The sequence below is a fragment of the Myxocyprinus asiaticus genome, chromosome 31, assembly GCF_019703515.2.
Source record: "Myxocyprinus asiaticus isolate MX2 ecotype Aquarium Trade chromosome 31, UBuf_Myxa_2, whole genome shotgun sequence".
Lineage (NCBI taxonomy): Eukaryota > Metazoa > Chordata > Actinopteri > Cypriniformes > Catostomidae > Myxocyprinus > Myxocyprinus asiaticus.
In genome coordinates, this window is record NC_059374.1 from 22,135,140 (window position 1) to 22,409,834 (window position 274,695).

Below are 274,695 nucleotides of genomic sequence, written 5' to 3' on the forward strand. Positions count from 1 at the left end.
ATAAAAGCACAGTTCATGTCTTAAACCTCACACGACTCTGCCTGGCCAAGCCCCCTGCTGAGATCCACTCAGCTTTACTCTTTTATTTTTAATCTGAAGAAAATCACTCCCCTGGAGAGCTGGCTGGATTTAGACCCCCTCCAACAATGGAACATTGCGGGAAAACTGCTCCTACACTGGCCACAACAAAGTCCTCAACAATTTGATGGAAGCTCAGAAGGCAGCAAATTTAGACAGAAATCCTTGCAATTCACTGAGGCAAGGGACAAGGGGCTCTCTCACAGGCTTCATAGCCTTTGTTAGCGGTCATGCAACCTCTTGCCATAGGACACTTCATTCTCTGCATCATGAAGTTGAGGGACTGTTTCATTGAGCTGTAGACCGAGGGCTGAAATGCAGAAATGCATGAGAGTGACTTGCCCACTTTTTGACCTTGCAGCTGAGTTGGAACAATGACTGCAGTGAAAGCCTTCAGAGATGGATTCAGATGATGGCTTCTGTAAAGAGGAGGTTAACCGAACATAGAGCCTCCTAAGAGTACTGTAAGGTCAGTCAGCAGAAAAAGTTGTGGGTTGGGGAGAGAGAATGGATGTGTGTGAGTGACTGAGAAAGAGAGACTGTAGGTCAAAAGAAAATATTGAATTTTTCACTAATTCCAACATGAAAGTGATTTAGTGGCTGGGGAAATGCCTCTGCACACAACTCCGCAAATACATTAAGTTCCCGCTTGTTTACAGTAAACCCAATCCTTGATTCTTTTAAATAAAGCACTGCTTAGCCACAATGTGAACAAAACTCCATTTTTAACACTTCCTTGCAAGAAACAACAAACAGCTTTGCAAATTAATATGCTACACTGTAAAAAGTAACAATGTGTAGTTGTTATCTTGAGGCACTATTTCTACCTTCCCTGAACCTTAAAGGAATAGTCTACTCAAAATTGAAATTTCTATCATCATTTACTCACCCTCATGTTTTTTCAAACATGTATGACTTTGTTTCTTCTTATTACAGAAAGAGGAATTTTGGATGTTCTGTTCATTGATTTCAATACAATGGCAGTTGATAGTGACTAAATTTAAAGTTTAAAAAAGACCCAAAAGTGTCATAAAAGTTTTCCATGCGGCTTGTGTATCATATTCCAAGTCTTCTGAAGGCATACGTTTCTGGAAAGAAACTGGCCAAATTTTAAGTTATTTTAATAGGATTTACTAGGATCATTTGGGGTGAAGAATTCCTTTTAATATGGGTAATGTTGGTGTAACCTAATGTAGTCAGGTTGATTCAATCATATTAAAGAATATTTCTGACTTGAATAAAACCAGTGAATGTAGATGTTACCACATGAAGTACATATTTTAAATTATATGAAAACTATTTATTTTTTACATTTAATCTTTTATTTTTTAATACATTTTATCAGTATGTGTGTTCAGTTTTTTGTGAATCAAATCCATGACCTCAGCATTGCTAGTGCCATGTTCTACTAGTTCAACTACAGGAACTATTTCTGAAAACTCATTTAAGGATTAGACCATGTTGATTACTTCTGAATTGTAATCAGGTACTGATTACAAATTACATGACAAAAATTGCAATCAGTAGCATAATCTCGCAAATTACATTTTTGGGGTAATCTAATCTGATTACTTCCAACCCAACTCTTTTATTTGAAGTCACTTGCATTTGAGTATGATAATCTTGTACCATTTTAACATAAAAATACAAAGAGAAAGGAAAATATATTCTATTCTTTATTGCAAACAAAAAGAGCCTCACAAAAAAGCTCATTATGACATTGTTTAAAAGTGCATTAAACATTACACTGAGACATCAAGTTCATTTTAAGTGCATAAAACAATTGCAACACTACGAACTTTAATGAACATAAAATCAACATGAAATGAACGAAAATTAATGATCATAAAATCAATAACTTGAATAATTAACGGTCATGAGAAGGCATGGTCTAATCAACTGAATGGTGCCTTTTTCCACAAATTCAGAAACATAAATCACAAGTGTATTTCCATGGTGAAAAAATATGAAGGGAGTTGCATGCTTTCTCACATGCTGCTGGTATAGAGCTTTAGGCCCTCCATCAATGACAGACTCAAATATGTTTGAGTTTAACAGGCATTTCTTATTGGAGTTTGTAGAAATATGGACAGGTTCCCGGGACACGTTACATAAACGTGGTCATGCAATTTCGCCATTTCACACTAGCTATCCATGTGTGGTAAGATCAGACCACTTATATTTGAGAATCAATGTCACAAAAACGGCCTCAGAGTTATCACTAAAGCAAATGTGGATTTATTTTTGAAGCGAGAACAAAAACAATTCACAAAACTAAAACTAATTTTACAGTGCTAATGCAATTGGATTACATTGTGAATATGAAATGACGTGTATTTGGGAATTTTGATGCATATGATGGACAAAACCCTTCCAAACACATAGCGACACACAGGGGCAGATTATAACTAGCAAAGGCCCCAGGGCCAATTTACTTTAGGGCCCCCCGGTTCAATTATCTTTTAAAGTTGTGATCTAAGCAATCTGTTTTCATTGATTTAAGTCTCTTTTAATACCTGTTCTGTTATTTACAGTCAGATTAATTCAAACACACAGCACGGATGTGGTAAAGAATCCGATCAACCAAAACACATTTTTTGAACGGTCACTGTTCTTAAAGAGACAGTACCATTTTAACATTTGTTATACATAATGTAAACACAGTGTAAATACTACAAATTTTTCATACAAAATGCAGATATTTACATAATAAATTATGAAATACTTTAACTTCATCAAACACTTTAAATATTGATGGATTTAACAAATACATTAGGCACCTACAGTATCTATGCAAGGGTTTGGTGAAAGAGTTCAGACAGTTCTGGCTCACGCTGATATATCTTTTCTAACTCATCTGAATGATGGGGTGCGTTCCATTCAGAAGTGATCATCCCCACACCATATTTCCTTTAAAGACTTTACCCTCCATTGTGAGAGCTTCGAAGGGCTTTGCCCCATTTCCCAACAAATTAATCCAAATTCCATGGTATTTCCATGGTCTTTCTTACTGACTGTAAAACCAGTAAAAATTTCTAACTTCAAGCATTTAAAACTATTTTAAACTTTCAGACAAGGTTTTGTCAGATCAACACTGTAGTTTGTCTCAACAAACTTTACGTATCTAGTTTAATCAGTAGTTCTGAACCACACAAAGTAAAATATCAATATTTTCTTAAGTTATTTTTTGTAATGTAGAGCAAACATGCAGTTATAGCAATGAATAGTGTAATAAACATTTTTGTTCAACTGCCCTTTTATACAAAGAATAAAGCTTAATTATATAAAGACTAACAAATGAAATCAGTCAGAAAATTTATATATTTTTAAACCTTTTTAAACCTATTTTTCTACAAAATAATGACATTTTAAGCACATGTTGCTTGAATTCAATAAATAATCATTTTGAAATATCAGTAACAAAATAAATGTTATTGTTAACTTTACTTTATCAAAGATTTCACATGAAAAAGATGAGTGCATCAAAACATGAGGGTAGCTATTTTGGAAAATTATATAACAAGGTCTTCTACTCCCAGTACAGAATGAAAACTTTCACCAGGAGACAGTATACATCTCATACACATCGTAATGATGTAGAGGCTTTAGAAAGTCATATATCAAATGATACATGCAGCGTTATAAGGTTAAAGAGTTGCTCAAAAAAATTTAATTAGAAACAGGAAGGCAAAAGGGTCCTATAAGAAGGCTGGGGAGCCCTCATAGTCACAGGGCCCTGTGACCTATATGAGAGTGGAGTGTTGAGATCCTTTGAAAATTTGGTTCAACATTTTGGGATTCCCAGATCTCAGTTCTTTAGGTATTTACAGCTGCACCACCTGCTCTGTACTATTTTTGGGAGTAACATACACCCCCCTAAAGTGGCAGATACTCTAGGAGTGGTGATTACTGCTTTTGGAAAAGGTCATGAGGCATCAGTGTATTACTCCCTGCTAATTCAGAGTCTGGGGGACGGAGCTTCAACTTCTCTCAAGAGAGTATGGGCGAAACATTTAAACTTGGAATTGGAGGAGGGAGTGTGGGCTAGGATTCTAAAAAACATCAAGTCTGCATCTAGAGATGCAAGGGTGTGGCTTATGCAATTCAAGATTTTACATCGATACTATTGGACCCCCTCTAGATTATAAAGGCTTGGTCTTAAAGACACACCCACCTGCTGGCGATGCCAATCAGAAGATGGAGACACAACCCATGTTTTTTGGTGGTGTGTTAAGATCCAAGAATTTTAGTTGAAGGTTAGAGTTTTTTGTGTGATGTATTGGGCACTCAAATTTCATTTTGCCCCAGACTCTGTATTTTAGGAGATGGGGCGGTCATCAATATAGGGAATAAACACATAAAACATTGGGTCCTAACCAGTGTTATGATCACCAGACAGATTGTTTTAAGGAGATGGAAGTCGGCTGGAGCACCCCATTTCAGCAGTGGTGCTCGGAGAAGGGGATGGTGGCGGCTTTCGAAGAAGGGTCATCTAGAAGACTGGGGAATTTGGATTAATTTGTTGGGAAATGGGGCAAATATTTGGTGTTCTTGGAGGGCTCTCGGGGTGGGACTGTGGAGAGAGAGGTATAGTTATTAATGTGTGTGATTATTATATATATATATATATATATATATATATATAGATGTTTTGTGTGTGTGTGTGTGTGTGTGTGTATATTCTCATGTGTGAACACAGGAATGTTTGTTGAGGGTCAGGGTGGGGTTGGGGATTGGGAGGGGGAAGGCTAATAGTGGGGGTTAAATGTTTATTCTGTGTATATATGTTTTGCTTTTCTTTGTTTAATGTATGAATTAAAAAAAAATTTAATCACAAAAAAAAAAAGTTCAGAAAACATGCAGAGTGAAAATGTTAAAAGATTTAAAAAAAGAGAAAAATTACAGTGCTCAATAAATTATGAACAATTTATTGCCGTTGCCTAATTAACATGTAATCCATAAAAAAAAAAAGCTTTCAACAATCTGTTAGCAGAGATGAGAAAGAAAACACAGAGGGTAAAAGTGAGTGTTTGTGTGGCATTATGAATTGAAAAGAGCGGGCATGGCGTGGGAGGAGCAGTCACTTAGCGCACACATTCATAACCACATTACATGCCAAGGTTAGGGGTTAATGTATTTCCATGGAAACTGAAACACTGGAGCTGTGAGACAGAGAAGAAATTTGCCTTTGATTTCTTGATAAAACATCATACATTTTGGATTTTGCTTTCCTATTGCAAGGCTTCAGGACCAATTAGACATAATCTCTAATGTTATTTTAATGTTTTGCAGTGTAAAACAGAGGTAGCTTGTGTCATAAGATAATGAAACAGGCCAATTAAAGGGATAGTTCATACAAAATTGAAATCTGTCATCATTTACTCACCCTCATATTCCAAACCCGTATTACTTTCTATCTTCCATGGAACGCAAAAAGAGATAATCAGAGTATGTAAGTCACCATTCACTTTAATTGCATCTTTTTTTCCTTGCAATGAAAGTGAATGGTGGCTGAGGCTAACATTTTCCACAACATCTCCTTTTGGGTTTCACAGAAGAGGAAAAAAGTCATACAGGTTTGGAAAAACATGAAGGTGAATAAATAAAGACATAATTTTCATTTTTAGGTGAACTATAACTTTAAGAGTGTACTTCATGCTGGTCTAGTTACAGTAAGCTGTTGCATGAACCCTATGCAACTAAACTTTAAGCTTTTTATTAAATTATGCACTATTTTAAGGGGCATTCAGACTGACAAAAATGTCATTCATTTTCTATAATAGTTGGCAATTTGAGGTGTTTCGTGCAACAAAGAGGCATTCACACAGACACCACGTTTACAGTGGGCATTATTGCGATCTGTCATAACCTCAGTATGTGGCCAGTCTAACCAATGTAACTTGACAAATGCATAGCTATAACAGATACTGTGTATGTTTACTTGCTGTTAGGTATGCGTATTAATATATTTACCGGCTGGATGTCAGCAGATTGTTGAAAAGTACATGTAAATCTGAATGCTGAAAATGTCTGTTGGTTATAAAATGCACACATGAAGTAATGTGTCTTGTGGCTTTTTTTGCATTACAGTGTTAAAATGAAATGAAAGTAGTAATTAGTAAAGATAAATTTAGGATTTTTAATTCTGAGAAAAATATTAAACTAATTTCAAGAACTGTGATTAACATTCTAAATCTGCTGAGAAATGTTTGGCATCTTGCCATAGTTAATAGGCTCATAATGACTACATTAAAGGAGCGGGCATAATAATCAGACTGCAGAACACTTGTGTTACTAAAACTGTAAGGCTAAAGTAAGTAATTTGTTTTGTGAAGGGATAACTTTTTAGACTTTTTAGACATCCTGGTAATGTGAACAGTGCCTATACACTCCAGGTTTTATAAGACATGTTAAACTGTAAGAGAGCGCCATCTGCTGAATATTTCAGGCAGCTGCATGGGTATGACATGAAATGAAGAATGATCAAAAGATTAAGGAAAGCTGTTAATGAAGTGACATTAGTGGCAAGTGTTGTCAACTAGTGCTCAGTTTTCTATTTTTGCGATTCACCCAAATAATAAAAAATGCACATTAAAGAAACGACAAAGGAATCTCATACTTAAAAAAGCTGCTTTGTTACACGTAAGCTTTGTTAGCCTATTAAAGTAGTTCCGAAATGTTAACACAGAATCTTTTGATCATAAATTTGATCTATGTTAAGGTGCAAATAGACATAGTGTTATCTTTGTTAGACGTCATTAAAAAACAAAAGTTTGTCAACACAAGTGAGGATAAAAATCCATGTGTTGTCAATGCTCTCTGAAGTCAACCGGACATAAGAAGGTAAGCTGAAGAACAATGGAGAACAATTGTTACTCATACATAACAGAAATAATGCAAACTTGTACAAACTAAGAGCCAAATGTGCAGCATTCAGCAGTTTAACTGTTGAAATACTTTATAAGGTAGAAAAGCCTTTTAAACAAGCCATTAGAAAATCAGAACATATTAAAAAGTACATATTAAAAATATACATGCTTTTTAAGTTAACAATAATTTTTACTGAATCAGAACGGTCAAATACAAAAACAAACTTGAAGAACAGCTGCTCTTGAGACAGGGTGATCTGTTTCTTCAAATTCTAAATGTTGACATTGCTTTTATTCCCATGTAATGAAAGTGAGTGGGGACTGAGGCTTTCAGCCTCTATACATACTGCCTAACATTTCCTTTCTTGGGACATGAGTAAATGATGATATTTTTCATATTTGGGTGAACTATCCCTTTAAATTTGTAAATGTTTCATTTGAATTTAGTAAGGTTTTAAGAAAGCATGTCAATATAAAAATGACTCATGCAAGTCTGGTGGCTGAAGAGGTATTGAATTTATATTCACATATACAACATGTGAAACTCATAGCTAATAAATGCAGGTGCACATCTGCAACATAATATCCATAGACAAATGGGAGAAAAATGCTTGCACGCTGCCAACCTTTCAGTTTAAAGACAATGTTTTGACCCTGAATTAGTCTTTGTCAGGTCAAACAAAATGAAATTATTAATATATATATATATATATATTTTTTTTTTTTTTTCTGTTTGGGTTGAAACAATGTCCTTAAACTGGAACATTAGCAGTGTACCAGCATTTTTCCCTACACATTTTAGGTACACACACAAACAATAGAACAGACAATAGAATAGAACATTACAGTTGGCACTTTACTTGAGGTTACACTTCCTCATTGCTGCTGCATGGTGTAGTGTCAGTTTTCTGGGACTGGTATCTGTAGTCAGGGCAAGAGCAATCTGGACAGATTAAAATAATTCATAAGTACATAAAAAATGAGATAATTCCTGTACAAAATATAATAAAAAGAAACAAGACTGTTGCCATAAAGCTTTACGTCTTATCAGTAGCACAAAAGCCCTGCAGCTGTGTCCATCTTTTTGTGATGCAGAAACCACAATTTCTCCGATCTTTGGTCCTCCTGTAACTCACTGCCATATACCTCCTGAGTGAATAAATGTAATACACATTGTTTACAAGGTTAAAATAACATTTGTATTTCTAATGAATAACACTGAGTCAGTCTGCCATAACAACACAAAAGTGTTAAAGAATGCTTTTGAAATTCATTTTTATAGCCTTATTGGAAAAATAGTTTTCATTAAATACATAACATGAAATTTACATAACATGTAATTTAAAAAAAAAAAAAAATTTACAACAGCAGATCTTGTACAAACCTTACTATAGAGGTATTTATGGTATGTCTGTTATCATGATTCTTGTTTTGTAATGCCACTTCTAGCTTTGCTGCTGTTCTTCTGCATTAATGCTTTTTGGGCTCAAGAACAAATTCAAAACAATGCAGTAAGGTTTGGATACTCTTATTGTGTTATATGAGCCCAGGACGTAACAGCTTCTGACTGTGAGACAGGATGCAACAGTACCAGGTGTTTGGGTATGGGGTGGGTGATATGACCAAAATTCTATATCACGGTAATGTGTCTAATATATCAATATAATCACAATATAATATTTTTTCCTTAAAAAAAAAAAAAAAAAAAAAAAAGGTTAAATAACCATGTGATAGGGGTGGGCAATATAAGCAATAAAGTATATGGTAATAGTATTTACATTTTTGGTCAATAATGATATGTATGATATGGAATATAGCCTACACATTTTGATAGAAGTGATTCAAAAACTTAAAAATAATAAGTTCCTTTTTTATTTAAAATGATGCCCAATGTAGCCAAATGGAAGCCTGTCATGTCCATTACAATGAAAAACTTTAGTAATAAATAAATATAAAAAATAACATTTGATCTGCTTTATCTACTCGGCATTGCTTTTCAATACAAGCACAAATAGGCTTTTCTATTTTAATATAAGTATTTGCTTTGCCCTCAATAACTGTTTTGTTTTGGATTTTGTCTTCCATTAGATACTGCAAACCGTTTTCGTAACTATATAGTCCACTTGATATAAATGCACTGTTGACAAAGGTGTTATTTATTAATTCCTAATGGAATTGCGATCACTTCTCTCTCCGTGCTTGCAGGAGAACAGTCGGTAGGAAAGCTTGAAGGTGTCAATGGTAATTAATAAACAGCAGCTGAGGCACACGCTGTGTACATGTGTGTCATAAACAGGGCTCTCATCCAATAACGTGAGACCGCACCTTTTAATGCAAAAGTATATTCCTCCTGCGTTTGACTTGTTTCGGAGTCGTCCTGCATTCTGTTTGGTCATCTATCTCCATGTTTGTTTGTTCGTCCCTCTCATTATCAGTCTCACCACCAGCCAAGTGGAGCATTGCATGCACAGATACTTGCATACCACGATATAGAAAAATTTCTACTGACTGACACTTTATTCCGTCACTACGATATATATAACACCATTCCGCCCAGCCCTATTGGATACTACAACATTAAGAACTGTACACATGCTTTGACTACTTAAACAGATATTTCCCATTATGTAGACAGGAATTTCAGTCTAGAAACTAAGTTAAGATTGAAGTAGCAGACTCTAATGCTGACCTGGAACAAAGGCCAGGTGTTGGAATCCTATTAGCTAGAAAGCTACTGACATGTGACACAAACATACTGTCACCAGGACTTACACTCTAAAATGGGCTTTTTTCACCTTTACAGTGTGGCAGGATATTATCCTTGGTTGTATATGAGAAAAGTTGTCTGCTAATCTCTGCTGTTTGTTTGTAAACTGTGCATGCAGAGTGACCTTGTTAATAAACCATGCCCCGCCTGATGGTACATCTGTAAAATGAGACCACCGTCTAGTGGTAGCAGCTTTTATTACACAAAGTTACGTGTGGATCGTGCAAGACAAAACCAGCGGAAGAAGTCTCAAAATTAAAATGAATGAAACAGAAAATACACAAAAAGACGTCAATGAATGCATGTGTGTCTCTTGATCCACAAATGCACATTCAATGCTTTACAAGGCCATTTTGTGTTTAATGGGGAACATCTTCATTTGGTTGCATACACAAACTGTGATTTATTTGTACAAAAGGGAACATTTATTTTCACAAATATGTCCATATTTGTACAAATATGAGCACATTCATTTAATTTGGAATTTCACAGACACAAGTTAAAAGGCATTTGTGTGTGGATAGTAAGATGCATGTATGAAATTTATCGAATTGATGGATAAGTGTGTACGCATTTGTGAATAATTTTGATACTATATTCTTCCCGAAGAAGTCATTCTCAAAATCAGCTCAAAGAGTGAAGTCTCATACATAATCTTTATGAAAGTCACAATAACATTAACAGCACATTCCAAGCAAATTCAAGGACTTGTTTATAGACTCAATGAAACATTGTTTTTTATGTGTCCTCTGTCAAAATGACTGCATTACCCTGTTGGTGTCTTGTTTTAGAGCTTGTGCAATGTCTGCTTGGTGTTCAGTGATAAGTCGGTGCAGGGCTCTGAGCTGCTGTTTTCTGTACCCCCAGGGGTCTGGACCTGCCAAACTGGAAGGCTTCTCTAGCCCCATCCACTACCTGCTTCTCCATTTGTTAAGACCTGAATCATATACAGTATTACCCAAAAAAGAATGAGAAACTTTTCTAATGTAAATTAAAACTGTATTGGTAGAAGGGAATATTCACATAACATTATATCTTATGACTAGGGCTACACAGTTAATAATAATAATAATTCATCATCATTTTCTATTTACAACATATTTTTGGTCCGTTGTGTGCATGAATGCAATGGCAAATCAGAGGCGTTTAAATATGCCTAAAACCATTTCTTAATGTCCACTTTCTGTGAATAATTTATTTATTGTTGAATATGTTCCCCAAAAACTAACCAAACGGGAACGTTCTGTACTTGGGAATTCTCCAAAGCCATATAAAGGCAAAAAATAAAAATAAATAAATAAAGCTAATAAGACAATGATAATACGAGTAGGCCTATATGGCAACAATACGAGTACAGAAGATGATTTCAATTGTTTTGGTGGTTTCAGTGGCCAATCTCAGTGAATCACTGTTGACCATTTCTGCTCCAGTGGGTTAATAAAAAAAATTTAAAAATAAAAAAAACAACTTGTATGTTTATGTAGATCTCAAAAACACTATTCCAAGACTATTATTTAACAGTCCACTTGCTGACTTTTAAACGTCGTCTATTGCCTATAAATTCAGGAAGAAACAAAAGTGGATAAACAGCTTAATACAGTTTATTTAATATGATGCACAAAATCCCACCATTGATATGAAATCTTGGGTTACACAACACTTCATAATAACTTCAGTTACATAATGCTTAACAGATTAGTGTACATTCAGATGGCTAGAAATTTCATGAAACTCTGATTTATGTATCAACACATCTGAATGCACAATGATCATTAGATTTGGTTCTATTGTCTGCTTTAATTATTGTTAAATGATAGTTAGCCTAATATTGCCCCTATTACACAATCTGTTTACATACCATTTGACAACAAAAAGTGATGATAAACAAGTCAATCTAAAGAATATCAACTGATTCAGCAAGGTGTACAATTATGATGCATGTGGTGATTCATTTCAGACAAATTTCATTTATAAAATGTATAAATATATACCATTCATTAGTTGGATGTTTGTAACATTGTTTGCATTCATATGCAGAGTAAAAACTACAGCACAGCAATCATATTACACTAAGATGACGATGTGATAGCTGTGGGTCCAGAAGGACAATCTTTAGTTAGTCCTCCTCCTCTTGCGAGTCATCGCAAAAACCTCTGCAAAACACAAAACAACAGAAGTCAGTTTGCAACAAGTGCTTTACAATAGGAAGACAGTACAGGAAAGTGTTATTTATGACACAAACAGAAGGTGGCTTATGATAATACTGTATTTTACAATAATAGCAATCATCTACTAAGCGCCAAGCTAACTAGAAACAATTTAATACATTCTAAAGAACAGGAACAAGGAACAGATATTTTTCCATTTTATCTACAGTATTTCATGTCAACAGTACCATATCTACCAGCCAAAAGGGCGAAAACTACTAAACCATACGCTCTTGCCACTTGACATAGTTTGCTATTAAAGAAAATCGTTTTACGTCTGGTGATTCTATAACAGGGACAGTGACTCTTTGTGGAGATCTACAGCTCTCCAAGTCACAAATGTTCAAGGGTTAATAAAGTACCAATAAAGTTACTGATGTTTAAGTAGCAGATGTCACACACAAACAATCTACTATTAAATAAAACAAAATATTTTGGTAACAGTTTACATTAAGGTTGTATTCAATAACATCTGGTACCTACTTTAGGTATCATGAACTTACAATGAACAATACTTTTACAGCATTTATTAATCTTGGTTAATGTAATATAATATATATACACTGGCAGCCAAAAGTTTGGAATAATGTACAGATTTTATTGTTTCAGAAGGAAATTGGTACTTTAATTCACCAAAGTGGCATTCAACTGGTCACAAAGTATAGTCAGGACATTACTAATGTAAAAAACAGCACCATCACTATTTGAAAAAAGTCATTTTTGATCAAATCTAGACAAGCCCCATTTCCAGTAGCCATCACTCCAACACCTTATCTTTGAGTAATCATGCTAAATTGCTAATCTGGTACTAGAATTTAGTGTTCACACCAAATATTGATTTAGCTCTTTTTCTGTTTACTGGACTTCGTATGACGTTAATTGATTAATGAAAACTATTTAGGTCATTATTTTTTTAAGAAATCTTCAAGTTTTTCACAAGTGCCTAAAACATTTGCACAGTACTGTGTGTGTATATACACTATATTGCCAAAAGTATTCGCTCATCTGCCTTTAGACGCATATGAACTTAAGTGGCATCCCATTCTTAATCCATAGGGTTTAATATGACGTTGGCCCACCCTTTGCAGCTATAACAGCTTCAACTCTTCTGGGAAGGCTTTCCACAAGGTTTAGGAGTGTGTTTATGGGAATTTTTGACCATTCTTCCAGAAGCGCATTTGTGAGGTCAGACACTGATGTTGGACGAGAAGGCCAGGCTCGCAGTCTTCGCTCTAATTCATCCCAAAGGTGCTCTATCGGGTTGAGGTCAGGACTCTGTGCAGGCCAGTCAAGTTCTTCCACACCAAACTCGCTCATCCATGTCTTTATGGACCTTGCTTTGTGCACTGGTGCGCAGTCATGTTGGAACAGGAAGGGGCCATCCCCAAACTGTTCCCACAAAGTTGGGAGCATGGAATTGTCCAAAATCTCTTGGTATGCTGAAGCATTCAGAGTTCCTTTCACTGGAACTAAGGGGCCAAGCCCAGCTCCTGAAAAACAACCCCACACCATAATCCCCCCTCCACCAAACTTCACAGTTGGCACAATGCAGTCAGACAAGTACCGTTCTCCTGGCAACCGCCAAACCCAGACTCGTCCATCAGATTGCCAGATGGAGAAGCATGATTCGTCACTCCAGAGAACGCGTCTCCACAGCTCTAGAGTCCAGTGGCGGCGTGCTTTACACCACTGCATCTGACTCTTTGCATTGCACTTGGTGATGTATGGCTTGGATGCAGCTGCTCGGCCATGGAAACCCATTCCATGAAGCTCTCTACGCACTGTTCTAGAGCTAATCTGAAGGCCACATGAACTTTGGAGGTCTGTAGCGATTGACTCTGCTGAAAGTTGGCGACCTCTGCGCACTATGCGCCTCAGCATCCGCTGACCCCGCTCTGTCATTTTACGTGGCCTACCACTTCGTGGCTGAGTTGCTGTCATTCCCAATCGCTTCCACTTTGTTATAATACCACTAACAGTTGACTGTGGAATATTTAGTAGCGAGGAAATTTCACGACTGGACTTGTTGCACAGGTGGCATCCTATCACAGTACCACGCTGGAATTCACTGAGCTCCTGAGAGCGGCCCATTCTTTCACAAATGTTTGTAGGAGCAGTCTGCATGCCTAGGTGCTTCATTTTATACACCTGTGGCCATGGAAGTGATTGGAACACCTGAATTCAATTATTTGGATGGGTGAGCGAATACTTTTGGCAATATAGTGTATATACAAACACACACACATTTTTTTTCTTTTACATTAAAAAGGTCATGACATGTTTTTTTTTTTTTTATTTTGTTTTATATATGTTCCTTGAGGTTCAATTATTATATCAGTAAAGTTTTTTTGCACAAAAAATAGTAATATATTTGTAAAACATGATAATTTTCCAACGCTCGGTTTTGCTGTTTCTTCTCCTTTAAGACTTGGCAGTAAACTCCCACTGTTATAACTGGCTCTCTACTGTTGACTGACCTGCTCTCTCTACTTGTCTTTTCACTGCTCACCGCCACTGGTCGGGCCACGGAAGTGATTAAAGGTAAAGTAAGTGTTTATGTGTTGTGGAGGTGGTCAGATGCAAATGTCTACCACAGTGTGACATCACAATGTAGAGGAAGTAGAGAACGAGTCATTTTGGCAGATTGGTTTCAACAAATGACTTTTTGCAGTGAGGAGGAAGTTTTGAGTTCTGAAATTTACCATTTGTTTTTATAGTACCATAAATGGCCTGTTATACACTGCCTGGCCAAAAAACAATTTGGCGCTAATATTTCATTGGACCGCCTTTAGCTTTGATTACGGCAGGCATTCATCTTGGCATTATTTCGACAACCTTACACAATGTCACAACATTTATTTCCATCCAGAGTTGCATTAATTTTTGGCAGAGATCTTGTATTGATGACGGGAGAGTCGAACCACTCCGTAAAGTCTTGACCAGCACATCCCAAAGACTTTCAATGGGGTTAAGGTCAGGACTCTGTGGTGGCCAATTCATTTGTGAAAATGATTCCTAATGCTCCCTGAACCACTCTTTCACAATTTGAGCCTGATGAATCATTGTCGTCCTGGAATATTCCCATGCCGTCAGTGAAGAAAAAATCCATTGATGGGATAACCTGGTCATACAGTACATTCAGGTACTCAGCTGATATTTTATTACCGTATAACATTGCTGAGCCTAGACCTGACCAACTGAAGCAACCCCAGATCATAACACTGCCTCCAGAAGCTTGTAAATTGGGCATTACGCATGATGGGTGCATCGCTTCCCTTCTTACCCTGACGCGCCCATCGCTTTGAAATAGGGTAAATCTGGACTCATCAGACCACGTGATCTTTTTTCATTGCTCCGCAGTCCAATCTTCATGCTCCCTAGCTAACTGAATTCGTTTTTTCCGAATTAACCTCACTAAGAAGTGGCTTTCTTGTGGCCACACAGCTGATTAGTCCCAATCCTATGAGTTCTCGTCATATTGTGCATGTGGAAATTATCCTACTTTCACTATTAAACATAGCCGTGAGTTCTACTGATTTTTTATGATGTGACTTCAAGCGTTTTAGTGATCTCCGATCACGGTCATTCAAGATTTTTTTCTGACCACATTTCTTCTGCGAAGCTGACGGTTCAACACTATCCTTCCAGGTTTTAATAAGAATTGGGTTAAGAATTGGACAGTTCTTAACCCAATTCCAGTGATTTCAGCAATCTCCTTAGTTGTTTTCTTTGCTTGATGCAGGCCAATAATTTGCCCCTTCTGAAACACAGTAACATCTTTTCCACGACCATGGGATACGTCTTCTGACATGGTTGTTTAAGAAATGAGAAGCTACACACTGCATCAGCTAGGGTTAAAGGAACTGTTGCCGGCTGAAACATATCAATCACTGCAATAATGATCCAATCATATGTCTTAAGTATCTGCTTATTTAAATCCAAATGCTGACTTTTTTTTTTTATGCCAGGCAGTGTATGTCAAAATATCAAGGAAAACTTGATTCCTCATGACCCCTTTAAAAGTTGTATACGTTAACATTAATGCAATATGAACTAACATGAACTAATAATGAACAATGAAATTTTCGTCAACATTAACATTAACGAATAGAACCGTACCAATATTTTATTGGAAACATTACAATTTTGTATTGTAATACAAACATAATATAATACTTTATTATATATCTTTTAACATTATAATATGTACATTTTGCCAAGTCATTCATTTGGATGAAACATCTCACCTGCACCACAAAAGTTGCCAGCGCAGCAAGCATAGCAACCTGTGCCATTCGACGCCACCTAGCCAGATTTACTTGCTTCAAGAGAAGAATACGAGCCCAACGTAACTTCTCTGATGTGTGGGGAGGGTAACGCATCTGATTAACTAACTCCATGTTCAGCTTCTTAATGAGACAGCTGCGAAGGTGACTCAGTTGATCGAAACTGTATTTGCCATGGTAGCAACCAGTTCCACTATTCCCTGATAGAATTAAAAAATAAATCCATTATTTGTGACTGTTAATTATCACAACGTCTTAATTCAGTAACATAAAGACTAGGTCACTCACCAACACCACCAAAAGGCAAATCACTTATGGTGAAATGCACCAGACAGTCATTGGCTATGAGCGCTCCACTAGATGTCTCCGATATCATCTGTTTGATGACCTGTGAGAGAATACAAATCTATTTGTATCCTGAGGGGTCATGGAATCACAGAGAACTCCATCATTTTATAACCTTTTTACTGGAGGTGAAAAGAATGCATCATTATTACCTTGTTACTGGAAGAGAAAACATAGAGTGCTAGTGGCTTTTCTCGTTCATTGATCAACTGAATGGCTTCTTTTAAACCATTTACAGTTATAATAGGAAGAATTGGCCCAAAGATCTCTTCCTGCATCACTTTGGATTCTAATGTCACATCCCTCAAAACAGTGGGAGCTGATGCAAATAGAAAAAATAACAAATCCATATTCATGAGAGAATAATATATTTTGCATATAAAATCGTAACATTTGCTAAACGTGAACATACCAATATAACACTCTGATTCATCATTCTCTCCTCCTATAGCCACTGTGCTATCCTCAATAAGTGCCATTATCCTCTTGAAATGGCGCTGATTTATAATGCGCCCATAATCTGCAAAGCTCTTGGGGTCATCCGTATAAAACTCCTATAACATATAAACATATATTGTATATTAATGGTGCAATTCTGGGGGAAAAATACATATTGTCAAAACAGAGCAATAATATCCAAATACAAACAGACCTTGATGCATTTCTGGATCTCATCAATCACGATGTCTTGGATGCTGGGTTCACAGAGGATGTAATCAGGTGCAATGCAGGTTTGACCACAGTTGACATACTTTCCCCAAGTGATGCGGCTGAACATTAAAAAGCAGCATTAGAGTCAAAAAACTGGATGAATGTAGTCCAATTATTTTCAGTACGCTTACCACCAGTAATTACAAAATAATTTCAAATTACTAATTGGGGTATCACATGCACAAACAAAGGATCAAACTTGATCCTTACCCATCAGTCACATCCCCAGTTGGGCATATGGATAGAGATTGGCTGATATTGTTTTTTAACAACTGATACAATACTGATTATATTTGTGTTTAAGTGTCCGATAACCAATATGCATAACCGATTTTTAATTCTTGTTTAATTTCTGCTTTTATGCACATTAACAACATAATAATTCATCACTAACCTCTGGTGAACTAATTTACAAAACTAATATTGCACACAGTGTACAAAGAATTCATTTGACTAGTTTTAGTTGAAAAAATCCAACTAAGAGACACTGTGTCCATCAGCCACATATTACTACATCCGACCTGGAAATAATTAGGAATGCACACCCATAAGGCTTGTAAGGAAAGTATGGTTTGACATTCAGCTATGCTTTGCACGCAGGGGGAGAGAAGGAAACTGGGACCTATCAAATGCGTCTTTCATTGTCTGGCAAGACGAGGCAAGACGATTTGAACTGTAATATGATAAATATCATGTAATATTGCTGCGCTTCTCAGCACACACCCCCAGAGGGCGCCGCTTGATCACGCATCGCACACTGAAGCACTGAAGGCAGAATGTTTTATAAAACGCAACCTTTTGCGGTTTAATTGCGTAAGGCCATATCACAATCTGCAGGTTCTAGAGCATTTTCAATTGTTTCCGTTGTACATTAAAATCGATTAACACACACCTATCCGTGGATTATCCCATACATATACACTTGTTCCAAGCCCCACACTTAATATTTAAAATGTTAAGTCTTTTGAGCCCAACTTTATCCGTAAACATGATATTAAAGAACCGATAACCTATGAAGTGGAAAAGTGTAAATATTGGTTAAAAATACAGAGTGACTATTTGGTTAATTTTTGTAATGGAAGTTTAGGGTTAGGTTTAGGGGTCAGTGTAGTGTGTCTTAATAAACACAAGAAATAGACTGCAGTGATGCCACTATACTGCTGGTATTTAATTAGGGGTGCAGATATTATCTGCAATTATTTGTACCAGGGTTGGGGTGCAAACAATATCTGCCACTATTTGCACCAGGGTGTAAATAGCATCTACCTTTTTTTGCACCAGAGTGGAATTAGAATCTGCCTTATAAATATCTGTCAAACCGATTATCTGTCTATTTCTGCTCACCGGCATGCGATTCTAATATCACAGGTCTTATCAATATAACAGGGGCTCTTTCCTCCCAGTTCTAAAGTCACTGGAGTGAGATGGTGAGCAGCTGCTTCCATAACTAGTTTCCCCACTGTGCTGTTTCCCGTATAAAAGATGTGGTCGAAACGCTGCTTCAGCAGTTCCTGGGTCTCTGGAACGCCTCCTGTCACCACTGGATACATTTCCTGAAAACATTCATATAGCCGGTACATTGATAGTGGTTAGCCAAGTCCTGAATCAAGCAAGTAAGATGACAATAATAATGGTAGTGTCACTGAATGAAGTATTACAGGGTCCAAGTAGAGAGGCAGGAGCTCCATCACTTTGGCTGTGTGAGAGCAAACTTCTGATGGTTTCACTACTGCAGCATTACCTACCGAATAAAAAATATCAGCATCAAATACTGAACAGAATAAGGTCTGCTGTTAACCAACTGAAGAGGACATCGTCAAAAGATGGATTCATGCTTTACCAGCAGCAATTGCACCAACAAGGGGTTGTAGTGTAACTGCTATTGGATAGTTCCAGGCCCCAATGATAAGCACAACACCAAGGGGTTCTGGCTGTATGTACACCTCATCTGAGATGGTCAGAAGGTTTTTGGTCACAGGACGAGGGGCTGCCCACTCAGCCAGTTTGCTGACAGCCAGATTGATTTCACCCTCCAAGCCTACGATCTCATATAGATGTGTCGCATTTTCACTCTGTTGAAAACCACCATTGTGACAATTATGTTCAATACAAATGCACATCCAGATAAAACTTAAGACTTATTTGTTGTTGATTCACCTTATAGAGATCTTTTCTAAGGGCATCCACAATTTCCTTTTGTCTCTCTGTAATGAATCGCTTTAGGTTTTTTAGCTGTTTAATTCTGTATTCCAGGGGTTTAGATCTTCCAGTCAGGAAAACCCTTCTAGCCTGCTGGACAGCCAGCTGCTCCCGAGACATTTTAACAAGTCTGAGAGCCTAAACTGAGAGAAAGATTTATAAAACTAAGTAAAAGTAAATTCCATCTTTAAAGGAAAATTCCAGGCTCAGTTATCAGCATTTGTGGCATAATGCCGATTACCACAAAAATAATTTTGACTTGTCCGTCCAGTTTACTGTCAGCACGATGCGCCCCAACAGATGCTTCTAGACAGCATCATTGATTATAATGGGTTCTACTGCTTTTGATGCGACGCACTGCCCGCGTCATGTGTAGACCGGGTGTTACAATGGAAGTGAATGGGGCCAATTTTTAGAGGGTTTAAACACAGAAATGTGAAGCTTTTAATTTTATAAAAAAAAGCACTTACATTAATTCTTCTGTTAAAACTAATATATTATTAGAGCTGTAATGTCGTTTTATGGTTTGTTGACATTACATCATTGCAACGAAGTTGTAAACTTGGCTACAACTTTACACAGAAAAGGTTAGTAAGTGATTTTATCTCACTAAAATCATGTTAACACAAAATCATGTTTACATCTTGTGTCTATACTTTTAAAACAGTGAGTAACGTGTACGAATTGGCCCCATTGACTTCCATTGTAAGTGCCTCACTGAAAACCAGAATTTTGCTTTTTTTAAAGAAAAGGAGGGACGAGTCGAAAATATTTTTTGTAGTTATAAACATTATGCCACAAATGCTGTCGATTGAGCTGAACTTGTATTTAACACGGAATATTCCTTTAATGCATTCTCAAAGGACTTTACTACGACATGTTAAATGTGTAAATAACAGTATAATGTGGTAAAATTTGATTTTGAAATGCAAAGTTTTTACAATTCAGTGCAGCACGAGCGTGCATTTTTCACAATGACCAACACCTTCTGAAACCTTTGTACAACATGTCTGTGACAATATTGACCTTATATCTCGCTATGAAATTTAGCTGAAGGAATTCACGTTTCTTTACTTTTAATAGTTTACTAATGAAAATATTCAACCCGCCCGAAGATCACTACTTTGGTCATATTTAGCAAGATCGAATACATTCAATGCTATTCATTAAATCTCCACAGCCATTTTCAGATCTTTAAAGCAGACCGTCTTTTACCTTTGAACGCGAAGCCACACCAACTTCGTTCGTGTTACAAATCTATTTCATATTGGGCTGTAAATGTTACTGTCTTTTATGGAACATAAATCTATATTCCTCCAGGGGGCGCATGATGGCTCAAAAAGCCGAAGAGTCGCGTTTGATTCTCATGACGTTTTTTGTCTCACTGCAGACATTTATACGCTGAATAGTATTACCTTTTAAATCCATTAAGTCCAGTTATTGGTACAAGACATAAATGTAAATCCTCCACTGCAGTCACTTCAAAACAATTCAATAAATTTTCTTATGCAATTGTTTCAAACGGCCATCCTGAAATCCATCCTCTCATCCTGTTTTCCATCGATGATAAAAGTAACACGTGCCACGTGACAACGCCAACGTCTGCTACTTCTGCAGCGGTCGCGGTCTGGACAGCAATTTAACCCCGAATAATACATCTGAATAACTTTATTTGCAGTTGAATTGAAAATACGCAGTGAATGGTGAAATTAGGACAATTGTCATTTAAACTAATTGTTCCTGATCAATTTGCTATAGCGCCCGGGTCGCTAAGCCCCGCCCATATTTTCCTTTTGTTTACACGCTAACTGCTATTCTACCTGTTTATTATTCTTATGGTCGTTATTCCTTCGCTTACCATTTCAGACGCTGGGCGCAATCACAGCGCCATTCACTGTAAACATGATGTACTACAGCTGACCTCTTTTTCACATGTGCATGGGATCATGGGATCAATGTTTACAGGTTTGGATTCTTATTTGAAATCCTTTAGTGAAGCCTGCTCTGCTGTTTATAATTGACCTCATGAGTGAGCTATTGCTTCTAAAATAATTATAGTTGTACTTATACTGTATAAGGGTATGCAGTCAATTAGCTATGGAAGAGACTGAATTAGTTAATTGAAGATTTTGTATGCACTAGTATGCTCTGAAGACTACTTGAAATGATGGATTATGTAGTGTCATAGCAAAGTATTGCTAAAAAAAAAAAAAAATGAACCATGGTATTATAAAAAGTACATGGTACCATGCTGTTGCCAAGTTTTTTCTTTCATGTTCCATGGTAATACCATGTTTTTTGAACATGTACAATGTTAGGACCATGGTATTCTTTGGAGTACCTTGGAATACCATGTATGAATGTTCATTTCTACATATACTAATACATTTTTAACATTAAAAGTTGTATACAAACATTAATGCATTATGAACTCACATGAAATAACAATAGTATCTTTAGAAATGAATATTAAAAGGTGCACTCAGCCATTTTTTCCTCATTAAAAAAGTTTTACTTCAAAAGAAATGAATTGTAATTTTGAAAAATATGTATAAAATTGTAAGCACTCGCATGAGATGAAGACTCCAGTGATATGAGTAACCTTATAAAAGCAGTTTTATTCTACATGGAGAGGGTCTCTTCATGGGAGCTGCCATTTTAGAATCACATGATCAGCTGAAAACTACTCGCTTGTGGTGCGTTCACATCATGTCAGAATTACTGTAATTACGAGATGGAAACTCGGAGCCGTTGGCGTCATCAGACCTCGTAAGTTATTTGTTTCTATGGGAGCACTTATAACGCCAAAGCGGCTTTGTTGTTGATAACAGTAAAACATTTATCACTTCATTAATTCTCCTCTGTATGTTTTTGCAAAATGTTTAAGATAAAAAAAAAATGCTCCAGACATCAATGGCATAATAATGTTTTTTTAAATTTTTTTTAAATTAAAGAAAAATATTCTTGTTGCACTTTAATCTGTTTTGAATACTATTCTGATGCTAGTGAAACTTTGTAATATGGCACTTTTCGTACCACCGTCTCCTTAAGATGATTCGCTTACATTTTCCTCTTTTGTAAGTCGCTTTGGAAAAAACCGTCTACCAAATGAATAAATGTAAATGCATAATAAAATTGCATAATATACAGAAATATGTTCACTACCTTCAACTGTTGAGATCACTGCCATATTGGTTCTTTTCACATGACTGTCAAGTCGGAGCATTCACAGAATTACGAGTTTACAACTTGTAATTACGAGCACTACGAAAACGTAAACGCTTTTTACAAGTCAGAATCTCGTAATTACGGTAATTTCGACATGACGCTTGTTGTTAGAGACTTTCACTCAGATATTAAATTTATACTTGTTGACTGTGAATTGCGGATTTCTACAATGGCATCAATAACTGAAAACTATTGTGTTTGAATAATGCTGCATCCAAGCCGCTAGGTGTCACTGTAAGTCCAAGATGACATATTCAAAAAATTACTGAGTGCACCTTTAAGATGAATAATGTTGTAAAGTGTATATATATTGTTTATTCTTAGTTATTATACTAAATGCATTTACTAATGTTAACATATATAACCTCATAGTGTAAGCCTACTTGTGTTTTATACCAAAAGCCACCATTTTAATGAAAACTTCAGTGGATAAGTGTAGTGATGTTGACTGCTCTAGCTCATAGGTATCGCTTGATGGCATCATAGACTAGTGTTTTTCTACATAAAGTCGCAAATACTGTTGTTTAATTATTACTGGTCGATTAATAGAGAGGTCTAGACCAATAGAGGTGTTTCTGGGTTATAACATGTAAGTGAATATTACAACAGCCATCAGCGTATGTTCCCTAGATCATGCGACTATAACAGCATAGCTTTTACTTATCGTGTTCTTGAACCTTTAACAGGAGTCACCTCAAAACTATGCTGTTCTTAGAGGTAGGTTTACTATTCCCATTAAATTGCATAAAGAATTATCGACCGTGACAGCCCATGTAAACTGATAACGACGATCGTGTTGTTCATCAATCCTAAATGACCATATTAAGTGACACTGGAGAAGGATCCGCCCATGTCTGTGACTCACTCCATTAATCTTTAAGTTTGATACCTCACATGGACACGTGACAAACATGTTGAGGCATGTCCACTGCTGCTGAGTGTGACTTTTGGTCATCATATAGCGGTCATGTACATAAAAACACGATTCAAGCAGTGTACCATCTTTAAATCAAAACATCTGTGCATGTTGTTTTTTAACCACCAGAGGACACCAGCGAGCTCCACACGTGCTCTGGTGAAGACACGCGCCATCAGTTTTACTGTACAGTTGTTGTTACGTGTTCATACAGGAAGCTTCCGCCAGGGGGAGCGCGTAGGCATGTCATTTTTGTTATTGGACCATAACAGACCCTGATAGCACACGTTTGTCACCCAGACATCTATTTGATGTGCGTTTTTTAACGTTGTTTGCTAATCTGCAATGCGTCTTTAAGACTTATGTCAATAAGACATTCAGCAGATGTCTTTGAGACATTTATGATTTAGAATTGGGATATGAAACATTTTCTCCGATTTTAACAAAAACCTACAAGCTGATACTGATATCGATACCGATATTTTGCCACTTACCTTATTTTGTCATCAGATCACTGTTTTACAAAAAATACACAAAGAGGTACAAAAGCTTTTTTTTTTTTTATTTATTTTTTTTTTTGTGATTGTTTTAACAATAAATAATTTCCATTGAACATGGATTAAATATGTTGAACATAGACCAACATTTTAAAGAGAGACACAATGAAAGAAAAATATGGTAAAAAGATAAAAATAAATAAAAATTAAAATGAAATAAATATGATAACACGATGATTTATATGATTTTGCTTCTAAAACTTTTTTGCACTTCAGCTTTTGCCCTTCAAAACAACAGAACTCACATTTAACATGTTTGAACTGCATATAATAGAAAATTACAATGCATATGTTGGGCAAGTCCACGGAAATGTCAACCATATCATGGAAAATAAACAAATTTAACCAAAGGAACAAATTCCCCTTTTAAATTCTGTATATAGTATAATGGATAATGCTGTCCAGGCCGTTAGAGGGTGCCGCTTGCTCACACAGCGCTGACTGTAGCACTGATTGCAGACTGTATGTTAAAACACAGCCTTTTAATGTTTAGTAAACACGCAAGGCCATATTGTGATGTCAGTCTTAATAGAGCTGTTCAGCCGTGACATCAATTTGTAGGCGAACCAGGAAGGTTAATTCGTCATGAGTTCCCTCTGGATTTTCCTATTGTTTTTAATAATGGGTGTTTTCGTGGGGCCTGGGTAGCTCAGCGAGTATTGATGCTGACTACCACCCCTGGAGTTGTGAGTTCGAATCCAGGGTGTGCTGAGTGACTCCAGCCAGGTATCTTAAGCAACCAAATTGGCCTGGTTGCTAGGGAGGGTAGAGTCACATGGGGTAACCTTCTCCTGGTTAGTGGTTCTCGCTCTCAATGGGGCACGTGGTAAGTTGTGCGTGGATTGCGGAGAGTAGAATTTGTCTTCACATGCAGAGTCTCCGCAGTGTCATGCACAACGAGCCACATGATCAGGTGTGCGGATTGGCGGTCTCAGAAATGGAGGCAACTGAGACTTGTCCTCTGCCACCCTTATTGAGGTGAGTAACCGTGCCACCACGAGGACCTAGTAAGCAGTGGGAATTGGGCATGCCAAATTGGGGAGAAAAGGGGAGAGAGAGAGAGAAAAAAAGGGAGGTTTCAACTTATGAGTAAAATAAGCTTTGTGGTAGCCTACACATTACTTGACGCTATGTGGACTTATTTTTCTACAACATAAATTACACACAGTCATACCTCAAAAGTGAATTTTGAAGCCACCGTATGTTTTTAAAAAATATTCACATTTGAGGTATGACTGTGTGTAATCTACGTTGTAAAACAAAATGTCCATGTATCGTCAAGTAATGTTCACCATAGACTTTATTTTACTCATAATTTGAAAACCCCCATTATAGGAAAATATAATAGGAAAATCCAGAGGGAAACCATGGCAAATTCTCTTCTGTGTTTTTGGACTACAACCTGAACAGCTCTATTCAATCAATCATACAGCATTAATGGATATCATATGTTTCAGAAGTCAAAGTCTGCAGGTTTAAAGTGTTTTGAATGGTTTCCCTCATCACGTAGCCTATAGGTAAGTGTCGCTTTCACAACTGTCACGTCCATTTATGGTGGTTTTTCTCGATTAACATAAGAATGAGAAAGAATAAAAACTGAATATTACATGTTCTTATGGCTTTTATTATTTCTGGATTGTGCATTTTAATTTGCAGAGTTTTTACAAAGTGTTACTAATTAATTATATATATAAACAATCGGTTTTTCATATCTGCATTTCATGCTAATGACCGATATGCAGATGGTTTTAATTTGATCAATAATTGTCTGATAAATTTTCTTAGCCATATTTCAACAATATATTATATAATATTTTCTTTCTCTCTCTCTCTCTCTCTCTCTCTCTCTCTCTCTCTCTCTCTCTCTCTCTCTCTCTCTCTCTCTCTTTCTTTCTTTCGGAAAATCAACTATTTTCATTTTTTAATTAACACTGTTCCTTGCAGAGCTCTGGCGCTGTTTTACAAGCTAATGGGATTATTTTTTGCGGCGGAGGGAAACGCCGCACTCGCTTTTCGCGGACGTACACATTATGATGGTGTGGTCATGTAGGAGCCCTGTCATTGTAATGCAGCAAGCTCTGATCACGGCAAGTTCTCCGAATGAACTGAAGATTCACGTTGAACAAATTTAACACAACAGATCGCGCTTTCAAATAACGCCTTTTCACGCTTAAGGACACGTTAATTATAAGTGAGCACCGGCGTTTTCCTGCATTGTCCTGCGAGATCCCAAGCAGGACAGATGGGTGAATAGAAGAAATGGTCTTATGGATTTAAAGGAGAATACAGTACAATATCGTTCCAGAGGAACAGATGACTTTTGCATTCGGATCGCGTTATATGGGCTGATTATGACATCATAACTGACCTGCCATCATTCAAGCGAAACTAATTTATATGCAAATTAGATTGAATATTCATGCAGTAACACTTCTAGAGCAGTGCATTATTTATTGTGATTAACCTGCGACATTTTTTGTTTTTTGCTGGCTGTCAATTTTGGCCAGTTTGCGATGGGCAACTCAATGACCCAACGCGCTGTTATTGAGTTTACAAGGCACTACTACAGTAAGAGCTAGCGGGCGTTTGCAACCTCTTCCTCTCCTCTTGAACTGAACTGACATCATGTAGCTTGTGAACTGTATAGTTCCTCGTTTGGTTGCGTTAAAGTTTTCCAGCTAAAATAAAAGTCAACTATTTACGAAATGGCTTGTTAACTGGGTCAGAGAGTGACAGGCAAACTAGTTAGGTGCATTCTGCCCTGTGTGCTTTGCAGAATGAATAAACAATATAGCTAAGAAACTTGGTTATTTTCATTTTTAAATTGTTTTCATGTTTAGATATAATCTGAAATCCGGCTTTCATGACAGATCTTGACCCAGAAAACACAGAACGTTCCTCTAACGTTAGTGTATGGTTACCATTTGTTTATTTTTATTTTTTTGGCGCACGAACTCCTAACGTTCTTGGAACGTTGCAGGGAGGTTTTGTGTGGAAGCTAAATCCAGACGGTTATTAGGCAACTCCAAAAAAGTACCCGAGATCATTATTATTATTTTACTATTTCATCTTTGGAAATATTTCGTACTGATGATCTGGGGATGACAGGGCTCTTGAACAGACTGTCGCCTGGATTAACGAGACTTTGAGGAACTTGTCCCTAACAACCTCTTCATCACACAAGCTGTTGTATATCCCTGGACACCTGCCAAAAAAATGGAGACAGTGGGAGATTTTGAATACAGCCGAAAAGATCTCGTAGGGCACGGAGCCTTTGCGGTCGTCTTCAAGGGAAAACACAAAAAGGTGGGTGGCTCGAGAGCACCAGAGCATCATTCACTCATGCGAGCCGCTTAATCTGAGACATGCTAATTTTTTATGTTGATATCCCAGTCTAAAACGAGGCTATTTAATTAACAAAAATATGGAATGTGATAGATCTGAGAATAAAACAGAAATATAATATATCTCATCAGTCTCATTTCATGCACATTCTGTGTCCAAACTCCTAAGCTATTCTGATAAATAATAATAATAATAATAATAATAATAATAATAATAATAAAATCGTCTTGTGTTTTTATGTAACATCTGCTAGAATAGGTCTGGTTGCTGGAGTCATTCATTCATAAAACAGCCTCTGTGAATAAGCCATCTGACGTCAATGGACTGACCGATCTACTTTTAAGGTTTGGGGCGGAGGGATAGTGCACGCTTTGTTATTTTTGCGTTTTACATTTATTATTTACATTGCCTAAATACACAGAATACATTGATTCGTGTCATAAAAGGTTAAACGGAAGAACGCTTCACTATAAAAACCCATTAATGATATGGAGATGATGTCATAGCAGACTGTATTCATGACCATGGCTGTTTCTCAATGTGCGTTCTTTTGTGTTCTTACGTTCTACGTCATCATCCACTGCCGAAGTTCGATTCCAATCCTCAAGAACACAAGTACTGAGAACGCAGGAAATTACCCGGATGTGTCCTTGAAATCGAGGATGCATCGGATGGTGGCTGTTTCTCAATGTGCATTCTTTTGTGTTCTTACGTTGTCATGGACTTATTCTATATCATCATCCACTGCTGAAGTTCGATTCCAATCCTCAAGAACGCAAGTACAGAGAACGCAGGGAATTACCCGGATGTGTCCTCGAAATCGAGGATGAATCGGATGGTGGCTGTTTCTCAATGTGCATTCTTTTGTGTTTTTACGTTCTTATGGACTCGTTCTACACCATAATCCACTGCCGAAGTTCGATTCCAAACCTCAAAAACGCAAGTACAGAGAACGCAGTAAATTACCTGGATGTGTTCTTGAAATCGAGGATGCATCAGATGGCGGCTGTTTCTCAATGTGCGTTCTTTTGTGTTCTTACGTTCTCATGGACTTGTTCTACATCATCATCCACTGCCGAAGTTCGACTCCAATCCTCAAGAACGCAAGTACAGAGAATGCAGGAAATTACCCAGATGTGTCCTTGAAATCAAGGATGCATCAGATGGTGGCTGTTTCTAATTGTGCATTCTTTTGTGTTCTTACGTTCTCATGGACTTATTCTACATCATCATCCAATGCCGAAGTTCGATTCCAATCCTCAAGAACGCAAGTACTGAGAACGCAGGAGATTACCCGGATGTGTCCTTGAAATCGAGGATGCATCGGATGATGGCTGTTTCTCAATGTGAGTTCTTTTATGTTCTTACTTTCTTATAGACTCGTTCTACGCCATAATCCACTGCTGAAGTTCGATTCCAATCCTCAAGAACGCAAGTACAGAGAACGCAGGAAATTACCCGGATGTGTCCTTGAAATCGAGGATGCATCGGATTGTGACTTGTGGGCAAGAACTCGGTACTATGGTGGCAGACGAAGGACATTTATCATTTTATGTTTTTTCCTCAAGAGTTTCCCACTGTAAGTTTGTGAAAGTCTGACGGCTCGTGAGAATCATTATACTCTTTCAACCTTTGTTGTTTTTTGGGCATAATTGTAATACAGTAATAAACATGGAGAAAAACGAGTGTTTACAGACTTTATTCTTTTAACGTGTCACTAGTCCTGCAAAACCTCACTGGTGTGATGATATTAATGCCATCACTGGTGTGATAATGCCAGTAGTTCTCTCACTGATTTAAAATGCGATGTGGCGATTAGTTGCGCAACAGGAAGATCGCAGCACATCTCAAAGCTCGCAATAGATGCATTCTGCATCCTCCTGTCCTTCCGAGTTTGTTCTTCCAAGGTAGCTTGGCAAGACTGATCTTCATAAGAACACAGGTCCGTTCTCTGCGTTCTTAGAATTGAGAAATACCCCATGTAACGGTGGCAGCCCTAAAAGTTAAATTATTTGATATTTGTATATTCGGGCTCTAGACAGGTTCGGGCCTGTCAAAATACACTTTGACCCAAGATAGGACTTTGCAAGCCACCAGTCACAGCAACAATAGATCTATAAAAAAAAAAAATAACACACACACACACACACACGAAAAATAGTGTAAAGAAGTATATTGTCCATAAACCAGAAAACACAAGTGTCTGTGAATCAAACTCTTTAGAACATCTTATTTTTAATTTCTGAAAAATGTAAATCAAACAATTCAATGAAAATAAAACAAACAGTCCTCTAAATTAAGAAATTACCACATCAGACATTAAACATCAAAGTTAACATACACAGCGCTGTGTGTGTGTATAAAGGAGAGTTTAGGCACCCTGGGGTCTCTAAATGAATTTGTGCTGGGTCTGGAGTATGTTGCATGTACCTTGATATGAGGCACTAGCTACAGGAACGCAAAGGGCGAGTCAAAGATGAGGGAATCCAGGCAGGTCAGAAGATCAGTGATGCTTGGCTCCATTTAAACTCAGTTGTAAAGCAGGTCGGCAGGCCCCCCCCCCCCTTGAGAAGACAACCCTTGTTTGGCAATGAACCCTGAAGGGGTCTCACCTCAGGTGTTTGGGCATCTTCCCTGGAGTTCCTACCTTTTCTTTTCCTCCTTGTAGACTTCATCCTTGAAGTGTTAAGTTCTTGAGAACAGGTGACCGTTATTGGTTGCCTTTTGTCCGCTTGACACTGCACAAACCACCAAGTTCCTCACATTGGTCCACATTCTTAGCCAGGATGCTACCTCCTTGAGTCTGTTGTAGGTCTTGTACACTCCTACATGTCTGCTCATTGGGATGGTATGATCATATTCTAGGATTCTGGGAATTAGGTGGCTGGGGATGTGGATCAGATGGTGAACCTTTGTTCGGCCTGGTTGGAGGACATGCATCTGAACCATAATCTCATGCATTTTATATAGCAGTTGGGTGTTAAAAGGCAAGTATGCTTCCCTGTCAGATTTAAATTCAGGTTAAGAAGGAATAGAACTTGACAGTAAAAAGCAATGCTTTGGACTCCCCAGATTGGTGAGTGCCACCTCTTCTGTAACAGAGGGATGTTAAGCTGATGTCTGAGGAGGAGGAAAAGCAGAAGTGAAGCAAGGAAAGTTGCTAGGTGGATGTTTGTTACACCTCCAGCACTGTACTGGCAGCTTTTCATAGCCCTTTTGGGAGTTCAACAGGGTTTCTTTGCTGTCCCGCTGATTCTCCAACTCAAGCTGGGTCATCATAAAGCACCCCTCTGACAACAAGGTAGCCTTCACTTTTTCAGTTCCTCCGCAATCATCAGTTTTACTTAAGTCATGAATTGATTCAGCTTTAGTTCAATGGCTTTAAGTATTCCACTCAGGTCATAGTGTGGCATGGAAGAGGAAAGAACCTTGGCTGCAGAATTTCCTGGTGATGGGGGATGTTGAAGTGTATAGCTGCAGGTTGTCTTGAGATCTCAGTCCAAATGTGCAATATTGAACTGCTGTATCATGTTAAAGGACTGAAGAACCAAATTTTGCACGGGTTCCCGGAGGGATGGTGCTGGAAAGGGTAGGAGTGTGGAGGTAGGTTGGAATATGAAGTTGTGGAGGAACCTGATGGCAAACAGGTGGCCAGAGTGAAGTTGCTACATCACGGGGCTCAATTTCCACAACAGTTGTCTGTGGGGCTTGAGAAATTGCCAAGGATCAATAAGGCAGCATGTAGGAAAAATGTAGATGTACATGTAAAATGTTATCAATAAATGAATGGTAATAGTTTGCATGTATTCGATAAAAATCGACTGCAACCACAATGTCCTCCCAGTTCAGTCCTTCAGTCAGTGTAATCACATGGTAATTAGTTACAATTCAACTCAAGTCCTAACATTCACTTAAATCATGTCACTATGCAACACAGTCCTTGTTAAAATAATAATAGCACACAAATATCCAAACAAAATGCAGTTTCTTTTGTCTCCCTTCACAGATTAATGTGAACTGAATTTACACATTCAAGTCACACTTCCCAGATATAATAAACATTTCACATACATACATACACATATATATATATACATATATATATATATATATATATCACACAAAGATTTCAGGTGTAAATCACAAATTCATATGTTCAGGTTACAATGAATCCCCCCAAAGATTACAATTTCAAAGGTTAAAGTTCAAGAGTTCAACAAAATTCTCAAACACTTTCAGTTAAAATTCATAATTTTAAGATGAGGGAATCCAGGCAGGTCAGAAGATCAATGATCCATGACTCTTGGCTCCATTTAAACTCAGTTGTAGAGCATTTCAATGGGTCGGCAGGCTCTGTACTCACGCCCTTCCACAATAAAACTCGAGTTGTCTGTATAGTAGCTCTGTCCGTAATCCTGGCTACACTTTGAAGAGGGAAGCGCTGATTATAAGTCCCTTCTTTGTTTTGTTCTCTCTCCTCTGATGGCATCACTAGTATTCACAGTACACGTTGGCAACTTTCTCCTCAACCGTCTTGGCACCACTCTGTTTTTACTTCATACATGTAACACCTGGCGCACTTTAATGGGCAGCCATTTTATACTCTCCCTCACACTCATTATGGCTTAGGGGTGGATCCTTAAAGTGGCAGCGCACATTTTCACTCTGCCTCAACCAATCAAGCATCAGACATATTAAAGATACAGACAATCAACACAGAATTTTATGTCTGCTTATAAGCATTGACTAAAATGTGTATCTAACAATGCCAAGGCCATTTTTAGAGCAGCCAAGTTCTGATATTTATTTATAAGCATGCACAGAAATACAACATTTGGCTGACAATATTTTCAAAAAAAAAAAAAAAATATATACATATTTTTTTTCATAGCTCATAGCAATATGATATTACATTTTATTTATTTATTAACTTTTTAAAAATCATTCATGCTATCTAAAGTATATAATTTTATGTTTACAAGTGAAAGCAGGCATCAAAATAGTATTGTAAAGTAGAAGAAATGGAAAACAGTTTAATACTTTTGAAACCTGGCATAAAAACATAATTTATCCTTTTGTAAATGGAAAAAAAAATACACCCTGAAAATATCTGTTTCCACTATCTGCCAATTGACCAATGGTGATCGTTTAAAAACTGCTAATGTTGTCCGATACCGATATAGTCATTGTGCATAGATATAACTAAATATATAGTTATATCGCTAACTCTGTATTTTATCCCTGATAAATACATGTTTGTGTGTGTGGGAATGCTCATGTGTATGCACAGTAATCATCATCCTGTGACTATTTATAGCAGGGGTAATCTGATACGTATTTATAATCATCTGCCACATCCAAAGCAGTTGACTCAATACTACCAGTGAGACAGTTGTTATTTTCATCCTACAAACATATTCCATGGTTCAGCATCACATTGAGCATCTGTGATTCTTGTCAGTTTATAAATGTCAAGCATGCAGACTCACACGGGCCATGAATTAGCTGCACATTAGGATTTTTCAGTTGCTTTTTAAGGGTACAGCTTAAAGGGATAGTTTACCCAAAAATGAAAATTCTGTCATAATCAACTCACCCTCATGTTGTTCCAAAACCAAATGGCTTTCTTCTGTGGAAAACAAAAGGAACGTTAGGAAGAATGTTCAGGACTTACACCCTCAATACCCATTCACTTTCATTGCATCTTTTTTCCATACAGTGACAGTGAATGGTGACTTATGCTATCAGTCGCTGACATTCTGCCTAACATCTCAGTTTGTGTTCCACAGAAGAAAGAAAATGTTTTGAAATGACATTAGGGTGAGTACTGTAAATTATGACAAAATTTTCCTTTTTGGGTCAACTGTCCCTTTAAGCGGAGTGAGTGCAATTCAGCCTCTCGTTCCTTGATTAGATGTGATATAAAAAGGAGATGTCCCATTCTTAAAGGGTTCAGCGTTTCTCTGTTTTCCCTTAATTACGCTTGACTGAGCCGGTTTTCAGTGAGGCGGTTTTCAGTGCTGTTCTCGCGTGCTGCCAGCACTTGGCCACAGCACAGTGTGCTGTAGGAACATCTCCTATTAACCTACATTTACATGAAAGCATCCCTTCTATTCATGGATTTCCACTTTGCAGCTCCTACGAGTTGGGGACGCAGTTTTTTTAAGATGGTGTGCAGCCCTATGGTATCCCACCTTACACAAGTGGCTCTCCCGGAGGCAACAATCCCATTTACTCTGAGCATTATGTGGTACCATACCAGGTCACGAGTTCAGAATAGATGCAGGATGATGAAAAGATTTGAACAGTGGAGAGATAGAAAAAGCTTTTTGGAAGCAGATGTTAGTGTCCTCAACCCAACACTCCAACTCACAGGGTTAAAAAAATGAGCTGTTTGAAAAACACATTTACATTTTGGGAAAGTAAATGTTTTGTGGGATTCATATGCAGTCACTGAATCTAATTTAGCACATGAATCCATCTTGCACCTTATGCCTTTTGATTAGGGCTGGGTATTGATACAGATTTCCAGATTTGGTTCAATTCCAATTCACAAGCTCTCAATTCGATTTCGATTCTGATCTTGATTCGATTTGATATCAATTCATACACCGATCAGCCACAACATTAAAACCACCTGCCTAATATTCTGTAGGTCCCCCTCGTGCCACCAAAACAGTGCCAAACCGCATCTCAGAATAGCATTCTGAGGTGCTATTTTTCTCACCACAATTATACAGAGCGGTTATTTGAGTTACTGTAGTCTTTGTCAGTTCGAACCAGTCTGGCAATTCTCTGTTGACCTCTCTCATCAACAAAGCATTTTCATCCACAGAACTGCCGCTCACTAGATGTTTTTAGTTTTTGGCACCATTCAGAGTAAATTCTAGAGACTGTTGTGCGTGAAAATCACAGGAGATCAGCAGTTACAGAAATACTCAAACCAGCCCGTCTGGCACCAACAATCATCCATGTGATTATCTAATCAGCCAATCGTGTTGCAGCAATGCAGTGCATAAAATTGTACAGGTATGGGTCAGGAGCTTTAGTTAATGTTCACATCAACCATTAGAATGGGGAAAAAAATGTGATCTCAGTGTTTTGGGCCGTGGCATGATTGTTGGTGCCAGATGGGCTGATTTGAGTATTTCTGTAACTGCTGATCTCCTGGGACTTTCATGCACAACAGTCTCTAGATTTTACTCAGAATGGTGCCAAAACAAAAACATCCAATGAGCGGCAGTTCTGGGGATGGAAATGCCTTGTTGATGAGAGAGGTCAACAGAGAATTGTCAGACTGGTTCGAACTAACAAAGTCTACAGGAACTCAGATAACCGCTCTGTACAATTGTGGTGAGAAGAATAGCATCTCAGAATGCTATTCTGAGATGTGGGTTGGCACTGTTTGGAGGCTCGAAGGGGATCCTACACAGTATTAGGCAGGTGGTTTTAATGTTGTGGCTGATCGGTGTATGGGTACATTTCTGTTACAATGTCCATTTTGCTGACATATGAAAAAAATTCTCTATCAGCTAATGCTCTTAATTATAAAGGCAACTTTCTAAGTACAATTCAAAAATAATAATTATTAATATATATTTTATCATTAGTTTTTCATCAAATTGGTCACATCTTAGGTTTTGAAAAATGTTCAAATTCAGTCTATTCCATCAATTAATTTCTTGAAATTGCATACAGTATATATTGTTGATGTACATGATATGTGGAACACATGCTAACTCGGAACTGTCTCTTTAAGACTGGTGGCATCAGCATGTTTTCTTTAGTGCATGCATGTGTGATTAGAATTAAATGTTTCTTTTTTGTTGTTGTTTTTAATCAACAACTGACTGTAAAAAAACAGAAAGGGTATTAAAAGAGACATTATTCAGTGACATATGGATCCGTGGATCACGTCTTTGGAAAAACAGAATGAGTTAAACCAAATTTTACTCTCAACACGTAGAGAAAGGACCTACTCTCAACACACAGAGAAAGGACCTCTGTGCTAATAACTTCTCCACTATAATACTCAATCACTGGTGAGTGAAATCTGAACATTTACTAGCCAGTGGCTAATCATCAACATTTTTATTCGCATAGCGTGAGATTTGGTTGCACATGCGAGTGATTTACTTGCATTATAGAGGGTTGCCACATAGAGTAAAAGATCGTTCTTGGGATTTAAGAATCGATATCGAAATAGTTCAAACGAAGATTGCGATGCATCAGAAAATTTATATTTTTACCCAGCCCTACTTTTGATAACTACTCTCCCTGTCTAATATTTGCAGAAAAGTGATTGGGAAGTTGCCATCAAGAGTATTAACAAGAAGAATCTCTCCAAATCTCAGATTCTCCTTGGAAAAGAAATCAAAATTTTGAAGGTGAGTTGTTTCATATGGTCTTTTCTATCAATGCAATATACATGCATTTTAGTAATGTACAGCTTGGCACTACATTGAATTAAAAAATGTGTATTGTTTTATAATGGCAAGATATTAATAAACAGTGTTTATTATTTCTTTATTTATAGGAACTCCAACATGAGAACATTGTGGCACTCTATGATGTCCAGGTAATGTTACATTTACTGATTTATTATTATGATCCGCTCTTAAGTGGCTGAAGCCATGAATACTCTACCCTCAGATGCTTTTTTATGGAGCTGGGAGGACCAATTAGACTGGCCCAGTTCTTATATAAGACCACCACTTACATGTCAAGTCACATGATCTATCCAAGACTAAGCCTTACTCTACATTGCATGAGACCCTTTTTTCAGAATAGAACACACATTATTCTTCAGTCAACCATGCACTTGTGTCGATGTCATTACAGCAGTTGAAAAACATTAATTAAATATAGAATTATACCAAAATACATAATGATCAGCCCATTGTATATGTCTGTTGTATGGATTGACCACATGCATCACTCGTGTAGGGCAGAACATGAAAAGCCAAATTGGAGACTGATGTTACTGCCCAAGAGGAAATACGATTATTTCTCAGCATTCTTGGACCTGAATGCTGCATGCTATGCTGAAAATGTCAGAAGTCAGCCAATTTTATTAGTGAGCTAATTCATTCATCAATACTCCCACCAGCAGTCTCTGATAGAGGAAGGGTTTGCCTCCTCTGGAATGGTGTGGGCTGCATGAGTGCCGCTTCATTGCTTCTAAGCCTCAGCTGACAGTGCAGGCATTGTTTTGAAAGGGCTACTTTAAGCTTGCATTGACGTCTAAAGCAGAAGAAAGGCCTGAATGCTGTGTAGTCTTTAACGTTCTGGGCTGTGGGTTTAATTGTGGCTGTTATGATTCAGCCACCTATAGACCTTTCAGATACTCTGAGCAGAAAATACCTATGTGATGTCTCCCATTAGAGCGAGGAAAGTCGTTAAATTATCATGCTCTTCCCACGCTGCTTGCTACTTCCTGTTATTATATAAGACTCCCACCTGAACCATACCTGAAGTGCTGAAGGGGGCCCTTAAACTGTGCAATAGCCCCCACATCCTTCAGTTAAGCATGAAACAGTCTTTGTGCCTCTGTATTGCAACATAGCCAAGTGCATGAACACACACACTTCTAGCTACACACTTCTAGCTTCGTATCATGTGTTGTGCATTCCGAAATGTGTCAGACGCAAGGCAGTTAGCCGTTGCTTTATCAGTGTTGCCTCAAGGGGCATGGTGGGCATGAGCTCTTTCAAGTCAAGTCTAGTTCAGGTCAAGTCCAGAAAACTCAGCTGTCTTCTATTGATTGTACCAGTGTTCATTTTCACAGTTTTTTGTTTTAGTTATAGTTTTAGTTGTTTGACGAAAATGTCCTTTCAATTTTGTCAATATTTCGTCAGGTCATATTCATTCAAGTCAGTTTCACTCTGACTAAATTGGCATACAATTTCCACGTTCATCACCCAGATGTCTATTTGATGTGTGTGTTTACATCTGGCAGATATATTTTTATAATAATAAGACATTTCCTCTCAGATGTCAATAAGACATTCAGCAGATGGCTTTGAGACGTTTATGATTAAGAATGTTTGTAAATCCAATCTTTTTAAGATGTATAGCAGATGTTAATTAGAATGTGATGCTTTTCAGATTAAATGCTCTTAAAGGACTATTCTTATGATGGAAGTGAATGGGGCTAATTTGTAAATGTTAAAATACTCACTACACTATTTTAAAAGTATAGCCACAAAATGTAAACAATATTTGTGTTAACATGATTTTAGTGTGATAAAATCGCTTACTAACCTTTTCTGTGTGAAGTTATAGCCAATTTTACAACTTCGTTGACATGACTATGTGAGATCAAAAAACCCTAAAATGACTGTAAAAATGACAATTTAAACAACTATACAGCTCAAATAATACATGAGTTTTAACAGAAAATACAAGTGCTTTTATAAAATTATAAGCTTCACATTTCTGCCTTTAAACCCTCCAAAAAGTGTCTCATTAACTGCCATTGTAAGTGCCTCACTTTAACCTCAATTTTTGCTTCTTTTTTTTTTAAGAAAAGGACGGTTGAGTCTAAATAATTTTTTGTGGGAATCAACATTATGCCATAAATGCTGTCGATTGAGCTTAACTTGTATTGAACCCGGAATATTCCTTTAAACAGACATCTCGGAGATGTAGGTGTGCTATCTGGCTTTAGTCAACGAAAATAACATATTTTAGTTGATGACAATCTGCAAAATGACAAAAATGTGTCAAACTTTAACAGACCAAATTTTAGAAACATTTAGAAAAATGAATAAACATTTATGAATTTAAACATGTATCAAACATTTACATGAAATCCTGAGCTCCTAGAATAATGGCATATAATGAATGTACTGAAGTATTAGCTTCTTTTTAGAAGTTACTGTATTTTAAATTCTTTGTTTTAGAGACTGTTATTAATTTTCTGTGTTTTAGCATGTAACTTAGTTCAAGTTCACCTGTTCATTTGCTTCATTGTCTGTGCAGATGTAAGTTGTAATAGTATGTTTATGTTAGGATATATAGGATATAGTGACTACTATTTAAATAGGATCCCTATAAATAGAAATGAAATCAATCTACATATGGCTTATTTATAGTTAGTTCTTCAAATTAAGCTGTGACACGAAATAATTTTAACATTGAAAAATTACACACATCAGCTTTAAAGTCAACATGATTATAGCTAGCTACCTTAATAATAACAAATCCTCAGACATTTAAATGGTAACTCTATCGCCCCCTTGAATATTAAGGTTTGTTACCACCACAGTAATGCAAGAACGCACATTAAAGATGTAAAATGGGGCTGTGCACTTGCAATGTGTTGGCTAAGCATTCATGTCCATGTAAATATACCTGTTTAGAGTGTGTAGAGTATGTTTCTGGCCTAAGAAGATACTTGAGAAGAAGAGTGATTTAAAGATAAGTGTAATCTTATCTCCGCTCCAAGAGCAGAGAGGTCTTGGCACACTACAAGCTGTGGGCATTAACAATTAATCTCACTGATCTGGTACTGAGGCAGATCATTCTTAAAGATACATTGTTCATGTCCAGTGTAAAGCTGGAAAGCGTAAAGCAGTGTGTTTTAGTTTGCATTGGTGCAAGATTTAAGAGTTTTGTCTTGGCTCTGATGGTTAGTTCCAAACACAATGATCCATCCCACTTGGCCCAAGGAGTGTTTTTCCTATCTGTGCTGAAATGGAGAAGTAGGTGTCAGTGGTGACGTAGCTGTTCATCGGCTGTTTGGGTGGACTCACATTCTGTGTCGTTCGGTTAGTCAGACTACCATAAATATCTTTGTTTTTGTAATGCTGAGATCTGTTACATGTTAACTGCTTTTTAAATCATGCGGCCCATCTGACTGGGGTGAAAGTTCATGCAGTTTATTTTACCCTGGAAGATTCGAGTCATCCCACCACTACATGTTTTAGCTGTTCTTCTGTCCCATGCACAGATATCGGGATCATGTTGAACATCCAGGGCTTGTGCAGGAAGCACATGTGAATGGTAATTAGATTGCTATGAATGATATGTGGCATAGTATGTCTCCTCATGACATTCACCCGAAACATTCTAGCTATGCAAGCTTGATTTCTCACATTGTTGTATTGTTAGATTTGCTGCAAGGGGCGCTCCATTAACGGCCTTCTTCAACGATCAGTTTTCTCACTACGTTCATGGCCGTAACAGTTTGTAGAGAATATTTTCTGTGCAAGTTAGTTGGGGTTAGTCATTGGCGCTTGCGTAGATTATGTTTCTGGCATTGCTATAAGACTACACGGGATGTAGGGATGTTCAACATGTCGACTAATCGGTTAGTTGTTTGAATGACTAGTCGACTAGTCTATGTTATGGATAAAAAATAATAATTAGGCTCCATTATGTTCACGTGACTACAATCAGATGCATTTCAGAGTAATATACGGACGGTAAGTGCAGCACTTCAACATGGTGACTAACGGGATATTCAGCAAATAAACAGGCTAATTAACTATAGCATCATATTACACAAAACTATCAAAGAATGAAAAGTAAGAAATAAGAAAGGCTTCTATACAGAGCGGACATTCGTCTTGAAATGTATTGCTGATTCGGCGCTTTGATTGCTGTAACAACAACATATAAAAAGACTAAATCTAAAGTATTAAAGAGACAAAACTTGCAGAGGGTTTTACCGTGCTGACTGTTATTCACCGTTAAGCACAGCAAGCCATAATCACACAAAAACGCTCTCTAAGAAGTTGCATCTCTTAATTAATTTGTAGACATGTGTCTCCCATTAAAACCACCACTAAAAATATGAATGTTAATAGTGGACCCCAATAATCAATTAGTCAGTTGTTGGACGACTAGTCGATTAGTCGACCACTCAGGCACATTTTGTGAGGATTCTGTATACAATTTCTTAAGAAATGCGGCAGTGTCACATGGGGCAACCTCCTCGTGGTCGCTGTAGTGTGGTTCGCTCTCGGTGGGGCGCGTGGTGAGTTGTGTGTGGATGCTGCAGAGAATAGCATGAAGCCTCCACACGTGCCATGTCTCCACGGCAACACTCTCAACAAGCCACGTGATAAGATGAGCGGATTGACGGATTGACGCGGAGGCAACTGAGATTCGTCTTCCGCCACCCAGTTTAAGTCGAGTCACTACGCCACCACGAGGACTTAGAGCACATTGGGAATTCCAAACTGGGGAGAAAAAATAAATAAATAAAATAAAATAAAAATAAATACAAATAGAAATGCGGCAATGACGAGTTTTACAAATAGTCGATATAAATGATGTGCTTCAGTGGGAGTCTATGGCATCTCTATATGATGATTGGTCGAGCTCTCAAATGGGTGGGACTTGACAACAATCGGAATAATTGAAACGGTGATGTACGTGATTGACATATGAAATTTAAAAGCATCGCTGTTGAGCACATAATATCTGGCAGCTCAGAGATACACGCGCAGTTATTTGCAATCTAACATAACACTCTTATTTCGGCTTTCATAATTGGATATTTTGTCTGTTTTGTAGACCAAAAACAATAGTCTGTGCTTCCCCACTTTTGTAAGGCAGTGGCCACCACTGGGCACTTTTTTAGCTGTTTAAAAAGAAGCAGAATCATTTTCAACTGCTTTCTGTCTGTTAAAACCAATGGTACAGCTACAAATATACTAAATAAATACTTTTCTAATTATACTAATGTACTTCAGTAATTATACTGAAATCTCATCTGCAGTCATGTTCTTCTTTGTGTTTGTCTTGTTGAGTGCTTGGAAAATTTGTTAGGGTGTCTCTTAGGATCTTTTCCCTCTTGATTTAATGAACAATCTCACGGTTTATTTGCAAATATGTCACTTTGATTAACTTAGGACACTATAAATATAAATACATTTGATTGCTTTTCAAATTAAACCAACAGCCATTTTTAACTTGCTTGTATTGCAAAAAGAGCGTTGTATTCAGTACTGCAGAAGAACGTGACCTTTATCTAGCTTATTTCTCCTGATGGCAGCTCGAAGCCCTGGGGAATATTGATGGCGCTCCCTTCTAAGCCCAATTACGCCACCGTGGACTGTTTACAATCCACTGTCATTAAAGATGTTAGGAGGATTTACTTTTTTGTACCCTGCCAGAGGTGTCTAGTTAAAGCAGAGCAACAGGGAGCTCTTGCCCTTTCACATTTCAGGGCCGCTGTGAGAGACTGCCCTCAGATCCCACTAAGCCACACCAAGCATATGCAGTATGGTACCACTGTGGGCCAGGCCTGTAGCTCCAATAATAATCTCATCCCACATAATGAGGAAGTGTGAATGGAAGCTGGTTGTGTGTAATGCCAATATCAGTGCGAGTTCACACGTGTGTGCACACTTAGACACATACAGATAGAGATGTTTGAATGTTGTTGAGTTTTTCTGAATGGAGGTCTGTGCTGATGGAGCTGGAGATATCTCCACAGCTGTTTTAATAACAGGCTTGCAGTGAATGTTGTGCAGCTTCAGTCAAATACTTTTCAGTGGTGTTCCTGTGCAGGCAGAGGGAGGTTGGAGACCTGCTGTAATAACTGGGTTTCCCTATCTGTCACTCACTCGACGTGTGTCGATGTAGTGACACTAGGGGTCACTCTTGGGAGCCCGAGACACCTCTGGTCTTTGATAAAAGGCCAATGAAAATTGGCGAGTGGTCAAAGCAGCCACGCCCCGCTCCAGTGCCATTCTTCTGGAAGTGCACGAGGAAGTGCTCTCACTACCCTCGATGGCAGGGCGGCCAGGGGCTATACGGCGATTCCCCCGGTGGATAAGGCGCTCGTGGTGCACCTATGCCCGCAGGGCGCCGCCACCTGGCATGAACGCCCTAAGCTCTCGTCCAAGCCCTGTAGGCTCACGTCATCCCTGACGTCTAAAGCCTACAGCCCTGCTGGACAAGCCGCCTCTGTCTCACCGCAGGTAGCAGATGGTGAACCTGCAAGCGCTGCCCCAGGAGGAGGCAGACCCAGCCCTGTCATTGCTGTGTCCGGTGCGCGCTTTACGCATCTATTTGGATCGCACGTGGAGCTTTAGAATCTCTGAGCAGCTCTTTGTCTGCTTTGGTGCACAGCGGAAAGGAAGCACTGTCTCCAAGCAGAGGATCGCCCACTGGCTCATTGATGCCATAACTAGGGCATATCTCACCCAGGACATGCCACCCCCAGTAGGTCTACGAGCCCATTCTACCAGGGGTGTAGCGGCTTCCTGGGCCCTGGCCAGATGTGCCTCTCTAACAGACATTTGCAGAGCAGTGGGCTGGGCAACACCCAACACATTTGCAAGGTTCTACAACCTCCGGGTGGAACTGGTTTCGTCCCAGGTAGTGGCACGCAACACAAGCAGATAAGCCCGGGATAGCCGGCCGGGTGTATCGCTTGCACATAGCGCCTTCCACCTCCTTTTGAGCTGAAGAGGTGCGCCATTAATTCCCAGTAGTGTTCACAAGTTTGTTCCCTGGTTGACTTCCTCTGAGCCCTGTGGCAGTCGAGTTTTCGGAGAGATTCGCTGCCGGCCCTGTACACGTGCTAACTAAGAGTCCTGTTCTGGGGTAGGTGCTCTGCATGTGGTGGTTCCCTGTAAGGCTAACCCCATGCGATATATATCTTCCGCTAATTTGTTTCCCTGTTGGCAAACTGCATCTTCCGTGGGCAGAGCCCCTCTGCCCCAGTCTCCATGTTTGTAGTAATTCCTCCCCCATTGGGCAGGATCTACCTTGAAGACTCTCCACATGGTTGGAAAGACCATGTGACGTATCCGTCCACTTAAATATCCCCCCCCTCTCTTTGGGCGAGGTGTGGTCTCCGCTGTGTCTTCCCCTTGGGAGAGACACCCCCCAACTAGACCTGGCGGCCCAGTCAGATAATCCCCCTTCTTTTTTAGGGAGTGGAAAAAAGAGAAGGGGAAAAGAGGCCACGACTGGTTTAAGCCTGTCTCTATCTCTTGGGTAGTCGACTTGTCCCCAAAAAGGGCCGTTCGACACTCATCACTATGCTGGGGGAGGTTACGTGTCGACCTGGTGTGCTGGCTATGAGGCACACAGTAGTCTGCCCACCACACACCGCCAGTTCATGTAACACAGTTCAGCCAATTGTGGCGTTTCTTATAGGGACCCCTAGTGTCACTACATCGACACAACCTCGAGTGAGTGACAGATAGGGAACGTCATGGTTACTTGTGTAACCTCCGTTCCCTGATGGAGGGAACGAGACGTTGTGTCCCTCTTTCCACCCGCTGAAATGGCCGGACCTCATATCGGCTCCTCAGCATAAAACCTGAATGAGTGGTTGCATACCAGCTCCTTTTATACCCGTATGTCCAGGGGAGTGGCACGCAAATACCACTCGCCAATTTTCATTGACACAAGTAACCATGACGTTTTATTCTTTCTTCTGCACTGCTGGTCTACTAGTGTTCATTCTTTAAAGGGATAGTGAAGGGAAAATGTAAATTCTATCAGGAAGACTCGCAGACTTGAGTGAAATTTAAGATTACATTTATTTGATGAATATAAAACAGAAATGTAATGTCTCTCTTTGGCGTAAGCCCCGTCTGGCGGTCCGAAGAAGTTGTACTTGGAACCATCATATCCTGCTGGAGATAGGAGGCAGGGGCAAGGAGCCTAACCCCGTGCAGGACGGGACTTAACTGGTGGTGGTGGGGTGGTGGAGGTTACTGTGTTAGCACACTGAAACAGCAATGTGATAGATTGTGAGCAGACTTATAAAGCAATGGCTTACATGTGATTGGCTAGGAGTTAGATAGCTAATGGTGCAATGATGTACAGCTTCTAGTCTTCCCACTAGAACTACGCTGCGCTTACATTTCTGTCATCATTTACTTACACTCATGACATTCTAACTCAATATTACTTTCTGTCTTCACAAAAAGGAGAAATTTTTAAGAATGTACTGTATGCTCTTTTCCATGCAATTACAAAAATGGGGACTGGAGCTTTCAGGCTTCAAAAAGGATGCAAAAGCACAGAAGTATCCTGAAAGTGGTACACTGCATTCCAATACGATTTGTAGGCTGTATTCCAAGTCTTCTGAAATCATACAGTAGCTTTCGTTGTCATTCACTGAAAATTTGGACCAGATAATTGAGCCAGTGAGTTGAACTTGAGTGCCGGATCAGTCTAATTTGTGAAAGAATCATTTAGACAGGTGTTGTGAACCAGATCAACTGATTCATTGAAAAGGTCTGACTCGTTCTGATTCATTGAAGATATTGATTTGTTCACAAATTGGACATTGCTGCTTCTCTCATAAACTCATCTAGGTCAAATGTCATGATTTTCATAATTACGACTTAATTTTTCTCTGTTCCTCACATAAAACTATCATATGACTTCAAAAGACTTGGAATATAGTGCACAAGTCATTAGGACTACTTTTATAGTGCTTTTGCATACTCTTTAAACTTGTGTGACTCCACATGGATGTTGTATTTTGGCTTTAATATAGGCAACGCATAATTTACATGAATTTAGACCAACTCAGTTCTGTTCACAAGACTCAAGACTGTAATTTAAAGGTTAAACTTCTGGTGCACCGAGTCTCGTGACAACAAACATTATGTTGATTTCCTTGAAGCGCTTCTATGGGTGCAGAGCCAACAAAAGTGCCTCTGGTAAGAAACCTCTAAGTTTTTTCATTGAAACCTGTTTGGATGTAAAGAGTAGCACCTCTAGTTTTGTTTGATATGCCGCTTTATAAAATTAATTAATTTTTCACGCATCAGCACGCAGATAAACATGATGTCCACGTGGATTTTTAACATTATTCCCTCATAAGTTGAAAAAACATCTTAGTTATTTTGAATAACTTTCAACATGAACACATCTCTGGGTCATTTCGCTTCATGTTAATATTAGTTTTGTTATATTTTATTTTGTTATCACTGTACAAAAGGTTCTATTCATTAACATTCGTAAATGCAGAATGACAGAATTTTCATTTTTGTGTGAACTATCCCTTTAAGAAATGGGAAAGTGTTGTTCTGTTGTTTTTATGTAGGAACAAAATGTGTGAAAGGCATGTAAATGTGAGGGCTTTAGAGGTTCATTTGTAACAGGGAAATTTGTAGGAAAAGAAAAGGACAGGAGGGATTCTGGCATTGAAATGTAAAATGGGAGGAGATTCATAAGGGGGTGGGGTTTTGAGGCAGGATGGGAGGAGTTGGGTTTGTTTATGAGCCACATTTGCATGCTGCAGTCATTTGTTGAAGCCCTGTCTCACTGTACCAAAACAAAACTTGAACTTCCTGTTATAGAACACAATGTCTCAGTGGAGGATGGATTGACTTGTTGTCCTCAGATTTCTGAGAAAGCTGGGAGATAGCTCTGTGATCAAAGGTTGTGCTCTCTAAATGCCCAATGTCCAGATTAAGGGAGCAATCAGAAGCTCATATTTATTTCTCATTCATTTCTTTCTTTGAAACCACCTAAATTGCATAAAATGTAGGCTGTCTGTTTATTTTCCAGCTATTTCCATGCTTATATGTGTCTTATCTCTTTCTGTATCTATAAGGTTCATGGCTTTGGCACTGACAATGTGATTTGTTGTCCTTTACTACCCTGTCCTGTTGATAACCATGCTCCTTTATGCCATACTCACAGTTTGAACTCCAGGGACGTTGCTTTTGAAATTATCTGAGAACATCTTCATCTGTAGGACAATCTGTGTACACAGAGTCAGTGACACTCCTGTGAAACAACATTACTTTTTCGTTTCAGCCTTAGGAAGTTGTGTTCTCTCATAATGCACATTGCTAGAAGTCATTTGGATTTCTAAGAAAAACGCATCAATCCCTCTCAATTGCTCACACATGTGATGTTTCCCAAAATTCTTAGAATTTAAAACCCTCATTTTGGCTGAATTCTACCTTGCATAACCCAACACTTGAGTTGTAATGATGCAATAGTTTGACTGCTTGGCTAGAACGTGCTGATTTATGACTGTAATGCTTTTGTATTTTCCGATGTTTTGGAGTTTTTGTTTGCTCTAGAAGTTCGATTGGAATGCAGTTCTGGAATTTCAGCATTCAAGTTTCTATGCTGTTTATGTTTTATTGTTTAATGGAGCTTTGTTATAGTTTGGCTTAATATGAACATCTTGGTACAATACCAGTTTTGGTACATTTGTTTTGATATTAAATCTGTATCAATACTTAATTAAAACTGTTTAACTTATAATATTTTGTGCCAATAAGGCAATACTCTTCACCAATTGTTTAGTTGTTTAATGAACTTGAATGTAAGAAGGCTTGACTAGTTAAAAGCTTGTAATCTGATAATCATAAATCCATATTTACTGTAGCGCTCTGCGTAATTTAAAGCATCCCAGCAAAATTAATTTAATTTTACTTGAGTTGTAAGAATTGCAGTCTGAATTGAATGTGATTAGGTAAAAAAAAAATAAAAAAAATGGGTACTGCAAAATAATACAAATACAGTGAATAGACCATGCAGCTCTTTCTATTACGTCTACGCTGAGTGCATGCAAAAAACAAACCTACAACACAACAAGTGTTTTCCAGTTCACAAATGAATGACTTTTATGAGTGTTTCTTAAGTCAATTAAAAAGTCTTTCAAACTCACAAGTTATCAAGGTCCCACTAACTTTTGTTTCTTTCGGCATTCAATAGTCCAACGCACATTGTGTACAAATGACAGATTTATAGCCTATTATTGATTCGTCTGGTGTTTTTGAGTTAGATTAGAAGATAGCAGGCTGTAGATAGGCTAAAATAGGTGCAAATGAGAAAAATATGCAATGTGCTAGATTTGCAAAAGTTTGCAAGGTTAATGGCATCATATCTTTTGCCATCGACTGTTAAAAGTACTACTCAAATATTGTGAATTGATTTTCCTTTGCACATTTGCCTGCCATAGGCAACGCTGAATTATACTGTACTTTCCCTTTGAATCTCTAAACAAATCTCATAGTTACAATTGAGTCCTTAATGCAATTAGAATTGTAATAAAATGTAGTGAGAACTGAATTAATGCATATTATTCATTTAATGTTTTTCCAAAAACAATAAATAAAATTTGCCAAAGTTAACTGATTTTTAAACTGTTATGGTAAAATTTGTGGACAAAAAAAATATATACATTTTACGTACGTGTCTTACCTGATATTTTTAACGTACATTTTAATTTACGAATAATCAATTACATGTTTTTTTTGTTTTTTTGGTTTTTTTTGTGGGTTACAGTACTCGACTACAAAATAGCATACTTGGTAATGTCAGATAAAGCCCATTCCTAGTCCTGGCTTGTTAAAATTAAAAAATTTCTTGAGCACATCCGTATATTACTCTTTGTTTCAGGGTTATACTGTATATCTATAAATATTTAGTACTTTCTGCATCTGGATGGACCAACTCAACACAGTTTCCTATATCTCACCAAGACAGGCATTTTGACCATTTACACACAGCCTCAGTCGCGAGTCGCAAACGCTCTTCTTGCATGCGCGCACATACGTGAGTGCTTGAAAGCAGCTGCCAACAAGACAGCGCATGGGTATTGAACTGTGTCAGTATTTATTATAATCGATACTTTAAAAAGACTGCGGTATCATTAATTTATATATACATATAACTTAATATGAAAATATTTTAGTATTAACTTGATACAGAAGCACTGGTACATTTAACATCACTTCAAGATGATAAAAACATTACGGGCTTTACTGAAAACATTCAGGGCTTAAGCCCCAGTAGCGAACCCTAGCGTTGCCTATGATGTGTAGTTACAGATACAAATACATAAAAGAGGTTGTTTAATAAATGGTATTTTATGACATTTATTTTTTTATTTTTTATTTTTTTAACAAAACATAGTATTGTTTGTTTAATATTAGTAAAGACCAATAATGGGGGTTCAGCAAACAAAATCTTTCTTGTTGTCCTCCATACTCCACTCTGTGGCCAAATAGCTAGCTCTAAACACACATTAACTAACATTACCTTTGATTTTATGCTTCATGTCACACTGCCTGAACCGCTGAATTGTTTAGGACAGCTGCACATTGTTGTCAGATTAGCAAAATGATGATATTATACTGTTTGGGTTTTTTTTTACACGGCGCAACACTACTTTGTTGAGCGTATCCTTGGGCTGTCAATATGTGTGTCCAAAGTTCAGTGTTTGGTAACTGACTATTTCTGTCTAATTTTTTGTCCTTTTTCATAATTTTATTCAGTTTTTTTAAGTGACAAATATGAAAGATATCATCATCACTACTGCTCTTAAGTCATGAAACATGTTCCAAATGGAATCTAGTCTTCTGACAACACCTAAGGAAAAAACTGGCAGGAGAAGATAAGGGCAGCACTTGTTATGTTTGGACATGTGGTTCTGGACCTATAGCTGTTTGTTGTTCCTTTCCAGCCCACACTTGGTCAACGCATCCTCTCTCATGAAATGGCTTTTGGTTTGTGCATATCACACTCAGTTAGGCCAACTGGCGTAAGCAGAGAAACAGGGGGTCAAGTTCAAGAAATTACTGATAAAATGTGAGGCTGATATGCAATTGCGAAGTCATTAATGTCCTCCTGCCTATCGACCCTCACACCCCCTCCTCCTCCCCTTCCCTTGGCCCGAGCTGCTCCATTTCCCTTCACCCTCCGATCCCCCACCACAGCCAGCATAAATCAGCCCATTATGTAATCGTACTGACAGCACAGCGGGCGGTGCCACTTGTTGCCCCAAGGTGCCCCAATTGATCGCAGATCCCATAAACAGGTCTACAGCAAAATTAGGGAGGTGGAATTAGCTGTGTTTAGATTGAGGAGAAGGAGGAATGGGATTGAGTAGGCTCAATAGGCTTACATTGATAACATCAGACCTTATTGGTTCTCAGTGCGTCTCATGAAAAAATTTGCGATTTGATGCTTGATCATGAGACGCAATAAGAACCAATGAGGTTTGAAGTTATACAGGTTTAGAGCGACATTAGAGTGAGAAAGTAATGACAGCATTTTCATTTTTGGGTGAACTATTCCATAACAGTTTCGCTAAAGTGGGTCTACTAAGTCGTTAGCCTTAGCGGAGAGAGTAATGTTTCACTGAATTTACGTGCCAGCCTTCAAAGTCAATCTACCATTTTTAAAAAGGCCAAATGTGTAGTCTTGGGATGACGGTGGAAGGTACATCTGAATATCCTCTTAAATGAGTGAAATAATGAGATCGATGAGTGCTGGAGTGTTGACCACTATGACAAACCCTTCCCTTCCCACACAGTCTCAACAAACGCAAACACTTATGTCCAGTGTGTAAAATGGACACACTTCCCTTGCTAATGGACAAGTCCATCACAACTCCATTAATGGGCTGCCAACATTAATTCCCCTTAGCATGCAATGAATCATAAAACTTTTAAACCAGATGGAGGAGCTAGCAAGTAAGTTCTATGCTGTATATTGGTTTCTTGTTTACTGTAACCATACAAGCAATAACTCAAACAAGGGTCTTGGTTTTTTTATTTGGCTAGCATCCAGTGTCTAATTCCCTCAGTATTGACTCAGCAGCCCTTAAAGCTGTTACAGGGCCTGATGTGTCAAAACTGTAAACAACACAAAGGTTAAATGACAGTATTTGAAATGCAAGTAACACATATGCCTACATCAAACTGGTTTGTGGAAAATATGGACCTGCATGCAACCATATCAGTGATTTTAATGAATGTTTGTGGTTAAATGCTGTTTCAAACAGAAATTATGTGATCAAAATGTCTTCATTTTTCTTTCAGGAAACACCAAGTTCTGTGTTCCTGGTTATGGAGGTAAGCAGACAGCAATTTCAATCTCTTTTTGAGTTTTAAAGCACCTACACAATGTCAGAGAATGCTGGAATTCCTTAGATTTCAATGGGGATGGTGCGTCGGAAAGACGCAAACTTTTGCAAATGGGATTTTCCATATGTTACCGTTCCTCTAACGCATTCCTATCCATCAAACGCTCTGTCAGAGTTTTCAGTAGAGTGTAAGCTTCCTTATCATCTTGCTTTCATATTCTCTTGCTTCTCACTTTCTTCACATGTTTTGGTTTTCTAGAATAGTCATGAGACTACAGCGTGCCTAGTGTTTAATGGCTTTGATTTCTAGTATTGCTCAACACTGCAGTCTCTGAAGGATAAGCAAACTGAAACCTTCAAGTGGCCATACTAAAATTATCCATTCAGGGAAAGCTGCTCTCAATAACAGTTATCTTTAGCATGAAATATCAGTGCAACACTTCACATGTACCCTCTGATAAAATAACCTGCAGGCTTTCTGAGTATTGTTTATTGGGACCTGTCTGTGCAACCTGAGAGGGTGTTTTGCTGCAGTAGTGCCCGTCCACTTTTTCAGTAGTGTGAGTTCCAGAAGTATTTATCCCATTCATTTTTTGTATTGGCTTTTCATAAAATCCTTCATAAAAGAGTTGTAAGTCATGAACCAAACCAACCAGCTCTGATGTGAATCACAACATTACAGGCTTTGTTTTGAAGCAAAAAATTATTTGAAAATCGGACAAAAAGACAAAGGTACAAGACTGTGTACTTACCGTCTTTCACAAGGGCACAAACTACAATTCTATGAAGCATTGCGAATGATGTAGGCCTAATTAAATAAAAAATTATGGAAATATATAAAACTATTAATTTTCAGTTGTTGATTATAAGTATAGAAAAAAATATATATTTTACAATAATTGCAAAATATTCCAACATGTACAGATCACAGGAGTGAAGGGAGACTGAATTATTTGCGTCATTCAAAGTGCATCATTGGAGTGGGTGGTTGCTCCTGGGCTCGTTTCGCGGGCTTTGCTGTAAGTTGAAATAATGCAGACTGATGGCTTCAACAAAAGCATATACCATCGATGAACAACCTCAGAGCTCTTGGTAGGTCTGTCTTTAAAGATTTATAAGTCTTTGGAACTAACTGATTAATGGGATTTTTACTTCCGGAACCAGACTGTGGCACTCTATTGAGTTTGGCTCAAACAGGTGTGCTTCTGAAACACTCAAGAAGTAAATAGTCAATTAGTGCCAAAACTAGACAGTGTGTATATTTTCATGATGCATTTTGGTTTTTGTTCATGTAATTACCCAAGTTCTTGGAAGTTTAGAAGTTTGGGTGAATTAATAGTGGCCAGTAAATGGATTGATTTCCCTTGTGTTATCCAAGAATCAGGGTTCCCACGGCCATGGAAAATTTGAAAATATCACATAATTTTAAAATTGTGATTTTCAGGCCAGCAAAAGTCTTGGAAATGAATAAAATCTTGATATTCATGGAAATTTCTATAGTAAATTTGTATTTTCCTAGTTAAGCACTCTTCTAACTTCATATTGGTTTGATTACTTTTTGTGATGGCCTCTGTAGAGAAAAAAAAGCCAGTGTGAGAACATCAGTTTGTCGAAATTAACATGTTAGCGCATGCGATTAATTAAAAAAGTTTACAATTAATACAGCATAAACCAGCATAAACACTGGTTAGAAGGGTGGAACCTTTGTAATGTGTCCGCCCAGACTCATTACACTGATGCACACTTCACAAACACACGTACACAACAGCTCTTCCGTGTCAATGATCAAATGATCATGCTATTTGATGTACAAAACAAGCCCAGATGGGACTTGTGAGAGAAATCAAGTATTTTTTTAGCCTATTTAAGATGCAGTTTAATTACCACAGAAGCACATCAAGTCTTAAATATCACCAAAATGCAGAATGAGACGTTTTTGTCTGCAAGCGCTTTTCATGTGGAGTTCAAAGCGGTGCTTGATGCTGTAGCAAAGCGGATAGCCACAGTCTACCAGCAAATTAATATTGTGGAGAATGAGAGTTTAAGAGATTTAATGCCCATTGCAATGAAAATTAAACCTATGTGGGGACTAGATCTTCCAATTCGTCAATCTCCCACTTAGACTTTGGGAAACTTTATATTGTTTGAATTGTGCTATTTTAGTGAATTTCTGTCTTTACAATGTGGAAGCATTTGTTTGGAAAATGTTAATAAAGCATTATATTGTTACATATTGATTTTTTGATCTTTCCTTAGATGGAAATAAATTAATTTTGACAAGAAAAGAAATATATATAGTCAAATTTCAGTACTTTCAAAATCTGCGATAAATTGCGATTAACTAAAAAAAAATGTATGCGATTAATCACGATTACAATTTTTAATTGACTGACAGCACTATTTTTAACATAAGATAACAGTCTGATTTGTCCGTGGAAAGTAAAATGATTTTGAAGATCCTTATGTACTTACAAATGACTGAAAAGGTAATAGAAATGTCATGGAGATTCATTCGTCAAAAGGTAGGGGAGCCCTGAAGAATGAACTTATATTTTTTTTTTTCAGCTGATGAACTGGGCAGATTTGATTTGTTAACAAATAGAGGAAGTTCACCCTAATTTCTTACATGGCTGCAGTATAACAATAATGCTAGATATATCATGTGTAATTAATTGTTCTAAAAGTTTAAAGAATGAAATAGAATTTCACGCCTAGTCTAAAAAAAGGGTGTATCAACATGTGTTTTTAATCTAAAAAGCCCTTAATCAACAGTGCTGATGTTAACTGCAGTATATTAATCTTACTGTACTCAGCACCCAGTGTGCTCAGGGCTTTTTCTTTCCCTCCATCAATGATGTGCACAAATAGATGCTGTCACTTCCCATAATACTACTTCACTTTACTAGATTAATGTGTGTGTTGCTATACTTCAGTGATATACACCCTTTCTCATTCTCCAGTTCATGAAATATCTAACCGTTGAGTCTCTACATAGCTTTTTATGATTTCGTATTGATTTTAAAGTTGACTTTTTTTCTCTCTTTTTTTCTGTTTCCTGTTCAAGTACTGCAATGGAGGAGATCTGGCAGACTATTTGCAAGGTAAGTAGCTTCACTTATTGTGCTATAAACACCTCATTATTTAAAGGTGAAGTGTGTCATTGCTTTGCGGACGGAATACAAAAATGCGTATACGCGACCCCTGAGTCTACTCTATGCGCTGTTGTCCAGTGATAGGCTTATGGTCAATAATATGGAAATAAAAAAAATATGGATTCTAAGCCCACTTTTTTGCAATGTCTATTCAATACTCCCATCTGCCATAATGTCTTCGAATTTTGTTTTCATTTGGGGTCTTTTCTCAGCTAATATTTATCAATATGATTAATTGCAATTAATTTGATTAATCAGCTTGTCATGTTATTAATTTGATTTAAATTTTATATCGATTGACAGCCCTAATCAAAATTTTATACACTTCACCTTTAAACACCTCTGAATATTTGTTAGAATAATATGTTAGGAGGGACTGTTCAGACCAAGCCCGTTCTTTTGCTAAAAAAAGCTATACGCAGCGCAATGAATATAACAAAGTGCAGGTGTCTCTCGAGTTCTTTTTGACTTGACTTGCACCTAAAAATGCGGCACTCCTGTGCGAGATGCTGAAAAAACAATAAGACTCGTCACAACGGTCAAAGATGTCCATCTAGTGCATTTTTACATGGAAAACAACTGAAAAACAGCACAGATGGGCGCAGAAACACATTTGGTGTGAACGACCCACAGTGCACGCTGATAGAGACTGACTTGTCTGTCTCTTGGGCTCGATCTGTAAGAACCTGCATTATCTTTCATATTTACAGCTCAGTGCAGTTTGTCCCCATATCCATAGTGTATAAACAGTGAAGTATAAGAACCTTCATTTAGTGTTCATTAACAGATGCGTTGTAGGAACACTCTCATAATCTTCCCAGTGAGAGAATGTGATTGGTCTATAAAATATGTTCCCATTGTGTGTGTGACTCAGAGGGCCTAATAGAGATGACTCTTACTTGGTGTGTGTGTTTGATAGAAAACAGTGAGTTAGCTGGACTGTTACCCCCTGTTATGTTCTGGCTGACAGCGTTATATTTGTGTAACAGTTCTGTGCAGGTGAACGATCCCACGTTATAGTACAACATGTCCCCGTCTCCAACACCCCCCCCCCCCCCCAGTTACATAATGCAACTGTTCCTTAGTTATACAACCTCAAAACTACTCTAAACACTTGTAAAAAAAGTATTATAGGATTCCTGCGGTATTCATTGTGATCATAATTTACGTGAAGGGAATCCTCTTAACAGCTCAGTGAATTAATCAGTTTTGTTTTAATGGGGGACCTGTAGCGACATCACTCCATGTAATACCCCTGAGCAGATCCTGATTTTGACATTCACACAAATCAGGGGCTACGAGAAGTTGAAGATGACATTGATGGTCAGTGCTGAGCCCAGTGCAGTGTAGCTTTTCATTTTAATGGAGAATTTCATGTAAAAATGAAACTTCTGCCATCATTTACTCATGTCATTCTAAACCTGTATGACCTTTTTATTCTTTGGAACACAAAATAACATATTTTGAAGAATTTTCATGCTGCTCTTTTCCACACAATGAAAGTAGGTGGTGACCAGACATTTTTCAGACTTTCCTGAGCCAATTTGAATGGGCTTGAGAAATTGTCAGGGAATGCCCCGTTTAGAAACAATGTGTGATTGTTTGCTTGTTTTTGGATGTGTACGCTAAAGGTGTAAATGAGGGTTTTATAGAATGAGTTAATGGGTTTTGTAGGTGTGTTGCTCAGAAGTACCATGTTTCTGTACTTCCAGTAAAGGGCACTCTACGAGAGGAAACATTAAGGGTCTTTCTGCAGCAGATTGCAGCAGCCATGCGCATCCTCAACAGCAAGGGGATCATTCACAGAGACCTCAAACCACAGAACATACTGCTGTCCTACACAGGCCGCAAAAAGTCCAGCATCAACGGCATACGGATCAAGATTGGTAACTATTGACACAACAGTCTCCTCAACATATAGGTGTAACATTACGTGTTATACAGTTACATTACATACAGTGGGGCTCAAAAGTTCTAGTCTGTGTTGAAGATCTGGGATTCAAAATCTAAATTACACTAGGGATGCACCGATGTATTGGCCGCCGATATTTATCAGGCAATTTTTGACCAAATTGGCAAATCGGTTTTAAGCATGAAAACGGCGATATTAAAAAAACCGATGGTTCATTTAGAATTAATTATCAACGCACTTGGAAAATCTCTGTGTATTCAAATGCACAATCCAGAAATGATGATAGCCACAGAATGTAGAAGGGTTGGCACTCCTAAGAACATGTAATATTTAATTTTTTATACTTTCCCGTTCTCACATTGAGGGAAAAAATGTGTTACGGACATTCAAAATGCATTGAAACCAGCTAATTTGACTTCTGAGACATTGGTATGGCATCCATTTAGGCTGCACGATTGATTAAGATTTAAATAGCAATATTGTCTTTTTGCGATTACAAAAGCTTGAAAGTCTGCGTTTAAAAATATACTGCAATCAGCGTTTCAGTTAATGCTTTATTCAGCATTGTGTAAGCAAACGGCGCCCTCTAACGGTCTGGATGGCATTTTTCATTATCCACTGCACCGGGATAGAACTTCAAAAGGTGTTTTGTTCCTTTGGTAGCTTTTTATTTTTCCATGATGTGGTTGACCTTTCCATGGAATTGCCCAACATGTGCATAATATTAATTTGTGATATTCTATTATATACAGTACAAACTGTGAGTTCTGTTGTTTTGAACTTCAAAAACAGAAGTGCAAAACTCTTTTAGAACTACAAAATAACCTTTTTTCATAACATGTTATAATATTTAGTTATTTTTTTCTTTTTATCTTCTACAGTATATATCTTTCATTGTGACTCTCTATAAGCTTTTGACGTGTCATGTGTTCAACAGATCCAATCCATGTTCAATGGAAATTGTTTATTGTTAGAACAAAAGCTTTTGTACCCTTTTTGTACATTTTTAAAACATAATTCCTGAGCAAAACAGTGATTTGATTTGATGACAAAATAAGGTAAGTAGAAAGATTTCGGTATCAGACAATAGTTTTTTGTTAAAATCGGTATCTTTATCAGCCAAACATTTTCATATCAGTGCATCCCTAGAAATAACCAAAGTTTTAACATTTAAAAAAATTTAAAACTTCAAACGTTATGATGTCAAATGAATAAGAAATATTATAGAGTTTGCACTATTTCATACTAGCTCCAAGTTTGGCATGGACTCCACAAGTCAAAAGTTGAATTAAAAATTTTAGAATTTCTTAGTATTCTAAAGACAGCATGTCTTTAGAACACTAAGCAATTCTAAAAATGTTAATTCAACTTTTCACTCAAATAATTGTTATGCTGATAATACAATTATATTAAATGCAGTGTACTCAGACTTTTGAACCTCATACATGTCCCCAATGTTCCATAATTAACAGTCTATTCAATACCACCATACAGTTTCCACCCTCTGATCATTTATACAGTCAGTCCTTTGTTTCCATTGTCTCTGCATGTGCAGAAGACATAAGTCGTGACTCACAGACAACAATATGTTGCTATTAATAAAACTGGTGTTCTCTGTGTTTAACAGCTGACTTTGGTTTTGCAAGATATCTTCAGAGCAACATGATGGCCGCCACATTGTGTGGATCCCCAATGTACATGGTCAGTAGCCACATACTGAATGACTTCTCAGATTTGTGAAATAATGCAGAGACGAGAAACAATTGCAGCATCCTGTTCTCCTAATATCTCAATCTTCCCCCCTCAGGCCCCAGAGGTGATCATGTCCCAAAACTATGATGCCAAAGCTGACCTGTGGAGCATTGGAACTGTCATTTACCAGTGCCTCGTGGGAAAGCCACCTTTCCAGGTGAGGTTCAGTTTAGGTTTTTCACAGCATGCACAGTGTCTTATATAGTGTTGGCTGTGACACTAATTAAAGTGATAAATTAGCTGATGTTCTGATTACTTAAAGGGAAAGTTTATCCAAAAATTTAAATTCTGTCATTATTTACTCTCATGTTATTCCAAACCCATATTACTTTATGATTTCTTATGTGGAACACAAAAAAAAAAGATGTTGGCAGAGTGTTAGCCTCAACCACAGAAGAAAGAAAGTCATACGGGTTTAAAACAACATGAGTAAAGGATTTAGAATGTTTATTTTTGGGTGAACTATCCCTTTAACAAGTCTGTTGTTTTTAAATGTTGTTTTAACACCAGGCTAACAGCCCCCAGGACTTAAGGATGTTCTATGAGAAGAACAAGACTCTGGTGCCAAAGTAAGAACGCTTTTTGTGTAACTGTTGTTTCTTTAGACATGCATAATAATGCTGATTGTGGGGCTGAATTGCAATACCACCTCTGTCCCTTATAGTGGTTGACCTATTGGGGAATTCAGTGACCAACATCGATATCTAAAGAGCAGTATGGCAAATGGCCAGTAAAAATACAGATATACTGTATACAGTTGTAGGACAAAGTGTGTGAACCCTTTGGATTTATCAGGATTTCTGCATACTACATTGATTCTACAATTTGATCTTCAACTAAGGCTACGTCCACATTTTAATTTTCAAAATGCTCTCAGTCCACACTGGCATTTTCAAGCTTTTTCCAAAAGTTGCTCATCCACACTGAAACGTATGAAAACATTTACTGCACATACGAAAAATTCCAGCTCCATGTATTGTCTGAAACGCAATTGTCCTCATGTTCTGTCGCCGGACAGCAATTAAACGTCCCGTCACCTTTAAAGAAATGCAATGTAAAGGTTTTACAAAGTAACAATTATCATAAACAACGCTATCAAAGTGAATATAAGGCACAACAACGGCGCTACAACATGGGCCACCATCTTGATTGTTTTGGGTTGAATGGATCACATGACTGCGTCACATGACAACAAATACATCATCGTTTTCGCATATCTCCATTTTCCCTGTTCATACTACAACGCGAAGACGGCTTTTTAAAATTTACCCACTTGGGAGAGTATTTTCGAAAAGCTAATTTTTCGCTCTAAATTTTTTTTTACTTTACATTCTCTTGCAACGGTATAGTATATATTATAATTTATTAAGAGCAAATGAGATGTACACATAATCTCTGAAATGAACACTTATTTTACACCTTAATTACTCAAAATTAAATAAAAAAAATAAAAAACTGAAAGTGTTTATTATAAATATCGGCCGATTAATCAGCCTGGCCAATATATCAGCCCATCACTAGTCCTGTATAACTAAAGTAAGCTTCCTGTTCACAGCATTCCGAGAGAGACATCTCCTCAGCTGGAAGATCTGCTGCTGGGGCTGCTCCAGAGGAACCAGAAGGACCGTATGGATTTCGGTCAGTGCATTTTTGTTATTTTAGTGCACTGTGAAGGGATTTTAGGGTTACTGGCCATTTTGAAGCACCGGTTTTGTTCCCTTTTCTCATTTTATATTTTGCTTTCTGCAGACACTTTCTTCAGCCATCCTTTCTTGGAACCGAAATCAACTATCAAAAAATGTAAGCAAGAAGTTTTGATAGCAAAACAGATGCTTTGCTGGATAAGATCTGACTGGACACTTTATTAAATGCTGTCTTTCTTTATCCAGCATGCCCTGTTCCAGTGCCCAAGTGCCCTGGTTTGGTCACAGACAGCACGTGTGGCAGCTCCCCTTCTTGTCGTTACGTGTCTCCTCCGGTACGTCTATCTCATTCTCATACTTGAGAATCCACCATCACACCAGCACAGGTGTGAGAAGATGCGAAACTAAGGCGTTGTACAAGATCACAGTTTGATTACAGTATTCAGGAGTTTAAATAGCACTGACTCAGCTTCAGGTAATTAGGTTCAACCCCACCTTTGTTTTTGCAGTCACTGCCAGACATGCAGACTCTACCCGAGGATGTGCTTTCCTCTCCACCTCTTGGCCCTCCCAATTACCTGCAGATTTCCAAAGAGTCGGGCGGCAGCACCAGCAGCAAGAACTCTTCCAGTGATGCGGATGACTTTGTGCTGGTGCCGCATCTCTCCGGGGAGCAATCCTGTGAGTCACATAACGTCACTGAGCACACGCTGCTAAACATGCGCCTAGACGGGCCTCAACTGAACTCTACACTGCAAAAAAAAATTTGTAATCAGTATTTTTCAGTGTTGTTTTCCAGTAAAAATATCTAGACATTCTTAAAGGGATAGTTCACTCAAAAAGGAAAATTTTGTCATTATTGACTCACCATCATGTTGTTCCAAACCCATCTGACTTTTTCTTCCGTGGATCACAAAAGGATACGTAAGACAGAATGTTAACCTCAGTCATTTCACTTTCATTGTATGAATAGTGACTTTGAGCTGTCATTCCTTAACATTCTGCCTAACATCTCCTTTTTTGTTCCACGGAAGAAAAAGTCAGATGGGTTTTGAACAACATGAGGGTGAGTAAATAATAACAGAATGTTTATTATGTTGGGAACTATCTCTTTAAAAAAGATACATTTACTAGAGCTGTCAAAATTAACATGTTAACACATGCGATTAATTAAAAAAGTTCATTATAATAATGCGTTAATTTTTCTTAATCGCGATTAATGCATTAACCTTTGCGATTTGTCCGCCTGGAGTCATTACACTGACAGACACACCACAAACACGCACAGCAGTGATTCAGTGTTAGTGATAAAGTGATGGGGAAAGGAGTTCTTAACACTATTTGATGTACAAAACCAGCCTAGACAGAACTTGTGACAGAAATCAAGTATTTTTCAACCTATGTAAGGTCCATTTTAATTACCACAGAACCATCACCAAAACGCAGAATGGGACGTTTTTTTCTGCAAGCGCTTTTCATGTGGAGTTCAAAGTGGCACTTGATGGTGGTGCTCTGATGCGAATTATGAACACGGCTTCACGTTTGCTGTAACAAAGCAGACAGCCACAGTCTACCGGAAGATTAATATTGTGGAGGATGAGAGTTAAGAGATTTAATGCCCATTGCAATGAATATGCAACCTATGTGATGTCTAGTTCTTTCAATTAGTCAAACTCCCAGTTAGACTTTGGGAAACATTTAATGTTACTTGAATTGGTGCTGTATTAGTGCATTTCTGTCTTTATACCGTGGAAGACTTTGTTTGGAACATGTTAATAAAGCATTATAATGTCACATATTGTTTTTGTTTTTTTTCTTTCCTAAAAGGAAATAAATGCATTTTGACAGGAAAATAAGTATGTTCATGAGTCAAATTTCAGAACTTTCATAATCTGAAATACTATGAAAAATGATGCTATTAATCGCAATTAAAAAAATTAAAACAATTACTTGAAAAGCAAAATTGCACATGATATTAAAACTTGTTTTCAAAGAATATGTCTTGAATTAAGTTTATTTCTCTTACCCCATCAGCAAATTGTTTTATTTATTTATTTATTTATTTTCATTTTAAGCCTATATCTAACAAAATATAAATTACCAATGAGATTAGAAACATAATTCAACAAGTGTTCTCTGAAAACAAGTCCACTATCTATTATTCATTTTGCTCCTCAAGTAAATTTATGTTTAGATATTTTTACTGGAAAACAAGGCAAAAATTGTGATTAAGAAAAAGTGTTTTTGTTTTTTGCACTTACACACACAAACTAACCGCTGCATGTAAGCAGCTTCTCAAGCTGTTTTTGTGTGTGTATTTTAGCCTATCGAGAGGCGTCAGCTTAGTCAGCACTAAGAAAGTCTTCCTGTTCTGATTGTGCTCTCACGTGCTGTGATTTGTTGGTGTATGTGTTACTGTGTTTGTATTTGTGTAGTGCTTACTGCTCCTTTCTTTCTGTTCTCCTTAGATGACCTTCCGATGGGGGCAGTGGGCCGCAGGCCGTCCAGTGAGTTCCTCCTGTGTGGAGGGTGGGTATAACATCACTTACATAGTTCACCAAAAGACTAATCACTTTAACACTCTCCAGATGCAAATCACAATGCCTTCAAATCTCAAAAACATGTAATATTTTAATAGGTTGACCTTTAGGTTTACCCTGTTGAAAAGACCAGCATAGCTGGCTGTCTTTTGGATGCTGTTGTGCTGGTAAAGCCCCGCCAGGCTTCTTAACTAGCTTAACCTCGTTCGACCCTGTGTACACATCCGTGGACATTGTATTTTGCCTTCGCTATATGCAACACATAATTTAAATTAATTTAAACTGACTTATGTTTACTTTAGCACATTTTTTTCTCAGGATGTTAGGATGAAAGTAAGGTGCATTTCAAGCTTTTCTGAGACCAGAGCACACAGACAGCACACTGGAGGTTAAGTCATTCACTAAATAGGGAGCAAGGGAGCATCCTAAATGCATTCACTCCTGAAATCTGAACAAAAGTTCAGTTTCAGGGGCCGTATGCATAAAACCTCTAAGAAATGCTCTTAAGAATAGTCTTAAGCTTTGACTTAAGTGTAAAAAATGTCTTAGTAAAAAGTAGGACTTGTTTAAGAGTATAAGCTTTTTATAAAGAAGCTAAAAGCAACTTTCAGTAAAGTCTAAGCCTGATATGGGACAATGGTAATCAGTACATAGATTCAAAATTTATAATTTTATTTTTACATGGTTGGCAGTGATTGGATGACACTGGCCATTACTTTGAATCAGAAATATTTAAGCTAATATCTGTAACATCTCAAAAACATGAATAATAAACACTCCTGGAAACATCATAAACAATTTGATAAAAAGAAAAAGAAAATCGGACTTTCTGTTGCTTGGTTTTATTTAAAACGTAGTCACGCTGTCAACATGTGGACATAAAATTAATATATAATTTTAGGAAAAATATTTGCTCTAGAATTATTATTATTATTTATATATTTTTGCATATTTATTAGGTGCTACTAGTTACAAATCAAAAAGGGAAATAGAAAATGCACACAGCAGTCACACTCGGGTCTCAGGAGGTTAACCACCTTCTAACAAATACCATGTTGGATGACTAGCTGGTAAACTTAATGGCTATGCTGGTCCACCAGCAAGACCAGCACCAAACCAACTTCCAACGTAAACCAGCCTGGATGAGCATGGTCTTTTCAGCAGGGTAGTAGGCCAAAGACACAGAGAGGAATATGAACTCCTCTTGTAAATAATTTTTATCCTTATTGTTTGTTTGCATCATGAAAATATTGTATTGTGGATTAGCACACTGATCCATTTGCTTTGTTGATATCATGGGAGATATTTTTGGTGCTGTCCACTCCCAAACTATTTTATCATGAATGCCAGTGCACGGTTGTGACTTTGGGTGGCTGCTGTTTGTGCAGTAGGATGCTGGTGTGGCTCAACAAGGGACTGAATCACATGACCGGTGAATGAGAGTCCAGTGGGAGTGTGAGCGCCTGTGTGTGTTTGTGCTTCAGCCTGAAGGATAGACACCCTGCTATCATTTCCATCTGCATGTATGATCTAAAACTGTTTCCACACCTTATACTTGTGATCCGCACCCTATTTTCATATAAAAAGGTAATGTAACATCAAGCTGACTAAACAGTTTGTCATGGTGGAATTATGCAGTTAATTTGACATATGATTTTTGCCAGAGCTGACAGAGTGCCAGATGGTTAAAAATGTGTGGTGTGCATATTATGATCTGGAACCGTAGTTTGACTGTCTGTGTGAAACAGCAACTGTCAAAAGAATCATTGCATGTACTCTGAGCCACTTCCTTTTCCTTTGTGGGTTTTTGTTTCTCCTCTTAAATAAGCATGACAGAAAGATGTACTCCACCTTCTCCTGTCTGTCTCTTCCTTTTACGCATACAGTTCACACTGAACGTGTTTTTGCATCTGTCTTGTTTTTCCATGTAAATATGCGTTAGACGAACATCTGTGACCATTGTGCCGTCTCGCTGTATTTTTAGCATCTCGCGCAGGAGCACCGTGTTTTTTTCAACACCGTTTCAAGTAAAAAAGACCTTTAAAAAACTTGTCTCGAAACTCCTAGGTTTTGTTAGATTTGTTGCACCGCATCTAGCTTTTTTAGCGAAAGAACGCGTTCGGTCGGAATAGTGTAGAAAAGCACACACACACACACACTCATTCTGTTGTCATTATTACACCACTTATCCTACTGTCAGCATTCTTGTAATGTCATTGTAACACATTTGTTAGCTGACATGTAAAGATAGTCAAATAAAATTATTATAATCAGGCATGCACCCTTAAGCATTTAAATATGACTTCTCACAGAGAAACACTTGCTTATGACACACTTTCTGCTTTTGATTAATAATTATAACAAGGGCATAACAAGAAACCAGTCTCTATAAGATATTCTGGTTCCTAAATATGACTCCACTTAGTTTATGTAAGTTTATACGATTTTTTTTGGTCCATTTCATCCTCCGTCTGAAGAAAATCTCATGTTAAGTAGCATAGTAAAAGCGCATCTCTCCACAATTTAAGGTATCATTCTTGTTAATAGCACAAATGGTGCTGGACAAGTTACATGCAGAAGTTTAATAGTTGTGGTTAGTTCAAATCCCTAACCCTAAGTATAAACAATAGTAATAGTGGTGCTTGTCTTAGCAAGCAGCAATAATTAATATATTTTTCGATTAATAGGTGATTTTTTTTCTTTGCTTTTCAGTACTTTGGCACTTATGTTTCTCGAGGTGTACAGTGTTTTTTTGCCTGATCAGATGTGTGGTATTTGTGGTGTTGTGCCATGCTGAACTGACTCTGGGTGAAACAAAGAAACTCTCTTTGTGTGCTGTTGCCGTGCTGCCTGGTTAACAGCTCACGTGTAGCCCTCACTACGCCATTCAGTTTGAGGCCCTCCCCCACTTCACAGCATTACACAATCTAGTAATCTTGACATCAAATCTTAACTTGCAGCTACTTTTTTTCATTTTTAGCCCACCTTCTCCCCTTATCTGAGCTTTGTTTACGCACCCCTCCCATGCATGACCCAGTCATGACATCTGTGAAAAAAAACAACATTTAGTTCCTGGTAGAATGAGAATGAGATGTTTTTTTCTCTGTGGGCCCAGCACGTGCCATCGCCTGAAAGCACAACCCACATTCTGAATGAGCCAGCCCATTTCTCCTCCCTCCTTCTTGCAGATTGGTGAGGGCTTTGTGTTTACACAGTGACTCCGCCTCCTGTGGCCAGGCCCTTTGAGCAGAAACTGCTTCTGCATACTGTTACAGTTGACAAACTTTGAAACGTAGAGCTTTTTGCTGGTATTTCTCGCACTTTAAATTTAGCTTTAGTTTTTTAACAATACTAACTAATGTTGAGGATTTCATCAAGGTTTTGTCACAAAGATGGTTTTGGAAAAGCATTACGATTGGATAACGAACTTATTTTCTGGGTTTCCCAGGCAGCCACAGCCATCCACCGGACAGACCCCGATGGTGTCGCCACGAAGCGAGACCACCCCGATACCTGTACCCACACAGGTCCGAAACTACCAGCGCATCAAACAGAACCTCTCCAGCAGCCCGACCACCACCCTCTATGGCTCTCCCAGGTAAGAGATCTGACATCTGCATATAACCGAGCAACACTAATTACTTTTAGCAGCATGCCTTTATTATGTAAAGTATTTGCCATACTCCGCTGCTTTCCACATTTAAGTTTGCCTCAGTGTAATATAATTTCCTGAACCGTCTTACCAGCATATACTTCGTGAAACATCTTAGCATGATGAGATTTTGCTAACTGATTCATGATTGAAGCTGACAGCCTGATGGTGCTGCATTATAAGGGGCATTGTCTTAGTGAGGGGGTTGGGTTTGGGGTTTTCAGGCAGGTGGCTAGCAGAGGGTCTGGAGATTATGACTGCTGCACTTTCCCCTATTAGTCAGGCCAACCATCAGCAGCTGCTTGGCCAACTTCACTCGGACTTGCCCAGTTTCTCAAAACGGGATTAAGCTTGTCTTGCTGTGTCTGCTGCCCAGGGCCAGGCCGGTTCACATTATCTCACCCTGTGGTGAAGAGGCATAGCTTCAGACCAGTGCCAGCTTCTTTGTTAAATGAGTCATGTTTGTCTTCCAGCACAAGCGGTGCACCATCGAACTATTAAAACATTTCCAAGAAGCTTTGACAGGAGCGAAGTTTTGCCATTAAACTTAAGCATGGGCTGTTTGGGAAAGCAGGAATATTTAGGACCTCACATTAATCCAAAGAAGTATAAGATTTTCTTTATGCCAGGAACTCTTCCACTAAGAAATCAATTTACAGAAGACACTCTGTGTTTCACGTTTAGTGCCCCCAAAAATGTAATTGCATTAGATCATATATCAAACCAAGTGGCATTTAGTTTTAAAGAAAGGCAGCACATACTTTTCAAGCAGAACATTGTACAGAAGGAAGTTTGTTAGGTTTTAAATTATATATAAAGCAATAGAGTGTTTGGGCATGATCTGTTTGTCAGACTAGTGGAACATGTCCATAGTGAATGTAATGAAATTCACCTATGGTTACTCTGCAAGGACACCTGTGTGAACTTGAGGGGAATTAACTTCATGCATCCACACAAAAATCACCTTGGGACCAATTGGTTAAAAGTGGTTTAAAACAACTTAGATAAAGTTCTGCGAAAAGTTCTAACATTATTTGTTTGCAGATGCCACTTGCTTTGATATTTTGTTATTTATGCATTGGCATACTTTTTTAAGCGTGGCTTAAAAAAATTGTATTCTCTCATTATTTAATCACCCTCATGCCATCCAAGATGTGTATGACTTACTTTCTTCTGCTGAACACAAACAAAGATTTTTAGAAGAATATTTCAGCTCTGTAGGTCCAGACAATGAAAGTGAATGGTGACCAGAACTTTGAAGGTCCAAAAAGCACATAAAGGCAGCATAAAAGTAATTCATAAGACTTCAGTGGTTAAATCCATGTCTTCAGAAGCGATATGATAAGTGTAGTGAGAAATATTTAAGTCCTATTTACTATAAATCTCCACTTTCACATCCTTCTTTTGTTTTTGGAGATTCTGATTCTTCATGCATATTGCCACTTCTGTGCTGGGAGAAGAATTTCTAGTTAAAAAAGACTTAAAAATTGATCTATTTCTCATCCACACCTATTATATTGCTTCTGAAGACATTGATAAAACCACTGGAGTCATATGGATGACTTTATGCTGTTTTATGTGCTTTTTTTCAAAACCTTCAAAGTTTTGGTCACCATTCACTTGCATTGTATGGACCTACAGAGCTGAGATATTCTTCTAAAAATCTTTGTTTATGTTCAGTAGAAGAAAGTCATACACATCTGGGATGGCATGAGGGTGAGTAAATAATAAGAGAATTTTCATTTTTGGGTGAACTATCCCTTTAAGTGTCCAAATACTTTTTTGGGGGCCACTGTAGTATGAGGTGATTTTTGTTTTCTTTTATCATAATATTGGAAGTTCTTAATGGCTACAGGTCAGGCACAGTGCGGCGCTCCAACACAAGTCCCATGGGGTTCCCTAAAATGGTTTCTGGGTCTCCTAGTTCTGCAGACACGGTCCAAACCGTGGGACGGCGTCTCTCCACAGGCAGTTCCCGGCCTTACTCCCCCTCTCCATTAGGTAAGATTCCTTTTTTAATGCCTCTGTACGAGGTTAGTCGGGAAACTGTATTTCTAAAGACTGACGTGATCTGACATGTTCCCCAGTGGGCACTATTCCTGAACAGCTTGGCCATTGCTGCTGCGGACATCCCCAAAGCCACGAGCAACGCAGTCGCAGCTCCTCAGGCAGTGAGTTGATGTGTGAATGTGTCTGTTTGTGCGAGAGATTGACATGTAACCCTAAAGCGCTACTGTGTCCTCTTCAAAATTGGTCACATTAACAATCTCACAAGTGATTGCCACAGCTGTTTCCTCCCAGTGGGTCTCAGTGTGTCTATGTTATTCTGGTCAACATGGAGACTGTGCTCATGGCTCGACAACTGGTCAGGAACAATGCATTCGGTTTAAACAACATACAATGTGGCACATGAGCTTTCTTCTAAAAGCATCTTCAAACCTTACCTCCAGTTCTCTGAAGCACGTGTTTTTGCACAAGTGTGTCACTGTAAACTTGTGAACTCAATGATCATGTCAAAACAAGAGATATAAACCTGATGACATGCTGTAGTTTACTTTCAGTTCACTGAAGTTCATGGAAGGCTTACTGTATATGTCCATGTACTGTAGTGACATCTAGTGGTTGAGTCATAAAGCATCTGGTGTGCTATGGCAAAAATAAGTTGGTTAGTAATAACCATGTGTTAAATGTTAAAGGGAGAGTTAACCCCAAAATAAAAATTCACATTAAATCAACCTCATATCATTCCAAACCCATATGTGGAACAATACAGATTCACTTTCATTGCATTTTTTTTTTCACACAATGAATGTGAAAGGTGACTGAAGCTGTCAGTTTGCCTAACATCTCCTTTTGTGTTCCCCGGAAGAAAGGGTTTGGAACAACATGAGGGTGAGTAAATGATGACTGGATTTTTGTTTTTGGGTGAACTATCCCTTTAACCTTTTAAACTCTGTAGGTGTTTTTAAAGATTTCCTGTATCAGTGGCATACCCAAAATTAAAGGCTTATAACTCGACAAAAAAAAAAGAATTTTGTGAATGTGTTACATTTATATAGCGCTTTTCTGACACTACACTCAAAGTGCTTTACATACAGAACAGGGGACTCTCCTCACCCACCACTAGTGTGCAGAATCCACCTGGATGATGCAACAGCAGCCATAGTGCACCTATACACTCACCACACAGAGTAGAGAGTACAGTAATATAGACAATTCAGGGATGGGGATTATTAGGAGGCCATGACTGGTAAGGGCCAATATTGCCAGGACATGAGGGTTACACACCTATTCTTTTGCAAGAAGTGCCCCTAATATTTTTAGTGACCACAGAGAGTCAAAACCTCAGTTTAATGTCTCATACAAAGGATGGTGTCTTTTTACAGTATAGTGTCCCTGTCACTATACTGGGGTGTTAGGACCCACACAGACCACAGGGTAAGCACCCCCTGCTGGCCTCCCTAACACCTCTTCCAATAGCTACCTTAGTTTTCCCCAAGAGGTTTCCCATCCAGGTACTGATCAGGCTCAACCCTGCTTAGCTTCAGTGGGTAACCAGTCTAGAGCTCCAGGGTGATATGGCTGCTGGCAAGTGTTTGGTATCATTGTAAAGAAAACTGAAATTTTGTATTATTATTATATAGATTATGATAAATTCTGAGACTCTCAGCCTAAGAAACTGCTGAAAAATCACAAAAACACTTGAGCCCAAAATGTACTTTTTTTCTTATCTTTCTGATTTGACATTATATATCTCTGGGTGTAAATAAGGCGGCTCCGAAAATCTGCTTTTGTTGTTATGAATGCTGCAAAAATGTTATGTTGATACGACAAAGTTATAGCATTACAAATATAATTTATCCTAGTGTACAAAATATCTCCAAGTGTCCAAAAGCCTCTCCAAACAATTAAAACATAATAGTTGTACATATGAACTAATTACACATGCAAATACAACAATGACTAAAAGTTATCATAGCATGCAGACATGATTTTAGTAATGAGATTTCACAGAATGAATGCCAATTATCTCAATGAGTCTGCACCGAGTCTGTGTCATGTACTTGGCGCCATCTCCTGGTGGCTATTTGTAACATTGTGCTTCGTGTGGATTATCTAATGATCTATGCATCTGATTAACTTTTATGTGGGCTCCTTTGAAAGATAATTGCCTCCTCCTAGTTATGTTCTGTTTATTTTTAGTGAAGTTATAAGGAAGCATGCGACAAAAAGGCAACACCTGTTCACATGAAACATAAATGCCAAAGATATGCAGTCATGTGAAAAAATAAGTACACCCCATGTAAATTGTTGCCACTTTTGACATATTTGGACAAGCAAACATTTGATCCTCTATGAAACAGTGCCTATAAATAAAGTTGAAATACTCAAACAAATGACACATAAAATTGACATTTTGTAGTCATTTTCATAATTTAAATAAACAAAAAAACTGATCAGTCACATGGAAAAAGTAAGTACACCCCTACATTTATCACACCTTCAAATCCATAAAATCAGAATCAGGTGTTCAAAATTGGGTGCCAATGATTAGAACCTCCTTAGGGAGTGCAGGTGGAACCTGTCTTAATTAAACCTCTTACATCTAGTGTCTATTGAGGTGTGTGGTGTCATCATGCCAAGATCTAAAGAGTTTTGTAAGGCCTTCAGAAAAAAGGTTGTGGATGCCTATGAGTCTGGCAAGGGATTTAAAAAGATCTCCAAATTATTTAAAATAAATAATTCTACTGTAAGGAAAATCTTTTACAAGTGGCATATATTCCAAACGACTGCCAGTTTGTCCAAGACTGGCCATCCCAGCAAATTCAGCCCAAGAGCAGACTGTTCCAGAACTCCAGAATTTCATTACAGAAGTGCATGCGTCTACAATCAGAAAGAGACTGCACAAATTTGACCTGCATGGGAGGCGTGCCAGGAAAAAGCCTTTACTGTCTAAAAAGAACATTAGAGCAAGACTACAGTTTGACAATGAACATATAGGCAAAGACCAGGCCTTTTGGAATAATGTGCTCTGGACAGATGAATCAAAGATAGAGTTGTTTGGTCACAGTAGCAGTACACATGTTTGGCGCAGACCAAAGACAGCTTTTCAGGAGAAGAACCTCATACCAGCTGTGAAGAACGGTGGTGGAAATGTTATGGTTTGGGGTTGCTTTGCTGCCTCAGGGACTGGGCAGCTTGCAGTCATTGATTCAACTATGAATTCTGCATCATATTAAAGAGTGCTTGAAGATAATGTGAAGCCATCTGTCTGAAAGTTGAAGTTAAACCTGGAAGTGGACCTTTCAACATGATAATAATCCTAAACACACTAGCAAATCCACCAAGGAATGGCTCAAAAAGAATAAATGGAGGATTATGGAATGGCCTATTGAAAGCCAGATTTGAATCCCATTGAAATGTTGTGGGGGGATTTGAAACAGGCAGTACATGCAAGAAAACCCTCAAACATCTTGCAACTGAAAGAATTTTGCAAGGAAGAGTGGTCAAAGATTTCAGCAAACCAATGTCAGAGACTGTTGGACAATTACGCAAACACCTACAAGAAGTTATTTCTGCTAAATGGGGCAATACTAGCTTCTGAGGCCAAGGGTGTACTTACTTTTTCCACAGAAGATTATTACATCTATTAATATTTTTGTTGAATAAATGATTGAAAAAGCACATTTTCGTTGTGGTTTTCAAAGAGGATCAAACGTTTGCTTGTCCAAATATGTAAAAAAAAAAAACAATTTCCATGGGGTGTACTTATTTTTTCACATGACTGCATAATAAGCTATTACTCGCTATATGTGTGTCTGTAAGTAAAACAAATTCTGTATTCTACTCTTTAAGAGCTTTCCAACAACATATGACACATGGCTATTTGATCAGTTTAATGTTTTTACTGATTACAAAATTATTAATAAATTATCAAAACGGAACTCTTCTGATTTGTCTGCAAATTTCAAAGCACTTGTTCAGTTTTGGTCATAATGCCTACATGTGTTTTTTAACTGTGATTTTTACTTCTATTTCTATTCATATATATATTTATGATTTTATTGTAAACTGTGGGGAGAATAGTCGTACCAAGAATTTCACTACATATCGTACTGTGTATGGTTATGTATGTGACCAATAAAACTTGAAACTTGAAACATTGGAAAGTACAGCTAAGTTTTCAAACGATACCTATTTTGTGTTGGTCAAGACAGGAGCTATTAATTTTTTGAAAAAAATAAAATAAAATTCTCGTGGGCCAAGCTTAAAGGGTTAATAGATTTGTGGTGCAATCAGTCAAGATAGTTTTAGAGGTTTTCATAATAAGATGGACAATTTTATATTATAGGTTCCCCTGTGCCCTCCTCTCAATTACTGGGTGCTCGTCTTCCCACACTAACTGACTTCTACCAGAACAAACAGAAGCTACACAAGCAGCTGTCTGACCCAGTGCACCCCACCTCTTCAGCCTACCCCACCAGCCACTCCCCACAGCTCAGCCGCCCTGGCAACCTAGGAACCTCCCCAACCAAGCACTTTGGCTCCTCCCCTCGCACCTCTGACTGGCTAACAAAGTCACCCCTGCCCACCATCATTGGCTCTCCCACTAAGGTAAGCTATAGAAAACACTGAAAATACAAAGTACTTCTCATGTGTATGCAAAAGGTAAATGAAGAGATCCTTTGACACAGAATAATCTTATTTCGGATAGGCAACTGCTCCCTTCAAAATCCCTAAAACTCAGGCCTCGTGCAACCTCATGGCCCTGGCTTCTCAGCAGGGTATAGCTGACAACCCTACCACAATCAAGACATTGATGGATGGACGAGACCTCTGTGCACATCACTGCTTGGCCTATCCCAGCAGCCGCCAGTCTGCACCAGAGGCCAGCAAGACTTCCTTTGGCAGGTCAGCAAAAGTTTGATTAAAGTACCAAGTTTTTGACTCTCCTAATGCATTTGATATGCTAATACGCACCCCAAGTGTTTTGTCTCACCATGTAATCTAATTTGTCCCTGCTTCTTGCATTAGATGAAATTCATCTGTATTGAATTCAAATTGCATTTAGTAACAAGCTAAATCTGGTTATTTTCCTCAGGTCTGTAAGTGCTGGACGACTGTCAGAGCAGCCGGTTAGAATCACTTTGGGCGGACATCCATATCAGGGCAGCACAGACAGCCTTAACACAGAAAGACCCATGGACACAGGTAACCACATTTACTCTTTGTAGCTGCATTATTCCACTATAATATTTCAGCTATGTCTTATGACTTACAATGCAGTGCATGAAAAAAACCATAAAATGTCTAAAACTGATTTTGTTATAGTTTTTTTGCTAAATCCAATTTTTGGAACTGGTATTATTTTACTTTTGTATGCTTAACGTGACCCCATTTACATCATTTGAGCTTCTCCTAAAAGCTTGTGGCCTGCATAACGTGCTTTGATTGGCTGCCATTGTTTGTGTGTTTTAATGGCTGAGTATGTGAGTGACCCCTGTGTGTGCATCCCTTCACCAGCCCCGGCAGGGACTTGCGGTTTGCCAGCCAGTGGGGCGAGTACGCGCACAGTTGTATTCACGGTGGGCTCGCCCCCCAACAGCAGTACCCCTCCCACCTGCAGCCTTCTCACCTCCCGCCCACGCACCACCTCAGGTGAGGGGCTTTTCCTCATAAACCCGCCCCAGACACTGCTGCTTCAACTGCTGCACCACACAGATTATAGAAACTGCTTTTGCGTAAAGGTGCCATAAGTGATTTTGATATGAAATGACACGCAGAAAACGTCCTTATTACCTGTCATATATCACTGAAAAAGGTGCCATGAAATTTCACACCTGGCTCTGTAACAGCCATTGGCTCGGTATACAGTGGGGTAAAAGATATCCTCGAGCCAGATCCTTTGTTTAGCCAATCAGAAGACTTTCTGCCTGTCAATCATTGTGCACGTTCACAAGGCAGCCCATATTTATTCGTATACAGGTGCATCTCAATAAATTAGAATGTTGTGGAAAAGTTCATTTATTTCAGTAATTCAACTCAAATTGTGAAACTCGTGTATTAAATAAATTCAATGCACACAGACTGAAGTAGTTTAAGTCTTTGGTTCTTTTAATTGTGATGATTTTGGCTCACATTTAACAAAAACCCACCAATTCACTATCTCAAAAAATTAGAATATGGTGACATGCCAATCAGCTAATCAACTCAAAACACCTGCAAAGGTTTCCTGAGCCTTCAAAATGGTCTCTCAGTTTGGTTCACTAGGCTACACAATCATGGGGAAGACTGCTGATCTGACAGTTGTCCAGAAGACAATCATTGACAAGGAGGGTAAGCCACAAACATTCATTGCCAAAGACGCTGGCTGTTCACAGAGTGCTGTATCCAAGCATGTTAACAGAAAGTTGAGTGGAAGGAAAAAGTGTGGAAGAAAAAGATGCACAACCAACCAAGAGAACCGCAGCCTTATGAGGATTGTCAAGCAAAATCGATTCAAGAATTTGGGTGAACTTCACAAGGAATGGACTGAGGCTGGGGTCAAGGCATCAAGAGCCACCACACACAGACGTGTCAAGGAATTTGGCTACAGTTGTCGTATTCCTCTTGTTAAGCCACTCCTGAACCACAGTCAACGTCAGAGGTGTCTTACCTGGGCTAAGGAGAAGAAGAACTGGACTGTTGCCCAGTGTTCCAAAGTCCTCTTTTCAGGTGAGAGCAAGTTTTGTATTTCATTTGGAAACCAAGGTCCTAGAGTCTGGAGGAAGGGTGGAGAAGCTCATAGCCCAAGTTGCTTGAAGTCCAGTGTTAAGTTTCCACAGTCTGTGATGATTTGGGGTGCAATGTCATCTGCTGGTGTTGGTCCATTGTGTTTTTTGAAAACCGAAGTCACTGCACCCGTTTACCAAGAAATTTTGGAGCACTTCATGCTTCCTTCTGCTGACCAGCTTTTTAAAGATGCTGATTTCATTTTCCAGCAGGATTTGGCACCTGCCCACACTGACAAAAGCACCAAAAGTTGGTTAAATGACCATGGTGTTGGTGTGCTTGACTGGCCAGCAAACTCACCAGACCTGAACCCCATAGAGAATCTATGGGGTATTGTCAAGAGGAAAATGAGAAACAAGAGACCAAAAAATGCAGATGAGCTGAAGGCCACTGTCAAAGAAACCTGGGCTTCCATACCACCTCAGCAGTGCCACAAACTGATCACCTCCATGCCACGCCGAATTGAGGCAGTAATTAAAGCAAAAGGAGCCTCTACCAAGTATTGAGTACATATACAGTAAATGAACATACTTTCCAGAAGGCCAACAATTCACTAAAAATGTTTTTTTTATTGGTCTTCTGATGTATTCTAATTTTTTGAGATGGTGAATTGGTGGGTTTTTGTTAAATGTGAGCCAAAATCATCACAATTAAAAGAACCAAAGACTTAAACTACTTCAGTCTGTGTGCATTGAATTTATTTAATACACGAGTTTCACAATTTGAGTTGAATTACTGAAATAAATGAACTTTTCCACGACATTCTAATTTATTGAGATGCACCTGTAAGTGATGGTACAGTGTCCTGCTCTCGCCAAACACTCAGGGTTGGACAGCGAAATGCTCAGGGGGACCCATCACCCTCCATCTGCTCCAACACAACACTCTCTAGTGTGTCAGTATGTGCGCACGTGTTTTTGGAGTGCAGGGTTTTGGAAAGAGGGGGCATGGCTAATTCAGCTGGTCTGGTTGAAGCTCCACAACGGCTAAAATCGCTTAAAGCACCTTTAATGACTTTCCTCATGTTTGTTCCTGCCACTGTTGTTTACGATGTCCTTGAAGACATTTTTACACCATCTGATGCATGGAAGTCATGATCAACCTCAAGCTAATAGAGTCCTAATACTGTAAGCAAGGCTGTATGGCTGACTTGTATGTCTCAATATGTCCACAGTAGGCTCCAACAGTTCAGCAGGCTCGCTATGCTCCACCAGCGGTAAGGTGTATATGGGCTCTCCCCCAGGCATGACCATTGGCAGCTCCCCACCAGGAGCAGAGGGGGGTCCCAGCAGTCTTCGCTACGTCCCTTACGGCACCTCCCCACCCAGCTTGGATGGATTCATCACTTTTGAAGCACCGGAACTGCCAGAGGAGACGCTGATGGAGGTGAGAGAGGGCAGATTAGACATGAGTAGGAATGTGAAAGTACTATTACTTCAGTGCAAAGTTGATTATAAAAATTATATAAAAACGCATTTTAAAAAATGTACGCAATTTTTTTTTATGTCATCGGACCTTAATAAGGAATATTACAACCATTGGAGCAATTTTAACTTGAAGTACAACCTGCTTTCAGCAGGGGGCAGTAAGCGAAATTCCAGCTATATAGGCAATGCACAGCTGTACAGACAACAAACAAATCACACCTAGGCTTGCTTTAAACTAGAAACAGCACAAGATGAGGACGCATTTAAACACAGCGGGACGGAGCTCAATTCCGAATGCAGAGATCTCAAGACGTGTTTTTCAAACTACGTTTAACTTGACTAGTGACCTAAAAACAGTTTTTTTGTTGCAACACAACCAAAGTGAGGCACACCAAAAGAGTCTGTCTGATGCAGGTGTACACTGATGCCCTTTTAATAAATCTATCTCGGATAGATTGACGAAGTCTTTTGCAAAATGGATTTCTGTGGACTGTATACCAATGAAAGGCTTGTGTTCAATAATATGGAAATAAACAATACAGTTGTGCTCAAAGGTTTGCATACCCTTAGAGAATTGGTAATGTATATACCATTTTTAAAGAAAACATGAGTGAGCAGGCAAAACACATTTCTTTTATTTCTTATGGGATTCATATTCAACTGTAGGTTATAACAGAATGGCACAATCATAAAACAAAACATGGCAACAAAGAAAAAAATTAAATGACCCCTGTTCAAAAGTCTACATACCCTTAGTTCCCGAATTTTCCACTTCTTAGTAAGTGATTGAACAGTACTGACTGTTATTTTCAAGGCTTTGGATATCTTTTTATATCCTTTTCTTTATAAAGTTCCATTACCTTGTTACGCAGGTCTTTTGACAGTTCTTTCCTGCTCCCCATGGCTCAGTATCTAGCCTGCTCAGTGCATCCAAGTGAGAGCTAACAAACTCATTGACTATTTATACACAGACACTAATTGCAAAATAAAAGGAGCTGAGTGGGTATAAAACCACTCATTCAGATTTTTTCTTCGGAGCCGAGCGGTTGTGTTTCAGTGAGCTGAATTGCTCTGCCGATCCATTCACCTCGAAAGCTGTTGGATTTACAGCGTATTTCAGTGGTTTCTTCCCCTCTTGCACCGGTGGTGTGCAGAGAACGCCCCTGGGCACTTCAGCAGCTAAAAGAGTATATTCTTCCTAATAAAAGAGTATATTTTCCTACTAAAAGAGTGGCACAGCGTCTTTTTAAAGATGCCTACCCGTCTGTGTATAATTCTTGGTTGCGGTCGCTATCTCTCTGCTTCTGACGGCCACGATGGCTGTCTCTTGTGCTTGGGCGCTGCCCACGCGGAGACACCGTTCGTGGATGAGAGCATGCGAGAGCATGACCGTGGCAACGTTGCGGTCGCGGCTTTCCTTCGTCAGAGGGAAAGCCACCCCAGCGGCTCCCTGTCTCGGTCCTTCTACCTACAGGTATGAGGCCATGGCGGTTAACACTGGGGCCGATTTGGGGACCTCAATGGGAGACCCCCCACAGACCTCCCATTCCCCAGTACGCTCAGTACACGAGGAGGCTGAATCCTCCCAGACCGCGTCTCGTCCCCTCATGGGACCTCTCCATGGTCCTTCGGGGCCTACGGGGAGCTCCATTTGAGCCCCTGGAATCAGTTGAACTAAAGGCACTCTCCTTGAAGACTGCCCTCCTGACTGCGCTCACTTCCATCAAGAGGGTAGGGGACCTGCAGGTGTTCTCTGTCGGCGACACGTGCCTGGAGTCCCACGAGCACACTCTACTAGGAGTGTGGCGGCCTCCTGGGCTCTGACCAATGGCGCCTCTTTAGCAGACATCTGCAGAGCAGTGAACTTGTCCCTGAGGTGCAGGGGAACGTACGACGCTCGTACGAGCGTTGGGGGAGGTTATGTGATGGCTGGGTGCGCTGGCTACGAGGCACACAATGGTCTGCCCGTCTCGCACCACCAGTTCACGTAACACAGTTCAGCTAGTTATGGCGTTTTGTATAGGGACCCCTAGTGTCACTACATCGACACAACGTCGAGTGAGTGACAGATAGGGAACGTCCTGGTTACTTGCGTAACCTCCGTTCCCTGATGGAGGGAACGAAACGTTGTGTCCCTCCTGCCACAACGCTAAACTACCTGCTGAAATGGCCGGGACCTTGTCGATGATGCCACTTTTTGTATTGTCTTATCAATGCTTTACTCGTAATGCATTTTAATTATCTAAATTATTATTGTTTTCATTATATATACAGTATATGTTATTTGTAATTATTTAAATCTAAATATTTATAGTTGTGTATTAATTATATATTGAATTATTGTTTTTGGCTTTCTCAGCAAATATTGATATATTCGATTAATTGTGATTAATTCAATTCAATAAACATTTTAATCAATTGACAGCCCTAAAAAAATAAAAATAAAAATACTTTAGTCTTCAGTCTTTCTGCATCATGACTACCCTATACATCAATCTAAAGGACCATGCCAGAGCTTACTGTTTAATGACTGGTCGGATAGCTCAGGATTCCAGCTAATCCACATGATCAATGCATCCAATTATACAAAGAGAAAAATCTGTATAGGATGATATTAAAGCTCCTCATCAGACATAATAGGCTTTTGTGTGTGTTCTTGGTAGCGTGAGCACACAGACACTCTGATGCACTTGCGGATGATGCTGTCCTTTACGGACTGTATGCTGGAGATTGCTTCTCTTCAGGCCAGAGGACCAGATCTAGGTGCATCCGCCGCCTCGCTTTATCCACCTCAGGACAGTGTGGTGGTGGACCAGATCAGTCAACTCAGCAAGGAGTGGGGGTAAGAGAAGCCCAGACACACTCAAATGGATGGATGCTCACAAGGAATCTTCAACATTGTGAGACTTTAAAGCATGTGTAATCATTTTCATCATCATTTCATACAGGAAGGTGGAGAAACTAGTGTTGTACATGAAAGCCACGCAGCTGCTGGCCTCTTCGCTGCACCTGGCAAAGGCTCAGATCAAGTCTGCCAAACTCAATCCATCCATGGCTGTTAAACAAGGTGAAAAAACAATCTGACAGCTTTACTTAAGAGTATATGTGGTGATTTTTTTACAGAGCAAACCAGTTCCCTAAGTTACACAACTTAATGTTCTGAGAGCAACAAAAGAGTCAGGGGAGTGGTCCTTACTGTTTTAGCCAGTCAGCAGTATTTGTAGCATAATGTTGATAACCACAAAAAATTATTTCATCTCGTCCATTGCTTTTGTTTTTTTTTTTTTAAAAGAACAAATTGTGACTACAGTAAAGCACTTAAAATGAAAATGAACGGGGCTAGTCCATAAACGTTATACATACTGTTTCAAAAGTATTGCAACAGGACATAAACATTTTACATGCTAACAAGTTAATTTGATAAAATCGCTTGGAAACCTTATTTGTGTAAAGTTATGTTACATTTTACAACTTTGTTGTCATGACAAATAAATAAAGAAGGGATAAATCAGTATGATTTTCTGTAGTAATCAATATTATGCCACAAATGCTGTCAATTGAGCTTAACTTATATTGAACCTGGGGCCTCTTATAAAACGTAGGTGCTATCAGATTTGATCGTTAATTTCATGGATTTGATCCTATGTCAAAAGTGAGGAACAAATCTGGATACATAAAGGCAGAACCTGATGTGACAATGTTCTTATGCGTACGTTAACTGACAAGCATGCGTAAAAACATTTTTTTTTTTTTTTGTGCTTATATTTCACATTTACGTGAACAAGAATATTCCGATATGAGTCAGAATGTGGACATATTTAGATTTTGTTTGCATAATTTATATGCTTTATTTTGGATATTTGCTGTAACAGAATATTTATTTATAGCTCTATCTGCCCATTTCCATAAATTAATTTTGAGACCTACGAGATAACAGGCAGGTGTTATATATAGTATGGTATGTAATACAGCATGTCAAGCACATTTTTGCAGCAAGAAGGAGAGATTATATTTTACATCCCTTAAAACATAGCTAAATCAATATACAGATGGGAGAAAGCACAGCAACAGTCAGATTTAAAACTCACCTCCTTTTTTTTCAATTCTTCTTTTAGACTTTTTTCTGCTGTTGTTGAGGACATAAATAAAAACTAATGATTTGACTTAAATGCACCATAATCAATGGCAGGAGCAAGCAGAGAAGAATTTAGAAGGAAAAGAATGTGCAGGTAGTTTATACAGAACAGGCTGTTATGCAGACAATGCATATTTCATTATGTAAAAAAGCATGTAAACCTATTTTTAGAATTAAGGTTTAGCAAGAATATGGACATTGGTTGAAGAATGGTGTGGTTTTACAGGAAACATGGTCAATGAATGGATTTATCATTGATGCATGCACTTCTTAAAAAAAAATCTTGCCCAACCGCACAAGAACATTCTTTATGAATAAATGGATGAATAAATTGCGCATACACTTTAATTATATTCTGTCTCACTATAATAGGATATTTGTGGGCATTCTGTATGCAGATTGTACAGATCGTGCATACAGGCGTTTTATAAATCACTCGTAGGTACATATAGGAAATTGTTGTACGTTTACATTCAAGATAATTCTATGAACGTCTTTATAAATGAGACCCCGGGAACATTCCTTTAAGTAGAGTTGCTGGAAGAACATGATGTTGACAGTAATGCTATCAGAACAGACCTGCTATAAATGGAATAGCAGTCTATGAAACGCAATCAAAGTTTGATCTGGCATTAAAAGCTGTATATCTCTTCTTCTCTCTGGACATCAGTGGTGAAGAGTCTGAACGAGCGCTACAAGAGCTGCATTTCTCTGTGCCGCCATCTCACTGACAAACTGAACCACTTCTTCTCTGACAAGCAGCAATTTTTGGACGAGATCAACAGCGTAACAGCTGAGAAGCTCATATATAACCACGCTGTAGAGATGGTGAGTGGGGATATGTCAGGTCAGCTTTTTAATGACCTTTGTTGGACATCTTTATGAGTGACTGATGGTGAGCTATATTAATGCACCTTGTGTGTGTAACAGGTGCAATCAGCAGCACTAGATGAGATGTTCCAACAGACAGAGGACATCGCCTATCGCTACAACAAAGCCTCCATGCTGTTGGAAGGCCTGTCCAAGATCCTCCAGGACCCAGCTGACATAGAGAACGTCACCAAATGTGAGTGATTCTGTTTAATAAGTTTATACTCATTGCTGCCTTCTCTCCTGTTTATGTGATGCCTCTTTGTTTTCGTTGTACAGACAAGGCAAGTGTGGATCGGAGGATCTCTGCTCTGTGTTACTGCACTGTTACCCTGTATGAATAAAGAGCTCCACCTGTGAAAACCTGGCAGATGCTCTCACTTCAGGGACTATCATCTTCTCCAACCACAGAGAAGACGAAGAGAACCCTTTGTCCCTTGTTTTTGTTTTGTAGCTGTCAAAACACTTTCAGTTCCCTTTTATTCCTTCAGTCACAAGAAGCAACAGACCAAGTATTATTTTTTTTGCAGATGAAATTTGAGTAGGATATGCACAAGTTTACTACCAAAGATGAAAAGAAAAGTTGTATGAAAAAGTGGTCAGACTTGCAGTTCTTAAATCAGAAGCTGTCATTTTTCCTTCCCACTTGACAACAGGGGCGGCACATCAGATCAAAGGACATTTTACACCAACGGAACGGATTGCAGAATGGACATGAATGCGAATCATTTCATATTACAACTTATTATTTTATACTGCACTCTGTTATGTTGTTTTGATTATTTATTGGTTTTAGGGTATGCTAGTGTTGTTGATAATAGTGTTGAAGATAACATGGGGTGGATGGGAGGACCCATGTCTGACTATGATAATTGTCAATCCAAGTGGTACCACACACTTACTCGCACTTGCACACAAACACAGTCACGGTTCCTCTTACAGGTTGACATAACGCTGAAATAAGGAGAAGTTCAGCTTTGAAGCAAATGCACTTTATTAAGGCAGATGTGGAAGGAACTGGTCCTGGAAGGTCTGGGAAGAAAGAGGGCTGTGACGGTGAAGGTGATGGGAAGGCAACCGGCACGCTTCCTTAATCTCTCCATCAGTGCTCCATTTTTTCCCATCTCCACATCTGAAATCCTCTGAAAATTATAAGAGTGGTTGAAAGGCTCATGAGTGTCAGGTTGGACAGAGGCATCTGCAGAGTACAGTAAGAGCGAGTAAAAGTATGCTGTCCAAGTTCTTCTGAGCTCACGCAACAGCCTCAAGGTGAATCTTCAATTACGGTCAAAATACTTGAGTAGTTACTCACCTTTTGTTCGATTCAGCCATACTGAAACGTTTTATGTTCATATTAATACTGTAGCTTTTTTAACCGATGTTTGCGATCTGTAAATACTTGTACATTATGCATGTGTGTTTGAATTTTTGGGTGAATGCAAGAGAGCATAGCGTGTGATTGCAAAAGGTGGATGCTGCCACCATCCTTGCCTCTCAAATGAAGAGCACAACATTTTCTCTTTTTAAGGTTTATTCTTTTCTTTGTAGATGTCAAAGATGCAGACAGCTTCCATGGGTTTTTGACTCAGATTGTTTGAGGCCTCACAGAAAGCCAGAGACCTCACATTGCATGGCAGCTCCAAACGAACACCCATGAATATCTTGTGTAAATAAATCCATTGACTGTGCAGGATGTGGATGATGCTGGTAAACAGGAGGGAGTTTGCAATGCTAGCTCTGCTTTTCCCCACTCATGTGTAACTGCACTTCCCAAATGCATAAAAGGCCAGTTTCAGTATACTGAAGTACTGAAAGCATGAATTTGGGTAGTCTACTTTCACTTTTACCTGTATCATCCTGCTCCATCTCTCCTGCACTCTGCCATGAAATTGTTTCCAGTATACTCTTCTTTGATAGAAGTTTATGTGGGTTTATTTTTATTATAGCCCTTTACAAAGCCTTCACTGTATAGAAAGAGAAGACAGAGGTTCCTTCTCCCACTTTGTAACATTCTTCCAAATCCATGTTCTGTAGTTGTAGGACTTCCTTTTCCAGGTCTGAAGAGAACTGTACAGACGATGTTCCATTAGAAAAGACTAGTATTGAGCACATGTACCTGTGGAACTGTACAATGTATTTATCCTTTATTAGCACCTTTCCTTTTCCAAATAAATGCTTAGAACCAGCCTATCACAGCCTAATACAACATGGCCACAGCCAGTGCAGCCTAAATTTCCATGCTCCCTTGATTTTCAGAGACAAAACATTGATGTTTTAATATGTATGTTTTACCAAGGACATCCGTGTTCTGTCTGAAACCGCAGAAATGCAGCGTTTGTTTATTAAACAGATACGTTTTACACTGTTGTCCAAGTGTCATATATAATGTATTTTGTGTCTGACAATCTACACACATTATACTCATAACAAAAACATAGAAGCTGAAAGACAAGTGAAAAATAAGAACAACAGCTGTGGTGTTGCACACTCAAATAAATTGGGCTATACCACTTATTTTCTTTACGTTCGATACCAAGTACTTCTAGGCCAGTATCGATACCAATACCGATACCTCTATTAAATTGAAATTTTACGAATTATTTGGATAAAATGAGTAACTCAAATTATTATTTAAATGTTTTATATATTTATAGGCCTAAGCAGAACATTTTTAGGCTGATTTGTTTACCCTTTAAAAATTTAGTTATTATCAGCCACATATAAAACCACAAAATTAACCATAGATAGTATTTTACGGTTACTGTTACTAAAACCAAGTTACAATATGGATACTACAATAATGCTGTGGTATGGTTAATTGCATTAATTGCAACCATGGCATTAATATTCATGTTATCTAAATAAAAAGATCACTAGCTAAAAAAACTTAAGAATCGACATTTTTATGTGAGGGTCGATATTCTTGTTACAACATCAGTATTGTAAGGATCGATCCGTCCATCTATCTACGCTACATTATATTTATGCAAAAAGATGTAAACAGCAGCTAATGTTTAAATATATATCGATGGTAACAACATTGTGCTTATAACTGATATGCGCGTCTGTATAAGTGTGTGCATGTGTGTCCACAAAAACACACAAAGGAGTTTATGAAAGCACACTGTGATGACATTTTAAATGCAAACACACATTCTGTTGGTACTTGTGTTACCTAGTTGCCGATTAAAGTCTACATTCCCAAAAGTAATAAAGTTGTCGCTCTCTTGAATATCAGCACATTAATAAAGTGTTTTTCCATGCATATTTAAAGGCTGTGAGGTCGTTTAGCTTGAGCCACCATCACATATAATGATAAAACTACCCCGCCTACTGTTAGAAATCAGCGGTGTCAAGCCTTTTACACAGACTGTGATGACGCGTTTCCGCCTTATTTAGCAGCGCAAATCTCGCGATTTTTTTATGTTATATATTTTTTTAAACATTGAATGTAAATTTATACAATTATGCTTATTGTTATATTACCCTTGAATTGGTTTAAAAAAAATTAATTACCACAGCTGCGAGGGGGTTTCTAGTACAGCTGCTGAGTGAGTGACAGTAAATTTGGCATCTCCTATCTGACTGTCTTAATCCAGCACTCTCTATTTTATTTTGTATTTTTATTTTATTTTTTTTCTGGAAAGTCATTAAAACGTAATTGTATGTTTTTTTTTTTTTTTTTTTCTCTCATTTGGTCTTGGAGCAAATGTGTAAGTGAAAATAACATTTTCTGTGATCTCCCATTCACCGCTGTCGAAGTTTACCCTGCAATCATTTACTTCCGGGTTCAAAACCGAGAGTGTGTAAAAGGTCTGGTAGTCACCTCCGTGCTTCGCAGGTTTTTCTTTGCTGTCAACTACTATCTGATTAAAATTACCAGAATGGGAATTATGTGCTCGTAGAACTCGAGAACTTTTAAAACAATTAAAAGACTTGGACAAAATGGCCCCAGTGAGTTTTTGTCAATTCTGAGAGGACAAAGTTAATCAGAAATCATTGTAGTTGCCCAAAATGCTCAACACAGTGAGTAGAATACAAATGAAATAGCTAAATATGTACTACACTTCATGGAAAACCGATTAAAAAGAAAGATAAACTATTTTAATTTTTTACAATTATTAATAGTATCCGTCACTGTGGTTACAGGCGGTTTTATTATTATTATTATTATTATTATTATTATTATTATTATTAAATAAACCTCAACATTATAATTTTTTTGTGTAAATAAAAATATTAAAACATAATAATAATAATAATAATAATATCTTTATTTATCACATTATACATTTGCACATATACAGTGAAATTCTTCTTTTTTTCACATATCCCAGCTAGGCTGGGGTCAGAGTGCACAGCAGGAAATGCGTAATATAACTAATAAAAGGGAAAAATTGAAAAGGGAAAAATAAATAAAAAAGTGGCAGGGGAAGGTCAAAATATAAGCAAAATAAAGGTATGAAAAATATAAAAAAATATATATAATTCAATTAAACACTGTAAAATTCACACATTTTTAATGTCTTTATAGCTTCTTTTTTTAAAAGAGTTTCTAATATCGTCAGTGTACAGCTTTACTTCAGTCATTAAAACCATAAAGTATGTTTTTTTTTATAAGTGAATTTGCATATATCGTGATAGTATTAGTCCCAAACGCTGACTGTGTGAACGTAGTCTAGTTGATCACATCAGACAGGCTTTGTATGTATAAATTAAGATTCTTCAGGGCAGTGTATCATTTGTATTTAAAGGAAAGCTGAAAGAATATACAGCCCAATAATTATTATCACTGGGATAATAATACACATTATATACATGCATACATCGTTTCATTTGGTTCAGTGCTAGCACACATTTTCTTCAAAATGTTAAGCAACTCAATGACTTGGGTGTCGTCCTCTGGACATTTATTGTTTACAACATGGTACCTATAGCCACACTTTCTCAGAATCCTCTGCAAAGGCTCACCCTTCTTTTCAATATGCTTTTCAATACTCCTGCCTCGTAACTCATCTCCCCATGTAAAAAGCACCAAGGTATGTGACCAGACTTCATCCCCGAGAACACCCAGATATTTCTCCATAGCACGTCTGTCCCTCTTACTGAAAGAGTCCACTGGTATGATGAGGAGAAACATCTGACATCCAGGAGGCGACAACATCACACTGCGCAGGATCTCCTGTTTGACCTGTTTGGCATCAGTCAAACCAAAGAGACTCCATCCAGGGGTGTCCACTATAGCCAGCCTTACTCCGTCCACCCAGCCGTATCTCCTCATGCACCGAGATGTCTTCTTTCCATGCTCAAACTCACAGCGCCCGAGGATGAGATTTCCCACAGAACTTTTGCCAGCCAGTCTTCGGCCGAGTAGAACAAGCCCCATCACTGAACAACTCTCTGGACCAACTAACCAAGGGACAACGAGGTAAAATCAAAAACACTACTGGGCAAATTGAAATACTCATGACAGAAACATTTGTAGGCAAAACGTGTTTAAGATAGTTGAATTAGAAACGGCTGCAGTTAGTATATTAAATCTTCCATAAAAATCTTTCCCTTTGGTCACACCACATGCAAATTGTATGGACTGTCCACCATCTTACCGTATGCTGACATTCTTCATTTGTCCACTCCAATGAGTGAGCCTTACTTTATCTTTGTATATATCCGCTTAACTGTTTGCTTAAAGAACTTAATTCCATTTAAGTAACTCTGTTTTCACACAAGGAACTCTGTTTTCCAAGTTTCAAAGTTCACCTCCAAGTTCTGTGGAAGTCATTTAGTGTGTGACGCACATGCTTTGACATGGGAGAGTCAGCAAAATTAGTAAAGATAAAACATTTTTAGATTAATGAGAACTCAGAAGGCTAAGTATATGGCACTTTTGACATATGCAGATTGGTGTCCTGTTATTTTATTTTTGTAAAGCAATGAAGGCACAAATCCTATGTTCTTTAGAGAAATAACTATTATAAATGTTAGATAAACTATTATCAAATGTAAAATTAACTTAGCATGAAAAGTACAATAGCTAGTCCCAACAATGGTGATTTTGGCCTGTCACAGAGGTCTTGACCTTCACTGTATCAAACTTAAAATCAGACAAAAGTGTAAAATTTGACAAAACCTGTTGACTTCATATTTAATTAATTGTAGAAAAAAAAATCATTTATTTCAGTTACTGATATATTTTTTTTAGGTGTCAATAAAATGCCATATTAGGAAGGCACTAGACACCTAAAAAAAATTCACATACTGACAGCTTTTTTTCATGGTGCGTTTCAGGGCTTCCGTACCACATGATTTCCCTCCTGTTGAAAGGAAAATAGAGCAATCCATAAAATTGTGACACAAAGGAAGTAATATCACTTAGTACCTTTCTACTCATATATTGAGCCCAGTCCCATGCAGCCCCTCCAATATGGACAACACGCCAAATCCGTTTACCTTCCCAGATGTCTGTTTGATGTGTTTACATCTGGAAGACCTATTTTTTACATTGTTTGCTCATCCGCAATACGTCTATAAAATGTATGTCAGTAAGTATGTCTCAGATGTCAGTAAGACATTCAGCAGATGTCTTTGAGACATTTATGATTTAGAATGTTTGTAAATCTGATCTTTTTAAGATGTTTAGCAGATGCTAATTAGATTGTGATGCTTTCCAGATGAAAAGATCTAAAACAGACATCTCGGAGATGTAAATGTGCATACGGAAGCCCGTTTTGTCCATGGTTTATGACTTTTTTTCCATCTTGTTTTCTCGAGATCACGACTTAAATGTAAATCACTGCAGAATCATTCCAGAGACGTCATTCAGTGTGGCAAAGTCAGAGGAGCAGGAGCGCATCACATATCTCTTTAATTAAGGCCTGACGGGAGCTGAAATAGCTTTGTGCCATTGAAGCACTGTATACACTGAAGCAATGTATCAGAGCTTCTATCATTTTAGGGAAATTTTTTTATCTGTGACAGCTAAAGCTTAATTTGTCTGAAAAACATGTGACTGCTTTGGTATCTGGTTCAAAAGAAGCAAATTCCAGTACAGGTTTGAACCCAATACAGTCACATAAGAACATTTCATTCCCATTTTAATAAAATATTACAGCCATCCCACAAGCATACAGTTCATTCAGAAAGTATTCAGACCCCTTCATTTTTTCAAATTTTATGTGCAGCCTTTTGCTAAAATGCTTTTAAAAAAATCACATCAATCTACACTCCATACCCCATAATGACAAAGCAAAAACCAGATTTTTGATAACTTTGTAAATTTATTAAAAAGAAAAACTGAAATATCACATTGACATAAGTATTCAGACCCTTTGCCATGACATTTGAAATTTAGCTCAGGTGCATCCCATTTCTTTGAATCATCTTTGAGATGTTTCTTTCATTGAAGTCCACCTGTGGCAAATTCAAATGATTGGACATGATTTGGAAAAGCACACACCTGTCTATATAAGGTCTCACAGCTGAAAATGCATATCAGAGCAAAAACCAAGCCATGAGGTCAAAGAAACTGCCTGTAGAGCTCAGAGACAGGACTGTGTCGAGGCACAGATCTAGGGAAGGCAACAAAATGTTTTTGGCTGCATTGAAGGTTCCCAAGAGCACAATGGCCTCCATAATTCTTAAATGGAAGAAGTTTGGAACAACCAGGACTCTTCCTAGAGCTGGCCAACCAGCCAAACTAAGCAATCGGGGGGAAAAGGGCCTTGGTAAGAGAGATGACCAAGAACCCGATAGTCACTCTGGTTGAGCTCCAGAGATCATGTGTGGAGATGGGAGAAACTTGCAGTAGGACAACTATCACTGCAACACTCCAATGATCTGGGCTTTATGGCAGAGTGGCCAGACGGAAGCCTCTCCTCAGTGCAAGACACATGAAAGCTGCACAATACCATCCCAACGGTAAAGCAGGTGGTGGTAGCTTCATACTGTGGGGGTGTTTTTCAGCGGCAGGGACTGGGGGACTGGTCAAGGTTGAAGGAAAGCTGAACGCAGCAAAATACAGAGATATCCTTAATGAAAACCTGGTCCAGAGTGCTCAGGACCTCAGACTGGGCCAAAGGTTCACCTTCCAACAGGACAGTGTTAATAATTTACTCTCAGACGTTGTTTTATTTTTGAACAGAACAGTAAATTGGTAACTCATATATGAAGCCTTTGAGCCTTCACTTGGTTATTACATATTTATTTATAAACACTTACTTTAGTTAACAAAATACGGAAGTGACATAATATTTTTAATAAATGTTATTGCTTCAAAAGGTTGTCAGCACAGAGGCTTACTAATTGTGCTTAATTTTTTTGACCACCAGATGGTAGTAAATTGGACCATGTACAGAAGCTTTGAGTAACGAACCAAATTTTCAATACGTTTGTAATGAAAGCCCCATTGCTTAATTTTTCAATCATTACTCCATGGATACCGGATTATGACTGAAAGGTCAGCAGACTCGCGAATCACTAGATAAAATCCACCTTTTTGACCGAGAGAGAAGCCCATTTGCGATAAACTGAAGATAAAGATGCTTTGCCTGTGACGTTATGAGCTGCTCCAGGTGCCAAATGGTATTTTCACGAGAACAAAAGAGAAAATCAAGTCGTGATCACGAAAAAACAACTTTTTATATGTTGAGACCGTAATCACGAGAAAAAAAAGAAAAAAGATAAACCATGGACAAAATGGGTTTCTGTATTTGAACCAGTGAACTCGTGAAAGACAAAAAAGGGCTCATTTCTTACCCTTTTTTATGGAAAGTGCTATGTAACATTCACTTGACAGCCACAAGATTTGATTCAGATAACCATAGCAAATAAATAAAAAAACACGACTCACGACAGGACCATTGTAACAGTTCATTCTTCTAAAATTTATTTATTCATACATACATTATATATATATATATATATATATATACATTGACTCAAATCACAATGTCTCCTGACCTGTAAGCATAAATAGACGCCATTCTCTTACCTTTGTTAAATTACCTGAAAACAGTAACGGGTCATATTCAGCACAACTGTATATAATACATTCTCTATATTGCATCATATATAAAAATATACAGATTTTCTTTTTCAAAACATTCTTTCCATGTTGTTCAATGGCATGAAATCAAGGATAAACCAATCCATACTGTCAAGATTATTTCTTCTCCATCCTTTTCCGTTCACAGCATTTCAAGATCAGTAGCAGCCACACTGAATAATAGTAATGCCACAGCCATACGCTGTTCTCTCAACACCGCAGACTTCGACTGCCCTCAGGAGGTTGAGAAGAATAAGAGAGCTGAGAACTAAGCATAAACAGAAAAGATGATGGGTGGGGCAGGGGAGTGAATGGAACCAAAGAAGAAAGTAGTAATAAAAAACGAAGTGTGGCAAAAGAGCACAAACAGGTCTGTGTTATGCAGCTTGAACAGTGCACTTCTGTAATTCTTCAGCAACCCGATAGGGAGCCCCTCAAACCAGCTTATCTCCCAGGACATCAGGGAGAGCAAATACTTAAAAATTATGAAGAAAATCCCAAACAAAAATCAAGTGAAACAAGGTTTTAATATTGAGATGTTCATGAACAAGAGGAAGGCGCAGTTGGGGTGAGTTCTGTTGCAGTGCATAGAGATTTCTGAGTTGGAGCCACTTGGGGTTATTGCCTAATGATGACGACTGCCCATGTGCTGCCCTTAAACTCACTCACACACACACACACACACACACAGAGGCATGAGGTTATTGCAGACATCCTTCACCTCACTTTAACACAGTGGTGGAGTGTGACAGGGCAAAGTGTGCACTTCTCCTTGGTGTCCAGCAGAGAGCAATATTCTTTGTCTCATTCTGCATTGCTCTATGGGCTAGGGGAAGCAGCTTTTGTTAATAATGTGTCTTTAGCCCAAGGGGCTCATATCCTGCACTTTATCTCTTTCCACAGTTCATCCTCAGAGTCCAGCTCGCTCGTAGAACAACACGTAGGCGTCGCTACTGCGGACTTGGCTGGCAGACATTGGCGTGACTCTGTAGGAACAAATTGAGACACATCATTGGATTATGACTGCCTTATTTTGGAATAACTACACATGATGCAAGACAACATTAAATTTTTTGTTTAAATTAATAAATTTCTTTGGTAAATGTAGGTCCAGAAACTTGGGGTCAGGGAAAATAGAAAGAGCTAACTCATACAAGCAACCAAAGAAGGTTTTCAGAATGTCAGAACTGTCAAACAAATCAAGTGCAGTCATGGAAGAAAATAGTGGTTAACCAATCTTGGCAATGACGATTTCTCGAGAGCAGGGAAGTATAGATTTTGGTACTGAAAGAAGGGTCTAATGTTGGAACTAACAAACAGCACGTTTACATACACAGTTATAATCAATCTACAGTGGGTTTTTGCATAGTCAAGCTACAGTCTTCATCTGTCTGTCCAAGTATAAATCAGGGATGCAAACTACTCACCTTTCAGCTTAAGTAATCTTTTCTGAAGCTAATTTGCCCAAATTGTTCAGTACAATTTTCTACATATTCCTTATTAATATCAACTGAAAGGGCTTCTTAAAGCTTAAAGTGTAAGCTTAAAATACAACAAAAAGCTTCAAATACAACAAACAAGTCAACTGAAAATATACATCTGGAACACCTGCTATGACTTTCGTACCTTTTTAATCTCTCTCGTGAGTTTGCATCCCCGATAAATGACACTATACGTAATCAAATATTTGAAGGGATCTTGCCAGCTGAAGTACAGTTAAATACACATTGTGCATCACCTTTGTCTCTCAGACCAGGCTCAAAAAACTGATGCCAGTTGTGGTCCAATTAAAGGAATATTCTGGGTTCAATACAAGTTTAGCTCAGTCGACAGCATTATGTAGCATAATGTTGATTACCACAAAATTTCATTTTGATTTGCCCCTCTTTACCTTTAAAAAAGCAAAAATCAAGGTTATAGTGAGGCACTAACAATGGACGTGAATGGGGCCAATCCGTAAACATTAATAATACTCACTGTTCCAAAAGTATATCCACAAGACAAACAATGTGTGTTAACATGATTTTAGTGTGATAAAATTGCTTACTATCATTTTCTGTGTAAAGCTATAGCCAATTTTACAACTTCATTGCCATGATGACGCAACACCCTAAACTCTAAAATAACCATAAAAATGCTGATTTTAACAACTTAAAATAATAGTTTTAACAGATTAATTAATCCAAGTGCTTTTAAGAAATTATAAACTTCACATTACTGACTTTAAACACTTCAAAAATTGGCCCCATCTTCCATGGTAAGTGCCTCACTGTAACCTCGATTTTTGCTTTTTTTAAAGAAAAGGATGGACAAGTCGAAATAGTTATTTTGTGGTAATCAACATTATGCCACAAATGCTGTCGATTCAGCTTAATTTGTATCGAACCCAGAATATTCCTTTAACATGAATACATACTGGATGAAGCCAAGCTACAATCGCAATATCTAGGTCTGTTAGTATGACGGAAAAATTGGACTGGTACAATTTTAGTCGGACTAGCATTTACATGAAGTGTTTTAATATGCCTCAAATTTAACTTTTTAAGTGCATGTAAACATACTGATTGTTAACCGACCAAACAATACCAATAATCTCAAAATGGTAAGTTGTTCTGGAATTCGCTAGTTTGAAACCCAGGGTGTGCTGAGTGACTCTAGCCAGGTCTCCTAAGCAACCAAATTGGCCCGGTTGCTAGGGAGGTTAGAGTCACATTGGGTAACCTCGTCGTGGTCGCTATAATGTGGTTCGTTCTTGGTGGGGCGCATGGTGAGTTGAGCGTGGTTGCCTCCGTGGCAACACGCTCAACAAGCAACGTGATAAGATGCGCGGGTTGGTGGTCTTAGCGGAGGCAACTGGGATTCATCCTCCGCCACCTGGATTGAGGCGAATCACTACGCGACCACGAGGACTTAAAAGTGCATTGGGAATTGGGCATACCAAATTGGGTGAAAAAGGGGAAAAATAAAAATAAATAAATGGTCAGTTGTTGGCCAATTAATTTGCCTGGCTGAAATATCACTCTTTCACAAAAAACATGCCTGTTCGAATGGCAGCATTTAAATGTGAGATTGGTAGCATTTTTCAAGGAAGAGTGAGTGAGTGGGAGGAGGTGAAAGAGCAGGAGTGAGGGAAGAGGTGGAGGAGAATGGTATACAGGAAAATAACAGCTGCTGGAAGGTGGAATGAAACTATGCTGCTGACATGCTTACCAAGAAAATCATTAAGTCTTTCCCTGAAAACTGATGTATGCTGTACCTATAGGAAATCTACCTGGCACTCTACAGAGTGATGCAAGACTCTGTAGTAACCAAAGGACAAAAAGCAGGAGGTGGAATTACAGCAAGTACCTTGAGTCGTTATATGTGTACCATTCTCCGTTTTCAGGATTGCAACAGTATGCTGTGTAGTGGCCTCCCATGGTAGTGCCTGAGTGATTGGACACTGCATACAAGTTATAGACTGCACTTCCTGGAAACAGGATGAAGATACAGAGATTGCAGCATAAATACCTATAGCAAAATGGAAACATACAGTGATTGTCCATTCCATGCTGTTTTTCTTAGCATTTTTTACTCACTGCTTTTGTCAGAGGCAAACTCCCTGAGATCCAGGTCTTTCATGGGAAAGTTGACAAAAGTAGACAGCTTGCTGGTTATTACACGAGCTTCTGAGAAGCGCTTCAGATCTGAACAAGTGAAGCAGTTAAGGAGAAAAGACTCCACACACACACACTACTGTCCTTAAAGACACCCGTGTCTGCATGCCTAAAACTTAAGCCATCAGCACATTATTGCACACACAGTGTACCGATCTTAGCTGGGTTTCCTGATAACACTGCAACTTAACTGCAACTTTTACGATCATCTTAACTAACATCGCTCTTTATTTTAAGATGGAGTAACGCCTGTTTCCCAAACCAGCATGTAGATTGCTCGTTATAAAGTTGAACTTAAGTGCTTAGTTACGGGCGCTGTCCTGTCCAAATTGGTGCTGCTCACTTTGGCCAGTATGTCCAGGAGTTGGAAATACTAACAAACAAAGAAGTTGTTTGTAACATTGTCGAGGTGCCGAAATTTATTCAATATTACAGAATTTAATTAAAGAAATAATGATGGCTTTAGTAAGACGGAGTTTCAGATGTATTGATGCTCAATCATACAAATTAATGAAAGTGACGCAATAAATGCATGTAACATGAATGTACGCAATGTGAATCATAAGGGGCTCTCACGTAGCCTAGATTTTTGTTCCTTTGGCTGGAAACTGAACAAATGCACACATAACAGGATTAAAATGACGGGCATCAGTACTGAACTACTCACAGACCTGTCTAAATATTAATAAAACATCTGGTTAGAATGCGAGGCACTGTGTAGGCTACTTGTAGTCTTACTGCCATTATGCAATTTGTTACTGCCTTGTAAAAGATTCTAGGCAAGCCGATTTGAAACATCCATTGGACGAAGTAGGCAGAGGAGGAGGAAGAGAGAGAGGAAATCTCACATTGCACACTCTCACTCTAATCTCCTTTGTTAACCAAATTGTAATTATTTATTAGGCATATTTATTTTTTTAAGTTTTAAACTGCATGATAACATTTCTCACATATGTCTTCTTAAATAATCTGTTTAATAAGAACATACCATCTTTCTATTGCCATTACAATTATGCTTATCAAAGAAGGCTAATATAACGTTATACTGTATTATGTGTCTTGTAATTTAGATCACGTCGTATGCACAGACTGCGGAGACTGCCTACTGATATCATAGTGATTTTTTCAACACTTTTTTATCCTCTGAAATAGTTTACAATGGCTTTCCAGTGGTTCAAAGCTCTCGTTAATTTACGAACGTTTTTACGGACTACTTAGATAATGATGCTTTTGGGAAACGTGCCTTAGAGATTAAGCACTACTTAAGTGCTACTAACGTCCTACTTAGTGCTTCGGGAAACCCAGCCCTTACCTGTGCTTACTGTCGACAAATGCACTGATGCTCCCAGTGTGACATTACAATGAGATCAGACACCATTCAAAAAGGATACGAAGAACTAATATTTTAGGGAACTTCTGAACTGTAAATTTCTTCATACACCGCCTTCTGGCTTTGCACCTGTAACATGTCTGGAAAAAAAGAGGAGGAGAGGACATGAATTAAGATATTTTGCTACAAATGCATTCCCACATTAAAATGCATGGAATTAATTCAGTCAATTGAGTCCAATGAATTACCGGCTTCTCGTCTCCATCCAGCACGTCTTCTTTAGTAAAGAGCCGCATGCAGTCCATTAGGCTCACCTCTCCATAGCCCTTCTAGGCAGAGGAACACAATTAAAATCCACTCTTTTCTCCAAATGTCCAAAGTAATGCATTATAAAGTGCCTGAATGTGTGTGCACATGCCAGTCAATGAACTGACCTTGGCGATAGGTAAGGAAAGATCCCAGAAGGGATCAAACACAGTGGAACAATAGCCACATTCACTACAAGTCAAAGAGCTCTTCAGTTGGCCAACAAACAAGTCTGAAAATGGACAAAAACACACAAGAATTATGCTTACTACTAGAACCCAATGATAACCCAAAAGTGATTTTGTATCAGTGTGTGTACTTACCAACAATTTTGCTGTCTTCTCTCTCTAAATACTTAGCCCACATCTTTTTCCCTTTCTCCTCATCACTAAAGAAAAGAACAAATGAAAAGGTTTGCTATATCCCAATATCGTTCCCTAAACATGCTATTCAAGGTCATTTTAAACAGTTAAAACTTCAAATACAAGCACTACAAAGCAAAAGTGCCCCAACTGCACTAAGGAAAACAACAACAGACAAGCCACAAACTTACCGCAAGTGGTCAAAGTCCTCCATATTTCCCCGTGGCCGAATTGTGACCCTGTTCACTTCATTGTGTAGGCCATCTAGTAGGAAACGTAGAAACTCCTGAGCATCTTGTTGACTGGAAAGTGAACATAAACATCTTAATACATAACCAAAGCCAGCTATTGATAAAGAGAAATACACTGTACTTATGTATAGGGCTGGGTGATATATATTCAAAATACAATCATGATGATTTTGCTGCCTATGTAAAATGAAGCAATATTGTAAATATTGTATTGGATGATACTTACTTGTAACCCACAAATCTGGGGGCGTATCTTTGAATCTGTGTTTTGAACTCAGAGGGACTGACTGCTTCACTGCTTGAAGAAGTCCACATATTCTGGATAAGCTTGGCAAATTCTGAAATCATGACAAAGAGGGGCTTTCAGTAAGCTCATGATTGAAGGCTTGCAGTTTACCAGAGAAAAAGCACTGACCACTGTGAAACTGTCAAGAACCGTATTGTGCCAATCAAACTTACCCTCCATGAGAGCAGTGTTTGTGCGGCTGTTGTTATTGAGGTCTCGGCGGTGGGAGTTGTGAAGACAATAGTCTCGCAGGCTTTGTGTGTTGCTAAGACACTGGAGGATGGAGTTCATAAAACACTGGCAAGAGAGAAAGAAATATTTATATATTTAAATCTGAAGTGTTTAATTTCTCCGTTGGTTGGTCCTGCCCCAAACTCACACCATTGGTCAAGCCAATATTGCTGTGTTGGACTAGACGGATGTTTAAATAGAGGAATGTTTCAATTAGGGATGTTAGGGAGTAATCGATTAATTGAGTAGCCTACTCGTTCTGCATCAGCTAGTCAACAATTAAGAACACTACAAAAATATCGCAAATAGATTTTTCTTGTGCATTTGCCTTCCGTGATATTTCCCTCTGAATCTCTTAATAAATCTTGCAGTTACAACTGAGTCTACTGGGGCGGGGGGCACTGTGGATGTGTGTCGTAGAAGTGTTGGATGAGAGAAGATATGATGACATCCGTGCTTTTGAAACCAAAGCCTAGTGTAGCACTAGCAATACTTGTAATATTTTGATTCTGTACTGAATAAAAAACAATGTGGTATTTCGCTATTATTATGAAGCTTGACACTGGAGTAGTAGGAATCAGTGCAAGTGTAACACCATGTGAACTGTCTATTGAGGCGTTTTCCCCCTTCATTTTACTTGACTTAACATTTGAGAATATGGACCGACTATCACTTATTTATTTATTTATTTTATGCACATTAGTTGAAAATGAAATGCTCTTTTAACAGCCAGGATAGGAATGTTCAATGCAAAACTATAACGGTGCAGAATGGTTTATGTATTTATTGCACCCTCTTGTGGACTAAGGAAACAATGTCAATTTAAAAAATCAGCTGACTTTAAAATTCAAATATTAGTTCATATATATTAATATTTAAATATTTATTTCATTTAAAAAAGTACAATACATTTTCATAGTTCAGTCAGTAGTTTATTTTTGTAATAAAGTTCAGCACTATTTTACTTTGAGTGTTATTTATTCAGTATCAATTTTAAAAACTATCGGTTGATTAATCGGTTATCGGCAGGTACTGACCAACTTAGATATCGATATCGGTAAAATCCACTATCGGTCGACCTCTACTTATAGTTGACTGCATATCAAGCTGGAATATAAACATTTTACCACAGAAAATAATTAAAACATAAGCTTTAATTACAAAAATTACACTGTCTGAATGACCACTGAATAAGCAGAAAAACACAAGGGCGTTACAAAACAAGTAATTAGTTTAGTGTTTCATAGCAGCCACAGACTTGACTGCAATGAGTAATTATTTATATTTGGACTGTACACATACTGTTGCTTGGCAAAAGCAAGTTAAGTGAGTGCGAGAGAGAAGAGACATCATGAAAAATTATCTCGGTAAACAGATTTAGACAGAGGCATGTGAAAGTGATATGAAAACATTTCTGCGACATGCAGCTTAGATGTGTGAACCAGATATCATGAGATTTGACAGTTCTGCTTTATTTTTAACATGTTGAAAATGTGGCCTGTAAATTCATGACAAAAATGACTATGTATGTTGAACAGTCACCTCAGAGGAGCTTAGGCGCTTCAATATGCCTTTTTATAGGACTCATGCATTCTTTCTGAAGAAGGGAGCTACTGCTTCCCTCAAGTTTGAAAGGTGAAGTGTGAAAGTTTTGCTTGAATAGTGGCTCCGCCCCTTGTCTGACAATAGAGCGCAACAGTGCCCACCCACTTTTTCAGAAGTATTTTTCGCATTCATTTCTTCCATAGACTAAAAAAAATAAAATCCCGCATTAAAGAGTTGTAAAGCATGAACCAAACCAACCAGCTCCGAGGTGAATCGCAACATTAGACTTTGTTTTAAAGTAAAAAAAGTATTTGAAAATCTGACAAACAGACAAAGGTACAAGACTGTGTACTTACTGACTTTCATGAGGGCATGAACTACAATCTCATGAAGCATTGCAAATGATGTAATCGAATATAAAATCAGTAAGTATTGTTTTTAGGTTGTTGTTAAGTTAAAAAACAATATAGTTTACATTTATTGCGAAACATTCAGATAAACACAAATATATTAGTAGTTTGAGGGTGCAGGGTGATCGACATGCTTGTGTCATTCAGTGAGGGTCATGGGAGTGGGCGGATGCTTCCAGTCTGCCGCGATTGATTGGTGAAGTGTTCTCTGATGGATAATGGGTAACGTTACTGTTCAACAGAAATTCCGCTATTAAAGAAAAAATTGTAAACAATGAAGTTGAAATAGCACAGACGGATGGCTTCAACGGAAACATATACCAGTGATAAACAACCTCGTGGTAGGTCTGTCTTTAAAGTTAGCATTGAAAATCAATTCATCTATGGAAGAAATGAATGGGATTTTTACTTCCGGAACCAGACTGTTGCGCTCTATATAGTGTAACAGTCTGGTTCTGGAATAATAAATCCCTTAATTTTTTTCTATCGGGAAATCTTTAAAGACAGACCTACCATGAGCTTCAAGGTTGTTAACTGATGGTATATGCTTTTGTTGCAGCCATCAGTCTGCATCTTATTAAAAAAAAAAAAGGGTTTAATAGCAATCCACCAATCAGAGAATCACGATAAACAAAGCATGCCAAACAAGCTCTGCAGAGACCGCCCACTTCCATGACGCACTGTGAATGATGCAATCCATTCAGTCTCCCTACACCATCAAACTACTTATACATTTGCATACATCTGAATATTTAGCAAGAAAATGTTAATATATTGTTTATATACATATCAACAACTAAATCAATAGTTTTATATATTTCCATAATTTTTAATTTGATTACATCATTTGCAATGCTTTATATGATGGTTAAGTACAGAGTTTTGTACCTTTGCCTTTTTGTATAATTTTTTTTTTGTTTTTTTTTTTGGCTTTAAATAAAAGTTTGTAATGTTGTGTTTCACCTCAGAGGTGTTTGATTTGCTTCATGGCTTCAAATTAAATTCAAATAATTCAAATAAATAGCTCTGACCTAATTTCAATTGGTTGAGTAGATTGACATGTCAGACCACTTAAACAAACAGAGAAATGTTTTGAAAGCCCCACTGTGTTCCATTGTTTGGGAAGGTCAACCTATGGCTTACTTAAAGTTGTCTCTGCACAGTAAACTCGGACAAGAGAATTTTATATCTAAAAATTACAAGCATCACCTTTAAGAGGAGCTTGTAGAACCCATCAAAACACTTACTGTATTTCCCAGATTACGAAGCCCCACCAAGCCCTGGACACTCTTTGAGTTCTGAAAAACAGAGAAGAGACAATAATTAGCCTAGGTCACGGGCTTAATGTCAACAGCAGCAGAAGAATAAGTCACACATTTTATGTTTGCTCTAACATCTCAAAGTCAAGATCCTCAAATGTTCCAGGAAATGAAAAGCCATTGATTATGTTTCCATTACTTTAATCTGTGTTTTGGTAGAGGCTGTAGAGTGCAGCATGGGTGCGTTTTAAAATGGTAATGTGTGTGTGTGTGTGTGTGTGTGTGTGTTGGGGGTATTAGGTTATGTGCAGATATTGTCAAATAATCTTTTACAGTTTTGATAAATAGTTATTCTTGATGACCACCAACTAAATGCTCCAAAAAATAATTCACATAATTAATTTGATAACATGATCTGTACATCAAACACTGTCAGTACTGGGTTTTTGTTAATCATTTTGATAAATATCCACTGCTCCATGACAAGACTAATCCGTGATCAGTAAATTTATAGCTAGGATGATTGATTGGTCTCATGGTCAAGTTTCCGCCTCTGGTACAAGAAGTTCTAATCCACCCTAATATAACTATTTAATTTAATAAACAAAGATTGCATCTGTACTTCAGTGGATGTACAGTACATCTTCAGCAGGGACACATCTGTTCTGTTTGCATTTTAATTTCCAATTTAACTGGAAAATATCGTGAGCTGTGTCACAGCAGAGCGAGTAGAGTGTGCGTCTGGATAAATGAGAGAACATCACTGTCCACTGTCACTCAACACCATTGATAACAGCTGCAACAAACACTCATTATAACATTAAAAGTTACAAACTTCAGTGCAGAAATGCCACTTATTATTACACACACAAACTAAATGGAAACCTATGCTCAAGAACTGGAGATGTTCTTCTGTATTAGACAGTTACCGAAAGCTATTTCAAAAAAGTGGTGGGGACAAAATTGGCAAAGGCAAAAAGTGGAAGGGACATGTCCCACCCGTAAATGACGCCTACAGAGTGCAGGAGAAGACCAGGCAGAAATCTGACACTATGTTGTTTTCTGTCATGCTAAAGAACGTGAGGGGAAACGTGATCTGCTCCGTGTTGGAACACAGTCTAACCACAATGAACCTAAAAAACAACTCATCTGGTGCTGCAGGCTTGAGTGTTCACCCTGACCACACTTTTTAGCTATGGACTTAATCAGTATATGGGGAAAAAGCAGTTTATAGACACTGAAAAAGGCAACAGGTTCATTAACTGGGTATTATCTAAATCCATGCTTCCATGGAAAATGTACGTTCCTGTGCACAGTAAGGAGCACACATGTCAGTGTTTAAAATTCCACTCTACCGCTGTCTTGGAGCATGCTGATACTGTTTAATGTCATTTGGGTAGGTTGCTATTGATGCCTGCTTGCTGAATACCCATTTTAAGTGAACAGGCTCGCCAGCCCAGTTTGTCCTACTCTGCTGAGTAATATCAGCACTGCCAAAAATAGCTTCCTTTCACATGGGATGTCCGCTCATTGGCTGATTTGTCATCGTCACAGCAACACTGATCCATGAGCAGCAGTCGGAGGAAGCCATCTCTGACATCCACATATTCTTACAGGCAACACAATTTATATAGCACTAAATCAAGGGACCATATGAAAACATCACCTTAAGAGGCTTTAACTTTGGCCACACAAACATCTGCATATAATAAAGGAACATTATAGGATGAGACAGGTCACTCGTATGAATATGAAGGGAAGAAATCATAATGCAAAAAATGGCGGATGTAGGATTAGAAGTCTTGCCTTCATATTAAAAGAGCACATCCCCTTTTTTGATACTCGAGAACACGCATGAACATTTGCTGGACCATCCTGAAAACAGAATGTTTTATTTTGTTTATTTTTGTGTGTGCATGATTTGAGGTAAAGAAGCACAATTTAAGATACCATTGTTGTCAGACTTTTTGGTGATTTGTAATATGTTATTTAAATGTAATCTTGACCAACAGTTTTGGAGATTTCTGTTGTTCTCCATTCAAGTAAATGGGAGCTGTACTTCTATGACTATATAATACCTACCTGGAGGCGTTAAGAATAAGCGACCTGACTTACCGTAAAAGGACCTGACTGCTACTGTACTAAATACATAAAAAAAACAAAAAAACAATATAAACCTCAAATAGGGATAACAGATATATCCTGCTGCATGTATAGAAGAAAAAACAACTTTTGTACCAAGCAGGTCTATTTTTAAGTTGAGATTCTAGATGTGCTTGCTCCAAAGCAGATGTAATTGTCTACTGATGTTTGAAATGATATGATGCGGTTGTTGTTGTTGCCAAAGCAGCCTGTGGTTGTTTCTCAATATAGTGGTACATGTACCCTGCAGTTTATAACCTTGTTAGTTTTCAACACTTGCAATCCTTGGGTCTCACTGTGAAAGGCCATGATACATCAGGTCACATTAATTTTAGGTAAAGCACCTGGAGAAACCTCTTTAAGGTTTAGATGAAAAAAAATATTCATATCTGTCAAAAGACAGAAGAAAATTCCTACGGAAATTACATCCAGCAGAGCAAAGCTGCTACCTCTGGGCACAATTACTTACGACTCCAGGACTGGACCCAAACGTAGACATCAGCAATGCATTAGTTTATACAGTTTTGGTATTTCCGTTTCTAAAGAAGAAGTCTGCTTCATAAGCGAAGCTACTTCTATTAAATATACATTTATAATACATAATATACTGTGATTTAATGCATCATGTCCTCCTCTTTAGTGCTTCTTTTTTTCCACTGGTGGCTGGAGAATGCAGAAGTGGGTCATGGTGTACTGTTCAGCTTACTTCCTATTACGGAGGTGAGAGAAGACTAATCCTGCTTTTCTAACAACTTCATGTGAGAGTAAAATGTGGAGCAAAACCCCAGATAAAAAGTGTCCAGACTGACAGCACTCATATTTCTCAGCACAATTTGACCTACATTAAGATCTTGTTAAAGTGCTGATAGCTGGTTTAAATTCTAAGATGAACCTGTCAGGTACTTTTTAGTATTGAAACTGTCAGTGTTTTGTAAACTTTGTTTCCTTTCTAACTAAGGCACTTCCAGCTTAACAATTCCACAAATCTTCCAGCTCTATGTTAGATGAGAGAGGTCTTTCTTGAAAACCTTTAATCTATTTTCTTTTCTGTTTAGGATTAAGTTTCAATCTCCAATAAAGTTTTAAATAGGAATGCATTAATATGGAAATTTTGGCCGATAACGATGACCAATAATTCATTATATTTGGAGGCCGATAGCCGATAAATCTAAATCTGGACATAAATCAACATACTGTGTGCCTGATTACAAAAACAAAAGGCTCAGCTTATAAAGCCACATCCAGAGCACTTCAAATGAAATTAAAAATGTAAAGTGTATAACTTCTTTTGATTTAAAACCACTTAAAATACAGAAAACAAGGAAACATCTAAATCTTTATTTTCCCATAATCATTTATCAAATGTAGCCTACATTAAACCAGTTGAATTTAACATTCCTATGGCCAAATTTCTTTTATTTAAAAAAGTCTATTGACTGCAATTTATAATTAATTTGATGAGTGAGCTACTTTTATAAATACAGTGAACTGCACACCTGTCAAAAGACCACAATAAGGAATGCAAACAAGTCTCAAACTCACTGTAAACATGGCAATACGCTTTAACATACAAAATGAATAAAGAAACAAAATGCATGGATAAGTAAAATGGAGTGTTTACTCAGATCCAAGATGATCTTCTGTAAATCTTCTGATTGCTGCATGCTGACGTGTCACGTCATGCAGACGACACCAATCAAAACCCTCAAGGTGACTAGTGTGTGCCTGAAAAAGCCATAATTTATAGGCTTTAATATATAGGCTTAATTTTCTTATTGGACTTTTAACTTTAAAAATGCACATTTATCGGCCAATACTAATATGGCCACCGATATACTGTGTAATCCCTGGTTTTGACACCTGTATTTCCTAGGATTATTTTCAGGTTATTCCCTAGAATGAAGCACACAGAAAAACCGTGGACAAAAACACTCCATCTTCCTATCTCAGCACACCATTATAAAGGTGCTGTTGGTACTCCAATTCCTTCACAGTCACATAATACTTATCATATTGGCAACTCACAGAGGGGTTAAGTGAATCACAAAAGGTGCAAGCAGAGAAGATCCAAAATCAGCTCACTGAGCTAATCGTAAACTCCCAACAATGCTCAATGCCCTTGTGCCTTTGATTTTATTTTACGCCTGTTCGTTAAGTCACGTTATTGGACTAAAGAAATGGTCAGTCCAGTACAAATGTGTATGTCACTGTCGTTTTGACAATTATTAAAATAGAATGAGACTGAAGAGGAAAGAGTCATTCAGACAGAGCTTCATTTAAAAGGTGTTCATTCAAATAGTATTATAATTATTATAATAATAATATTATATGATATGGTATATAATACGCTGGTGGCTATACATTCATCTGAAACAGATTTTACTACCCTATATATGTAACTAGTATCTAGCATGATGGGTGCTACTAAATATATGAGCCATTCAGTATATAAGCGTTCAAATGAATGCACGAGATCAGTGTAAAAGCACATTCCGTGACGCTGAAACTAATCACAGAGCAGATAACGGAGGCTGAACAGCAAATCTTACTGTTCTGACCTCGGCAACATGAGAGCGATGCCGGATGCAGGGATCTACAGAGCGAGTTCTAAATGGGATTTCTGCTTATTACGTAACAATGCACGACCATTCTAAACTGCCTCGTGCGTCATAATTCAGCTTCATATACGCTGCGTTTGTTATGCTTGTTCTGTGGCTTAATTTAAATGAAATAAGGTGATGGTGTGCATCACAAAGAAACTTTTTACAGATTTAAGGCTCAAAAAGACTGATTTATCGATTTAGCCAAAACACTGCATAACATTGCATGACAGCATAAACATAATTAAGCAGCAAAATAAGCAAATGAAATGTGACAGCAAACGTCAGTACGAGAGATATAAATTTGGCATTATATAACCAGTGACCTGTCGGAATACTGATCCTTCACAAAGCCTTTTAGATCGGGCTTGCAGATGTTGGGTGAGTACAAAATGAATGACACCACAGCATGAACTATATGGTGCTCTACAGATCAATTAAGCGTGTATTCATACCTTGGTATGATTAATCAAAAGCCCAACGAATGTAGAGACCAGCATAGGGCCGGACATCGAGTTTTTCCTCCGCATATCTTGTTTTAGAAGTGGAAACGCAGTAGCTGGTGGGTCCTCTGGAACTGTAACGGTGTATGACTGTCGCATGCTGGGCATAATCAATGAATGAATCCTACTGTGTTGTCAAAACGAGAACTATGGATGTTCTCGCATCAAATATTCCAAAGTCCTATTCCAGTCGATAATGGTCCTTCAGGTAGGCAACATGATCAGGAAACGACCTCTACAGCGGTGGAAGGCAGAACCGAGGACGAATAAAACATTTCTAATATGACCGACGCAACTATAAAATACTTTTTCCTCATAAACAAAAAGAGTGTTCTTAAAAAACCCAAATACAAAAAACAATTCCTTCACATATCAATGCAGACTAGTACTGAAAGAAATGACACACGAACTGATGTCTGATGATCGAGTTCAAGCGCGCGGGTTCATGTCTTTTCACTACTGCGAGTCCCGCCCACACGAGCTCAAAACGCAAACACTGCTGCGCGCTCGCGACGTCACTGAGGGCAGTCGGTTAAACATATTCAATAATGTTGTGGCTCTGCAGGAATTATTACTAATTTTAAAAGAGCAGTGCCTTCACAGCGTTAAAAACGGGGCAATCTTGACTTCATTACTCCATACGTCGAAGATACGCCTCAGGTTGGCATGAATCACCAGGTAAAGGGATATGTGAACTTGTCCACGTATTAGTCACTGTCACTCTTAACACTTACCACAAAGACAAAGGAAAGATAAATGACTGTGAATATAACTTTACATGATTGCTTAAAGTTCTCTGAGTGGAAAAAATACTTTTTATTTATTTATTTATCTTTATTTTTTATTTTATTTTTTTTGCTCTATTCTAAATATATGAGAGCATATAATCAGATTGAGAATAGAACAACTGCCAACAAAGGTTAGAGCAACAGAAATTGGGACAATACCTCTGGTCTTTGGGGTGGGCCAACATACTCAGCTCAGCTTTCGCCCCCTCTAAAGTATTAGAGAGAGAAGCATTATACTTTCCCTGTAAAAGTGGGAGAAAAATTAGAGCACACTAACCCTCATAAGAAAACACCAGACTGTGGTCATTATGCACTTATGAAACATTAGAAGGTAAGCTGGCGGTGGGTTTAATGTCATCAGCCGCAAACCAGTTCTAGACACACTGAAAATATTAAAAGCCGACATAATTCAGCATGGAACTTGCTGAAATGGGAACAAAGTCATTTTTGAGGGCTACACAGTACATTTGTCCCACAGTCAGGAGAAATCATTATTGTCATCTTATTGCAGCTGCATGTCACAAAGTCTTTTATGGTCTACCTTAAATCTTAATTTTCTACTTTGCTTAATTTAATTTCATGAATTAAATTTTTTAAGAAGTTAAAAATCTTTTATTATGGCTTTTTTATTTAATTTATTCCACGTTTCGATGAAGTGGATTAAACTGTAAATAAAACCACAGAACTCAGAGAATGGTAATCTGTGTTTGTGTGGCAACAGGAAGTTGGTGGTGTAGGCGTCCTGTTATTGAAGTGGCAGTTCAATGAGGGAAAAGGATCACTCTGAACCTTGTAGTCTCATGACTAAGTCTATGTACACAACAAACAGCAGAAGAAAACTTTCCCTCAACACCCTACTGTACTGTACTGTATGTGTGATATTTGGAGTACCAACAGAACACAATGCGGGTGAAAGATAAATGAAGCATGAATGGATCAATTTGTTTCTTGAAATGCGTAATTAGACACCTTGAACAATATCCAGAAATCCACTGGATAATCTTGGCTTTTAGCTAGATGACAATCTGCATCAGGGCACCAGAATATAGTTGCGTTTTATACTGGGAAACTAGCAGTGCTGACATAATGCAACTGCCGTGAGGATCCTTTAAAAACAATACAGGTGTCCTGTTATAATGCTGTGAAAACAGCACAACATATCCATGTTGCTTCATAGTAAATAAGAATGTGATGATTAGAGTGAAATTCAATGCTGTGGTGAGTAAACCTCAAATCTCAGATGGCAACCTATTCCACACAAATATTAAAACACAGGAAAATAATGTAGGGACACTTTGTACTCAGAAGGAGAATTCACTCATCACTCTGTTTCCTCTTAAGGACCTCATGTGAAGAGAATACAAAGTTCAGAACTGTTAGTAATCTCTGAGGTACACTGCTTGTTACCAATAACCAAGTGCCAAAAGGGGGTCTGAGCGACTTTGACAAGGGCCAAATTGTTATGGCCAGACAACTGGGTCAGAGCATCTCTGAAATGGCAAGGCTTGTGGGGTGCTCCTGGTCAGAAGTGGTGAGTGCCTACCGACAGTGGTCTGTGGAGGGACAAACCACATTCCAGCGACTGGATGTTGGGCGCTCAAGACTCATCGATGTGCGAGGGCAACAAAGACTATCCTGTCTGGTCTGGACCGACAGAAGGTCTACTGTGGCACAAGTCACAGAACATTTAATGATAGTTACGGGAGGATTGTGCGTATGGGGCTGCGTATCCACAGACCGGTCAGAGTGCCCATGATGATCCCTGTCCACCATCGAAAGCACCTACAATGGGCATGTGATCATCGGAACTGGACCTTAGAGCAGAAGAAGGTCGCCTGGTCCGATGAGTCCCTTTTTCTTTTACATCACGTGGACGGCCGTATTTACCTGGGGAAGTGATGGCATTAGGATGCACTGTGGGAAGATGACAAACCAGTGGAAGGAGTGTGATGCACTGGGCAATGTTCTGCTGGGAAACCCTGGGTCCGGCCATTCATGTGGACGTCAATTTGACAAGTGCCACCTACATAATCATCGTTGCAAACCAGGTACACCCCTTCATGGCAATGAAGGCAGTGGCCTATTTCAGCAGGAAAATGCGCTCTGCCACACTGCACACATTGTTCAGGAATGGTTTGAGGAGCATGATGAAGAGTTCAAGGTGTTGCCCTGGCCACCAAATTCCCCAGATCTTAATTCAATTAAGCATCTGTGGGATGTGCTGGACCAACAAGTCTAATCCACGGCAGCTCCACCTCGCAACTTATAGGACTTGAAAGATCTACTGCTAATGTCTTGGTGGCAGATACCACAGGACACCTTCAGGGTTCTTGTAGAGTCCATGCCTCTAACATCCAACAGCATATCAGGCAGGTGGTCATAATGTTTTGGCTCATCAGTGTATAAATATACATTGCCTACTGTCCTTGTTGTGAGAAAAAAATTAGCTCCTAAAATAACAATGAATAGACTGAAGTATTAGCTACTTTTTAGAAGTTAGCCTACTGTACTCTGAATTCTTCATGCTTTAGAGACTTATTAATTTTCTGTGAAAGGATATTACATTGCGTGTTTTTTACGGAAACAGTGTATTCTGAGCTAACACTTAGTAACAATGAAGAACTAAGAAAAGCTTGATAAAAAGCTCTCCCATTTTCTAATATACAAGAGTAATACCCTAATATCCTCTTTAATTACAGTAGTAGTAAACTAAGGTCTGCTTGGCAATTGTTTGCCTGCCTTGAACTCATCAGTGTAGCACTGAAAAAAGAAATCACAGAACATATCCTCTAATACCTTTATTTCTCTGCAACAGATTGGTTAAACAGCATAAAAGGCCTGGATATCTGGAGCATTAGTAGGATAATTAATTTGAGTTGACAAAAGCACTCAGACTTGAACTCGCTGAGCTGATTAGATTTTTTGAAATTCTCAGGTGTAAACTTATCCAGTCTAGACTAATCATTTAAAAGTCAGACAGACCTGACTGCTCACTGCTCCTCATTTAGACTGGGTTGCTTAGAGAAGTTGCTTAATTAATGACATAAATGACAATTAATTTCAAAGTATTAGCCATGGACTGTATTCCACAGGGCTTTTTGTTGCATGGCATAATATAAACAGACATTTGAATTCAGCCTTAGAAACTCTATGGATCCAGTAAGCAAACAAACATTTTTCACAGCCAACATACAGTACAAAACACACTGGTTCCACTTGCCACTTCTCAGTAGAGAAGCATATTTCAAAGATTAATGTGAAATACTTCTCCTGTCTGGGACACTCAACAGCAAAACTTATAGGTTATGTTCAGAATGGAGTACTTGTGTTCTTCTAACTGCATACTGAGGAGTATATACTGTATCCTGCTTTTTATTTTTTAAAATAGTGTGTGAAACACAATGTAGTATGCAGCTATAAACATTTCAAACAGTAGTATGCTACAATGTTGTCACATGACCTCAACAGGGTTTAATTTGGCGAATATCGTGTCCAGTTATTATCTCGGAAATTGGCATTTTTAAACCAATTTTGTGTAAAAAGGTCTTAACTCTTGACAATACAGTCAAATAATGAAGAGGTTAATGACATCAAGAAGGAGACATTTAAAAATTGTAGTGGATACAATATTCTGTGCAGTGTGCTCTGTTGTATGTTGCCCCTTTTAGCAAATGTAGTAGGTCATCCAGTTATTCTTTACACACATAGTATACATGTTACATTCTGTAGAAATAGTAAGAATAGTAAAGAGTAAGAATAGCATGGTAGTATGCTATTCCGAACATAGCTACAGATGACCCAGTACATTTCAACTTTCTAAGATGTGTTCACTTGTATTACTAGAGACTTTTGAACGTAACACTTTGATTTGAATCTACTCAGTACCACCTCTCTAAGCTAAAGGGCTCTCATGAAATACTTGAATTAAGAAAGAAGAGTGATGCAAACTTAAAGATTGGGAAAAGAAAAAAAAAATGGGACTTGAAAATAACCTAGCAAGGGTGTAATAGGGAAAAAGAGCCAGCCTACTTTTTATTTTTAGCTATCTTCTGGGTTCCGGAAGTGTTTTTCCCATTACTTTTTTTCCATAAGGATTTAAAAAAAGCCTTTATTAAATGGTTCTATGCCATGAACCAAACCAACCAGCTCTGAGGTGAATCACAACATTACAATCTTTGATCTGAAGCAAAAAAGTATTGGAAAATCAAAGAAAAAGATGAAGGTACTTTACATTTTTAATGAGGGAATGAACTACAATCCCATGAACCATTGCGAATGGCTCTTTTGCCACGGTTTATTTGCCACGATTCTCTAATTGGTGGATCTTTCTCTTCAGGGTTCATGAGTAATGTAATTCTTAACCATTCATTAAAAAATGAAGTTGAAATAACATGGACTAATGGCTTCAACATATACCGTTGATTAACAGCCTCGGAGCTTACGGTAGGTCAGTCTTTAAAGGTTTAAGATATCGTTAATAAGCAATTCCTGAATGGAAAAAATAAATGGGATTTGTACTTTTTTTAGACTGTTAAGTTCTATAGATAGAACTGTTCAACTAGCTAGGATGACATGACTGCATGCCCATGAGAATATAAATGCATTGAATGCTCTTACCAAAGACTCTCTGACTGGTGATGTGGAGCGATAACTTGTGGAGAACCGGCTGCTGCTGGTGCTCTTCAGGCCACTGCTGCTGCTCCCGAGACCTTCCTGCATGGAGCTCCTTGAGAGGCCATTGCTGAAGCGTGTGCTGCTGTAGGATTCAGATGCGTCACTGCCTCGGCTCCGGTAGGACTGCTTCAGGCTGCTGCTGCTGGAGGTCTCGCTCAGGCCCAAAGCTGACAAGTCATGCGTCAGGTCACTTTGACTCACCGATTTCCGCCGACTGAGAGAGATGTTGGAGGACACAGTTGAGGAGGAGAGGTAGCTGGTGGGGGCTGTAGAGTAGCTGTAGCTGCTGTATCCTGAGCCACCATTGAGGCCCGAGGCATAGCCCTTTACCGGTGTGCGGCTCAGGCTCTCGCTGCGCCGGCTGGCAAGCAAATCAGTGCGAGGGATGGGCCGACCCCGGTCCGGCTCAAAAGATGAGCTGTAGTTGCGGGCTCGGCTGGCGCTGGAGCTCAGGTAGCTGGAGGAGGAGAAGCCGGAAGAGGAACTCTTGTAGGGCAGCTTATCCCGCTCATAGGAGCCCAGAGATGGGGTCAGGGAGGAGCCATATGAGCTGTAGTGACTGGTATAAGAGGAGCCAGTATAGCGCTTAGCCGTGGAGGAGACACGAGACATGCTGGAAGCTCAGCCGGAGGTGAGAAAATTTCAGGCTGCATGGACTCTGGGGATAAATGGATAAGAGAAATGTGAAAAAATTATTACAGTGAGTCGATTTGAGCGATTCATTAAAGGAACCGTCTCAGTAAGTCATTTGTTTGTCAATCAGACTAAGTTAGTCATGCTTTGTTTTGTAGTCCAGTCAGTGAACACAACGCAGTAGAAAGACGTTATCTCTTCACATTCAATTCACTGAAACCTAATAACTCGCAAAATATAACTTCTTTTCCCTTGGCAAGATTCAGTAGCAGTGAAGCGCAGAAAACACTGCTCCAAGTGAACAATGTCATATTAATATTTTAGTTCATATCAACAATCTCTTGGATCCAAAATTCCTTGCAAGATTTCTTTTAGGTCGCAAGTTTTATTGTGAGTGTATTTCAGCCCTTGGGGCAGTCAAGCAATTTCAGTCAAAATGGTAGCGTATAAACACTACCTGTTATGAATTTAAGATGACTGTGTCATGCCCTGAGGTCTCTTTTATTTTTCTATGTGCTTGATCCTGAAAACATATTCAATGTGTAGTAGCATGTGACTTCTCCAAAACAGCACACATTATACAGGGGTGCGTATTACGCAACTTAAAGGGGCTTCGCTGCTAGAATGGGACCCTGAATAAAGCTGCGTAACAAAATTACTGCTATTGTTTTCAGAGAGGCCTGGTTATCGCTATAGCCCGAGCAGAGCACTGAGAACCCTGCTGTTTATGTGAAATAAGAGAGAGCCCCCAGAGCTGGGCCATGTGTTAAAGTGGCACAGTCTGTTCTTGTGGAGAGACAGGTTCTTGTTCACAAGGCACTGCAGCATCTGAATAAATAAAAGTATATAGTGTTGTTGATGCGTGTTGAGTTCATTGAGGAGGCTCCTATTTCTTTAATCTGACTCTTTCTCTGCACTCTCTCTCTCTCCCTCTCCCAGTGCTGCATTCACAGATGTATCAATAATTCAACACAAAGATCTGGGGTAGGCAGCAAGCTGGAGGCAGTCCAAAGCACATGGCAGACCAAGGCTTGTAACATGCTTTCACTAAACTAGAACTCTTAAGAAAGTTGTCCACCAGCTTTACACTGTGTTCCCTCTCTTTGCCGACAAAAACAACAACTAAAAAACCTGCCGCACAGTACTGAGCAAGCTTCTTAATACTCAAATTGCTGTAATACCAAAAACTAACCTAAAGAGGGAGGAGATAACCTGTAGCTGTTCAGGTTGCATTTAATTAACAGATGAGTTGGAAACTGATTAACAATCAAAGAAATGCAAACTTGGTAACTTTTTAAAAGCAACCTTTTAATAAACTTGACAACTTTTCCCCAACAAATTTGTGCTACAATATATGTTTTTTCGTTTTACTGATGGTTTAAACCAGGTAACAATGATTTTGATCTAAATTTCCAATTCATATAATTTAAATGTTTATATAAATGTATAGTGAAAGTTATATTTTAGGCTGTAACTGTATTTTTGTCCACCATTCGTAATCACGTTTTAACTTTTTTTTCAGTTCACTTACATAGTCCTGTGGTGACAAAAAAATTTTTCATCTAGACTCTCAATTAATAAAACTCATAAAACTTTGTATATAACATTTATACAAGAATTAGAAAATGCTGTTTAAAATATGTATAGATGAAGTATAATATCTCACACTGCAGGACATTGTTGCAACTGCTTGAAATTTAATGTCAACTACCCTTTTACTTTTTATACATGACTCAAGAAAGTAGATTCACTCAGATAAGCTCCAATTATTTTATAGAATAATTAGGTGTCATCTTCAAGAAGAAGTATTTTGTTTATTTTTTTGTAATAAACATTTTTTATTGATAAAAAAAACAAAAAACACACACAGAGAAAAACACAACACATACAAACCGAATCAACATTTCACATTTAACCCCCACTAATATCTCTCCCCATTCACCAACCCCACCCTAACCCCCAACGAACACCCCTGTGGTCACATAAAATAATACACATACAAAAAAAAAAAAAAAAAAAAAAAAAAAAGGTAAATGTATAATAAACAAACATAATTAAACTAGACCTCTCTCTCCCCATCCCTTCCCTGAGAGTCCCCCAAAAATGCTAAATAATTACCCCATTTTCTGAAAAACATGTCCCCAAACCCCAGTCTTCTATTATGTCACCTCCTCAAAAGCTCGAAACCCAATTTTTGTCCCCCAGATTTATGACCGCCCCATCGCCCAAAATACAAAGTCTGGGGCAAAGTAAAATTTGAGTGCCCAAAATGTCACACAAACAACTCTGAACATTCAACCAAAAATCTTGGATCTTAACACACCCCCAAAAAACATGGGTTGTGTCTCCAACTTCTGATTGGCATCGCCAGCAGGTGGGTGTGTCTTTACGACCAAGCCTATACAATCTAGAGGGGGTCCAATAAAATCTATGTAAAATCTTGAATTGCATAAGGTGAACCCTTGCATCTCTAGATGTAGACTTGACATTTTTTAGAATCCTATCCCACACTCCCTCCTCCAATACCAAATTTAAATCTTTCTCCCATAATCACTTGAGAGAAGTTGAAGCTCCGTCCCCCAGACTCTGAATTAGCAGGGAGTTATACACTGATGCCTCATGACCTTTTCCAAAAGCAGAAATCACCTCTCCCAGAGTATCTGCCGCTTTGGGGGGGGGGGGGGGTGTGCTACTCCCAAAAACAATACAGGGCAGGTGGCGCAGCTGTAAATACCTATAAAGCTGAGATCTGGGAATCCCAATATGTTGAACCAAATTCTCAAAAGATCTCAACACTCCACTCTCATTTAGGTCACCGAGTGTAGTAACCCCCCTCACAATCCACTCTGACCAGCAGAAAGGGGACTTATTAATACATAATTTAGGGTTCAGCCATATGCTTGAGGCAACATTTAAATAAATGTCCGAATTAAACACTCTGGACACTTTTGTCCATACCGAGTGCAAATGCGAGATAACAGGGTGTAACTTAACTTCACCAATTAGTTTGATAGAAAGGCTTTGCAATGGCAAAATAGAGGCAAGAACTTCCTGTTCAATATAAAACCAGGGAGGGGCTCTCTCAGGTGGAAGCGACCAATGGGCCAATTGTCTGAGACCGAATGCATAATAATAAAACAAAATCTTGGGTAGGCCTAGCCCACCTTTGTCAATCGGCCTATGTAACTTATTGAAATGTAATCTGGTACGCTTACCATTCCAAATGAAGGACTTCGCTATGCTATCAAATTGCTTGAAATAAGAGAGAGGGACATCTACAGGGAGAGATTGTAGCAGGTAGTTGAATTTTGGAATGCAATTCATTTTAAAAACATTAACCTTCCCAAACATAGATAAATGTAATGACCTGTCCATATCGCTTGAAAATCTTTTTATTAAGGGGTCAAAATTAACTCTAACTAAATCAAACAAATTTGCTGGGTATAAAATGCCTAAATACTTAATGCCCTGTTTAGGCCACTGGAAGGCGGAAAGCCGTTAATGGGAAGTACACTGTCAGAGCCAAAGCTTCGGATTTAGACCAATTGACTCTGTATCCCGAGAATTTAGAGAAGGAATGAATAATTCTATGGAGGCAAGGCATAGATCTAATGGGGTCAGAGACGAATAATAAAATATCATCTGCGTAAAGCAAAAGCTTATGTGCCATACCTCCCGCTACCACCCCTGGAAAATCATCTTCCCTTCTTATTGCGGCTGCTAATGGTTCCAGGGCAAGCCAGAACAATAATGGGGAAAGAGGGCAACCCTGCCGGGTGCCCCTATCCAGAGTAAAATAATCTGAAATTAATCCATTTGTTTGTACCGCCGCTACTGGGTGTCTATAAAGTAACTTAATCCATCGAATAAAAGTATTCCCGAACCTGTATATTTCCAAAATCTTAAAAAGATAATCCCGTTCTACCATATCAACGGGGGTCTGATCATTCGCCACTGACCACATGATATTGATGAATCACCTAATGTTATCAGAAGAGCTACGGCCCCGAATAAACCCCACCTGATCAATATGTATAAGAGATGTCATAACTTTACTTAATCGGTTAGCCAAAATTTTTGACAATATTTTAACATCTAGCTGGATCAGGGAAATTGGACGGTAACTCTTACACTCGCTTGGATCTTTGTCCTTTTTAAGGATCAGACTGATCCGGGCTTGTGTCATGGTTGGTGGAATCTTTCCATTCTTTAATGATTCCATATAAACTTCTAACAAAAGTGGAGCCAATTCTGTAACATAAAATCTAAAAACATTCAGCGGCGAAACCATCTGGCCCCAGGGCCTTACCTGTAAGCAAGGTCTTAATTACCTCGTCAAGCTCTTCCAAAGGGTATCTCAGAATCAAGAGAATTATTTTGCTCAGTCGTCAGTTTAGGGAGTTCTAATGGTTCCACGAAGTTCCAAATATCTTCATCAGTAGACGAAGATGTGGAACTATAAAGATCAAGATAAAATTCTTTAAAAGCATTATTAACATCAATGGCCGAGGTAAATATTTCCCCACCAGCAGATTTCACTGAGGGAATGGTTGAAAAAAACTCTCTCTGCTTTATGTATCTAGCCAAAAGCTTCCCTGCTTTGTCTCCCAACTCAAAGTATGACTGTCTTGCCCTGAATAGCCAAAACTCCACCTTCCATGACAAAATAGTATTATATCTGTATTTCAATCGGGTCAATTCTCTGAGGCCATCAGATGACATTTGGTGCTTCAGCTCTGCTTCGGCACTTTTAGTATTCCCTTCCAACTCCACTAGTTCTCATGCTTTGGATTTTTTGGTGAATGATGCATACTGTATGATCCAGCCCCTAAGAACCGCCTTAGTGCCTCCTAAGCCACACTCACAGAGGATACTAAGGACCAGTTGGTCTCCATATAAACATTAATTTCAGCCTTTAACATTTGTTGAAATTCAGGATTTTGCAAAAGGGATACATTAAAGCACCAACTATATGATTTATTTTTCTCTGTATGTGGCAACACCTCTAAACTCACCAGGGTGTGACCTGAGACTAAGATGTTTCCAACTGAGCAATCAACAACAGACGAAATGAGGGACTTAAAAATATATATATATTCTAGAATAAATCTTATGGACTGATGAAAAAAATTTATAGTCCACACCAGATGGGTTCAAAAGTCTCCAAATATCTATAAGACCAAGATTTTTACACATCCAGAGAAGCGTCAATGTTGCTCTAGGGGGCTTGCATACTTTTGCTTCACTATGATCAAGGAAGGACAGAGTTCATCAAAAGATTAAAATCTCCTCCCAATATTATACCACGAAGGGTGTCAGCATCTTGCAACATCCCTTCAAGATCTATAAAAAAGCCCTGGTCATCAGTGTTAGGTGCATTTATATTAGCCAAAATCAACCTTTGCCCCAGAATTTCTGCTTAAACAATAATGACTCTTCCTAATTTATCTTTCATCTGTTTGAGACATTTGAATTGTAGATGTTTACTTATCAATGTAATGACGCCCCTGCTCTTACTTGAGCCAGCACTAAAGAAAACATGTCCACCCCATATCTTCCCAAATTTTCCAGCTTCCTGCAGGGAAAAATGAGTTTCTTGAAGAAACACTATATCATATTTCTTACATTTAAGAAAAGAAATAACCTTCCTTCTTTTTATGGGGTGCCCCAACCCATTTACATTCCACGTGGAGAGAGATAATCCACTCATATTAACATTTGACATATTAGAAAAAATAGATTGTGTGTCAAAAACAATATTATAAAGACCACATTCCAACATTAGTGTAACAATGAAATCCCAAACTTCCCCCCGAACCAAACAAACAGAAAAAAGAAAAACGTGCGCATTAACCCCGCGCACGATAGCGCCAACCAGCGTCCATCCGTCTAAACTCAAACAGTCCATGTACGCCTACGAGAGTCCCCGCGACAACTTTACCATCAGATTGCTCAAATCCGGTGTTTCTATACAGATTTTGTAAAACAGAATTACACAGCCAAAAATAGTCTATAAAACAAACTCCAGCCAATAAGCGGAATAAACACAAAAAACATGTAGATTCATCCACATAACTGTCCCAAAGGTGTGTTCCTCCACAGAACAAGCTACAGCCGCTAGCGGAACCGGCACATAAAAATGACAATAAAATGATAAAGTTCATTCTTCGGGCAGTCAAACGAATGTTCAGTAAGCTGGCCCATTCGGCTGATAAATGAGTGCAACAAAAGACCCAATCACTCCAATGTCCTGTAAGAGGTGTTCCACAAAACAAACTCCACGCCACAGTAGGCATAAGCACCAAAAACGTGCATATTTATACACAAGCTGTCCTGAAGAAATGACATTACACAAAACAAACTCCAGCCGCAAGGTGGAACCAGCACAAAAAGCAACAAAGAAGGTGCCCAACTTCCTCAGGCAGTCGAGTGTATGTTCAGTGAGACAGGCCCACTAAACAGCAACATGAAAAACACCAAATGGCTTACTCATTACAATGTTTTTATGAAGGACAGTGCTTGCTGTGGGCATGTACATTCTTTACAGCCATCCTTAGCATCTATTCTCAGTTTGGCCGGAAACATCAGAGCAAACGCGATTTTCCGTTGATGTAAGAGACTCTTGCATTCCCTGAATCGATCACGTTTATCTCTTGTAGAACTAGCAAAATCTGGGAACAAGAAAATGCTGTGGTTCTTCCAAGAAAGCTTTCCTTTACTCCTCGCCTCGCGTAACACGAGATCTTTATCGGATGATCTCAGAAATTTGGCCAGAATTAATCGGGGCCTGTCTCCCTCAGCTGATCACTGAACCCGGATCCTGTGAGCTCGCTCGATTTCCAGCTTATGGCCTGTTATGTCGAGCAGACTCGGGAAGAGCTCGTCTAGGAATTTCACCATATCTCTGCCTTCCTCATGTTCAGGAATTCCAACAATTCGGACATTGTTTCATTGATTACAAGTCTCCAAATCCTCCAGTTTTTCCCAAATGCACTGCAAGTCTGTCTTGGTTGCAAGCGGGTTAGCAGCTAATTCCCTCTCCGATGACTCCAGACAATCGATCCATTTCTCGACATCCGACAATCTTGTAACCAACTCAGAGAATTCCATGGAAGTGATTACAGCCAGATACTCCAAGTATGTGACGACCTTCGCCAGCATTGCAGACATGCTTGCCAGTTGCCGCTGAATTTATCCCGCCGCACCGTCCAAATTGAGTCCCTAGTCTGCAGCCTTGTCAGCGGTATCAGCTTGAGCACGTTAGTGTCTTTTAATATCTCCAGAGCCCGAGGATTTTTAATTATTTTACATATTGTCTTCATAAAAGAGTTAAGAATCAGGGTGTATTGAATTTCACTGGTTTAGGACATAAAAAGTATTAAAAACTAACAAAGTGCACAGAGCTCTCCGTTCACATGTCCAACCATTGCATGGCGTCACGCGACTCCCCAAGAAGAAGTATTTTTAACAAATTAATAAAAACATTTTAATCAGACAATGACATGACACACTGGCATTAAAGTTCATCAGAGGACTTTTTTAACAATTAAAGAAATACAAACTTGGTAACTTTGACCAATGCCACCTTTTAACAAACCTGACAACTTTTTCCCAACAAATTTGTGCTACAGTATATGCTTTTATAAAACTGATGGTTAAAACCAGGTAACATACATTTTTGGTAATTGATAAAATCCAGAATATCCATGGTATTTTTGTTCAACAACAATCAAGATTTTAAGATAAAAAAAAAGTAAAAATAAAAAAAGTCAAATACCCTTTTACTTATACATGACTCAAGAAAACGGATTTGCTCAGATAAGCTCCAATTAATTTAAAGAAGCAGACACTCTTCAGTTTCATCTTCAAGAAGAAATAAAAAATGTACTAATGAAGAAACTCAATTTTGAATCAGAATATTAAATACAGACTAAAATTGAGGTTTGTCAGAGGGCTGGGTGTGTATATTGTTTTCTGTAGTACATTACATTTCAAACAGACTGGTAATTCAGCATTAAGGAAGGCAATCCCAGTTTGAATATTTTTCCATTTGAAGGATTTTTTCTGTTATCTATGTCTAAGCTGGGGGAGTGTCTCTGATTGTGAGCACATAACAGGTGGGGACTTGTCATAGCAGACGTAGATGCCTGTGATATCTGACAGTCAGACAGGCTTTCACCCACACAACAAGACACGCGGTCATTATGTGCACACCACTGTTGCTTTAACATTCACACACATTTCTTTAACTCTGCATCTCATATTACGTTCTCTTATCTCTCAATTGTTTGGAAACCAGACTACACTTGCAAAGAAATGGCAAAGACAACATCAAAATGACAATAAACATCATGTCGTTTGTTGTGATATGCATAGCATAACATGAGATATAAGACCTGGAACTGGTCAATGGGCAACACCTTGTGCTGAGTATTTTATATGGACAGTAATTAGTAAATATAAAAATAATTCTTAATTTTATCCATAGCACAAATAATATTTGCAATCAGGATGCTGAAGACTTGAGGCTAAGTATTGGATACAGCTATATTTATCCTGAAATGTGAGCAGATAAGAGCTCAGTGGCCAATGTGATGCCTCAGCCCACCCTTCTGATCAAAGGCAATCTGGCAAGGCTTGCCTCTTAAACAAAACTTAGTGTGCCAAACCAAACTCAAAATCTACCTTTTATATCTGCAGCTACTCAATCTTGTAACAGGAACTTTAAGATGAACGCCAAGTTGTGGGTCCTTGGCAATCCATTACAAAGCCTATTTGTTGGCAAAGACATGTGGCACATTAAGCTACAATGTGGGACCAACATTTTAGAGATACTTGGTCATCTACAAGTAGGTCTTGTAGGTCTTTAAATAATTTACAGTGAATGCAGACAACCTAAACCTAAAGAATGTGGAACGCAGATTTTGTAACAGACTGATATTAGGGCCACTGTCTCATAGAACGAGGCAATGGAATTTGAAAACATGGGGATTACTATGTAAAACTATAATGCAAATCATGTACTGTATATACAGAAATACACAAAACTGTTTGCTTCCCATGTTTTCAATATATGAACCCAATAATCTGAATTAGTGAAGAGAAACATACCCTAAAAATCTCAACACAAATTTCAACCCTGTATGTTTTTTTGTAAGTGCCACAAGCTCTCTCTCTCAGTATCATGTGTGCAAAGTGCTCTCTGCTAGCAGGTGGGTGTTAGGTTCTGGGGTACCTACTGTAAGTAGAGCCGTTCTGTCAGTTCAAGTGGACGGAAAAACCAAGGTGGCAGTTCATTATACCTCGCATCCAACATTCACTGCTCAAACCTAGAAGACAGAATAAAGAAAACACACAGAAAGGGTTAGAATGTTAGGAATGTAATTTTTTGGCTTTAGAAGAGCCATTTAGCAAGAACAGTTGGCAAAAAGGCAATTAGTAAACAGTATCTTTATTAAAAATAAGTTAATGTTTGACCTAGGCAAAAGAACGTTATGATGACCCTGAACAGAACACACACCATAAGGAGCCCACTGATAATTAACAGTAATTATTCAAACTGAAATATATAAAGCTGATGAGAAACATGGAATATAAAACCATATTTTTTACAGCTCATCCCTGAAGCAAAAAATAGATATATGAGAGCATTTTTTTAAACTCATCTTCCATGCTAATATTCTGCATTCTGAGGCACCAGTTCAAATGCCAAGCTTCCATTACATTCCATATCCTTGTTACATTGCACAACTGATGACTTGAGAATGTCATGCCCTCTCCCCCACAGACCTCACAACACTGGATATCAGTCAAAACGGCTAAATGTTACAGAAAGTAAGTAAATTGGAGAGGAGGCTCACCAGTAACATTTTCCGTGGACAGCGTGTTGCTTTGGAGGCTGTAGTCCCAGAGTGAGAGGACCAGGGATAGTATGAGCACAGTGATCCGGAATGCCAGAGATCATATTACTGAGCTGGTAAATATAGCAGTTGCCTATGACCTCCGTGGGCCATTCAACACTTCAACACTTCTAGACTGTTCTCAAAGTAATAGCATTAATGCTTTTTATGTATAAATCTGCTTATAAAGAAATATATAATTATATAGTTATAATAAATTATAATAACCTTTTCATATTACATAATAGATATTTACATAAATATTTATGTATCGGTTATTGACAAATAAGTCTGTCTGAGGTTATAAAAATTATGTTTTTTTTAAATCTAGTTTGAAACACACGTCATAATCTTTGTGTCCATGTTAGTTTCAGAAATTTTCGAAAAACAAACCTTTTTACACTTTGTTTTTTAAACAAATGTATTTAACCCTTGTGTTGTGTTCATTTGTGCTAACACCTGGTCAAAAATGACCGGCCCACTTAGAATGTTAATAAATCTCTCATATCTCTTGATGAAATAAACTACAGTTTTCGGTCAGTTTTGACCGGAACACAATATAAGGGTTAATGACTTTAAAAATGTCATGTGGTGTAACCATAAAGTAAAAGATTTTAAAATACTTTCTTGCACCTTGAATACAGGAGAATGTATACAACTTAATCATTACTTTCAGAAAAGTATTTAAACATATTTTTCAAGGTAAAAAAAATAAAAATATCAAGAAGTTTTTCAGGGTTACACCATTTGACCTGAACAAAATGTACCTTTTCATAAAAATGTCAAAATATCTGATATAAACTTTGAACACAGTCTTGAGGGTCTAAATGTGTCCTCTGTTTTTTATTATTATTATTTTTAAATATTGTGTAATTTTATTTGTATTGATTTTTTAAATGGCAACCTACATGTTGGTTCCACCACATGACTTTGATTTGGTGGACAAAAGTTTTTCAAATATTTATATTTTAAGACAAAATTTGTTTCACTGCTTATTTTTCCTACTCATGCCAACATTTCTTTTTTTAAGAATTGCAGCTTTGAACGAGACTTAGATTCGTTTTACTCTCTCCGGATGGTTACACCACATGACCATTTTTTTTTACTTTAAGCCTCAGTAAAAATATCAAAATGACATTTAACTCAGAAACATGTTCACCATAAAATAGGCGTATTTATGTAACTGTTTCGTGTGAATTGCATTTTAAATGTATTTTTGACCATTGCGTCATTGGCTCTTACATTCATATTTAGTTTAATTAAAAAGCTACATCTGGTAAGCTATAATCATGGTCTGAGAGCCTTGGTTAGGTGCAGCTCTGGGAAACAAGTTGCCAAGTGCAAATAAGAATAAAAATGAACTGTTTCAACCTGAGATGTCTATGGCTTGTTTAGCTGAGTCTACTACCTCAATAACAGAGGAAAAGAGAAGTATTAAAATAACTATTCTGGCAAGAAAATCAGTCAGCATAATGATGGGATGGTAACAGTTAAGCAATGATGGGAGAGTTTAATAATTCAGTTATTATGGAAGATAGTAACAGTTAAGTAACCATCCACGCCTGAATTTATGTAATACTATTAAGAAAACACACTTAGGGTGTGATATCTTACGTGAAATAAAGGGATTATCATTCACACAGAGCAGTTTAGTCTCGAGATTGTGGTTTTGACAAGCAGTAGAGCTGTGCGTGTCACGTGATTCAACATGACTAAACTTCAGCAAGAACGAGCCTTATTTACAGGGGCACTTTAGATGAAATGTAATTGTATATTCATATTTGCTTAGGAAAGAAAAGACTAAATGTACCTGGTTTTCACAACTCTTTGATTAACAATAAATTAACATAAAAATACTTTGTTTTTATATTAATACGTTAAATTTATGGGAGTGTCTGGAGAAATTAAGACGCAACTCGCAACCTACCACTACAGAACTGTGTAATTCTATACATTTGTGAACAAGAATACTCACGGGCCGATGTTATGTAATTAGTGAAATGTCTAGAAGCTTCCAGGATCCAATATTCGGGTGAGTAAATGATGGGAACAGCAAGGCAAGAATGTGCAGATCATGCATAGCGTTACTCACCACAGTGAGAGAGACCATCCTCCTCTCCCCTGCCTGCTCCTTCAAAGAGCCCACCGTAAGTGAACCCTCCACACAAGCCACTTTAAACACTTGTAGCCGATACACGATAGTTCACCGGTACTCTTCAAGACAGTACAAATAACGGCCGAGACATTTTGGCCCTTCACATATTACAAGCTGGACTTCTACACAAATGAACGGTCGTTCACTTTAACTGTGACGTCTGCTAGCTCTTCTCACCGTTGATTGGTTGTTCCTGCTCTCGCGCGTCACAGCAGTGCTACCGCCCACAATGTCACCTTGGTGACGGAAATAAACACTCCTTTTGAGAGAACTAGTAGCGATTATTTTAAAGGTTTATTGTATTAACTCTGCAAAGCGTGCACTTAACATATTTTGTTGTTATTGACAATTTTGCATACATAATCTATTAACCCCCAGAGACTAAGCATAGCAGAATCGCAACGTTTGTTTAAAGCAATTAAATAATACCGATTGTTATTAAAAACGACAACAACAAAAAAAACTGTATCTGAAACTGAGATGTATCACAGTTTTGGTGGAACAAAAACTGCATACTGAATGCCACATCTTTCTAAAGTCACACAAAATTAACCCTAAAATCTAAATCTTTAGAAACGTCTTAAAAACACAAAACGAAAATACATCATCAGTGTCGATGATTGGGTTTCTGAGGGTTAAAGGAATAGTTCACCGCAAAAAAGTAAAATTCTCTCATCATTTACTCACCCTCATGCCATCCCAGATGTGTATGACTTTCTTCTGCTGAACACAAACTAAGATTTTTAGAAGAATATCTCAGATCTGTAGGTCCATAAAATGCAAGTGAATGGTGACCAGAAATTTCAAGATCCAAAAAGCAGATAAAGTCAGCATAAACGTAATCCATACACAGGGTTTGGGAGTAACGGAATACATGTAACGGGATTATGTAATATAAGTAACTGTATTCCACTACAGTTACAATTTAAATAATTGGTAATTAGAATACAGTTACATTCAAAAAGTATTTTGATTACTGAAGAGATTACTTTGCATTTTATTGTCATTTGTTTAATTTAATATTTAGTCCTTTCAGATGGAAAACATTTATACATATAAATGATGCGATCCAAAGTGCATTTGAACAGCGGTGAAACACTTTCTTATGATGTGTTACATTCATACGAGCAGACAGAGAAGTAAGTTTGAAGTAAGTTTGGAGCAGAAGAAATAGAAATAAACCTTGTGTAAATTGTCAGCTTTACGCTAAGATAAAATGCTATTTCTAGCCATTTTACATGCACATGTTACCAGACACGATCATATTGTTTATCAAGAAAATTCACGGTGGATCATTATTTATTTCTAGTAAGACCTTTGATATTAGGGCAAAAATTATATTCTTGATAATATTTTTTTGTATTGTTTTCCTGTAAAAATATCTAAAAATCCTTAAAACAAGATCAGTTTGATTTATCTTGTTTTAGAAACAACACTGCATAAGATATTTAGGTTTTTCAGAGAATGTATTTTTAACATGTGTATTTTGTCTTACTGTACTGGCAGAGTTTTTATAGTCAAAACAAGTGAAAAAATCTTCCAGTGCTGAAGAAGTAATCCAAAGTATTTAAAATATGTTACTGATCTTGAGTATTCTAACAGAATACATTACAAATTACATTTTACAGCATGTATTCTGTAATCTGTAGTGGAATACATTTCAAAAGTAACCCTCCCAACCCAACCCTGTCCATATGACTCTAGTGGTTTAATCAATGTCTTCTAAAGCGATCCAGTTTGTTTTGGGTGAGAACAGACCAAAATGTAACTCCTTTTTCACTGGACACCTTGACATCAGTCTCCTTGGCAATCATGATTTCAAGCTTGATTATACTTCCAATAGCACCATCTAGTGCGCTGCACATGCATCAAACACTAGGAAGAGTAATTGAGCTTGAAATCATGATCGTGCCTACAGACTGCAATGGCAAGATGTCCAGTGAAAAAGGAGTTACATTTTGGTCTTTACTCACCCAAAACCAAATGGATCGCTTCAGAAGTCATTGATTAAACCACTGGGGTCTGATTGATTATGTTTATGCTGACTTTATCTCCTTTTTGGAGCTTCAAATGTCTGATCACCATTCACTTAAAATGTATGGACCTACAGATCTGAGATATTCTTCTAAAAATAAGAAAGTCATACACATCTGGGTTAGCATGAGGGTGATTAATGATGAGAAAATGTTCATTTTTGGGTGAACTATCCCTTTAAACCAATCCCAAACCATCTACACAGATGGCTTATTGCACTGATGTAGAGCACTGACCTATCCTAAATAAGAATATGCTAAAGTCAAGGTCTAAAAATACAGTGAAAATATAACAGGATAAAAGTAAAGAACAATAGCTACGACAGTCAGTAAAAGTTTATTTTCACTTAGATTTTCAGGAACTAATTTAACTCTTCTACTTGTATACAATATTGTGCACATATGCTGGCAAATCAATGGCATAAAACAGTCACATTTGATTTTAAAACTGCAATATGTTAATGATGTGACAATGTGCAACTAAACTCGCAAGTATTTCAGTGTTCATTACAATAACAGGCCTAATGCATCCATTTGATTATTATCTTACAGTTGTCATCCCTTTGACGCATAATGGCCTTTTACACAGACCTTTTACAATATCCAGAAGTGTCTCTCCAATTAATTTAAGATAAAGAACTGTAAATGTACAACTGATTATGTAAACCAAGAAGAAAGCATGGGGAACATTGAATTTTTAAACTATACAGACAACATCTTAAGAAAGATTAAAACAATATATAAAAAGTATAACTTGGAAAGATGAAAAGTAGTTTACTCTGAATCACACTGGTCAAAATGTGCCTTGTAAATGGCAATCAATTTCAGTTCAAACTAAACAATATCTTCAGTGTATATCTTACAGTTTCTGTCTTCACACTTCGTACACATCAGTCACAGTTAGTGACATTTCATTTAAGGTGATACAAATCATATGGAACATTAATAATGCATATAGTTCACAAAAATCATAAAATAATTATGCAAAAGAGAAACATTAATATCAGTAGCATGTCCTGTGTGGGCACTAAACATAAAATATTGATACTTTAAAAGGAAATTCTCCAGAAGAAAAAAACAGTGCTTCATACTGCTTGAAAGTTTGCCTAGGGGTAGCAGGTAACAGCATAAGGAATGTTAAAGACAAAGAGGATGGTATAATAAAAAAATTCACATAATATATACTATGTGCATATATATATATATATATATATATTTGTAGATCACTTAAAACTCCCACACTAAAATTCTTCTCTTCATACACTATTATATATCAGTACATTGTAGAAAATCGAATCTCCTGTTAACCCAAACATTTGCGAAGTGTGTCAGCGAAACATAATAATGTAAATACATTGACAATTACACAAAGTGTTTTTTCCAATTAGTACATCCTTCAAGTCATGTTATCATGTTATAAGTCAAGAAATCATGTTGATATTCCAGTTCAAGAATCTCATTATTTACTCATGCCATCTCACATGTGTATGACTTTCTTTCTTCTGCAGAACACAAACAAAGGTTTTTAGAAGAATATCTCTGTAGGACCATACATTGCAAGTGAACAGTGACCAAAATTATGAAGCTCCAAAAAGCACATAAAGGAAGTGATCCAATCGGTTTTGGCTGAGAACAAACCAAAATATAACCTTTTTCCATTTTCACAATAAATCTTGATATCAGCAGTAAGCAGACTACCTATCACCATCTAGCGCTCTGCACATGCATCAAGCACTAGGAAGTGTAATCAAAGCTTGAAATCATGATCGGGCCTAGAGACTGCAATAGCAAGATGTACAGTGAATAATGAGTTACATTTTGGTCTGTTCTCACCCAAAATTGATTAGATTGCTGAAAAAGACATGGATTAAACCACTGGAGTCATATGGATTACTTTTATGCTGCCTTCATGTGCTTTTAGGAGATTCCAAATTATGGTCACCATTCACTTGCATTGTATGGACCTACAGAGCTGAGATATTCTTCCAAAACTCTGTGTTCTGCCAAAGAAAAAGTCATGCACATCTGGGATGGTATGAGGGAGAGTAAATAGTGAGGAAATGTTCATTTTTGGGTGAACTTTTCCTTTAATTACTAGCAACATTAAAGAGTGATTAAAACCAATTAGCATTTTAGCCAGTTTTAGTTGCTAAACCTAGTTGATTTTGTAGAACCAGGCATGGTAAGCAAATGATGAAATAATTAATCTGATGAAAAAACAAAAAAACAAACAAAAAAAAAAAACATTAAAAATAAACATTGCTTTCTGTCCCTGACACTGGCATATTCTACATCATAAGGAAACAGTCTGGCACTGCACATTTCAACACACGTCAGACATGTGAACTAACAGCCGCATAATCATTGAGTCAATAAGGTCTTAAATAATTCAAAGGTTTTAAAACCCCTTCTTATTGTATACTAGCTGGATAAAGTAATACACCATGATTGATGTGCAACTAATTTATGTATTGTCATTTAATAAAACAATTGACACCAATCAGTTAATGAATAATTATACATCAAATACTGCACATCATAATAAAACAATCTTTGGTTGACTGTGTTGTCTTTTTGTAACTCAACAGGGCTTATTAGGGTGAGGATAAAAAGTAGAAACCAACACAACACTTGACATGAACGAATTTGAAATTAGAATTAAAATTTTCCCCAATGTATGCCTTGTTTTGAAGGAGTTGAGCCATCCACAGCACTACATTCAATAGGGAAAGTACTAATAGAGGTTTTCCTTTAAAAAAAAAAAATGAATACATTTAAACAGTACCTGCTTTCTGTTCTGCAATTTTTCTGACATCAATCACAACATAAAAAATAATAAAATGAACTAGACCTAAAAAAAAAGGAAAGATAGAAGTGAATTAAATTATTCCCAAATATTTACTCATGTGAAGCTAGCATTGCCCATATATAAGATATATAAGGCCTGAGAGTCTTTTGTTTGTAGTTAATGGCTCACACAGAATACAACACACAAATGGGGTTTGCCAGGCAATGAACACGTCCATGATTTCTCCTTTAAGACATCAGTGCAGTGCAACATGTTCTCAGTCAGTATTTGAGCTATTAGTGATTGTCTAAAGATCTGTAAAATGCACATTCTGGGGTGCCAGAGCCCTCCTCTGTGCTTTATTCTTGAAGAAATGGGCCTTTGAAAATTTGGGTTTGCTTGTAAAGTCTTAAGTTAAAAGGGAAACCATTAACGAACTGCAACAAAACCAAAGGTGCACAAAAGTGGGGTTTCTGGCGACTGTGTAGTGATGTTACACATGTAGTGCTGCTTGAGAACAACTAAAACATCTTTGAAGCCCCAGCAAGTGTGATGAGCCTAGGTGGTTTTTATTTTCCCTGAAAGTTCCATTCACTCTGTGGAGTCTAGATAGTTCTAATTCAAAGTGGGTTTGGTTAATTAAATATATATATTTCAGTGACCCTTAGGCATGCCAGTTATTTTTTTTTGGGAACCACTAGGATCTCATCCCCATCTTGAATTCTGTATGAGTGCAAAGCCCGTGTGCTGTATTTCAGCTCATCAGGCCCGAAGGCGATACCCTTGTCAATGTAGTAAAGGCGCATGTTGTGGGTGGGGAGCTGTACTACTGTCTTCAGCTGCTTTTTCAGCTCTGCAACGGTCTGGTTCAGCCGGATGCTCACCTGCTCCACTTTGTCTTCATAGCGCACCTCCACCTTGACGTGGCAGCGTGGCCGAAGGTCGATCTCAGCCAGAGGAGCCAGCTTCCCATACTTGGTCACCAAGCAGTGATATCTCCAAAGCAAAATGCAAAGATTTAAACACCTACATTCACTTTTCTACACAACAAGTCTACAAGGTGGTGCCACAATATGCAAGTATGAGAACACTTCTAGCTTCACAAGCTTGATATTACGTGTTATGTTCTGAAATGCGTCACAGTTCATAGCTTTGTATTAGTTAGCATTGGCATAAACAGTCTTCTTCTATATGGTCAGTTGTCTCTTTTATAGGTCAACCTCTGTCATGCAAGAGCATATGTTTAAAGAGAATCTTGCTGAAGTGTGTAACTTTTTTGCTGCTAAAATACTTTCTCCCATCCCAACTTAATATTCAGAGACAATTTTATGTTCCCCAATTGTAGGCTGATTTTCTCAAAAATGGTAAATGCTGTGGCGCTATAAAATTTTTTGTTTGAGAGGCCCGTCCAGCTGAAAACAACATTGACTTCACCAATGGCATGAGTTGGGGGAGGAATATCTGTTTGTTCCATCAGCAGCAGATGGTGGTGAATTCAGGAAGCTTTTAGAAAACAATGTTTATTTTTTGCAATTCTGTTCGGTGGCGCAGAAATGACACACTTCAGCTTTAAAGTTAGTTAAACTGTAGACATGTATATAGCAAATTCCAGAATAATAACGTATCCGGTTTATTCACACAGACATTTTAAGCTAACTTATCGGGGCGAGTGCTGAGGTTTGTTATTGTCATAGAGGAATGCATGGTAAATATGTACCATGGGACCACACACTTGCAATACGTTAGCTAAGCATTCATGTTTGCCCACTTGTATAAAATGTTTCTGGCCAAAAAAAACTTCCTACAAAGTCCTCATATCTGTAGTTGGGCTGTCGATTTAACACATAATAACATGTTAAAGAAATTCACGCAATCAATCACGCTCCCGAACTAAATGTAAATTTCATAATAAGGAATGTTCCTAACACTGCAGCAATTAAAGCTTGATGTACCACACTGATGCAGTAGGGGGCAGTCAGCTCCAGCTGTACAGGTCAACAAGCCTAGTCAAACCAACGAGCAGGCAGCACAGCCTTCCACAGACTTAATTTGCACTCAAAGACAGCTGTACCAAGTGCAACAAAATGCAGGGATCTCGAGACTAATTTTTCAAAGTTTCAAACTGCATTTAACTTTACACATCGTTCTAAAAACAGAGCGCTCTTTACTAGAGGTGTTGAAAACTAGTGAGACGCGATGATGCAACCAAAGTGAGGTGATCCAAAAGCATCCGTCTTACATACAGGTACATAGACCAACAATTAAAAATACAACAGAGGGAAAAATTTGATTGTTCAATGATATGGAAATAAAACAAACAGTATTTTGACTTTTAAAGCCACATTTTAGTGTCTAAATGCTTTACTTGTCTGTTGCCACAATATAATGGTATTTGAATTATCTGAATTATAATATTATATATTAAATTTATAAGTATTTTAAATTACCTTTATTTGGGGGCCTTCCTCTGTAAATATTGGTATGAAATTCATTGTGATTAATCGGCACATAATGTAATGAATTTGATTAAAAATTTTAATCAGTTGTCAGCCCTAATCTATAGTTATCTATATTATCACTCAAATGTACGTGCAATTAAGACAACCTACAACACAAAAAAGGATTAAGTTGTAATTAAAGACCGTCTCCTAATATAAGTCTACACTACAGTGTTCATGTCTGGATGGTGCCGTACCTGTGAGGCAGCTCTTCCTCAGAATGGTCTAAGTGATAACGGATGAAGAACCTCTCTGCGTCCTCTCTCTCTAAGTCAGTCACGACACTCCCATTTAGGCAGGTTACATAGGGCAGCCTGCGGGTGGTGGACTAGATGATCAGCTCTTCAACATTTTTACATCATTACTTTAAGTTTCTGATTAGGTTAAGTTGAGAGTGATCTCTATTGCACTTACTGGGCTATCATCAGACTGCGGCGCTCTGTGCTTGTGTAGGCCTGCAGCAGAGGAATACCTTGCAGTCTCACCTCTTCTAGCTTGGGCAGACAGTTTAGCTTCTCAATGTCCTCCCATCGATTAAGTCCTGATTTAAGTCCAAAATCATCAGATAAACACGTGTCATGGGTTTTATGTAACTACTGAACAAAAATAGTACTGATGGTGACGCAAAAGAGGCAAAATGATGCATAAGCAGTGTGTAAGCAAAGCAGCAGTGTAACTCCAACAGCAGGCTCACGTTGTGCTTTCACACTGACTATAAAATAGAGCTGCGGCTCTTTACAGAAAAATATGTGATTTATACTGATTTACTACATTGACTACTTCCTTTAATTACCAGCAAAATTGTTGAAATGTTTAAAAGGCTTTAAAATTGTTGATCATAGATTACAAGGCCTTTTCTCTGTATTTTCTGCTGAGTTCAGCGCGCTGTGCGCAGCACAAATAGGCTCAGTACCGAAAACTCTATTTGCAGCTACGCTGCTTCTTTGTAGCAATGCGCTGATTGCGAAGGCAGTTTGAATCCTGCACCAAAATAAATATGCACTGCTTTTGCATGTAAACCTCAAATATTTGTCAACACAGTCACAGTGATACCTGAGTTGTGCAGATTGATGCTTCGTAGATTAGGGAACAACCGGCTAAGGATTTCTCCTGAGTCCCGAATGGAGCTCAGGTTGTTGTTGGCCATGATCAGAGTGTCCAGCGCAGGGAACATGGAGCCGAATTTTCGCACCTCGTTCCACTCATGCAGACTGTTGTCTGTGATGTGGAGCAGACGCAGAGTGGAGCAGGGCATGGACGAAAGCGTCACAGTGGTGTAATTATTAAGGCACAGGAACAGCTCCTCTAGTCTGGACAAAATAGATACATGTTACTGAGGTCCTTCCGCTCCTATGGGATTTGGGATAAGAAGTCTTGCATTTCTAAAGCACTATTTACATGTTAAAGGATGACAGAATAATGACATTTCATTAGGTCAGGTGTGAAAACTATGAAGCACAGAATTGCTTATACCAAACTGGTTTAAGAACATGAAGAGCCTCAACTACTGAGACATCAAGAATGTAAACATTTTCAGCCATATTCCCAAATTCCACCAGGCAAAAAATTTATGATTGGCTTTTTTCGGTTTTGGTGTTTACAGAGCCCATTGCTGTCACAGAGACAATATGATTTCTCAGGACACCTATTTCAGTGATATCTGTCTAGTAGGAACATTTTAATGCAAGCCACGTTTACAGCTTAAAGCAGTGAAATACAAAATACAGAAAACACTGCAGAGCAACAAAAAAATAATAGATAAACTAATTAAATGAGAAAAACTGGGCATACGTAATACATAATATCAGTCCATATTCCAAAAGGGTAGAAATGTCAGGAGTTCAAATTGTAACTTACTCAGGCATCTCTCGTGTAAAAGTGTGCACTGTGTCCCAGGATACTTGAGTATTATTAAGAACAAGACGGCAGATGCTGGAGAAGGCCTTAGCGCAGTCTGGATCCAAGACTGCATCACTCAGTTGATTAGAGCTGAGGTTCAAGAACTTCAGGTTTGGGATGTTGAAAACAATCTTGCTGATCTAGAATAGATTAGATCAGAGTATGCCATCTGAAACTGACCAAGAAACAGTTGGGCTTTTGACACATGAAATTGTTAACCTAGGGTCATTTCCATAAATTCTAGGTTATCTTGTTTCATGTTTCACACTGTTCATACTTTACCCTAGGTTAGTAATTAATCCTGGGTATTCATGATCCTAAGTTGCACACTGTACATTTGTAACCCTTGATTAAACCTTTCGTATTTGCATATATTTATGAGATCAGTAACATTGATTGGATGAATACAGCTTAATTACAGTTAATAACATCTTATCATTGGAACTGCTTATCTGTGGAAAAGTCTTACGTCTTCCGAAACATACTCAATTTTTTTTAGAAGTAATACAGTCTCTTTATCACTCCAGTTAATACCATTTGCCATCACTGTTTGACAATTTTAATAATTTCCCTCAGATGGTAAACTAAACAGTGTGTGAAAGTTTCTGCAACTGTACAAAGCACATGAATATTTAATGAAGTAAACATGGAGGCATTTTATGATTGGTTGTCTGTTGCCAGTCAACTTGTTGTAACACTCCAGCACCACATAGTTTCACACTGTTTACCTTTGGAATCGTAATGCTGGGTTAACCCCGAAAAACGGTGTGGACACGGTTCCAGAACACTAACCTGTTTTCAAAATTACAAGTGTGAAACATTGCTTTTGCCAGTGCAAAAACACTTTCGTGCTGGAGATGCCCAATGCGTAGAATGGTTAATGTTGTTACTGTTGGTTCATACCCTTTCTCAGCGCAATTCTCTGTTGTCACTTGCTATGTTTTCTCTTCTCCACTCAGTTCTACATCTTTGCGGGGAGAGATGATGGTATTATGTTGTGGGAGAATCGAGTTCAGGGCTGCAGAAAAAGTGCTGTGGTAGCTCGAAAACACTCCGTTTGGACGGAATAACTACGTGAAACCCACGACACTGGCTCAGTATAATTTCCCAATAATTACTACGGTAAAGTAACAAAAAAGAACAGAATAATCTGATTAATTGATTAAAACGTAATTTTGATTTTGAGTTTTATCTTAAGATGTTAGGCTAATTAATAGACTAAAATATCACTATGGATGAGATGCATAGTGTATTGTAGAGCTATTAATACGTCTTACTGTAACTCCACCTGGAGAGACACAAAAGCAAGAGAGGACATGAATTTACATTCTTTTCTTACTATGGCCTATATATATAATTATATTGAGAGAGGGTCTGGTCTTGACGGGCCCCATTGCGGCTGATAGATTAATAACCCTAGTAGATTATCATCACAAAATGGCTGGATAGTGTCCAGAGGATAGCATAGGATTTATTGACAATTGGATGAGTTTTTGGGATAGACCTGACCAAACAAAGAGAGACTGTCTCTATCCCTCCTCGATAGGTTCCGTTCTCCATTTGGCTCAGTGTCTTGACTAACCAGGGCCCAGGTCAGGAAGCAGCCAGACTGGCTTAACCAATTGTCTGCTAGCTGCCTTGAGACATTACATAGGTCATATAAATTACAACACATAGAGACTGTGTCATAATATCATAATATAGAGACGGTGTCTGTTCCAGGTGGAAGAGAATGGATTTAGAGGTTTTTTGACCTCTACAGCACCTAAGAAGACAGTGTCTCATAGTATTTCCTACAAACAACTTCAGTCATTCGCTATTATAGGACAGGAGGAGCTAACAAAACCTAAAATCACAAGCAACATGTATGCTAGATCCTACATCCACTAAGCTACTGAAAGAGGTGTTTCCTGTAATCTCAGAAACTCTTCTTAATATTATTAACTCCTCGCTAACTTTAGGACATGTACTTTCAAGCTGGCAGTTATCAAATCCCTTATCAAGAAACCAAAATTCCGATCTCAAACCTCCCATTTATGTTACTCCCAGTTATTTCAGTCAGACGTTAAACACCATCATAGTATGGAGACTGCACTTATCAGAGTTAAAAATGACTTGTTTTTATTATCTGACCAGGGTTGCTGCCTTCGACACCATAGACCAAGCCTATTCAACTGGTGGCCCGCAGCCAAATCAAGCTTGCTTGAAATTTTCAGTGACCTTCATGAAGTTGTGTTATATTTCTTGCTTTGCTTATGGTAATCTTTATATATATGCTCTATAATTTGTTGTAAGACTATTAACACCTGCCCCACACTGTGGAGAATGTGCGTCTCAACTGTCAATAATTTTGTTTTAAAATTAGTGTGGTGCATTTCAGAGGTTGCACTAAAAATAATTATCTGTCATTGTGACTGAATGGGAAGATGAAATAACTAAAAAACACAGATGACTGACAAGCGTGAGTTCGGAGAAAAAGATAAGTTCTAATTATTAATTTGGTCAGAAAACGTTCGATTTGTAAAGTCAAAAATGTAAATCATCCCATATCAAACTTCAAGTCAACATCTGTGCCAAGAGATTTGTGGCATTTTATTTTTCTCTCACAATGTGATATGCATCTGACAGTTGTCAGCCAATTAAATGAATAGTGTTCCATGAATTATTACATTGGACTACATAAATCCTCACTCACATCTCTCTCCTGTCTGGTTTCGCAGGCGTGATTTAAAACAGTTTTCTCAACTTTTATCACTTCTAATCCCTACATCATGTATTATGGGCAAGTTTCAAAAGCAGAGAAACGCAATCGACCAGATATATTCGTTTTCTAGCTGTCAAAATGATGGAAGGCATTTTGAATTATCTGCCAATGTTTTTGAAATTCTATAAATTACAAAACGTTTTTGGTTCTAATGAAACAAACATGAAATATTTCCAACAAGAATGGACTGTCAAGTAGCCTGCTCTTCACACTACCATTTGGTAACACTTTCCAATAAGATTGTATTCATTAACATTAAATAACTGCATTAGTTGAAATGAACTAACAATGAGCAATACTTTTACAGCACTAATTAATCTAAATTAATGTTAATTTCAACATATAGTAATGCATTTTTAAAATAAAAAATTTGATATGTCAACATTATGAACTATCATGAACTTACAATGAACAATTGTATATTCATACATTTTTTCCTCAGTAACATTAACTAAGATTAATAAATGCTGATAAAATAATTGTTTATTGTTAGTTCATGATACCTGCATTTACTAATGTTTTGTTATTAACAATTTTTATTGATTCCCTGCAGCAAATCAAATATGCAGAATCAATCCACATGAAATCATAACTTTTCCCCCAAAACATTATTCACAGTGGATTAACTGCTGCTGACTTCCAGCAGGACAGCAAGGGATACTTCATTGGCCACTTCACTGAAAAAATAACCACTGCTAACTACCAGCTAGACTGCAAGGCACACCTCACTTACAACTGCCTGCATCATCTCGGTGGACACAGAATAAACTGCTAACAAACTGCAAGCATTTGCCAGTCCGAACAGTGAGTAACACATCATTTGACCACTACTTGCATCACTTCATTCTCTTAAAATGGAATACATAGTCCATATATTACTGCCAACTTAAGCCTTTACCAGCCAAACAGCAAAGGACACAGCATCTACCTGCACCTCAGCCAATTCTGGATGGACTTCAAGATGCTTAATCATTAACCTTACAGTTCAATCAAAATAATTTAAGTTTTAAACACTGCCTACCAAAAGAAAAATTTATGTAATTTACTCCATTATCAGATGACTTGTATTGCACATATCTAACTAATACTGGCATTATATTCATGCTGTATAGCCAGAGGGGAACTGGCTCCCCCAGCTAAGCCTGGTTTCTCCCAATGTTTGTTTTTTCTTCTTCTTCTTCTCTCTACTAACTAACATCTTATGGAGTTTTTCGTTCCTTGCCTCAGTCGCCTTTGTCTTGCTCACTAGGGGCACAAAGACAAAAACATTAAGGCATGATTTTAAATGAAGTTTTCAATAAAACTGCTCAAAGGGGAGCACTACAGTATGATTTTCTGTAAAGCTGCTTTGAAACGATGTGTATTGTGAAATGCTTGACTTGACTGTGAAAAGTCCTAGTGAGGTTCTCAAATGAACTAACTCACCTCATGCCAGTCTCGGAGCTTATTGTGGGACAGATCAAGTTCAACTACATGGGCACAGAAGGCAGCGATTTCTCCCTCATCTCCTGCATGACTAATTCCACAACCATTTAAAACAAGCATACTGGGCAAGTTCAGACGGTCTAAAGGGAGAATAACCACACAACCATTGAACTTTGAAACACTGTAATAGGATACAATTGCCAAAGTAAATATTGAAATATCCTATTTTCCCATTTGTTTTAATTAGCCTAAGTCTCTGAATTCTTGCCTTACCTTTCATTGGTGACCCCTGTGGTCCAGATGGTACAATCACAATCCCCATGCCTGGTCCTCGACGACAAGGAAAGTTCTCTGGGCTGTATTTTTCACTAATCGCCTGAATAAAGGTCCGGCCTTCTGTCTCAGAGGATTCCATTGCACTGTCCCACGCCACACACCTGTACAGCTGTGGATACACAGTTATCAAATAACTAACATTCATGGAGTGATAGCACACATCAGCACACAGGGTAAAAAACTTACTTTTTAGCCCACCAGCCAAGGTGGCTGGAAGATGAAAAAAAATTACCAGCCAGTCAGATTTCTTACCAGACATTGTTTTTATTTCCTTATTACAACAAAACTAAATTTGTATTTTAAACTACATGTTGTCATATGAACAACCAGCAAGTAACTCTCATGAGTCTCCTGAGCCTTAAGTACACATAACACAGAAACATATCTTGATTTATTTGGAGTGATTTAATTGTCAGCTCCAACTGATTCTTTGATTCACTAAAAAGATCCAACTTATAGAGTCATTCATTTGGAAATTGGACAACACTGGTAGCACTGTAGTTGTTTATTCCCTAAAAAGAATTCAAAATAACCAGCTCAAAAGAGTAATTTGACTGGGAATCAGTCTACTCTGGTAGAGCTTTATGTCTCGCTCTGTATATGCAGAAGCAGTGAGGGTTGCTGCACCGCTTAAAGGGTCATGAAACACTACAACACATTTTTTGAGATGTTAACAGGTATATACAGTTGAAGTCAGACTTTTACATACACTTAGGTTGAAGTCATTAAAACTCATTTTTTAACCACTCCACAGATTTCACATTAGCGAACTATAGTTTTGGCAAGTCATTTAGGACATCTACTTTGTGCATGACTCAAGTAATTTTTCCAACAATTGTTTACAGACAGATTGTTTCACTTTCAATTGACTATATCACAATTCTATTGGGTCAGAAGTTTACATACACCAAGTTAACTGTGCCTTTAAGCAGCTTGGAAAATACCAGAAAATTATGTCAAGCCTTTAGACAATTAACCAATTAGCTTCTGATAGGAGGTTTACTGAATTGGAGGTGTACCTGTGGATAAACTTTATGTCCTACCTTCAAACTCCATGCCTCTTTGCTTGACATCATGGGAAAATAAAATAAAAAATCAGCCAAGATCTCAAAAAAGAATTGTGGACCTCCACAAGTCTGGTTCATCCTTGAGAGCAATGTCCAAATACCTGAAGGTACCACATTCATCTGTACAAACAATAGTACACAAGTATAAACACCATGGGATCACGTAGCCATCATACCACTCAGGAAGGAGACTCATTCTGTCTCCTAGAGATGAACGTAGTTTGGTGCAAAAAGTGCAAATCAATCCCAGAACAACAGCAAAGGACCTTGTGAAGATGCTGGTGGAAACAGGTAGACAAGTATCTATATCCACAGTAAAACGAGTCCTATATCAACATAACCTGAAAGGCTGCTAAGCACGGAAGAAGCCACTGCTCCAAAACAACCATAAAAAGCCAGAATACAGTTTGCAAGTGCACATGGGGACAGATATTGTACTTTTTGGAGAAATGGCCTCTGGTCTGATGAAACAAAAATGTAACTGTTTGGCTATAATGGCCATCGCTATGTTTGGAAGAAAAAGGGTGAGGCTTGCAAGCCGAAGAACACCATCCCAACCGTGAAGCATGGGGGTGGCAGCATCATGTTGTGGAGGTGCTTTGCTGCAGGAGGGACTGGTGCACTTCACAAAATAGATGGCATCATGAGGAAGGAAAATGATGTGGATATATTGAAGCAACATCTCAAGACATCAGCCAGGAAGTTAAAGCTCGGTCGCAAATGGGTCTTCCAAACGGACAATGACCCCAAGCATACCTCCACAGTTGTGGCAAAATGGCTTAAGGACAGCAAAGTCAAGGTATTGGAGTGGCCATCACAAAGCCTTGACCTCAATCTCAATTTGTGGGCAGAACTGAAAAAGCATGTGCGAGCAAGGAGGCCTACAAACCTGACTCAGTTACACTAGTTCTATCTGAAGGAATGGGCCAAAATTTCAGAAAGTTATTGTGAGAAGCTTGTGGAAGGATACCCAAAACATTTGACCCAAGTTAAACAATTTAAAGGCAATGCTACCATATACTAACAAAGTGTATGTAAACGTCTGACCCACTGGGAATGTGATGAAAGAAATAAAAGCTGAAATAAATAATTCTCTCTACTATTATTCTGACATTTCACATTCTTGAAATAGTGATCCTAATTGACTTAAGACAGGGAATGTTTTCTACGATTAAATGTCAGCAATTGTGAAAAACTGAGTTTAAATGTATTTGGCTAATGTGTATGTCTTGCACACAAGGGAATGTCAACATTCGTTATTTTTAATTTCATGAGGAAAATGGTTAAATTAAGGATATTTTCATCTTCCGGGTTTGAAATGAACAGAGTCAACGTCACAAGAAGTGACGTACAGGGTTTAGATTTCCATTGAATTTCAGTGCCTCTACGTCATAGGTGTTCTCGATATTATTCATGAGAAGGTGTGGCCTTTACCGAGTGTGTTGTTGCATTGCAAGTGACCAGCGCTTCAAACTCTCAAGAAAATCCCCATTGAGTTATCCAACTTCCATAGACAAGCACTATTATCCTGGTTGATGATGTATAAACATAATTTTTCTCCCCATAGATGTTTGATCTGGAATAATAAGGATATTAAGTATAAGAATAAAACAACAACAATATTTTATTGGTGACACAATTATTTCTCTATAATGGTCATGTTACACAAAAAACATTTTTGTTGCTGAAATCAGACTTAAATCTGAATGTTGATTAAATTTAAAGTTAGATGGTATAAGTATTATTGATAATATATGCAATAGCTTCCTTAGATGTGTATGCCAGCCATGTAAGATACCCCAAGCTAAAAGCTTTTGGAACACAATTTTTTTTCTTCATGGTTTCTAGGAGATACTGTGTCACCAATAAGATAATAGATGTTTCATTCATAAGATTATTCACTGAATTTATCCTGTAAACCTGGTTATAAAAAGATAAAAAAAAATTTTTTTTTAAAAGACATTCATTTGACGTGTACTTTGCAATCTGAATGATGAGAGCTTTTTTTCTTTTTCCTGTATTTGTATATATTTAAGGAGATTACTGGAATTGAGGTTAATTTGGAAGAAAAAAATATTTTATTTTTTATGACAAAACTTTAGAAAAAAAATTATGTTCTTAACTTATTATTTTAAGTAAATATTATATTCATAAATGTAGATGGTCAGAGAAGATACCAAATTTTAGTCCATTTAAATTTGAGTTTTATAAGTATCTTGAAGCATTGGAAGGTGTAAGAAACACCATGCAGCACTTATTTTGACAAAAATAACTCCAGCGTTGTATTTTGTATTGTGCTGTGAGGTTCTGTATAAAGCACTTAATAAAAAAAATTAAAACAAATACAATATTATGTTGAAAATGGTTCGTTATTTTTCATTTGATTATAGTTTTAATGAATTCATTTATGTAAACACCATTTTGATGATAAAATTGAAATAAATTGTTGATATAGAATTCAGAAAAGTTATCAGACTCGGTATTAGAGAGTACCAAAAAGGAAGTATCGGTACTCGTACTCAAATGGTATCGGGACATCCCTAATATTCATTAAAACATCTTTTGTGTTCCACATAAGAAAGGATTTGGAACAACATGAGGGTGAGTAAAAGATGACAGAATTTTCCTTTAACATCTTATCAGCCCTCTTAATGCCAACACTTGCAATGCATATGACACTACTGTATGTGTCTGACATCATCAAGGGGTCAGTTAAACAGTCACAGCTGTGCAGTAAAACAAGGTGTGTTTTTACCACAAGAAGTTCTTTGATGATGTGCTTCAGGCTTATAAAAGGCTTGTGAAAGCAGTGGCTGTAATTTAGCCTCAAAAGATGAAGGGTTCAACTCTACGCACAGTTGCTGGAAGGAAACACCAGGTCAGCAAGGAGGACACCAGCTAATTTACCTCATAGTTGTAATGCTTGAATCAACTATGCTGATTGACTTTAACAAAGCCAAACCGTTTCTGTTTTAGTCCAAATGCATATACTGTGTGTGTATATATATATATATATATATATATATATATATATATATATATATATATATATATATATATATACACACACACACACTGGCGGCCAAAAGTTTGGTATAATGTACAGATTTTGCTCTTATGGAAATAAATTGGTACTTTTATTCACCAAAGTAGCATTCAACTGATCAAAATTTATAGTCAGGACATAAATAACATGAAAAATTACTATTACAATAAAAAAAAAAAAAAAAATGTACATTAAGTAGTAAAAATTAAACTACTTCAAAGATTTCTCATCAAAAAAATTCTCCATGTGCAACAATGACAGCTTTGCAGATCCTTGTCATTCTAGCTGTCAGTCTGTCCAGATTCTCAGGTGACATTTCACCTCACACTTCCTGTAGCACTTGCCATAGATGTGGCTGTCTTGTCGGGCACTTCTCATGCACCTTACAGTCTAGCTGATCCCACAAAAGCTCAATGTAGTTATGATCCTTGACACTCTTTTCTAATTATCTGTTGTCCAATGTCTGTGTTTCTTTGCCCACTCTAACCTTTTCTTTTTGTTTTTCTGTTTCGAAAGTGGCTTTTTCTTTGCAATTCTTTCCATAAGACCTGCACTCCTGAGTCTTCTCTTTACTGTTGTACATGAAACTGGTGTTGAGCGGGTAGAATTCAATGAAGCTGTCAGCTGAGGACATGTGAGGCGTCTATTTCTCAAACTAGAGTCTCTAATGTACTTATCCTCTTGTTTAGTTGTACATCTGGCCTTCCACATCTCTTTCTGTCCATTGTTAGAGCCAGTTGTCCTTTGTCTTTGAAGACTGTAGTGTACACCTTTGTATGAAATCTTCAGTTTTTTGAAACTTTCAAGCATCGTATAGCCTTCATTCCTCAAAACAATGATTGACTGATGAGTTTCTAGAGAAAGCTGTTTCTTTTTAGTCATTTTTGACCTAATATTAAGACATGTCAGTCTATTGCATACTGTGGCAACTCAAAAACAAACACAAAGATAATGGTAAGCTTCATTTAACAGACAAAATAGCTTTCAGCAGTGTTTGATATAATGGCAAGTGATTTTCTAGTACCAAATTAGCAATTTAGCATGATTACTCAAGGATAAGGTGTTGGAGTGATGGCTGCTGGAAATGGGGCCTGTCTAGATTTGATCAAAAATGACTTTTTGATGGTGCTGTTTTTTACATCAGTAATGTCCTGACTATACTTTGTGATCAGTTGAATGCCACTTTGGTGAATTAAAGTACCAATTTCCTTCCGAAACACAAAATCTGTGTATTATTCTAAACATTTGGCCGTCAGTGTATATATATATATATATATATATATATATATATATATATATATTTTTTTTTTTTTTTTTTTGTATTTAAAACCCAAAACCATGTAACGACACTTTAATTTAGGCAGCTGCGCATGTAAAAGTATTAAGAGAACTGACTTGTTAAACAAAAAAAAAAAATCACCAAAATAATTAACATCCAGAAGAGGGTTTTATTAAATCTAGTGTTTTGAGTGTCATCATCTTGCTTTTTTCATTGAAATGCATCCAACTTTCTTAAATTATACAGATTGTAACTAAGTGTTCCTATTTATAAGCTAAATTCGTGTGTGTTTTCTGCAGTGGTATTTGGTAGCCCCTTCATTTGTAGTTGATTCCATTGTTTTGTAATCATTTTGAATGTTTAAAGCAGACTAGGAAATGCCTAACATGATGCCCAGATGAAATGAAATTAATGAGAATTTGTGTAGGAATTCAAATCTGTGAGTAGTTTATTAACAAACCATCACATGACAATACAGATGAAAATTAGACAATTTGGCTAAATCTGGCACATTTCACATTTCTTTTGTATTATTAATGTGTATTGTCCTTGATTAAATAAACAAATAAATACATAAATAAATAAACGTCACTACAAAGGTGCGGTACTCCGAGAAAATCACATAGGGATGTCGCAGGTCGTTTGCAATACTGTCGCTAAACCAACGTATTATGCATGCAGTAATCTCAAGAAAAAACGTCCTTGAGTTTACTGCAAAAGCATGCACAACTGACACTGACAGGAGCAGTTACATGATCCAGTATTAGAAAGAGAATGTAACTTTTGCATGTCAACACCTGTGATCGATCGAAATACCAGTGCATTAAAATACTTCAGCTAATACTTAGCTAGCTTGAGCCGAAAACATCCCTCAGCACAAAGTATCTTACATTGAATGAGCAGATCATCAATCAGACTCGAGAGAAGACGCATTAATTCACAGAACCCTCCTGATGATCAGTTGATCCACGTCATTTCACACTGAGCTGCGCACTTTGATCGCCGGACTGTGTTGCGTCGCTCTTGTTATTGTTGATAAATGTCAGGGAAGTGACGTCACGTCGGCTGGATGATCATGATTGGACAGTTCCGCTGTACAGATATTCGTCTCCTGAGCGCCCTCACTGGCGGCGTGGAGAACAACATGCAATGAAAATAATAGTTCAAGACTTGCACGTTGTCTGCACACAAACTTTTCAAATTTTAAACATATCTGTTCATTTACAGATTTATTAGTGTTAAAATATGTTAATATATGTATAGTTGGTCAAATTAAATGAGGTGGCTTTGTGCTGAGGTCACTATGTGATCTGATGTGTCCGTTTACCGTCATTGATTGACTGTACTCCAAAAATAATATGTATGCATTTCAATTTCATAACAAAATTCCATAGAATTTAATTGAGTAATCTTTAACAAAATAAAATAATTAAAAACATATTAATAGATAATTAAACTTAGTTTAAACAACATATAACAAATAACATCTTTCGTTATAATAATTATCATTGATAATTACCGGCACTATTATTATTATTATTATTATTATTATTATTATTATTATTATTATTATTATTATTATTATTATCTTATCACTGCTTTTGTCGTGTGCATTACTGTCCTGTTTTGGCAATATTGTAAGAAAAATCTGTCTCATACAGAGGTTATTCAGAGGTCGTTTACATCAGGCTGTTCAATGCTGCCCTCTAGCAGCTGAACAACTTCTAAGTGTACATCATTCATGAAAAGTCCAGCATCGACACACACACACACACACACACACACACATTGTGATTTCCTGTTCCCTCATGTGATCTTGTCATGTGTTTCCCCTGTTCATGTGTCTTGTTTTCATTGGTTCTTTGTTTGATTATTTTGTTATTAGTCTTTTCATTGGTTTAAATTCATTTAGTCTTGTTATCTTGTTTATTAGTTTTTGTGATTGGTTGTCTTGTTTACTAGTTACCCATGTCTTTGTATTTAAGCCCTCATATTTGCCATTGTCTGGTGTGAGGTATTGTGTATGTAACTTTGTTGTTTAGCCCAAGCCCAAGCCCAAGCCCAAGCCCAGCCTCACGTTTTTAGTTAGTGTTTATGAATTACACGTTTGAAAAATAAACTGCACTTGGGTTCATCTTCACACCATCGTCTCCGTCTGCCTGTTGCCAACATCATTACAGATGGCATGAGGGTGAGTAAATGATGAGAGAATTTTCATTTTTGGGTGAACTATCCCTTTAACAAATAAGATTTATCAAAGAATTTTCATTAATTCTCATTCAGTCTCATTTGTCTGTGAGAATAATTTCACTGTGTAACAAGTTCGTAAAGTGAGCAATGGAGGAGTTTTATAACTCTTCAGCGTCACTCACACAAATTAAAAAAGGGCTCTTAGTGGCCACGTAAACACACAAACGAGTCGTAACTGTAACAGATGCAGGAACTTTCTCCCTCTGGTCTCTTTCTGTATGCTGCTGCATCCGTCGACCTTTGCAGGTATCGCTCCACCATCACTATAACAAGACACAGGTGTTAGACATAATGACAGCCCAGATGACGAGCCTTACCGCTGTCCCTCTCCAGTAGACAGATACACCACCATGCCCCCATCCTCACATACCCCCACCGCCGGACACAGGCCGGGGCAACATCCGGCCTGCCAACTCAACCCCCCCCCCCATTTCTGGAGAGAAAATCCACCACAGCCATTTGCGCCCCCGGGCCATGGATCACCTCAAATTTAAATAGCTGAAATACCAGGTACCAACGCGTTATCTGTGCGTTGGTATGTTTCATGTGGTGGACCCATTGGAGTGGGGCATGATCTGAGCAGAGGGTGAAGGCCCACCCCAGAAGGTAATAGCGGAGGGTGAGGAAAGCCCACTTGATCGCAAGACACACCTTTTCGGTAGTGCTGTACTTTGTCTCCCTCAAGGAGAGCTTGTGACTTATGAACAGTACCGGCCGTTCCTCCCCAACACCTCCTGCGAGATCACTGCCCCCAGCCCCCTGTCAGATGCATCCGTCTGCAAAATAAAGGGGAGAGAGAAATTAGGAGCATGTAAAAGCATGTCTGAGAATTTTATTCATGAGACGCTGGAACGTGGCTGGGGCCCCGAACAAACCGAATGGGAGGGTCACAAATTGGTGTAAACCTAACGGTGTGGTAAAAGCAGTTTTTTTCTCAGGAGATTGGAGTTAAAGGGATCTGCCAATACCCCTTTGTTAAATCCAGTGTCGAATGAAATTGAGCCATGCCCAACACCACGTACACTTTGCAATAGTCTACACAGAACCGGACCGTCCCGTCGCTCTTAGATACCAGAACCACTGGGCTGGCCCAATCGCTGTGCGACTCTTCTATTATGCCCATCTAGAACATTGCCTCCAATTCTTCCTGAACAACTCTTTTCTTGTGTTCAGGAAGGCGATAGGGGCGACTACGAACCACTACCCCGAGGGTGGTCTCGATACGGTGTGCGACCGGGAAGAGGCGAGAATACGTCCGCGAATTCTGCTTGCAATTTGGCTACATCTGTGAGCTGTGACGGTGAGAGGTGGTCTCCACACGGGACCGGGGTGAATGAACTAGGTTTGAGAGTCACCTCCGGCCCGAGCTCCGCCATCTCCAGGACAACTGTCACCAAGGCCACAGGGACCGCCTCCCTCCACAATTTTAGGAAGTTGTTGTGGTAAATTTGATGTGCCCAGCCCCCTGTCCGTTCGAGATCTCCGACTCGCCGTGTGACCTCAAAGTGCCCTTGCCACTTGGCAAGTAATTTAGAGCTTGAGGTGGGCAGTAATACAAGCACCTTATCTCCCGGTGCGAATTCCCGTAGTCGAGTGCCCCTGTCATACAGTCGGCTTTGACGTTCCTGAGCTTGAAGCCAATTCTCTTGTGTAAGTTGACCCAAAGTGTGGAGTTTTGCTCTAAGATCAAGAACGTACTGAATTTCATTTTTACTGTTTGAAGTTCCCTCCACACTTTTGACACTGCTGACAGCTGCACGAGAGAGGGAGAGACAGAGCGGATTTATTCGCGCAGCTTCTGGAATTACAGTTTGATACAGAAACAAGTTTACTGATTTGATTTGTTCATCTTTATCTGTTGGTTTACTAATATAGAGACTAATTTAAAGCTGCACTGTAAAGGGAATAAAAGTGTGTGGGAATTTCCCACATTATAAACATGGAAATTGCGGGAATTATTCAAATTGTGCACAATAGCCATAATCCCGTGCCGAATTTTAGGCTCGGCAAACTGTTTTATATTAAAATATAAAAGTTGCCCTGGTTCCCCTCCTTTATATTTTCATTGTAAAAAAAAAAAAAAAACATTACTCTGCATTCTGCTAAATTAATGCAATCAAAAGCTGCATTCACATATACTTCAAGGCGGGCTAAATCAAAGGTCATCATGGGCCAACTTTCTCTGTACTAGAGTGATGCCAGGATTGAAACACTCTACCTCTGCATTACGGACAGTGTCTCTTATATGTGGCTTGTTCACATGTCTCACTAATGTGCATTTAGCAGCCAGTCTTCCACCATGTGGCTCCATGCCATGTGACTGTAGCAAAAGGAGGAGGACCACTTGGAGAGCTAGTAGGTGTATGGGCAGAGTACAGTAGTGTTAGAGGTGCTGCAGCACTCTGTACAGTTTCATAGTCCACATCTCCCTCTTCTTCCCTCAGGAATGATTTAATGTGTTCCATCAGTGAAGCTTGCGTTTCTCACACTGATTTAATTTGCTATGGAGTTCGTCCATTTCAGTGGTGTCCTCTCTCTCCCTCTCAGATATAGACTCCATGAGTTTCCTCAACAAACCCATACTCAGTAAGTCTGCTGGGCTTGGACTGGGCATGGTGGGGTGTCCACCCTTACTGGAGGCTGTATCGGATTGGCAGGGTTGGGAAGTAACAGAATACATGTAAAGGGATTACATATTTAAAATACAAAATATAAGTAACTGTATTCCACTACAGTTACAATTTAAATAATTGGTAATTAGAATACAGTTACATTCAAAATGTATTTTGATTACTGAAGAGATTACTTTGCATTTTATTGTCATTTGTTTCATTTAATTTTTAGTCCTTTCAGATGGATAACATTTATACATATAAATGATGCGATCCAAAGTGCATTTGAACAGCGGTGAAACACTTTCTTATGATGTGTTACATTCATACGAGCAGACAGAGAAGTAAGTCTGAAGTAAGTTTGGAGCAGAAGAAATAGAAATAAACCTTGTGTAAATTGTCAGCTTTACGCTAAGCTAAAATGCTATTTCTAGCCATTTTACATACACGTTACCAGGCACGATCATATTTTTTATCAAGAAAATTCACGGTGGGTCATTATTTATTTCTAGTAAGACCTTTGATATTAGGGCAATACTCATATACTTGATGATAATTTTTGTATTGTTTTCCTGTAAAAATATCAAAAAATCCTTAAAACAGGATCAGTTAGATTGATCTTGTTTTAGAAACAACACTGCATAAGATATTTAGGTTTTTCAGAGAATGTATTTTTAACATGTGTATTTTGTCTTACTGTACTGGCAGAGTTTTTATAGTCAAAACAAGTGAAAAAATCTACCAGTGCTGAAGAAGTAATCCAGAGTATTTAGAATACGTTACTGATCTTGAGTAATCTAACAGAATACGTTACAAATTACATTTTACAGCATGTATTCTGTAATCTGTAGTGGAATACATTTCAAAAGTAACCCTCCCAACCCTGCGGATTGGCTAATGTATATTGGGGCTGCAGCTTCTCTCTGCTCTTCTGGCTCTCTCTGATTAGGGTGGGAGGAAAGGGCAGGTCAGTGAATACAGTATAATCAAGGATATAATCCTCCAGTCCTTTGGGAGTGTGACAATGCCATGTTGGTCTAGCTTGGGTATCAGCATGAGGGAGAGATGCTTTTTTATCGTCTGATAAAGGCTCGAATGACCCTTTGTTGGGGTTGCCCCACTGTACTGATTTTTAATTAACCGCTTCAGGGTTCCGATCAGAGAGCACAGTGTCATCAATGAAGTTCAAATGTTTACTGAAAACACAGTGCATACAGAAAGTATGCCATGTCACAGCAATGCCTCAGCCTGCTCCATGCCACGTCACAGCCACGCCTGAGCTTTGTCCATGCCACGTCACAGCCACGCCTGAGCTTGGTCCATGCCACGTCACAGCCACACCCGAGTGTGTTCCACACCATGTCATGCCACCTGGAGATGGTTCCTGCCCTTGTACCCACCCTTAGCTCTCCTGAGCAGACAAGGAGAACTTTCAACCCTCCGACCCCGCCTGGACCCTCCGAGCCCTGGACCTATCAGACCCTCAACATTGCCTAAGCTTCGGCTACTCTCCGGGCACCAAGTTCCATGGTGTCACCCTTCAAGTCTCTCATGGCTCCGCTTTCCATGGCTCCGCCCCTCAAGTCTCTCACAACCCCACCTTCCACAGCTCCACCCCTTGAGCCTCTCAGGGCCCCACCTTTCATTGACTCTGTCCTGGTCCCATGCCCCACGCCCTGTCTCGCCAGGCCACGCCCCACGCCTCAAGAACCCCCCCCCCCCCCAGCTCCCTACAGAACTTTGGAACTATGTCATGTTATGTGTTTGTTCAAGTTTTGGGGCGTCAGGAGCCACCCCTAGTTGGGGGGATATGTAATGTTTAATGTGTGTGTTCATATATATCATGTCTTTTATTTTGTATTCTAGTTCCTGTTTCATGTCATGTGTTCCCTAGTCATGTGATGTCCTGTTTTCCCTCCATGTTCATGTGTCTTATTTTCATTGGTTCATTGTCTTGTTATCTTGTTATCAGTTCTGTCTGTTCATTGGTCATCTTTGTCATGTGTTCTCCCATGTCTAGTATTTTAGCCCTTATGTTTTCCATTGTCCCTTGTCAGGTATTGTTGATGTAATGTTGGTTCATAGTCTAGTCATGCCATGTCAAGCTCATGTTTATGTTTTATTTACATTTGGATTTACTGATTTGGATTTCACGTTTGGATTAAATTGCACATGGGTTCTTCATTTCATCGTCATCATCTTTATCATTGCCAGCGCCAGCAGCCATCGTTACACACTACAAATCATAAATGTTTTTAAATATTGCAGATGAAACAATTTTTGAAGAAGTTTCATTTCAAGATTTCAACTAGTCAAAAGGGCCTCTAATTGAAGAAACATCCTGTTATATGTCCAATGATAGCTTACCTGTTCCTTCTTCTGTAACTTTCACTTCCACATGAAGAGAATTGTGCAGCTGATCCTTTAATGTAGAGTTCAAAAAGGCAGATACATTGAAGGTGTGAGATGCACAGCCTATCCCTTTCATCTAACGATAATGGATGAACACAAACAATAGTTAAAGAGTGAGTTAATTAGCTATATGGAGGAAATACATTTCACATGCCATTTCTTGTACTTCATTTGCACACAAATCTCAAAGGTTTCATTGAAACACAGTGGAATGATGTGATGGCCAGAATGGTAAGATAAAGGATTGCGACACATTTTCATCCATGATTTATCAGGTACAGGCTGACCATATGTGCATCTGTGAAAAGGTACAAGCAACTAAAAAATGGAAGAAAACACTTATTTTCTGTTCCTCTTATGGACCACTTAAAGGATGTACACCCAAAAAGGATAATTCTCTCATCATCCAAGTGGATGCTTCACACTGGTGGTGGTTGAAGAGATTCCTCCTATACTATGTACAGCGCTTTGAGCGCCAAGAAAAGCACTATATAAATGTAAGGAATTATTAATTATAAATTATTATTATTATTATTATTATTATTATTATTATTATTTACACATTTCACCCCTGTTTGTCCATACAATGAAAGCAAATGGGTGCTGTGAGGCTGCTGGCTGTTTGATGGTCCAAAAGGTATATTTAGGCAACATAAAATTAATCCACATGACTCCAGTGGATCAATGAATGTCTTCTGAAGCAAATCATTGCTTCAGCCCACCGCTGTATTGATGTTTGAAATGGTCTAACTCTCTTGTGATGTTCCTCTATTGTATACAAAGTGCAAGTTCCGACTTCTCGCGTGAATGCGCCATCATGCTTATATCACGCAACAGCTCCGTGATGGGTCAACTGGTAGCAGGAAGCGATTTTTAAAAGTTAATAAAGTTTTAATGATCTATTTATTTTACACAAACCTATTGATTTGCTTCAGAACACATTCATTGATCGACAGGAGTTGTTTGGATTATTTTTATGCTGCCTAAATATACCTTTTGGACCATCAAACAGCCAGCAGTGTCATAGCACCTATTCGCTTTCATTGTATGGATAAACAGAGCTGAAATGTGCTTTTAAAAATCTTGGCTTAAAGGTGAGTAAATCATGAGAGCATTATCATTTTTGGGTGAACTAATCCTTTAAAGCTGGAAATAAAATACACCACTCACTTTCCGCAAACCTCAGTTGTCATTTCCTCATCATCCACACTCACTGACTTTGGTGTTGATACAGTAATCCTGTTAATTTCAATCACATTTGGCATTTTATAATATCTCAAGTATTCTATAAACAAATTAATCTCTGTTGTGATTGGACCAGTCAATTTGAGCCCATGTTGAATAATTTTCAGAAAAAATCTATTCCCCCCACATTAAAAAAAAAAACAACAAAAAAAAAAACAATGTGTTTTATAGGGGCCTTTAGCCAAAATACTATCCTTTCACAACAATTACTGAAAAACATTTGATCTAATCACCTTAAACAAAACTGAAAATGATAAATAAGTATTTTGTCTCAAAATAAATGTGTTAATTTCAGGTTTTTTAATTAGTTACATAAATTTGCAACATATATAAAAAAAAAAAATAATAGATAAAAAACTATATATAATTGTTCACTCAGAATTCGGACACCACTACAAAACAGCCAACACCTGAAATAGTGCACTATATAGTAAGAAAAAACTTCTGTATTCATTTAAACAAAAATTCTAAATTTTACTTAGTAAAATATATGACATTATTTTATGAACGCCCAAAATAGGTCTTCTGTGTTGACTCCTGTTATCAAGAGGCATTCACATGGTCAATAAAAAGAAGATCTTTAAGGAAAAAATGTTCAGATCATCTCACCTGTACAAACTATGCTCATTTACACAGAAATAAACTTAAGGCTACTGACCTCTCTATCATGTGTAAACAAACAATACCACTGCAATGCAAGGTCAAGAACCACCTACACCCACTCAGTTTGAGTGGGAGAATTACTGTAAACTGATGAGTTTTCTTCCCCCATAAATGTTGTTTTCACCATTTCAATGTATTAAAGACGTGTGTTCATTATTGTAATTTTGGACAATTGCTACTATATTACTTATATTGAAATGTAATTTCTCATCATTTGACATCATATCTCACATTTAAGATAATGCTGACATCAATTTGATTTATATCAGCCGTTGGACAGCTGTGTCCACAAAATATAAAGTTGGAATTATGAGAAGGTAAATTTGTTATTTTTAGTTTTTCATTCATCATTTTGAGATATAAAGTAAAAAAATAACTAAATAAAATACTGTTTAGCCTAAATTTGAAAATATTTTCACACTCCTAATACTGTATGACTTCTGAGTGCCCACCAAAAAAAAAAAAAAAAAAAAAGCCACAGTATTGGACAGAGAATCATGCCTTAATCATCTCTTTTACTCCTTTCCCATTCTTTTTTTTTTTTTAATTTTTTATTTATTTATTTTTTAACCCATACCATGGGACAGGCATTTTGAGGTGAACTAGCTCCTCTAGCCTGTATGATTATCAACCAAGAGTCCACATCAACAAAGTCATAGTTTGTCTGGTTAGCATGGTCCATATTTTACAATAATACAACATATTAAATTAATTATTTTCATTACATTTATTGATTGACAAACTAGGGGTGAGGTTGAGTAAATTATGACAGAATTGTCACTTTTGGTGAACTATTCCTTAAATTAGATTGAGACATTGCTAAAAATTTATTCAGTGAGTTAATACAATTTTGTGAGTTTATTCAACTTTGGCTTATGTATTGTGTTAGACATAGAAGGCCAAAAATAACATTTTAAAAGTGTGTTTTGCCCAGGATAAAGAACAAACAATATAAAATGAAACATTTGAGTGTTCAAACATCTTTATTCAAGGTGTACTATGGAGCTGCAGAACTGAAGCACAGCATATCATTTACAGTGGATGGAGTACTCGATCTCAGACTGATCACCTGAAGGAAATGGAAAATGTGAACACTCATAAGTTAACAAGTGAGCTTAATGGAATTTGATACAGGTGTTTGCTGTATAGGAAAGCCTAGTTTAACAAGAAAATCTGACGTGTACCATAAATTTGCATAATCAGCATAAAACTCACTTTCCTTTTTACAAGAAACCTCTAAATAAAACTGCTGATGTTTTTAACACAACACAGCAAAATAGGCAAAAAAGTGCTATGCTCTAGTGACATGAAAATGTATGCAAGACAGCAGACAGACATCATTAGCATTTCAGTGGGAACATCGCATAATAGGTTTGATCATCATCCATCAAATTCATGATTTGTGTAACATTTAATGTTAATTTAAGGTTATAACACTTAATGGGGGCAGTGGTAGCTCAGCAGTTAAGGCTCTGAGTTACTGATCAGAAGGTTGGGGGTTCAAGCCCCAGCACCACCAAGATGCCACTGTTGGGCCCTTGAGCAAGGCCCTTGACCCTATCTGCTCCAGGGGCACTATATCATGGCTGACCCTGCACTCTGACCCCAGCCTAGCTGGGATATGTGAAAAGAAGTATTTCACTGTATATGTGCAAATGTATAATGTGTGATAGATAAAGAAAATTGTATAATTATTAATTACATTTAAAGGAGCACTAAGCATTTTTTTGCTAATTAAAAAGTTTTCCACAAAGACATGCATAGCCTTTTATATATATATATATATATATATATATATATATATATATATATATATTTTAAAAATGATGTACACTCACATGAGATGAAGACTCCAGTGATAACAGTAACCCTATAAAAGCTGTTTAATTTTACATGGAGTGGGTCACCCCCTCATGGGCGCTGCCATTTTGACAGCACATGACACTGTGTCATGGAAATGATGGAGTTACTACTACTAATATATACAGGTGCATCTCAATAAATTAGAATGTTGTGAAAAAGTTCATTTATTTCAGTAATTCAACTCAAATTGTGAAACTCGTGTATTAAATATATTCAGTGCACACAGACTGAAGTAGTTTAAGTCTTTGGTTCTTTTAATTGTGATGATTTTGGCTCACATTTAACAAAAACCCACCAATTCACTATCTCAAAAAATTAGAATATGGTGACATGCCAATCAGCTAATCAACTCAAAACACCTGCAAAGGTTTCCTGAGCCTTCAAAATGGTCTCTCAGTTTGGTTCACTAGGCTACACAATCATGGGGAAGACTGCTGATCTGACAGTTGTCCAGAAGACAATCATTGACACCCTTCACAAGGAGGGTATGCCACAAACATTCATTGCCAAAGAAGCTGGCTGTTCACAGAGTGCTGTATCCAAGCATGTTAACAGAAAGTTGAGTGGAAGGAAAAAGAGTGGAAGAAAAAGATGCACAACCAACCGAGAGAACCGCAGCCTTATGAGGATTGTCAAGCAAAATCGATTCAAGAATTTGGGTGAACTTCACAAGGAATGGACTGAGGCTGGGGTCAAGGCATCAAGAGCCACCACACACAGACATGTCAAGGAATTTGGCTACAGTTGTCGTATTCCTCTTATTAAGCCACTCCTGAACCACAGACAACGTCAGAGGCGTCTTACCTGGGCTAAGGAGAAGAAGAACTGGACTGTTGCCCAGTGTTCCAAAGTCCTCTTTTCAGATGAGAGCAAGTTTTGTATTTCATTTGGAAACCAAGGTCCTAGAGTCTGGAGGAAGGGTGGAGAAGCTCATAGCCAAAGTTGCTTGAAGTCCAGTGTTAAGTTTCCACAGTCTGTGATGATTTGGGGTGCAATGTCATCTGCTGGTGTTGGTCCATTGTGTTTTTTGAAAACCAAAGTCACTGCACCCGTTTACCAAGAAATTATGGAGCACTTCATGCTTCCTTCTGCTGACCAGCTTTTTAAAGATGCTGATTTCATTTTAAAGCAGGATTTGGCACCTGCCCACACTGCCAAAAGCACCAAAAGTTGGTTAAATGACCATGGTGTTGGTGTGCTTGACTGGCCAGCAAACTCACCAGACCTGAACCCCATAGAGAATATATGGGGTATTGTCAAGAGGAAAATGAGAAACAAGAGACCAAAAAATGCAGATGAGCTGAAGGACACTGTCAAAGAAACCTTGGCTTCCATACCACCTCAGCAGTGCCACAAACTGATCACCTCCATGCCACGCCGAATTGAGGCAGTAATTAAAGCAAAAGGAGCCCCTACCAAGTATTGAGTACATATACAGTAAATGAACATACTTTCCAGAAGGCCAACAATTCACTAAAAATGTTTTTTTTTATTGGTCTTATGATGTATTCTAATTTTTTGAGATAGTGAATTGGTGGGTTTTTGTTAAATGTGAGCCAAAATCATCACAATTAAAAGAACCAAAGACTTAAACTACTTCAGTCTGTGTGCATTGAATTTATTTAATACACGAGTTTCACAATTTGAGTTGAATTACTGAAATAAATGAACTTTTCCACGACATTCTAATTTATTGAGATGCACCTGTAGAAGCCGTGGAGTGCCACTTAAAAAAGAATGAAGAAATAAATTATCAATCTATTAATTTGAAAATAAAAATGTGGATAAATAAACTAATTTATAAATGGACAAATAAATAGACACAGTTAAATGTGTTTATTAATTCACATTTAAAAATGGTCACTAGATCCTACCTGAAGCAAATGCTTCTCTGTGAGGCCAGACCTTTCCTCTGCTCTTATCAAGCTGTGACAACACGCCCAATTTCAGTGACATCACATTTCAAGTAAGACACATTATGTCCACCTTTTTAATATTTTAAGTAATTACGAGCATGATTGGGAAAAGGTGGACCAGCTGATACACAGAAGGCGAGCACACTTTGTTGAAAATGGTTGAGCTTAAACTACTGTTGTGTTTTACTTGTTATCAATCATTTAAAAACAGTCTGTTTGGAATTCTAATTTAAAAATACTATAATTTCCACATCTACCTGCTGTATACATGGCTAATTATAATGTTGCAAATAAAGTCTGTGCTTCTTAATCTTGTGTTGTGCACATATTTATAAAGATGTTTATTGAATATAACAAAATACTCACATTAAACACACACTATATATTGGCATTAAAGTGCTTTGTGAAGTATTGCTACTTTTATCACATACCTCTCTTGCAATTGTAGTCTGGGTGTTATGGATTTAACATTAATTAATTTACAGTTTAATTGTATCAGAATCGATGGTGTTTTACATTTAATTGACACAGATAATGGCAACTAAAATGTCATAGATGTTTGAGGTAAAATGTCAAAGCTTTAGGCTAAATAAAATGATAAAAAATTTTAAAAAGTGTTTTACCCCACTCTCCCCATTTACTGCTTGAATTTTGTGCAATGTAGCCATGACACTTAAAAGGTATAACTTTAACTGAAAGAAAAGAATTCTGGTTGTGTAAGCAAACAGCAGTATCACTTTATCAAGCTATATATATATAGAAAAAGTTTAGTAAAGTTTTATCGAATCCCAGTGGTTGTGGATGATCCAGGTACAGTATATGGGGGGTTTGATCACAAATATGACAGTGAGAGTGGTCACAGAGAAAAGTCATATGAAATAGATGAATAACTGGAAGGTCAGGCAGCACAGAGAAGCGTTTTCTTCAGGTAGGATCTAGTGGCCGCTGCAGCCAAGAGGTCCCAGCTGCTGGGTACCTCACGCCGGTGGACTGCGAGCATGGCGGCTGTGTGCTTTCAGTCAGTGGCATAGACCGGTTCTGTTGATGGCATCGTGGTGACAAGTGACCATTAACTTCTGATACGCCTCGTGTCCGTTTCTTTTGCGCTGGCTTTAACCTCTATCAATATCAAATGAGAGACCATCTTACATCTTTTTCAAGTGGGATGTGGGAGAGGGGGTGTGTCTTAAACTGAGTCGAAAGTTAATTGGTTGCTCCCACGTGTCAACTGTACAATGACATTTTAAACTCGATTGTCAGATGGATAAAGAAAAGCCAAAGTAAAAGAAAAAAGAAAAAAGAAAAGCTATTGGCAAATATGCAAAGAAAAGCATCCGGCAAATGAAAGAATATCAATTGCCAAATGTTTTTTTAAAACGTAAATTAAAGGTGCATTTAAAAATGACGTATTAATGTGATATTTCATTGTTACATTTAATTGCATTTTAAACAGGAATTAAATACACGATTTATTAATGCACAATTTAACTGTTAAATATAATGTGGCAGCGGGGGCGTGGTCGAGCATCCGTCCGGGGAGAGAGAAAGCGGTAAGGGTGCTTGCACCTGAGCTAGATTATGTGTAACACCTGTCTCTAATTCCAGTGAGCATGGGGAGAGCGGCATATAAGCAGCCACACCACCAGCAGAGAGGGTGAGAGAGTCTGGCACAAAGAAGGTCACGGTGCTTCTGAAGCTGAAGCTATTACATTTAACCTGTTATGTTTATGAAGCTGATGTGTTTAAGTGACTATGTGTTTATGATGCTGATGTGTTAAATGCCTACGTGCCTGTGAAGCTGATGAGTTTGTGAAGTTGTAAAGCACTGAAGTGGCCTATTAAAAGTCCTACCTGAGCCAGGAAAAACCTGCTTCCCTGTGTTCTTCTTCCCGCCTGTTGTGAAGCTGTTCTACACCGGTGCCGAAACCCGAGATCACTGAGGTACACCCCATGGAGCCCTCCCAGTTGGCTGAGATCCTCTAGTCCCTCGCCAGCCTACATCAGAACCACCAACAATCCCTGCTTGAGCTCCACCAAGACCAGGATCGCCGCTTCTTTGAGATCCTGCGAGCTCAAGCAGAGGACCGGCATGCGATCCGGAGCCTTCTTGGCCAGGAGAAAGCCCCAGCTGCGACCCAGAAAACAGTAGCCCCTGCCCCCACCCACGCTCCTGAAAATGGGGGCAGAAGATGATGCGAAGGCTTTTCTTGACCTTTTTGAGTGGACGGCTGTGGTCTGGAGGCCAGGCTCCTTCCGCTCTTGTCCGGGGAAGCCCAGCTTGCTGCCCAACAGCTGCCGGCGGCTAACCTCCTAGCCTATGATGACCTGAAGAAGGCCATCCTGCAGCGGGTGGGTCGAAGTCAGTAGCAGTACCGACAGCTCTTCCGGACCTTGAAGCTGGGGAAGTTCGACCGCCTGTTTGCCTTTTCCCAACGACTCCAAGATGCGTGCCGGAAATGGCTGCTGGCGGGGAACTGCGACGTCATGGAAGTCATCGATCAAGTGGTACTGGAGCAGCTTATCCTTTGTCTGCCAAAGGGAATGGTGGAGTGGGTCCAGTGCCACCACCCGGCGTTGTTGGAGGAAGCTGTCCAACTCACGGAGGACCATATGGCGGCGTACCCGAGGGCAGAAGAGCCCTTTTCTTCTCTCTCTCCCCCTCTTCCCCCTCCCCCTTTGTGTTCCCTCCTCCCCTCTCACTCTGCTCTCTCTCCAGAGCCCGTTCTTGCCCCGCGGAGGCGAGGAGCTCTGCCACCACGGCCAGTTCCCCGAGCGAGGTGGGGGGACACCCCACTGCCCCTACAGTGTCCCGCCGCTCTCCCCCTCAGGTGGAAGTGTCCGCCAATGCAGGTGCGGGTGTGGCGCCTGGGCCGGTCTGCTGGAGTTGCGGGGATCCGGGACACTTCCGGGATCAATGCCCTGTGATAGAGCTGGGAACGGTGGTCCAGATCCCTGACACTCTGCAGGGTGCCCCTGATCGGGCCGGAGCATACCGGATACCGGTAAGTGCAAAGGGGGGTACTCACCAAGCATTGGTGGACACGGGTTGTAACCAAACCACTATCCACCAACACTTGGTTCAACGCGAGGTTTTGGGCACAGCTAAAATGGTGAGGGTGAAGTGTGTGCATGGGGACATTCACAACTATCCTGTGGTGACACTTGCTATTAAATTTCGGGGAACAAAACATAGAGTGGAGGCCGCAGTTAGTTCCCACCTCACCCATCCACTGATTTTGGGGACTAATTGGCCTGAATTTAGGGAATATGCGCGGATGGGTCCTGCACTAAAGCAATGAGATGTGAGATGTGCGATGCTCTGGCAGGGGAGGCGGAGCCAGGGCCATCTTCGTCTGCTCCACGTCTGGATGACGTGAGGGGGGAGAGGCTGCAGCCCCTCCCATCCTCGGGGGATTTCCCGAAGGGGATTTCCCTTTGGAGCAGTCACGAGACGAAACCCTCAAGCATGCCTTTGACCAAGTGAGAGTGATCGATGGTCAACAACTCCAGCTGGGTGTCACCCTTTCATATCCTTATTTTGCAATTATAAATGAGCGGTTGTATAGAGTGATGCAGGATGCTCAAACAAAGGAAGATACAACCCAGCTCTTAATACCACGGAGCCGTCGGGAAATGGTGTTCCAGGTGGCTCATTATAATCCCATGGCGGGTCATCTAGGGGTAAGAAAAACACTGGACCGCCTAAAAGCCCGTTTTTATTGGCCGGGCATTGGCGGAAATGTCCACAGGTGGTGTGCGGCATGCTGCGAATGCCAGCTGGTGAATCCACCGGCCACTCCAAAAGCGCCATTGCGCCTTCTTCCACTGATCGAGGTCCCCATTCGAGAGAATTGGAATGGACCTCGACGGGCCATTAGAGCGGTCAGCACGCAGACAACGCTTTGTATTGGTCCTAGTGGACTATGCAATGCGATATCCGGAAGCAGTGCCTCTGCGCAACATCTCAGCACGCAGTGTTACGGAGGCACTTTTCAAAATAATCTCCTGGGTGGGGATTCCGAAAGAAATCCTCACCGATCAGGGCACAAACTTTATGTCACAAACACTATGCAAGCTTTACGAATTATTGGGCATTAAATCAATCCGCACCAGCGTTTATCATCCAAAAACAGATGACCTGGTGGAGTGATTTATTAAAACCCTTAAAAATATGATTCGTAAGTTCATGCAGGAGGATGCTAGAAATTGGGACAAATGGCTCGATCCCCTGTTATTCGCAGTACGAGAGGTCCCGCAAGCCTCCACGGGATTTTTCCCATTCGAGCTGCTATATGGGTGACGCCCGCGCAGCATGCTTGATGTTATGTGCGAAGCTTGGGAGGAGGGACCTTCAAACAGTAAGAATGAAATTCAATACGTTCTTGATCTTAGAGCAAAACTCCACACTTTGGGGCAACTAACACAGGAGAATTTTCTCCAAGCTCAAGAACGACAAAGCTGACTGTACGACAGGGGAATGCGGCTGCGGGAATTTGCACTGGGAGATAAGGTACTTGTATTCCCACATCGAGCTCCAAATTACTTGCCAAGTGGCAAGGACCCTTTGAGGTCACACGACGAGTGGGGGATCTTGATTATGAGGTAAAGCGAACCGACAGAGGCGCACGTCAAATATATCACCTCAACCTCCTGAAATTGTGGAGGGAGGTGGTCCCTGTGACATTGGCTATGGTAGTCCCGGAGAGGGTGAAGCTCAGGCTAGAGGTGAATACAAAACGCAATCATTTCACCCCGGTCACTTGCAGAGACCACCTCTCACCGTATCAACTCACAGAGGTTGCCAAGTTGCAAAAGGAGTTTGCAGACATGTTTTCCCCTCTACCGGGTCGTATGAACCTCATACAGCACCACATTGAGACCGAGCCGGGGGTGGTGGTATGTAGCCGTCCCTACCGATTGCCGGAGCACAAAAAGAAAATTGTCCGGGAAGAATTGGATGCAAGCTCAATATGGGGGTAAATGAGGAATCCCACAGCGATTGGTTCAGCCCGGTTGTTCTAGTTCCTACAGCGACAGGTCTATCTGGTTCTGTGTGGATTATAGAAAAGTCAACGCAGTGTCTAAATTTGATGCATACCCAATGCCTCACGTTGATGAGTTGCTTGATCACTTGGGCACTGCTCGATTTTATTCGACATTGGATTTGACAAAGGGTTATTGGCAGATCCCCTTGACAACAATTTCCCGTGAAAAAACAGCCTTCTCAACGCCGTTTGGATTACACCAATTTGTGACGCTTCCGTTCGGTTTGTTTGGAGCCCCAGCTACGTTCCAGCATCTCATGGACCGAATCCTCAGACCGCATTTGGCTTATGCCACTGCCTACTTGGATGACATCATCATTTACAGCAATGATTGGCAGCGGCACATGCAGCATCTGAGGGCAGTTCTGAGATCACTGAGACTAGCAAGACTCACAGCAAACCCCAAGAAGTGTGTAATTGGGCGGGTGGAGCTACGGTATCTGGGGATCCACTTGGGTCACAGGCAAGTGCGTCCCCAAATTGACAAGACTGCGGCGATTGCGACCTGCCCGAGGCCCAAGACCATAAAGGGGGTGAGACAGTTCCTGGGGTGGCTGGCTATTATAGGAGATTCGTGCCTAATTATTCGGATGTCACCAGCCCGCTGACTGATCTCACAAAAAAAGGAGCTCCAGACCCAGTCCAGTGGACGGAGCAGTGTCAACAGGCATTTATGCAAGTTAAAGCCGCACTTTGTGGCGGGCCACTTTTACATTCACCCGATTTCTCTCTCCCTTTTGTCTTGCAGACGGATGCTTCAGACAGAGGGCTGGGGGCCGTACTCTTGCAGGTGGTGGAGGGAGAGAAGCGCCCGGAGCTGTACATTAGCTGCAAGCTCTCACTGTGGGAGACTAAGTACAGCACCGTAGAGAAGGAGTGTCTCGCAATCAAGTGGCCGGTCCTCACTCTCTGGTACTACCTGTTGGGGCGGGCCTTCACCCTCTACTCGGATCACGCCCCACTCCAATGGCTCCACCGCATGAAGGACACCAATGCACGGATCACCCGTTGGTAACTGGCTCTTCAGCCATTTAAGTTCAAGGTGGTCCACAGACCGGGAGCACAGATGGCTGTCGCCGACTTCCTTTCCAGAAATTGGGGGGGAGTGGTAGACAGGCTAGATGTTTCCCCGGCCTGAGTTGGGTGGTGGGGATATGTGGCAGCGGTAAGCAGTAAGCGGTAAGGGCGCTTGCACCTGAGCTAGATTATGTGTAACACCTGTCTCTAATTCCAGTGAGCATGGGGAGAGTGGCATATAAGCAGCCACACCACCAGCAGAGAGGGTGAGAGAGTCTGGTACAAAGAAGGCCACGCTGCTCCTGAAGCTGTTACATTTAACCTGTTATGTTTATGAAGCTGATGTGTTTAAGTGACTACGTGTTGAGTTAGTGAAGTTGTAAAGTACAGAAGTGGCCTATTAAAAGTCCTACATGGGCCAGGAAAAACCTGCTTCCCTGTGTTCTCCTTTCCGCCTGTTGTGAAGCTGTTCTACATATAATTACATTTTAAAAGGTGAATTAAATAAACACATTTAAATGTGTCTATTTATTTGTCCATTTATAAATTGGTTTATTTATCCATGTTTTTATTTTCAAATTAATAGATTGATAATTTATTTCTTTATTCTTTTTTAACTGGCACTCCACGGCTTCCATACTAATCATGTGACAATAATAAAAACATGTTTATTTAATATAGCGCTTTCAGCCAATACTCAAACTTAAAAGTACATGTAAACAAAACAAGCAAACCAAACAATATAATTAAGCAATAAGGCATGAGAGGCCATGCTATGTTTTGAATATAGTCGAGGCTGAGCACTTGTTAGGCACAACGTGAAGCAGAGTAACGGAGTAAGAGCAAGCTAAAATCTTACTTAGTTCACCTTTAAAAGAGCTAAATAATTTTTCAGATTTCAGCTTGAAATGATCCTCATAAAACATGGGAGACTTTATATAAAACTGGGATATTAAATCTTACTTGTTTGGTAGTAATCATAGACTTTGATTACAGCTGGCTTGAGATTCTGCACTGGAACAACCTGTTTCAATTGTATCTGGTAGTTCATCGGAATATTTTTTTCGAGCTGCAGGAAGATAAATGGACATTGTGGATGAAATATTTACGAATCTACCAAAATTACTTACATGCTCAACATATGAATGTGCAGTTCTATCACCTCTTTCAAATACACAATGACATGATCATCTTTAGTATCAACTCGCTCCACAAGTGGTACAAATATACGTGTGGCAGGACCTCCAAGCTGTGGGGAAAATGTGTTTAGTTTTCTGCTATGTAAAGACATCTCTTATGATATTACAAAGACAGCAAAGATATGAAAAACGTTTCTTTATTATTGTAAATAATGCAGATACTGTGTCTAAAGACATCAAACCACTAGAAATTTCACAAATTTGTTCACAGCGGATACGCACCAAAGATGTATCTGCTGTGAATCCTGATAACAGTTTAATGTCCACAATGATCATGTTAGTTTTTTCCTGTGAACCATCATATCTGTAAAAGATCAAGTTGAAAGAGTTGCTTTCTTATATATATAAAAAACAAAAAATACAAATAAGTGGAGAAAAAAGAATAAGTACAATTTACATAGCAGAAGCAGAGTTTATATAATGTGTCTCGTCATTCAAATATTATCTTGTGATTAATTTAGTTGATTCACTGTAGGTGTAACACCTAATGTGTAATTTTAGTTTATATTATCAATTTGTCTAATGATGTTAAATTACCTACAAAAAGCTGTTTGTAGGTCAATATTAAGCCATAATCGGAAGAAAAGTACTTTGTCATAAATTCAAATCTGTTCATACTTGACAGTGAATTTCAACATGAAATTTTGGCTAGATGATTGTTCACAAACTCCCTCAGTCGTAGCTTCAATGCTCAATGTTTTATCCTCGCCAGGAGTGGGAATGTTGTAGAACAGAGCCACCTGTGAGAGTGGAATAAACAGTCAACACAAAAATAAACAAATTCACAAACCATCTCATAGCAGGTGTACAATGCACAACAAAATGTCGTGTCTACAGTGCCAAGTAGAATTGATGCTTTACTATAAAAGTAACAAGATCAAATTCTATCTTGAATTAATTAAATGCCCATATAGAGTCCTTTTTGGAATTCCTAAGTGTTTTTCCAACAAACAATAAGACGTGATAATATCAGGAAAAACATATGTGGAAGAAAGAACCTAGACATACAGACCTGCACAGACACACAGGTGGAGCCCTTCACTTCAATATTGTATTTGCCTGGAACGTTCTGCAGTGACCTCTCCTGGTACAGTAACTTGTTGTCCTGATTCACATCAAAGTGGTGATTGTCTCCTGCTGACTGTACAGTAACTGTGCTGGAGCCATCTGAGCTGAACACTTTAGTGGCATACAAAGACAGAGCCTGAAGAGCCACAACTGTGTCCTAATAACATCACAGCATCATCATTACAACATGAAAGTGGATAAATAAACAGTTATGTTCACTAATGTTAGTTTGACCCATTCTCACCAGTACATTTAGCAATATTATGTTAAATTAAAGTAGTTTTGAGTAACCTGGGTGGAGGAGAATCCTCCATAGGCATTCTGCTGCTTCACAAGCCAGCTGACAATCCTGTTTGCATAACCTAGATCAGCTGTAGTGACCAAATCTGCAGTGAGAACAGCTAGCAGCACATATGAGCTGATTTCCACAGCCAGAGAATCAGACGCATCATCAGATGCAACCTGAGACCAGTGAAGATGACCTCCTTTAGGAAACATGGATAAATGGGACATGAGAAAGAAACTACAATAAGAATTATCCAATAGATAAAAAAAAATAAAATAAAAAAACAAAAACACAAATGTGGTCTGTAATATAGAAAGATACACTCACTGAGCACATTATTAGGAACACTATGGTCATAATAAAGTGCCAGTTAGAACTTCTGCTGTTGTAGCCCATCGAAGTTTGATGTGTTGTGAATTCTGAGATGCTATTCTGCTCACTACAATTGTACAGAGTGGTTATCTGAGTTACCGTAGCATTTCTGTCAGCTGGAAGCAGTCTGGCCATTCTCCGTTGATCTCTCTCATCAACAAGGCATTTCTGTACACAGAACTGCAGCTCACTGTATGTTTTTGGCACCACTCAGAGTGAATTCTAGAGACTGTTGTGCATGAAAATCCCAGGAGATCAGCAGTTACAGAAATACTCAAACCAGCCCGTCTGGCACCAACAATCATGCCATGGTCGAAATCACTGAGATCACATTTTTTTCCCCCATTCTGATGGTTGATGTGAACATTAACTGAAGCTCCTGACCTGCATATGCATGAATGAATGCACTACACTGCTGCCACACGATTGGCTAATTAGATAATCGCATGAATAAATAGGTGTACAGGTGTTCCAAATAAAGTTTTAAGTGAGTGTATATCTAAAATATTGTTCTGGAAACAACACTAACATTTTCCTTACCATCTGAAATTGAAGTATTATCCAGCTCTTTTAAAAGTGTTTGTCGAGTGTCCGTCTCTCCAGCCAGACTAAAAGTGTAGGCAAGCAGAGCACTGGTGTAAGTGTTTTTGAGATTCCCAATGACAGACCTCAAGCATGATAAACCTTTGGAGACTACAGTATCCTGCAACAAAATCATATGGTATGTTAGTCTAATGTAAATATAATGTTTTATTTTCCAATCTTTCTCTGTGGATAAACGTACTGTTACTGGAGTTTCCAGTTCAAGCAATGATGCAGTAATGTAGGCGGTCATGGTCACATTATCATTTACTCCACCCTGTAATGCATGAGAAATAAAAGGAACATAAAGTAAAATACTCAATTTATCAACAAAATCATTTGTGTTACAGTAGATAGAGAGGTAATCTCAGACTTTGTGTTACTGTGATAATGTTTAGAGAACAATGAGGCCCTGAAAGAACCTGTAGAATTGTGTATAAGTCATGGTTAAATGTTCCAAACTGAGCTGAAAGTACATTCATACTGGTAGATGAAAGTCAAAATTAGACAAAAAATATTTTATTAGCAAACTTTGTGAATGCTGTTGCAAATTACTTGTGGACCTACCAATGACATACCTTCATTCTATTGTTGAACAGTCTTCCTTGTTGCATAAAACAGCCATCTTGACTCTGCCTGCTTATTAACCAATCCTTTGCACTCTGAATATTACGTGGATCAATAAATATGTATTTCTGTGCTTTGCCAAATGACCTCAGGACAAAGGCAGTCAACCTGGTGGTGTGAAAGCTTTGATCCAGAAAATGTCAATTAATTCCACAAACCACTTCTCTTGAATCCAATTCTTTGCACCATCCACCTTGGTTTGTTTTTCTAAATTACCTTGTTATAAATTCTGATCTAAGTCAAAACTGAGAGTGAAAAGTATATATTTACCATGTATTCCCCTCACCACGGCCGAATGTGCTGTATGCACCATTGTTATGTTTGTAGTTCAGTTGTCGCTGGTATCCTGTTTAGTTTGATATTAATTAGCATTTATTTGTTTGATAAGACCATCATTCCCAGATGGACATTCAAAACTGAATAAAGTAGGATCAAACAGTATGATTTTTAGAGGTTGTCTTTAAGTACAGTACATCATTTATGTTTCTTACCACTCTTAAGGAAGCCGGTGGCTCTCTCTCGGATGGCTGAGGTCAGCTGCTCAGTATTCTCCAGGTACTGTAGAATGTAAATATTGGGAGAAAGAACAGCAATGTTCTGCTCTCCACAGCCATTTGGCATCCGTAATAATCCGTGAAGGTTCTGCAGTGCACGGCCCAATATGTCTCCTACAAGTGGAATGTCAAACCATATACACTGTGTCTGGAAGTGAACTTGCTACATTTCAGAAATCAAACTTTAAGTGACACACATTCAATTCCGCATTTCTGCTTGTACATTCCAAATCTTACCAAGAACAGAAACAGATGATCTGGCTGATCCCTCTGTTACATATTTGGGAAGAGTTAGACTCACCTCCTCTGAGAGACTGTTGTCTATCGACCAGAGAGATAAAAACATCATTGATCAACACAGTAAAACTGCCTGTGCAAATCCCAGAATGAGGAATACATTAAATACATGTAACCAAACAAACCCTTTGGACAAAGTAACCAGCTGTGCGTCTCTGTCTTTTCAGTTCCTTCAGCCTACATTATGAAAGAGAAACACCATCATAACATACTAATATAAATACTAGAATAGGAAGTAAATTATATCCAGTGGCTGTTGAAGTGCACTGGCCTGTACAAGCAGACTTCGTGTAACTATGTCAATGCGTCCTCTCTCCGGAACGCTCACAATCTCATTGTCACACACAGTCTGGGACTGCTCTGCCTCTGCACTGACCGTAATATTCAAGACTCCTACAATACAAGTCAAGCAAATGTATCAACATATGTATAGAGCTTACAGTAACTGCGACATGGGCTTTTTTTAGAGTACAGGAACAAGACATTACCCACCTAGAGAAGAAGGAGTGAGAATCCATTTAAAGGTTTTTCTTTCATTAGCACATAAACAGGATGAATACTGATCATCAGAGGAGGCTTTAAGAGTGTAGTCTGAAGGAGTTGGAGTTACTTTAACCTGTCATGGAAAGACAGATGATTAGTTTAATATTTAATATGATTGAAATTTGATAAGACTAATTTGGAAATCTCACCATGATACAATTGGACAGATAGTTGAAGACAGTGGCCTTCAGCTCAAAGATCTCCCCACGGATGATGGAGTAAGGCAGAGAGAGCTCCAGGAAGAAGGGCTGGAAAACTGTTAGCTGAGCAGGAGGAGCCAGACCCAGACCTTTGGAGGACAGACAAAAGGCCTCCGTCTCCCAAGTGGTGATGGTGTCAGGAACCTTGACAGGAACCTGTGTCGATCCAGAGTCCCTGTAAAGAAAAATCCAATTTTTACGTATTTATTGGATAAAAAAAGGCAAATGTACTAGTAGTTCTGAACTACCTAGCATTAGAGATTCTTGCACGGACACACTTTAGATCCAAACCTAGAGCACAATCTAGATTAGGGATGTGTTCAACAATTTATTTCACTGATGTTTAAACAGAAATTTTGTAGTTGACTAAAGTATGAAACCCTCAGAAAACTAAATTAGGCCTTATTCATGAAACATGAGCAGTTCATAAATTGTTATTAAAATGATTATTACATAAATTAGCCCACTGAATTAAATTGGACACCTACATAAAATTGATTCATAAACAATTTATATCAAAATTTGTTCTGCCCATTTTCATGAATAAGGACCATTGTTTGCATAAGCAATCCATTTGAAATACTTAATTATTTCAATAGTCCAATCCAATACTAAATGCTGCTGGAAAATAGGTCATATATTTGCGACATGAATTATAATGAAATAGTGAAATATATTTGAATTACATACATTTTACATTAGGCTACCCTATAAAACATTACAGGTATTCAACATTAGCTAAAATACTACCAGAATCTCCTCTAGAACCGATCCTAGAATCTAAAACCTTCTCTAGAACTGAATCTAGAATGTACTCTGAAACAAATCAAGAGCAGATTCTATAACAACGTCTATAAACTCCTCTCAAACAAATCTAGAACCACATCTAGAACATTTTCTAGAACCCCCTTTAGAACTGATCTTAGAAGCTAGAACCTACTCTAGAACTGATTATAGAATCTACAGCCACAATCTAGAACCAAATTTATAAAGTTCTATAGATCAACTCTATAAATCTAGAAACTACTCTAGTACAAATATAAACCAAATTTAGAAAGTATTGTAGATCAAATCTAGATCTGAATCTAGAAACAAATCTAGAAACTACTTTAGAACCAATCTAGAACCAAATTTATAAAGTACTGTATAGGAAATCTAGAGCTGAATCTAGAAACATACAGTTGTGCTCAAAAGTTTGCATACCCTTGGAGAATTGGTAATATATGTACCATTTTTAAAGAAAACGTGAGTGAGCAGGCAAAACACATTTCTTTTATTTCTTATGGGATTCATATTCAACAATAGGTTATAACAGAATGGCACAATCATAAAACAAAACATGGCAACAATGAAAAAAATGAAATGACACCTGTTCAAAAGTCTGCATACCCTTAGTTCTTAATACTGTGTATTGCCCCCTTTAGCATCAATGACAGCATGCAGTCTTTTGTAATAGTTGTCTATGAGGCCCCAAATTCTTGCAGGTGGTATAGCTGCCCATTCGTCTTGGCAAAATGCCTCCAGGTCATGCAAAGTCTTTGGTCGTCTTGCATGAACCGCACATTTGAGATCTCCCCAGAGTGGCTCGTTGATATTAAGGTCAGGAGACTGTGATGGCCATTCCAGAACCTTCACCTTTTTCTGCTGTAACCACTGGAGGGTCAACTTGGCCTTGTGCTTAGGGTCATTGTTGTTCTGCTGTAAAAAGGGATCATTTTCTATCCGTTCCAGAGTGGAACTTCAATAAATTGCCCTTGAAGGTCTCTGCATTATTCTGTCTTTTCTGAGCGCTGAAGTAAAGCAATTATTGTTAATTTACACTTTCAAATTGATTCTGTTATTAATTTTATCTGACTCCAATTTTATATTAATCTGACTCCAATTTTAAGTTGACCTCTAATTTATATTTAAGCTCTAATTAGTTTCTGATCATTCTTTTAATTTGATCTTTTTAAGTTATTGATTACTCTGAATCATCTTAATTTTCATTTGTCCTTTCGATCAATACTTGAATGCCGCTTAGAGTCTCTCGCCGGCCGTTATTTCAATTATGAGGATCACACGTCACAAGCGAGCCAGTTCAGTTCATAGTCAGAGGTTGTAGGGTAATCTAAATATAATTTGATTTGTCTTCTCTCATAATCAGATGATACCATCGCGTAGACACGTACATACAACTTGCTATGACAGACGATAAGCAGTGACTGAAGTCTTACATGGATTCTCCTATAATTAAGCTTCAGTAATGGTCTTATCCTGGTCTCATACATGCGGTAACAAACAGTATCTTAACGCAATCTATCGGTCACAAATGATTTCAGAGAAATTCAAAATAAATCAAATAATAACAATTTATTTGCCAGGTAGGATATAAAACATAAGTTACAAAATCAATCAAAGCCAATTTCACACATGATCAGAATAAACAAACATTTCTAAAAATAAAAGACAAGTCAAAGTAGCATACCTGGCAACAGAAAGTGACACGCAGCGGTAAGCGTGGGAGATCTGGCTTACAGATTCCCTGAGCTTCTTGCCAACCCTCCTTAAGTACCAAACAATTCTATTGTTATTTCAGATGTGTTTGTTTGATGTTATTCAGGATTTGCTTTACAATTTAGGAGGTTGTAAGTAGACCTTCGAAACTTGATTGAGTAGGTCTTTTGATGTTTACAACGAATGCACCTAATCTGATGGTTCCTGTGAGGGATCTGGGAGGGGTCGTGTCTCTGATAGAATACAGTATTTACAAAGTTCTTAAATCTTACTTGTGATTTGACTTTGCTGAAAGGGAATGTCCTTAAAGTGACCTGAGTTGAGAGAGAGAGAGCAGATGTGAGTAAGATTTGCGAGAACAGGATAAGTCATCCTAAAGTGACCTGAGGTGAGATAGATTTGTGTTTTATGGTCCTAAAGAAGTAAGGAGTGTTGTCTTTAGGTGGAGATGCTCATCTGTGTGAGAGTTTTATGATGTTGGTTCTCACAGAACCTTTTATGTGTAGACATTCTGGTGCCAGCCTTACACTGCAAAGTCCAAGAGCGTCCCATGTGCAGCTTTCGTGCAGAAGAATGCAAATTGTCTGCCAGTAATTTCTGATAACATGCTGCATTCATCTTGCCATCAATTTTCACAAAAGTCCCCGTGCCTTTAGAGCTCACACACCCCCAAAACATCAGTGAGCCACCACCATGCTTCACAGTGGGGATGGTATTCTTTTCACTATAGGCCTTGTTGACCCCTCTCCAAACATAACACTTATGGTTGTGACCATAAAGCTCTATTTTGGTCTCGTCATTCCAAATTACAGTGTGCCAGAAGCTGTGAGGCATGTCAAGGTGTTGTCAGGCATATTGTAACTGGGCTTTTTTATGGCATTGGCGCAGTAAAGGCTTCTTTCTGGCAACTCGACCATGCAGCTCATTTTTGTTCAAATATCGTTGTATTGTGCTCCTTGAAACAACCACACCATCTCTTTCCAGAGCAGCCTGAGGTTACCTGTGGGTTTTTCTTTGTATCCCGAACAATTCTTCTGGCCGTTGTGGCTGAAATCTTTCTTGGTCTACCTGACCTTAGCTTGGTATTAAGAGATCCCCGAATTTTCCACTTCTTAATAAGTGATTGTACAGTACTGACTGTCATTTTAAAGGCTTTGGATATCTTTTTATATCCTTTTCCATCTTTATAAAGTTCAATTACCTTGTTATGCAGGTCTTTTGACAGATCATTTCTGCTCCCCATGGCTCAGTATCTAGCCTGCTCAGTGCATCCATGTGAGAGCTAACAAACTCATTGACTATTTATACACTCAACGTTGTGCCGATGTAGTGACACTAGGGGTCACTCTTGGGAGCCCCAAACACCTATGCTTTTTGAAAAAAGGCCAATGGGAATTAGCGAGTGGAATTTTCATTCCACTCCCCCGGTCATAGGAGTATGAAAGGAGCTGGTACGCAACCTCTCATTCAGATTTTCTCTTCGGAGCCGAGCGGTTGCATTCAGTGCACTGAATTCAATTCTCCCTACCGATCACCTCAAACTGCTGGATTTTACGGTGCATTTCAGCGGCTTCTCCCCCTCTGCAACTGTGGAGTGCAGAGAACGCCCCTGGGCGCTTCGGCAGAACAACAAAAAAAGTATATTCTAAAAAGAGTATATTTTCGATTCTAAAAGAGGGGCACACACGAAACGTCTTTTTAAAGATGCCTTTCCGTTTGTGTGTTATTCCTGGTTGTGGTCGTTATCTCTCCGCTTCTGACAGCTACGATCGCTGTCTTATGTGTCTGGGCGCTGCCCACGTGGAGACTTCGTTCATGGATGGGTCTTGTCCTCATTGCGAGAACATGACCATGGCAACGTTGCGGTTGCGGCTTGCCTTCGTAAGAAAGCAAGCCACCCCAGCGGCTCCCTGCCTCAGTCTTTCTACCTACGGGTATGAGGCCATGTCGGTTAGCACTGGGGCGATTTGGGGACTCCGATGGGACCACCTCTGCCAGGTAACCCCCCACGGACCTCCCATTCCTCAGCATGTTCGATTGCCCCGGCCGGGCTATCGGATGAGACCGCTGGCTCGTCTCAGGGCGAGTTTGACCTCTTATTCGGGGCCCGGGAAGACGATGAGCTATTGAACGCAGCATTGGAGAGCAGGCTCGTCCACTCTGACACAGAGGCTTCGGCTGGGCTTCCCCCTTCGGGTGTGGTCGCCCAGTCTCAGGCTGACGCGGAGATGACAGACATGCTTTCCCGGGCAGCCACGAGCATAGGGCTAGAGTGGAACTCTCCACTCTCCCCTGAACCCTCGCGGCTCGATGATTGGTTCCTGGGCCCAGAGCGCCACTCACGGCCGTGCCCTGCCCCGGTTCCTTTCTTCCTGGAAGTGCATGAGGAGCTGACAAGATCGTGGGGGGCACCTTTTGCCACCTGGTCCTGATATTTCAGCTCCCCCGCTCTCACTACTCTCGATGGTGGGGCGGCCAAGGGGTATTCGGTGATTCCCCCAGGTGGATAAGCACGGGCACGGGCGCTGGCGCGGGTGCCCGAAGCTCCCGTTCAGGGCCAGTAGGTTTACGTCGTCTCTGATGGCTAAGACCTACGGTGCCGCTGGACAAGCTACCTCCGCCCTGCATGCCATGGCTCTCCTGCAGGTACACCAAGCCAAGGCACTAAAAGAGCTGCACGAGGGTAGTTCTGACCCGGGATTGATGCAGGAAATGCGCTCGGCGATTGACCTCGCTCTCCGGGCGACGAAGGTCACGGCGCGGTCTTTTGGGCAGGTGATGTCCACCCTGGTGGTCCAGGAATGCCACCTTTGGCTCAACCTGGTCGACATGAGAGAGGCTGACAAGGTACGGTTCCTTGATGCCCCCATCTCCCAGGTTGGCCTGTTCAGCGACACCGTCGAGGACTTTGCCCAGCAGTTCTCGGCGTTGAAGCAGCACATGGAGGCCATTCAACACATCCTGCCCCGGCGCGGTTCAAGACCCCACACCCCATCTGCTCGTCACCAAGGGCGTCCTCCTGCAACAACAGCACCGGCTCCGCCGCAGCCCCCGGCATGGAGCCCACCGCAGGAAGCAGATGCCACATGTCACACGGCCAGCCGCCAAGAACCCTAGGAAGGCTTCGAAGTGCCCCTGAGACGGGCGACCCAGGGACGAGGGGACCTGATTCTACGGAGCTGGTAGACAGACCACTCCATCCCCTGGTGGAGGGCTGGGAGGAGAATCTTTTGTTTCATTTTTTGCTACATGCCCAAGAGGCTGCGGTACCCAAAACTTCAACAAAAGAGTGGTTTCCTTGTTCTCTGGGTCACATGTCAGGTGCGCACGGCCGTCGTCACAACCGCCATCCACCATCCCATTTTGGCAGGTTTGGCGCTCCAGCGGCGGACCCCCCACCCCTGCACACCCAGCTGTGGCACAAATATGCCCACATCAGGTTGGTTCCGACGGACTGCGGTGACGATGTTCCTCCTCCCCGGTATAGATGTGCTGGCACACAGCTGGCCCCCGGGATTACGCAAATACGCGTTTCCCCCAGTGAGCCTACTTGCACAGACCCTGTGCAAGGTCAGGGAGTACGAGGAGCAGGTCATCCTAGCAGCACCCTACTGGCCCACCCAGACGTGGTTCTCGGACCTCACGCTCCTCATGACAGCCCCCCCTGGCAAATTCCCCTGAGGAAGGACCTTCTTTCTCAGGGACGGGGCACCATCTGGCACCCGCGACCAGACCTCTGGAATCTGGAACCCGCGACCAGACCGCAGTGGTAGACATGATCACTCAGGCTAGGGCTCCCTCTACGAGGCGCCTGTATGCCTTGAAGTGGAGTCTCTTCGCTAAGTGGTGTTCTTCCTGACGCGAAGACCCCCAGAGATGGTGCTTTCCTTCCTGCAGGAGAGGCTGGAGAGGCAGCTGTCCCCCTCCACCTTGAAGGTGTATGTAGCAGCCATTTTGGCACATCACGATGCAGTGGATGGTAAGTATTTGGGGAAGCATGACATGATCATCAGGTTCCTGGGAGGCGCTAGGAGGTTGAATCCCTCCAGACCACACCTCATCCCTTCGTGGGACCTCTCTGTAGTCCTTCGGGGTCTACGGGGAGCTCCCTTTGAGCCCCTGGAGTCAGTTGAGCTTAAGGCACTCTCTTTGAAGACTGCCCTCCTGACTGCACTCACTTCCATCAAGAGGGTTGGGGACCTGCAGGTGTTCTCTGTCAGCGAATTGTGCCTGGGCTATGTGCCCAAGGTTCCCACGTTCCCTTTTAGGGATCAGGTGGTGAACCTGCAAGCGCTGTCCCAGGAGGAGGCAGACCCAGCCTTGGCGTTGCTGTGTCCAGTGCGTGCTTTACGCATCTATTTGGATTGCACGCAGAGCTTTAGAAGCTCTGAGCAGCTTTTTGTCTGCTTTAGTGGACAGCGGAAAGGAAACGCTGTCTCCAAACAGAGGATCGCCAACTGGGTCGTTGACGCCATCATGATGGCATATCACATTCAGGACATGCCGCCCCCCGTGGGGCTACGAGTCCACTCTACTAGGAGTGTAGCGGCCTCCTGGGCCCTGACCAGTGGCGCCTCTTTGGCAGACATCTGCAGAGCAGTGGGCTGGGCAACACCCAACACCTTTGTGAGGTTCTATAATCTCCGGATTGAGCCGGTTACGTACCATGTGTTGTCAGGTACGAGCAGGTAAGTTCTGGGACAGCTGGCCGGGTGTACCGCCTGCGCATAGCGCCTTTCCCCTCCCATGAGGTGAAGACATGCGCTTTTGACTCCCAGTCATGTTCACAAGCTGTGATCCCTGGATGACGTTCCTCCTTAGCCCTGTGGCAGACAAGTTTGCGGAGAAATTCGCTGCCGGCCCAGTACGTGTGCTAATTAGGCCCTGTACTGAGGTAGGTGCTCCACATGTGCTGGTTTCCCCGTAGGTGACCCCATGTGATATCTTCCACTAAATCTTTTCCCTGTCGGTAAACTGTGTCTTCCTTGGGCAGAGGCCCCTCTGCCCCTCTGCCCCCGGTCACCATGTTTGTAGAAACTCCTCCCCCCTCGAGTAGGACCTACCATGGGACTTCTCCACATGACATACTTCTGACAAGACTCGGTAAGACCATGTGACTTACAGTGCATCCGGAAAGTATTAATAGCACTTCACTTTTTCCACATTTTGTTATGTTACAGCCTTATTCCAAAATGGATTAAATTCATTATTTTCCTCTGGATCTTTATTTTATCTTGGCTGTGTGCTTAGGGTCGTTGTCCTGTTGGAAGATGAACCTTCACCCCAGTCTGAGGTCCAGAGCGCTCTGGAGCAGGTTTTCATCAAGGATGTCTCTGTACATTGCTGCATTCATCTTTCCCTCGATCCTGACTAGTCTCCCAGTTCCTGCTGCTGAAAAACATCCCCACAGCATGATGCTGCCACCACCATGCTTCACTGTAGGGATGGTATTGGCCAGGTGATGAGTGGTGCCTGGTTTCCTCCAGACATGATGCTTGCCATTCAGGCCAAATAGTTCAATCTTTGTTTCTCATGGTCTGAGAATCCTTCAGGTGCCTTTTGGCAAACTCCAGGTGGGCTGTCATGTGCCTTTTACTGAGGAGTGGCTTCCGTCTGGCCACTCTACCATACAGGCCTGATTGGTGGAATGCTGCAGAGATGGTTGTTCTTCTGGAAGGTTCTCCTCTCTCCACAAAGAAATGCTGGAGCTCTGTCAGAGTCTTGGTCACCTCCCTGACTAAGGCCCTTCTCCCCCGATCACTTAGTTTGGCCGGGTGGCCAGCTCTAGGAAGAGTCCTGGTGGTTCCAAACTTCTTCCATTTACAGATGATGGAGGCCACTGTGCTAATTCGGAACTTCAATGCTGCAGAAATTTTTCTGTACCCTTTCCCAGATCTGTGCCTTGATACAATCCTGTCTCGGAGGTCTATAGACAAGTCCTTGGACTTCATGGCTTGGTTTGTGCTCTGACATGCACTGTTAACTGTGGGACCTTATATAGACAGGTGTGTGCCTTTCCAAATCATGCCCAATCAACTGAATTTACCACAGGTGGACTCCAAACAAGTTGTAGAAACATCTCAAGGATGATCAGTGGAAACAGGATGCACCTGAGCTCAATTTTGAGTGTCATGGCAAAGGCTGTGAATACTTATGTACGTGATTGTTTTTTAGTTTTTTTATTTTTAATAAATTTGCAAAGATTTCAAACAAACTTCTTTCACATTGTCATTATGGGATATTGTTTGTAGAATTTTGAACCCGACTGAGCCCAGACTTGAACTCGATTGAACATCTCTGGAGAGATCTGAAAATGGCCTTGCACCGATGCTCCCATCCAACCTGATGGAGCTTGAGAGGTCCTGCAAAGAAGAATGGGAGAAACTGCCCAAAAATAGGTGTGCCAAGCTTGCAGCATCATACTCAAAAAGACTTGAGGCTGTAATTGGTGCCAAAGGTGCTTCAACAAAGTATTGAGCAAAGGCTGTGAATACTTATGTACATGTGATTTTTTTTCGTTTTTTATTTTTAATAAATTTGCAAAGATTTCAAAAAACTTCTTTCACATTGTCATTATGGGGTATTGTTTGTAGAATTTTGAGGAAAATAATGAATTTAATCCATTTTGGAATAAGGCTGTAACATAACAAAATGTGGAAAAAGTGAAGCGCCGTGAATACTTTCCGGATGCACTGTATTTCCAACTTATTTTAAATAGATCTACTTAATAGATCACAAGAAACACAAACAATCCTCATGATAAAAATATTAATAATTTCTTTAAAATAAATTCTCAGGAACATAAAATATGCAACAATGATAATAGATGTACCTATATAATCGTAACTGTGATAAGTCAAGTCCCTGTATGTCAGACACTGAGGTTCTCGTACAGCCAAATTTGTTGCCATCTTCAATCCCACTTTCTGTCACAACCAAATCAAATGAAAGCCTTGGGAATTATGTTAGAATAATGAACAGAGTACATATTGATAGGTATTAATTTACGTGTTATAATTATTGAATATTAAGTATGACAGCCGATCAAATTCATTGTCAATCAAATGAGCCGCTTGTTACCTTTAAGGTTTCATAGGCGTGGTCTGTTGGCACAGCTCGTTGGGGTCTAACATGTAAACACTGCTGCTCTTCTTCAACACCATAAGGATAATCTGATAATGATTGCACTGGAAGCATGCTGAAGATCTGTGATGGGACCATGTTCACACATTATTAGTCTGATTTCTAATGTTTCAACAAAGAATACTTCATGTCTGGTAATCTTTTAAAATAACACCTTCTTTAAGTTACGGTGAGAAAGACCAACGTCATCATGTTGCCTTAAACAATGATAGATCACAGAAATAATTGCTAAAGATAGTCTGTTCTCACTAGCTTTACAGATTACCAAAATGAAGACACAGTAAAGCCTGCTAAAAAATCAATCTTTAGCTGGTACAGTACTGTAGATGTGTTTCGGAACATGGTAGGTAGTTTCTAGCTGATCTAAGCTGCTACCTCCAGATTTACTCCGGTCCCCGGACTTGAGTGAGTCAGCCAGTCCGACAGGAAGTGCCCGTCGCCGGCGCTGCGAGTGTAAACAAAGACGGGGTAAGCGTGGCGGCCTGTGGGCTAAGTTAAAGCTCAACCCACATCGCCCAGCGCTACCGAGCATCTAATGTATGGTCTCTGGCAAAAAAGATTGATGAACTACAGCTCCAGATTACTCAGCGAATGTTTTTGAACTGCAATGTTATGGTTTTCACGGAAACTTGGCTCAATAGCACCATTCCAACCAGCGCGATTGAGCTAGAGGGGCACAATATTTATAGATCTGACAGAACGGCTGTGGACTCCGGTAAAAGCAAAGGTAGGGGTGTTTGCATCTATGTAAACAGAACTTGGTGCACCGATGCTGTTATTACCAAATCCCACTGTTCTGCTGATATTGAGTACCTCTTTATCAAGTGCAGACCCTTTTACCTGCCCTGTGAATTTACATCTAACATAATCACTGCAGTATATGTACCCCTGGATGCTAATACTAAGCTAGCCATGAAGGAGCTCTCTTCTGTTGTTAGTAAACTGCAAACAACGCATCCGGATGGAGCTTTTATCATTGCTGGGGATTTAAATCACGCCAAATTTGAGGACAGCACTCCCCAAATTTTATCAAAACGTTTCTTGCCCTACAAGAGGAGACAACACTCTTGATCATGTTTATACAAACATCTCTGATGCCTACAAAGCCACCCCCCTCCCCCATGTTGGACAATCTGATCACTTATCCCTGTTCCTACTCCCCAAATACACCCCCATCATCAAATGTGTGAAACCCACAGTGAGGACTGTAAAAGTGTGGCTGGAAGGAGCAGACTCTTCACTACCGCATGAGCTACAGAACACAGACTGGAATGCATTTGCTTCTCAGGCCAACCTGGACTCACACATGGACATTAATACCTACACAAATTCTGTTCTGCAACACATCAACACATGTGTTAACAAGGTAACCACCCATAAAACAATTAAAACATACCCCAATCAGAAACACTGGATGAACAAGGAAGTCCGACTCCTGCTGAAGTCAGGAACTAGGAACTCCTCTCCCATCTGGGAGACACTATAGGAGTCTTCGCTGTCGCACCAGCAGACTCAGGAACAGTTTCTTTACCTCAGCTGTCAGCCTACTGAACTCTAAACTCAGGCACTGAACACTACATCCCACTCTGACTAAATTTTATTTATTTTTTGTGCACATTCCCTTGCACATTTCTTTGCACATAATTTCTACCTCTTGATGCTGCTTGCACTGTTATGGACACCAGCCATATATATATATATATATATATATATATATATATATATATATATATATATATATATATATATATATATATATATATACATATATTATACCTCATTCTGTACAATACACCTTCAGTGTTTATACTTCTTCATTTGCACCTTGTACTGTATTCATAGACATTTGCATTGAGCTGGTCTCTGCTTCTCTACCTCATAACTTTGCACTCCATAAAAATCTTTATTGTATATACTCATATATATTTATATATATATTTTTTATATACATATTGCTATTTGCACTTCTGGTTAGATGCTAACTGCATTTAATTGGCTCTGTGCCTGTACTCTGCACAATGACAATAAAGTTGAATCTAATCTAATCTAATCATTAGTTTGTTCAAGCTGGTCATTTGCTGGCCAAAACAGTCAACCATCTTGGACCAGCAGCAAGCTTAAGCTTAAGGTAGTCAAGCTGATTTTTGTAACATCATGGCTGCTCATGACCAGCTTGGACCAGCTACCATGTTCCAAAACACAGCTACCAGCTTAAGATGGATTTTCCAGCAAGTCAAATCAATACTGGAACTTGAACATATCTCCACCTTTTCTGTGTTCAGCCGTTTTCCTGACTCCAGGATCAGTACACTCTGATCTATAGCACTGAGGCCACACAGTGACCCAGGTTCAGCTGAGAGCTGCAGAGTATTTTCTTCACCTGGAACTGCTTTAGCTGGAGAAAACTGCAGGGACACCTGAAACAACGGTATGGTCACACTCGCATTGTATGATGTGTCATTCTATTTTTTTTATTGAAAACTAAATACATTCAAAGCAGCAAGAATAGCTATGGGAAAGTCTAAAGAGATACTGTTCCTAAAAGTGTTTGAAGTCAAACTCTTTTTTTGTTCAGCAGTACATTCCAATTCTGAAATTTGTCCTACATTGTTTCGAAAACACTGTTCAGTTTTGAAATTTACACTCTCAGCAACAACACTCTCACTGGGTAGAACACAGTATGCCAGAATCTGCACTACTGGAGCCAGATCACCATCAACAGACAGTCTGAATGTCACCGAGCCATGTGATACTTCATTTGAAGCCTTAACTTCAACCTTCTCATTTCCATGATGAACTATCATGCCTCTGGACAAGACCTAAAAAAGACATACGACACTGCTAACAAACTGATCGATGCAACCAATTAATACAGTTTAACAAATCACAAAGAAAGACCTCACTATGGTAATGAACATAATGTACATACATTGTTTGTACTCACCATGTAGACAATGTCAGTGTTGAAGTCATCAACTGTCTCTCCAACAAAATAATACTTAATAGTCACTGGAAATTCAGCATCACATTTTAATGGTTGATTAAGATTGTCTATAGTCATTTCACTTAATATTGGTGTATGTGGAGTGGCAGGCCGGAAAAGCCGAACTGTTTTTCGATCCGTAGAGAAGTAAGGCATGTTGTAGGAAAGATAACGAGAAACTGGATATACACTTGCCTAGATAACAATGAATTAGAAATTAATTTCATGCAAAATGAAGACTTCAAAAGAACATAAATGAAAACTGGTTGAACAATGATTATCATACCATCAGAGTAATATCATGGTTATGAAGACTAGATGTATTAAGTGAAAAGCTGGCCAGTCCATTGTTATCTGTAGTTAGATTTAGCAGCAGGTTTGAGGACCAACTTCCATCCTCAAGAAGATATACTGCTTTGTTATGAATTGGTTTTCCTTTGAAATTTATAAGTTTGACCTAATGAAAAAAATTATATATATATATATATATATATATATAGAAGGAGTGAACAACTGTGTATGTATTAATACTGTAAATTTGAGGTTAATTGAAATTAGACTTACTTTTCCTTCAATAACTGATCCATGTACAAATGTTTTGGGTAGGTCAGTTAATACGACATTGCCAGTTTCATAAGTGAGAGATACAGTTTCAGATTTTGTCATGGTGGTCTCTGGAAAATACAAATAGATGTTTTATTGTGTGTAACATTTTTTTATTTAAAAATATATGACACACAATATCAAACATTTACACCATAAAATCCACCTGAAGGTTGATCTTTAGTTCGCTACATATCATAAATGTTTTTACATTTTGCAGATGAAACAATTTTTGAAGAGGTTTCATTTCAAGATTTCAACTGGTCAAAAGGGCCTCTAATTGAAGAAACATCCTGTTATATATCAAATGATAGCTTACCTGTTCCTTCTTCTGTAACTTTCACTTCTATATGAAGAGAATTTTGCAGTTGATCCTTTAATGTAGAGTTCAAAAAGGCAGACACATTGAAGGTGTGAGACGCACAGCCTGTCTCTTTCATCTAATGATAATGGATGAACACAATAGTTAAAAAGTGATTGAATTAGCTATATGGAGGAAATACATTTCTTGTACTTCATTAGCACACAAACCTCAAAGGTTTCACTGAAACACAGTGGAATGATGTGATGGCCAGAATGGTAAGATAAAGGATTGCGACATACTTTCATCCATGATTTACCAGGTACAGGCTGACCGTATGTGTATCTGTGAAAAGGTACAAGCAACTAAAGGATGGAAGAAAACACTTTTTTTATTTCTCTTATGGATCAATTAATGCTAGAAATAAAAGACACCACTCACTTTCCACAAACTTCAATTCTCATTTCCTCATCATCCACACTCACTGTCTTTGGTTTTGATATAGTAATATCAAACTTAGGCAAAACTTGGAGTCAGAGGGCAGCAATTAGTTATTGACACTCAATTTACGAAGACAATTCATTAAATTTGTCCAATGCGAAGATTGCACATTTGTTTGTTGTTGTTACTTACCATACTTTTTCACTTCAAAATCTTGTGTGATAACTCTTTCACCAATAAAAGCCTTCAGTGTGTAAATGCCTTGACGGGCTTCTGGGTTTAATTCATACGAACGCTGCAATATCCACCTTGTTGAGGAAATATTTGTCCATTGACCAATCCTGTTATGTTGACTGTCCTATTTAATACCAAAGAAGCCAGACATAGTCAGCTACATAAATCTTGACCATTATTAAAGTAATCCAAGTAGAAAAAATACCTATTTTAATATACATTCAAAGTGTTAATATGGCTTCAAATTTGTGCTTGTCATGAATGACCTTACAGATGGAAGTTTTGTGTTCTCACCTCAAGCACCACTGTACTATACTGTAAATGAAAGAGAAAATAGTAATTAAACATGTTTGCACTATCTGCCAACAACCAAGAAAAACTGTGTCCCCGTGTACCTAGGACAAGGAGAATTGGTGCAGTTTTGAAGGCAAAGGTGGTCACACCAAATATAGATTGAGCTTTTCTTTATGTTTACTGGAAATTACTGTATGATGTTAATTGATAAATGAAAACTATTTATGGCATTATATTTGAAGACATCCTCACTATGCAACATTTTTCACAAGTGTCTAAAATCTTTTGCACATATTACGTATATTTTAAATGTTAAAAAGAAAACAACTGACCTGCTGATCAAGTGGTACAAAATTTGTATCCATGGTGACAACTCTGAAATGCACTGTAAAAACAGGAATGAGTGATAAAATCGAATTATAACCAACGCTTTAATTTGATAACCAGTATCTTAGCTCTTATGGATTGTGTAGCTGCAGAACCGTTACAAACTACGCAATATGTAATTCTTGCCCTTCTCAGTTACAAATACTGTATACGTTACTTGCCCTTCATTGTTCACACTTGTCTTTTCTTTACCATTTATTCCACAGTATAAAATGTTCTCTGTTCTGATCGTAATTTGTGACATCTTGTTAATCCTGGGAGGTGAAACTGACTGTACAATTTGAACATTTGTTCATGGAATTATTTTATGATTTATACAATGTCTTATATACAATGTAATTTTAACCCAAGGATCAAGCCCAAGATGGAGGTAGATGCAACCAGTATAATCTGACATCACTTAGTTTTTCAATTGTTTTTTTTTATTTTTTATTATTATTTGAGCTGTATATGTTTGAATGTGAGTCTACTCTTAGTGACTAAACTTGTTTTCAGAGATGTCGGAAATAGACCTTATTCACAGCAGCGCTGTTTTCTTATTTTATTTTTTTTTACCGGGAGTGACAACGAGGCTGTGTGGGACAGACGTACATTCTCTTCAATGTTTTTTTTTTTTTTTTTTTTTTTGCAGTCAAAATAGGTCTTCTGTGTTTAGGCATATAGGCATCCTCAACTATCTACATAGCTCCCTTCAGGTCAACTGGGAAAAGAGCAAGCTCGCCCCGACGCAGAGCATCTCTTTTCTCAGGTTGGACTCGGTCACTATGACGCTTGTCTTACGAACGAGCACGCTCAGTCAGTGCTGAATTGCCTGAAGGCATTCAGGGGGAGAACAGCGGTCCCACTGAAACAATTTCAGAGGCTCCTGGGGCATATGGCATCCTTGGCAGTGGTCAAGCCCCTCGGGTTGATGCATATGAGCTTCAGCACTGGCTTCAGACTCGAGTCCCGAGATTGTCATGGAGCTGCGGCATATATTGCGTGGCTATCACGCCGATCTGCCACCGCTTGTTCAACCCATGGATGGACCTGGCATTTCTACAGGCAGGGGTTCCCCTAGAGCAGGTCTCCAGGCGAGTCGTCGTCACGACAGACGCCTCCAAGTCAGGCTGGGGCACTGTTTGCAATGGGCACACAGCCGCAGGTTCCTGGACAGGCCCTCATCTGCGTTGGCACATCAACTGCCTCAAGTTGCTCGCGATACTGCTCGCCCTGTGGAGGCTTTGGCCATTGATCCAGGGCAAGCATGTGTTGATTCAGATGGACAACACGGTGACGGTAGCATACATAAACCGCCAAGGCAGTTTGCGCTCGCCCCACATGTCGCAACTTACCCGCCATCTCCCCCTCTGGAGCCAGCGGTGGCTCAAGTCACTGCGGGCCACTCATATCCCCAGCGAACTCAATCACACAGTGGACGTGCTGTCATGGCAGGTCACGCTCAGGGGAGAGTGGAGGCTCCACCCCCAGGTGGTCCGGCTGATTTGGAGTTGATTTAGTGAGGCACAGGTAGACCTGTTTGCCTCCCGGGAATCCTCCCACTGCACGCTGTGGTATTCCCTGTCCAAGGCCCCCCTCGGCACGGACGCACTGGCGCACAGCTGGCCCCGGCATTTCCCCCAGTGAGCCTACTTGCACAGACGTTGTGCAAGGTCAGGGAGGACGAGGAACATGTCTTGTTGGTAGCGCCCTACTGGCCCACCCAGACTTGATTCTCGGAACTCACACTCCTCGCGACAGCCCCTCCCTGGCAAATTTCCCTGAGGAAGGACCTTCTTTCTCAGGGACGAGGCACGATCTGGCACCCGCAACCAGACCTCTGGAACCTCCACGTCTGGCCCTTGGATGGGATGTGGAAGATCTGAGTGGTCTACCACTCATGGTGGTAGACACTATCACTCAAGCCAGGGCCCCTTCTACCAGGTAACTATGCCTTGAAGTGGCGCCTATTTGCGAATTGGTGTTCCTCCCGAGGTGAGGACCCACAGAGTTGTGCAGTCGGGTCGGTGCTTTCCTTCCTGCAGAAGAAGTTGGAGGGGCGGCTGTCCCCCTCCACCTTGAAGGTTTATGTAGCCGCCATAGCGGCACACCACGATGCAGTGGATGGTAAGTATTTTGGGAAGCACGACCTGATCATCAGGTTCCTTAGAGGCGCCAGGAGGTTGAATCCTCCTAGGCCGCACCTCGTTCCCTCATGGGACCTCTCTGTGGTCCTGCTGGACCTACAGAGAGCCCCTTTCGAGCCCTTAGAGTCAGTTGAGCTGAAAGCCTTCTCCTTGAAGACGGCCCTCCTGACTGCGCTCACCTCCATCAAGAGGGTTGGGGACCTGCAAGCATTCTCTGTCAGCGATACATGCCTAGAGTTTGGTCCGGCATACTCTCACGGGATCCTGAGAGCCCGGGCGGGCTATGTGCCCAAGGTTCCCACTACTCCCTTTAAAGATCAGGTGGTGAACCTGCAAGCGGTGCCCCGGGAGGAGGCAGACCCAGCCTTGTCGTTGCTGTGTCTGGTACGTGCTTTGCATATCTATTTGGACCGCACGGAGAGCTTTAGATGCTCCGAGCAGCTCCTTGTCTGTTTCGGGGGACAGCAGAAGGGGAACGCTGTCTCCAAACAGAGGATTGCCCACTGGATTGTGGATGCCATCACGTTGGCATACCAGGCCCAGGGTGCGCCGTCCCCTTTGGGACTACGAGCGCACTCTACCAGGAGCATAGCCTCCTCCTGGGCCTTGGCCATTGGCGCCACTCTAACAGACATCTGTAGAGCAGTGGGCTGGGCAACACCCAATACCTTCATGAGATTTTATAATCTCTGGGTTGAGCCAGTTCCGTCCCGTGTGTTGGTAGGTACAAACAGGTAAGGTTGCAGGCAGCTGGGATCGGTAAACCCTGGATTCCTCCCCCAGCACCTGCGGCAAGCAAATTCGGCAGAGGAATTCGATGCCAGGCCCAGTACTTGTGTCATTATGCCCTGTTCAGGTCAGCCCCTGTACTGGGATAGGAGCTCCATATGCGTTGGTTCCCTGTCGGTAACTCCATATGATGTAATCTTCCACCATGCAGTCTCCCTGACGGTAGACCCATGTCTCCCCTTGGGCAGAGTCCCCTCTGCCACCGGTCACCGTGTTTGTAGTGCTCTGTCCCCTCCGTGTAAGACCTACCATGGGGAATTCCTCCACATGCGATACTGCCGGTAAAGAATCGGTAAGCCCATGTGACGTATTTCCACACAATTATCTCCCCTTCGGGCAGGGTGTGGTCTCCGCGGTGTCCTTTTCCAAAAACACCTACCCCGACGCGAATACGTTTGGCCCCAGCTGGAATAAAGCGAGTTCTTTTTCCAGGAGAAGAAAGAAGAGAAAAGGCTGAACCAGCTGGTGCAGACCGTTCCCATTGTGGGCACATCTGACCCCCCTTTTAAACTTTCGGGGGGTGAGGGTCCATACGACATGCGTGGGGCATTGGGAAGGTTATGATGGGGCCGGGGCACTTGTTACTTGGCACGCAGTGGCCTGCCTACACCCGCACCGCTGATCCCCGTAACACAGTTCAGCTGGTTGTGGCGTTTCGTATAGGGACCCCTAGTGTCGAGTGAGTGACAGATAGGGAACATTACCGTCGTAACCCCTGTTCCCTGATGGAGGGAACAAGACGGTGTGTCCCTCCTGCCACAACACTCAACTACCCGCTGTAATGGCCGGGACTCTGTCACGGCTCCTCAGCACAAACCTGAATGAGCGGCATGCAAATTCCACTCGCCAATTTTCATTGGCCTTTTCTTAAAACATCAGAGGTGTTTGGGGCTCCCAAGTGTGACCCCTAGTGTCTCTATATCGACACAACATCTCGTTCCATCCATCAGGGAATGGGGGTTACGACAGTAACCTAGACGTTAGAGATAGGCCAAAAGTTTGAGAGATCTGCTGGATCTAAGTTTTTTTTTAGAACTGCAGCAGTTTTAAGTGGCACAGTGGCAGAGGCAAGACATTTGTATTAAATGTGAGATAGGTGCAGAGATGACAGAATGGCAGTGTTTGAGGAAACATTTTGCAGCAGCATCAAGCCGGCAAGATGAAGAGTTGATAATCTCTTTCACTCCTTTTTGATTCGTTTTTTCTACCCACACCATGGGAGACCCATTTGAGGTCAACTAGCACAAGCCTACAGCTATTATCAACCAATATGTCAAATTTTATCTGGTTAGCCCCTCTTTTTATTTAACAAAACTAAAGCATTATTTCTCCATTCACAGCCATTCGAAATCAGTGGTGTATTCTGATGTAATAATTGTTTCTGCAGAAAACATATTAACTGCAAAGCATGCCATGGGACAGACATTTCGACATGAACTAGCTCCTCTAGCCTGTATGATTATTAACCAAGAATCCACATCAACAAAGTCATAGTTTGTCTGGTTAGCATGGTCCATATTTTACAATAATACAACATATTAAATTAATTATTTTCATTACATTTATTGATTGACAAACTAAGGGTGAGGTTGAGTAAATTATGACAGAATTGTCATTTTTGGTGAACTATTCCTTAAATTAGATTGAGACATTGCTAAAAATGTATTCAGTGAGTTAATACAATTTTGTGAGTTTATTCAACTTTGGCTTATGGATTATGTTAGACATAGAAGGCCAAAAATAACATTTTAAAAGTGTGTTTCATGAATTAATGAAGTTTTGCCCAGGAAAAAGAACAAACAATATAAAATGAAACATTTGAGTGTTCAAACATCTTTATTCAAGGTGTACTATGGAGCTGCAGAACTGAAGCACAGCATATCATTTACAGTGGATGGAGTACTCTGTCTCTGACTGATCACCTGAAGAAAAAGGAAAATGTTTTAGCTTAATGGCATTTGATACAGGTGTTCACTGTACAGGAAAGCCTCGTTTAAAGGAATATCCTAGGTTCAATCGACAGCATGGCATTATGGCATAATGCTGATTAACACAAAAGTAATTCTGACACATCCGTCCTTTTCTTAAAAAAATATGCAAAAATCGAGGCACTTACAAGGGAAGTGAATGGGGCCAATTTCCGGAGGGTATAAAGGCAGAAATGTGAAGCTAATCATTTTATAAAAGCACTTACATTGATATGTCTATTAAAACTGGTTTATTATTTGAGCTTTAAAGTTGTTTAAATTGTCGTTTTTACGGTCATTTTGGGGTTTTATGGTTTACAGCGTCACATATTCATGGCAATGATGTTGTAAAACTGGCCATAATTTTACACAGAAAAGGTTAGTAAGCAATTTTATCACACTAAAATCATGTTAACATGCATTTTGTTGACGCATTGTTGCTATACTTTTGAAACAGTGAGTATTTTAATGTTTAAGGATTGGCCCCATTCACTTCCATTGTAAGTGTCTCATTGGAACCCAGATTTATTTATTTATTTTTAAGAAAAAGGGGAACACGTCGAAATAAATTTTTGTGGCACTCAACATTATGCATCAAATGCTGTCAATTGAGCCTAATCCGTACTGAACCCGGAATATTCCTTTAACAAGAAAATCTGGCGTGTACCCTAAATTTGCATAATCAGCATAGAACTCACTTTTTTACAAGAAACATCTTAATAAAACTGTTGATGTTTTTTAAACACAAGACACAAGTGGGCTCTAGTGACATGAAAAGGAGTGCAAGACAGCTTTTTTCACATTTCAACATCACATTATTGTTTTGATCATCATCCATCATACTCATGAGTTGTGTAACATTTAAAAGAGCTAAATCACAGATAAGTACATTTGAATTACATGTTTCAAGAATGGCAATATTTTATATGAACTTCACACATGCAAATGTTTTCTTCACTGTAGGTAATACTGGACTCTTTCTTTTATGAGAATTTTCTTGAAGAGCAGATTTCAGCTTGAAATGATCCTCATAAAACATGGGAGACTTTATATAAAATTGGAATATTAAATCTTACTTGTTTGGTAGTAATCATAGACTTTGATTACAGCTGGCTTGAGATTCTGCACTGGAACAACCTGTTTCAATTGTATCTGGTAGTTCATCGGAATATTTTTTTCAAGCTGCAAGAGGATAAAAGATATTACTTATATTACTTAGGATAAAAAATTACTTATATTCTCATCATATGAATGTGCAGTTCTCTCACCTCTTTCAAATACACAATGACATGATCATCTTTAGTATCAACTCTCTCCACAAGTGGTACAAATATACGTGTGGCAGGACCTCCAAGCTGTGGGGAAAATGTGTTTAGTTTTCTGCTATGTAAAGACATCTCTTATGATATTACAAAGACAGCAAAGATATGAAAAATGTTTCTTTATTATTGTAAATAATGCAGATACTGTGTCTAAAGACATCAAACCACTAGAAATTTCACAAATTTGTTCACAGCGGATACGCACCAAAGATGTATCTGCTGTGAATCCTGATAACAGTTTAATGTCCACAATGACCATGTTAGTTTTTTCCTGTGAACCATCATATCTGTAAAAGATCAAGTTGAAAGAGTTGCTTTCTTACACACATATATATATATATATATATATATATATATATATATATATATATATATATATATATATATATATATAAAAAAATACAAATAAGTGGAGAAAAAAAAGAATAAGTACAATTTACATAGCAGAAGCAGAGTTTATATAATGTGTCTCGTCATCCAAATATTATCTTGTGATTAATTGAGTTGATTTACTGTAGGTGTAACACCTAATGTGTAATTTTAGTTTATATTATCAATTTGTCTTAATGATGTTAAGTTACCTACAAAAAGCTATTTGTAGGTCAATATTAAGCCATAATCGGAAGAAAAGTACTTTGTCATAAATTCAAATCTGTTCATACTTGACAGTGAATTTCAACATGAAATTTTGGCTAGATGATTGTTCACAAACTCCCTCAGTCGTAGCTTCAATGCTCAATGTTTTATCCTCGCCAGGAGTGGGAATGTTGTAGAACAGAGCCATCTGTGAGAGTGGAATAAACAGTCAACACAAAAAGAGAAAAATTCACAAACCATCCCATAGCAGGTGTACAATGCACAACAAAATGCCAAGTGTCTACAGCGCCAAGTAGAATTGGTGCTTAACTATAAAAGTGACAAGATCAAATTCTATCTTGAATGAATTAAATGCCCATATAGAGTCCTTTTTGGAATTCCTAAGAGTTTTCCCAACAAACAATAAGACGTGATAATATCAGGAAAAACATATGTGGGAGAAAGAACCTAGACATACAGACCTGCACAGACACACAGGTGGAGCCCTTCACTTCAATACTGTATTTGCCTGGAACATTCTGCAGTGGCCTCTCCTGGTACAGTAACTTGTTGTCCTGATTCACATCAAAGTGGTGATTGTCTCCTGCTGACTGTACAGTAACTGTGCTGGAGCCATCTGAGCGGAACACTTTAGTGGCGTACAAAGATAGAGCCTGAAGAGCCACAACTGTGTCCTAATAACATCACAGCATCATCATTACAACATGAAAGTGGATAAATAAACAGTTATGTTCACTAATGTTAGTTTGACCCATTCTCACCAGTACATTTAGCAATATTATGTTAAATTAAAGTAGTTTTGAGTAACCTGGGTGGAGGAGAATCCTCCATAGGCATTCTGCTGCTTCACAAGCCAGCTGACAATCCTGTTTGCATAACCCAGATCAGCTGTAGTGACTGAATCTGCAGTGAGAACAGCCAGCAGCACATATGAGCTGATTTCCACAGCCAGAGAATCAGACGCATCATCAGATGCAACCTGAGACCAGTGAAGATGACCTCCTTTAGGAAACATGGATAAATGGGACATGAGAAAGAAACAACAATAAGAAAAAACAAACCAAAAAAAAAAAAAAAAAAACACTAATGTGGTCTGTAATATAGAAAGATACACTCACTGAGCACATTATTAGGAACACTATGGTCATAATAAAGTGTCCAACTTGATCTTCTGCTGTTGTAGCCCATCAAAGTTTGATGTGTTGTGAATTATGAGATGCTATTCTGCTCACTACAATTGTACAGAGTGGTTATCTGAATCATTTAGCATTTCTGTCAGCTCGAACCAGTCTGGCCATTCTCTGTTGATCTCTCTCATCAACAAGGCATTTCTGTACACAGAACTGCAGCTCACTGTATGTTTTTGGCACCACTCAGAGTGAATTCTAGAGACTGTTGTGCATGAAAATTCCAGGAGATCAGCAGTTAAAGAAAAACTCAAACCAGCCCGTCTGGCACCAACAATCATGCCATGGTCAAAATCACTGAGATCACATTTTTTCCCCCATTCTGATGGTTGATGTGAACATTAACTGAAGCTCCTGACCTGCATATGCATGAATGAATGCATTGCACTGCTGCCACACAATTGGCTGATTAGATAATCGCATGAATAAATAGGTGTACAGGTGTTCCAAATAAAGTTTTAAGTGAGTGTATATCTAAAATATTGTTCTGGAAACAACACTAACATTTTCCTTACCATCTGAAATAGAAGTATCATCCAGCTCTTTTAAAAGTGTTTGTCGAGTGTCCGTCTCTCCAGCCAGACTGAAAGTGTAGGCAAGCAGAGCACTGGTGTAAGTGTTTTTGAGATTCCCAATGACAGACCTCAAGCATGATAAACCTTTGGAGACTACAGGATCCTGCAACAAAATCATATGGTATGTTAGTCTAATGTAAATATAATGTTTTATTTTCCAATCTTTCCCTGTGGATAAACTTACTGTTACTGGAGTTTCCAGTTCAAGCAATGATGCAGTAATGTAGGCGGTCATGGTCACATTATCATTTACTCCACCCTGTAATGCACGAGAAATAAAAGGAACATAAAGTAAAATACTCAATTTATCAACAAAATCTTTTGTGTTACAGTAGACAGAGAGGTAATCTCAGACTTTGTGTTACTGTGATAATGTTTAGAGAACAATGAGGCCCTGAAAGAACCTGTAGAATTGTGTATAAGTCATGGTTAAATGTTCCAAACTGAGCTGAAAGTACATTCATACTGGTAGATGAAAGTCAAAATTAGTCAAAATATTTAATGAGCAAACTTTGTGAATGCTGTTGCAGATTACTTGTGGACCTACCAATGACATACCTTCATTCTATTGTTGAACAGTCTTCCTTGTTGCATAAAACAGCCATCTTGACTCTGCCTGCTTATTAACCAATCCTTTGCACTCTGAATATTACGTGGATCAATAAATATGTATTTCTGTGCTTTGCCAAATGACCTCAGGACAAAGGCAGTCAACCTGGTGGTGTGAAAGTTTTGATCCAGAAAATGTCAATTAATTCCACAAACCACTTCTCTTGAATCCAATTCTTTGCATCATCCACCTTGGTTTATTTTTCTAAATTACCTTGTTATAAATTCTGAGAGTCAAAACTGAGAGTGAAAAGTATATATTTACCATGTATTCCCCTCACCACGGCCGAATGTGCTGTATGCACCATTGTTATGTTTGTAGTTCAGTTGTCGCTGGTATCCTGTTTAGTTTGATATTAATTAGCATTTATTTGTTTGATAAGACCATCATTCCCAGATGGACATTCAAAACTGAATAAAGTAGGATCAAACAGTATGATTTTTAGAGGTTGTCTTTAAGTACAGTACATCATTTATGTTTCTTACCACTCTTAAGGAAGCCGGTGGCTCTCTCTCGGATGGCTGAGGTCAGCTGCTCAGTATTCTCCAGGTACTGTAGAATGTAAATATTGGGAGAAAGAACAGCAATGTTCTGCTCTCCACAGCCATATGGCATCCGTAATAATCCGTGAAGGTTCTGCAGTGCACGGCCCAATATGTCTCCTACAAGTGGAATGTCAAACCATATACACTGTGTCTGGAAGTGAACTTGCTACATTTCAGAAATCAAACTTTAAGTGACACACATTCAATTCCGCATTTCTGCTTGTACATTCCAAATCTTACCAAGAACAGAAACAGATGATCTGGCTGATCCCTCTATTACATATTTGGGAAGAGTTAGACTCACCTCCTCTGAGAGACTGTTGTCTATCGACCAGAGAGATAAAAACATCATTGATCAACACAGTAAAACTGCCTGTGCAAATCCCAGAATGAGGAATACATTAAATACATGTAACCAAACAAACCCTTTGGACAAAGTAACCAGCTGTGCGTCTCTGTCTTTTCAGTTCCTTCAGCCTACATTATGAAAGAGAAACACCATCATAACATACTAATATAAATACTAGAATAGGAAGTAAATTATATCCAGTGGCTGTTGAAGTGCACTGGCCTGTACAAGCAGACTTCGTGTAACTATGTCAATGCGTCCTCTCTCCGGAACGCTCACAATCTCATTGTCACACACAGTCTGGGACTGCTCTGCCTCTGCACTGACCGTAATATTCAAGACTCCTACAATACAAGTCAAGCATATGTATCAACATATGTATAGAGCTTACAGTAACTGCGACATGGGCTTTTTTTTAGAGTACAGAAACTATATTGAGAAACAACAGAGACATTACCCACCCAGAGAAGAAGGAGTGAGAATCCATTTAAAGGTTTTTCTTTCATTAGCACATAAACAGGATGAATACTGATCATCAGAGGAGGCTTTAAGAGTGTAGTCTGAAGAAGGAGTTGGAGTTACTTTAACCTGTCATGGAAAGACAGATGATTAGTTTATTATTTGATATGTTAGAAATTTGATAAGACTAATTTAGAAATCTCACCATGATACACTTGGACAGATAGTTGAAGACAGTGGCCTTCAGCTCAAAGATCTCCCCACGGATGATGGAGTAAGGCAGAGAGAGCTCCAGGAAGAAGGGCTGGAAAACTGTCAGCTGAGCAGGAGGAGCCAGACCCAGACCTTTGGAGGACAGACAAAAGGCCTCCGTCTCCCAAGTGGTGATGGTGTCAGGAACCTTGACAGGAACCTGTGTCAATCCAGAGTCCCTGTAAAGAAAAATCCAATTATTATGTATTTATTGGATAAAAAAAGGCAAATGTACTAGTAGTTCTGAACTACCTAGAGTTAGAGATTCTAGCAAGGACACACTTTAGATCCAAACCTAGAGCACAATCTAGATTAGGGATGTGTTCATCAATTTATTTTACTGATGTTTAAACAGAAATGTTGTAGTCGACTAAAGTATGAAACCCTCAGAAAACAAAATTAGGCCTTATTCATGAAACATGAGCAGTTCATAAATTTGTTATTAAAATGATTATTACATAAATTAGCCCATTGAATTAAATTGGACACATACATAAAATTGATTCATAAACACTTTATATAAAAATTTGTTCTGCCCATTTTCATGAATAAGGACCATTGTTAGCATAAGCAATCCATTTGAAATACTTTATTATTTCAGTAGTCCAGTCCAATGCTAAATGCTGCTGAAAAATAGGTAATATATTTGCGACATGAATTATAATGAAATAGTGAAATATATTTGAATTACATACATTTTACATTAGGCTACCCTATAAAACATTACAGGTATTCAACATTAGCTAAAATACTACCAGAATCTCCTCTAGAACCGATCCTAGAATCTAAAACCTTCTCTAGAACTGAATCTAGAATGTACTCTGAAACAAATCAAGAGCAGATTCTGTAACAACGTCTAGAAACTCCTATAGAAAAAATCTAAAAACTATTCTCAAACAAATCTAGAACATTTTCTAGAAAATCCTCTAGAACTGATCTTAGAAGCTAGAACCTACTCTAGAACTGAATATAGACTCTACAGCCACAATCTAAAACCACAATTAGAAACGAGTCTAGAACCAAATTTATAAAGTCCTGTATAGGAAATCTAGAGCTGAATCTAGAAACATAGAGATCCAGAACCCATTCTAGAGTTGATCCAAGATCACCCTACTATTTTTCTTTCTAAAATTACAGAATCAAGAACCAAAATCAAGAACCAAACCAAACAAACCCTAGAACCTACTCTCCACAAAAACAACTTTGTTTTTGACTGATGGAAAGGGAACATTCATGACAGTCAACCTTTCATTGTTTTTCAATAATGTAATCACCAGTAGCATAAAGCAGTGTTAGTTTTCATGACAGGGTACATACATCTTAACTGCCAACCAGTCTTCATTTTTACATTTGATGAAGCTATTCTTTGCTGCACAGACAGTCTTATTTCATTAAAAAATGTCCAGGACAATAGAAAACTTAGACACTATAGTAATTGTCACCATCCATGCTTTTTTTCTTTTTTCTTTTTTTAACAATTTATCCTGTTATACATTACAACATTCAATAAATGGATATAAGACACTTTGGATTCAGAACCTGAAACAGAATTATGGACATTTTCTGTATGTGTTCATAAGATTATCACTGCTGGGCATGAGGAGGAGAGATGGTGCAGTGAAGTTATTGTAGATTTAAAATAATAATACATTCAAAGGCTATGTTGACAGATAATTTACATTGTAAGGCTGCTTAACTAACCCAACTTCAGCAAGTTGCCAAATCCATGTTTCTGGAAAGACGGTCCGAACTGTTACTTCAAATGACAAATCATCTCCATCTACATGTCCTCTGCCAGCCGATCCAACCGAATGGAGAAGATAATCATACATCACTGAAAAAAGTACAGACGCTGCAATATTTGTAGTACTCCATGTAGCAATTAATACCCATTGATATCTAGAGCTAATTAATACCCATGCTTTAATTTGTACCCCTTACTTTTCAAATCATTTGACAAAACATTTAGTAAATTATAGAACTAAATGTTAATCTACTAACATACATTCTCAGATATTAGCCAAATTTTGCTATCAATTAAATGTTACATTTATTTTTTCTTTATTTTCCATATTCAACTTATTTTAAATAGATCTACTTAATAGATCACAAGAAACACAAACAATCCTCATGATAAAAATATTAATAATTTCTATAAATTAAAATAAGTTCTCAGGTACATAAAGTATTTTACAATGATAATAGATGTACCTATATTGTTGTGTCTGTGATAAGTCAAGCCCCTGTATGTCAGACACTGAGGTTCTCGCACAGCCAAATTTGTTGCCATCTTCAGTCCCACTTTCTGTCACAACCAAATCAAATGAAAGTCTTGGGAATTATGTTAGAATAATGAACAGAGTACATTTATATACAATTTAATTTTAGGTATTAATTTACGTGTTATAATTATTGAATATTAAGTACGACAGCCGATCAAATTCATCGTCAATCAAATGAGCCGCTTGTTACCTTTAAGGTTTCATAGGCGTGGTCTGTTGGCACAGCTCGACGGGGTCTAACATGTAAACACTGCTGCTCTTCTTCAACACCATAAGGATAATCTGATAATGATTGCACTGGAAGCATGCTGAAGATCTGTGATGGGACCATGTTCACACATTATCAGTCTGATTTCTAACATTTCAACAAAGAATACTTCATGTCTGGTAATCTTTTAAAATAACACCTTCTTTAAGTTACGGTGAGCAAGACCAACGTCATCATGTTGCCTTAAACAATGATAGATCACAGAAATAATTGCTGAAGATAGTCTGTTCTCGCTAGCTTTACAGATTACCAAAAAGAAGATACAGTAAAGCCTGCTAAAAAATCAATCTTTTAGAACATGGTAGGTGGTTTCTAGCTGGTTTAAGCTGGTAATTAGTTTGTTCAAGCTGGTCATTCACTGGCCAAAGCAGTAAACAATCTTGGACCAGCAACAAGCTTAAGCTTAAGGTAGTCAAGCTGATTTTTGTAACATCATGGCTGCTCATGACTAGCTTGGACCAGCTACCATGTTCCAAAACACAGCTACCAGCTTAAGATGGATTTTCCAGCAAGGCAAATCAATACTGGAACTTGAACATATCTCCACCTTTTCTGTGTTCAGCCGTTTTCCTGACTCCAGGATCAGTACACTCTGATCTATAGCACTGAGGCCACACAGTGACCCAGGTTCAGCTGAGAGCTGCAGAGTATTTTTTTCACCTGGAACTGCTTTAGCTGGAGAAAACTGCAGGGACACCTGAAACAACGGTATGGTCACACTCGCATTGTATGATGTGTCATTCTATTTTTTAATTGAAAACTAAATACATTCAAAACAGCAAGAATAGCTATGGGAAAGTCTAAAGAGATACTGTTCCTAAAAGAGTTTGAAATAAAACTCTTTTTTGTTCAGCAGTACATTCCAATTCTGAAATTTGTCCTACCTTGTTTCGAAAACACTGTTCAGTTTTGAAATTTATACTCTCAGCAACAACACTCTCACTGGGTAGAACACAGTATGCCAGAATCTGCACTACTGGAGCCAGATCACCATCAACAGACAGTCTGAATGTCACCGAGCCATGTGATACTTCATTTGAAGCCTTAACTTCAACCTTCTCATATCCATGATGAACTATCATGCCTCTGGACAAGACCTAAAAAAGACATACGACACTGCTAACAAACTGATCGATGCAACCAATTAATACGGTTTAACAAATCACAAAGAAAGACCTCACTATGGTAATGAACATAAGGTACATGCAGTGTTTGTACTCACCATGTAGACAATGTCAGTGTTGAAGTCATCAACTGTCTCTCCAACAAAATAATACTTAATAGTCACTGGAAATTCAGCATCACATTTTATTGGTTGATTAAGATTCTCTATAGTCAATTCACTTAATATTGGCGTATGTGGAGTGGCAGGCCGGAAAAGCCGAACTGTTTTTCGATCCGTAGAGAAGTAAGGCATGTTGTAGGCAGGATAATGAGACACTGGATATACACTTGCCTAGATAACAATGAATTAGAAATTACTTTCATGCAAAATGAAGACTTCAAAAGAACATAAATGAAAACTGGTTGAACAATGATTATCATACCATCAGAGTAATATCATGGTTATGAAGACTAGATGTATTAAGTGAAAAGCTGGCCAGTCCATTGTTATCTGTAGTTAGATTTAGCAGCAGGTTTGAGGACCAACTTCCATCCTCAAGAAGATATACTGCTTTGTTATGAATTGGTTTTCCTTTGAAATTTGTAAGTTTGACCTAATGAAAAAAATAATATATATATATATATATATATATATATATATATATATATATATATATATATATATATATATATATATAGAAGGAGTGAATAACTATGTATGTATTAATACTGTAAATTTGAGGTTAATTGAAATTAGACTTACTTTTCCTTCAATAACTGATCCATGTACAAATGTTTTGGGTAGGTCAGTTAATACGACATTGCCAGTTTCATAAGTGAGAGATACAGTTTCAGATTTTGTCATGGTGGTCTCTGGAAAATACAAATAGATGTTTTATTGTGTGTGACATTTTTTTATTTAAAAATATATGACACACAATATCAAACATTTACACCATAAAATCCACCTGAAGGTAGATCTTTAGTTCGCTACATATCATAAATGTTTTTACATTTTGCAGATGAAACAATTTTTGAAGAGGTTTCATTTCAAGATTTCAACAAATCAAAAGGGCCTCTAATTGAAGAAACATCCTGTTATATATCAAATGATAGCTTACCTGTTCCTTCTTCTGTAACTTTCACTTCTACATGAAGAGAATTTTGCAGTTGATCCTTTAATGTAGAGTTCAAAAAGGCAGACACATTGAAGGTGTGAGACGCACAGCCTGTCTCTTTCATCTAATGATAATGGATGAACACAATAGTTAAAGAGTGATTGAATTAGCTATATGGAGGAAATACATTTCTTGTACTTCATTAGCACACAAACCTCAAAGGTTTCATTGAAACACAGTGGAATGATGTGATGGCCAGAATGGTAAGATAAAGGATTGCGACACACTTTCATCCATGATTTACCAGGTACAGGCTGACCGTATGTGTATCTGTGAAAAGGTACAAGCAACTAAAGGATGGAAGAAAACACTTTTTTTATTTCTCTTATGGATCAATTAATGCTAGAAATAAAAGACACCACTCACTTTCCACAAACTTCAATTCTCATTTCCTCATCATCCACACTCACTGTCTTTGGTGTTGATATAGTAATATCAAACTTAGGCAAAACTTGGAGTCAGAGGGCAGCAATTTATTATTGACACTCAATTTACGAAGACAATTCATTAAATTTGTCCAATGCGAAGATTGCACATTTGTTTGTTGTTGTTACTTACCATACTTTTTCACTTCAAAATCTTGTGTGATAACTCTTTCACCAATAAAAGCCTTCAGTGTGTAAATGCCTTGACGGGCTTCTGGGTTTAATTCATACGAACGCTGCAATATCCACCTTGTTGAGGAAATATTTGTCCATTGACCAATCCTGTTATGTTGACTGTCCTATTTAATACCAAAGAAGCCAGACATAGTCAGCTACATAAATCTTGACCATTATTAAAGTAATCCAAGTAGAAAAAATACCTATTTTAATATACATTCAAAGTGTTAATATGGCTTCAAATTTGTGCTTGTCATGAATGACCTTACAGATGGAAGTTTTGTGTTCTCACCTCAAGCACCACTGTACTATACTGTAAATGAAAGAGAAAATAGTAATTAAACATGTTTGCACTATCTGCCAACAACCAAGAAAAATTGTGTCCCCGTGTACCTAGGACAAGGAGAATTGGTGCAGTTTTGAAGGCAAAGGTGGTCACACCAAATATAGATTGAGCTTTTTTTTTTGTTTACTGGAAATTACTGTATGATGTTAATTGATAAATGAAAACTATTTATGGCATTATATTTGAAGACATCCTCACTATGCAACATTTTTCACAAGTGTCTAAAATCTTTTACGCATATTACGTATATATTTTAAATGTTAAAAAGACAACACAACTGACCTGCTGATCAAGTGGTACAAAATTTTTATCCATGGTGACAACTCTGAAATGCACTGTAAAAACAGGAATGAGTGATAAAATCGAATTATAACCAACGCTTTAATTTGATAACCAGTATCTTAGCTCTTATGGATTGTGTAGCTGCAGAACCGTTACAAACTACGCAATATGTAATTCTGGCCCTTCTCAGTTAAAAATACTGTATAAGTTACTTGCCCTTCATTGTTCACACTTTTCTTTACCATTTATTCCACAGTATAAAATGTTCTCTGTTTTGATCGTAATTTGTGACGTTTTATTAATCCTGGGATGTGAAACTGATTGTACAATTTGAACATTTGTTCATGGAATTATTTTATGATTTATACAATGTCTTATATACAATGTAATTTTAACCCAAGGATCAAGCCCAAGATGGAGATAGATGCAACCAGTATAATCTGACACCACTTAGTTTTTCAACTGTTTTTTTAATTATTTGAGCTGTATAAATGTAATGATGTTGGCAACAGGCAGAAGAAGAGACGATGGTGTGAAGATGAACCCAAGTGCAGTTTATTTTTCAAACGTGTAATTCAAAAACCCTAACTAAAAACGTGAACATAAACATGAACTAGATTTGACAAAAACTAGACTTGACTATAGACTTAGTTTAAAATGACATGACATGACATAGGCTTGACTAGAACAAAACAACAAAGTTGCATACACAATACCTCACACCAGACAATGGCAAACATGAGGGCTTAAATACAAGGACATGGGTAACTAGTAACAAGACAACCAATCACAAGACTAAACCAATAAACAAGATAACAAGACTAAATGAACTTAAACCAACGAAAAGACTAATAACAAAGTAATCAAACAAAGAACCAATGAAAATAAGACACATGAACAGGGGAAACACATAACAAGATCTTGAGGGAACAGGAAATCACATGACATGTACTGGAACTAAACTTGAAAATAAAAGACATGAAAAACATGAACCAAAACACATAAATGTGACAATATGTTTGAATGCGAGTCTACTCTTAGTGACTAAACTTGTTGGAAATAGACCTTATTCACAGCAACGCTGTTTTCTTTCTTTTTTCCTTTTTCTTTTTTTATGGGAATGACAACGAGGCTGTGAGGGATAGACGAACATTCTCTTCAATGGTTTGTACAGTTGTTTGAAGTGTTTTTTGATTGTTCTGCTGACAAAACATTGAAAACTTTCCAAGAAATGTCAGTAGACAAAATAAAACTCCAGACAACAAGAGTTGTGGAAAATTTGATGTGATCTAGGAGCTTTATACAGTGAATGTCATTGAAGAGATGGTAAGTCTACCCCTCACAGCCACACTTACATTCCCCATTCCCAAAAATCAAAGATGGCGCTACAGTGAATAAGGTCTATTGCCCAAAGTCCATGCATACTTATCTTGTTTTCCTATACAATCTCTTATCCTGCCCCCACACCTCTATCCTCTACTTACAGATTTCTGCAACAGCTGTCATTTTTGACCTATGAACGTGTTGAAGCATGTTCTGCATCAGCTAATTCTACTATATGCTGTGTGACTCCGTGTTCTAACCATATGCAATGTAATACCAGATTCCAGCAACAAGCAATATGTTTTGCTGTGTCTGCAATCTCTCACTTGTTCTTTCATTCACTATTCCCCATATAGTGGATGGCAGTGAGTGCAATATACAGTATCAGCAAGGAGCTTATGCAGAAAGCTTATGTCCATGCTGAATGCAAAACCTGCTTAGTAACATGGCACAATTACAGCCAATCTTGATGTCTACTGCACAGATATGCGGAGCTGAATTTTGGACCAATGAAAGTTAACAGTGGGCAGGCTATTCTGTCAACAAATGTCCCTTTACTCATTGATTGAAATTATTTACAGAACTTTTAACCTCTAAAACATTCAAAGCTCACCTGTTTGTCCTGGTATATAGATAGGTTTATCAGTCTGGATAAAGGTCAAAGGATGGTAATGTCGAAACATGACTTTTTGTTCTTCAGTCATCTCAAAAGACTCCCCCTGAATTTCTACCTTCATTTTCTGCACAGAATCTGTTTCCATCTGTGGAGCCTGATGAGAAATTATATTCTGTTCACAACCTCCAATTACAAAATTTAAATGGCATTATGATGATAAAAAAAAAACATGTTAGTTAATGTTATTATGCCAGACCTGGAAATGAAAACAGCGGTGAAAATCTTCATTCGTTTTTTCCTGTAGCAGTAATGTGCTCTGGTTGCCTTTCACCAGATAAATGTTCATTACAAGACTCTCATTGGGCTTAAGAAGACTTGCACACAGTTTAGCTTCAGATCCTGACTGAATCAAAGCAGGAAATGTCACCATGAAAAAGCTGTTGAGAAATAATACAGTACTCTATCATTTCCCTGATACAGTTAGGTAGACAAAACAATTTTGACAATTTTCAAGAAATGCTGAAATGTATTTCAGTGCAAACCATCAGTTAATTTAGTTTGTCTCATATATTTCTTTTTCTTGTGTACTGGAAAAGAGTGACCGACAAGAATAACTTTGGAATTAAAACAGACACTACTACAGTGATCAATCATGTTCCTTAGTAGAAACCACTGAAAATTACTTACGGTCCTGACGTTTGTCCTTTGACAGTGATAAGGAGGAAAGAGACTAGAAGGAGTCCTTTCCAAAAAGAACTAAAATTAAGAGCCATGATGATGACCAATCATCCAGACAATGAATATGGACTTTTAAATCTGGTCGCTTTAAAAGGGACTCTCATGCTAAAGGAGGTCCTTCAAAAACATTTGTATTGATCATCTGATTAATGATTCAACTATGCAGGTAGTTCAGTTTGCAAACTGTTAATGCCCAAACTGATAAAATTACTGTTTTCATTTAACCAAAAATTCGAAATATTACTTTGTCAAATAAATGACATTATTTAATAAAATAAAACAATAATACAAATTATAATAAATAATCAGTTCCCTATCTGTCACTCACTCGACGTTGTGTCGATGTAGTGACACAAGGGGTCACCCTTGGGAGCCCCAAATACCTCTGATCTTTGAGAAAATGCCGATGGGAATTGGCGAGTGGAATTTGCATGCCACTCCCCCGGACATACGGGTATAAAAGGAGCTGGCTCGCAACCCCTCATTCAGATTTTCTCTTCGGAGTCGAGCAGTTGTGTTCAGCGAGCTGAATTTCTCTGAAGTTCCATTCACCTCTAAAAAGCTGTTGGATTTACGGTGCATTACAGCGGTTTCACCCCCTCGATCACTGGTGGAGTGCAGAGAATGCCCCTGGGCACTTCAACAGTCTAAAAGAGTATATATTCTTGCAATAAAAGAGTGGCACTGACGGAGAGCATCTTTTTAAAGATGAATTTCCGTCTGTGTTTAATTCCTGGTTGCGGTTGTTACCTCTCCGCTTCCGACGGCCACGATCGCTGTCTCACATGCTTGGGCGCTGCCCATGCGGAGACAGCGTTTGTGGATGGGTCATGTTCTCACTGCAAGAACATGACCATGGCAACGTTGCGGTCGTGGCTTTCCGTTGTCAGAGGGAAAGCCACCCCAGCGGCTCCCTGCCTCGGTCCTTCTACCTATGGGTATGTGGCCGCGTCAGTTAGCACTGGGGGCGATTTTGAGACCCCAATGGGAGCCGCTCCACCAGGTAACCCCCCACGGACCTCCCATTCCCCAGCACGCTCGTTCACCCCGATCGAGTTCTGGGATGGGGCTCGTCTCAGGGTGAGTTTGCGGTCTCATTCGGGGCTCGCGATGTGGATGAGCTCTCGATGGCAGCATCGGAGAGCAGGGTGGTTCAGTCTGATGCCGAGGACTCGAATGGGCTCCCACCTTCGGGTGCGGTTGCCCAGTCGCAGGCCAATGAGGAGCTGGCGGCCATGCTTGCCCGGGCGGTTGCGAGCATTGGGCTGGAGTGGAATCCTCTGCCCCACCCTGATCCCTCGCGGCTTGATGATTGGTTCCTGGGCCCGGAGCGCCGCTCACGGCCATGCCCCGCCCCAGTCCCTTTCTTCCTGGAGGTGCATGAGGAGCTCACGAAGTCGTGGCGTGCACCTTTCACTGCCTGGACCCGATCTCTGAGCTTCTCCGTTCTCACTACCCTCGATGGTGGGGCTGCCAGGGGGTACTCGGCGATTCCCCAGGTGTACAAGTTGGTTGCGGTGCACCTGTGCCCACAAAGCGCCACCACCTGGCGGAACTGCCCAAGACTCCCGTCCAGGGCCTGTAGGTTTACATTTTCACTGGTGACTAAGGTTTACAGTGCCGCTGGACAGGCTGCCTCTGCCCTGCATGCCAAGGCACTGAGAGAACTGCACATGGGCAGTTCTGACCCAGGATTGATGCAGGAGCTGCGCTCGGCGACCGATCTCACCCTCCGGGCAACAAAGGTCACGGCGCAGACTCTCGGGCAGGCGATGTCCACCTTGGTGGTCCAGGAGCGCCACCTATGGCTCAACTTGGTTGAGATGAGGGAGGCTGACAAGGTACAGTTCCTTGATGCCCCCGTCTCCCAGGTTGCCCTATTCGGCGACACCGTTGAGGACTTTGCGCAGCAGTTCTCAGTGGTTAAGAAGCAGATGGAGGCCATCCAGCATATCCTGCCCTGTCACGGATCAAGATCCTGCACCCCGTCTGCTCGTCACCAGGGGCGTCCCCCTGCGGCAACGGCAACACCACAGCCCGGGCCAGCGGCCCGGTCCCGGTGTAGAGCCCACCGCAGGAAGCAGACGCCCCCGTCTCACGGCCTGCCACCAAGAACCCGAGGAAGGCTTCTAAGCACCCCTGAGACGGGTGACACAGGGACGTGGAGACCCGCTACAGGCCTGGAGGTGGTAAGCAGACTGCTCCATCCCCTAGTGGAGAGCCAGGAGTAGAATATTTTGTTGCCTTTTCCTTTGATTTCGCCGCATGCCCGAGGGGCTGCGGTACCCACATTTTCCGAAAAAGAGCGGATTCCTCATTCCCTGGGTCACACACCCGGGGTTTACAGCCATCGTTATCATGCCCGGGTGGTTGTGATGGATTATGAGGATGTTTCCCCACCTCCCCCGTCACTGACCGGTCCTATGGTGGATACCCAGAGCCAGGTAAGTGCTTCGATATCTAAGCACGGACATGAGCTCGGGGTTCGAGCCCCACCCACCGGTATGTCCGACGCGATTGTCCCTTTGGTACCCCTCGGTTCCCCTCCCCTGGAGCTTGGAGGCAAGGCTTACGCTCCCCAACCCGTCATGACAGCTGACACCGAGGACTCGACTGGGCTCCCACCTTCGGGTGTAGTCGCCCAGTCGCAGGCCGATGAGGAGCTGGCGGCCATGTTTGTCGCTATGTGATTCAGTTCACCAGGTGCATGCCCGGGTTCAGCAGCGTCCGTTTTACCTCAGTGAAGGGCGAGAATGAGCCTGTCCCTCCAGCCGAGATGAAGGTGTTCTACAGTCCCTACTTCATCGTACCAAAGAAAGGCGGTGGGTTGCAGCCAATCTTGGACCTGTGAGTACTGAACTGGGCCTTGCACAGACTCCCGTTCAAAATGCTGATGCAGAAACGCATTTTAGCGAGCATTCAGCATCAAGATTTGTTCGCGGCGGTAGACCTGGAGGACGCGTACTTCCACATCTCAGTTTTACCTCGGCACAGGCCCTTTCTGCTGTTTGCCTTTGAGAGCCGGGTGTACCAGTACAAGGTCATCCCCTTCGGTCTGTCCCTGTCACCTCGCATCTTCACAAAAGTCGCAGAGGCAGCCCTTGCCCCACTAAGGGAAGTGGTCTCCTCCTCTGGAGTGAGCGAGCCACTCACATCCCGGGCGACCTCAACAGCGCTGCAGACATGCTGTCATGACAGGTCACGCTCAGGGGAAAGTGGAGACTACCCCTAGGTGGTCCAGCTGATTTGGAGTCCCCTCTGGGTAGGACCTACCACGGGGACTTCTCCACGGCCGACAAGACTCGGTAAGACCATGTGACATATTTCCACACAATTGCCTCCCCTTTGGGAGCTGAACGATTTCCACTCTTTTTTGGGGAGAAAAAAGAAGAGGCCATGGCTGGGGCGGCCTGTCCCCATTTTGGGCTCTTAGGAGCATTGGGGGAGGTTACGTGACGGCCAGGTGCGCTGGTTACAAGGCACGAAATGGTTTGCCGCAACGAGTGAGTGACAGATAGGGAACGTCCTGGTTACTTTCGTAACCTCCGTTCCCTGATGGAGGGAACGAGACGTTGTGTTCATCCTGCCACAACACTGAACTACCCGCTGAAATGGCCGGGACCCTGTCTCTGCTCCTCAGCACAAAACCTGAATGAGTGGTTGTGAGCCAGCTCCTTTTATACCCATATTTCTGGGGGAGTGGCATGCAAATTCCACTCGCCAACTCCCACTGGCCTTTTCTCAAAGATCAGAGGTACTTGGGGCTCCCAAGGGCGACCCCTAGTGTCACTACATTGACACAAAGTCTCGTTCCCTCCGTCAGGGAATGGAGGTTACGAAAGTAACCAGGATGTTTTTTTTTTTTTTTAAGAGTGAATAAGTTTCCTACCTTCACCATTCACAGTTCAACAACTCAAGAGTTAAAGATGCAATTATGCTGCCATTATACAATAATGAAAGGTCTGAATATTCTGTTCATTCATCATATATTTTGCAGTCAAAATTGGTCTTCTGTGTTGACTTCTGTTATCAAATCTAAGTAGAAAAAATACCTATTTTAATATACTGTATATTCAAAGTGTTAATACGGCTTCAAATTTGTGCTTGTCATGAGTGACTTTACAGATGGAGGTTTTGTGTTCTCACCTCAAGCACCACTGTACTATACTGTAAATGAAAGAAAATAGTAATTAAACATGTTTCCACCAAACATAGATTTAGCTTTTTTTATGTTTACTGGAAATTACTGTATGATGTTAATTGATAAATGAAAACTATTTATGGCATTATTTTTGAAGACATCCTCACTATGCAACATTTTTCACAAGTGTCTAAAATCTTTTGCACATATTACGTATATTTTAAATGTTAAAAAGACAACACAACTGACCTGCTGATCAAGTGGTACAAAATTTTTATCCATGGTGACAACTCTGAAATGCACTGTAAAAACAGGAATGAGTGATAAAATCGAATTATAACCAACGCTTTAATTTGATAACCAGTATCTTAGCTCTTATGGATTGTGTAGCTGCAGAACCGTTACAAACTACGCAATATGTAATTCTGGCCCTTCCCAGTTGCAAATACTGTATAGGTTACTTGCCCTTCATTGTTCACACTTTTCTTTACCATTTATTCCACAGTATAAAATGTTCTCTGTTCTGATCGTAATTTGTGACGTCTTGTTAATCCTGGGATGTGAAACTGATTGTACAATTTGAACATTTGTTCATGGAATTATTTTATGATGTATACAATGTCTTATATACAATGTAATTTTAACCCTAGATGGAGATAGATGCAACCAGTATAATCTGACATGACTTAGATTTTCAATTGTTTTTTTTTGTTTTTTTTTATTATTATTTGAGCTGTATATGTTTGAATGTGAGTCTACTCTTAGTGACTAAACTTGTTTTCAGACATGTTGGAAATAGACCTTATTCACTGCAGCGCTGTTTTCTTAAAAACAGAAAACTGCTTTCTGTGAGGGACAGACGTACATTCTCTTCAAATTTATTTAAAAAAAAAATAATTTAGTTTATTTTTTTGCTGTCAAAACAGGTCTCCTCTGTTGACTCTTGTTATCAAGACGCATTCAAATGGTCAATAAAAAGAAGATCTTTAAGGAAAATACTAAAATGTTCAGATCATCTCATCTGTACAAACTATGCTCTTTTACACAGAAATAAACTTAAGGCTACTGACCTCTCTATCATGTGTAAACAAACAATACCACTGCAATGAAAGGTCAGGAACCACCTACACCCACTCAGTTTGAGTGGGAGAATTGCTGTAAACTGATGAGTTTTCTTCCCCCGTAAATGTTGTTTTCACCATTGCAATGTATTAAAGACGTGTGTTCATTATTGTAATTTTGGACAATTGTTACTTTGTTGCAATGTAATTTCTTGTCATTTCACATATCTCACAATTACGATACTGCTGACCTACATCAATTTGATGTATATCAAATTATATTTACAAAACATAAAGTTGGAATTGTGAGAAGCTATGTTTTTTATTCTTAATTTTTAGCGATCATTTTGAGATATAAAGTTGGAATTTTTTTTTTATTATTATTTGAAAATTCTTTGACACTCCTAATGACTTCTGAGTGAACTTTTTTTGTGGCTTTATAATGATGATAATAATAATAATAATAATAATAATAATAGGTTTCATTTGTATAGCACCTTTCCAGAGCTCAAGGATGCTTCACATTAGGTCATTAGGTCACTAACGAGGGCAGTTTCAGTACTATGATATGAGCAAAAGCCAGATTAAAATAGATCAAAGTGATTATTATGAGCGAGGAAAGATTGTAGCTGGGAGGCAACAACTCTTTCCAGGAGTTTAGAAATGAAAGGTAGATTAGAGATAGGCCAAAAGTTTGAGAGATCTGCTGGATCTAAGTTTTTTTTTTTTTTTTTAGAACTGCAGCAGTTGGCACAGTGGCAGAGGCAAGACATCTGTATTAAATGTGAGATAGGTGCAGAGATGACAGAATGGCAGTGTTTGAGGGAAACTTTTGCAGCAGCATCAAGCTGGCAAGATGAAGAGTTGATAATCTCTTTTACTCCTTTTTGATTCGTTTTTTTCTACCCACACCATGGGACACCCATTTTGAGGTCAACTAGCACCAGCCTACAGCTATTATCAACCAATATGTCAAATTTTGTCTGGTAAAAAAACCCTCTTTTTATATAATAAAACTAAAGCATTATTTCTCCATTCACAGCCATTCGAAATCAGTGGTGTATTCTGATGAAATAATTGTTTCTGCAGAACACATATTAACTGCAAACCATTCCATGGGACAGACATTTCGACATGAACTAGCTCCTCTAGCCTGTATGATTGTCAACCAAGAGTCCACATCAACAAAGTCATAGTTTGTCTGGTTAGCATGGTCCATATTTTACAATAATACAACATATTAAATTAATTATTTTCATTACATTTATTGATTGACAAACTAGGGGTGAGGGTGAGTAAATTATGACAGAATTGTCACTTTTGGTGAACTATTCCTTAAATTAGATTGAGACATTGCTAAAAATGTATTCAGTGAGTTAATACAATTTTGTGAGTTTATTCAACTTTGGCTTATGGATTGTGTTAGACATAGAAGGCCAAAAATAACATTTTAAAAGTGTGTTTCATGAAGAAATGAAGTTTTGCCCAGGAAAAAGAACAAACAATATAAAATGAAACATTTGAGTGTTCAAACATCTTTATTCAAGGTGTACTATGGAGCTGCAGAACTGAAGCAACAACATACTGTATCATTTACAGTGGATGGAGTACTCCGTCTCTGACTGATCACCTGAAGAAAAAGGAAAATGTTTTAGCTTAATGGCATTTGATACAGGTGTTCACTATACAGGAAAGCCTCTTTTAAAGGAATATCCTAGGTTCAATCGACAGCATGGCATTATGGCATAATGCTGATTAACACAAAAGTAATTCTGACACGTCTGTCCTTTTCTTAAAAAAGGAAAATACGTTCTAAATACATTTTTGTGGTAATCAACATTATGCGACAAATGCTGTCAACTGAGCCTAACCTGTACTGAACCCGGAATATTCCTTTAACAAGAAAATCTGGCGTGTACCCTAAATTTGCATAATCAGCACAGAACTCACTTTTTTACAAGAAACATCTTAATAAAACTGTTGATGTTTTTTAAACACAAGACACAAGTGCTATGCTCTAGTGACATGAAACGGAGTGCAAGACAGCTTTTTTCACATTTCAACATCACATTATTGTTTTGATAATCATCCATCATACTCATGAGTTGTGTAACATTTAAAAGAGCTAAATCACAGATAAGTACATTTGAATTACATGTTTCAAGAATGGCAATATTTTATATGAACTTCACACATGCAAATGTTTTCTTCACTGTAGGTAATACTGGACTCTTTCTTTTATGAGAATTTTCTTGAAGAGCAGATTTCAGCTTGAAATGATCCTCATAAAACATGGGAGACTTTATATAAAATTGGGATATTAAATCTTACTTGTTTGGTAGTAATCATAGACTTTGATTACAGCTGGCTTGAGATTCTGCACTGGAACAACCTGTTTCAATTGTATCTGGTAGTTCATCGGAATATTTTTTTCAAGCTGCAAGAGGATAAAAGATATTACTTATATTACTTAGGATAAAAAATTACTTACATTCTCATCATATGAATGTGCAGTTCTCTCACCTCTTTCAAATACACAATGACATGATCATCTTTAGTATCAACTCGCTCCACAAGTGGTACAAATATACGTGTGGCAGGACCTCCAAGCTGTGGGGAAAATGTGTTTAGTTTTCTGCTATGTAAAGACATCTCTTATGATATTACAAAGACAGCAAAGATATGAAAAATGTTTCTTTACTATTGTAAATAATGCAGATACTGTGTCTAAAGACATCAAACCACTAGAAATTTCACAAATTTGTTCACAGCGGATACGCACCAAAGATGTATCTGCTGTGAATCCTGATAACAGTTTAATGTCCACAATGATCATGTTAGTTTTTTCCTGTGAACCATCATATCTGTAAAAGATCAAGTTGAAAGAGTTGCTTTCTTACACACATATATATATATATAAAATACAAATAAGTGGAAAAAAAAAGAATAAGTACAATTTACATAGCAGAAGAAGAGTTTATATAATGTGTCTCGTCATTCAAATATTATCTTGTGATTAATTTAGTTGATTCACTGTAGGTGTAACACCTAATGTGTAATTTTAGTTTATATTATCAATTTGTCTTAATGATGTTAAGTTACCTACAAAAAGCTATTTGTAGGTCAATATTAAGCCATAATCGGAAGAAAAGTACTTTGTCATAAATTCAAATCTGTTCATACTTGACAGTGAATTTCAACATGAAATTTTGGCTAGATGATTGTTCACAAACTCCCTCAGTCGTAGCTTCAATGCTCAATGTTTTATCCTCGCCAGGAGTGGGAATGTTGTAGAACAGAGCCATCTGTGAGAGTGGAATAAACAGTCAACACAAAAAGAGAAAAATTCACAAACCATCCCATAGCAGGTGTACAATGCACAACAAAATGCCAAGTGTCTACAGTGCCAAGTAGAATTGGTGCTTAACTATAAAAGTGACAAGATCAAATTCTATCTTGAATGAATTAAATGCCCATATAGAGTACTTTTTGGAATTCCTAAGAGTTTTCCCAACAAACAATAAGACGTGATAATATCAGGAAAAACATATGTGGAAGAAAGAACCTAGACATACAGACCTGCACAGACACACAGGTGGAGCCCTTCACTTCAATACTGTATTTGCCTGGAACATTCTGCAGTGGCCTCTCCTGGTACAGTAACTTGTTGTCCTGATTCACATCAAAGTGGTGATTGTCTCCTGCTGACTGTACAGTAACTGTGCTGGAGCCATCTGAGCGGAACACTTTAGTGGCGTACAAAGACAGAGCCTGAAGAGCCACAACTGTGTCCTAATAACATCACAGCATCATCATTACAACATGAAAGTGGATAAATAAACAGTTATGTTCACTAATGTTAGTTTGACCCATTCTCACCAGTACATTTAGCAATATTATGTTAAATTAAAGTAGTTTTGAGTAACCTGGGTGGAGGAGAATCCTCCATAGGCATTCTGCTGCTTCACAAGCCAGCTGACAATCCTGTTTGCATAACCCAGATCAGCTGTAGTGACTGAATCTGCAGTGAGAACAGCTAGCAGCACATATGAGCTGATTTCCACAGCCAGAGAATCAGACGCATCATCAGACGCAACCTGAGACCAGTGAAGATGACCTCCTTTAGGAAACATGGATAAATGGGACATGAGAAAGAAACTACAATAAGAATTATCCAACAGATAAAAAAAAAAAATAAATAAATAAATAAAAAAAACTGTAATGTGGTCTGTAATATAGAAAGATTTATTAGGAACACTATGGTCATAATAAAGTGCCCGACTTGATCTTCTGCTGTTGTAGCCCATCAAAGTTTGTTGTGTTGTGCATTCTGAGATGCTATTCTGCTCACTGCAATTGTACAGAGTGGTTATTTGAGTTACCATAGCATTTCTGTCAGCTCAAACCAGTCTGGCCATTCTCTGTTGACCTCTCTCATCAACAAGGCATTTCTGTACACAGAACTGCAGCTCACTGTATGTTTTTTGTTTTTGGAACCATTCTGAGTAAATTCTAGATACTGTTATGCATGAAAATCCCAGGAGATCAGCAGTTACAGAAATACTCAACTCATGCCATGGTCGAAATAACTGGAATAAAAATTTTTTCCCCATTCTGATGGCTGATGTGAACATTAACTGAAGCTCCTAGTAACACGCTACATTTACTCCGTTACATTTACTTGAGTAACTTTTTGGAAAAAAATTTACTTTTAGAGTAGGTTTAAAAGTGGGTACTTCTTACTCTCACTCAAGTACATTTCTAATGAAATTTTTTTAACTTTTACTTCTTTACAGTGGGCAGCGTTCCTGTCGTTACATTACTGGGTTTAATTTTAATTAATGCATAATTTATTGAGAGATTATTGAATGGGACTTTTACGAAAGCGGAAGTTCACACAGAGCCGCATGCTGCTGTCACAGACTGTCACTCAGTCACTGCCTGCAGCATCAAACTCTTCAAAGTGAAACACTTTCTTCACTCCGCACAGTGAAAAAAATAATAGTTTTGTCATGCAATGCCTTCATTTAACACCAAGACAAGCGGAAATTTCAAGATTAAAATCACAGTTCCAACTTAAGGCAGCACGCTGAGGTAAGCTTTGGCTCTAATGATAACACGGGCTTTTCTGTGTTAGGTGATGGTAATTTTCAGTGTGATTCTGTAACTGGGCTCTTATGACATCAGTTTTTATGTGTATATTTTTAAATCAGTGCAGCAATATATCAGTGCGCTTTGTCCCGCGTCCCGCATGTCATGAGCAGTATTTACGCATTTACCACGCGCCCTTGCAGGGGTAATGGAAACTATCGCAGCTACTTCAGGCGGATTAACTATAAATCCATGTAAACATCCAAGTTAAGTGTAAATAAATGCCTTGGCTCTGCTGTTCATGTGATTGACAACTGGAGCGAAAACAGACAGCATTTCTGCACGTGCACAGCGAGGTGTGGCATGTGCAGGCGCAGAGGCGATCGTATGGCGAAGAGAGTGGCTGTGTCCGAAAACGTTCACTCGTTCGCTGTTTCCTATATAGTGAATGGCAGTGAGTGCTATATCTCAGCAGTGAGTGAACGAAATGAGTGAGTGAATTCGGATGCTGACGTATACACAAAGCGTCGGATCTCTGGGGCTGTTGAAGAAAAAACATCACATGTGAACTTTTAAAATACTTGGGCCTTACTTGTTATTCTTATTAAATAATATATTAATACAATAAATCTTCATTCTGTTTGTCATTTTTAATATATACTGTGTGTTAATATAAAGAGTAAACACATTTGATCAAATAAAGAGTACACTTTAAAATGTATCTGTATGTTTTGCCTCTCTATATGTTATTATGTTATTTTAATCAAGTAATGATTTGTCGAGATAACCTTGGAGGAGCTTGGCGAGGTAATTAAGGCCTTGCCTACAGGCAAGGCTTCGGGGCCTGACGGCTTTTCCTCTGAGTTTTTCAAATCTTATGCTACAGAACTGGCTCCACTTTTGTTAGAAGTTTATACGGAATCATTAAAGAACAGAATCAGCGTGTCAACCATGACACAAGCCCGGATCAGTCTGATTCTAAAAAAGGACAAATATCCAAGCGAGTGTAAGTGTTACCGCCCAATTTCCCTGATCCAGTTAGATGTAAACATGTTGTCCAAAATTCTGGCTAATTGATTAAGTAAAGTTATGACATCACTTATACATATAGATCAGGTGGGGTTTATTCAAGGCCGTAGCTCTTCTGATAATATTAGGCATCTCATCAATATCATGTGGTCAGTAGCGAATGATCAATCTCCGGTCGCTGCCATCTCTCTTGACACCAAAAAGGCATTTGATATGGTAGAATGGGATAATCTTTTTAAGATTTTGGAAAGGTATGGGTTCGGGAGTACATTTATTGGTTGGATTAAGTTATTTTATAGACACCCTGTAGCAGCGGTGCAAACAAATGGGTTAATTTCAGATTATTTTACTCTGGATAGAGTAGGGTTGCCCTCTTTCCCCATTATTGTTCTGTCTTGCCCTGGAACCATTAGCAGCCGCGATAAGAAAGGAGAAGGATTTTCCAGGGGTGACGGAGGTGTGGCGCATAAGCTTCTGCTTTACGCAGATGATATTTTATTATTCGTCTCTGACCCTACTAGATCTATGCCTTGCCTCCACAGAATTATTAACTCCTTTTCCAAATTCTCAGGATACAAAGTCAATTGGTCTAAATCCGAAGCTTTGGCTTTGACAGCGTACTGTCCAGTAATGGCCTTCCAGCCGGGTGCCTTCCAGTGGCCCAAACAGGGAATTAAGTATTTGGGAATTTTATTCCCAGCAAATTTGTCTGATTTAGTCAGAGATAATTTTGATCCCTTGAGCGATGGAATGATGTGGACAGATGGGCTTCATTACACTTATCGATGATTGTGAAGGTTAATGTTTTTAAAATGAATTGCATTCCAAAATTTAACTACCTGCTACAATTTCTCCCTGTAGATGTCCCCCTCTCTTATTTCAAGCAATTTGATAGCATAGCGAAGTCCTTCATTTGGAATGGTAAACGTCCCAGGTTAAATTTCAATAAGTTACATAGGCCGATTGACAAAGGTGGGTTAGGCCTACCCAAGATTTTGTTTTATTATTACGCATTCAGTCTTAGACATTTGGCTCATTGGTCGCTTCCACCTGAGAGAGCTCCTCCCTGGTTTTGTATTGAAAAGGAAGTTCTTGCCCCTATCTCGCCACTGCAAAGCCTTTTGATTAAACTAGCTGGAGAGGTTAAGTCGCACCCCGTTATTTTGCATTTGCACTCGATATGTACAAAAGTGTCCAGAGTGTTTAATTCTGATATTTATTTAAACGTAGCCTCGAGCATATGGCTGAACCCTAAACTATGTATTAATAAGTCCCCTTTCTGTTGGTCAGATTGGATTGTGAGGGGGGTTAATACACTTGGTGACCTATATGAGAGTGGAGTATTGAGATCTTTTGAAAATTTGATTCAACATTTTGGGATTCCCAGATCTCAATTTTACGAGTATTTACAGCTGCGCCACCTGCTCTGCTCTGTTTTTGGGAGTAGCATACACCCCCCTAGATTGGCAGATACTCTGGAAGTGGTGATTGCTGCTTTTGGGAAGGGTCTTGAGGCATCAGTGTATTACTCCCTGTTAATTCAGAGTCTGGGGGAAAGAGTAATTTAGAGTTTAGGTTTTTTTTTTTATTATACTTGATTATTGTATGTTATTTTATGTTGTTGTTTTAGTTTTTCTGTGTGTGTATCTATATTCTATTTACCACAGGGTTGTTCGTGGGGGGGTCAGGGTGGGTTGAGAGTTTGGTAGGGGGAGGGGATACAGTGGGGGTTTAATGTTTAAAGTGTTTGATTCATTATATATATGTTGTTGTATTTTTTGTGTTAATTTATGAATCAATAAAAATGTTAATAACAAAAAAAGTAATGATTTGTCAGAAAGTAATTTAATACATTCAGCGTGAAAGAAAACATTGCAGGAGTGAAGGAAGCAGTAAACTCCCAGCTCGTACGTCTTCCCCATGGTGGATTGTGGGCAATTAACCGTTGTGGAGTGCAGTGTGGATCAAATGTACACTAGAAATTAGAGTGCTGCTGTACAGAACTAATGATCTAAATACTTACTACACGGAAAACTGTAACTACACTGAAATAAGAATCCACACAGGACTTTAAAAGCTATGAAATAGTGAAAGAAGGCATTAATAAAGCATGATCTTGCTTTGGTTTAAATTTCAGCATTATATATAATGTCCTTGTGGGACATTTTCACGTTTTCACTGTAATAATTACTAGAAATGCTTCCAAACCTCTCTTGTTGACAAATTCGTCCAGATCTGCCAAGATCATCTGGGATGGCATGAGGGTGAGTAAATGATGAGAGAATTTTTATTTTTGGGCAAACTACCCCTTTAAAGTGATAGCTCAACCATAATTTAATATTCTGTCATCATTTCCCTACCCTCATGTTGTTCCAAACCAGTGTGATGCTTTGCATTATGTGGAACACAAAAAATGTTAAACAGAATATTAGGGACTGACAGTCTCAGTCACCATTCACTTTCAAAATATGGAGAAAAAAAAATTCACTGAAAGTAAATAGTGACTCAGGCAAACATTCTGTCTAATATCTACTTCGTGTTGCATAGAAGAAAGAAAGTCATATGGGTTTGGAACAACATGATGGTGAATGATGACAGAATTTCCATTAATAATAATATTAACTCTGTAATACGTGCTAAATGTGTATTATGTAATGGAATATAGGGGAGGTAATGTCTATTATGTCATTTGTGAAAGTAACGAGTTACTCACTACTTGAGTACTCTTTTAATTGGATACTGTCTTACTCTTACTCAAGTAATTATTTATGTTAGTACTTTTACTTCTACTTGAGTATTTTTTTATTTATTTTTTTGGCTACTCTACCCACCTCTGGATAATTGCATGAATAAATAGGTGTACAGGTGTTCCTAATAAAGTGTTAAGTGAGTGTATATCTAAAATATTGTTCTGGAAACAACACTAACATTTTCCTTACCATCTGAAATAGAAGTATCATCCAGCTCTTTTAAAAGTGTTTGTCGAGTGTCCGTCTCTCCAGCCAGACTGAAAGTGTAGGCAAGCAGAGCACTGGTGTAAGTGTTTTTGAGATTCCCAATGACAGACCTCAAGCATGATAAACCTTTGGAGACTACAGGATCCTGCAACAAAATCATATGGTATGTTAGTCTAATGTAAATATAATGTTTTATTTTCCAATCTTTCCCTGTGGATAAACTTACTGTTACTGGAGTTTCCAGTTCAAGCAATGATGCAGTAATGTAGGCGGTCATGGTCACATTATCATTTACTCCACCCTGTAATGCACGAGAAATAAAAGGAACATAAAGTAAAATACTCAATTTATCAACAAAATCTTTTGTGTTACAGTAGACAGAGAGGTAATCTCAGACTTTGTGTTACTGTGATAATGTTTAGAGAACAATGAGGCCCTGAAAGAACCTGTAGAATTGTGTATAAGTCATGGTTAAATGTTCCAAACTGAGCTGAAAGTACATTCATACTGGTAGATGAAAGTCAAAATTAGTCAAAATATTTAATGAGCAAACTTTGTGAATGCTGTTGCAGATTACTTGTGGGCCTACCAATGACATACCTTCATTCTGTTGTTGAACAGTCTTCCTTGTTGCATAAAACAGCCATCTTGACTCTGCCTGCTTATTAACCAATCCTTTGCACTCTGAATATTACGTGGATCAATAAATATGTATTTCTGTGCTTTGCCAAATGACCTCAGGACAAAGGCAGTCAACCTGGTGGTGTGAAAGTTTTGAACCAGAAAATGTCAATTAATTCCACAAACCACTTCTCTTGAATCCAATTCTTTGCACCATCCACCTTGGTTTGTTTTTCTAATTTACCTTGTTATAAATTCTGAGAGTCAAAACTGAGAGTGAAAAGTATATATTTACCATGTATTCCCCTCACCATGGCCGAATGTGCTGTATGCACCATTGTTATGTTTGTAGTTCAGTTGTCGCTGGTATCCTGTTTAGTTTGATATTAATTAGCATTTATTTGTTTGATAAGACCATCATTCCCAGATGGACATTCAAAACTGAATAAAGTAGGATCAAACAGTATTATTTTTAGAGGTTGTCTTTAAGTACAGTACATCATTTATGTTTCTTACCACTCTTAAGGAAGCCGGTGGCTCTCTCTCGGATGGCTGAGGTCAGCTGCTCAGTATTCTCCAGGTACTGTAGAATGTAAATATTGGGAGAAAGAACAGCAATGTTCTGCTCTCCACAGCCATATGGCATCCGTAATAATCCGTGAAGGTTCTGCAGTGCACGGCCCAATATGTCTCCTACAAGTGGAATGTCAAACCATATACACTGTGTCTGGAAGTGAACTTGCTACATTTCAGAAATCAAACTTTAAGTGACACACATTCAATTCCGCATTTCTGCTTGTACATTCCAAATCTTACCAAGAACAGAAACAGATGATCTGGCTGATCCCTCTATTACATATTTGGGAAGAGTTAGACTCACCTCCTCTGAGAGACTGTTGTCTATCGACCAGAGAGATAAAAACATCATTGATCAACACAGTAAAACTGCCTGTGCAAATCCCAGAATGAGGAATACATTAAATACATGTAACCAAACAAACCCTTTGGACAAAGTAACCAGCTGTGCGTCTCTGTCTTTTCAGTTCCTTCAGCCTATATTATGAAAGAGAAACACCATCATAACATACTAATATAAATACTAGAATAGGAAGTAAATTATATCCAGTGGCTGTTGAAGTGCACTGGCCTGTACAAGCAGACTTCGTGTAACTATGTCAATGCGTCCTCTCTCCGGAACGCTCACAATCTCATTGTCACACACAGTCTGGGACTGCTCTGCCTCTGCACTGACCGTAATATTCAAGACTCCTGCAATACAAGTCAAGCATATGTATCAACATATGTATAGAGCTTACAGTAACTGCGACATGGGCTTTTTTTTAGAGTACAGAAACTATATTGAGAAACAACAGAGACATTACCCACCCAGAGAAGACGGAGTGAGAATCCATTTAAAGGTTTTTCTTTCATTAGCACATAAACAGGATGAATACTGATCATCAGAGGAGGCTTTAAGAGTGTAGTCTGAAGAAGGAGCTGGAGTTACTTTAACCTGTCATGGAAAGACAGATGATTAGTTTATTATTTGATATGTTAGAAATTTGATAAGACTGTTTTGGAAATCTCACCATGATACACTTGGACAGATAGTTGAAGACAGTGGCCTTCAGCTCAAAGACCTCCCCACGGATGATGGAGTAAGGCAGAGAGAGCTCCAGGAAGAAGGGCTGGAAAACTGTCAGCTGAGCAGGAGGAGCCAGACCGAGACCTTTGGAGGACAGACAAAAGGCCTCCGTCTCCCAAGTGGTGATGGTGTCAGGAACCTTAACAGGAAGCTGTGTTGATCCTGAGTCCCTGTGGTGGAATCACAACAAAATTTATTCTGACTTTGTCCTATTATCAATGATAACATTCAGCATAGGGATAATAAAACACTGAATTAGGAAAAGGAATCTGAAAAGAAAGCAAGGTATTTTCAGTCCTATGCAGTTTCATTATCATATCAATACTTAGCATGATGGAAATTATACATTAAAGATGTGTTCTAATATGATGTCCTAAGTATTGTTTAAGCTGACATTACTGAGCCTGCTTCACTTACCCTACTTCAGAAAGTTGCCAGATCCACGTTTCTGGAAAGACTGTCCGAACTGTCACAAACAGAGCATCTCTTTCATTCATTCTTAATCCGCCTTCTGCTTGTACAGACATTACAGGAGGACGATGACGATACATCACTAAGAAGAAGAAGAATAGATAGTTTGTATGTGAAAAGGATTATCATAGAATCATTCTCTTTTGTGTCTAAAAGGCCCATGAAAAATTATAAAAACTAAATACTAAAAATAATAACATAAGTTCTTTGATATTAGCCATCTTTGGCACTTCCTTATTATTAGACTAAATGACGTTTTTATCAGTCAAACTTTTGATTGTTTGAATATTAACACTTTTACTGTATCCAAAATTAAAAGTTATTTCATTTGTACAAATTAAACAAACAAACAAACAACATAAAAACTACATCACATAACAGCAAATTGAGTAATAATATAGTATGTACCTATATTATTGTATCTGTGATAAGTTAAGCCCCTGTATGTCAGACACTTAGGTTCACGCTCAGCCAAATTTGTTGCCATCTTCAATCCTACTTTCTGTCAAAAAGCAATGATAAACCAAACTAAATGTAATGGCAATATACAGTGCATTAAGAAAGTATTCAGACCCCTTCCTTTTTTCAATTTTTTTTATGCTGCAGCCTTGTGCTAAAATGCTTTTTAAAAGGGTTAAAATCCACATCAATCTACACTCCATACCCCATAATGACAAAGCTAAAACCAAATGTTTGATAACTTTGCAAATGTATTATAAAGAAAAAACTGAAATATCACATTGACATAAGTATTCAGACCCTTTGCTATGACACTTGAAATTTAGCTCAGGTGCATCCCATTTCTCTGAAACATCTTTGAGATGTTTCTGCACTTTGATTGAAGTCCACCTGTGGCAAATTCAATTGATTGGACATGATTTGGAAAGGCACACACCTGTCTATATAAGTCTCACAGCTGAAAATGCATATCAGAGCAAAAACCAAGCAATGAGGTAAAAGGAACTGCCTGCAGAGCTCAGAGACAGAATTGTGTCGAGGCACAGATCTGGGGATGGCTACAACAAAATTTCGGCTGCTTTGAAGGTTCCCAAGAGCACAGTGGCCTCCATAATTCTTAAATGGAAGAAGTTTGGAACAACCTGCACTCTTCCTAGAGCTGGCCACCAGGCCAAACTGAGCAATCGGGGGAGAAGGGCCTTGGTAAGAGAGGTGACCAACAACCCGATAGTCACACTGGTTGAGATCCAGAGATCATGTGTGGAGATGGGAGAAACTTGCAGTAGGACAGCTATCACTGCAACACTCCAGTGATCTGGGCTTTATGGCAGAGCGGCCAGACAGAAGCCTCTCCTCAGTGCAAGACACATGAAAGCTGCGCAATACCATCCCAGTGGTGAAGCATGGTGGTGGTAGCATCATGCTGTGGGGATGTTTTTCAGCGGCAGGGACTGGGGTACTGGTCAGGGTTGAAGGAAAGCTGAATGCAGCAAAATACAGAGATATCCTTAATGAAAACCTGGTCCAGAGTGCTCAGGACCTCAGACTGGGCCGAAGGTTCACCTTCCAACAGGACAATGACCCTAAGCACATAACCAAGACAATGCAAGAGTGGCTTAAGGACAACTCTGTGAATTTCCTTGAGTGGCCCATCCAGAGCCCGGACTTGAACCCAATCGTACATCTCTGGAGAGACCTGAAAATGGCTGTCCACCAACAGTCCTCATCCAACCTGACAGAGCTTGAGAGGATGTGCAGAGAAGAATGGCAGAAAATCCCCAAATCCAGGTGTGCAAAGCTTGTCGCATCACACCTAAAAAGACTTGAGGTTGTAATCGCTGCCAAAGGTGCTTCAACCAAGTACTAAGTTAAGGGTCAGAATACTTATGTGAATGTGATATTTCAGTTTTTACTTTTTAATAAATTTGCAAAGTCATCAAAAATCTGTTTTTTGCTTTGTCATTATGGGGTATGGAGTGTAGATTGATGTGAAAAAAATTATAATTTAAATTTGTTTTCAATCGATTTTATACATTTCTCCAAACTATAATCAGTGTTCTCAAAACAATCACATAGTTGACGAAACAGATACTTAGATTTGCAGAACAATTCAATTTCACTGCATAATGAAACAAAGCATTCTTTTCTGATAATGCATTTATTAAAACGAAATGCTAACATCAAAACTATAGATATGCTCTCTATTGAATTTATAACATTTCCAGCTATATACACACAATTCTACTATTGAATTAACACATATATCATAAAAATCCACAGTAAAGACCTTTTTCCATGTGTTTTCATAAAAGTTCTCTAAATTTCTAGTTCTCCCTGCTCTTCTTCTTCCTTTTTTATAGTATAAACGTAGGCATCTTGCTATACTGTATGGACCTAAGACAGCACTATAAGCACATAAGGTACAGTATTTATGGACATTGATTGTGGCATGCAGACTGTTGAGCCGAGGAGGGCGGGGCCGGGCTGGAATGACGCACACCCGGTCCCCAATCAGCCTGATGGGGCACACGAGGGATAAAGGCGGCCGTAGACGACAGTTCGAGAGAGAGAGAATTACAGGCAGCTGCCCTGTGTGTGGTTATGTTTGTGTGTTTTGGGTTAAGTTGATCATTAAACTATTATTTAGATTCTCAAGCCGGTTCTCGCCTCCTCCTTTCCACTGAACCCCCTTACACAGACCAATGCCACTCTTCCCTCTTATTTTTGTTGAGATTGAAGTCACTGTACATCAGCTAACATTAGGCTGAACAGTTTGTGTGTCTCAGAGAGACCATGATTCATAACATGATCAATTATGGACTCTCAGATCATTAAGCCTCTTCTGTGTCTTCTTTACTCTTCCAACCTACTGTCCTCTTTCTCTCTACTCACCATCATTACACCATCTCCATTTGGTCTTTCCTCAAGTCTGTCCTTGCTCACCCATAAAAGAGTTGAAAAAACTTTCCCCTTTTCACATCACTTCTTCCTCCGATTTCCTCTACCTTTACCCACTCTACCTCTTCTCAGTTTGCACCTCTTTTCGTCTTGCTCTTCCTCTTCTTTTTCTTCCTCATTGTTTGTTTGATCTGAATTTCATATTTGACTTTTATAAGTCATTGATAGTTGTGTGAAAAATGTAGTAAATTGCATTTTCTTTGCTGTGTGCATTACTAACACAGTAATTATATTAAAAACTATTAATATGAATGGATTTGACAACCTGAGATTTGCATTTGATAATATGACTTTACTTTAGTTGTCTGTGTGAACTGTTTTGAAAGCATGTATTTTGGAACAGAGAAATTTGTGTATAGTGTTTCGAGAAAATCAAGAAAAATGCACAGTCTGTTTAGGACAATTAAAAAGTGTTCAGATGGCTTTGTTAATTGTTTTTAGAGCAGTGACCTTGAGTTTGGTGTAAAATCGATCAAGAAGATTTAGCATAAATCTGCAACATAACAAATTGTGAAAAAAAAATTAGGGGTCTGAATACTTTCTGAATGCACTGTATTTTAAACAAAAATCTGGAATAACTGTCAGAATAATCAAGATTGTACTTTATTTTAGACAACATTTATGCTTTTATTTATTACCATTATCTTCACTGTCACTAATATGAGCCGCTTGTTACCTTAAAGGTTTCATAGGCGTGGCCTGTTGAGACAGTTCGACGGGGTCTAACATGCAAACACTGCTGCTCATCTTCAACACCATAAGGATAATCTGATACTGATTGCACTGGAAGCATGCTGAAGATCTGTGATGGGACCATGTTCACACATTATCAGTCTGATTTTAACATGTATTATCAAACATAAGCTTTCATGACAATTTTGAGAGAAAAATAATAACATTAGCACTAGTTACTGTTAAGCCAGAATCATCATGTCAACTCCAACAATGATGTAAAGTAGAAATATCAAAGGTAACAATCTTTTCTTACAAGATTTATGTTCCACACTGACTTTAAAGCATCTTCACCTTTTCTGTGTTCAGCCGTTTTCCTGACTCCAGGATCAGTACACTCTGATCTATAGCACTGAGGCCACACAGTGAACCAGGTTCAGCTGAGAGCTGCAGAGTATTTTCTTCACCTGGAACTGCTTTAGCTGGTGAGAACTGCAGGGACACCTGGAACAACAACAAGTCGGATGTTTAACTTTTATGAAATGCCCCCAAAATAGTTTCAAATAAGATAACCACAATGTGATCCCAATGTGATTTTTATACCTACCTTGTTTCGGAAACACTTTTCAATGTCAAAATTTGTGCTACCAGCAACTATATTCTCACTGGGTAGAACACAGTATGCCAGAATCTGCACTACTGGAGCAAGATCACCATCAACAGACAGTCTGAATGTCACCGAGCCACTTGATATTCCATTTGACGCCTTAACTTCAACCTTCTCATATCCATGATGAACTATCATGCCTCTGGACAAGACCTAAGAAAGACAACACAATGCTAACAAGTCTTAGTGTTAAATAAACCAAAAGGAAGCAATATACAGTACTACTAATGTAATACTGCATATACATAGCTAATGAACAAGTAGTGTTTGTACTCACCATGTAGACAATGTCAGTATTAAAATCATCAACAGTCTCTCCAACAAAATAATACTTAATGTTCACTGGAACCTCTGCATCACATTTTAAAGGTTGCTCAGTTTTTTTTATAGTCAGTTCACTTAATGTTGGGGTATATGGAGTTGCAGGCTGGAAAAGCCGAACCGTTTTTTTATCCGTAGAGAAGTAAGGTATTCTGGAGCTACGATAATGAAAGTCTGGATGCATACTTGCCTGGATAACAATGAATAACAAGTTAGCTTCATGCATTATGAAGATAAAAAAATATATATATATCATCAAAGAACATTGAGTGAACACCATCATACCATCAGATTAATATTATTATTAGGCAGACTAGATGTATTAAGTGAAAAACTGGCCAGTCCATTGCTGTCCGTAGTAAGATTTTGGAGCAGTTTGGGGGACCAACTTTGACCCTCCAAAAGATATACTGCTTTGTTATGAATCGGTGCTCCTTTGAAATTTGTAAGTTTGACCTGTTGGAAAAAAAGAAAGAAAAAATGATGAACAATGTATAATTGTTTACATTGTCATGGTGTTGAACTGAGATACTGATTTTAGACTTACCTTTCCTTCTATAACTGATCCATGTTCATATGTTTTGGGTAAGTCGATCAGTGTGACTTTGCCAATTTCATAAGAGATTTTAATAGTTTCTGATTTTGTCATGGTGATATCTGTGAAAAAGACAGTATGGTTACTGCATGTCCCTTGTTAATATATTTAGAACTCCAAAAATAAATGGATATAGAAATAAATATAAAAAATAAAACAATATAAACAAAATCAATCAAGAAATGTGGGCAACATAAATTTTTATATAGATTTTTCAATGAAATTTTAAACCCACTCTTTAAGAAATTTTAAGAAAATACAAACATGTTGCTCTGGTTTTAATTCTAAACCATGCATTCTGCTAAGATTTGCTCAATAACAGTTCACCTGTTCCTTCTTCTGTTACTTTCACCTCAACATTTAGAACATTTTCCAGATGATCGTTTAATGTAGAGTTAAAAAAGACCAATGTATTGAAGGTGTGGGTGGCACAGCCAGTCTCTTTCATCTGATGGCAATATTTGAATACAAACCATTAATTAAATAGAGAATTATTTGGATAAATGGAGGAAAAATATGACATACCATTGCTTGTAATACATTACAACACACAAACCTCAGTGGTTTCATTCAAACACAGTGTAATGATGTCTTGGGCAGAAAAGTGATGGTAAATATCACGGCACACTTTCACCCATGATTTACCTGGCACGGACTGACCGTAAGTGTATCTGTTAAAAAATGTTCAACCAATTGATCTACAGTCCAGGTTTGAGTTAAGCAACTAATCTATAAAGATACAATTAAGAAAAAGAAAGCAATAAAATCAAAGTATCCATATGTGCTATGAATGAAAGAAAACATTGTCTTCTTTTTCTGTATTATGGCTTTCTAAATTCAGAAAACAAAATAAATCACTTACTTTCCACAAACCTCGATTGTCAGTTCCTCTTCAGCAACACTCACTTTACTTGGTTTTTTTACAGTAACATCAAACTTAGGCAAAACTAGAAGTCAGTGGGGAGCAATTATTTATAGTCAAATGATGAAAGATATTCATGAAATTTGCATTTTGTTTGTTGTTCTGACTTACCATACTTTTTTACTTCAAAAGTATGTGTGATCATCCTGTCACCAATAGAAGCCTTCAGTGTGTAAATGCCTTGACGGGCTTCTGGGTTTAATTCATAAGAACGCTGCAATATCCACCTTGTTGAAGAAATATTTGTCCATTGACCAATCCTGTTATGTTGACTGTCCTATTTAATACCAAAGAAGACACAGTGCAGACATTGTCAGCTTCATACACCAGAGGTCTTCTTGAAAGAATCTGTTCTTACTGAGTAGAAAAAATGATAATATTTCAGACATTCAAAAATGTTACAATTTGAAAGTTGAAAGAAGGTTTTGTGCTCTTACCTCAAGCACCACTGTACTATACTGTAAATAAAGCAACAAATAGCAATTGATCAATTTGTAATATTAATATGATAACATTTATAAAAACCATTGCACAAAAAATGTTTGTGTATTAAAATTGTATTAAAATTCAAGAGAAGTCTTGTCAGACCTGCTGATTAAAGGGAAAAAAGTTGGTGTCCATGGTAACAACTCTGAAATTAACTGTGAAGACAGAAATATGTATTAACAAAATTATAAATTCTTCTTTTTAATGTAAACAAGCTGATTGTTGTCGCAGCTAAAGCACTATCGCTTGATTTCATATAAAGACATTCTGTATACTCATTTATTTCTTCCATTACAGTTTTTCTCGATCGATTTTACGCATATCTCCAAACTCAGGTCACTGCTCTCATACAATTAACACAGCCATCTGAAAACTTTGTAATTGTCCAAAACAGATTGTGCATTTTTCTTGATTTTCCTCATTTTCTCGAAACACTACATACAAATTTCTTTGATCCAAAACTCATGCTTTCTAAACAGTTAACACCGACAACTATATTAAAGTCATATTATCAAATGCACATGTCAGGTTAATATTAATATTATTATATTATCATATTAATATCGGCAGAGTTAGTAATGCACACAGCAAAGAAAATGCAATTTACTAAACCTTTCACACAACTATCATGACTCTGTTATCTATAAAAGGGGTCAAATATGAAAATTCACGGCAAACAAACAATGAGGAAGAAGAAGAGGTAGAGTGGGTAAAGAAAGAGAAAATCTGAGGAAGAAGTGATGAGAAAAGGGGAATGTTTTCTCAACTCTGTCAGGTGTGTGCATGGAAAGACTTCAGGAAAGACCAAATGGAGATGGTGTAATAATGGTGAACAGAAAGAGGACATCAGGGTGGAAGATTAGAATAAAGAAGGCTCAAATGATCTGCGAGTCCCTCTAATTGATCGTGTTATGAATTATGGTCTCTCTATGACACACAGAGTGTTCGGCCTAATGTGAGCAGATCTACAGTGACTTCAATCTCAACAAAAAAGAAGAAGAGTGAGGAATGGCATTGGAAGAGGAAGGACAGCGACAACTAGAAATTTAGAGACATTTTATGAGAACATATGGAAAAAGGTCTTTACTGTGGATTTTATGATAAATGTGTTATTTCAATCATAGACTTGTGTGTCTATAGCTGAACATGTTATGAATTCAATAGAGAACACATCTATAGTTTTGATGTTAGTATTTAGTTTTACAGTTTTTTTCAACGGCTTACAAAATCCTTACTTGTCACACAATTTCTGAAACCTGACACTCAAACACCAGAACCACACACCAAATCTGCAAAACCATACACTAATTCTCGGCCTTCGACTCAGTTTTCAATTTCATAAAACACTTTTTGCAAAACACAACACACAATTCTCTATGTAACACACAAAAATCTAACAGGAAGTATCTTGATTTCCTTTTTCAAACACAACCAATCAAAATGCCACACTAATTCATCAGTGTCTCACACTAACTCCTCACATGTGCAAACACTCATTGCTTTACATAACACCAACCAATCATGGCTTTAGAATAGGCCTATAAATAGGCCAAAGGTCAAGTTATAGGTTTTGAACAATGGATGCAAACAATGCAGACAGAGTAAGGGGAGTTGGAGGGAGAGCCAGAGGACGAGGCAAAGTTCGAATTAGAGGAGGAGGAGTTCAAAGAAGAGCAAGAGGAGGAGTTGGAAGGGGAGCAAGGGGAAGAAGAGGACGAGTCGGACGGGGAAGAGGAGGAGGATAAAGAACAGGAACAAGAAGAGTGGTCTCTGATGAGATTAGGGCTACTGTCATTGATCATGTGATCAACCACGGTTTAACAATGAGAGTGGCTGGACAGAGAGTCTAGCCTAATTTGAGTCGATTTACAGTGGCGGGTATAATTCGAACCTTTAGAAATGAGAACAGGTATGTAACAATCTACTGTAATGTACACATGTTCTAATGTACTCATAATAGCTATTTCAGCATAACATATGGTATACTATAATACATATATTTTAGCACCCATGCATCCATTTATTGCAGTGCACTGTATGATTGGTCACAGTCTGGTGGGTTATCATACTGTACAACAGTACAGCTGACTCTAAGAAGATATTCTGACTATATTGTATAAAACAGTATATATTATGTTACAGTTTATGGCACACACTCACACTGTTCTTGAATCTTCTACAGAATGGAAAGGCGAAGGTTTCATGGTGGCCGAGGTCACATGTTCACTCAAGAGCAAGAGACAGCTATCACGAATTTGGTTTTACCCAATAATGCTATAACAATTTGCCAAATACGCAATCATATCCTTAATGATGCCACAATTTTGGCTAACATAAATGCTGTGAGCCCCTCAACAATACATCGTGTCCTCCAGAAAAATCAACTGAGAATGAAACAGCTGTACAGGGTCCCATTTGAAAGGAACTGTGACAGAGTCAAGAACCTTCGACATGACTTTGTGGATGTATGCATACAACACTTTCTCCAATACATCAGACTTGCACCTACCAAGTCAGGCTATTGGGTTGTGCATATACTGACCTACATATTCTTTTGTCTTCAGAGAATTTTGGAGATGGATGCCCATGCCATCGTCCATGAATACATTTATGTGGATGAGGTGGGCTTCAATCTCAGCAAAACCAGAAGAAGGGGGAGAAATGTCATTGGACAAAGGGCCATTGTTAATGTCCTTGGACAACGTGGCAGAAACATTATAATGTGTGCTGCAATGACACAGAATGGTGTCCTGCACCATCATGCCACACTTGGCCCCTATAACACTGATCACATCATACGTTTTCTGGATGCTGTTCATGAAATGCTTTTTCAAGGTCTGCAGAATGAAGACAAGGCAAGATTTGTCATCATCTGGGATAATGTCAGCTTTCATTGCGCCCATCAGGTCCAAAACTGGTTTGTTACTCATCCCCATTTTTCTGTCGTCTACCTGCCTCCATATTCACCATTTCTAAACCCTATTGAGGAATTTTTCTTCACATGGTGCTGGAAAGTTTATGATCGTCGTCCCTATGTCAACATGACACTTCTCCAGGCAATGGAGGAGGCAAGTGGAGACATTGACACTGCCTCCATCCAAGGTTGGATACGCCATACAAGGAGGTTCTTTCCATGGTGTCTGGCAAGAGAGTACATAGCATGTGACGTGGATGAAGTATTGTGGCCGGACCCAGCCCGGAGGAGAGATGGAGCCTAGAGACACCCAACCATCTCGCCCACCAACAAACAAACACACACACACACCATTCCTTTGGAATAATCACCTTTTTCAAAATTATGTTTGGTTTCCATCCAACTACACATGGTTGATGTATTTCTTTTCTTTCGTACTGTGTAATACTGTATTCACAACCACAAATGCTTACAGTAAAAAAATAAATAGTTTGGTTTCAATCTTGTTTTCGTGTTTACCGTGAATTTTTTAACATCTCTCTGCCAATTACTTTCAGTCTTGTACAGAAATGTACATAGGAGCTCATGAAAGAAGAGCTTTAGGTTCTGAATAACTGTGTGTATATGATATATCCAAAAATATAATATGATGGCAAAGGTGTTTGCAACGTAAGACAAATGTTTGCTTTTGAGATGTGTTTGTGATATTTTGAATGCAGTGCTTCATTTTGTGAGAGATGTGAGGCATTTTGCATTTTGTGTGTGCAATTCTTGGATTTGTGTGTAAAGTTTTGGAAAAAAAAGAGGCAAAGTTTTGAAAATGTGTGTAAGCAGTTGAAAAAAAACTGTAATAAATGCATTATCAGAAAAGAATATGTTGCTTCATTGTGCAGTGAAATTTAATTGTTTTGCAAAACTGAGTGTCTGTTTCGTCCGCTGTGTGAATTGTTTTGAGAGCACTGATTATAGTTTGGAGAAATATATAAAATCGACTGAGAAAAAGTGTAATATTTGTTTGAATATGACAGTACTGCTGGCAAATGGACACTAGGTGGCTATTCTTGTGTTTTAAAAGCTGTTGGCAATTGTCAAAACAACAGACTACTTTTACTTATCTCTTACAGCTCCTTTCTTCTATTTACAGGTCTGTAGACCATTGAACTGTTTACATCATACTACTTAGCATATTGTTTTTGTTTTTTAATAAATTTATGACCAGAGCACATGACATCAGCTGTGATAAGGGTACAAAATTGACCACAGCCAATTGGCAGGTGGAAAAAATTAAAGAAAAATTTAGCCATAAATATATTTAACAGCCAACTAAATTTGCAATATGAAATAATAATAATAATAATAATAATAATAAAAGGAATTATTTTGCTGCTCTGTTGCTGAACTAAGCTGGTTGTCTGATCCTAGCTGGTCGCCCAACCTGGTCATAACCAGTCAGGCTGGTTTTAGAGGGGTTCTGAACACTTTTGTTTAGCTGGTCAGGTTGGCTAAGCTGGTGCACAGCTTGTTTAGCTGAGAGGCAAGCAGTTCTTCTAGCCTGACCAGTTAAAAAGTGTTTAAACCTCCTCTTAAACCAGCCATCTGACCAGCCTGACTAGGCTGGGTGACCAGCTAAAATCAGCCAACCAGCTTAAACATAGTTTTTAGTACAGGCACCAAACTTTGTGACTTTGTTAAGACTATCAAAATACACAATACCTTTTTTATTTATTTATTTATTTATTTATTTTTTATAATATTGTTAAAGAGATATAACCATTTAAATAAAATTGACATATTTTGTGTTCCTGGGCATCAATTGTGGTTTTACACATGATATTATGTAGATTTTTTTGTACATTTATGAATTATTTTTTTCTTATAAACACTTCACTAACATTTTGCCTCTTTCCCATACTCTCTCACACACTTTCTTGTCTCTCACTGTGACTGCAACATGTGTACACACATACACATACACATACCTTCACACACAGACACAAACATTCCTGTACAAAACAGACACAACAGATTTAACAAACATAACAAAAAAACTAAATCAGTGGTACTACTGTCTAAAAGGGATTTGGCAAGAGCAAAATTTCATGCACACATTAGTCTAAATAGGGCTTGAAAGAGGAAATTGTCCACATTTTATTCTGCACCCATCTGATGCCGAACCAGCTTGCAGCATACTCACACATCAACATTCGAAAGTTCATGCAAGTAAATAGAATAGATTATGCTTAAAAACATAGTGAAGATGTATTAATGTTTTATACTTGAGTTGTACAGTTGTTTTGATGAAGATTAGTTGAAAAAACAATATGTTGCTTTCATAACTTTTGACCACCAAGTTGCACTGAGCAGTTAAGAGTAATAGGAAATTCATTCAAATTACTAGTAATTCTCACATTAGATGTTAATATACATTATATATCATGTTATATTTAGATAAAAAAGATGTCTACACATGTATCACAGTGGTTTTGCTGTAGTAAATGTATATTTTTAAATGTCAAAGAATTTCTACATTTCATTATTTAATAGCATATTAATTAATAACTTTTAAATTTGTCAGTTAACATGCCAAAAATATCAAAGTTTTTACATGTTTGAACAGTTAAGAACTTATTTATGATTTACAATATAGTTTTAGATGAATACCATCGGGTTATGAATGCTTGAATTCCACCGGGTCAGAATTGACCCGTGAATGCAAACGGTGTATGTAGATTCAGAACGCAGGAGGGTTAAAAGTTCAAACTAGTAAAATTGACCCGTAAGTCCATTCAAGGCTAGTGACACGATTAAAAGAGCAACATAAAGCTGAGAAACTTATAGCTTTTATAAAACGACAGCAATATGAATAAAGTTTCAAATCTTGAATAAATGGTTATAAAAACAAACGTCCAATTAAAGAGGATTATGAAGATAATGCGACTAATATTTGACTGGTCATGTGATCTCAACATGGCGGTGCTCATAAATGTGTGCCCAGCACCATGTTTAATAAAGCACCTTTTTCTCTAGACTAAAATGACTAGTATGAGTGTACATAATTTTAAACATATGTAATATATATATATATATATATATATATATATATATATATATATATATATATATATATATATATATATATACACACAGTACTGTGCAAAAGTCTTAGGCACATAAGATGTTTCACAACCTAAACAGATAGAGACAGCCTAAATATATAGAAGAACTGTGGCTAATTCTCCAAGAAGCTTGGAACATCCTATCTGCCAACAACCAAGAAAAACTGTGTCCAGGAGTACCTAGGAGAATTGGTGCTGTTTTAAAGGCAAAGGTGGTCACACCTTTATTGATTTAGCTTTTTTTTTTTTTTTAAGTTTACTGGAATTTGTATGACATTAAGTGATAAATGAAAACTATTTATGAAGACATTATTTTTGAAGACATCCTCACTATGCAACATTTTCCACAAGTGCCTAAAACTTTTGCACAGTACTGTGTGTGTGTGTGTGTGTGTATATATATATATATATATATATATATATATATATATATATATATATATATATCATTCTCTTTAAACATTTAGCAATTGGCAAAACAAAATATAAATAAAAACAAAAAATAAACATATTTTAGAACACTGTGTTCACTAGCCTTCCTACAAAAGCAAAATGCAGGTTTAACCATGACCCAGTACTTCACTACTCTCTCAATACAAGCACCCCATATAGCTGTTAAGTCAGTGACACAAACATTATTTGCTGAAGTTTGGCCTTTAAGCATTTAAAGCTCACCTGTTTGTCCTGGTATATAGATGGGTTTATCAGTCTGGATAAAGGTCAAAGGATGGTAATGTCGAAACATGACTTTTCGTTCTTCAATCATCTCAAAAGACTCCCCCTGAATTTCTACCTTCATTTTCTGCACAGAATCTGTTTCCATCTGTGGAGCCTGATGAGAAATAATATTCTGTATTGACAACAAAATGGCATATTGAAAGAAACATGATTGATGACATTATTTTGGTGCCAGACCTGAAAGTTAAAACAGCGGTGAAACTCTTCATTCGTTTTCTCCTGTAGCAGTAATGTGCTCTGGTTGCCTTTCACCAGATAAATGTTCATTACAAGACTCTTATTGGGCTTAAGAAGACTTGCACACAGTTTAGCTTCAGATCCTGACTGGATCACTGCAGGAAATGTCACCATGAAATAGCTGTGGAGAGTAAATAATACAGTATTATACAGTTTTAGAGTATAGGTTATTTATTCTGATTCTGATTATAGGTTAGATACAATTAAAGAGTAAAAAAAAAAAAAATCTTTTTTTTTTTTTTACACAGTTCCTTTTGCTATTGCTTATCAGCAAACAATATATTGAAGTCTTAATTCACCCCTTTTCATTTAGTAATTGTAAAGATGTGGTTATACCCAGTGTAACATTGCTCAACATTAACTTCTGTTTCAATACAGGTGATATCATCAAAACTTTAATTCTACACAATATATATTTTTTTCTTATCTACTGGAAAAGAGTGACAAAAAAGAACATTTTTAAAAACATGCACAACAGATAATAAATGTGTTCTTCAGTACAAACCATTCAAAATTACTTACGGTCCTGACGTTTGTCCATTGACAGAGATGAGGAGGAAGAAGACTACAAGGAGCCCTTTCCAAATACAACTAACATTAAGAGCCATGATGATGACCAATCATCCAGGTGATGCAATGAATTTGGACCGTCTCTTTTAAAGAGATTCTTAAGCAAAGGAGGTCCTTCAAATCAGTTGTATTGATCTTCTGATTAATGATTCATCTACACATAAGCAAAACTGTTTAAAACTTGTACTAATACCATTAAGAAATCTGTTAGTTTGACTGAAAACAAGTATCATTTCTTTCTTTCTGTGTGTGTGAAAAAAGTGGATGTCTTTTATTAAGGTTCCTAACCACAATGTGCAGAATTAAACAATTAAAAGGTTACTGTAGCATGTATGTTTGCAATATGAAAGGTCTAAGGGTAGTTGACATTAAATATTTTGGGGAAAATTGACATTTCCAGTGCTGTGACATGCTATACTATAATAAAAACTATTTTTAAGCAGCATTTTGCTAATTATTATTAAATATTATAGTTATGTATGCAGCTTTTATAACCTCATGTACTTTGAAAAATATTTTTAAATATTAATTTGACCCACAGACCATTTAAAATTAACTAGTGAAGATGAGACAGTGAATACAAATGGTAAAAAACTTGAAAGAAATGGGGACTTATGGTATAGAACACTTTTCTTTATACATTCATATAGATTATAAGTTAAAGTCTTGATGTTGATTTAAAAAATCAATTCATATCAGTAGTCGCGTGCAAAAGCAAGGACTCAACTGAGATCTTTAAAGAAAAAAAATGAAAATGCTAAAGTGTGAACATCTAAACAAAATCCTAATCCCCATCTACCTAGAAAGGAACACTGACCTTTAACCCTCTTTAAACAAATACTACTACTACTGATAATTAACGTCATCAAGCACATTCACCCACTTAATCTGAGTGGGAGAGTTACTGTAAGCTGGTGTTTGTTTTTGTAAACCCCTTTGTCCCATGCAATACCACTGAACATGACTTCTGAAAGTCCATCTCAAAATTTGTAGTGTAACATTAATTGTGCAATTAAAAGACACTTAACTAATCTAGTTTATATTATGGTGTATTGATATTTAAAAGAGAATAAGAAATAATGACAAAAAATATAATTAGTATAGCACTTTTTGTTACATCACTAATACAGCACCACTGTATCTCCCTGAAAACTAGTCTGACCTCCACAATGATTTAACTTATTACAAGGTCTTGCAGTGTACTTGCTGTCATTCCCATATTGATTTTATCTTGAACCTTGCTCTGTCTATTTCTACTGTCATTCTGTGTGTTTTGGATTTGTTTACCATTTTGGATTGATCTTCTGATCCTGATTTGGATGTTTGACATGTATTTTACCAAAAAAGAATACAATGATTTCAACCCACTTTGAGTCTCTGATCCTTTCCCTGTTTTTTTAGTTGTTTTATTGTCCAGACAGATCAATTAATGAATCAGTTTTAATGTAAAATGTTATGTTCATGATCCACATGCAATGGGACTGGATGAGAGACAAACTAATGAGTGCAGTAAAACTCGAAAACTTCTGGAACATTCCTGGCATAAGCAATCTGTAATTGGCTGGCTCATGAACCTCAGCTAATTCAGAATGAAAAGCTCTGAAACTTAGTGATGTGAAATGCGCATGATGTGTGAATGAAGTGCTGTCCAAGAGGACACTAAAAGCAATGTTCAATAGGTGTTACCAGTTACCCTGAGGGTGAATTTTTTGCTGTTGTCAGATTTGTACCTAATATACCAAAGCATGAGTCAAAATCAGTCAAAAAATAATAATTTGTCCTGGTCCTATTTTACTTCAAAATCAAAAGAAACAAATAAGAAATTATATTTACCATTTAGAAAATAAAGCTTATTTTAGGGCCATTAAGATTTTTACATTTGTGACATTATTTTCATGACATTTATCCACAATTTACCCCAAAATTCTCATTACCACAACATGAAAAATGACATATTATTTAAATTTTAAAGTATTTATACATCATAAAAGTACTCCCCAGGTTCTTAAATGCAAAAACAACCTTAATTGTCCTAAATGTGGGTTTGACTTTCTTTATGCAAAATATAATATTTCTTTTTTTTTTTTCCTTCTTTTTTTTTTTTTTTTTTTTTTTTTATTGATTTGGGGTTAATATGGTCTGCCATATTTGTGTCAGTCTCAAAATAAAATATTTTGGCTGACTTTGGCTGAAATGTTGCCAAAGCATGTATGCAACCACTTCAAACAATAAGAAAAACACAGTGAGTTCACCATAACTTGTTTTCATCACTTTTAATAGTCATTGGTATACCTCATCCCTCAAGGTTAATTTTTTTTTTAAAGGGTTTAAAAGGCAGAAATATGAAGCTTGTAATTTTATAAAAGCACTTACATTAATTTTTCTGTTAAAATCATTTTTAAATTTTTACAGTCATTTTGGGGTCTGTTAACATTACATCATCATGACAACAAATTTGTAAAATTAGCTATAACTTTACACAGAAAAGGTTAGTAGGCGACTTTATCACACTAAAATGTTGTTAACACACATATTGTTTACATGTTGTGGCTATACTTCTGAAACAATGAGTATTTTAACGTTTATGGTTTGGCCCCATTGACTTCCATTTTAAGTGCCTCACTGTAACCCAGACTTTTTAATCTTTTTTAAGAAAAGGAGGGGCAAGTCAAAATTAGATTTTGTGGTAATCAGTATTATGCCAAAAATTCTGTCGGATGAGCCTAACTTGTATTGAACCCAGAATATTCTTTTAAGGCTGATGGGCTTTATCATTACACATTATATGAGAAGCTTCTGTTTCATGAACTTGTAAATGATTTTCAGAGCAAGAAAAAACAAGACTAAACAAAACGTAACTTTAAAAATGTAGTGAGTGTTCAACGTCATCCAAGGTGTACTATGGAGCTGCAGAACTGAAGCACAACACCTTATTCACAGTGGGAGTACTCAGTCTCTGACTCATCACCTGAAGAAAAATGTTTACATCCAGAAATGAGCTTAATAATAATTGATACTCACTTCATGATGCCATCATAGAAATAAAAGCATATCAAATCTTACATGTTTGGTAGTAATCATAGACTTTGATCACAGCTGGCTTGAGATTCTTCACTGGAACAACCTGCTCCAGTTGCATCAGGTAATTCAAAGGAATGTTTTTTGGAACCTGCAGTAAACAAAAGTATACTCTAATTAGATAATGACATTTTGGAAGATGGAATATAATAAAATGTGAATTTATCTTCCTACATTTCATACAGTATATATACACTCATGTCATGCTCATGAATGTTGTTCTCTCACCTCTTTCAAATAAATTATGACATGATCATCTTTAGAATAAACTCGCTCCACAAAATACGCATTCGAATGTTGTCGAGATTGAAGCTGTGATTGGTCACGTGCCCAACAGGATAGTATACAGATTTATAGATAATATCCGGTCATAGCTGCACCATCTTGGATTCAATGTGACTCTGGACAATTCCATGGAGAAAACCAGGGTTAAGGGCATTGCTTAATGGGGGCAGTTAATGGATCATCCCTTGTAGGGTTTGAACATGCAACCATTCGAATAACATCCCAGGTCCATAACCACTAGGCTACACCTTAAATTTGCTGTGTTAAGACCAATATCTATAACTTTATTTAAACTTGAAAGGCAATGATATAAAAGAACTGAAATTACTGTTCCTCCTTAAAAATGCATGTGATGTGTAAATGTAGAACCTACTGAAGTTTGTGGTTAATTATTCACATACTCAAACGCACCAATGATGTATCTGCTGTGAATGTCCACAATGACCATGTTAGTTCTTGCTTGTGGACCATCATATCTGGAAAAGACAAAAAAAATTAAACCAGTTGGATAATTGGTTATTTGTCTATTAATACCAACAATACAAGTAAGTGAGTGCAAAATAAATACAATTAAAATGGCAAATCCAGAGTTTATCTCACTTATAATTGTTATAATGTGAAAACAATTTATTAACAGTAACTACTGAAAACTATCACTCGAGCTCATTTTGTATTCTTGCATTTTGAGACACTTTAGTTATTCAGAGTTACTTGTTAGACAAACTAAAGACATAAATTCATATTTGTTCTTACTTGACTGAGAAAGTCAAAAATAGGCTTTGTCCAAAAGATTTTTTGCAATCTCCCTCACTCTTAGCTTTAACGCTCAAAGATTTAACTTCAGTTGGGGTGGGTATATTTCTTCCAAGGAACACAAAAGGAAATGTTAGGCAGAATGTTAAGGACTGAGGCCACACCCACACTAAGTTTGAAGTTTGAAACCTCAATTTCCAGTCCCTAGCATCATCATTTTCCAAAGTATGCGAGGATGGAGAGAGTTCTAGTGTGGATGAGAGGCATAAGCGTAGGGAAATGAAGGAATTTTCAAACAAAAACGTATTAGTGTGGACATGACCGGTCTTAAAAAAAGAGAAGCATTCTTTAGAATGTCTCCTCATGTTCCATGGAAGACAAAAAGTCATATAGGTTTGGAATGGCATGATGGTATGTAAATGATGAAAGAATTTTCATTTTTGGATGAACTATCCCTTAAACTTCCATTGTATGAACAGTTTGTTACCTTCAAGCTTTTATAAGCATGGTCTGTTGGCAGAGCTCGGCGGGGTCTAATTTCAAGGCATTCCTGTGCATCTTCAATGCCATCAGGACAACCCGATACTGACTGCAATGGCAATGTAATGTAAGATAAAAAAAAAAAACTGTATCACTGATTAAACATTAAATTCTACAGACTTCTCATTATATTAGTCTGGTGTCAAACTGCAGCGCTAGTATCGCTGCAGTCTGGATGTTTGTTTGTTTTTCTTCGTAGGAGGACCTGGGTGTAACCGCCTTTGCCTTTAAAACAGCACCAATTCTCCTAGGTACTCCTGGACACAGTTTTTCTTGGTTGTTGGCAGATAGGATGTTCCAAGCTTCTTGGAGAATTCACCACAGTTCTTCTATATATTTAGGCTGTCTCTATCTGTTTAGGCTGTGAAACATCTTATGTCCCTAAGACTTTTGCACAGTACTGTGTGTATATATATATATATATATTACATATGTTTAAAATTATGTACACTCATACTAGTCATTTTAGTCTAGAGAAAAAGGTGCTTTATTAAACATGGTGCTGGGCACACATTTATGAGCACCGCCATGTTGAGATCACATGACCAGTCAAATATTAGTCGCATTATCTTCATAATCCTCTTTAATTGGACGTTTGTTTTTATAACCATTTATTCAAGATTTGAAACTTTATTCATATTGCTGTCGTTTTATAAAAGCTATAAGTTTCTCAGCTTTATGTTGCTCTTTTAATCGTGTCGCTAGCCTTGAATGGACTTACGGGTCAATTTTACTAGTTTGAACTTTTAACCCTCCTGCGTTCTGAATCTACATACATCGTTTGCATTCACGGGTCAATTTTGACCCGGTGGAATTCAAGCATTCATAACCCGATGGTTTTCATCTAAAACTATATTGTAAACCATAAATAAGTTCTTAACTGTTCAAACATGTAAAAACTTTGATATTTTTGGCATGTTAACTGACAAATTTAAAAGTTATTAATTAATATGCTATTAAATAATGAAATGTAGAAATTCTTTGACATTTAAAAATATACATTTACTACAGCAAAACCACTGTGATACATGTGTAGACATCTTTTTTATCTAAATATAACATGATATAAAATGTATATTAACATCTAATGTGAGAATTACTAGTAATTTGAATGAATTTCCTATTACTCTTAACTGCTCAGTGCAACTTGGTGGTCAAAAGTTATGAAAGCAACATATTGTTTTTTCAACTAATCTTCATCAAAACAACTGTACAACTCAAGTATAAAACATTAATACATCTTCACTATGTTTTTAAGCATAATCTATTCTATTTACTTGCATGAACTTTCGAATGTTGATGTGTGAGTATGCTGCAAGCTGGTTCGGCATCAGATGGGTGCAGAATAAAATGTGGACAATTTCCTCTTTCAAGCCCTATTTAGACTAATGTGTGCAAGAAATTTTGCTCTTGCCAAATCCCTTTTAGACAGTAGTACCACTGATTTAGTTTTTTTGTTATGTTTGTTAAATCTGTCATGTCTGTTTTATACAGGAATGTTTGTGTCTGCGTGTGAAGGTATGTGTATGTGTATACTTTAATATTACTTATAATAATAGATACAAATGTATATAAAGGTTGATTTCCTCGCAGTGATTTGGTCACGGTAAAGATCGGGGGTTGAGAGAAAGATTTGATCTGGGTAAAATTAGCCATAGCTTTATTATAGTAATAATGTAGTAACCATGTTTTTTGACAGAAGCCATACTTTTAATGCAATTAACCATGGTGTTGCTACAGTAACCATGTTTAATTCTGAGGTTGCTATAATATTACTACAAAGTACTATGGTGATAGTATGGTTACTGTAGTAAATGTTTTGTAAGGTAAGGTTAGGGATAGGTTTAAGGGGTTGGTGTAGGGTGTCTGTGGGACTCTAAATAAACACAATAAACATGCTGCAGTGATGCCCTTATACTGTATGTCAGTATTTAATTAGGGGTGCAGATAGTATCTAACACTATTTGCACATACTACTTGCAGTTTATATTATTTAACATTGTGATTTATTTTATATAAATTTTACATTTTCACCTTGTCAGTATTTAGACGACTTCCTGACTCCAGGATCAGTACACTCTGATCCATAGCACTGAGGCCACACAGTGAACCAGATTCAGCTGAGAGCTGCAAAGTATTTTCTTCACCTGGAACTGCTTTAGCTGGAGAAAATTGCAGGAACACCTGTAACAACAACATCATGTAAGATAGTTCACTGTATGATGTTACATTCTATTCCTGTTATAAAATTGGAGACATTCGATTAAAATAAAAAGCAATAAGCCATAAGATGGCATGCATTAAAATAATTTTACCATGTTCTTAGGCACGACACAAAGAGTCTAAAGCCTGAGGTAAAATTACTGTAATGCACAGTAATTATACAAACCAGTGACTTATTGCTTTTGTGACTTAAACTGCAATATATAATACATCAATATTTAGTAAAGAGTTGAATTTGTTTTAGACAATAATCGGAATAAACATTTCTTCCACGAAGTAATTTAGTGCATTAGTCTAACGGTAGGCTGTTTGCAGTTGCAGGTGTGCATTTACTGTCATGTTCCAATGGCTTTGTATATGGCTCATCCAATCAGAATTCATAGTTTTATAACAATGTATATAAAGGCAGCAGTACCTAACCAAATCCAAAACTTTATACTTTGCTTTTCAAACACTTTGCAGTCTTGAAAACTGTGCTACCAGCAACTACTTTCTTAGAGGGCAGAACACAATATGCCAGAATCTGCACTGCTGGAGCAAGATCAACATTAACATAGAGTTTGAATGAGATTGTGCCACTTGCTAATCCATTAGAAGTCTTCACTTCAGCTTTCTCATATCCATGATGAACTATCACGCCTCTGGACAAGACCTAAGAAAAACAGATGACACACTGCAAACAAACTGACCAATGCTGACTATTAATACTTTTAAAACAATTACACTACAGTATTGACTGCTGTCGTATTTTGTACTCACCATAAAGACGATGTCAGTGATGATGTCATCTAGTGTCCTCTCAACATAACAATACTTAATGATGACTAGAAACTCAGTCTCACACTTTAATGGTTCCTCAAGATGTTCGATAGTCAGTTCACTTAATGCTGAGGTATGTGACTGGTTGTCAACCAGTGTCATGATCGCCAGGCAGATCATTTTGAGGGGCTGGAGGTTGGCTGGAGCATCCTCCTTTCAGAAGTGGTGCTCGGAGATGGGAAGGATGGCGGCCTTTGAGGAAGTGACATTCAGAGGATTGGGGAGGTATAAAGTGTTCGTGGAGAAATGGGGCGGGTATTTGTCATTTGTGGATGTGTCATTGTTGTTGTGTGTTTTTTTATTTATTTATTTTTTGTGTGTGTGTGTGTGTGTGTGTGCATGTGTGTCTATGTCATTTAAGACCACTGTTATGTTGCTGGGGTTAGGGTGGGATTGGGAGAGGGAGAGGGAGGAGTAATAGTTGGGGTTAAGTTTTATTCTATGTATATATGTTTTGTTCTATGAGGTACATTTATGTGAATCATTAAAAAATTGTTAATCAAAAAAAAAAAAAAAACTATGCTACCTCATCTGTCAGCATGATGTCGGTGAACACGTTCAGTCTCTTTGTACGTTACGTCATTGTTTTGGATGCTCTCTTGCTCGTCCCTATGGAGTGTGTGCACAAGCACGAGCACAAACAACAGGTAGCTGAGTGCAGTTCACTTAACGGCCACAGGTGTCATTAATAACAAGGGTTTCTGAATCTTACATACTGCACCTTTTAAGTTGTCCGCATTTATATCCACATCAGCGATTAAAGTTATTAACTGGTTAAGACTTTATTCTGAAAAAAGTTAAAATGCTCCATAAAGGTTTAAATGCTCCATAGAGTATTTATCTATTAGGAATATCCCTCCTTATGTAAAACAAAGAAACTGAAACATGCTTCTCTTCTTCTTCTTTAAACTGTGCTAAATTTGAAAATGTTAAGTGTTCTTGAACTCTGGTAAGGCGCTATATAAATTTATTATTATTATTTAACTAAATAATGGTGTCCTATCGTAAAAATTCCTGATAGATTTACGGGACTTTCACCAGATTGTAGTCTATATTGATTTTATTTTAATTTCCTTTAATGTTTGAATTTGTATGTATGTATTATTCACTGCAAAATGTGTGCTTGACATTTCACATCTTGCTTGCCACCTCTTGCCACCAGAATAATGTTGTTATACATGCAAAAACAAAGGAAAATTCTGTTTCATGCAGATATTAATATCTGAAATACCAGGAAAAAACACAAAATATTCCAGTTAATGTAGCCTACAAGTTCAGCTTCATCTGGTAAGAAAAAAAAAAAGAATAAAATAATATTTGTTAAATAATAATTGTATAATAATAATAATTATTATTATTATTATTATTATTATTATTATTATTATTAGGTTATTATTATGAAAAAGCATATACAAGGCATATTTTATTAATAGAATCTATAAATGTAAGACTTTAAAAAGTGTGTTTCATTTAGTTTTGAAACACTTCCGTTTTAAGCCCCGCCCACACCCGTTTCTGTCCGAATACAGAGACAGATACAGATAATTTTGTCATATGAACAGATACAGATACAAATACAGATCATGGCTTTGCTGCACACCCCTAATACAGACTGTAGGTGCAGGGAAACTCCGGTTTAGATGTAGTTGAGTGTTCTGGTTCATTTAATTTGGGAGTAAATAAAGTGGAATTTAAAAAGCTGCTTCAAACACAGATTTGAGAATTCAAATAAAAAAATGTAAAAAAAATTTATTGAGTTTTATGTTTGTTTTTTATTACTGTTATTACAAATGATATTTAATACGCTTGTACATGTTCAAATAAAATAAAAACAACAACCATGAGCCCTAAATTGTCAGGTGTGGATGAAGGGATGAGTACTCAATGCAGAGTAAAACAAAAAGGCTTTATTGGGGAGGTAAAATGCACAGTTTCAGGGGGGTGGAGAACTGGCTGGCGGAAGACAGGGGAAGCGTGGAAAGATGGCTGAATCAGGAAACATCAATGATGAGGCAGGCAGGCCAGTCTGTTGATGGGTGGTGAGCCAGCAGGCATAGGTGAGTTCACTGGCAGCAGGGCAGCCAGGAATCAACAGGCAGAGAAGCAACGGGAAGCTTTAGATTTACTCACGTAACCCCGGTTCTCTGATAACAAGAGAGAGGTATCCAACTATGGGGAATCGCCTCCGGCTTGACCAATCTTGGAAGCACCAATAACTCCATGTCTGTCAGTTGACAGACCAATCACAGATGTAATAAGGGAGTCCCACCTCCCTCAAATAAGTCACTGCCATAGGTCCCTTCTTCATTCTCTGCATATCTCTTCTCTGTTCAACTGCAAGGAGGGAAGTGTGGTGAGATACCTCACACCTGTTATCAGAGAACCAGGGTTACATGAGTGACCTAAAGTTCTAACATTTGTTGGGTATCTCACTATGGGATATATTCAAAACCCCCTAATTGCAGATATGCTGTCCGAAGTTGACTGATCAACAAATTTGCAGTGTCCAATATACCAGAAAACCCAATCAATTGTTAAAGAATGGATGGGGGAAACAAAGAACATACTTGTGATTTCATTATGTTGTTGTTTTGTTTGTTTATTTATTGTATTTTTGTTTGGTTTATACATCGGCAGATTGACCATCTACACCAAGGACTAAATGAGACAATGACAGCTCCGTAACATCCAGTCTATAAAATCGGACAAAAGTGTCAGGTGATGCCCAATGTCCGCTGCACAAATGTCCTGGACTGAAACGCCCCTAAACAGCGGCCACGAGGTTGCCATGCCTCTGACGGATAGAGCCCTCAAGCCCTCCAGAGGTCACAACCCCAGGCTACTTTAACTTAATATAATAGCCTCCACTACCCAATTAAGCAAGTGCTGTCATGATATTGGTCTGCCTTTATGAGAATCAGCCCACAAAACAAAAAGCTGATTACTTCTCCTTAATGCTTTTGTTCTTTCCACATACAAACGCAGAGTATGAACTGAACACAAACAGTGAAGCCACTCATCCTTCAACGAGAAAAAAAGGTGGTGGGTGAAAAGCCAGCAACTTCACCAGCTTACAGTTTAGTTGCTCACCTTAGGCACAAAGGCTGGACATATCTTAAGAGCCACTCTCGACAAATTCACAGCAAAACACATACAAGAGTGATGAACCAACAAAGCATGGAGTTCATTATTATGCTTTGCAGCCTTTAATGCCAATAACAAAGCTGCCTTTAACAAAACAAACTTTAATTCTATACATTCAACTGGCTCAAAGGGAGACTGAGAAAGCGTGTTTACGACCATGGACAGACCCATGAAAAAACTAGAGGATTTGACACCATGTTCAAATCACGAGCACCCACCATAAACCTCCAAACAAGCAGGTGCTGACCTATTGTATTTGAGTCAACTCCAACATGACAAGCCGATATGGCTGCGAAGTAAATCTTGATGGTAGAAAAGGCTCTGCCTTTATCCAAAAGTTCCTAAGGAAACACAAGACTTCTGCCACGAACCTAAAAATGGAACAATGTGTCTGTGTGCAAAGTACCACTGCTCAAACACACCTCATTTTTGATTGTAAACAAAGCGCATTGAGGCCACCCTCGCATGAATTGTTTCAGTCACCCTCGGGGGTAAACCCTTGACACTCAAATTTAGCCAGGCCAGTCCCATAAAGCAACTTGACATTTCCCCCTGCAGATTTGTTCCCTTGCAAGCCCTGCTGAGGATTGCTTCCAATGGTCTTCACGGGGATGAAAACAAGAATAGCAGTACCTATGTCAGGGAATTATATTAGGGAGGTGGGACTCCCTTATCACTGCAATCCCAAGGGGATTCCCATAGTGAGATACCAAATTAATGTTAGAAAAGTACTAAAAGACAGATCCACCTAGGCTGGTTAGAGCAGAAGCCTCACAGAGAAAACATGGTCTAGGATAATGAGGACTTATTTTATTTTATTTTTATTGTAAACCACCGGGTAACTTATGTACGTTTTTTTTAGCCTACATCTCTGGCATTTTTGAAAGACAATTCTGTTAAATTTATGACTCAAAATTATTATTGATGTTTTTGCGGATAAAGAAGAGCTCAGTGTAATTTTCTTTGGTTGGTATTTAAAGATTTCAGACTGATTGCAAACCAACCTGGCTGCCACTCAAGCAAATATCTTTTTTTTTTCTTCTGTGGCAGCTGCTGCGAGACGTACATGGATGCATCGGACATTGTGTGGTTTCCCGCAAATTAACTCGAAAATCTTGTCCATGATGACATGGCCCTAATATTATCAGTGGGCTTTTCCAGTGTTTTTGGATGTAGCATTTGCAGTCAAATCGTGAGACATAACTTCTCAGCGAGTGCTAATTACTACTGTGTTGACTCATTTGTATGTATTTTCCCAAATCAATTGGCAGATAAAGAAAAAAGATTCAGAAATAAATCTCAGTAAAGACTATTATTTCTTTAGATAGGGATATTTTTAAATATAACTAAATTAAATTGAATTGACAAATTGAAAATGAAGTAGAAATAAAAACTAAATTAAAATATTGAAACATAACCCTTGTTGTAATGACTAACGCAGCTTTCACTTTCTTTAGTCTATGTTTGAGTGGAGGGGGGAAGCAACAAATAATTGAAATGTCAACAGAATGCAATAATAATTGTGTTGAAGGACAGTTTTGTCTTCATACACCTAAAGCGTAGGCTTTCATTCTGAAACCACTTTGAAGTCTGTTCAGCAGGATACTAATCATAAAATGTATGCCTATATATGAAATGCAACAGAGGAGTTTTTATTACATTTATATTGACAAACGGTTTTTCTTAGTTGTGAAGTTTAAAATAAGCTTAAAATATTGATGTTGAGTTTAAAGTTACAATTTTAATTCAGATTCATGAACAGATTCATTCGGACTCGGCCTGTTATGGCCTCTGTCTTGAATCGGACTCGGCCCCTTTTGGACTCGGACTCATCTCGGACTTGATTGTTTAAAGACTCGGACTCAAAACTAATACTACTTGATTCAAAAGCAATAAAGATTTCTATGTTTCAAGATATTCTGGAGTGTTTCTCATGTTGCTTTGTATAGTCATATAAAATAGTATGCAGATGACTAAACACTACGAGATAAGACAGAAAATTACTTACGGCCCTGAGGTTCGTCCATGTACAGAAAGGAATAGGAAGGAGACTAGAAAGAACCATTTCCAATTACAAAGCTCATTGAAATCCATGATAAAGGCTGATCATGCAGAACACACTATGAACACGACATTGACTGTGTATTTTAAAAGGAATCTCATCCCAAAATTGAGATAAGATTTGTACACCATCAAATTAATGATTAATATTTTTGTCCCTCCATTTTGCTTGATCCTAGTACTGCAAATTCAAATAACTGCTCACTGTGTCCTTCCTTTGGGAAATTGCCTGAAGGTTCTATATAAGACATTTTTTAGCTCGTCCTCTCTAAACCATGCACAGTATGAATTATCTGAATCCTGAAATAAAATTGAATTACTAACACTTGTCATCCATATAACTATATACTAATTCAGATTGAAAGCTGATACCTATTTGTTTAGCATGTCAAATCTTAAGAGCATCAAGACATCATATAAAAGTTAAACATACAGTAGAAATATACATCAAATATTACATTATATCCATATGTATATTCTCATTATATTTTCCCTCAACAATGCACATGTTGCAGCAAAGAAAAACATGTGGTCACTCACCTGTTTGCCCTGTTTACACTGCTGCTAACTTACACCCACTTATCTGTGTGAGAGGGAGCTAAATCAGCATTTGAAATCAATCAGACAAGTGTTTCTCAACAGTTTAGTTCAGAATGTCATGAAAAAGTTAATAAATGTTTAGTAATTTTTTTCAGCATTTTACATCTCAATACTAAGTAATGAAAATCTTACGATTTTTTATAAATTATATATATATATATATATATATATATATATATATACTGTATATATATAATTTATATATATATATATATATATATATATATATATATATATATATATATATATATATATATATATATATATTTGTAATATGTCCTTTTTGGGATGAGGTATTATGAACTTGAAAAATAAGAACCTGGATGAGAACTTAAAATTGAATACAAATTTGAAGAGCAATGAATCAATGAAGGCGAATTATATACGCTTAATTACACGCATCTAGAAACAAATGCAGTCAAATGTGGCCTATCAGTGTGAAGGATGAGCTTGCATTTTTCTGGAAGTAGCTCAATCTGCTTCGACTTGTGCAATATGGTGGTATTTATTCTTCAGTTCCATCAACTTTGAAAACCCTGCTTTGCACAAATATGTGGAGGCACAAGGCAGAAGCAAAGTTATAGCTGCGCCATAAAGCTGAGGATACTCGCCCATTACTGCTGTCACTCATTAATTTGACAAGTTGTTCTTCCATGTTCAAAGTAAGATCTTTTGCTGTGCAAATGAATGGATCACGAACCCACAAAAAGGAACTGTAGTCTTCTAAGAAATAGGAGCTGAACTATTGTTTCAGTACATTTACTGTAACTGTTCTAATAGTGCAGGTGTGACAGGAGAGTTACCTACAGTCCCGATTATTTCCTTGGTGAAATCTGAAAAGCATGGGAACATGTAAAAAAAAAAAAAAAAAAATTATCAGACGATCACACCAGAGGTCTAATTTTTGAAAGCACTAATTTTGTCAGCAAGAAGCAAAAGGTTTGCATCTCGACACTGCAAGGACATGTTAAGGGTATTAAGCCTGTCAAATATATTAACTAGTTATGGCACAAAGACTGGCCACTGGGTGTCGTCAAAGTGCTTTGCAATTGCCTTTAATTAAAAACGATTTCACCTCTTCGCGAAGTTCATAAAGACTGTATGATTCTCTCTCTTGAGAACCAGCGGATGTCTGTGTGCAGGAGAAGCTGCTCATGTTCAGACTCCATTTCCTGGCACATTAACCCTTGAATGAATGGTAATTTTCCCAAACACTCTTACATATTCGGGTCTTTAGAGACCTGGCACTTATATCTTTCAAAAATGGATGTACAAAGTGCCCAGATAGTGTAAAATTTTAATAATATTTTCAAGACAATTAAAAAACAATAAAATAAAATATATTTTGATGTTTTCTTTTTCATAAATTAAAGAGATAATGCAACAAATCAGGACAAATCAAGAAGAGGATTCATTATTTTCACACTGAAATTTCATTAGATGTAACTGTCTGTCAAAAACATATTGAGCTACACATAATCTACACATGTGAAATGTATGTGTAGCGTATGTGTATCTTATGTGTATTTTCTCAGGCACTTGTTGAGTCTAATTAGATGCACAGCTTAAATTATTTCAGTAGTACACCCAAATGACAAAAGTCATATACTTCTCATGTGTTGTATTTGCTATAAGTTTAATTCGATGTTGTTTCTTTGTTAAATAGCAATGTCAAATGTAAATCAAGTCAATCACTGAAACATCAGTGCCACCTTCAGTAAGAAATAACATGTATATTATGTATGTGTATACGCATATATAATACTAATAATTCACCACTGTTGATAGTTCACTGTTGCACAGAAAGTCAACGTGATATAGTATTTACGTATTTGTATGAATACAGTACTCATTTCTCTTGTAATACACAAAGAAATAGATATCCTGTGATAGTTAACTTAAATAGATATGAAATAATTTATGGAAGTGCAAAAAAAAAAAAAACAAAAAAAAAAAACACACATTTTTGGAACTTTAACCATTATGTTTTGTTTTTTTTTTTTTTTGTTTTTTTTTTATTTTGACATTTTTCATGTGTCACTATATATAAGACATAGTTTGAGGAATACTAAAGAGGTGTGGGCACAACTCCAAAAAATGGATGAGGTACAGGTAGTGGACACATGGTTTTCAGGATATAATCCTGGTTTCCCGAACAAATTAAAACATCTAAGTAACTAAAATGTAACTCTGGTTCCCTGAAAGGAGGGAACGATACGTTACTTACGTCAAATGATGAATAGGGGTCACTCCTGAGTCCCCGATCTCTTGGAATAGTTTTCAATCCTGCAAATTCTGACTGGCAGATATCTTTCAAGGTCCCGTTTCCATGCTCAGCAAGCATATAAAAGGCCAGGAGAAAGACGGGCTTGACAGGACCTTCTTCGACTGAAGCAGCAAGAGGATCTTAAGCAACTTTTCAACAGTAATCAGTATCATGGCAGGAATAGGAAACATTCCCTCCTTTCAGGGGACCCGGGTTACATTTCAGTAACCTAGACATTCCCTTTCAAGTCAGTCATTCTACGTTACTTACATCGAATGACGACTAGGGGTCCCTATAAAATAACGCCATAATACTGATATGGCTGCTCTTGCTCCACATCAGTGAGTGACACCTAATGACACTGCCATAGACAAGGTTTAGCCAATCTTTTCCATAGAACTCACATCAGTTGAGGTAATGAACTGTTGGAGGGAGGACTGAATCACAGTCTTTCAATTCTAGTTATGAAAGGGGCTGCCTTCTGGGGCACCTTAAACCAAGCTAAGGAAATGTTGAATCTTCCAATATGAAATCTAGGAAAAATTCACTACATAAATAAATGCCCTAACTGCCTAACTTTCCGTGAAGCAGATAAAACATATTTGGGAACCCACTGTCCCATATATAAAATTACTGCTATCATTTACATTCAGTCTAAAGCAATCCTTCCCATTTGTATCTAACCGCTCCGGGGAATATATCAAATGGGTTTTATGCCATATGTGCAGTGCTTTTCAGCGCCAAGGACATCTCCCGCACTGGGACTGTAACTGGCAGAGAAAATCTGAAATGCCTCGCTTCCGTAGGAATTTCGTAACAAGATTGTGCTTGCTTATTGAAATACGATCGCCACAATAGCCGCAACATACACCTTCACCGTTGATGGTGATAAACCCGCATAAATCGCTTTTGAAGAAAGTGAAGCATCATGTTCACCTAGCAGTCTGCTGGATTTTCGTTCCGTGATGCACACCAGTCTTAGAAGACTCGCCACTTTAGCATATACAGGCGCATGGTAGAGGGGGCTCTGGCTTCTGCGATGGTGTCAAGCACTGTGTGCGACAATACATCTTTCACCTGTGTTCCGTTCAACGGAAAAATGTATAGCCTTCCACAGCTGTAGCTGTGAATGCCAGATTGTGCCCTGCGCCTAAGAGAGTAAATCTCCCTTTCGTGGGATTTGCCATGATGGAGCATTCAGAAGCTCTACCCGCTACGGAAACCACGGCTGGTTAGGCCATTTCAGCACAACTAGTAGCACTACTTCCCGATCCATCCTGATCTTGCACAGCACTTGGTGCATCAGGCTGACTGGGGAAACGCATATTTGCCTTTCTTTGCTGGCCATTTGTGGGCTAAGGCATCCGTTCCCAGCAGAGCCTGGCTCAGCGAGTACCACAGTTGGCAGTGTATGGTCTCCTGGGAAGTGAACAGATCCACTTCCGCTGGCCCAAATGTTTCCCAAATTCTCAGGACTACCTGAGGATGGTGTCTCCACTCGCCGGGGCGAATGCTCCAACGTGAGAGCAGATCAGCCCCGTGATTCAAACAGCCGGGAATGTGAACTGCCTGGATATATTTGAGAGAAGACGGTGCAGCAAATTCAACACTGGACGCAAACGAATTCCGCCTTTGGCTGTTTATATAAGCCATCACTGATGTGTTGTCCATCCGGAACAGCACATGCAGACACAGGAGTTCTGGATGAAAGGCTTTCAGAGCCAGAAATACTGCCATAGACTTAAGGCAATTTATGTCAATTTAGTTATTTCAGCATCGCACCCCTGCAGGTGCCGAAAGCTGGATGTCTATTGCACAGAGCTCCACAGTCTGTGTTGGATGCGTCTGTGGTGGCCACATGACACCCACTTGATAAACTGCAGTTTCTGCTCACTGTGACCACGTGGCCAACAGCAGCTTGTCACCAGCAGGCGTAATCTACCACGGCTCCATGCATCCCATGGTACTCTCGCACTGGCCCAGCACTGAAGGGGTCTCATGTGCAGTAAACCCAATTGTGTGACTGTTATTAAGGCAGCCGTCAACTTGTGAGCTTTCTGAAAATTATTTCAGGAGCCATTTTCCCCCCAACTTGAAACTTGCAAGTGCAGATAACGGAGTGGATGCACACATCCACCAGCCGTGCTCGCATTGTGCTCAAATCCATTTCCATTCTGTGAAATTTGTTTATTTGAGCCAGTATGAGTACACTTTTCCAACTGACTCTCATACCCAGCTGCTACAGATGTGCAAGCAAGGTATCTCTGTGCTTGCAATACAGAGCCTATGACTGTGTTAAAATTAGCCAGTCATCCCGGTAATTCAGAAAGCATATTCTGCATTCTGATCATCACTGGGAAAGGTGTTATGACACCGCCAGGGAGGATGGTGTGTCAAATTAACACTGGATGCCACCACCATCCCCTCTGGTGTACTTATATATGTCACCACTGACTCTGTTGTTCATTTGAATCAACTTTTTTATACTGGAGTTCTGGTCGAAATGATTTCAGAGTCAGAATTTCCTTTTTAGAGGAGTCATTTTTTCTTCAAGTGATGGAGAATTTGCGTGCGCCTGCCTGATAGTGGCATTAGAAAATGCAGATGTTATCCTGTGACATCATGTATTCCATAGTCCTCCTGCATGAACCCAACAAAGGGGTCTTGCGAACAGTGAACACCGTAGTGTGGCATCAGCTGATGTGGCCATAACATAGGTGCTCTCTGAATTACTTTCAGAGGAATCATTCTCCCTAATTTTGAAGTTTATCAAGTGATGGAAAATAAAATAACTGCACACGCCTGTGGACATGCGCATTGGCAGTTGCTGCAGATGTGCTTGCCACTCTAAGCTCCTGACTGCACTTAAATCAGCGCTGGCCACCGCTTGGGCCCCACCGTGGCGCAAGCCTGGCCGTGACGCTTTGTGTCATGGTCATTGGCGCTGTGGTCTCACTACCAGTTCAGCGCTGCTTGATGGGGCTGAAGCTGGAGGCGCATTGGTTTCGGCAGGGTGTGCCTCTACTGAAAATCATGATCAAAGTGGCTTTTTAGCAGCTGCAACACGAATTGGGAGAAAATGTTTCATAAACTGCGAGTGCTTCCTTGCAGTTTGCCGTTCTTGGAGAATGTGTATTTGCGTCTCCAAACAAGCCCAGCTGAGACACCCATGCCGTTTTGGTTTTAGCGTGTAGAGGCGTTCACTCCTAAAACGTGTGTGCGAACCAAGTAGCGAGCATGATACATTTTGGAGAGTTTGGCGTGCATTTCCAGGAAGGACTGCCCCCTTTCAGGGCGCTCACCTAGAGAAAATGTTTGGCTGAATTGTACCATGCCTTGCCAAACAGTTATCCGGGGATAAGTCAAATGAAACTGAATCCTCCATCTAGCTGAGAATTTTGTTAGCATATTCCATAGGTGAAGATACTACAAATGGAGAGCAAGGGGCTTGCAAAGCTTGCGCCAACGGTAGCCTCCCTGAATTCTCTGCGTTCCGTATCTGAGTTTCGCACAACACCTGTCTGTGCTCCACAGAGGATGTGTTGACGGAAACTGCAGACGTGGCAGCATTCTTCGGCGAGAACGTGTAGTGTGTTAATGCTCATGCATTCACAGAGAATACATTGTGCATCATTGAATGTTGCTTCAGCGTGGGCGCTGGCCAAGCCTGAAAAACAATAAATGTTCAGGAGAATACACTTGTTATATTCCGTACCGAAAAGGACGTATATATCACAAGTGTTAAATTTTGTTTGTATGAAAAATTTTAAACACATAAAACAGCCTTTATCAAGAGGTATACAACTCCCTCTTTTGATAATCATACCTGTATTCATAGAGAATACATTGCATCGCTAAACATTGCTTCAGCATGCGCGCTGCCCAAGCCTTGTTCAGGAAATACACTTGTGATTATTTCGTACCGAAAAGGACGCATATATCATGAGTGTTGTCTTTTGTTTGTATGAAAAAATGAAAACATTTTAAAACACACAAAACAGTATTTTATCAAGAGGGATACTTCACCCATATATGTCAGTAGCGCCTCACACGAGTTGCGTTGCGCAACCCTTTGAAGAGCGCAATGTTTCCCCAGGATTTGGACAGGAGTGAAGGGCACTACTAGGTGCAGAAGCGGGGCATAAGTGTGCCTAAAAACGCTTCTCCCACCTTTGGAAGGATGGTAAAGCCCTTCTCCTTTTTGGTTTTAACGTAGTAAAGGCGTTCACTCCTGAAACGTGTATGCCAACCCAGTAGGGCGCATGCAACATTTTTGGAGATTTCAGCATGCATCTCAGGGAAGGACGGCAGTCATGGAGCACTGCTTGCTAGAGAGAATAGAGAGTTTGGCTGAACTTTAACATGCCTTCCAACGCCACTCATCTGGGAATATGTTCAACGAAAAAGAGCCCTCCGTCCAATGGAGAATTTTCCACGGCATATTCCACGGGTGAAAACACTTACAAATGGAGAGCAGGAAGCCCGCAAAGCTTGTGCCGGCAGTAACCTCTCTAATTTTTCTGTGATCCATATCTGAGCATCGCACCACACCTGTCTGTGTTCCCCAGAGTTGGTGTTATGGGAAACTGTAGACGTGGCAGCGTTCTTCCAAAAGAACGCCTATCACGAGCGTAGCATGTCAATGCTCATGCATTCGCTGAGAATACATTGTGCATCGTCGAACGTTGCTTCATCGCGGGCACTGCCCAAGCGTGAAAAACAGTAAACATTCATTACATATACTTAAGATTATCCCGTCTTAAAAAGGACGTTGTGGCAGCGGGGGCGTGGTCAAGCATCTCTCCGGAGAGAGAGAAAGCAGTAAGGGCGCTTACACCTGAGTTAAATTATGTCTAACACCTGTCTCTAATTTCAGTGAGCACGGGGAGAGCGGCATAAATAGAGCCACACCGCAGGTAGACGAGAGAGAGCCTGGGCACCAGAGACCCGAGTGCGAAGCAAAGAGTTCGCTATTACAATGTTAAGAGTTTATTTTGTGAAGGCGTTTGTGTAATTTCAGATTAGCTTAGTGAACAACATAAAAACTCTGAGAGTGTACTTCTGCTGCAGAGAGAAAAATAAAAATCCTTACCTGAACCAGGAAAGCTGCTTCTCGCCTCCTCCTTACACTGAGAAGTGTTACACTGGTGCCGAAACCCGGGAATTGAGGTTTGGTTGAAGATGGATGGAAGTCGCCCCGTAGAGTCCTCCCAGTTGGCGGAGATCCTCCAAGCCCTCGCTGGCCTACATCAGAGCCACCAGCAAACACTGCTTGAGCTCCGACAAGATCAAGATCGCCGGTTTGTCAAGCTCCTACACGCTCAAGCCGAGGACCGGCAGGTGATCCGGAGCCTCCTCAGCCAGGAGGCGTCCCCAGCTGTGACCCCGGACACTCACACGCCGTTACCCCCTCCCGCATTACAGAAAATGGGGGCGGCGGACGACCCCGAGGCCTTCCTGGATTTGTTTGAGTGGACCGCCGAGATCTGGGGCTGGCCGCTCGGCCAATGGGCGGCCCGACTTATCCCACTGTTGTCCAGGGAAGCACAGCTCGCGGCTCAACAACTGCCAGCGACGAGCCTCCTGGCCTACGGAGATTTAAAGAGAGCCATCCTGCAACGGGTTGGTCGCACTCCGGAGGAAAGTCATCAACTCTTCTGGAGCTTGAAGTTGGAGAGCTCCGACCGCCTGTTTGCCTTCGCCCAGCGGCTCCTTGATGCCTGCCGAAGATGGCTGCTAACGGGGGACCGCGACGTCGACGGAATTATCGACCAGGTGGTACTGGAGCAATTAACACATCGACTGCCAAAAGGGACGGCAGAGTGGGTCCAGTGCCACCGCCCAGCGTCATTGGAGTAAGCCGTCCGGCTTGCGGAGGACCACATGGCGGCGATCCCAAGGGCGGAAGAGCCCTCCTACACTCTCTCTCCTCCCTCTGTCTCATCCCCCTCCCCTCTCTCCTCTCGTTCTGCTCTCTCTCCAGGTCCCATTCCTGCACCACGCAGATGAGGAGGACTTCAGCCCCTGAGGCGACACCTTCCCCTATCCCAATGCCCCGCCGCTCTCCCCTTCGGGGGGGGGGTGCCCGCCAACGCAAGTGCGGGCTTAGCGCCTGGGCCGGCCTGATGGAGGTGCAGAGACCCGGGCCACTTCCAGGATCAGTGCCCTCTGATGGAGCTGGGGACGGTGGTGTGGGTCTCTGACCTCCCACAGGCTGCCCCCGACCGGGCCGAAGTGTACCGGATACCAGTAAGTGTCAAGGGGAGTACTCACCAAGCGTTGGTGGACACCGGGTGTAATCAAACCACTATCCACCAATGCTTGGTTCAACCCGAGGCATTGGTCACAACTAAAACGGTGAAGGTGAAATGTGTACACGGGGATATTCACAAGTATCCGGTGGTGACCCTGATGATTAAATTCCGGGGGAAAAAGCATAGAGTGGAGGCAGCGGTTAGTTCCTGCCTCACCCATCCGCTGATTTTGGGGACCGATTGGCCAGATTTTAGAGTTTTATTAAAGGGAATTTGCACGGATGGGTCCTGTACGAAGTTAGGGAGATGTGTAATGTGCGATGCTCTGGCAGGGGAGGCGGAGCCGGGGCCATCCTCGACAGCTCCACGTCATAATGACGAGAGAGGGGAGAGGCTGCAACCCCTCCCCTTCTCAGGAAATTCCCTGAGGGGGATTTCCCTTTGGAGCAGTCGCGAGACAAAACCCACAAACACGCCTTCGACCAAGTGAGAGTCATCGATGGTCAACGACTCCAGCCGGACATCGCCCTTTCATACCCCTATTTTGCGATTATAAATGAGTGGCTGTATAGAGTGACACAGAACACTCAAACTAAAGAGGATACAACCCAACTTTTGATTCCAAGGAGCCGTCGGGAAATAGTATTTCAGGCGGCTCATTATAATCCCATGGCGGGTCACTTAGGAGAAAGGAAAACACTGAACCGTCTAATAGCCCGTTTCTATTGGCCGGGCACTGGCGGTGATGTCCGCAGGTGGTGTGCGGCATGCCGCGAATGCCAACTGGTTAACCCACCGGCCACCCTAAAAGCGCCATTGTGCCCTCTCCCTTTGATCGAGGTCCCCTTTGAGAGAATTGGAATGGACCTCGTCGGGCCATTAGTATGGTCAGCACGCGGACATCGCTTTGTATTGGTCCTGGTGGACTATGCAACGCGATATCCGGAAGCAGTGCCTCTTCGTAACATCTCAGCACGCAGTGTTGTGGAGGCACTCTTCAAAATAATCTCCCGGGTGGGGATACTGAAAGAAATCCTCACCGATCAGGGCACAACGTTTATGTCATGGACACTACGCGAACTGTACGAGTTGTTGAATATTAAATCGATTCGCACCAGCGTATACCACCCTCAAACGGATGGCCTGGTGGAACGATTTAATAAAACCCTCAAAAACATGATTCGTAAGTTCGTGCACGACGATGCTAGAAATTGGGATAAATGGCTCGACCCCCTGTTATTTGCAGTACGAGAGGTCCCGCAAGCCTCCACTGGCTTCTCCCCATTCAAGCTACTGTATGGATGACGCCCATGCGGCATGCTTGATGTATTGTGAGAGGCCTTGGAGGAGGGACCTTCAAACAGCAAAAATGAAATTCAATACGTTCTTGATCTTAGAGCAAAACTCCACACTTTGGGACAGCTAACACAGGAGAATTTGCTCCAAGCTCAAGAACAACAGTGCCGACTGTATGACAGGGGAACTCAGCTAAGGGAATTTGCACTGGGAGATAAAGTGCTTGTATTGCTTCCCACATCGAGCTCTAAATTACTCGCCAAGTGGCAAGGACCCTTTGAGGTCACACGATGAGTGGGAGATCTCGATTATGAGGTTAAACGAACCGATAGAGGGGGCACACGTCAAATATACCACCTCAATCTCCTGAAACTGTGGAGGGAGGCTGTTCCCGTGACGTTGGCTACGGTAGTTCCCGAGAAGGCGGAGCTCGGACTGGAGGTGAGTTCAAAACATGAACAGTTCACCCCGGTCACTTGCAGAGACCACCTCTCACCGAGTCAACTCGCGGAGGTTGCTAGGTTGCAACAGGAGTTTGCGGACGTGTTCTCCCCTCTACCGGGACGTACAAACCTCATCCACCATCACATCAAGACCGAGCCAGGGGTCGTGGTACATAGCCGCCCCTATCGATTACCCGAACACAAGAAGAAAATCATTCGGGAAGAATTGGATGCAATGCTCGATATGGGGGTAATAGAAGAATCCCACAGCGATTGGTCCAGCCCAGTTGTTCTAGTGCCTAAGAGCGACGGGTCTGTGTGATTCTGTGTGGATTATAGCAAAGTCAACGCGGTGTCTAAATTTGATGCGTATCCAATGCCTCGCGTTGATGAGTTGCTCGATCGTTTGGGCACTGCTTGATTTTATTCGACATTGGATTTGACGAAGGGTTATTGGCAGATCCCCTTGACACCAATTTCCCGTGAGAAAACCGCCTTCTCCACACCGTTTGGATTACACCAATTTGTGACACTTCCATTCGGTTTGTTTGGAGCCCCGGCTACATTTCAGCGTCTCATGGACCGAATCCTCAGACCGCATTCAGCTTACGCCGCTGCCTATTTAGATGACATCATCATTTATAGCAATGATTGGCAGCGGCACATGCAACATCTGAGGGCGGTTCTGAGATCGCTGCGCCGAGCGGGACTCACAGCGAACCCAAAGAAGTGCGCGATTGGACGGGTGGAGGTACGGTATCTGGGGTTCCACTTGGGCCACAGGCAGGTGCATCCCCAAATCGACAAGACAGCAGCGATTGCGACCTGCCCGAGACCCAAGACCAAAAAGGGGGTGAGACAATTCCTGGGGCTGGCTGGCTATTATAGAAGGTTCATGCCTAATTATTTGGACGTCACCAGCCCGCTGACTGATCTCACTAAAAAGGGAGCTCCAGACCCGGTCCAGTGGACGGAGCAGTGTCAGCGGGCGTTCACGCAAGTTAAAGCTGCACTTTGCGGGGGGCCGCTTTTACATTCACCTGACTTCTCTCTCCCTTTTGTTTTACAGACGGATGCTTCAGACAGGGGGCTGGGGGCCGTACTCTCGCAGGTGGTGGAGGGGGAGGAGCGCCCGGTGTTGTACATTAGCCATAAGCTCTCCTTGAGGTAAACTAAGTACAGCACCGTAGAAAAGGAGTGTCTCGCCATCAAGTGGGCGGTCCTCACTCTCCGATACTACCTGTTGGGGCGGGCCTTCACCCTCTGTTCCGATCACGCCCCAGTCCAGTGGCTCCACCGCATGAAAGATACCAATGCCCGGATCACCCGTTGGTACCTGGCTCTTCAGCCCTTTAAGTTCAAGGTGGTCCACAGACCGGGGGCGCAGATGGCTGTCGCCAACATCCTTTCCAGGAATGGGGGGGTGTGGTAGGCAGGCCGGATGCCGCCCCGGCCTGAGTCGGGCGGTGGGGATATGTGGCAGCGGGGGCGTGGTCAAGCATCTCTCCGGAGAGAGAGAAAGCCGTAAGGCGGCTTACACCTGAGTTAAATTATGTCTAACACCTGTCTCTAATTTCAGTGAGCACGGGGAGAGCGGCATAAATAGAGCCACACCGCAAGTAGACGAGAGAGAGCCTGGGCACCAGAGACCCGAGTGCGAAGCAAAGAGTTCATTATTACAATGTTGAGAGTTTATTTTGTGAAGGGGTTTGTGTAATTTCAGATTAGCTTAGTGAACAACATAAAAACTCTGAGAGTGTACTTCTGCTGCAGAGAGAAAAATAAAAATCCTTACCTGAACCAGGAAAGCTGCTTCTCGCCTCCTCCTTACACTGAGAAGTGTTACAGACGTATACATCACAGTGATGCAAACATCACAGTGATGCAAAAAAAAAAAAAAAAAAAAAAATAACCTAAACCTTTACAATACAGATATTTTCTCAATAACATTTTGTAAAGTGTCTTATTTACAATACTTTTAAAGACTTTTTCAAAAGATTAATTTCTAACAACTAAGGTTGGCAGTTAGCCTGTGTGTGTGTGTGTGTGTGTGTGTGTGTGTGTGTGTGTGTGTGTGTGTGTGTGTGTGTGTGTAATATTTGCCATGCAGAATATAAAGGTTTACCACCTACTCCATCATCATGTTCTTATCTGTATAGGTGTGTATAAATACAGTATATGAAATCTTTGAGTGATAAATTGTACTTAATTTTCCATGGATCAAGTAAGTAGGAGCTAAAGTTGAATAAAAATGTTGAGGACACATCACAATTATAAAATATATTAACTAAGTCATCCTCATTTACGCCACAAAACATACATTTGTTATCATTGCCCACATTTAGATAAATCTGCATTACAGGGATAGATTTTGTGTAGTACTTTAAAGTGCACTTCTTTCACTTTGTTAGAAAAACTAAATTTAAAAATAGGGAGTAAGGTAACATGATAGTTGTTCGCTTTATTTCTATGTTCTACAATCAGTTGAACAATAATGTCATGTAACGCGGTTGATTCTGTGCGCATGCGCACAACTCTGGCACGGGGTTTCCTCCTGTTGTAAACAAGACGACCCAAGAACAGTAAACGGTGATACATGAATGGCATCTCGTTTCATTTGCTTCTTTTGGGGCTAATTTTATGAATATAGGTAGATGCAGATCGCGTACGAGGTTTAGTTCAAATGTGCCTAGTTATTTTATCTATGATTTGCAGATAGCACGGGTAGCTAGCTAGGTAGCCCTACGATTGAGTCAAATATAATCTCCATTTAAATTGACAAATAATCCGTTTATATGCAGCTTTTAGTTGGCTGATTGCCTCTAAAAATAACGTTTAATTTATACATATTTACAATGCAATGCATACAACCAGAGTACTAACTTAATAATTGACTCCTGTAGGTTAGTTCTGTTAATAACAGTGAATTATTACTCATTGGTAAATTTGAATATTTTGGAATGGCATTTTGTTTGCTTTTGGTTCTAACGTTCATATTTTCGTTTTATTCCCTGTATCTGATCCAGGGAAGGTTTAATCAAGCAACAGGGAGTGAGGATTTTGCCTGTTACACATTCACTGTGGACATGAAAGGGTTGGTAGAAAACTGATCATATACTATCTGAATAATCACATTATACAATTTATAATGCTAGTGTTTTAACTTCACTTGTGAAGTTGATGCATAACATGTCAAGTATTTTCACAATTGGTATTTTTTGGCTTTCAATAATTAATTTTAAATTGTTGATGATTTTAGGGTTAAAATATATATGGATGTGTAATAGAAAGTGTGTATTTTATGTGCTGTAACTGGTCACTACCTCATTGGTCGTCATTTTTATTCACTATTTAGCTTTCACTAGTCCTTTTTAAATGGTCATGTGGTGTGACAAATGAATAACCCATGTAGCCTCCCAATCGTAATGAGATCATAACGCTGAATGCATAGTAATTATTACAATTATTATAGCCAGCCCTGACATATAAAATATGTATGTATTTTTTTTAACAGAACTGTATTTTTGAACTTATAAACAATATATATATATATATATATATATATATATATATATATATATATATGGTGCACTCAGTCATTTTTTCTTCATTAAAAAATGTTTACTCCTAAAGAAATGAATAGTAATTTTGAAACAAATGTATATAATCATGATGACTCACTTTAGATTAAGTCTCTAGTCATACCAGTTACCTTATAAAAGCAGTTTCTGCCTGGAGAGGGTTCCATCAAGGGGGCTGCCATGTTATGATCACATGTCCAGCCGAATACTACTCACTTAATCTCAGTAACTGCCCTGTTATTGGACACTTTTACTCGTGAATTAAATTAGTCAAGGCTTACTGTGAATATTGATTTTCTACAATGTTATCTATAGCTGAAAACTATTGCATTTGAATGGTGCAGTATCCATGCCCCTAGGTGTCAGTGTAAGTCCAAGACGACATTAACAAAAACTTACTGAATGCACCTTTAAGAGTTTGGCCATGAAAACTTCCTCTCCTTGGTCTATAGAAATGTATGAAATTTACAAACACAAAAATAACTTGTAATGTAAAACATTGAGATCTATTTAATGACCGAGCTGGCAGCATATATACAAATACCTATGCATATCAGTTCACACTTTAAATATCAGTCAGTATTTTCAAAGCTCTGTATTTTTCGTGTGTGGTGGGCATGAAGTGAATGTAATGATGATTGATGGATATACCTCAAAAGCCTGTCTTCGATGTGATTTTTCTATAAAGTAATGTTTAACATTTTAAGCAAGCCCAGGTTACTTCAATTCAGCAAATTCTCATTTTAAAATATCAGTAACAATACCAAAAATATTGTTATTTTTACTTTATCCAAATCAGCAAAGATTTCACAGCTAAAAGATGTGTCGCAATACGAAGGTGACCATTTTGGAAGTTATATTACAAGATCTTCTACTTCAAGAAGAGCATGGGAACTTCCACCAGGAGGCAGTAGACATCTAGTTTTTCAGCAAAGATTTGATTATGTTGATGTATATAGCCTTTAGACAATCATGTATCAAATATGATATGAACCATGTAGCGTAAAAATAGTTTTAGATGGAGTATAACACGTCACACCACAGGACATGTCATCTTTCCGAAAGTATTTCATGTCAACTACCCACTTACAAACAACAACTGTCTTAATTTGCACATTTTGTACTTATATGTACTGTTGTGATTTTCAGGCAACAGAAAAGTTCTGAACCTGATTTCAATGATTCAATCATTGAAGAAGGTATTGTCAGATTAACATGATACAGTAATGTCAGAGTTTTGATTCCTTCATTTTTTAATTCTGAGAATTGATGTCTATTTTTCTCAGGGTCAGTTGCCACTGCGGAGGATCAATCGGCAATCGCAACTATTCAGTCTGCCTCTACATTCTCATCAGAGCAGCCGATTAAATACTTCTTCAAGACAGAGGGAGCTGGGGGGCAGGTAGGGGAGCTGTACCCTCCCACAGGGCAGGTAGGAGAGAGGGAGGAAGGGGTAGATTAAGATACTTAAACTGGGAATTCAGTAGCCCATCCATGATTCCACCTCAGTTGAAGCCCCTGTAGAGTGTTCCTTCTGATGAAAAAAAGACAGTGATCTCTGTTTTCACTTTAGATAGCCTATAAAGACAATTTGAATTTTTAAAGATTATATTGCATATTGTTATTCATCCTCGTTTATGTTGTAAAGGTCACATATCGAGTAATCCAGGTTGCAGATGGACAGCTGGAAGCTCAAACGGATGGTGCAACAGCCATTAGTGTAGTGACTGGATTTCCTGCTGCAACACAACCTGTTACACAGGTGAAAACCTCACTTAGTAGTTGCCCTGACCTAGATTAACAAAAATGCATTCATTTCCTACAAATTTCACTGTTGTTGTATTTTTAAATGTTCTGTTGCGTACTGTTTTTCAGACTGTGTTCTCTCATTCAGAGGGCTTAGAGGGAGATGGCACAGAAACCCATTACACTTATTACCCTGCTACTATGTCAGATGCCGCAACAGGCACTATGGTGACTGGTGTTCAGGCCTCAGATACTCTGCTTAGTCAGAGTGCTTCTGCAGGTACATCATCAAACCTCAGCATGAATGATGTCTTGCTTTCAGTTGTTATTATGTGAAACAGTGATGAAGTGGTGATGAATGAAACAGGCTGGATTTGATATATTGATTTGTTTTTCTGGCTCCTACATTAGGTCAGTTGTATGTTATGATGTCCCCGCAGGAAGTCCTTACTGGAGCCAACCAGAGGTCTATTGCACCTCGCACACAACCTTACAATGTGTAATGTTGCCTTTTCCAGCCTCTCAAAAGCACTCAGACATTTATTAAATGTCTTTTTTCAGTTATTTCTATTTTACGTAGTTTATTTGCATTTTATTTCTTTTTAACTAGTTCTTAGTTGACACTAAATAACATCCAGTTTCAGCACAAGTATGCCATGAATCTATTTTCTACATAAAAATATAATGTATTCAAGTTAGCTGTTGATTGAACAGATTAATTTATGGATTGTTTTATGATTGCAAGGGATAAAAATAGTTGTTGTAACATAATTGTAAATTTTTGCAGTAAAACAGATGGTCCAAGAACTTCAAGAGATGAGAAAAGACGAGCTCAGCACAATGAGGGTAGTAATTTCATACTGATACAATGTGAGGTAATTAATAATTACATACAATTAATTAGTTGTGTAAGTTATGAGAAAGTGATTATTCCCACACCTTATAGTTGAACGAAGACGCAGAGACAAAATTAACAACTGGATTGTTCAGCTTTCAAAAACAATTCCAGACTGCACCATGGATTCCACTAAAACGGGACAGGTACGTGTTGGTTTTGTAAATGTATAACTGTCCATTTGAAGCAGGAAGAATTTGAATGTGAATGATTTTTGGTGTTGTATGTGCTACAGAGTAAGGGTGGGATCCTATCAAAAGCCTGCGATTATATTCAGGAGCTGCGACAAAGTAACAGCCGGTTAGGAGATGATCTGAACAACCTTGAGAGGTTAAGGATGGATAACCAGCTGTTACGGCAAGAGGTAATTTATATATAGATTCAAGACGGTAGCTAAAATTAATTTCCTAATTTTTTACTTGTATATCTAGATCTGTCTTTCTCTCTCAAGTGTACAAATTAGAGCTGTCAAATTTAACGCGTTAACGCATACGAATGATTGAAAAAGTTTAACGTCTTAATTTTTCTTAATTGCAATTAACACATTTACCATTAATGAGGCATAAACCAGCACACTGCTTGGAAAAGGGTGGAACCTTTGTGTCAGCCCGGAGTCATTACACTGATACACACACACAACAGTGGTGTCAGTGATGAAATGATGGTGAAAGAACCTCTTAATGCTATTTGTTGTACAAAACAAGCCCAGATGGGTACTTTGCAGCCTCTGTAAGTCGCAATTTAGTCGCCACAGAAACACATCAAGTCTTAACTATCCCAAAAATGCAGAATGAGACATTGTTTGCCATGCTTTTCATGCAGGGCTCCAGACTAAAAAAATGACTTAGGAGCCATTGTCTCCTAAACTGAAACATTAAGGAGCCAAATGGCTGTTTTTAGTCATCAAATCACAGATTTCCTCAATTTACATGGCCTGTTCAGAAACAAGATAGAAATCTGAAGAAAAGACAGCTGATAACCCATTAATCGAAGGTTTAATAAACAGTATATATTGTTGAGAAGATCGGTTTGCATCCCCTTTTGTCTCATAAATGTTCACACCCCTTTCATAATTTATACAAATATAAGAGATAAAATATTTTTTTATTTAGTACTGCCCTTCAAAATCTACATTACAGATATTTACATAAAGCATAGTATGCATATAGTAGTGTATCTTCTTGAGCATCAATGAATGTTTTCACCTTGTGTAATAGTTGTGTACAAGTCCCTCAAGTGTCAAAAGCTTGATTTTATATATACTGTATATAATTTAAATTGTTTTAAAATATTGCCTTAGTCTTTCTTTACTGTTACTGGATGGCCCAGACACAGAGACTACAAGAGTGCAAACTGAATAAAATCCCAGATGCAGTTTATTGTGCTACTCCAATCCCAATCAATAATTACCTGAAGAAAAAAAGTGGTACACAATACAGGACTTTGAATTATAAAGAAGCCCGAAATACACATGGGACTCTTATTTTGAAATGTCTGCGCTCCCAGTTGTGAGCTCACTGATGGCTGATTCGCTGAGAAAGTGAAACTGCTATCCTGCGTTCCAACCTTCAGTTCTTTTCAGGTGATTCATGAAAAAGACCCGGTTCAAAAGAACAATTTGGTCACGACTCTCTCGCTCTGGGTTTGTTGTTGCGTGCGGTGCAGTGAGTGAGCTCATCACAACAGAACGGGTGAAAAGCGGCGCAAGACACACTGGTGCACGCTCTAAATATGTATTCAATAACTCTTGATATCTGACGAAACCGCATATGAATGCACACAACCCGACTGATGCCAGTAGCGACTAGATTTTAAATTGTTGTCACAATCAATAATTTTTGGTCGCGGTCTGGAGCCCTGTCATGTGGAGTTCAAAGCGGTATTTGACGTTGGCGTTGACGCCCTGACGTGAATCGTGAATGCGGCTTCACAATTACTGGGGCAAAGCGGATAGCCACAGTCTGTGGAGGATGTGAGTTTCAGAGATGTAATGCGCATTGCAAGGAATACTCAACCTATGGTTGCATAGTTCTATCAATTAGTCAACCTCCCCCTTAGACGTTTAGTCATACTTGAATTGGTGCTATTTTAGTGCATTTCTATCTTTATACTGTTGAAAGCTTTGTTTGGGAAATGTTAATAAAGTTACATTGTTACATATTGTTTTCTTATGTTTTCTTTCCTAAGAAGGAAATAAGTGCATTTTGACAGGAAAAGTGTAAAATTTCATCCCTTTTAAAATCTGTGATTAATCGCGATTAACTATTAAAATATCATGCGATTAATCACGATTAAAAATTTTAATCGACTGACAGCACTGGTACATACAGTATATGAGAATATTTTTTTAAATGTTTATTGATAGTTTTTCTTTTTTCATGTTATTATTTTTAAAGGTGGAAGATTGGAAATCTAAAAATCAGGTTTTGCGGAACCAGCTACGGCAGCATGGCATAGTTGCAGCAGCAAGTGCCGATTCCCAGTGAAGAATTCTAATGATGTTGGTGCTACAAAACCAACTAATGAAATTTAGAAGAAAAGCAGACTGTTGGATTTATGTTTTCTGCAGTTGTTTTTAGAGGCCATTGAAATGAGCTTAAACAATGCATAATGGACTTTGTATCCAACAAAATATGGTGATGATTCTCCACCAGGATCTTGCCTTATGTACATATTTAATTTTTCTTTCTTAATTTTTTTTAAACTTGAATGTAACTTAGCATTTGTTTTTATGTACCCAAAGAGCACGAATGAATCTTTTCATTTTGTACTTTAACTTCTAATGTTTGTGGGAGTAATTCATGTTAATTCTAATCTTTGTTGTAATGTTGGTGGCCCCCAAAAGAAATGTAAATACATTTTCAGTTAAATAAAAAAATCTGACAGGTTTGGGCCTGTCAAAATACATTTTAGGATAGCTCTTTACAAGCCACCAGTTACAGCGATATTAGAGATCTTTTTAGTGTGCTGGGAATTATAACCAGACAAAAAAATAAATATATATATATATATATATATATATATATATATATATATATATACAGGTGCATCTCAATAAATTAGAATGTCGTGGAAAAGTTCATTTATTTCAGTAATTCAACTCAAATTGTGAAACTCGTGTATTAAATAAATTCAATGCACACAGACTGAAGTAATTTAAGTCTTTGGTTCTTTTAATTGTGATGATTTTGGCTCACATTTAACAAAAACCCACCAATTCACTATCTCAAAAAATTAGAATATTGTGACATGCCAATCAGCTAATCAACTCAAAACACCTGCAAAGGTTTCCTGAGCCTTCAAAATGGTCTCTCAGTTTGGTTCACTAGGCTACACAGTCATGGGGAAGACTGCTGATCTGACAGTTGTCCAGAAGACAATCATTGACACCCTTCACAAGGAGGGTAAGCCACAAACATTCATTGCCAAAGAAGCTGGCTGTTCACAGAGTGCTGTATCCAAGCATGTTAACAGAAAGTTGAGTGGAAGGAAAAAGTGTGGAAGAAATAGATGCACAACCAACCAAGAGAACCGCAGCCTTATGAGGATTGTCAAGCAAAATCGATTCAAGAATTTGGGTGAACTTCACAAGGAATGGACTGAGGCTGGGGTCAAGGCATCAAGAGCCACCACACACAGACGTGTCAAGGAATTTGGCTACAGTTGTCTTATTCCTCTTGTTAAGCCACTCCTGAACCACAGACAACGTCAGAGGCGTCTTACCTGGGCTAAGGAGAAGAAGAACTGGACTGTTGCCCAGTGGTCCAAAGTCCTCTTTTCAGATGAGAGCAAGTTTTGTATTTCATTTGGAAACCAAGGTCCTAGAGTCTGGAGGAAGGGTGGAGAAGCTCATAGCCCAAGTTGCTTGAAGTCCAGTGTTAAGTTTCCACAGTCTGTGATGATTTGGGGTGCAATGTCATCTGCTGGTGTTGGTCCATTGTGTTTTTTGAAAAAGAAATTTTGGAGCACTTCATGCTTCCTTCTGCTGACCAGCTTTTTAAAGATGCTGATTTCATTTTCTGCTTAAAACCTATTCAGAAAACTTCTAAAAGCAAGTTTTACTAAGGAAATCTTAATGTAAGAGTAAAGGCCCGTATATACGTAGTTTTTCTGCATTTCGGATCGCGACCGGCCAACCGTGTTGACTTTCTAAGTATTCTAACCGTGAATGAATCTGAATGCGTTTGACGCATGCCCACTACAACTGCTTTGTGATACTCTTTTAGGACAGTCAATGTCGACGATGCGCAAGATGAGGACCGCATCCGCAGGTTGAAAAAATCTGGGCAGTGTGCGGTCCGGCCGAGCTAACTGTCAAGAGTTTTTGTCACGCATACTGTGCATGAAGCGATCAGCAATGCGGACAACCGAAGTATACTTCGGTTTTAAGGCAGAGTTGGCCTCGTTGCTATGGATGGCTGTTATGGGCGAGTTTTCTTAAATGGCCCAAATTGATCGGTAGACAGGGAAGTGCAATTTATCAGCAAATTCGAAACAGACAGATAGAGGGAGAATATACATATGTAGATAGATAGAGATATAGATTTTTTTTTTCGTTGACGAACACATCAACCTGTGTTAGTGCCAGGGGCGGGTTTACGATTTCTGAGGCCCCAAGCAACCAACCAACCCGGGGCCTCATTCCGAACAATTTAGCTAAAAAAATGACAATTTATTTTAAATTATAATTAAAAATTCTTCCTATCAGCCGTTGTAGCCAAGTACATTCAAAATGTTTAATGAAATAAAAATCTAGTTAAAGATAATTAATGCATATTTTCCATTTTTTCCACAATACAGTGATCAAAAAAAGCAATATTTACCTACATACATGTTTACAAAACACTTTTGTGTGTGTGAACAGGGTGTGCAAAACCTACTACTTCACCCACAACATTTTGAAATTGTTACAGTAAATATTCATATTATAACCCAACAATTATTTATTGTTGTCCAGATTGTCATTATAATATGATACAGTGTTATTATTATTATTAGTTTGAGGATTTGTTGTATACAATAGTAATATAGTTCTGTCTTATTTACTTTCACCTGGAGCTTATATTCTAATGCAGCAGTGTATATTGTTCATCATGTTGCAAAAGGCTGTATTTTATGTAGGCTAAGCATCATAGGCAACATTCGTTACAGTATAGTAACAGTAAACATACAAGCCACGGCGGACCCTCAACACACTAGAGCATAAGATAAAACAAAACAAAAACATTGCCGTTTATCAAGCGCTGAAACTTTGCTTGGTGCAGAATAATCTGGAATAATGTTAAAAATTGTAACAGTCACCTCTTTGCAGCCTGAACTTGTTCAGAACATTAAATCTTTGTGACACCTGCGCTAAAAACAGTCTAGACGCAGCGCAACGACTGAAACCGAACGCAGGTGTCTTGACATGCGCGTTATTGAAACCTTAAGTTATTTTAAACTTGACACAGTGTTTTAAAAATGTGCCGGTCCTGCGTAAGACACTGAAGAAACAGCGAGACGCGGTACAGCAGTCAAGGATGTTCGTCCAGCGCGTGTTTACATAGAAAAACAATGGAAAAACAGAGTAGATGCACGCAGAAACACGTTCAGTGTGAACGGCCCCTCATCCTTTTGCGCATATCTATGTGAGTGAGCACGCGTGGGCGAAACAAGTGCGGAAGGCCTGTATATTTTTTTCATAAATTACAAACCCGAAGCCAAAGTCCTACTGGCCCGAATCAGGCTGCTTCGTGAACTGCGCTGAGACCGCAGACAACAGCGTATTCGCGTGTGTACCCAGAACAACATGACACCCCTCAAGCGGTTTTTGCAGAGCATTCTGCACGTCCGGGGCCCCACGCATGGTGGTTAAAACCGATACCAGTTAGTGCAATGAAACAAGCGTGCGTCCCGTCTACTGTATCAGCTCACCGCGTTGTCCTGCAAATGGCCGTGCTTGCCATTTTTTCTTCCCTGCAGCAAATGCGCTTTCTACAGGAAAAAATACACTATGAATTGTCGGATGATGTGCGGTCAGGAGAGGGCATAGTGTGATAGATGATTCTGCTGACGATGACAAAAATTCCCAATTCATTCCTAATTCTAAACAGTTTAATTTTGATGTGGCCAGGGAGCACAGATTTGTCAAAACCTTTATTACCTGAGCAATTGAGTTGTTTCGATTTGTGGAAGAGAGAACTGCATCTCTAACTTAGTTTACAATAGAAAACACCATCACGATTCAGGCGATACCTTTTTTTTTTAAAGGGTCAATGTCAATATTATAATATTTATAAAATTACAATGTTATATTATTAAAATACATAAACTCAATTCCAATTCAGGTGATACCTTTTTAAAAGGTCAATGTCATAATATTCTAATACATTGCTTTTATTGTGGATTGACGGCAGCAGCCATGCGTTGGATTGTTTGTGATTAACTCTTAGGGATTTAGAAGTCCTCAGGATGACTTCCAAGTTATCGTGGGTTTAGGAGCTACTTTAAAATCTTAAAATGCTTCATGAATTACTCTTAGATTTTTAGCTTTACGAATTATTATTATTATTTTTTTTGTGTGTGTGAATACGAGCCCAGACATCAAACATTAAAGTTAATACGCACATGGTTGTATGTGACTGTATGTGGGTGGGTGGTGTAGGCCGATATGGGTGTGTATAGGGGGTAGGTGTAAAGAAGAGTTCAGGCACCCTGGGGAATGTAAATGAGTGTGTACTGGGCCAGGAGTATGTGGAATATACCTTGATGTGAGGCACTAGCTGCAGGAGCACAGAGGGAGTCAAAGATGAGGGAATCCGGGCAAGTCAGAAGATCAATTATCACTGACTCTTGGCTCCATTTAAACTGTTGTAGAGAATTTTAGTGGGTCAGCAGGCTCTGCTGCTTGACTGCCTCTCCACCATCTTCAGTAGTGCAATGTGATCTGCCTGGAACTCTCCCAACACCTGAAAGGGAGATTAGACAACTTAAAGCTCCAGTACAAGGTAACTGGGACAACTTGCATGACTTTATGTCTAAACCAGAGAGCATTGATGGAACTCCTGATCTTGTACATGTTCAAACCGTTAATCTTAAGGCTTTGTTCACACATAGCATCAGAGATTTTTTTTTTGTAATGTCACAACCTTTCATTCAGGGTAATTGCCAGAGCTGATTTACTGATATTTTTAAAACGGGGCGTGTTCACAAATGACCTAAACAAATTATTTTCTGGAAAAGGTTGTATGTGTGAAAGCAAATATTGACCTTTGCTCAGTTTATATTCACAAAAATAGCTTATGATAATATAAAATATATTGGGGCCTAGCCTTCAAGTGGATTCTTTCTCACCCTTTGTGCATATCAGGTTCATGCGCTTCCTTGAGAAGCCTCAGGAGGGCATAACTTCATCTCGTCTTGCCAGTCTGTTATTCTACTGCCAACGGAAAGAGTCCTTACAATACATCTCAGAATTACTCTGCGATCACTCAGACGTGAAAGATAGAACCTTTGGCATGTTTTGGGTCAGTGATTGTCTCTGCTTAAAGCTGAAGTGTGTAATTTCAGTGCCAATAGCGGCACCAAATGGAATTGCAAGAATAGTCACTGTTTTCAAACAGATTCCAGAAAACTCCATCTTCCATTGGTTGTAAGAACAGATAGTCCCCATCCCAAACTTGCTCAATTGGTCGAGCCAATGTTGCTGTGTGGGGCTGGGTCGCTCAAACTAACAGAGGAATGTTTTTATAGCACCACAATGTTACACTTTTAGGTGAAATCAACCTACAAATGGCTTATGTTACAATAACCTACAAGTTGACTGCATACATACGAAAAATAATTTTAAAATTGAAAAAATTACACACAACATCTTTAATTTATTCATGAAAATTTGTGCCCTTGAATTTGCTTCTCTAATTTTAGACTAGAAAGAAGTAAATAGAGAGGCGAAACAGGAAATTTGGAGAGCAAATATAAGACTTCAGTGAGAGAGAAGCTCACTAATGGCAGTATTCAGTCAGCTTGGATAGGAATAAAAGCTACGGCAGGGACAAAAAGTAAGGAATCAGTAGAAATTAGGTCTGTTAATTTTATGACTGAAAATATAAACATGGCAAAAAGTTAATAATTTGATAAACAGAACTTAGGGTGATGAGTGTTCCCAGAAAACACAAGATCAGGTTACTATTGATAAGGTTTTAGTTCTTATAGTTTTACAAACTGACCAACAGAATAAAAGCTTAGGACCAGACAAAGTTAGCGGAAGGGTTTTAAAAAGTTGTGCTAGTCTGTTGTGTGACATCAGTCATTTTATTTTTCAAACTTCTCTACACCTTCAGAAATTCCTGCTGTGTGGAAAAAAGCTACCATTGTTCCTGCACTAAAGAAAGCTAATGCTACACAAATGAATGATTTAAGACCTGTCTCTCTCACATCATTGTTAATGAAGTGTTTTGAAAGAATTAAGGATTTGATTATGAATTACACTTGTCACAGGTTAAATCAGCTACAGTTTGCATATAGGAGTGTGGAGGATGGCACTCCAAATTTCTCCCCAATTTGGAATGCTCAATTCCCAATGTGCTCTAAGTCCTCGTGGTGGCGAAGTGACTCGCCTCAATCCGGGTGGTGGAGTATGAATCTCTGTTGCCTCTGCGTCTGAGACCGTCAATCAGCGCATCTTATCACGGGGCTTGATGAGAGCGTTACCGCGGAGTCGGAGACGTGGCGCGTGTGGAGGCCCACACTATTCTCTGGCATCCACGCACAACTCACCACGCACCCCACCGAGAGGGAGAACCACATTATAGCGACCTCAAAGAGGTTACCCCATGTGACTCTACCCTCCCTCACTGTAAAAAATTGCTACAGCAATCTACTATGATTCTTAAATACAGTAGTTTGCTGTTAAAAATGTTGCATTCTGGGAGATCAAGAGCAGTCTCACTGTGAAGTGACTAGTTTTACGGTAAATAGCTGTTCTATGCAGGGCATTAGGGGAAAATGAACATTTAAAATCATGATATCATCTTGGTGAAAGCTGTAGTGACATCATTTTGAAACTTATATTTTAACGTCAAAATAAACCAGTAAATAGAAAAAATCTAAGTAATCTCTTCATGCCGCAGTGCATGCTGGGAACATAGCTGTTAATTTCAACAACAGTAGATAGTATGTAATTTGACAGCTATATGCTGCTAAATTACAGTTGTATACTGTAGCTGTAAAAACAGTATCTAGCTGTTAATTTCAGCAAAAGCAAGACACCGTTAATTTTACAGTAACATGCTGACAACCCTGCTGCCAGTTCTTTACTGTTTTTTTACCAAAACATTTTTAACAGTAGCTACTGGGCCAATTTGGTTGCTTAGGAGACCTGGCTGGAGTCACTCAGCACTCCCTGGATTTGAACTGGATTTTTCGACTCCAGGGGTGATAGTCAGCGTCAATACTCGATGAGCTATCCAGGCCCCTGGAGGATGCCACACTTAAGGCTGTCACACACCGGATGTGAAGCGCCGCGTTGCGGCTAGGATATGGCACAGGTATCAAACACCTATAAATATCAGCTCCTATAAATATCTAGGCACAGTCATTGATAATAAGTTAAAGTGTGGTGAAAAGTACAAATTTGATTGTGTCAAAGGCACAGAAGCACTTGTATTTACTTAGGAAGCTGAAGTTTCTTTGATGTGAATAAAACTACTAACATTGTTTTACAGATCTTTTACAAATCTGTGTTAATTTTTGCTATCATCTGTTGGTTGTATGGGATGAATGTTGCAGAGAATTGTTAATTTGGGATCTGGTATTAAGGGTGGCGGGGGTGTGGTTGAGCGTTCGTCCAGAGAGAGAGAAGGCGGTAATGGTATTTACTCTGAAGTATGACACAAACATTTCTCGGCAAGTGTAAGAATTATTACCGGTAATATTTGCAGTCGTTTGTCTGGAATCAACCATATGAAATAGAGATTTATTGTGTTTATATTTCTCCTTTTTGGTTTGTCTTTATAAAATAATAATGTGCTCTATTTCTCTGACGTCTAGGGTTTAGCTGGCAGTAGGTAAGTGGGCTTGAATTTGGATTTTCAAAGGCCAGCAATAATTTTGCAGTTAATCCTAATCTCATTCATGCCCTTGTTTTAAAAATGTAATGATAAGCATGATTCAAGTTGCTATGCTTACTGTTTGATTTTGAAAGTGGGAGTTTGGTTTGCTAGGACACATTTAAATATTCACACTGTGTTTTTTATGTGAAGTGCAATCGTGTCTGCCACCTTGAATTGCCTGATTAAGTTTTACAACATCACAGACAATGTATGTTCTTCATTCATCACAAATCATAACCCCCTTTTATATGTTGAAATAAACTGTTTACTTTAAGTAATGTCCCGGGTTCAATACAAGTTAAGCTAAATCGACAGTATTTGTGGCATAATGTTGATTACCACAAAATGAATTTAGACTCGTTCCTCCTTTTCTTAAAAAAAAAAAAAAAAAAAAAAAAAGAAGCAAAAATCGAGGTCACAGTGAGGCACTCACAATGGAAGTGAATGGGGGCCAATTTTTGGAGGGTTTAAACAGAAATGTGAAGCTTATAATTTTATAAAAGCACTTGCATTCATTCTTATGTTAACTCATGTATTATTTGAGCTGTAAAATTGTTTAAATTGTCATTTTACAGTCGTTTTATGGTTTGTTGACATTACATCGTCATGGTAACGTAGTTGTAAAATTGGCTTTAACTTTACACAGAAAAGGTTTATACGTGATTTTATCACACTAAAATCATGTTTACACACATGTCCTTTATATCTTATGGTTATACTATTGAAAAAGTTAATATTTTAACGTTAAAAAATTGGCCTCCATCCACTTCCATTGTTAGTGCCTCACTGGAACATCGATTTTTGGATCTGGTCAACAGAAAAAAATCCTTATCATTAAGCCCTATAATGGTTAAGTTGGAAATGTCAGGGCTTTCCTAAAATCCAGATTTTCCAATTCAAAATTACTATTTCGACTAAGACCTGAATAGTTTTTACTAGTTTAAATTTTTTAATTACTGTAACTCCAAAAGAAAGTTGCTATCTATGTAATAGACTCAATTGAACTTAAAACTCAATTTGTTTTTAGCAAGAGTGTTATGATATTTTTTCATATTTTAACAAGTAACTACTGAATTCTGCAACAGTCTTTAACACGAAAAAGTAAAGAAATGTAATAAAACCAAAATTATATCAGCTAATTTTTTTTTCTTTTTTTTCACGTTTGTAATAATGTCTCTATCATGTTGTGCTCATTCTTCCACTAGGTGGAGATGAAGAAAGCTTTCCAAGAGGCTGAATGTGTGCTTTGTCTTATCGTGCCATGTGATCCTTCAGTGCAAGTGAACAAACAAAGGGTTTCCTGATTTGTTAAGAAGCTGTGATGGCTCTGAAAGCCATTTTTTTGGCTTGTTTTTAAATGAACGTGTCATTGTTGTCCTTTTTCAGACTCATTTCACAGTCAAAGCACAGGTCAGTTAACTGCATTATTGTTTAGGTAGATGTAAGTGGGAGGGGCTCCAATTATTGTATGTTTCAAATAGAAATGAGAAACAATTGACTTTTCTGATGGAAGCCTTACACACCCATCCTGTCCTTTTGCAAAATTTGGAGGCAAAAGTGTTTGTTCCAGTAGACATAATTTCTATATTCAATTGAAGTTTTTTTTGTTGTTAAATTTAATTTTATAGTCAACACTACCAAATTGCAGTTGTTCTTACAAATTGACTGTTATATTATAACACACTTTGTACATCTCCCACTTTATCAATGTGTTTTTTAATTTTCTCATTTATTTTGTCAATATGTGATGAAGCAAATAAATCATTCAGGTCATGCCTTACATTAGTGTTCATATAACACTGCTTGGATCTGCTTATTACACAATTGTTAGTTTTATTGCTACACTGTAAAAAAATTCCGGAATTTTAACGGTAAAATAATGTAAAAATGGTTAATGGGTGGTTAGCTTTACATATATGGAAAAAATTATAATATATTAAGACAATATATGTAATTTATGGTAAAATATTGAAAAAATATATTTTTTTTAGATGTAAAAAGTATACAATTTGTCTTAAATTAATATGTTTTATAATTAACAGTAAAAATGTTTTATGTTTAATGAGAATACATAACTTTTTACGGTAAACTATTGTTACAATTATGGTGAAAACAATCCGGCGTTCACATTTTATCATGGAAATAATTGTGCTTCTTATTTTTAATATCAATTATGTAAATTGGGGTGTTCTGTGTTGTTTTATGTAGTTTAGTTAATGTTTATCGCATTATTTTAGTGTCACATGTGTTACCCTGATGGTGTTTTGTGTTTAAGTAACAATGTGCACTGTCTCTACATGTCATGTGTATTAAAGGGATAGTTCACCCAAAAATGAAAATTCTCATTAGTTACTCACCCTCATGCCATCATGAGATGTGAAAGTGAAACTAAACAGGCACCACATGTAGCTTTCAGATGTAAAAGTGAAAATGGAGATGTAGAGTAAAAAAAAGGACTGAAATGACTCACATCTGTCATATTGCTTCTGAAGATATAGATTAAACCACTGGACTCTTTTAGGCTGCCTTTATGTGATTTTTGGAGCTTGAAAGGTCTGGGCACCATTCACTTGCATTGTAGGGATCTTCAGAGCTGAGCTACTCTTCTAAAAATCTTCAATTATGTTCAGCTGAAGAGAGAAAGTCATACACATCTGGGATGGCATGAGGGTGAGTAAATGATGAGAGAATTTTCATTTTTTGGTGATCTATCCCTTTAATTGTTTCTCCTGGGAGGGACACTCTTGATTCATCATGTGGCTTTTTTTTTAGTTACTACGGTGATTAACAATACATTTTAAAGTGAAAAACAGACTTTAAAAGTTCCAGAAAATTAAGTTTATATAATTTAATAACATCCAGTGAAGCCTGAAACATGGTCAACGTATTTTTTTACGGTACATTTACAAT

At 38.8% G+C, this 274,695-nt stretch overlaps 8 protein-coding genes and 1 long non-coding RNA gene across 25 annotated transcripts; 2 read left to right on the plus strand and 7 right to left on the minus strand.

Annotated features, from left to right (window-relative positions):
• Positions 1 to 11,299: 11,299 nt before the first annotated feature.
• Positions 11,300 to 20,726, minus strand: aldh3a2a (aldehyde dehydrogenase 3 family, member A2a). Its single transcript, XM_051666207.1, has 11 exons — positions 20,678 to 20,726; positions 19,421 to 19,605; positions 19,104 to 19,335; positions 18,922 to 19,004; positions 18,608 to 18,816; positions 17,205 to 17,322; positions 16,965 to 17,106; positions 16,705 to 16,871; positions 16,496 to 16,595; positions 16,169 to 16,407; positions 11,300 to 11,867 (listed from the first exon to the last, which is right to left on the minus strand). Exons 2-11 carry the CDS (start codon positions 19,580 to 19,582, stop codon positions 11,853 to 11,855), a joined length of 1,467 nt encoding a protein of 488 aa, XP_051522167.1. The 5' UTR covers positions 19,583 to 19,605; positions 20,678 to 20,726; the 3' UTR covers positions 11,300 to 11,852.
• Positions 20,727 to 26,234: 5,508 nt separating this feature from the next.
• On the plus strand, positions 26,235 to 82,542 carry ulk2 (unc-51 like autophagy activating kinase 2). Of its 4 annotated transcripts, none has more exons than XM_051666197.1 (27): positions 26,235 to 27,469; positions 35,803 to 35,895; positions 36,045 to 36,086; positions 50,284 to 50,316; positions 53,392 to 53,428; positions 55,192 to 55,365; positions 57,019 to 57,092; positions 57,199 to 57,300; positions 57,654 to 57,712; positions 58,699 to 58,781; positions 58,893 to 58,943; positions 59,033 to 59,121; positions 59,296 to 59,467; positions 61,255 to 61,315; positions 64,775 to 64,924; positions 66,834 to 66,979; positions 67,066 to 67,149; positions 71,331 to 71,593; positions 71,694 to 71,890; positions 72,081 to 72,190; positions 72,503 to 72,637; positions 74,925 to 75,136; positions 77,841 to 78,019; positions 78,126 to 78,244; positions 79,983 to 80,140; positions 80,243 to 80,378; positions 80,462 to 82,542. In XM_051666197.1, exons 1-27 carry the CDS (start codon positions 27,380 to 27,382, stop codon positions 80,524 to 80,526), a joined length of 3,114 nt encoding a protein of 1,037 aa, XP_051522157.1. In that variant the 5' UTR covers positions 26,235 to 27,379; the 3' UTR covers positions 80,527 to 82,542. The 4 variants fall into 4 exon arrangements, with proteins under 4 accessions (XP_051522157.1, XP_051522158.1, XP_051522159.1 ...); XM_051666198.1 differs by having other exon boundaries at positions 74,928 to 75,136; XM_051666199.1 differs by lacking the exon at positions 72,503 to 72,637.
• Positions 82,543 to 89,305: 6,763 nt separating this feature from the next.
• On the minus strand, positions 89,306 to 122,395 carry LOC127422569 (ubiquitin carboxyl-terminal hydrolase 2-like). Of its 5 annotated transcripts, none has more exons than XM_051666202.1 (14): positions 122,193 to 122,395; positions 119,441 to 119,530; positions 109,512 to 110,226; positions 98,850 to 98,900; positions 95,590 to 95,713; positions 95,357 to 95,468; positions 95,071 to 95,181; positions 94,841 to 94,905; positions 94,646 to 94,749; positions 94,460 to 94,540; positions 94,273 to 94,351; positions 92,804 to 92,911; positions 92,574 to 92,694; positions 89,306 to 90,211 (listed from the first exon to the last, which is right to left on the minus strand). In XM_051666202.1, the coding sequence occupies exons 3-14, from the start codon at positions 110,178 to 110,180 to the stop codon at positions 90,136 to 90,138; spliced, it is 1,701 nt and encodes a 566-aa protein (XP_051522162.1). In that variant the 5' UTR covers positions 110,181 to 110,226; positions 119,441 to 119,530; positions 122,193 to 122,395; the 3' UTR covers positions 89,306 to 90,135. The 5 variants fall into 5 exon arrangements, with proteins under 5 accessions (XP_051522162.1, XP_051522161.1, XP_051522163.1 ...); XM_051666201.1 differs by lacking the exon at positions 122,193 to 122,395 and adding an exon at positions 120,062 to 120,163; XM_051666203.1 differs by lacking the exon at positions 122,193 to 122,395 and adding an exon at positions 120,062 to 120,162 and having other exon boundaries at positions 94,460 to 94,537.
• Positions 122,396 to 124,606: 2,211 nt separating this feature from the next.
• On the minus strand, positions 124,607 to 142,429 carry LOC127422571 (tubulin-specific chaperone cofactor E-like protein). 2 transcript variants are annotated; one of them, XM_051666209.1, is made up of 9 exons: positions 142,281 to 142,429; positions 135,936 to 136,107; positions 135,663 to 135,802; positions 131,432 to 131,613; positions 130,628 to 130,884; positions 129,989 to 130,115; positions 129,772 to 129,888; positions 127,961 to 128,072; positions 124,607 to 127,139 (listed from the first exon to the last, which is right to left on the minus strand). In XM_051666209.1, the coding sequence occupies exons 1-9, from the start codon at positions 142,296 to 142,298 to the stop codon at positions 127,134 to 127,136; spliced, it is 1,131 nt and encodes a 376-aa protein (XP_051522169.1). In that variant the 5' UTR covers positions 142,299 to 142,429; the 3' UTR covers positions 124,607 to 127,133. The 2 variants fall into 2 exon arrangements, with proteins under 2 accessions (XP_051522169.1, XP_051522168.1); XM_051666208.1 differs by having other exon boundaries at positions 124,607 to 128,072.
• Positions 142,430 to 151,492: 9,063 nt separating this feature from the next.
• On the minus strand, positions 151,493 to 182,364 carry LOC127422132 (murinoglobulin-1-like). Its single transcript, XM_051665483.1, has 25 exons — positions 182,358 to 182,364; positions 180,109 to 180,193; positions 179,898 to 180,012; positions 179,686 to 179,806; positions 178,725 to 178,789; positions 178,423 to 178,599; positions 178,026 to 178,197; positions 175,470 to 175,563; positions 166,091 to 166,316; positions 165,891 to 166,014; positions 165,670 to 165,791; positions 165,524 to 165,575; positions 165,339 to 165,422; positions 165,039 to 165,215; positions 164,818 to 164,893; positions 164,499 to 164,655; positions 164,123 to 164,197; positions 163,879 to 164,041; positions 162,972 to 163,165; positions 162,625 to 162,837; positions 162,231 to 162,352; positions 161,835 to 161,916; positions 161,576 to 161,662; positions 161,377 to 161,482; positions 151,493 to 151,641 (listed from the first exon to the last, which is right to left on the minus strand). The coding sequence occupies exons 1-25, from the start codon at positions 182,362 to 182,364 to the stop codon at positions 151,601 to 151,603; spliced, it is 2,937 nt and encodes a 978-aa protein (XP_051521443.1). The 3' UTR covers positions 151,493 to 151,600.
• Positions 182,365 to 185,755: 3,391 nt separating this feature from the next.
• LOC127422567 (alpha-2-macroglobulin-like) lies at positions 185,756 to 200,616 on the minus strand. The gene is made up of 34 exons (XM_051666196.1): positions 200,490 to 200,616; positions 200,059 to 200,239; positions 199,800 to 199,956; positions 197,864 to 197,916; positions 197,528 to 197,548; positions 197,192 to 197,357; positions 197,000 to 197,084; positions 196,789 to 196,903; positions 196,577 to 196,697; positions 196,219 to 196,328; positions 195,899 to 196,069; positions 195,574 to 195,807; positions 195,236 to 195,448; positions 194,899 to 195,048; positions 194,274 to 194,399; positions 194,013 to 194,106; positions 193,503 to 193,635; positions 191,755 to 191,980; positions 191,552 to 191,678; positions 191,313 to 191,434; positions 191,167 to 191,218; positions 190,982 to 191,065; positions 190,682 to 190,858; positions 190,461 to 190,536; positions 190,145 to 190,301; positions 189,771 to 189,845; positions 189,527 to 189,689; positions 188,633 to 188,826; positions 188,286 to 188,498; positions 187,890 to 188,011; positions 187,433 to 187,514; positions 187,174 to 187,260; positions 186,982 to 187,087; positions 185,756 to 185,860 (listed from the first exon to the last, which is right to left on the minus strand). Exons 1-34 carry the CDS (start codon positions 200,573 to 200,575, stop codon positions 185,820 to 185,822), a joined length of 4,320 nt encoding a protein of 1,439 aa, XP_051522156.1. The 5' UTR covers positions 200,576 to 200,616; the 3' UTR covers positions 185,756 to 185,819.
• Positions 200,617 to 207,261: 6,645 nt separating this feature from the next.
• LOC127422566 (alpha-2-macroglobulin-P-like) lies at positions 207,262 to 231,755 on the minus strand. Its single transcript, XM_051666194.1, has 34 exons — positions 231,663 to 231,755; positions 231,081 to 231,261; positions 230,841 to 230,997; positions 224,238 to 224,290; positions 224,087 to 224,107; positions 223,761 to 223,926; positions 223,590 to 223,674; positions 223,284 to 223,398; positions 223,055 to 223,175; positions 222,680 to 222,789; positions 222,418 to 222,588; positions 222,089 to 222,322; positions 221,752 to 221,964; positions 221,499 to 221,648; positions 221,149 to 221,274; positions 217,965 to 218,058; positions 217,503 to 217,638; positions 217,030 to 217,255; positions 216,827 to 216,953; positions 216,588 to 216,709; positions 216,442 to 216,493; positions 216,257 to 216,340; positions 215,957 to 216,133; positions 215,736 to 215,811; positions 215,420 to 215,576; positions 215,046 to 215,120; positions 214,802 to 214,964; positions 209,669 to 209,862; positions 209,322 to 209,534; positions 208,926 to 209,047; positions 208,525 to 208,606; positions 208,266 to 208,352; positions 208,074 to 208,179; positions 207,262 to 207,372 (listed from the first exon to the last, which is right to left on the minus strand). Exons 1-34 carry the CDS (start codon positions 231,746 to 231,748, stop codon positions 207,332 to 207,334), a joined length of 4,323 nt encoding a protein of 1,440 aa, XP_051522154.1. The 5' UTR covers positions 231,749 to 231,755; the 3' UTR covers positions 207,262 to 207,331.
• A 2,091-nt stretch (positions 231,756 to 233,846) lies between these two features.
• On the minus strand, positions 233,847 to 244,855 carry LOC127422514 (uncharacterized). 4 transcript variants are annotated; one of them, XR_007894190.1, is made up of 8 exons: positions 244,561 to 244,854; positions 239,349 to 241,777; positions 238,401 to 239,241; positions 236,314 to 236,415; positions 235,485 to 235,549; positions 235,017 to 235,189; positions 234,774 to 234,879; positions 233,848 to 234,678 (listed from the first exon to the last, which is right to left on the minus strand). It is a non-coding gene; the product is annotated as an uncharacterized LOC127422514 (long non-coding RNA). The 4 variants fall into 4 exon arrangements; XR_007894192.1 differs by having other exon boundaries at positions 233,847 to 234,678; positions 235,475 to 235,549; positions 238,401 to 241,777; positions 244,561 to 244,855; XR_007894191.1 differs by having other exon boundaries at positions 238,401 to 241,742; positions 244,561 to 244,855.
• Positions 244,856 to 257,997: 13,142 nt separating this feature from the next.
• Positions 257,998 to 264,840, plus strand: LOC127422434 (upstream stimulatory factor 1-like). 6 transcript variants are annotated; one of them, XM_051665951.1, is made up of 11 exons: positions 257,998 to 258,061; positions 258,499 to 258,566; positions 260,203 to 260,252; positions 260,340 to 260,485; positions 260,702 to 260,815; positions 260,929 to 261,079; positions 261,211 to 261,298; positions 261,587 to 261,645; positions 261,746 to 261,840; positions 261,930 to 262,058; positions 264,091 to 264,840. In XM_051665951.1, exons 2-11 carry the CDS (start codon positions 258,559 to 258,561, stop codon positions 264,178 to 264,180), a joined length of 930 nt encoding a protein of 309 aa, XP_051521911.1. In that variant the 5' UTR covers positions 257,998 to 258,061; positions 258,499 to 258,558; the 3' UTR covers positions 264,181 to 264,840. The 6 variants fall into 6 exon arrangements, with proteins under 6 accessions (XP_051521911.1, XP_051521915.1, XP_051521914.1 ...); XM_051665955.1 differs by having other exon boundaries at positions 261,211 to 261,265; XM_051665954.1 differs by having other exon boundaries at positions 260,340 to 260,455.
• The last annotated feature ends 9,855 nt before the right edge of the window (positions 264,841 to 274,695 follow it).

Excerpts from the sequence above, each read along its gene's own strand:
- LOC127422566 (XM_051666194.1), bottom strand. The coding sequence starts at position 231,748 with ATGGCTCTTAATGTTAGTTGTATTTGGAAAGGGCTCCTTGTAGTCTTC. Across the intron at positions 215,577-215,735 it reads CATGGTGAGGGGAATACATG|GTTGACTGCCTTTGTCCTGA; the intron begins GTAAATATATAC and ends TCACACCACCAG. Across the intron at positions 207,373-208,073 it reads CTATGATTACTACCAAACAA|GTGATCAGTCAGAGACGGAG; the intron begins GTAAGATTTAAT and ends CTTTTTCTTCAG.
- LOC127422132 (XM_051665483.1), bottom strand. Across the intron at positions 165,792-165,890 it reads TCTCACTCCTTCTTCTCTAG|GAGTCTTGAATATTACGGTC; the intron begins GTGGGTAATGTC and ends CTTGTATTGTAG. Across the intron at positions 165,576-165,669 it reads CACGAAGTCTGCTTGTACAG|GCTGAAGGAACTGAAAAGAC; the intron begins GCCAGTGCACTT and ends TTCATAATGTAG.
- ulk2 (XM_051666197.1), top strand. The coding sequence starts at position 27,380 with ATGGAGACAGTGGGAGATTTTGAATACAGCCGAAAAGATCTCGTAGGG. Across the intron at positions 27,470-35,802 it reads TCAAGGGAAAACACAAAAAG|AAAAGTGATTGGGAAGTTGC; the intron begins GTGGGTGGCTCG and ends TAATATTTGCAG. Across the intron at positions 66,980-67,065 it reads TTACTCCCCCTCTCCATTAG|TGGGCACTATTCCTGAACAG; the intron begins GTAAGATTCCTT and ends CATGTTCCCCAG.
- LOC127422571 (XM_051666208.1), bottom strand. Across the intron at positions 135,803-135,935 it reads ACAGGGGTCACCAATGAAAG|ACCGTCTGAACTTGCCCAGT; the intron begins GTAAGGCAAGAA and ends TTCTCCCTTTAG. Across the intron at positions 130,885-131,431 it reads TTTACACGAGAGATGCCTGA|ACTAGAGGAGCTGTTCCTGT; the intron begins GTAAGTTACAAT and ends TATTTTGTCCAG.
- LOC127422434 (XM_051665951.1), top strand. Across the intron at positions 261,080-261,210 it reads TAGTCAGAGTGCTTCTGCAG|GTCAGTTGTATGTTATGATG; the intron begins GTACATCATCAA and ends CTCCTACATTAG. Across the intron at positions 261,841-261,929 it reads ATTCCACTAAAACGGGACAG|AGTAAGGGTGGGATCCTATC; the intron begins GTACGTGTTGGT and ends TATGTGCTACAG.
- aldh3a2a (XM_051666207.1), bottom strand. The coding sequence starts at position 19,582 with ATGTCTCGGGAGCAGCTGGCTGTCCAGCAGGCTAGAAGGGTTTTCCTG. Across the intron at positions 19,005-19,103 it reads TGTTGGTGCAATTGCTGCTG|GTAATGCTGCAGTAGTGAAA; the intron begins GTAAAGCATGAA and ends TTTATTCGGTAG. Across the intron at positions 18,817-18,921 it reads TGCCTCTCTACTTGGACCCT|GAAATGTATCCAGTGGTGAC; the intron begins GTAATACTTCAT and ends GAATGTTTTCAG.
- LOC127422567 (XM_051666196.1), bottom strand. The coding sequence starts at position 200,575 with ATGGCTCTTAATTTTAGTTCTTTTTGGAAAGGACTCCTTCTAGTCTCT. Across the intron at positions 193,636-194,012 it reads TCACAGACACAACAATATAG|TGATGTATGATTATCTTCTC; the intron begins GTACATCTATTA and ends TACTTTTTTCAG. Across the intron at positions 185,861-186,981 it reads CTATGATTACTACCAAACAA|GTGATCAGTCAGAGACAGAG; the intron begins GTAAGATTTAAT and ends CTTTTTCTTCAG.
- LOC127422569 (XM_051666202.1), bottom strand. The coding sequence starts at position 110,180 with ATGTCTCGTGTCTCCTCCACGGCTAAGCGCTATACTGGCTCCTCTTAT. Across the intron at positions 95,182-95,356 it reads CCCAGATTTGTGGGTTACAA|TCAACAAGATGCTCAGGAGT; the intron begins GTAAGTATCATC and ends TTCACTTTCCAG. Across the intron at positions 94,906-95,070 it reads GAGGACTTTGACCACTTGCG|TGATGAGGAGAAAGGGAAAA; the intron begins GTAAGTTTGTGG and ends TCTTTTCTTTAG.